At 38.6% G+C, this 226657-nt stretch overlaps 1 protein-coding gene and 1 pseudogene across 4 annotated transcripts; one reads left to right on the forward strand and one right to left on the reverse strand.

Moving 5' to 3' along the window:
- The first annotated feature begins 3069 nt into the window (after positions 1 to 3069).
- Positions 3070 to 200327, forward strand: POC1A (POC1 centriolar protein A). Of its 4 annotated transcripts, none has more exons than XR_470923.3 (12): positions 3070 to 3221; positions 11748 to 11832; positions 12821 to 12992; positions 13861 to 14040; positions 15970 to 16077; positions 17176 to 17291; positions 44876 to 45009; positions 82744 to 82812; positions 84752 to 84850; positions 109747 to 109890; positions 160938 to 161114; positions 200088 to 200223. XR_470923.3 is itself a non-coding variant. In XM_007500515.3 (12 exons), exons 1-11 carry the CDS (start codon positions 3177 to 3179, stop codon positions 161016 to 161018), a joined length of 1233 nt encoding a protein of 410 aa, XP_007500577.1. In that variant the 5' UTR covers positions 3070 to 3176; the 3' UTR covers positions 161019 to 161057; positions 200088 to 200210. The 4 variants fall into 4 exon arrangements, 3 of the variants coding, with proteins under 3 accessions (XP_007500577.1, XP_007500576.1, XP_001380418.2); XM_007500515.3 differs by having other exon boundaries at positions 160938 to 161057; positions 200088 to 200210; XM_007500514.3 differs by lacking the exon at positions 160938 to 161114 and having other exon boundaries at positions 3072 to 3221; positions 200088 to 200327.
- LOC103101563 (homologous-pairing protein 2 homolog) lies at positions 151331 to 151961 on the reverse strand (annotated as a pseudogene).
- Positions 200328 to 226657: the final 26330 nt, after the last annotated feature.

Here is a 226657-nt window from a genome sequence, read left to right on the forward strand (position 1 = left end):
AAGAGTTTTGTCAAGATAACTCATTTGTCATAGAAAACATTCTTTTTCAGCAACCCATAAAGCACACATGGATATCACTAGATGGCCAGTACAGAAATGAGATTGATTATGTATTTTGCAGCCAAAGGTAGAGAAGCTTTATAGAGTTAGTTAAATCAAGGCATGGAGCTGACTATGGCTCAGATCAGGAGCTTCTTATTGCAAAATTCAGACAGATTGAAAAAAGTAGAGAAAACCATCAGACCATATAAACATAACCTAAATAACATCCTTCGTGAATATGAAGTAGAAGCAATAAATTGATTTAGTAGAGAGAGTTCTTGAAGAACTATGTCAAAAGGTTTGAAATATTGTACAGGAAGTAGCAACAAAAAGCATTTCAAAGAAAAAGAAAAGCAAGAAAGCACAATGGATGTCTGATGAGGCTTTACAAATAGGTGAGGAAAGGAGGAAGAGAAAGAGATACCTAGCTGAAAAAGAATTCCAGAGAAAAGCAAGGAGAAAGAATGTTTTCCTGGATGAGCAATGCAAAGAAATAGAAGAAAACAATAGAATGGGAAAGACAAGAGATCTCTTCAAGAAAATTAGAGAAATCAGGGAATGTTTCATGTAAATATGGGCATGATAAAAGTCAAAAAGTCAAAAAAGATAAAAGATTTAACAGAAGTAGAAGGGAGTAAGAAGAGATGGCAAGAAAGTTGGTGGAATTGTGAACCAATACAACCATTCTGGAAAGCAATATGGAATCATATCCAAAGGGTCATAAACTTTGCATATCCTTTGACCCAAGAAATCTTTTGTTCAAAAAAACCCCCCCAAAAAACAAAGACTGGTAAAAAGGACCTACTTGTATATAAAAAAATTTAGTAGCTATTTTTGTAGAGGCAAAGAATTGGTCTATCAATTAGGGAATGGCTGAACAAGCTGTGGTGTTTGGTTGTAATAGAAAGCTATTGTGTCATAAGAAATGATGAACAGGATGAGTTCAGAAAAACCTGCAAAGACTTTATGAAATGACGTAAAGTGAAGTGAGCATGATCAGAAGAGTGCATATAGTAACAGAATAACTGTGCAATGATCAAATGTGAAGGACTAAACTGTTATCAGCAAAATGAGATCTCAAGACAACCCCAAGAGACTCATGATTTAAAAAAAAAAGCCCAACCAAAAACACCCCAGTCAACTTGAAATCTGGAGACCCCAAGTCTGCCCCTGTCCCTTGAGAACTCATCTGGAGGGAAGTCCCAGACTGGACCATTTCAGACAGAGCAATAGACTTTACTGTAGACCTAATCAAATGTTAAGTACCCTTTTGTCCTAGTAGTTTCTCCCATGGTATCAAAGTCCTCTACCAGGTAGCCCAGCCCTTGATGGGATCTTTCCCTTTCATGTCTGTTGTAAAGCATCAGCCTCTCCCAGATAATCCTGTTTTATTCTTCTCATTTCCTTGTAGTCATGGTAATGTCAATCAATCATACTTCCCTGTTCTTGGTTCCCCGAAAGGTATATAAGTTCCTCAAATTCTATTCTTTAGAGAATCTTTTAGCCCTTGTTATTCTCCCAGGGATCTGTCCCCAGAGCCCTAGGATGTTCACTCTGTGTAGTTTTTGGCCCTTGACTCTGTGATAGAGGTTGGTTATTGGACCTGTCTCTTTACTGATTAAAGTCTTGGTTTTTCTGGCTACTTTAGTAGTTCCATGTTATTTCCAAGTTAATACCCCTATCCATAGCCAAAGAAGGAACTGTTGGATAAAGCATACCATCTCTTCACTTTATTTCCTTCATGAGTTTTTTTAAATGAGTTTATATGTGTGATATAGGAACATGGGAAATAACAGAAAGATGTGTTGCATGAAAACACTGGTATAACCTATATTAGAGTATTTATTGCCTCTAGGGGAGGAAGGGAGGAAGGGAGGGAGAGAATCTGAATTACAAAATGTGAGAAAACAATTGTCAAAAATTGTTTTTACATGTAATTGAAAAATATAAAATTTAATTAAAAAGAAGAGGTGGCAAGAACACACAGAACCTACAAGATCTTACCCTCACCTTAAGCTCTCTACTGTTGTTGCTGATTTAGAGTCAGACATTCTAGAAAACAGTCAGGTGGGTCCTAGGAAGCACAGCTAACAATAAAGGTTAGTGGAGTGATAGAATTCTAGCTCACCTATTTAAAATCCTAACAGATGATGCTATTTTGCACTTACTATACCAGCAAATTAGAAAAACTCAAAAGTGGCCACTGGATTAGAAAAGATCAGCTTATGTACAAAGCCTGAAAAAAGGGCAACACCAAAGAACTCAAATTACCAAACAATTGTATTCATTTCGATTACCAGCAAGGTTATGTTTAAGATTTTGTAAGTGGGGCATCAGCAAGACATGAACTGAGAATTGCCAGAAGTGCAGGTTGGTTTTGGAAGAGGCAGAGGAACTAGAGTACAAATTGTTAAAATTTCTGGACAACTAAGTAGGTGGGTGGATTGAGAGTCAGGCCTACAGCCTGGAGGTCTTGGGTTCAAATGAGTCTTCAGATACTTTTTAGTTGAGTGACCTTGAGCAAGTCACTTCACCCCCATTGTCTCACCCTTACTTCTCTTCTGCCTTGGAACCATTACATAGTATTGATTCTATAATGGACAGTGTTAAAAAAAATTAACATTTGGTGGACTAAAGAGAAAACATGGCAGTTCCAGGAAAAAAAAAATTTACTTCTGCCTCATTGACTACACACTAAAGCCTTTGCCCCAGGGGATCACAATAAAATATGGCAAGTTTTCAAAGAGATGGGAGGACCAGTGAGGATGAGATGGTTAGTGTCATGTAAGCCATGACTAGGGAAGATGGTAGACGGTGGGAGGGCCTTATGTGGCATAGCCCATGTGGTTATGAAGCCTCAACTGAACTTATGAAGTCACAACTGAAAGACAATCTCTGTTTTACAGATGTAGAAACTGAGACCCTGAGACACCCTGGATGTCCAATAGCAGGGCCCAGGATAGAACTCCTGGGCTCAGTTCAGCCTCTCATTTTCTTCCGGAAATGACGCTTTCTAGGATGTCCCTGCGCATTCGACTCCCCAACCTTTCCGCGCCAGCTGGGTTGTTGCTAGGAGATCGCGATGCCCCAGCTGGGGAGGGCGGAGCCTTGGGGAGGGCGTCCCCGCCCTCCTCATGGCATTGTTTAAAGACTCAATCCGTTCTTATCCTGGCCGAAAGGTAACAAAAGAGCCAAAGACCCATCCCCACAGCGCCTCCTGCTGCTAGGTGGAGATGTCCGCGGCCCAGACAATTGACTGCGCAATCCCTTCGCATCTCGTCCTGCTTTGTGCTTGGCGGGGAGGGGAAGTAGGGAGGAGTGTGGGATCTCTGGGGACAAATCAGGAGCAGGGGAAAGAAAAACAAGAACAGGAATGGGGAAAGACGGCGACAGGAAGAGGCGGTCGGGGGCGGGGCGGAGATAGGACCCCTCCCCGCGGCTGCTTTCCAGTCGGAGGGGAAAAACCTCCCATCGCGCCCTGGGGTGAAGCGCCTCCCCTTTAAGGCGCGGTCGTTGTTGCTATTGGCGGCCGTTGGGGGCGCGGAAACTGAACTGCCGGAACTTGCCATGGCGGCCCCCTGTTTGGTGAGGGCCCGGGGCTCGGGGCCGGGCGGGGGCGGCTAAGGGACGAGATGCTTGCTTTCTGGGCCGGGAGAAAACGAGGCCCTGGGGACTGAGGGTGGTTGGGTGGACCCTTCTCCCCAGGCCGAGAGACGCAGGAGGGCAGCGGGGCTAGGCCCGGTTGGCCAGGGGGGCGCTAAGGTCTGTATACAGTAGGGGATTGTCAGTATACAGTAGGGGAAGTGTGCTTGTCACGTCGTGAAGAGAGAAGAATGAGGTGTGGTGGGAAGCCCCACCTGAAGTGGGGCTCATGAGGCCTGGCTTCTAGTTCTGACGTTTCCCAATTTTTTAAAAAACCTTTTCCTTCCAGTCTTGGACTCAATATTAAGTATTGATTCCAAGGCAGAAGAGTGGTAAAAACTTAGGCAATGGGGCATGAATGACTTGCCATGGATCATAGCTAGAAAGTGCCTGAGGCCAGTCTTTAGGCCTAACTCAATCCACTGAGCCATCTAGTTGCACTCCCTCTCCCCCTGGTGACAAATTAATTTTTATTTTAAAATATTTTTCCATGTTTCCATGATTCATTTTCTTTCCCTCCCCCTTCCCAGAGCTGACAAGCAATTCTTCCCCCAGTGACTTTTTGGCAAAGTTTTTTTTGGGGGAGGGGGCAAGCATATAGGGGGCCTCAACTCCTCTGTGAGTTTGGGGTGGAAGTCTGGGCAAATCCCATCATAACAAGCATAGGGATGACCAAGGATACAGTGAAAGGCTGAAATGTATTGACTTGCACAGTAAACCTTGCAACCTTTTGCATCTAAGCAATGTGCAAAAATACCTTCACTTATTTTACATAATTTAATTGGCTTTTGTAGAGGTCCTAAAGTGCCAGGCCCTTTGCCAATCCCTGAGGGTACAAAAAAAGGGCTAAAGACAGTTATGGAGTTTACAATTTAATAGGAGGGGGTTGTGATTGACAAACATGTCTGTGAAACAAGTTATACACAAGATAAATAAGAAATAATTAACAAAGAGAAGGCACTGGAATTAGAAGAGATTGGGGAAAACTTCTTCTAGAAGGTGGAATTTTAGTTGTGATGATGCCAGAGAGCCTTTGAACTCTGATGTAGGAAAATAATTCTTTATTTTCACTGAAATCTAGCATTTCAGTCATGAACAGAGCCAACAAAACCTTTTAAGAAGGGTTCATAGGTTTTATTTACAAGGCTGTCAAAGGGTTCAGTCACTTGGTCAACAAGTATCTACTGTGTGCCATGCACTGTGCTAATAAGCACTGGGAGTACAAAGAAAGGCAAAAGACGGTACCAGGAACTTAAGTAGAGGAGCTTGCAGTCTAAGGAGTCCAGGAAATTGAACCATAACTGAACAACAAACAAACCCCTCTCTTTATCTTCTGTGTTAGATACTAAGTAATTGTTTAGTAAGGGCTAGGCAGTGGTGGTGCAGTGATTTGCTCAGGGTCACACAGCTAACTGACTTGAGGTCAGATTTGAATTTGGACCTCCCATTGCTATACTTGGCAATCCATTGTGCTATCTGGTTGTCCCTCTGCTGGACTTTTATATATTATGGTTTATAGTTTTTCCATACTCTACTGTGGGCTGCTGAGTAGTGTAGACCATATTAGCTTCTATTTGCCTGTTCTTCAATCTGTCAATCAGCAAGCATTTATTAAGCAACAGTTATGTGCCAGCAATGGGTTAGGCACTGTAGATGCACAGACAAAAAAATGAGTTAGTCCCTGCCCTCTAGGACTTGCCAGTCTAGCCGAGGAAAACAAGTTCAATATCTATATTTATATCTATATATATCCTGAATCTGAGAGGAGCTAAATGGAGTGCTGACCCTGGAGTCAGGAAAACCTGAGCTCACATCTGGCCTCAGATACTTATATTAGGTATGTAACCCTGGGCAAATCACATAACCCTGTTTACCTCAGTTTCACATCTGTAAAATGAGCTGGAGAAGGAAATGGTAAGTTACTCCAATATATTTGTCAAGAAAACCCCAAATGGGATCCTGAAGAGTTGAACATGACTAAATCACAAAACAACAAAATATATTTCTTATCTCCACAGATACATATGTACATACATATGCATGCATTGAGAAAGAGGTATATATATCCCTTTGCATATACATAATATTTGCTTATGCAAAACAGTTCATAGATATAAGGTGATTTTGGGGGGAAGTTATAAATAACTGGGGAGGCAGGTAGGATCAGATAAGACTTAATAAAGAGATTGATCCTTGAGCTAATCCTTGTAGGAAGTCATTCTGAAATACATTCTAGACATGAGAAGTAGCCAGAGCAAAGGTATAAGAAGGCCTGTTTGGAGTGTAATATGCATGGAAGGAGAGTAATGTGTAAATGCAATGAGAAAGGTAAAGAGTCAGATTTTAAATGCAGTAGTTTGTATTTGATCTTTAAGCTCCTCTAGGGAGTCATTGAAGTTTTCAATATTGGAGTGACATGGTCAGGCCTAAACTTTGGGGAAATTACTTTGGCAGTTGCATGGAGGATGGGTTGGAATGGGGAGAGATTTGGGGCAGGAAAGTCAATGGGGGCACCAGCTAAGAGGGAGGAGTGGAAAGAATTGGTATAGTTGAGCTTCTTACCACCATTCCTTCCCAGAGATTTAGGAAATCCATCAGGCTAATTCCTGATCAGGAAGTTCAGGAAAAAAATCATAGCAAATCATTTTTCCTGATGAGGTTGGTGTGGATTGTCAGCTCCTAAAGGGTAAGGGCCATCTCATTTTCGTCTTTATTTGTGGTCTTATCACATAATAGGTGCTTAATTGATGGCTTAATAATTAGTTTGACTGATGGATTGATGGCAGTATTTGGACACAGAGGATGGAATCCACCCAAGTCCAACTGCTTGGAACGTTCTAGCTTGGGGACTGAATGAGGACCTACCAGTGACTGCGTACTAGGGACAAGAACAGGTCCCAGATCTGGCAGAGCAAACCAATCTTGTAGAGAACAGTAACTGCAAACTGGTAGACCTGTTGCTCACTACCAATTGCTGGATCATAGTTCCAATAGGAACCAAGGAAGGGACCTGAGTCTACAAGTGGTGTTCCAGGGCAAGGAACAGTTAGATTCTTAAGTGATAATGCAGAGTTAGGTAAGTACAGCAATAAACACAGTAACTGTGAAGTTCTGACCCTGTGAGAAGACTGAGGCCTCAGAGGCTGAAAGTTGCAGCAGAAAAACCAGGGCAGGTACCCCATGCTGAAGTGGAACCCACAGATTTGTCACTGAATTCACAGAACTTTCCTGCTGTTTGATGGTGGCTTAATTCAATAGCAGTTTATCAGTATTCCAAGTGGGGTAGGTCAAGCCCAGGTCACAAGCTTGCCAAGAGGATAGTGCTTAGACTTTACTTTGGATCAGACCCTACTGGACACACTACAAGATTGCAGGTCCCTAGTCTGAGCAGTCCCCGAGATCTTGGAACAACAGAACACTTAATACCCTGAAAAAGTACTAGGACCACCTAATGGGACACAAAACAAGACCAAGTATAGCCTAGCCATTCCTTCTAGAAGTATGCATAACCTCTGGAAGAATGACTCCCATGCAAAAAAAATAATTCTACCATAAATAGTTATTATGTAGACAGGGATGCTCAAATCAGAAACCTAGAAGAAGGGAATGATTCCAAAACATCTGTAAGCAAAGTCTCAAAGTAAAATGTAACGTGGGTACTAGTTCAACTGGAATTCCTGGAAGAGATGAAAAAAGAGTTTTTTAAAAAGTTAAAAATGTTTTTATAAGTGAAATATGAACAAAAGAGGAAACAATTGGAAAAGCATGAAAGTGCAAGGAAAAATCTAAGAAATGAGAATAATGGAAGAAGGAATTGGAAAGAAAATTAATAGCTTGCACAAGAAGCATAAAACCTTACCTAGGCAAGTAACTCCTTGGAAGTTAGAATGGATAAGATAGAAAGTAATGATGCCAGGAGACAACAAGAAATATTAAAACAGAAGATTGAAAAATAGGGGAAAGTATAAAGTATTCTAGCAAAAATGACTGGCCCTGGAATTCAGATTAAGGAGAGAAAATTTAAGAAACATCAGACTACCTAAAAGCCATGACAAAAACAAAACTCCTAGACATAATTTTAAAAATCATAAAAGAGAACTGTCTTGATCTCAGCATCCGAGAGCAAATTGAAAGTAGAAAGAATATACTGTTCACCTCCTGAAGGAAACCTGAAGATGAAAACTCTATATCTCAAATTCAGGGTTTCCATGTAAAAAAAATACTGCAAGTAGCCAAAAAGAATTCCAGAACTGAGGAGCTACAATCAGGATTGCATACCACCTTGTAGGAGTAGACAACCTGAAATATATTCCAGAAGATTTAGGCTTATGTAAGAATAACATATCCAGCAAAATGCAATGTAATCCTACTGGGGAAAAAATGGGTCTTCAATAAAAGGACTTCCAGGCATTACTGATGAAAAGATCAGAGCTGTGAAGAAACTGAAATACAAAAATAGAGCCAAGAGAAACATAGGGTAAATATGAGTGAGCCATCATAAGAACTAAAGAAAGATGAACTCTTAACATTCTAATATGAGAGATGATGTACCTGCTCCGTGAGAATCCTATCATTTTTAATGAACATAGAAATAATCTAATAAGACAAGGACCTGGAAATTTTTAAAAAAATGTTTTGATTTTAGAAGCAAAGAAATACCTTTGGGAGCTTTCCTTTTCTCTTTTTCTTTTTTTGTACAATGTTCTGATGATGTTAGGATCATCAAACAAAGGGAGAGGAAAGGTGGAGTCAGTTATTTTCAGATGAGGTCTTCTAATAGAAGAACATATAAACAAGGGAGGGTAAGTGAGTAATACTTGAAACCTCACTTTCTTTTGAAAAGAGAGAGTTGAATATAAAACTACATTTCCTTCAACAGGGAAATAAGTAGGAAAGGAGAGAAGAAAAAGAGATTAAAAGAAGGGAGGAGAGATTTAAGGGGAAGACTAGTCCCAAGCAAAATAAACTAACCATAGAATGTACATCCTGAAGAGGGATTTAAAAGGACAAAAAAGATAAGAACCTGTGATTGGACTCTAAGCAAAAGAAAGAACAGAAACAGATTGAATCAAATCTGTTTACTGTTGGTGAACACACTTATAAAAAGATAAGAAACTGATCAAAACAGTGACCACCAGTGGTTTCAGGATATTCAAAACATTCTGCCATACTACCTGGTAGAGAGGTGATAGATTTGGGATGTAGGTTGAAATATTTTTTTGATATAATTATTAGTGGGGATTGTGTGTATTTTTTTTTTTTTGCTGGAGGGAAGGTAGATTTTTTTCAGGTGAAATTTGAATTAAGTTAGAGGAAGTTACAGTAATCATTCAGGAGAGATAATAAGAATCTGGACTCTAGGCAGTGGTATTATGAGTGGAGAAAAGATGTAAGAGAAGTTCATTAAAGACAATAGAATTTGGCAATTGGGTGGATATAAGAGGTAAAGGAGGGTAAAGAGTTGAGGATGATACTGAGGTTATATGCACTTAGCAGAATTGAAAGTTGATGATACTCAAGAAAAATAGGGAAGTTTCGTAGAAGGATAAGGGAAAGAATTCAGTTTTGAATCAGAATTTAAGATGCTTATATTCAAAATATCCAATAACCAATTAGTGATGTGGGAAAGATGCTTAGGAAGAGATTAAGACCAGATATGAAAATTTGGAGTCAATCTATAAAAATGATAATTAAACCTTTCCTACTAACAAGGTCAACTAGACAGTAAAAGGCTTAGGATAGAGCCCAGGGGTATATAACCCACAGTTTAGGGCAGTGAGGGTGAACCTATGGTACAGGTGCCAAAAATGGCATGCAGAGCACTCTTGTGGGTGCATGTCTATCCCCTCCCCCCCTCCCAGTTTGTGGCTTGAGTGGAGCTGCTCCCCTTTCCTTCTCCATGCCTGATGACATTTTTTTTACCCAACTCCTACTCCCCGGCAGCCAATGGGTAAGGTAGGCAGCTCACAGGTGGCAGAACTAGAGGGGTGTGGAGAACTGTTGCCACTCCCTACCCCTCTGCTCAGCAACCCAATGAGAGCTTCTTCCTCCCCTGTGTTGGGTGAGGGGTAGGGCATTCCTGGCACTTGTTGGGGCAGGGGCATGGCACTTGGTCTGGGGTGGGGTGGGGCTAGTCACTCCATCTCTAAAAGGTTTGACATAACTGGCTTAGGGGTATTAAAGAAGATTTGAGAAGAGTAGTTAGGAGAGAGCAGCAGCACAGAAGGTAGAGGGAAGAGCAGAAACCCTCCATTGCTGCAAAGAATTTGAGAAAGGAGTATAGGGCCCTGCAAGTATGTAGTAGGTATTGGGTTAAGTGTCTGCAGAACTGAATGGAATGCCAAGACCTGGGAGCCTTAAGTTTACTTGCTCCTATTTGTCTCACACAGAGAGTTATACTTACTGCTGCACCATTTTCTAGTTTTAGACTTTTGCCTCAGTTTGCTAATCTTTAAGATGAGGGTGAGTGATTCTTGTTCTGCATTTCTCATAAGGTTGTTGTGAATAAAGTGTTTGCAAACCTAATTTACAAATAAGAGTTGTTTTGTACCCCCTACTCTTGGGGAGTACATATACTTTGAGTTGACCCCTCACTTTCAAAAGCCTTTAAAAAATAATATCATGAGCCACATGTTCTTGTACTGAGAAAGGTTGTAGGAGTTCAAAGAAAGGGAAACTCAACTGGAGAGTGCATTGTGGCTTCATATCTAAATTTTCCCCTAAATGCTCAGTATAGAGTTTTGTAATCTCTGGAGTCTGGCAGAGAAAAGGGGTTGAATTGGTTGAATTGTAGTTCTTTTGTGCCTTTTAAGGTATGTGTTGGTTGGGGAATTAGTTTGATTTGGGGAAATTTGGGAATGGGGGCCTCTTACCTCGCTTTTTTCCAAAGATCATTTTAGATGCCTTCCAGGGGAATGTGAATATCCTGAGAGTAGAGAATGTTTTTTCCTTTTTGCCTCATACATGATAGAAATAAATGTTGAATTGAATCAGTTAAGCTGAATATGAAGATAGGCTGAAATCTCAGCACCTTCAACCTTTTTTGTGAATTTCAGTCTTATATCCATTCATCTTGCTGCTGCTGCAGAGCCTTGTGGGTTGCCAAACTCTAGGGCCTGTGCGATTCTTACTCATCTTTTTTTGGGAGTAATTAGGGATTCAGCTCATGTCCTTTGTTTCTGGGAATCTCTCATTAAGAAGAGTGTACAATAGGAACTGTAGTCTCATTGAGAGGTCTCTGAAGGAATGGAAGCCTCTTGACAATAGGAAATTCTGGCAACCTCCTTAATTGTCTCCCTTTCCCTTATCTTCTCGTACCCCACAGGCATACATAATTATGTAGAAGAGGGCTATGTGGGTTTATAGCTGGGCTTTTGTGTATTTTCATTATATACCATATAGTCAATTCAAAACAGAGAATGTTTAATCTCCCCCAGCTCCTCTTTGTGCCTGATCCATTCCAAGCAAGATTGCTTTCCTTCTTGTTTATTATTAACTAGACCACACACAGCAACAGCATTAGCAGAGTAGATTTATTGTGGAAGAATGATGCTTATCCATACTGAAGATGAGGGACTTTCTAGCCTGGTTAGTGGGAAACTAAATTTAAATGTCTTGGGATGAATGCTTAGATCTCATTTCAAGCACTTCCTTCCTTGGGCAAATCACCTAGACTTTCTTCATCTGTAAAAGGAGGCTGTGTTCCTAGATGGTTTCTAAGGGCCTTTCTGGATCTACATTTGATATCCTTTCATCACCTATTTCCAGTGGTCTGTTCAGGATTAATTTTGAACTAGCTATAAATTGATCACATAATTTCTAATTTTATAAGGTTCTTGGAATATGGAACTTAGAGCTCTATGTGTTTGCTTGAGGATGGGGAAAGCTGCAAAGTTGGGAAACCTCAAAGACTTCTTTTTGCTCCTATATTCGATTTAGAAAACTACAATTAACCTCTTATAAGATTCATTTCCTGATTATTGTGGAAGCTTGTTTCTGTGCAAATGCTTTGTATTCTCTTTTGTACTTTTGATTTGCATTTGAAATACTTTCTTGTCCTGCAGGAAGATCCTTCATTGGAGAGAAATTTTAGAGGTCACAAAGATGCAGTCACCAGTGTGGATTTCAGTGCCAACCGGAAACAGTTAGGTAAAGTCATCTTTTTATTCTTAAAGGCATTTATCTATTTTAGAAGCTGCATGTTTTAAGATGGGGCATCTGTGGATGCTTTTGTGTATGCGAGGAATGAAATGGAAAAATAAAAATTGTAATTTCTCTAGCTTCATCTGAGCAAAGTCTTAATTGGACAAGAAAAAAATTTTGGTTCTATTTTAGAAGTTGCATTTTTTTCATAAAAGCCCAATAATTTACTGTAGGTTATATACATTCTGATGGTATCTATAATCTGTAAATTCCTTGAGATCAGGGACTGTATATTATTTGTATCTCTTACAGGCTGTCTTATATGGAAGCTCAGGAATATTTGTGTAATGAAAAATAATTATATACGTTCAAAGTTGTTTCTAATTTTACTGGGAATTCTTTACTTTTTTAGGTTCTCTATTGCCATTGGAGATAGTTTTTTATTTTTTAATGGAGATGCTATTTGATGGTTTAGATTATTTTGCTTTCTGGCTAGTCTGTTTGGTTGGGGAGTGGCCAAGGTCATTTGCACATTCTGTTTCCGAATTGGACAGCTTGCTTTGTATGGTCCTGTGGTGACAGACTGAACTCCAGTACTAGAGGACATTGATAGCTTAATGAAATCTATCACTACAGAAAAAACTTAATGCATATACCTTGTTAAAGATTGGGATCATGCCATTTTTCACATATGAAAGGAAAAATTCTATCCTTTTAATTGTATATCATTTTTTTTAAACCCTTACCTTCCATCTTGGAATCAATACTGTGTATTGGTTCCAAGGCAGAAGAGTGGTAAGGGATAGGCAATGGGGTTAAGTGACTTATCCAGGGTCATACAGCTGGGAAGTGTCTGAGGCCAAATTTGAATCTAGGACCTTCCATCTTTGGGCCTGGCTCTCAATACACTGAGCCTCCCAGCTGCCCCCTATTGTATATCATTATTTAGGATAATTTGAGTAAATATTAACTAGTACTTTAATTATTGTTTTAGTAAGTGGCAGCATGGATGCATGTTTGATGATCTGGCATATGAAACCTCATATGAGAGCCTATCGTTTCGTGGGGCATAAAGATGCTGTGATGTGTGTTAATTTTTCCCCTTCTGGTCATCTTGTGGCATCAGGGTCCAGAGATAAAACTGTCCGTATATGGGTGCCTAATCTGTGAGTATTTCCAACTTTTCTGTAAAACTTTATCATTGACTGTTTGTTAGAAATCACAAGTCCAGGGAGTGTAGCAATTCTCTTAACAATTAATCTCTGTGCAGATCTTTTCTCTCTTCTTTTTCCCTTCCTGTTCCTAGATCATACTCAGGGATGATCCTAGGTCATTAGCTGTAGAAGAAGCCTTAGAAATAATCTAGTATTGTCAACTTCCATCTGCACTTTGCTGACAAGTGAGGAAAATGAAGTCCAAAAAAGGAAAGTATTTACCCAGGGTTATAGAGCTGGGACTTGGAACCAGATCTATTGCCCCTCAGACTAAAGCTCTTTCCAATATAGCCATTGTGAGGAACAAGTCCACCAGGTTATAGGGGCTCAGCGCCCATGGTTTATAAGCCTCTCTGGTCCAAGTGAATTTGTAGTAGTTTTCTAATTACCCTAAGGAGAAAATCCCCAGCCTTTAGGGACATGATAACTCTGACTGCTTTTCTTTTTCTTTTCTGATATGAGTTGTATATTGGTGGGCTTGCCAGAGCTGCTAGAATCAAGAAGACCTTGGTGTTCACATGTTGCCTCTGATGTTCATTCATAGGTGAGAACTGAAAGGTCACTTAGCTTCTCTGGGCTTCAGTTTAGTCACTTGTAAAAAAGGACTGTGAAAGCTGAGGCATTCACATTAGAAGGTTCTCATTAGAGGGCCCATTCAGGTCCATGTTCTATCATTGTTTCAGGAGTGGTACCATGCTTGTACCTGAATTTGTAGTAGAGGGATACACCTGGGAATCAGACTTTTCATTGTGCCATTTAAGGATTTCTAAAATGACATTTAACTAGTGACCTGGTATTTTTGCATTGTCTTTGTATTTAGCAAAGGAGAGTCCACTGTTTTCCGAGCTCACACAGGAACTGTAAGAAGTGTCCATTTTTCCAGTGATGGTCAATCATTGGTGACAGCCTCAGATGATAAGACACTAAAAGTGTGGACAGTGCACCGCCAGAAATTTTTGTTCTCCTTCACCCAACACATCAACTGGGTCCGCTGTGCCAAGTAAGTCTTATCCTTTGTGAGAAGAAAGGGCAGGATTGTGTAATTCTCTTTAAACTATCTCTTTCTCTATATATTCTGATATCAAATAGTTATTTACAGATAAATTGTTTGAGAACAGGGAGGTGGAGTGTTAGGTGCAACCTGGACTTTTGTATATGATCTTATTTCTTGGCAAGTTGAGAATTTGCAGTTTCTACCACCCTACTTATGCCTCTCCTACCTGCTATATCCTTTGGGCACTCATGGCTTGGCCAGCCTTGCAGTTTGGAATTGAGATTTTTTTTTTCTGCCTCTGGCTTTTTCCTACAGTTGATTCTTAATTAGAGGTAATTCTGATTATAGAATTTTGATTAGAGCATGTCCAGAGGAGGAGCACCAGTTTGTGGAGGAGAAGATGGGGGGACTGATTGTTGTTTTTGAATACTTGTTAGGTAGTTTGCTTTTTTATACTTTTGGAGGGATCTACATTCTTTGTTGTGATGGGGTAGAGTCTTAATTGTAGAAGTAGCACTTTCTATCTCCTCAGAGAGGAAATAAATGGGATATCTAGTTAGCTAAATGATCACATAGCATTTAGGAGGTTTCACACTTGGGCTTGTGGAATCGATGAAAGAACCCAGTTGGTTAAATTCCGAATATTGGTTTGAGAGCTTTCCCTTCTTGGTGCCATGAGGGTGCAGATACCCTCGTTTAGAGTGAAGTGGACTATGTGAAATTTGTGACCTGTGGCATATGACATTTTATTTCTGGGGGGTGTCTGGAGGAACTAAGGAAAAATGAAACATTCTTGCTATACTGGAGATCATGGGCTCAAGACTTGCAAGTTAGTTCCTTGGCCATTAATTTTCTTCACAGCTCTCAGCTCTTAATTCTAAAGATACATGATTTCCCATTTATTCTTTTCAACACATATTTGTTCTTAATATATTTTCTCATCACTATTTCCTTGTACATTTCCTTTTTGTGCACTTAGGAGGCTTCCTTTCCTTATCTCTGCTGTATTTTGTTTATCTAACTGTATTTTCCAAAGCAGGAATAATGTTTTCCTTTCCTAAATGGTTCCTATTTAAAATATAATACTTTGATCTTGATGAAGCAGGTAGGCTATTCTGTTGTTTCTGGGGCATGTATTTTGTAGTTGATATGTGTTCTCTTGGAGGGTCATTTCCTAGTAATTATTATGGGGTTATAAGGTTCTTCATGGCAGGACGATGGCACATCTCCAGTGCCTAGACCAGTGTTCTGCACAAAGTAGGCATTTAATAAGGTTTTGTTGAATGAATATAGCAGTTTGGATTTACACTGTACATTTTATCAGGAAGTGCTTAAAATCCTTTCTCAGTGATTCAGAAGAGCCTGCAGAAAACAGAAGAAAGAAAGAAAAAAATGGAAGAGAGGGACCAATCATTGTGAGCTCCTTGAGGGCAACTTTTGGCTGTTCTCAGGTTGGACTGAAGTGTAAGTCAATCTGGTACGTCAGAAGATCACTGATCACTCCATAAGGAGTTTACTACTGTCAGAACCCCATTGTGATGTTGGTGAAGAGTGAAACTACTTCCCATTTACCTTGGGATTCTTCCACCCTCATGAATCACCAGTCCCTACTTCACATTCTCTAGCATGGTAATTGACCCTCTTTGCAGCAGTTTTCACTTGTGATCCTTTACTTATTGCTATTTTCTCAAGCAGTTTTTATTTTTGTTATGAGTTACGTCTCTGAAATTTAGGCCTGTCTGGAAAAATGATGCTGTCCCAGGTGTGGTATGTTGGGAAGTGCTGGAATGGTGTTTGATTCTGGGAGGGAGCAACGCCCTTCTTCTAATGAGACCATCTTCCAGTTTGTCTAACAACTACATCTGTGCACCTGTTTCACTCTGCCTAGTCTAACCTAGTAGGCAGTATGAAAGTAATGCTCTGTTCCATTTTCAGATTCTCTCCTGATGGAAGGCTAATTGTATCTGCCAGTGATGATAAAACTGTTAAACTGTGGGATAAGACTAGCAGAGAATGTGTGCATTCCTTTTGTGAACATGGCGGGTAAGCTGCCCCTGGCCCTGTCCCACCTTTATTCTTATACTCACAAAATTGCCTTCCACTTGGTTTTGTTTAGTTGCCTGTGAAATGGAGATATGATTTACAGTTTTCATGTTAGTGACTAGACATAAAATACCTACCCAAAACAGGAAGGTTTTGACTTGGGGAACTTAAATGTTAAGATAGCTCCTTTTTCTATTTTTATAACACAAAGAACTGTGATATTAAAAGTTCAAATAAATGTAATTAAATTTTACTGGAAGGAAAAGTGTATTTTAAGCTGCCTTATTTTGTAATTCCTTGGATTTGAACATTGTTGGCTTTACAAGTAATTGCTTGTGATACAGTTTTCATGGTTAGATAATCAGGCCTTATCTTATAGTTAACATTATCAGTGTTATATATGATTATACCAATATGATATATTATCATATTGTGTTATAACCATTAATAGTAATGATAATTATAACTCAGATTTATATAGAGCTTTAATATTCAAAATATAAGGATTACTTTATTTAAATGGTGACTTGGCCAGAATTGTTGATTTTATCTCAATTTCTTGTCTGGTGCATTTTTGTTGGCAACTTTTATAATTTGAGCCTATGAATTAATGATGTCATATGCAGATTTCCTTAGTGTAATTCTAAGATCTCTCTCCTGACTAATAAGTTAAAAGTTAGGGTTTGGGGAAACATATTTGTCATACCTTTGGGCCTAAATACTTCTTTACACAAACAAAATGTCACGTCATTATTAGGTATTGGTGAGAAAAATGTTGGAAGCTTTGTGGTGACACTTTATTCAGTGTATGTAGTAAATCATTCTCAATTTAGGCTTAGCCCTAATCCATTTTCCTTTTGGCTTAAAATTGTGACTAGTCACTTAATTGAAAAGAGAGGTCTGTTTTACAGATACATTGTAGAATAATTGCATCAATCAGTTGTTTTTTTTCCCCTCAAGAATATACTGTGTGGATTTAATAGGACTAGGATTTGGAACTGCTTCTTGTGTATTTCCTTTATATTGCACTGAGAAATGCTGTCTCTTGATCCTAATTCAGAGACACAAAATACTGTAAGAAGCTCTCTTCTTTTCCAGGTTTGTCAATTATGTAGACTTCCATCCCAGTGGTACATGCATAGCTGCTGCTGGTACAGATAACACTGTCAAGTTGTGGGACATCAGGACCAACAGGCTCCTTCAGCATTATCAATGTAAGTTGGTGAGACTTTCCTGGAGATTGTAATGCATAAGTGATTCACTATTAGCTCTTTAGGCCTAGTTGTGGAAGATAACTTATGATGTAGTTGATAGTAGAGAGGATGATAGCTGCAGAGAATTCTGTTTAATTCTGTAATATTTATTTGACACCTGTTTACCCAGAAAATATGACCATGTCAGAAAAAAGACCTTCAGTTTTGCCTGAGCCCTTGATGCTTGAAGAGATTTGTCTGCTAAGAAACAGTGTACTTTCTGTTTTATTTAGTGATGACAGCCCATTCAGTTAATATCTAGTAAACTCATTGGAGCTGAGGCCAGCAGATCATTCTGCAGACCTTGGAGTTGTATCAGGAGTTGTACTGAAGGTGACGACCCTTGTAGTGCACTTGTTAGGGTAACTGCTATAGGTCTACAGGGGCCTGGCTTCAGCATTTTCTAATACGGAGTAGGGAGGAGTATGCTCCATTGGAGAGAGAGGTGGTTCCTTCCCAGAAGGAGCTGTGTGCATGGCTACCATGGTTGTTGCTGCCTGTCTTTGCCTCATTATCCTTTGCTAATACATGCCATTTTGCATATTTGTAGGCCTTGAGCCCTCTACTTCATCCCAGATTTCCTATTGCCATAGCACTTTTCTCCCTGTGATGCTTGGCTTTCTCTCTGCAAGACAATAGGCACTGTGATGCAAATCTTTCTATCTTTCACCTAACCTTTCTGACTGCCTCTTAGTCTGGGCTTACTACTAGGTTCCTTTCTCTTTTAAAAACCTGCAGGGGCAACTGGATGGTTTAGTCCAGGCCTAAAGATGGGAGGGTCTGAGTTCAAATTTGACCTTAGACACTTCCTAGCTTCATGGCCCTGAGCGAGTCACTTACCTATTTGCTAGCTCTTACCATTTGTCTGCCTTGGAATCAATTGATTCTAAGATGGAAGATAAGGGTTTTTTAAAAAATCATCATCTTATTCTCTATTAAAGGCCCCTTTAATCCCATTTGGTAGTGTAGAGGTTACTAAAAATCTCAGAATTAAAAGGGACCTGAGGTCATCTTGTCCTAACCAATATCTGAACAAGAAACCCTAACAACATCTTGAGGAAGTGGTTGTCTAGCTTTTGTCTGGCTATTCTATTCTGTCAGATCCAAATCTATCTAATTGTATTATCATCTGGCCCATAGCTCACCTTTTTTTCCTCAAGAATAGCGTGGGCATCTTTATTAGATGCTCTCCAAAATTTAGGTAACTTATATCTCCAGCATTCCCCAATCTCCTATCTTAGTAACCCTGACATAAAAGCAAATAAGGTTAATCTCCTATCACCTATTCTTGGTGAAGCAATGCCATCTCATCCTCATCACCACTTGCTTCTCTAGACATTCACTGTCTCTTTAATGATCCATTCTAGAATTTTATCAGGAATCAGAGTCAAGCACTTGGGTTTATAGTTTGTAAATTCTGTTCTGTTCCCATTTTGAAAACTAGGACCTTTGCCTTTCTTCAGTCCTGTGGTACCTATTCCATTCCCTATGATTAGTTAGATATTACTGACAGTGGCTCAGAAAAAACATCAGTCAATTGGCATGCATTCAGTTTTTACTACATGCCAGGCCCTCTACTAGACCCTGGGGATACAACGACAAAAGCAGCAGTCCTTGCCTTTGAAGGAGTTTATGTTATATTGAAGGAGACAAGGTATGTGTGTACATATTAAATTTTTTATTTTAATAACATTTCCACATACATTTTCCAAAGTCATATGATCTATATTGTCTCCCTTATTCCCTCCCTCCATCCTGGAGCTGACAAGCAATTCAATTTGGGTTATACATATATTATGGAAAACTTATGTGCCTGTGTATAAAATACATGTATGTACAAGTATATGTACAAAGTAATTTTGAAAAAGAGTAGCTAAAGAGAATCAGAAAGGCTTCACTTAGAATGTGGTACTTGGATGAGCTTTGAAGGAAGATACAACCAGGGTACAAGAATTGTCCTTTTTAGGAACTGGGCACAGCCAGTACAAAGGAATTGAGATATGGGAGAGAGGGTGCTGTGTATGAGCAATAATAAGAAAGCCATCATAGTTGGATGAATAGAAGATTTGGGTTAGTTAGAAAGATAGGTTGGGGCAGGTGATGAAGAATATTTAATCTTAGAGACAATAGGGAGCCATTGATGTTTTGAGTAGGGGAGTTAACATAGTCAAATATGTACTTAAGCAGAAATGTTAGTGGCTATGGAGAGGTTAGATTGTTGTGAGAAGAGGCTGGAGTTAGGGAATCTAATTAGGAGGCTCTTGTAGTAGTCCTGGTAAGAGTTGATAAGCCCCTGAAGCGAATGTGGTCACCTTTGTGAGTAAAGTATGGGAAAGGTGGTGCAAATCTAAAAGATAAGATTGAGAAATGATTGGTTATGTGGAGTGAGAGAGTGTGAGGAGTTGAGAAGGACAGTGCCTGGGGTTCAGGTGAAGGAGGTCAGTTTTGGACATGTTGTGCTTTGAGGTGCTTGTGGGACATCCAGTTTGAAAGTCAAGTAGACCACTAGAAACAGGAATTTGATGAACTCACCTGGAATATGACAAGAGAAAAGAAGGCTCGGAGCAGAACCTGCGGGCTCTCCCTTAGTGAAGGGTACATGAAGTGGAGGAGGTTCCAGAAAGGGGCACTGAGAAGGGGTGGAGAGATAGAGAGGAGGAGAACCAGGAGAAGCAGTGTCCCAAACACTCAGATCAGTATCCAGGGGAGGAGGATGTTCAACAAGGTCAGGTGCTACAAAGGGTTTGAGAAGAATGAAGATTGAAAAAGGCCATGAAAAGGTCTTGGATAGCCATGAGATAAAAAACCAGCCTACACAGAGAGAGAGAGAATGAAGGGGAGAGGGAAAGGGAGAGAGGGAGAGAATAAAGGAGAGAGTTCACCTTCAGTGGCTTTATGCTATCAGTCATAGATGACTAGGCCCCAGTTCATAGAGGAGGACAGGGAGGAGGTGAACAGAGATGTACAACAATCTCTATTATCCACTGTCTGGCATTTGCAAATATCCAAAAGCAAAAATGAGAATTGACCGGCTTCACCTTCTCTCCTTGTTAGTGGTCCTTGTCTCATCTATTCCTAGGCCTTGAACCTCCTCCTCATTCTCCAAAGAGCTTAAGCCCTCCTTGTTTTTTGTTGTTTTTTTTGTCTCTGTTGTGCACCCTGACCTCTAGGGCTCCTTTTTATGTGATATCTTTAGAATGGATCACCAAATATGGCCTGAGTCATGAAAAGAACATTACAATTGGGGGGGGGGGGAATGGTTTCAAGTTTTATTTCTACTACTTATGGCTTAGGTGGATTTAGGCAAGTTAGTAACTCTATCCTACTTTTTCTCTTCTTGTGAAGAAAATACTTTGTAAACTGAGGAGTGCTATAATATGAGATGTTATTATTATTAAGGAAAAGGGAGTTACCTAGGCTCTGTGTATCTTGATTTCTCAGAACTTTGGAATGTTTACATCAGGTGATGAGAGTCAAGAATTCTGGTGGCAGGAATGTGGGGGGGGGGAGTCAATGAAGATGTGTGTTTTGAATGATGGGGCACTTGCTAACCACTAGGTGGTGAAATTGTTGTATTATTTTTCATAAATTTGTGTGCTCTGGATTTTAATTCGCATAGTATCTTCAGGATTAAAATTAGAACAATAGTTTTGGTCCTCCATCTTTGGAATAATCTCCATTCCATGGAAGTCTTTGGAAAGGGGAGTGTAGCAGTGTTGGCGAATGTTTTTGAGTTCATGTGCCCAAACTACAACTTCAACCTGCCTGTGAATCCCTCACATTACCCCAGACAGTGGAGGGAGGAAGTACTCCCATTGGGCTGCTGGGCAGAAAGGCAGGGCATGCAAAAATGTCCTTGGGTGCTGTGGAGAGGGGAAGGGGAGCAGTTCTCTCCATTCTGCCTTGGCACCTGTGCCACACCCTCACCAACACAGTCCTAGAGGTTCCACAGAGCATGTATCCTCCAACCTTCAACAGAACTTAGTTTAGTGCTTTGTAAGACCCACATTAGGTGGTAGAATGAGTGGATAGAGCACTGGAACTGGAATCAAGAAGGCCTTAGTTCAAATCCAGCCTCAGACATTTACTAGCTATGTGACCCTGGGCAAGTCACTTAACTCTGCCTCAATTTCCTATGTGTAAAATGAGCTGGAGAAAGAAATGGCAAATTACTCCAGTATCCTTGCTAAGTAAACCCTAAATGGGGTCACAAAGAATAGGACACGATTCTACAAAGGCCCAGTGTTAATGAATATCTTCTTTGAGAGATGGTTTATCTTGTTTTTTTCCTTGGTTTTAGGTCAGTGACATTAGGACTTTTCTGACAGATTAAGATAACTATTCCAGCTCTATATTCTCAAATATAGCATGTCCCCAGAATAATTTAGCCAGCTTTACCTTTCCAGAGTGTAAAAGAGATTTCAGTGATAAAAAGTTGTAATATAATAATATTATGTAAAGTCTGGCTCCTTTTCTCCAACTTTACTCTTTTTTCCCCCCAAAATCTCTTGTATGTATTAACATTATTCATTAGGGACTTGTTGGTCCACATAACTCTTGTGAAAGCCATTTATGCTTGGAGAAGAAACATACTTTGTTGGACTACACCAGCCATGTAACTCCTGTAGACAGATAGAAAAGATACTCATGAGCCATCTAGTCTAGTTACTCTCTGAAATCCATCCTTTCTACAAAATCTCTGGCAAGTGGTCATCCAGGTTCTGTTTAATGAAGAGGAACCCAAGGCTATCCATTGCTTTTGAATATTTCTGATTGTTAGGAAGGTTTTCTGAAACTTTCACCACTTATTTTTGCTCTCTGGGGTCAATCCCTTGTCCACATGATAGCCTTAAAGTACTTAGGGATGGTGTTCTTGGCCCATGTAAACCTTTCTTTCAAACTAAATATTCCCAGGACCTTCAGAAGGTTCTCATAAAGTAGGGTCTCTCTTGGAAAATCATATGTAATGTCTTCTACTTTTGGACATGCTGTTATTTGATAGTGCCGTTTCTAAAAGAAACAATGTAGCTTAGTGAATTGAATATTAGACTTAAAAGATTTGGAAGAGTATTAGATTTGGTCAGGAAGGCCTAGAGATTCCAATCCCACCTCTGATACTTTTCTGACTGTGTGACTATGATCAAGTCACTTAGTATCTTAGTTAAATTGTCTCCATTTTCTCATCTCTAAAAGGGGATAATACTGCCTGTACTCTCTGCCTCACAAGGAGATCATGTATGTGAAGTATTTTACAAATTTTAAAGCACTATATAAATGTCATTTTTTATTAAACATGACAGACAGAGCTGAGTGAGCCTCGATGATTGTTTTTAGTAACTTCAGTCTCCACTATGATTTGGAATCAATTAGGAGTTATGTTTTACTTGTGTTGAAATGTTTTTTTTTTTTTGGAAGGAGGGCCACATGCATGAAAATTTATCTCTAACCTTCATTATACTTTTTTTTAGTCAATACTGATATCAGATTTCTTTTCTGCCTGGCTCATGGCCCTCTGTGATACTGTAACATTGATAGCAAGCAACAATCAGCATGCTTCCAGCTGGCTTCATGTCTGGATTGGGAGAGGGTTGATTCCTGTTTATAGTTGTCTTAGTCTACACCATGGTTCAGGTACAGTTGGATTGCTAGGATCATTTGTCTGATTTTTTACTCCATTCTGTAGCAAGGTAGCTCTTGACACTTGTCTGTCATTGGTGAGAGTGATCTGTGTGTTGTGAATAAATGATTACTTAAATACTTTGGCTGCATACATCCAAGCTCTGGAAATGATTTTAAGAGTGAAAAGGCAGTGTAGATAGAGAAGAGCAGTGCCTTTTGACAATCTAGCAAATGTCCTTTCAGCAAAGTTTTAAAGGGCTGGAGAAAAAATTTGGTAGACTTTGGTACTTAAAATAAGTGAGAAACATTTTGCACAGCATCTGTTCCCTTTGCTACTTGGAGCAATACTGACATAATAGGGAAAGATGCAAAGTTTTGAGATGAAATTAATTTGCTGTTGCAATATGAGAGAGGGGTTGTAGGGGGGAGCCAAGCATGGAGATTGGTGGGTGGGTGACAGGAACAGGTATATGAATGGTTCAAAGAAAGGCTTACAATTTTTGGGGTACTTTTTGAGAGTACTTGTTGAGCTTTGGGATAGCAGTTAAAGATTGAATTGCTTAATATATATATATATATATATATATATATATATATATATATTTTAAATTGATGTTTCTGTTTCACATATCACCATTGTATCCCATATATCCCTTCCCCTCCTCCTTTAGAGCCATCCCATGTGACAAATAATTTTTATTTTTGAGAGGAAAAAATGAGTATAATTGAGAAAGTCCCATGGACTATCTCCATGGAGGGGTGGGTTGAAGGTGCCTTTTCATTTTTCATCATTTGAGTCTAGCTAGATCTTTATAATTTTGTTACATTTATTTTTTATTTTTTTGATGTATCATTGTTCTTTCCATTTACATTGTAGCTACTGTGTGTGTTGTTTTCTGGACTCTGCTTCACTCTGTGCTTTGTCATGTAGATCTTTCAATGTAGTCATGTGCATCATTTCTTACAGTGCAGTAGTATTCCATTACATTTATGTAACCATCGCCCAATCAATGAGCATCTTCCTTGTTTCCAATTCTTTGCATTCACATAAAGTGCTGCTATAAATATTTTGGAGTATTTGGGGATTTACTTTTTTGGTAAACCCTTATCTTTGGTCTTAGAATCAATACTGTGCATTGGTTTCAAGCCAGAAGAGTGGTAAGGGCTAAGCAATGGGGGTTAAGTGACTTGCCCAGGGTAACCCACCTAGGAAGTGTCTGAGGCTTATATAATATTGAAAATTAATATTATGCCAAATGTAATATTTAGAAATTGGTTTGGAAATATAATATTAGTTTAAAAAAAGATTGTTGCGGTTGCTATTTAAAATAATTAACTCAAATCATGAGGATGATAGTAGCTTTTAACAATTTAATTTTAATATAAATGTTAAGAAAGAAATAAGGAGGGAAGGAAATGTAAAATATTTCCTAGCCTACTACCCTAATCTTATTAGCCCATGAGAGTGTCTTCGCCTGAGCCATCAACACCAAATTGCAGAAAGACCTCTAGCCAAAGACCTCCAGAGAACATCCTGATGATCTCTACAGTCTCATTTTTTATAGTGCTCCTTTACCATGTCACTTCCTTTCCCTGTGCACTGGTCTATCAAATCTCAGGAACCAATCAAAGTCTCTCTGACCTGGACACATAATCTTTATTTCCGGGTCATGATTCTAGGGCTCTTAACCTGTGACCTCTGTTTGGAGTGTTCCAGCCACACCAGTGGGCTGGCTTGGATGAGCAGAAAGTTTATCACCTTGGGAGGAAGGGGTTCCCTTTACACAGCCTAGGTTTGAACCCAGGACCTCCTGCCTCCTGACTTGACTCACAATTGAACTGGATGTTTCTTAACACCCACTTCAGGGGGGGATTGTATTTTAATAAAAATCCAATATTTTGAAATTTTGTTTGAGAAAGATCTTCAAGGAAAGAAGCTTGCTAACTCCTAAATCCAGAGAATGAACTGTTGGCAGAAGGATGCCAGAAAACCTATACTACATCAAGAAGATCCAGAATGAAATTTGGGTGTGATTGATTGAACTGAAGTTGGATTGAACATTTATTTGAATGTATACTCTGATGCCAAAAGGGGACTGCCCCGTAATTGGTTTTTGTCAATGCTCCCAGCAAATATTGGTTTTGCTGTCTTTCTTCTATTTCCCTCTTCTACCTAACTATTGTAGTTTCCTCTTAGAAGGTGAAATTGTGTATGCACCTGCAGTTAGAAAATTTGGAGGTGCAGGATGATTATGTTTAGTGATGTGACAAGGAAAAAACTTTAAAAGACTGATATATATTAATTTAAGGTTGCCAAGGAATTCAGCTATGTATAATGAAAACTCAAGTCAGCAGTCAACCTTTTATGGAGTTTAATTACAAACAGGAGGAAGAAAGGTATGAGAGAGAGAGAGAGAGAGAGAGAGAGAAAAAGAGAGAGAGAGAGAGAGAGAGAAGGGAATAGGGCTTAAATACCCCCTCTGTTTAGGTTGGGCCAAAAGGCCCAAGCCCTTAGATAGCTGAGGCAAAGAAAAAAGATCAGTCCCTATCACTCATGTGACCAAAATGGAGAAACAGTCTCAGGGGCCTCCACCTCCAGCTTCCTTCAGAGCAAGCTTCTCAGAGCACAACCTCTCAGAGCAAAACCTCACCAACCACCTCCCCCCAGTCCTCAGACCTCGCTATCTTTAAGGAAACCATCTAAGTTCCCTCCCCTCAGTTCTCACATCTACCAATCACTGTTGATGTCTCCCCTGTGCCAATGGTGGCTCTAGCTTAACCCAGGACCGCAGAGGTCTGTTTCCTTTGCACATGTCTGTTGAAGGTCATATTCTCAAATAATTAAATTTTGATCTATGCTGCAGCCCTTCCTAAATCCTGTTAGGACTGAATAGGGTGGAGATTGACCTGGTTCTGTCATTCCAAGTATCTCTATTGTATCAATTCTAAAATCAATCATGACTCAAAGAACTTCCTGTTCTATGCTTAAGCATAGGTCAAAGCCCTTTCCATTGTTTAGCAAAAGGTTTCTGTCCTAAAGTAGTCTTAGGTAGGGAGGAGAAGGAACCTCCTATGCCAATGGGGTTCACATTCCAATAGACTATCAGTAGGAAATTTTTCAAGTATGAAATTTCCCAATGGTGAAATTTCCAACATTTATAAGTCTAAGAAATTTTAAGGTTTACAGTGATCAATTGGGGAGACTAGTCTCTCAATCATCATCAGAGGGTTGTGAATTTTTAGATTTATTCCACCCTGCTTAGTCTAGCAAAAGAGGAATGCCTACACCCCTACTTAAGGATTAAGTATTTAGGAGGATGGCCTATGACAGACATGTGCAAGCAAATGACAAATCAGAAACAACTGACAGACCCCTGGGCTGTCCTAAGTCAAGCTTAAGCTACCATTGGTACATGTGAGACATAGGAAAGTGATGTAAAAACAGTCTATATTTTTTGCGTCACTTCCTCTCTCTGGCCTCTTTCTGTGGAGAGGTGGCTCTGGAGGCAGCTTGCTGAGTGTTTTGGCATCTTGGCATGGTGGAAGCTATTGTCCAGGTTTGGCAGTGAGTTTTCCTTGATGCTATACTGGGAGAAGCTTAGTAGCCTAGTTCAGGTGAGGCATCTTCACTGAGCTCTCTCGGAGTTTAGGCTGATTCTTTTCTCCTTTACCTTCCAAACACTCTCCTCTTGGGAAAGCCTCTAATCTTCTTCAAAGACCTCGCGGCAGAGGTCTTTGAACTCCCTCTGGCAAAGGTCAGGTGGGAGAAATCCTATACCCTCTTTCTCTCTCTTCTCCTTAATATCTTCCCGCTATATTAATTAAAATCACCATAAATTTCCAACTGACTTGGGTATTTTATTTGGGATTTTCTCTGGCGACCAAATTAATTTAGATTAAGTCTCAACCCTAAAATTACCCTTATACAATCCACTGAGCCACCTGGCTGCCCTTTGGTTCTACTCTTTTGGATGATTCCTTGAAGTATAAGCCCAGTAGCAGAGTCTCTGGTTTCAAGAATATGTATAGTTTAGTAACTTTATTTGCAAGCTTTCAAATTGTTTTCCATAATGGTTATAGCATTCTCCAGTGCTGAATATTCCCCTCCAGCTATTTAGGGTGTTTCTTCATGGATCAGTTCAAGTCTTTTGGGTGTTTGGGGTGATAAATCCCCATATTCTTTTTGCATTTTTTTCCTTTTTGCATTTTGTAATGGGATTTCCTCTTCTCTTTTTGCTTCTTGTATTTTGTTGTTACACATAAATGCTGTTGATTTTTGAGGATTTATTTTGTAGTCTGCAAATTTGCTGAAACTTTTATCTTGGTATCTTTGATGATTCCTTGACATTTTCCAAATAAGCCATCACATCATTAGAAAACAGGGATAATTTATCTCCTTTGCCTGTCTTTATTACTTTGATCTTTATCTTGTCTTACTGCTATTGCTAACATTTCTAGTACTGTATCAGTTAATAATGGGGAGAGTGGGCATCCTTACTTCATTCGTGTTTATTGGGAAAGTTTCTAGTGTGGTCTTATTGCATAATATGCTTATTTTTGGTTTGATAGATAGATTTTTACAATATTAAAATAAAGATACCTCTATGTCTAAACTTTGCAAAGTTTTTAACTCAAAAGAGAATTGTCTGTCAAGTGCTGGGTCATTTTCCTTCATTTTGCAATATTCATATGTGGCTGGACTTATTTGCTAGATCTGGAGGCTCTATTTTCTTCGGTTATGGCTTTTCCTGTTGATTTTTTCTGTTTATGTTTTTCAAGATCTTTGATATTTCTTCTTCCTGGAATTTTTGGTATTTTCAGTCTTTTTCCCCTCTCTGCTTACTTCTGACTTGCTTATCTCCGATTATGGTTTCCTTGAGGACTAGATCCCAAAGAGTTTCAGCCTCCTCCCACATTGGGCAATTTATGATTTACCAGCCTAGGTCTCTGCCTCAGCTGATTCATGGGTAGTCATAACTGGCCCTCTCTGGATGCTGTGTTCTTTACCCGTAGTGCTAGACAGCTCTTCACCTGTACAGTGTCCTGTCCTTGTGCCTTTTCCAAGATCCCCTCTGTTCCTTAATTCTTTGTCTCACACTGGCAGTTCAGAGCGTGTTTCCCCAGAACCAGCAATTCTGAGCTTTGTAGCATTAGTGCTTCTGGGTTGCAGTTCCTTGCAGGCTTTTGCTTCTCAAGAGCTATAACCAAACTGATTGTTGAGGCCAAGAAAATTTCCACAGTTTGGAGCCAGGATCTCTATGTCACTGGAAGGGGAGATTTGAATATTCCAGTATTGATTCCAAGAGAGAAGGTAAGGGTTTTAATAAAAAAAAATTATTTGATTGATTAAGAAAATTTTTCCATGGTTATGTGATTCATGTTCTTTCCTTCCCCTTTCCCCTCCTCCCAACCCCCTCCCATAGCCAATAAGCAATTCCACTGGGTTTTACATGTGTCATTAATTAAGACCTATTTCCATATTATTGATATTTGCATTAGAATGATTATTTAGGGTCTACATCCCTACCCATACTCCCATTGACCCATGTGATCAAGTAGTTGTTTTTCTTCTCTGTTTCTACTCCCACAGTTCTTTTTCTGGATGTGTTTTTAACACATTTTAAATGTTTGTTGTCCTAGACTGGAAGCAGCTGAAGTTGTTGTAAACATAATTTCTCTTTTGGGAAGGAGCAAGAGTTTGTGTGGATTATGCCATCTCGTTGTTCATGTGATCCATCATGTTGCTTAAGAAATTTTTTTTAAACCCTTATCTTCTGTTTTAGAATTGATACTAAGTATCAAGTGGTAAGGCCTGGGCAATGTGGGTTAAGTAACTTGCCTAGGATCACACAGCTAGAAAGTATCTGAGGCCAGATATGAGCTTGTCTTCCTGTATCCAGACCTGGTACTTTATCCACTGAGCTACCTGGCTGTCCTTCTCAAAAAAAATTTTTTTTTTGAAAAATTTATTTAGTCAATTTAGAACATTATTCCTTGGTTACAAGAATCATATTCTTTCTGTGGGTTTTACATGTGTCCTTGATCAGAACCCATTTTCATGTTGTTGATGTTTGCACTAGGATGATCATTTAGAATCTATATCCCTAATCATTTCCCCCTCGACCCATGTAATCAGACAGTTGTTTTTCTTTGGTGTTTCTATTCCCACAGTTTTTCCTCTGAATGTGGATAGTGTTCTTTCTCGTAGATCCCTCTGAGTTGTTCAGGATCACTGCATTGCCACTAATGGAGAAGTCCATTACATTTGATTGTACCACAAGTGTATCAGTCTCTGTGTACAATGTTCTCCTGGTTCTGCTGCTTTCACTCTGCAACAATTCCTGGAGGTCATTCCAGTTCACATGGAATTCCTCCAGTTCATTATTCCTTTGGGCACAATAGTATTCCATCACCAACATATACCACAATTTGTTCAGCCATTCCCCAATTGAAGGGCATCCCTTTATTTTCCAATTTTTTGCCACCACAAAGAGCGTAGCTATGAATATTCTTATACAGATCTTTTCCCTTATTATCTCTTTGGGGTACAAACCCAGCAGTGGTATGGCTGGATCAAAGGGCAGACAGTCTCTATGCCCTTTGGGCATAGTTCCAAATTGCCCTCCAGAATGGTTGGATCAATTCACAACTCCACCAGCAATGAATTAATATCCCGACTTTGCCACATCCCCTCCAGCATTCATTACTTTACTGTCATGTTAATCAATCTGCTAGGTATGAGGTGATACCTCAGAGTTGTTTTGATTTGCATCTCTCTGATTATAAGAGACTTAGAATACTTTTTCATGTGCTTATTAATAGGTTTTATTTCTTTATCTGAGAATTGCCTATTCATGTCCCTTGCCCATTTATCAATTGGAGAATGACTTGATTTTTTTAATAATTGATTTAGCTCTTTATAAATTTGATTAATTAGACCTTTGTCAGAGTTTTTTTTTTTTTAAACCCTTACCTTCTGTCTTGGAGTCAATACTGTGTATTGGTTCCAAGGCAGAAGAATGGTAAGGGCTAGGCAATGGGGGTCAAGTGACTGGCCCAGGGTCACACAGCTGGGAAGTACCTGAGGCCAGATTTGAATCTAGGAGCTCCCATCTCTAGGCCTGGCTCTTAATCCACTGAGCTACCCATCTGCCCCCAGAGGTTTTTGTTATGAAGATTTTTTTCCCAATTTGTTGCTTCCCTTCTAATTTTGGTTGCATTGGTTTTGTTTGTACAAAAACTTTTTAATTTAATGTAATCAAAATTATTTGTTTTACATTTTGTGATTTTTTTCTAATTCTTGCTTGGTCTTAAAATCTTTCCTTTCCCAAAGATCTGACAGGTATACTATTCTCTGTTCACCTAATTTACTTATAGTTTCCTTTTTTATATTATAGTCATTCACCCATTCTGAGTTTATCTTGGTGTAGGGTGTGAGATGTTGATCTCTCCCATACTGTCTTCCAATTTTCCCAGCAGTTTTTATCAAATAGTGGATTTTTGACCCAAAAGCTGGGATCTCTGGGTTTATCAAAGACTGTCTTGCTGAGATCACTTACCCCAAGTCTATTCCACTGATCCTCCCGTCTGTTTCTTAGCCAGTACCATATTGTTTTGATGAGCACTGCTTTGTAGTATAGTTTGAGATCTGGGACTGTAAGGCCACCTTTTTTCGCATTTTTTTTCATTATTTCCCTGGATATCCTTGATCTTTTGTTTTTCCAAATGAATTTTGTTATGGTTTTTTCTAATTCAGTAAAAAAGTTTTTTGATAGGTATGACACTAAATAAGTAAATTAATTTGGCACTAAATAAGTAAATTAATTTGGGTAGGATTGTCATTTGTATTATGTTAGCTTGTCCTACCCATGAGCAATCAATGTTTTTCCAGTTGTTTAGATCTAGTTTTCTCAAATTGTTTTAAAATATTCTCCCCATTCTTTAAGGTTCAGTAGAGGTGTCCTCTTGTTACCTGATCTTGCGCCTCTTTCCTGCCTTCCTTGTGGTGTGTTCTCTCTTTTGAACCTTCATAGCATTTTGTTTGTACTTTATTCTGCCTTGTCCCTGTTTTCCTGTCCATATTCCCTGTCACAGAATATGAGCTCTTTGAAGGTAGAAATTTAGTCAGCTTTATACCTTTTATAGTGCCAGCATCAGGCCTTACATATAGTAGTTGCTCAGGAAATGTTTGAAGAAATGCAGTTGTCTGTAAAATGAGACTGTATGGTTCCAAAGGTCTCTTCTAGTCAGAATCCTAGGAATCTGTGTGAAATGTGAGCATTTGGCTTAAGGAGAACCCACTTAAGTTTCTGTACTTCACTTACCCTGTGTAGTTATTTTAAATCTTTAACTGGTTTTGAGATATCTCATTGGGTATGAGTCATAGCTATCTCTAGTAGGGTCTTTCTTGAGCCTTTTCCTTCTGCTAGGAAGAGATGGGAAGGAAAACTAATAATACTATGTTTGTAAGTCTTGCCTGCATTACAAGTGAAAAATTCTGCCCTGTTGGGAGGCTCTGGAAACAAGGAGGCTGAAATTTCAGAAAGAGAAGAAACCAACTCTGTGATAATAGGAAGGAGAGAGGGGTGCAGTGGTACCTTGACACATGAGTTTAATTCATTCCATGGCCATTCTTGTAACTCAGTTTACTCATGTGTCAAATAGGATTTCCCCATTTAAATGAATAGAAATGCAATTAATCTGTCCTGGCCCCAAAAAACACAAATTTTTTGTTTTATATGCTCTTAAATACAAAAATGTACTTTATAAATAACAAATATATTTATAGATAATAAAGAATGTAAAGAAATAAACTTGCTTATTAAATGTTATTTACCTTTAAGGTCAGGTGAAGGTGCTGGTGGAGGTTTTCATTTTGTGCGCTTTTACTTAACATAACTTATTCTCTACACACATTTAAATGCAAAATTGACCTTATACATTACTTTATGATATGTAACCTTATTGTTGAACTTAATTGCTATTTTAAAAATTTACTTAATTATCATCATTTTCTTCATTGAATTTTGGCTGTTTTGCCACACTTTTCCTCAATTTCAACAAAAACCTTTCCATGTAATTTTGTTTCTTCCTTCCATTCAGAACATATCAATAATTTATGAAACAAGTGTCATTACATAGCTCCAAGGCATGACCTGTTGCAACTTTTTCTGGGTGTGTCTTTTTTTTTTAATTGCCAAACTTTATTTGGATTGTAACTGTTACATAAGCCCATCATCTCAGCCACTGTGTGACAGTCTCTGCCCCGCCCCCCCCTTCCTTTTCAGCCCCCTGAGAGGAGGCTGAGTACTGTTCTGGCCTCACTTCTTGTCTTCTTTCTTCTCCTTTTTTGCCATCCTTAGTAGCTTCTGAGGCCAGGGAACCCATGGCATTCTGGATGGCCTTATTGCTGGGGTTCATTCCCGGAAGATATAACCTTTAGTGACTCCTTCTGCTTCAAAAATTGTACATATTGTTGATGTACTATTGACATGGGCATTGTACCCCCAGAAACTCGGGCAAACTGTTATCAGTGAAATTCCTTTGCTCCCTTACATCCTCATGACTCTTAGCCTAAAACATCTAATGACCCCGATAGGACCCTGAGATGATTGTCCTCCTTTGATCTTCCCTTTAGATTTAAGATGGACAGAACGATGCACCTCTAGGCTACACCTCAATTCTATCAGGCTACATCTCAGACATTTGTCTGTTCCCTAAAACCAAAGAATCTTTTATAAGGGTCATTCCCTATGTCTCTAGGCAGACCCCAGTCAGATAACCAAACCCCTGACTGAATGCCTGAGGGTTTATCATTCTAGAGTCATGTTCACACCATGACACAGCATCTGTTGTAAAGAGTACAAAATCCCCAGAACTGATGTTGTCTGGGGGGACAGCTTTTCTATCCATGCTGTCCTCCCAGGGTGATAGCCTTTCCATCCATTCTGTCCTCCCAAGGAGCAGCCTTCCATCTTGCTGTTCCACCTGTACCATCTTCCTGACCATTCTCAACATTACTCTCTAAATTAATAAATTTCTTGTTTTATTTTAAGCTAAGTTTTGGAGTCTTGCATTCTTGCAAAAGGTATCCTTCCTGAACCCCAGGGGTGCACCTCTTCACCCCCACAACACTATGATCATATTCCTTTGCCACGTCAGAAACACGCATGCCTCGCTCATGTCTTTCAATGATTTCTTGCTTTCATTTGGTGGACATTATCCTTCTCTTCTTCTCAGCACTGCCCTTGGCCTTCATTTTCTTAGGACCTATGATTAAAAGTTGAGAAATTTGCCCCCCAAAATGAAAATAAAGACAAAAATGAAGAAAGCAAAAACAATTCAATATAGATGCTCATATGGCCACATAAACACCGAACTAAACGAGATAGCCTTGTGTAACTTGTGAAACTGAACATTTGGCAGGCTATCTAGTGGAGGCTAGTGGAAGCTCATGATTCAAATATCTGCTTGTGACTTAAAACAAAAAATCCCGATCATGACTGTTGGTATCTCAAATTGCTTGTGATGTTTAAGGTGCTTGTGTATCAAGGTACCACTGTATTTGCTTTTTTTCTAAAGCTGACAATACAGTTTAGAGGTTTCCATGTGGCTACTGGGTGGGGAGGAGTCGTTGAATGTAAATTAAATGCTTAGTAGAATAAGTATACTTTTCTGGATTCTAGCTATATGAAGATGAAAAATGGCACAGTTCTTCCTCTCATGAAGTTTGTAGTCTGGGGTAGTCAGGTAGAAGACCAACAGAGGATTGATATATAATATGATTTGATAAATTCATGAGAGAGTTGTCCAATAAAGTGTTAGGTGAAGGTGAAGGGTAAGTTGGTGTGTAGTCTGGGAGTCATCAAAGAAAGAAAGCTCAGGAAAAAAGGTGGTCAGATTGGAAAGTTTGCCATTCTCTTTTCCAGCTCATTTTATAGACAAGGAAATTCAAGTACTTTGTCCAGGATCACACAGCTAGTAATGGTCTGGGGCCGAATTTGAACTTAGGTCTTCCTGACTCTAGACCCAGCACTCTATTCACTGTGCTACCTAAATGCTTAGTACAATAGATGCTTAATAAATGCTGAGTTAGAATCAACAGACCTTAGCAAATGATTGTGTGTTGTATTTGACAACAGAAGAATAGTTGCAGAAATTATTAAGGTTCTTTTAGTACTTGAAAGTCTATAAAAGGATTTCCATGATTTCAACTGATCTTCACAGCAAACCCTTGAAGTAGGTGCTCTCTGTGCTATCATCTCTATTTTACAGATGAGGTGATTAAGGCTTACAGAGGTTAAGGGACTTATCTGTAGCCACAGTAAGTATTAGAAGTGGGATATGAACTTAGCTCTTCCGATCTTAGAAGTGATTTGAAATTTAATCTTTTTTTTTTTTAAACCCTTACCTTTCGTCTTGGAGTCAATACTGTGTATTGGCTCCAAGGCAGAAGAGTGGTAAAGGCCAGGCAATGGGGGTCAAGTGACTTGCCCAGGGTCACACAGCTGGGAAATGTCTGAGGCCAGATTTGAACCTAGGACCTCCCATCTCTAGGCCTGGTTCTCAATCCACTGAGCTACCCAGCTGCCCCCTGAAATTTAATCTTTTGAGTAACTAGTAGAACTATCAACAGGATTGGAGAAGTGAGGACTGGGCTGATTTCTGTTGTGGACATTCTGAGTTTAAGATGTTGATGGGACATCTAGGTGGAGAAGTCCATCAAGTGGTTGGAAAATGTATTACTAAAGCTAAGGGTGGGGAGTAGGTGGGTATGGAGACAAAGATTTGGGAATCCAAGCCATGGGAATGAATGATGTCAAGGGAAGGAGAGTAAAGAGAAGAGGGCCCACAACAGACCTTCGGGAGTCACATCTGCTTTTAAAGAGCCTGAAAAGGAAGAGCCAGCAAAGGAGACAGAAGGAACAATAATAGAGTTCAGATATCCATGAGAGTGCAGAGAAGAGGGAGTATTGAGTTGGAGGAGGATGTGCAGAGAAATACAGCAGAGTGAAGATTGAGAGAGCCTTTGGATTTGAGATTTAGAAAGTTGGTCTTTGGAGGTCTTTGAGCAGTTTCAATAAAGTATGGACAGAAGCCAAAGCTAACAGTGTTGTAGATATGGCTGTGTATTTATGTTATAATTCCACATCAGATATTCATGGTTTTTGAAATGAATGATTATTTTAGTCGAGTCAAAAAAGTGACACTTCTCATTTTTAAAAAGTTCAGTGACTATAATTTTGTTTTGGGAATTTTATGACATCTCTTGAGGTAATTGAAAATGTAACTGAGGTACTACCCACCCATTGGTGTGAAGTGGTGAAGGAGCTCTGTTCTGGAACCAGCCTGTTTTTCATGCATGAAAATGTTTCCATGAGGGGGCAGCATGTTGCCACTTGGAAAGCAAGACAACATCATTTTTAGAATCAGACCCAATAGCCTTAAGGAGGCACAGCTGCTCTGAGGATTCTTGACTTCTTAGGGCTCTAAGAGCAAAGTCATGAGCAAAGTCCCAGGGGTTTCTTGCTGAAATTTTTGCTTGAGGCTAGGAATGCCGATTTATGGCACTGTCTGGAGATTCTGAGTTAACATATCTTTGTATTTAGAAGGGAAGTAGAAGAATTGACCTATCTATGAAAATGGTGCTTGCCCTCTCTGATGAAAAATAATCAACATGTTATTTGCAAAGTACTCTGGGAAGTAGATGCACAGATATCCAAGTCTCCATTTTGAAGATGGGAAGGAGCACTAGAACTGAAAAATTAAGTAACTTATCCTTTCTTTTAGGCTCAGGTTTAAAAAGGTGATTTTTTTCCACTTGGAATTTTATTCTGACATAAAACCTTTAGTGTTCAATGAGAGGAGCCTGAACCTCTTGGTGTTCTTGTTCATTTCTAAAACAACCCTAATAATGCTTTTCCAAGAATAGGAGGAACATTAGGCAGAATCTGTGGAGCACTTAAGAGTGGTGCTACAGGGTCCCAAGTGGGGTCTATCACTTTGTTTTGGTTGGTAGCTATTGAACTTCACTGGATACTAAATAAAAATCCAAAGACTGCATTATTCTAAGGACTTCAAGTCACACTAAGACTCTTATTTCAGAATTTCTTTAGTAATTCAAAACTAGCTATGAGATCTTGGGCATATCAGTTCCCTTTTTGGGCTGACTCATTTTCCCCTTATATAAAGTGAACAGATCATCTCTTAAGATCTTTGGCATGCTTTGCAAGTTTGCAAGTCTCAAAGGGTATTTATTATTTAATTCATGTATCCTAAGACCAAAAAGTAGGCGATCTTGGTATTGCTGTTTTCTGGATTAAATTATGAATATACAGCCAGGATAAATGATTTACCAAGGGTCCCCTCGCCTTGGAATTGGAACTGGAAGCTCCTGAATTTCCTGTTTATTCTCTGAGGCTTACCACTTCCTCAGATAAGACTCACATTCTTGTTTTCAGATTTCCTTTCCATGATGACAAAAAGTCACAGGGCAAGTTTGTGCCCTTTTACTTGGTCTTTTTATTGCCCAGCTCTGAGTGAGAAAGAGTTAATTTTGAAGTTAGAAGTCCAGTTCCCAGAAGACAATTCTGCCTGAGCCTACTCACACATCTATTTTTTCCCTTTCTTAAAGAGGGTGTTTATGTGCTGTTTGAAGAGAGGAGTTCCTCAAGCCAGCCTTCACCCTTGGAACTGAAGTACCTTAGTTTTATGAATCAAAAGTCCCATGTAAATGCCAAGTCAGTTTTTACTAACTTCAGTCAAATGTCATAAGGAGGTTGGCCAGCCAGAAAAGTACCTATGATGCCTGAGTAAGCTGGTACCATGAGGTACTTTGTTGCCTCTTCTTTTTTTCCTGGCAGGGCAGAGCTAATTATTACCATGGTGGTGGTGCTCTGAGAACATTTCTCCAACACCTACGGCAGCTTTGCAGATTGTTTTCCCAAATCACTCAGCCCACGGAGATTCTATTCTGCCCACAAAATCTGCATTAGCCAGGCGGGCATCTCCCCAGGCTGCCCCCATTGCCACCACCCATAACTCTGTCTCTTCTCTCGGCAATACATGTCAAGTGTCCCTCATGAAAACAAAACACTGAGTTGAGAGAACATGGGGCAAGTAGTGAGCCTCTTTTAGGCTGATTGACTGATAGAAAACATTAAAAACACACTCATTCTCTGTAGGCTTTGGAGATGAGGCATGGACACATAGCTGCAGTGTGTCAGAAGCCTGGCACAACCAAAGGACTTCCAGATAGTATGTGTCAGGCAAGATTCAAACTTTTATCTTTCCCTACTTCAAGTCTAATGTTCTTTCTGCTATCATAGACCAACCATGAGCTACCCTGAGAGAAAGCATTGTTTTTTAATTGCTCAGAAGTAAAATTGATTGTATTCAGATACACATTTGACCTATGACTTAGAGTATACACACTCTTGCAGTTTACTATTATCAGTCACAGGTTTTGAATACATTTGGGTACCTCTAAGAAGGCTGGTGGCTTTGAAATTAGTTTTAGTTTCTTTATAGTCAAGCCTGGTTATTGCTCCATATCCTCAGGGATGAGATCAAAGGAGCTTGTTTGGGGCTGCCTGCTTAAGGTTGGAATTCCAGTCTTCTTGCCTTTGTTGTCCAAATGGCCATGCACCTCTGCTGTGACTGAACTGAACTCCCTGGGCAATTCCCATTCTTCCCATTTAGTGAGGCTTGTTTGGGACTGAGTTAGTTACCTGCCTACTTCCTATTCACTCATCTATACACCATAGATGAAAACGCACAAAGACATTCATCATCCTCGGTTACTGAGAGACTACTACTATACTATACTTCCAATTCAATGGATCTAGTTTTTTGTCTTCTTTTATAAGCTACTTTGGATTCATCAATAGTGGTTATCTCTAGGACTTTTTGCTAGGCTGTCAGTAAAGCTGCATATTCCCCCAAGTGTTGTTGACTGGCCCTTTATGTCTTATCCCAGACAGAACCTTATGTTAAAAGCTCCATTCATCCAGGCCCCATTTCTACTGGGGCCTGGCTACTCCTGTTGTATGCTGTGGTGGTGGGACATACCAAGTGCTATTTAAAATGTAGATAATAAATGTGTCTTCTTCTTGTTCCACTGGTTAGAATAAAATGACTTTTATAAATGGCTTTTTTGAAGAAAGAAAGTTGTTGATGCCAAGTGGAGAGAAATGTTATCTTTTTGCTTTCTGGTTTTCATCTTATTATTCACTGAGCATTAATTAATTAATTGTCCACTGTGTTGGACACTGTGCTGAGCACTGGGGATAAAAAGATAAAGATGGAACAGTTCCTGCCCTTGTGGAGCCTATATTCTAATAAGGGAGATAATATGCATATATATCAGTACATATAGAATACAAACACAATATGAAATAGTTTAGGAGAGCATTGGTGGACCAGAAATGCTTCATGTAGAAGGTGATATTTGAAAAGAGTTGGAAGAACACTTCCTAGCTGTGTGACCCTGGGCAAAGGTCACATTTAACTCTCATTGCCTAGCCCTTAACGCTCTTCTGCCTTGGAACGAATACCCAGTATTGATTCTGTAAACGCAAAAACTGTAAGGATAATTTTAGTGTTGTGACTTAAAATCTAAATAAGTGGTTGCCATGGGAAATTCCCAAATATGAAAATACCCAAGTCAGCACAAGACTGTCTCCAAGCAAGCTCCAGTCCTCCACTGAATCTCCTGAACTGAGTTCAGAATCTAACTCAATTCAACTCCGAACTGAATTGCCTCAACTGACTTTTTACCCCTTCCTTTTAAAGAAATTTTCTCTTATGTCACCTCCCCTAAATTTTCATGTCTACCAATCACAGTAGATGCTTTTTTCCAGGACTGCCCATTCTTAGTTCTCATCTTCTTTGGTTCTCACCTTCTCTGGTTAGATTATATCTTCTGAGTACTTCATACCTCTTTGTTAAGCTTGCCTTTTGTAAGTTACTTGACCTTTTTGTGATTAATTTAACCATTATAGGTACGTAACACTTTTTTGTATTAGATCTAAAAATAGACCTATCTTAAGGTTCTAGTTTTACTATAAGGTATGAGTTAGGGACTTTCATTGTTCAATCAGGAGTTTACAACTTTATCTTCCCCTAAGGCATTGTCTGAGTAGGGTGGAGTAATTTTAAAAGTTTCCTGATTCCTGATTCTTGTTAGCTCAAGTATCTCCATTGTTACAATAAGGGAATAGCTAAATCAAATCTTTAAAAGTAGAGTCTGAGTAGTTTTTAAGATTCACAATTCTAAGACAAAAATAAGGGTTTTAAAAAAAGCGTTTGAAGAAAACTTTTAATTTCAAGAGGCATAGACAAAGATTCAGCACAATCTAGGCAGAGAGAATAGTTAATACAAAAGCATTTGTGAGAAATGGCAACTAGACTGATATGACTGGGCTGATGGCTCTACCATTGGAGGTGTGTATAATAGGAATGTGTAGGAAGATTGAAAAAGTAGGAAGGGGCCAGGCTGTGAAGAATTTTAAATGGGAAACAGAGGACTTTATTATAGAGGTTATTCCAAAAACCGTAGTGTGGTCTTAAATTGTAAAAAGCTTTAAAAGTACGCTCATACTTTTGGAACACTCTGTATTTGGTTCTGGGCAGCTAGGTGGTACAGTGGGTAGAACATTTGGAATCAGGAAGACTCATCTTCATGAGTTCAAATCTAGTCACAGACAAGTCATTTTGATGTGGGAGAGTTTTGAAGTAAAACCCTGGAATTGGACAGGTGCCCTTGTCAAGAATGACAGATTCTAAAAGTTAGCTTAAAAATAAAAGAGATGTAAGTTAAATGGGATGGCTGAGGGAGACAGTGTGTGCAAGTAGAACACTACTTCCCAGAGGAGATGGAGTTTGGAATATTTATACCCCCCTGACAACAGGGCCTATGTGACTAGAGATGAGATGATGATGGTGTGCTACTGGGTCTCTGGAATCCAAGATGGGTCATGTGGTTATGTCCTATGCCTCAGTTTAGGGGATAATCAGATATCTGGGATATAAAACATGCTTATCTTATCAGAAGCAGCAAACTGGGAGTTGCCTATCTGTGCTCATCAAGAATGAGGAGAGGGGCCAGAGGGGATATTCCTCTCAGCTCCAAGTTACCTTCCCTCAGCACTGCAGATTCCTGCAAGGACAATGAGTTCTTTAGGTACTCTCTAACCTGGGATACTTTCTGGGTTTTTGGGGTGTCTAGGGGATCCTATACCCCCATATCAATTCCACCCCGTTTACCTCATTTCTTCATCCACAAAATGAGCTAGAAAAGGAAATGTCTAACTACTCCAGCATCTTTGTCAAGAAAACTCTAAGATTGAGAGCCAGGCCTAGAGATGGGAGGTCCTAGGTTCAAATCTGGCCTCAGCCACTTCCCAGCTGTGTGACCCTGGGCAAGTCACTTGACCCCCATTGCCTAGCCCTTACCACTCTTCTGCCTTGGAGCCAATACACAGTATTGACTCCAAGACGGAAGGTAAAGGTTTAAAAAAAAAAAGAAAACTCTAAGAGGGTCATGGAGAGTCAGACATGACTGAACAACTAAACACATGCAAAACATATTTGATCCTCAAAGGTAGGTAATAGGGAGCCATCAGATTTTGATTTTGGTCATTTTGTCAGCTGCATGGAAGATGGATTAGAGTGGGGAACAACTTGAGGCAGGGGAACCAATTCTGAGGGTCTTGAGTTAGTCCAGGTGAGACGTGGTGAAGGTGGCCTGAACAAGAAAGGTGCCTATGTGATGAAGCAGAATCAAATGTGGGAGAGATTGTGGGCTAGATTGGATAAGATTTGGCAGCTGATTGGCTGTGTGCAGGGAGAGGGGGTTCTGTGGATCATGCCTTCAGACACATCTCCTGAAATTGCCACCCCTTGGTCTGAGTTCTTATATTCTCATCCTCTGCTAGCTTTCTAGTCTTGTATCTTAATCACCCATGTGTACTCCTCAGTCCTAAGGCATCCTCCTCCTCATGTTCTGTCTCACATGCCACTCCATCTCCAAACTCCCCAGGCATTTTCACTGACTGTCTGTCTACTACACCTGGAATGTCTTTCTTCCTCTTCTGCACCTCTGGGCTTCCTGGCTTCCTTCCAGTCACAACTAAAACCCCACCTTCTGCAAAAAGCCTTTCCCAATCCTAATTGGTAATGCTAATTTCTGTCTTCTGCTGACCTGTCTCCAGTTCACTCTGAACAGAACTTGCTCTTACTCAGTTGTTCATATGTCACCTTCCTGTTAGCCTGGGAGCTTCTTGAGAGCAGAGCTGTTTGTTTTTGCCTCTCCTTATGTCCTCAGTGTTTAGCACAGTGCCTGGCAACATTGTAGCTACTTAATACTGACTAACTAACAGGAATGGTTGTCTTAAGAATTTAGAGTAAAGCTGTCAAACAATTAGGGGTATGTCAGAGAAGACTGGTGAATAAATAGCCTTCCTTTCTTCAGTAAAGAGTGAGAAGTGCTCCTTAAGAGACTGGATTTCAGGGCTGCCATGGGTAGCTTGGGATAGAAATTAAGATTTAGAGTAGCCACTGGTTAGTGGGGTGGAGACTCAATTTTGGGATGAATAAAAAGACTGTCTTGCTGTATTGTGCTCAGGTCCTGATGGTATTAGTTAACATTAAATACATAATGGCCATAGTGACCATGATTATGTGACCTCTTTGGGCTCCATTTCTCCTTTTCTGAAACAGATGGTAGAAATAATTCAAGGTTGGAGTTTGGCAAGTGATAGAACAAGGGATCAAAGGAACTTAAGAGTAGAGGACAAGATGATGTTGAATTTACTAAAGTTTCTGGATTGGGAAGGGAATATAGTATAGTCAAAGAAGGGATAATAGCCTGGGAAAAGTACTACAAGAGGGATGAACTGGAAGGTCAGTTGAGGATGAAAAATAGGTTTAAGAAAAGTGTGGTTTAGGGAAAGATCAAATGATAGGAGGTCATGATTGGATAAAGGAATTTATGAGTTCTTGCTCAGGGAAGGGGTCACTGAATTTGTACATACCATGTGCTATGAAATTTTTCTTTAGAGAAGTATTTCCCAAACTGGGCTCAGAACCCTGCTCTTCTGCCACATGTGAATAGAAAGGAACTCTGAGGGAATTTTGGTGCTAAGAAATGCTGGCAGGGGCAGGGGTGTGGACCACTAACCAAATAATATCCACATTTAACTAGAGGGTAACAACCATGCAAACGCTGGATTTGTGTAGAGGAATCTGTGAAGTTAGGACTCACTCATTCAGCCCTGAGTGTGAAAGAGGTGTAGCTCAGGCCCCTCCAGCCATCTCATACCACTACTTTGCCCTTTCCATTTTCTCCACTGGGTTCTCATTCTACATAAACCATTGTTTTCTTCTACTTCTGCTATTCTTTCTCATACCATTTGTGTGATTCAGAGCCTAGTCCATCCCATTATATCCTATCTTTGTCCTCCCCTTCTGCCATACAAATTTTGTATCTTACATGGAACGTGGATTCCCTTCATACTGTTGAGTATCACAAATTCTTTGTCCTCTTCTTCCTCTATATTGTGTAGGTATTCTCTAATATTACCCAGTGTTTGAAACACACCCTACACCTGTGTTGGTGAACCTAACATACATGTGCTAGAGGGGACTGCTCCCTTCTCCCCCTCCCATGTGTCCGAGGACATTTCTCATATCACCTGTCCCTCTGCCCAGCAGCCCAATGGGAGTGCTTTCTTCCTCATCTGTCTGGGGCAAGGGAGCAGCTCACATGTGGTGTGAGTGCGGTTTGGCTACTTGGTCTCTAAAAGGTTCACCATCACTGCCCTATACCATCCCATTCCAAATTCTTTTCCTGTGTGTCATAGACTCCTGTTGTATTGTGTGAATGAAATGATATGCATTCCTCTCACAGCCCAGAGTCATTTTGATTTCCTCTTTTACATCTGATAGTGCAGTCCTCCTCATACCTAGTTTCAGGACATATATATATTATATATATATATCATTCTCCCTTCACACTGGGCCCCCAATTCCCTTAATTTGCTCCACAATTTTCTGAGCGTTCCTTTAATTTGTGTGCATCATCAGATTTGATATGTTCTAAAACATGGTCAAATTAGTTTGGGAAAGTGATCTAGAGCTGCTTCCTCATGGTGCAGATTGGGAAACTGGGAGGTTGGGAAGGGAAGTGACTTCCTTTAGTTGATGTGGTGAGTCCCTATAGAGCCAGGACTAGAAACCAGGTTTTCTGGATCCCCGCTCTAGCATTCTGTCCACTTTTATTGTACCTTACTGAATTCCATTTACTAGCTCTAGTTTTCCTTTGCTTCTTTCTCATCTTTTTTTACTTTATTTTGAAAAAGATTCTTTTAAGAAGTAGCTAGATGTCACTGTCATTTAACTTTCAATGCTTTCGAGATCAGTCCGTCTTTGGAGGCTCATCACCTTGTTACTAATGACTTGTATTACTTCTGGAGCAGGCTGTTGCAAATGCTCGGCTTACCTCCAGGCACGATTCCTAGCGTTCATAGTGCTTGGTGTGGATTTTAAAGATATAAATAACTCATTATGTAAAGTACTAAATGTTCTCACCATTGAGCATGCTCAGTTACATGTTTTTACATTCCCTAAACACTTAAACTCCAGCAAATTGGCTTAGACAGTGTTCAAGTAACTGTTTTTAGTATATTGGCTTTAGAAAGGATAGTTTCATATCTGCATGTGTCTAACGAATACAGAGAAAGGTCTTCCTGTGGGGTTTCAGTTATATTGGTTTGTAGTGTAGTCTTGTAATGGTGCATGGTCTTGGAACTGAGCTCAAAAAGTCACTTGGATGCCACCAGAATTTCCTTCTAAGTTAGTCCCTTGATTTCTGGCATCACAATAATGGCTTTGAGCCTCATTAGATGCAAGAGAGTGTTACAGTGTTTTGGTTTTTGGTTGACATTTTAATGGAAATTGAATCTTGCCTATATTTTGTGACTATTGATTTCCTCTTGGTCATATATATGTTCATTTTCACAGTTGTCCAAATAGTTCTAATATTTTTGTTTAGTTGTTTTTCCATCAGGTCCTACTCTTTATGTTTTTAAATGATAGCAAAGGCCTCTTTAGGTACTTTTGATTTTGCTGTTTTCAAGTTGGCTAAAGCCAAGTGCCAGTGAGACCATGATAGACTATATTCTCAGTCCTTTTTTGTTCTGTCCTATATACAACTCTAGCTCTGACCAACAGTCATCCATATTCTTGATCACATGGGAGGCAAGGATCAAGATTGATGATATTTCAACACACCTTATCCTGAATTCTGAGCATGCAACTTAAAATTCAGTTCTTTTCTGATGGGTAGGGGTACCATGTTTATACATAAAGGTTACTCTATTTTACTTTTGTTTTTCTCTGAAGTTAACATATAAAACAAAGTGCATCTGATTGACTATGCAGAATGCTGAGTATTTTGTCCATCTCACACTTGATATGATAATAAATAACATCCTAATAGGAGGATAGTTAAAAGAGTTATCTTTGGATTCTCATGTCTTTCTTCCTTTCTTATTCAACCACCTGCCAAGTCCTATTGAGTCTTCTTTTGAATTCTTTTGTATCTGTTCTTTCTTTTTCTTTTCCACTTAGTTTGGATTCTCATTTTTCATTTTAACCTAAATATTTGTGATTGTCATTTCCCGACATTCACACACTCTCTCTAATCTATCCAACTATTCTCCCACATCATATATTCTCATGTCTCTGCTTCAGTGACTAATCACTGTCTTTAGGATCCAGATTGATTTCTTCAGTTTGGCATTCAAGGCCTTCCTCAGCCTGCCCTGAGCTGGTCTCTTCAGGCTTATGGCCTGTTCCTTCTCTGTGTCTACATAGTTCTTTGATTCATAGGGCCAGCTTTCTGACTTGGATTTTCTTCTTCCTAGTGCACAGTGCTGTGGTAAATGCCCTTTCCTTTCACCCATCTGGAAACTACCTGATTACAGCTTCCAATGATTCAACACTGAAGATTCTAGACTTGATGGAAGGCAGGCTGCTATATACTCTTCATGGCCATCTGGTGAGTTCCATAAAGAAACAGTTCAATGTCTGTAGATCCAGGGACTTAAAGAAATGAATCTAGACCTAAAATAATCTCAAGCAGGACACAGCATAGAAAAAACATTTTCTCAGACCATGTTCTTGGTCCTTCTGTTGAATGGCTTGCAGTGGCAGCTTAGAGAGGAAAGGACTAGAGGATCCTTGAGGATGTGGGCTGGAGGCCCCAAGAGGGACTGTAGGTCAGCTATTAGGGTGGGAAGATCTGCTGGGGAGACTGTCTATGAAATAATGAGGTAAATAACTTTTTGCTGACTTTACACAGAAACAACCCACTGGTTCCTGCTTTGTCTTTGTAAGAAATGTTAGGTTGTCTGTGTTTTAGAATGGCTCTAAACCCTGGGAGACTACATCTCCCAGGACTCTCTACCTTAACTTCCTCAGATACCTCCCATTTCTTTTGTGGGAGGTGTCTGAGAAAGTATAAAAGAAGAGAGAAGTGTGGGTTTTGGCACTTTTTGCCCCCAAGAGCTTTGGTCCCTGTGTAGCTGCTGGAGATCAAACTTTCTCTAGCTAGCCCAAAATCTTTTTTTTTAAACCCTAAATAAACCCAGCTAAATATTCTTGAAGTCTAGCCTGATTTTTGTTTTGCTCCATAATCTATCTCTAAAAGGCTCAGCTCAACTTAATTTCCCTACTGGAACTGGGGTGATTCAGCTATGTTCCTTTCCCTATCTTTCCCATCCTCCTCCTCTCTCTTTTTTTTTTTCCCCATAATAACATTTCCAAACAGTACTTTGAAAGTCATGTAGCCTAGTGGTTGAAGCACTGATAGTGAAGGCAGAAAGACTGGTCTGGTGAGAGAATTGTGGTTATCAGTCTTTATCTGTAAAATGGGGATAATCCCTGTAGACCTTGCTTCACATAATTGTAGTACGACTAACATGAAGGAAGCCATGTGAAGTGCTTGGCAATCTTGAAAGGCTGTGGTAGTGATGGGGGTGGGGTGGGGGTCAACTAGGTTGTGAGGAGTGATATTCCTCTTTTAATATCCTTGGAGAATATTCAGCAGATTCAATTCTGTCTTTGCTACTGTCTCCAAAGCTTTATTGATATCTTGCTCTAAACAGCTATAATCCTTATTATTTTGTCTTTTCTGTTTCCATTTTCTGGGAGAATAGAAATCCATGCTTTTTGGAAGTGGTAACAGCACATGCCACTTTGGGGCTTGGGTAGCAAATCATTCAGAAGTCTTTTTTCCAACTTTCATTTTTTTTGTTGCTCTTTGCCAAATTATCTCTGAAGTTGAACTCTTAAGAGTTACTTCCTGCTCTTTGAGGGCTTCCAGGCTGTTCATCCAAAGCACCTTCTGACTAGGGACTTTCCAGAAGAGCCAAGATGACTAAGGCAGTCTGTTTTTATTTTTATTTTTTAAACTCTTACCTTCTGTTTTAGTATCAGAGAGAACAACAACAAGGATTAGGCAGTTGGGGTTAAGTGACTTACTTGCCCAGGGTCACATAGCTCAGATATGTCTAAGGCCAGATTTGAACCCAGGTCCTATTGATTCTAGGCATGGTGCTCTAGGCACTGAGGTAACTAGCTGCTCTTCCAAGGCATATTGTTGGTCAATGGCAAAGTATTTAATTTGGGTTTTGGAAGATTTGTTGCCTGGTAGATTCGCCCCCCACAGAAGGGATTTCCTGAGCAGGTAGAATGTCTATCTCCATGTCTTTGTTTCCATGTGCTAATATATATAGTCTAGTGGAATAAAACCATTGGTTTTAGAGTCAGGAGTCCTAGGTTCAAGTTTGGGGGCCATCACTCACTAGTTTTGAAGCCAAGTTAAAAAAGAAAACAAAACTGACTGATAGAGCAAGTAATAAATCAAGAGACAAAGAAAGATTTCACAGAAGCTTTTTGAGGGTTTTCTCACCACTTTCGTGGTCGCCATAAACTGTAATAATTAAAATGGTTGAAGGCCATAAACTGTAAGTGATTAAAATAGTGGAAGATTTAAATTGTAGTAGATATAAGAGTGGATGAGTAAATTGTGACCGCAGAAAATATGTTTTTACTACAGTGTCTTGTTTTTAAATCAAATATAAGGTGGTCGCCAGGGAAATATTCCTAATTATGAATATACCCAAGTCAACTGGGTTTTATAGAGATTTTAATTAATTAATACAATGAGGAATTAAAGAAAGAGAGAAAGAGTAAGAAAGGAATAAGTATGAAGGGCCTTAAGCCAACATGGCCTAGACCCGAGTCTTAAGAGAAAGATCAGTCAGTCCTTAGTCACTCACTAAGAAGATCTGTTCAAGCAAGGATTCAGACACCAGTTCAGCCAGCCATCAGACTCTCTTCAGAGCCTCCTTAGAGACTCTTCTTCTCAACAGCCTCCTTAGAGACTGTTTTTTTCTTAAGAGCCTGTCATCTCCTTATATAGGGAATTTTCTCCTATGTCACCTCCCCTAAGTTCTTCCATCTACCAATCACAGTAGATGTTTTTCAAAGGACAGACCATTCTTAGTCAACACCTAAGAAGGTGTAAATTTTTGAGTAATTCACACCAGGAAAGCTCTGAGTAAGTTTCTCAGCTCTTTGTTCCTTGTAAATTCACAAGTTTCTTGACCTTTATAGGTACTTATCTTAAGAACTTTTTGCCTTATTATAAGTATGGGTTTAAGTACTTTTCATTGTTCAGAAAAGAGTTTACAACTTTATCTTCCCCTAGGGCAGACTTAAGTAGGTGAAGTAGAGTTCTCACATTCCTGATCTAAGTAGAGTTCACTGCCCAAATGGAGAATGGTCTTAATCCAATCTTATGAAGTAGTGTCTGGGAATTTTTAAGGTTCACTGTGGCCATGAAGGCAACAGTCAGCTTCTTGCTGCCTCTGTTAAATGTGCTGGGATCTTCTGGAGGCTAGAGCCTGTCTCATACATACCATCTGCTGAACTTTCCCCTGCTCTGGCTAGGCTATTTTCCACTGACCTGTGAATTTCAAAACTACTCCACCCTATTCAGACCATTCTTTAGAAGATTTAGCTATTTCCTGATCAATAACAATAGAGATACTTGGAATAACAGAACCAGGTCTTGGAAACTACATTCCCCGTATTTTTTTTTTTACCAGCTGATAGAAATGACGATTACCAGGATGATGAGCGGTTTGCTCCAAGGCTAGAGTTTGCTGGGCAGGCGGGTGGGTCACCAGGTGATTGAGATCTGGGTCAAACAGGTCCGGAAGTTGGGAACAGGAGCTGAGCCGGCCGGGCGTGAAGGGAGGGCAGGTGAGTTGAGCGATATTGAATCAAGAAAGTCCGAAGTAGCTGGCTGCAGGTCAGAGTTGATCAAGACAGTTTTCTAAAAAAACATCTTGGAGAAACAAAAACAAACAAAAAACAAACTTAAAACAAACAAACTAGGCACTAGCTATTAAAGACTGAACTTAGTTACAGTAGACAAAAGATCAGAAGATTGAGGGTATTTTGTTTTCCCGATGTAGTTAGCCAAAACTGTAGCATTTAAAATTAATCCTCAAATTATTGTAATCCTTAAGTTGATTATGTTTTCATGATCCTTTGGGGAAAATCTTTTTCCCAAATGCTCAAAAGGGGAAATGTAGAAATGGAGATTTGAACCCTGGACTTCAATCCCCAGAAGTTCTTGCTCTAGTTCCCAAGATGCCCTCTAAACTCCCTGAATCTCCCTGAGTGCGAGATCAAAATTTCTATTTAAATTGGCTGTAAAGCCTACTGGTCCCTCTTCCTACTTCCGCTTTTTAGTACACGTGGCTCTCTACCAAGCAGGCAAGATGTGAGTGGTTGTGAATGGGCTCTCTGGGCCTAGACACGTGCTTTCTTATTTTGTATTTTTTTAAATTCTTAATCTTTAGTAAACCTCTAAAAAAATAATACTTCTAGCAGAGAAACTAATTTTAACTGCTACAGACCCTTGAAGATAGTAGGACAGCCTTCTGTGACCTCTGATGGCCATTTACTTATGTGTAGAAAAGAAATATACATGAAAAAGGGACTTGGAATCCACATTTTTTATATTCCTGTGTAAGGCTATCTATGTAACTTATGGCAGCTTTGGCCTTTACTGAGGGACAGTTATTTCCTTCAAGCATTTCCTCTTATTTGTGGCAATTATTGGTCAACCTTCCTTTTCAAAGAGGACCATTGACATCATGGATTGATGTCTTATCTTGTTTGTGAATTGAATCTAACTAAGCGAGGCAGACTTGGTCAGTCATCAACCTCACTCTCCCAGAGTCATCAAACTCCAGTGGCAAGACAAAAGTCAGGAAGACTGGTGATGCCTTGAAATTCAGTGGTGCCTTCTATGTCTGCCTTCATGGCCATTGGAACAAATTGTTCTCATCTGCTTCTATGCTTGGGGTAGACATCCTTTTAACTCACGGATAGGTTTGAGGCCTGTGGACTGTGCCAGTATGGAATAGTGGAAAGAGCACTACACCAATCCCAACTCTTCTCCACACTGGCTATGTGATTTTAGATAAGACACTTAGCTTGGCTCGGCCTCAGTTTCCTTTTCCATAAAATGGAGGTCATCAGATTTGTACTGCTAGTTTCATATGGTGCTTTGTTAACTGGAATGATAGAAAGTCAGTCTACAAACCTTTATTAAGCATTTGCCTTGTGCCAGGTATAAAGATTAAAATTTAGGAAACTGAGGCAGGTAGAAATTAGTTTCTCTCTGCAAGGAGTATTATATTTTTATGAGGTTTATTAAAGGTTAAGGATTAAAGAAAATACAGAATAAGAAAACACATGCCTAGGCCGGAGAGGCCTAGACAAGATAACCTCACATCATGAAAGAGACGTGTCTGCTCCAAAATGGAAGTCCAAAAGAGACCGAGCCTATTCACAACCAGGTTTAAATACCCCATCTCGTTCTCGGCCCAGGTGAGGTTTTCAGTGAGATTACAAAGCATTCTGGGGAAGTGGAGCAAGGAATTCTGGGGATTGAAGTCCTGGATTCGAGTCTATTTTTTACACAGGTACTGTGCTAAACATTGAGGATACAAAAAGACACAAACAAAATGAGCCCTTGCTCTCAAGGAGCACACAGTCTAATGGGAGAGACAACATGCAAATAACTCTGTACAAACAAGTTTTTTACAGAGTAAATTGGAGATGGTTCAACAGAGAATATACTAGGATTAAGGGGGGATCAGGAAAGGCTTCTTGGAGAAGGCAGGATTTTAGTTGGGACTTCAAGAAAGCAATGGAGCAAAGATGAGGAGGGAGAGCATTTCAGGCCTGGGGGATACCTAGATTCTGGAGATGTAGTGGTTTGTGAGAGGAACATCAAGGAGGATGCTGTCACTCTGTCCCAGTAAGATGTAAGGATCCTGGAAAGGTAGGAAGAGATCAAGTTTGAAGAGTTCTATATTTGATTCTGCAGGTACTATGGAGCCACTGGAGTTTATTGAATGGAGTGGGGTGACATTGCCACCGCTGTGCTCTAAAAGGAAGGTCAGGTTGACAGCTGTGTGGAGTTGGGGAAAGACCAACCAACAGTCTGTTGCCACACTAGGTGTGAGAAGATGAGAATCTGGATCAGGGAGGTGCCAGTGTCAGAGGAGAAGGGCAGAGAAGGGATGTTTTGAAGGTTAGCTATGGGGAGGGATGACTGAGGAGGTGAAGATACTTTGTGGTGAGTTTGGGGGACTGGGAAGATTGTGGTGCCTCTGATGGTAATGGGGACATTCAGAAGGGGGAAGCCCTGTGAGTTCAGTTTTGAACATGCTGAATTTATAACGTCTGAGGATCACCCAGCTTGAGATGTCTAGTAGGCTGACAGTGTGCGACTGTAGATTAGGAGAAAGGTTAGGGCTGAGTGATCATATCTGAGAACCCTCTGCACAGAGATGATTGTGTGAGTGTATGGGAATTGATGAGCTGAACAAGTAAAATAGTTGAGAGCTGGGAGAATAACAGAGGGCCTGGTCAGAGCCTTGGGAGATCCCCACTGCTAGTGGGAGTGAGCTGGATGAAGAGCCAGCAAAGGAGACTGAGAAGGAGCAGTCAGACAGGTAGGAAGGCGTGTCATGAAACCCTAGAATTACTTGGATTTGAAGATAGAGGACATGAGTTAAAGTCCTTGTTCTCTTTTCCAGCTGTGGTCAAGTCACTTAATCTCTCTGGGTGTTGGTTTCCTCATCTTGGAAAGGAAAGGAAGGGAAAAGAAAGGAAACAAACATTTATAGAGCACCTACTGTGTGCCAGGCATTGTGCTAAGCACTTTCGTGCGTTAGTCCTCACAACAATCTGGGGAGGTAGATGTTGTTATTATCTTCATTTTATAGTTGAAAAAACTGAGGCAAACGGGGTTAAATGACTTGCTCAGGGTCTCACAGTTAGTAAATGTGTGAGGCCACATTTGACCTTGGGTCTTTGTGACTCCAGACTTGATGCTCTATCCACTTTACAACCTGGCTGCCTATTTGAAATAAAGGGACTAGATGACCTCAGTGATCCCTTGCAGCTCTGAATCTGTGATTCCATATAAAGGTGAGCTATTATTATGATCATACCTTTGCTTTGGAAGCTAATTGTGCTAAAAATAATGTGGCATGCCAACATGTGAACTAAGGAACAGGCATGGCCCTATTCCAATTGAGAAAAAAAATCTCAAACTACTTACAAACCAGATCAATTAGGTTGCAATTATTTGAATCACAAAAGGTTTCTTACCCCTTATAGCTTTCCTTTAAATAGAACACTGCCATAATGCTTTTAGAATTTCTCAATTCTCCTCGGCCCCCTGTTCTTTATAAACACCTGGATTACATAAATTTGAGATACAGGGGGCCTTTCTTTGAAAAGCAGAAAAGAAATCTGGAACAAGATCTGTTGCAAGAGGTTGGCAAACACTGGAAAGTGCCCCCTTCAAATAAGTGGGGAAAAAATTTTTTTTAACTCTTACTTTTCATCTTAGAATTAATACTGTGTTTTCATTCTAAGGCAGAATTGCTGTAAAGGCTAGGCAATGGGGGTCAAGTGACTTGTCTAGGGTCACATAGCTAGGAAATGTCTTAGGTGAAATTTGAACCCAGGACCTCTCATCTCCAGGCCTAGCCCTCTTGTCAACTGAACCACCTAGTTGCCCCTCTAGACACCTTTGTTCCCACTCCAGGCTTTTTCTCTGCCCATTCCCGCATGCCTGGAATGTTCTCCCTCCTTATCTCTACCTCTTGACTTCTCTCAAATTCCAGCTAAAATCTCACCTCTTCTGAGAAGCCTTTCCCCATTACTCTTAATCCTGGGGCCTTGTCTGTAAAGTATTTTCCCTTTACCCTGTATATATTTTGTTTGTCCCAAGTTGTTTGCAGCTTGCCTCCCCAATAAGACTGTGACTCCTTGAGAACCAAGAGTGCTTTTTTATTCTTCCTTTGTATCCTCCATGCTTTTGGCACTTTAATGAATGCTTGTGGACGTTTCTTAAATTCCCAACTTCTGACATGTAGCTGTGTGACCCTGGGCAAGTCACTTAACCCTATTTGCCTCAGATTCCTCATCTGTAAAATGAGCTGGAGAAGCAAATGCCAAACTCCTCCAGTATCTTTGCCAAGGAAAAAAACCAAATAGAATCACAGAGTCAGATACTACTAAACAAAACAAGAAACAGCCCCTGAAATGTCTTCGTCTCCAGGGAGCCACAACGGTGGTAGAGCAGTGATTATTTCTTGCATCTGTGATGCTGTTTCACTGTTACTCTGCTGGCTGCTCTTTTCTGTTTTAGGGTGTGTTTTATTGATATTGTTCTTTTCACATGCTGATCTTATCTGTGCTCATATTATTATAGACTTTCTTTGGGTGTGAGCACTCAGGACAGAGAATACAGTCTACTTAATAATTTTTTTTAAAAAAAACCTTGCCTTTTGTCTTAGAATTGATACTAAGTATCTGTTCCAAGGCAGAAGAATGATAAGGCTAGACATTGGAAGTTAGGTGACTTACCCAGGGTCACTTAGATAGGAAGTACCAGTTTTGAACCTGGGACCTCCCATCTCCAGGGCTGACTTTCTATCCACCAAGCCACACAGTTGCCCCTTGAGTGAAATTTTTGAAGGAGAGTTTTGTATCATTTTTCCTTGTGTGATAACCAACTTATATAGCACAGAAATTGAAGTTGAAAGGGACTTCTGTAGCCGTCTTCTTCCACACAACCAGTAAATGTCAGGAAGCCCGTGCTTGAAGCTCTTCTTGGAGGGGGCCACCATTTCCCGTAGTAGTCGTTCCCCTGTGATTCGTCGAGAAGAATATTCTTCTCCAATGAATCACTTTACCTAACTAAACTTATTCTGTAATTCTATACTGCAAACAGGGAGAGTTAAAGAGAGGAAGAAAGAAAGAAAGAAAACATCTCGCAAAATTCAAGTCACATATTACAGTTACAGATATTTCAGTTACAAACATTTCCAATTACATGCAGTGGTTCAGAAGTTGACATCACACTTGAATTTGCTTCTTTTTGACAGTGCTGCTTGTTTTGCCTCCTCAACCCCATGCTAAGTAAGTTTAATTCCTCTGTTACATAAAATATTTGAATGTAGTGCTTAGAGGTGCCTTTTGAACTGGTTCCTCCCCTATCATCTTCAAAGTGCTAAAGTCTCTTCTCTTTTAAAAACTTTCACTAGACCCTAATATCTTTTCAAGTTGTTGTTTTCTTTCTGTTCCCTTTCTCAGCCAAATACCTTGGAAAAGTTTACACTGGCTTGCTTCATTTCGCATTCCCCCTTTGGCTCTTTGCATTCTAGTTCTTGGTTTTATTTCTCATGTATCCAAATTTACCAATGATTTCTCCATTGACACATCTGATGGTCTTTATTCAGTCCGTGTCTTCCTTGACTTTTGCTGCATTTGACCCTGTTGACTGTCTTCTCTGTCCTCCTGGATATGTCTTTCTCCTCTTTGGGTTTTTGTAACCTTCTTCGTTCATCTCCTAAATGACTGCTTTTAGTCTGCTTTGTTGACTCCTCATCCACATCCTAACCCCCAACTGTGAATGTTCCCCAAGAGTCTGTCCTGGGCTGCCTTCTTTTCTCCCTCTACAGTTTCTGTGTTGGTAACCCCACCAGTTCCCATGGTTTGAATCATAATCTCTATTCGATGATTCTCCAGGTCTTTACATCCATCCTCAGTCTCTTTTCTCAGCTTCAGCCCTGCATCACTAGTTGCCAATTGGACATTTTAAACTTGATGTCTCAAATGCAGGTAGGTGACCCCATAAGGCACAGAATGCTAAATATGAGCCAGGAAGACTAGAGTTTAAATTTGACCTCAGACACTTACTTTGGTTGGGCAAATCACTTAACTTTTGTTTTGTTTGCCTCAGTGTCTTGATCTGTCAAACGAAGATAATAATACCTGCCTTCCCAGGTCAGGAGGATAAAATGAGGTAATATTGTAAAGCACTTTGCAAATCTTTAAGTAGTATATAGATGTTAGCTATTATTATTGCTATCTAAAAGTCAACAAATCGAAAACTAAATTTAATTATTTTTCCCTCTAAACTCTCCTGTCTTCAAATTTCCCCATTTCTATCAAAGATACCAATATCCTCTTAGTATTTCAGGTTCACGGTCTTAGGATGCTCCTGGATTCCTTACTCTCATCCCATATATCCTGTCAATTGCTAAATCTTACTTTTCACAGTATCTACACTTGACCCTTTCTTTCTCCTCTCACAGTTGCCTCCTTAGTTAGACTCTTCTTGCCTAGATTATTATAAGTTTCCTAAGTATTCTCCCTCACCCCAGTCTCTTGCCCATCCTACATGCGGCTACCAGAGTCATTTTCTTTTGAGCTATTAAAGTCCTCTTTTTAACAAAGCTTGTGCAACCTGGTACCAACTTTGCTTTCCAGCCTCCTAGGACATTATTCACATTCTATGTCCTAGCCAAATTATCCCTCAAACTGACCTTCTGTGTGTTTCTCACTCCTGAAACTTTGCTTTATGTCTCAGTACTTCTGCACTGGACAAAGGAGCAGCTCAGGCATTCCTTTCATAGTGAAGCCTTTCCTAGTCCTTCAAATGATAGTGCTATCCATCCCAGATTAGCTTCTATTTAACTACTTTCTCTGTGTATTTATTTAGTAACTTTTTATTTATGCTCTCTATTTTTATATGTCCTTGTTATATTTCCCTATGAAAATGGAAACTTATTGCTAGTAGAGAGTTTTATTCTCTCTGCTGACATCTCCAGGGCTTACCACAGCACCTGGTGAAAGTTCCTGTATGAAATGATGTTGATTGATTCATCTCCCCTGAGGCTTCTTTTCTTCAGGATGAGCATCCACAGTGCCTTCAAATGCAGTATAAACCCATTACTATCCTCACTGCCCTCCTGAAAATTCTGTTTTATTTATGAACTTCCTAAACCATGGATGTTACTGAGTACTCAACATGCTATTTCAGATTTGGTCTGATAATGGCAGAATTTGGTGGGGACCATGACCAATTCCTGGAAACTGTTGTTCTCTTAATGAAGCTGAAGACTACATTCTTTTTCTGGCTATTTTAGTACTTCATTGCAGTTTTCTAAACCCTGCCTTCTGTACCCCTCTCCAATATCTTTTTAGGCAAATTGCTGCCTAACCTTATATTGCACTTATGAAATTTGACATTTACTCCTATTAAATTTCACTTTCAATTCAGCCCAACCTCTACCTTGCTTTCTCTGTCACAGAGTGTGTGTTTAGAGAGTCAGCCTCAAAACCAGGAAAATCTAGGATCAGTTACCTCTTGACACTTGCAGGGAAAGGAATAATCTGCATTGGTAGAGGAGATTGACTCGCCTAGTGATCTTTATCAGAAGTGTCAAAATCACCACCTGAAACAGTTGTGGTAACAGATTAAAAGGTAATTGGGCAATGTTTAACCAAATAAATAAAAATACAATAAACCACAGATATTGTTAAATTTTTTTTGAGATATTGTTAATTTTAAGTCAGTATGTAGCAGGGATCTATTTCTATTTGAATTTAACATCATTGAAATTACAAGTATAGACCCTTATCCCACATACTGTTAACTTGATTCTTTATGAGATAGTACTGTCTCTACTCATTTATCATCCTTCTTTGTAAAATTTTTCTGATAAGTTTACATTGTAAGTTGGTTTTTCTTTCGGCACCATCTTTCTCTTCTAGGCACGTGAATCAAGGATATTTCATTTAGACTACCAACAACCAAATTAAAATTTATAGAAGGTTGAAAAAGTGTGATTCTTACCATTTCTCTCTCTATTCACTTTGCCTCTATCATTGCAAAAGTAGAAGGGGCTAGGGCTAAGGGCCACTCTGGGTGGGTTTTTTGTTGCTATTGTTGTTTGGGGATTATCAAGTCACTGGTTAAAGGACCAAGAATAGATCTTGGGTACTACAGTGGACATTTCTTATCAAGTTGACATCAAACTAGTAATGAAGACTCTTAGAGTCTAGATGTTCAACTAGCCATTATGATCCATCTAATTATATAGTCTTCTGTATAATTTTTCCATTTTTTTCCCTATAAGAATTATGTTATGCTCTGTCAAATGCTTTGCTAAAATCTAGGAAAACTATACCAGTAACACTTACCAGATCTACCAGTTTAGTGACCAACAATAAAGGAAACAAGTTTTGGCAGTTAAGATCTGTTCTTCCTCTCATGTGAATGGATCTTCTCCCCCCCCCCCCCTTCACCCTCCCTTCCCCCACATTCACTAAACTTCTCTGCTATTGTAGAAATTTTCCAGGAATTGAAGTTAAGCTTATCATTTGGAGACTCTTTATTTTGCCCATTTTTTGAAAATTGGGACATTTGCCCTTTTCAGACTGTGATCATCTCCTGTTCTCTAAGATCTTTTAGAAATTACTGACAATAACTTGGCAAACTTATTCTCTGAAGAAGTAAAAAAAAAAAGGAAAGTTCCCAATGACCTCCTGGGGGATTTAGCGAACCAGAGACCTAGGAACTGGATGATTTAGGAGCCTGAGAAAGTAATCAAAAGGAACATAAAGCCATAGAATCCTTGTTCCAGACTTGAAAGGGATGGATCTCACCTGCCATTCAGTTCAACCTCCTAATTTTCCTGATAATGGAGTGAAGAACAGGGGCCTTAGTGACTTAACTAAAGTTCCCTGAGGGAACTTTGTATTAGAGGTAGGATCTGAATGAAGATCTTTTGGCTCCAGAATAGTGAAGGATCTTTGTGAACCCCTTATCTTAATCATTAGAAATGGCTTAAACACAGAAATTTTTAGCACCTTTGCCTCTTTTGCTGCTATCACTGTAGAAATGGAAGGCCTTACCTGCCGGGGCTGGGGCTCTGGTAGGTTTTCAGGTTGCCTTCTTCACAGTGATATGAGGGAGGAGAAAAATGAAGTGTAATGAGAATGTAGCTTGCCCAAGGTCACATAACACTGGTAAGTGTGGGAATTGGATTTGAACCCACAATGGACTTTAATTCTAGTATCTTTTTCCTTGCTACTGTTCTACTTTTGTGTAACCCAAATGAGAAGCATTGGGGATGTATTGGAAACTATTTCTGTTTTTTTGTAGTTCTTACTTTTTCCTAAGGTCATGGTTGAATTTGGTTTGACATATTTTGCGGAGGACATCATACCCTGACTGTTTGACAAGACCCCAGAAAGAGGGCCCCCTGCTGATCTCCCTTTGTGACTTCTTTCCCCCAATTTTCCCCACCAGTGGACTTATGATTATTATTCTCTCCCCAATACAGGAGAAATAACACTTACAGGTATCAATAAATATATGCCCTACTTTAAACCCCATGGGTTATTACCCCAAAAAGAATGCAATTACAGAATAAAAGTCCAACGATTACTTCCCATGACCCCTTCTTTCTCAAGCACAAGATATGCTCCAAGACCCTACAATATAATGAATCTTGTCCTACAGTTACCACACTTGAATGAATTTGTTGGAACAGAAGCCAAGCTGTGTCGCTAGGCCCTTCAAAGTAACACAAGAAAAACAGAACTTATAAATTGAGAAAAACTCCCAAATTGGTCTGCCTAAAGTCCTCACACCTAGATAGGAATATGTTTTGTTGTTCATCTCCCAAGCAATTATGATGGATAATGAAAGCTGACCAAAAGCACAATGATCCTCTCAGCAGGTCAAGGGGTACTAACCTACAAATGGCTTTATTCACATCAATCATATCTAGCACAGTGTTGTTGAAACCTAGTAAATGATCACAGAATTCTTTGTTGTAGTAACATCACAAGAGTGTTGTTTATGTGACTTGATAATATCTAGTCAAACAATACAATGTCACATACTTAGAGAATTGATTATGGGTGTGTACCAAAAACCTATATAATAAACGTACCATGATACCATGGCAGTGCACTGTGTGTAATGCCTGTGTACATGGACTGAATGCATGGTGTATCTCATCCCATTTATCTGACTGTGATGCCACATCTGGGCAGGCAACCCTGGTCCTCAAAGAGGCCACTGGATGGACCTCAAGAATATTTCATGCAGTGTCCTATGGCTTATCTGAATAACTATGAGCGCAGATTGTACAATGAAGGCTAGAGCATATGAACTCTAAAGCGAAGAGCAGCTTGACTCTCCAATTCCTGGGCTCTGAGGCTCTGGCCTTTGCCAGCTTAGTATTGCAAATGACTTTTGTCTTTTTTCTCTCTACTGCCTCAAAACCACAACTACTTTTTGTTCTTTAAGAAAAAGAAAAGACAGATTGCTACTAAGATTGGTCATGGCACTTTGAGCTAGTTTTGAATAGGCTTGGTATTGGTATTTATTGCTGGCAGCAGTTAAAAGTTTTTCATTCCCTAGAGGGGTTCCTGAAATAGTCAGCTATGACTCATTGTTTGGGTAGCTGCTGCTTTGAGAAGGATTGTTATGGATGAGGAGGAATTGTTATGTGGAGAGAGAGGGGAATTATGATATTGATAGAGAGAGAGAACTATCTATCTCCTCCCAGTCTAGCATTTTTTTTTTGTGTTCATAATGACGGATGCTCAAGATGAGGATGGTGGGGAGGAGGTTAGGGAATTTCTGGTACATACAATTTGGAGGAAATTAAATCAGCTAAGTGGCACAGTGGATGAAGTCAGCAAATTGTGAATTTAAATCCTATCTCAGTCATGTATGACTGGGGCAAATCACTTCTCCCAACCTCAGTTTTCCTTTTTTATAAAATGGAAGGGGCCGGGGAGGGCAGTGCAGATAGATGACACAGTGGATAGAGCACAAGGGAGTCGGGCAGGACCTGGCTTAAGTCTGGCCTCAGACACTTCCTACTTGGGCAAGTCATTTATCTCTGTTTGCCTAGCCCTTGCTCCTCTCTTTTAGAGTTGTTTCTAAGAATGCACAGTTTAAAAAGAAAATGAAAAGATTTAACTCAGTGACCTATAAAGTCTCTAAATCTATCATCTTATAAGTATTTTCATGCCGAAAAATTGTCATATGTAATAAGCATTTTTGATACATAGTTTTATAGGGAAAAAATATCACTAACACCAGAATGTTCCCACAGAGCACCAAGGCTTCCTTAGACTACAGTCTGGGAAATGCTGATGTGGGAGATTGGCCGTTATAGCATCTTAGCACTATGATTGTCCCTTGTATGTTTGGCAGACTTCTTATATTAGCAGAGAGCCTTATTTAGCCAAAACAGAATCACACAACTTCCATGGTCTGTAGTTGGCATCTCTAGGGCTAAAGTTTGCCATTATTTGCTGTTGTTTTTCCATTGACAAAGCTGACTTTAATAATAATTAAGAGACCATTGGATTATGCAATTTACTTGAGTGATCTAACTGAATCTCTGGTTATTTGGTTAAAATTAGTCTCTCATCCAGGTTAGTTACATTGGATCTTCTGAGGATTTGTGATCATTGATTGCCAGTAACCACAGTGGTTCAAAACAAAGTGCTACAGAATTCACAAAAGTAGGAAAAATTGTGTGTGAGGTCTGTGACAACATTAGTCACTCAAATGAACGACCTGCTCTGAATACATTCTTGACTTGTGAGAGTTTGTGTAGGAGAATATTTTGGGTCCAGATATCATTTTCACTCTGACAGCTAACTTCTGTTCTGGGAGAATTACTTCTAAGTGTAGTTTATAAGAGGAGGAAAGACTTGGTGTTCTTTCAGACATTGATTAATTGGCATGTCAGGAATGTATGTTACCAACTGATGGGTCCCATTGTATCTAGGGAGAAGGGCCAAATTTTAATTGTGAGTCAGCTGGTCCATCACCCTGAGAGAGAATTAGACACAGAAGCTTGTAGCTCCCATTTGATGTTTTGCAGCTACTTTATCACATACTCTAGCTGCTTATTTTTATTCTGAAGAAGTTTTCCAGTTGTGAAATCCTTTTATATCTTCATCCTTATGCATGAGACTCGAAATGGTACTTGGGCTGTTTATCTAAATGATAGGGCTTTCATATTTTGTTCCAGGAAGGTGTTGATGTCAGAGAAGGAAAGAAATGGTGTCTTACTAGACACATCTTTTGGTTGGTCAAGGGTAGCATCCCATGACCAATTCTGACCTGGTTTAGAGGAAGGGGAAGAACATGCCATGTGAAAGATGGCTCAGTGGTACTCTTGGGATAGTCGGCCAGGAAAAGAGAAGACTTATGGGGACACGTGGTCGCTGACCTCAAATATTTGAAGGATAGACAATCAGCTTGTCCCAGATGATAGAAGTGCAAGTTAGAGAGGGAGATTTTATATGTTTGCCTTGCCTCATGATAGCATTGACCTCACTTGTCTGGGCCTGGAATTGGAAATATTGGAACAAATACTCTGGCCCTTCTCTTGGTTAGAGTTGAGTCAGAAGGCCTCTGAGATCCCCCTAGTTCTAAGATTCTATGATTATGATGAAATAAAAGTGATACTTTCTCTTGGCCAATGGGGATACAATTTCTTTTTTTGCTTCATTTCTCTATTTGTGAAATAAGCAGAACCAAGTCCAAGGGCATTAAAAAGCAGTAGGAAGAAGACAGGGGTGAGTCTTAGACCCTATGTAGGCCTTTTTTTTTTTTGCCCTTCTGTTTATTTAAGTCAGAAGAGTAGAATAGAAGCTGCTTTGGGGGTGCAAATGATTCTGTGAATCCAGGAAGTTAGGTCCATATAATTTTATTATGATTTCTTTCTTTTGACCTGTATGGGAAGACTGTATGATCTTTGGCTTTTCTAATAAGAAAACTTGTGGGTAACTTTTTGTCCTTAGGGTTTAAAAAAAAATCCTTCGTGATTGCTCATCTGGTATAGTTATCTCTCTTTTCCATGTTTTGCCATTCCTGCTTTCTTTCCCTGACTCATATCCTTTTGTAATCTGATAGAAATAAACAAGAAATTTTGGATCATGGGAGGAATTGGGAAAAAAAGAGGAAGGAGGTACATTAAGTAGGAAAGCCTGCAAAGACATGCTTAAGCTGCATGTAAGCAATGCATCTACCATCTTCCATCCTGGTCTAAAATCTCAAGAATTGGCTCTCCCTCCTGAATAGGGTCAGCATTGGGCCTGGTGGAGGGGATTCAGCTGGTGGAGGTAGTCCCTATCAAAAGCAGTGATGCAAAGGAGCCAGGCTAACCTGTCCTTTGATCTAGGAGGTTGCTTCCTGAGTTGGTCATTTGACTTCTTAGGCTCAGTTGAATGCAGGAGACACAAAGTGCCTGCTGCTATAGCAGGATGAGCCAAAGGCTGGATGCTGAGGGAGATGTCCTTTTCCTTAAGGAGTTTACTGTCTGGAGGGGAGGTTTATCTGAACTAAGCATACCCCTATGAAACAGTGTGATAAGTGTATAAGAAAATACTTATTTTCTGATGGGTTGGGATGGACAGGATCAGAGAAAGCCTCATGAAAAAACCATTGGTTTCAGAGTCAGAGGACCTAGCTTTAAAACTCAGTTTTGCAACTTACTACTTTGCAACTCATTTTGGATTGAGTCACTGAATCTTAGGGGCCTCAGCTTCCACATCTTTTATCAGCCAGTCAAGATACATCTATTAAGGACTTATTGTGAAGTGTACTTTGCTAATCCCTGAGGATACAAAGAAAAGAGAAACTGTCTCTGTCCTCAAGGAGCTTGCAGTCTAAGCATGTGCAGCATATATGCAAAATGAATGAAAGGTAGTTTGGGGAGGGGATACCCCAGCAGCTCTGGGGACCAGGAAAGGCTTTCTGAAGGAGAGGGACAAACTGAATTTTGAAGGAAATGAGATTCCAAGAGGAGGGAGGTCACTATGATGTTGTGATGTATATATATATTGCATTAGCTCGAATATAAAACAACTCTGAACATAGTGTAATCCCAAGTATTTTGAAGAATAACTCAGAAAGAGGAAACACCCATTTTATTTTCTCTTTTTAAATTACAACTTTCTCTTAACTCATGAATGATGCAGGCACTTTATATTGGAAATTTTTTCAAGGTCCTGAAAACAAGTTATGTTTTCCCCAAAGACGTACAGTTGCTTCTGGAACTGTAAAAAATACTATTATTTAAATTGCAAAGTTTAAATTCCTTTTAGAAGAATTTTAGGTAAAAAAGAAGCTACCTCTCTGAATCCAGAACTGAACTGTTGGAGAAGCCACCATGAAGAAGCCTCCAGACCACAAGTTGCACAAAATCGAACTTTGGGTGTGGTTGATTGAACATTTATTTGTATGTATACTTTCATGCCAAAGGGGACTGCTCCCTAACTGGCTTTTTGTCAATGTGTTCAGCAATGATTGGTTTTGTTTTTTTTCTCATCCTCAAATTATTGTAATCTTTAAATTGATTATGTTTTTATGATCCTTTGGGGAAGGACTTCTTCCCAGAGGATCAAATTGGGGAATGTAAAATTGAGATTTGAACTCTGGACTTCAATCCCCACAAGTCCTTGCTCCACTTCCCCAAAATGCTTTGTAATCTCACGGAATTCTGAGGTGGGCGAGATCGAGAAGGTACTTAAGCTGATTGCTAAGGCTTTTGAGCTCTCTTTTTGGACTTCCGTTTTGGAGCAGACATGGCTCTTTCCATAATGTAGGTGAGGTCTTGTCTAGGCCTCTGGCCTAGGTACGTTTTCCTTATCCTGTATTTTCTTTAATCCTTAATCCTTAATAAACCTCTAAAAAATATAATACTCCTTGCAGAGAGAAACTAATTTCTACCTGCCTCAGTCTCCCATAAATTTTAATCTTTACAGAACACTGTACTTCTTTGAAGATTGAACATTGTATTTTTGGCCTTCTGAGCTACAAATATTTTTAAAGTTCATATCATAACTTTGTCATATTCCTTTATTAACTTGGGTTTTGAAAGAAGTCTTTTTTTCAACATGGTCAAAATTATTTTATTTACCCATCATCAAATAAATAATGGGCAAATGATCAGAAATTATAAATATAAGAGCCTTGGCGTGAGAGCTACCAAAACCAAAAGCACTGGCATTAGATCTATCACTGCTGCAACACAGTGTGTGTGAAAGACAATTCCTGTGAAGCAACATGTCCATGAAGTTGCAACAATTTAGCCTAAATCTATTTTCAGTGTTCTCAAGACACTTCATTGCATTTGAACAATGTTGCACTGTAACATGAATTCTCCATTCATTTAGGATATTGTGATTATAAATAGATGCATTAAAATGCATGCTGAAGTGCACAACATACAACATGGTTTCAAAACTGGAAGTGCTCGAATATAGTGTGAATGTGACTTTCAAAGGTACATATTGGGGGGAAAAACGGCCCACTCTATTTGGGCTAATATGGTATATAGTATATCTAGCATATCTAGTATGGTTGGAAGGTAATGAAACATTAGTTGAATAAACCACTCTGTAGCTGTTCATTTTTTACTTTGAACCTTGAGCCATTGACTGCTAGAGGCAATGCTAGGATCCTTCTTAGGAAGCAGATAGTCTTCAATAAAGCCCAAAACTTAAATGAGGTTAATGTAGTTTAACTATAAAAAGTCCCTTCTGAAAGACACATTGTAGTATTTAAAGTGTTCCTTGGCTTTGAGAAATATGAAGAGGATACAACATCTGCCTCTTGTGGGGTGGGGCTTGAAGACAATGAATAAACATAGGTATAAGCCAGATAACTTTACTATCATTCTTTTACAGTGTACAGCTTAGTTAAAGTAAACTATCTCCATTTTGTGGTCTGGACGGTGGCCTAGAAAAGAGTGCTTTGTTTGATCCACAAAAAAAAATTGTTTATCCAGAGTAATCCTTTACAACAAAGCCTTTCTCTGGGTCACAGAGCCTTTGTGCTGTGTGTTTGTAATGTAGGAAAGGCACAACAGTAGAGAATAACTTTCAGAACATCTACAAGCAAATTTTCAAAGAGAAATACAGCTTGGGTATGATTTCAACTAGAATTCCTGGAAGAGATTGAAGGAAGAATTTTTTAACGAGTTTAAAAATATTTTAATAAGTGAAATGAGAGCTTCAGGGAAAACAACTGGGAAAGAAATGAGAGCTGTAGAAGAAAGGATTGGGAAGGGAATAAACTACTTGATACAACAAGCAAGACCCTCCTGAAGCCAAAAATTCCCTGAAAATTAGAATGAACTAAATAGAAGCAATGACTCCATGGGCCAGTATGTTCACTTTATTAAAGTAAAAAGGCTGGGGAATAAAGAAGAAAATGTAAAATATCTCATCATAAAAAAAAAATGACCTGGAAAACTGATTCAAGAGAAAAAAAATTAAGACTCAGTGGACTACTGAAAGCCATGACCAAAAAAATAGCCTAAACATTATATTTCAGGAAATCATAAAAGAAAACTGCTCATATTTCTTGGAACCAGAGAAAGTATAAATAGAAACCATCTATCACCTCACAGGAACATTATGGTCAAAACTCATAGCTTCCAGGTTATAGAAAAAAATCTGTTAAGAGGCCAGAAATAAAAATGTCAAGATCCAAGAAGCCACAGTCAGGATCCCACATGATTTTTCAGCCACTACAATAAGGGAGAGGAGACCTTGTAAAATGATATTACAGAAGGCAAAGGATACAGGCTTAAAAGCCAAGAATAATTTAATCAGCAAAACTCAGTATAATGCTAGAAGGGGAAAAATGAATCTTTAATGAAATAAAGGACTTCCAAGCATTCCTGATGAAAAGACCAGTTGGGGAATAATTCTGAAGTTCAAACACTGGAGTGAAGAAAAAGATAAACAGGAATGGTCAGGGATAAAAGATTGAACAAGGATAAACCACTTAACATTCAAATATAATCATTAGTGGCCATAGAGGGAATCTAATAAAAAGCCTGAAAGTAGTTTGTCTTGATGTTATTAAAAGAAGAATGGAAAGGGAGGAGAAGAATAATACTTGGTGGGGGATAGGATTGGGGAAGGAAGGGGAAGGAAAAGGAATATTGGGGAAAACTATCTTACCTAGGGAGTGGCTGACACTTGAACCTCCCATCTAAACTATTCAAAGGAATACTTTATTCAAGAGGGTAATAAAAGAAAAAGGAGAAGGGGGGAGGGATGATTAGAAGGAGTAGAAGTTAAGGGAGGGATTTGTCATAAAATTCAAAGGATATACAGAAGTATTTTTTAAATAGGAAAGAATTAGAATCTGAGAAGGCATCAATCAAATTGGGAATGCTGAACAAATTTATAGCTTATAAATTGATGGAATACTGTTGTTCTATAAGAAATAATGATGATAATAGTTTCAAAGAAATATAGGAAAACTTAAAAGAATTGTTGGAGAATGAAGTGAACCGAACTAGGAGAACAATTTATGTAATGAAAGACTTAGAGGCTCTGATCAACAAAATGACCAACCACATGATGCCATAGGAATCATGATGAAACATGCCACCCACAAAGACTTGGAGTACAGAATCACACCCACACCACACAGATGCACATACTCTTTATATTGTTTGACCATGTATGCTTGTAATAGAATTTTTCCTTTTCTTTCATGTTCATTAGGGTAGGGTCTGCAGGGAATAAAGAAGCAAATTTCTGCTGATTGAAAAAAATAAAATTTAATCTAAAAAAGAAGCCCTGGTTCTTTGAGTGGACCACATCCTTGATTTCACTTATCTCATGGCCTAGGAAACTAAGTCAGTTGCACACAGTCTTTACACATGTGCATGAATAAAGTCTATAGATGTTCAAGATTCCTTTGGGGTGATGAATGGGAAAGAAGTTGTAGGGGTTAGGGATGCAGAGTGAGCTCTTTTTTGTTGCTCAGACTCACTGCTGAGTTTGACTCCCTTAGTCCATTTACTGCTTTGAGCAGTGATTGATGAAGGGTACATGTTTTCAAATACTGAAAGCTTTGCCTCTGCCAAAGGGCAAATGAAACAGGCTATTATTTTAGGGGCTGATAAGTATGATGCCATTTTAGTATCCATTTATTGTGTGTTAAGTAGCCTGCAGAAAATTTACTAAAAATTGAGGGCCCTGGAGTGGTAAGTGAGCAAATCCAATGTGAATTTTTTTCTGCTTTCTTCAATCTTTGTACTTGTAAATATTTTTGAACTATTTTTTCACTAATTGGACTTAGGCTATGAGTAAATATGCTTTACAGAACCTTTAGTCCTTTCTCTTCTTTGGAAATGTGGTCCTGTTTTAAGACATGATCTCCTCTTCATTTGAAATGCCTACATTGACCTTGTTTAATAGGTGATCTAACGACCTAACATTTAAGTTCCTAATGTGCTCCATTATTTTTGGTACAAAATAACTGACCTCCTTTCATTGCTTATTTTGCAAAGCATCTGAAAGCTTCCTAACTAACTTTACTAAATTTTAATGAAATATTTGATTGACTCCAATTCCATATGCTTTTGAAATAACTTTATGAGAATTTAGAGTTCAAGAGGTGATACAGTACTTGATACTTACATTTGATGGACCCTTCAGTTGATGAAACTTTAAAGTGGTTAAGCAGGTGTTTAGAAGGTCAAACCAAGATGAGTGATTGGGGAGAGGAGTTATAATTCTAGGTGTAAGAGGGTCAGAAATGGCATCATGGAGGAGGTAACATTTGAACTGGAGAAAGATTTTAGCAGAGCTGTAGAGGATGATAGGTTGTATAAGGATTGAAAGCAGAGAAAGAATGAGTTTGATTTTAAACACAGCAACAATAATAAGTGAATTATTATTCCTCCCCACCCCCCATCTCCATTTGAAAGTGAGGGGGCAGATCTTAAAATAGCCTGGTGTAAGGGGGAAAAGGGGTTAAATTTTAAAGGGTTGGACTTGATTATTTAAGAGTTTGGTCGCCAGGAATTTAATTAATTCCAAAGAGATTTTATTTACAATTTATTTACAAAATGTAGAAAGAGTGAAGCACGAAATCAGAGAGAGGATAAGGTAAGATATCTAGCCTGAGCACTAAGTAATTTACTACCAGCCCTTCCAGGCAGCGAGAATTAGTTTTGACCAGCCTCGGCAAACCTGAGGATCTGGGAAGTCTATTCAGAAAATCCAGCAGTTAGAGTCAGCTTTTCACTCACCAAGTATCAGTCCAGTTAGCAGATTCTTCTGCCCCTCTTCACCAGCCTCAACTCAAAAGCATGAAGAATTGTCCTCCAGCAGAAGTGGAAGTCCAAGTTGAGCTCCACTCCAAGAATCCCAGTTCCAAGTTGAACCTCACTTTTAAAGGCATTTTGTCTTGTGTCACTTCCCCTAATTCCACATCTACCAATCACAGCTGATGCTCTGCTTTAGGACTGCCCAGAAGGCAGTTAGTCGATTCTGATTTTTCACCCACTATTGCACATGTCACCCACTGTCACCCAGACTCCCCACTTCATGATTAAGTGGAATATTAGCACTTTTGATGATTAGATCTAAATGGGCAGGTCTTCATACTTAACTTTTAAGTACTGTGTTTGCACTTTTTATGATTGAATCTAAAAATAGGCAGGTCTCCATACTTAACTTTTAAGTAGGGTGTTTACCTTATGGGGATTAAAATCTAAAAATAGACATGAGTTCCAATTTAAATCTTCACAGTCAGGAAAGAGCTAAGTACCTTCATTGTTATAATCAGGGGAGAGCCAAATCCAATCTTCACACTGGAATTTTTCTAACTTTTTCATCTTGGTTATTTAATATTTCTCTGGAATGGCCCACTTTTATCTAAACTCTCTTCTTGTCATTGCTTAAACAGCTCCTGAAATGTCACTGACCCCAGGAAGCTCCAACAGTGGCAGAACAGAGATGCTACTCCATTGTTACTCTGCTGGCTGCTCTTTTCTATGTCTAGGTGTGTTTTATTGATATTGGTCTTTTCCCATGCAGATCTTATCCCTGCTCATGTTATCATGGGCTCTCTTAAGAGTGTAAGCCCTAAGAAGAGAGAGAGACTATGCCTGCTTAATGGTTTTTTCCTTAACCCCTTGTCTTCTGTCTTAGAATGTATCAATACTAATTATCAGTTCTAAGGCAGAAGAGCAGTAAGGGCTAGGCATTTGATGTTAAGAGAGTTAACAAATTTGAATCCATGAATTCTCAGTCTCCAGACCTGGCTCTATATCCGCTGAGCCATCTACTTAACCCTTAATATGTTTTTATGTTGATTGTTGCTTTTGAGTTTGCAAACAATTTTCTTTGTAATTGCTGATGACATTAATGCCTTAAAATCAGAGCAAGAATCAGCCCAATATGTATAACCCATAAGCCAAGTATGAGCTTTACATTTTAAAATAAAATAATCAAATTTTAAAAAAATCATTCTTAGATCAAACAATGAATAAGTTGTGGTTTTTTGGCCCTTCTTGTATAATATAACAGAATTCACTTAAGTTGAGCACAGATTTATAGATGCCTCTTATTGGCAGAGTGCCATGGTGGTAAAGACATAAGACATCAAATATAGTACAGGATAGTGTGGCAAATCCATACAAGCAAGAATTCACATCTGCTTGGGGAATCAAAGAAGGTTTGGAGGAGGTGGTGTTTTAATTGGACAGGTTGGATTTTGACAGCTATAAATGTGGGAAAGGTAAAGTGTGGAGGTTTAGTGAGGAATATAGTTTTTATTGTAGTAGTGAGTAGTGTAGCAGTATTGTTTTAGTAGTAGTAAAATATACTACTACTACTACTACTACTACTACTACTACTACTACTAAAATATACAGAGCATGAAAGGGAGTAAGGTATAAAGGTTTGAAAGATAAATGAGGACCAAATTCTGGAGGGCTTTGAATACTAGACTGAAGTTCCTAGGCTTGGTTTAGTAGGCAGTTGGGAGCCATTTTTGAGGAAAGGGTGTGTGGCATGCTCAAACCCATGCTTTAGAAAGACCAATCTGGTCACAATGTGAGGAATAAATTGGAGTCAGGAGAAAATGGGAAGCAGGGCTATCAGTTAAGGGGTGATTGCAATCTTTTGGAAGGAGAATCAGCAGTTTCAGGCTTTTGCTGCTACTAAGCTGCCATCTTGGCTCTACCCCTCTATTCCTTCCATTGCAATTCTTTGGAAAGGAGGACAATTGGGAATGAATGTGAGAACCATTGGGGAAAGACATCAACAGAACTTGTCATTTGATTGAATGTGAGATGTAAATGACACCTGAGGCTTCAAGCTTTGGTGACTCCTGAAGGTAGTGGTGCCATAAACAGAAGTAGAGAAGTCAGGACAAGAAGCTGGTTTTATTGGGGTTAGAGAGGAGTGGACATCATGATTTTGGGTTTTGACCTATCAGGAAATCGAGGTGTATGTAGATGTGTGATAGAGAATTTAACTGTCAGGAGTAGATTGCAAAGGATGAAGGATTGAGAGGATAAGAAAGTAAAGACAGTGAGTATAGAATGTCATTTCTGCACTGGTATAGGCTGGTAAAGGAAAAGCAAGAGAGGATTGTAGGCAGTTCAGCAGTTAGGAGCCAGGGATCAGTGCTTACTTGGTCAGACTTGAAAGAGCATATAGAATACCAGAGCTGGAAATAGATTTAGAGGTGATCTAGTCCAACCCCTTAATTCAAGGGCTTGTAGAAATAGGCCTGGAAAAGTTACCCAACATCAGAGGTTAACAATGTGCAAACCTTACTTGAGCAAAGGCTCTGATTCCTCTTTATATATCAGTTGGAATTGGGAGTAATAGATGAGAAACGTGGATTTATTTATTTTGGGGGATGAAATATAGAATCATAGCCATTTGTTTCAGTCCTTTGTAGCTATTTGTAAGAGTGGTGGGTGGAGGTGGGTGGGAGGAAGTTAAATTTGGTGCTCCTGTTGTGTTTGCTTGCTTGTTTGCTTAGACTGTATATGGCCCCAGAACTGGATGCATTATGTTATAAAAGTGATTTTCATATAGTTCACATGTTTGGCTGTTCTAGCATAAAGGTTATATTGTACTGGAATGAACTCTTTAGAATGGTCCTGCCCACCCTCCCCCCTTTACCCACCACCTCCAATATAGATCCTGCCTCCCCCTGCTCTCCTCAGCATATGTTTACATTTTTTTTTTTAACTATTAGATGTGTCTCTTCTTCCTTCTTGGACTGTAAGTTCCACAAGGGGAGGGAATATGTCAAATTAATCTATGTATTCCCTGCACCATTGATGCAGGGCCTTCCATATAGAAGTAACTCGGGAAATATTTGCTGAATGAGTAGATGTCCCATTTTTGTTGTAATGCAACACTGTTATGGGGAGACTACTTCTGTAAATTATGTCACAAAGCATGGAAATGAAGGAGTTCCTATTGGCAAAAAGTAGTCCTTTTGAAGCAGCTTGGAGTCCCCCTTTTTTCCTCCTAATTTCCTTTGCCCTATTGTTTTGGCTTGGGAGAATGGGTCAGCAGTTTGGGTAAATTTCTTTGGACAAGTTGGTTGGGGTATTTGAGAAAGGGCAGGAGAGTTGAAAGGTAATGGTGACAGGCCAAAGAACTGATCATCATCTCTCTACAATGCAAATGCCACAGAGAAAGTAGTGTGCCATGGGCAGGGATCAGAGAAAGCATCTATGTCACTGGATCATTCCTTGTAGAGAAGTCAGTTTTGTTGACCTAGCTACATAGTTACTATGAATTTTCTGCTACCAAGACATAGTTAGTTTGAAATGTCCAATAGATGACTGGCAAGACTGAAGGAACTACCTTTTTGTTAGGGAAAACAGGAGTGTCAAGGGGTGTTTTGAGATGAAGAGAAAGGGAGAAGAGGGAGTTTAGGTTGAATGGCCTCAGCTTTAAAGATCAGTAAAGAGGCAAGAGATTGGGAAGAGGGGAAGATTTGGCAGGAACCATGAGGAGGGGAAGAAAAGCTCTTGAATAGCTTCTGTGGGGGAGAGTGAGATAGGTAGTCAATTGGAAAAAATTGAAGGACTTTCTTTCCACATTGAAGGCCCCGTTGAGTTTGGATTACATACACTGGTAGTGTATGCAGGCAGCACAATTGTGAGACTTTCTCCAGCTGTGGTCATCATTTTTGAAAAAGAGGATAAGGATGGTGGAAGTAAGCCAGGACAGCATTTGGTGGTGCTGGGAAAAAGGAGTAAGGATTCAAGAGCAGAGGATAAAGCAGAGTTGAAATGGCTATTGGGTTGATATTGGAGAGAGAAGTAAAGTGAAATCAGAGCAAGGGTAGTGACTTGAGAAAGCATTAAGAGGGTGAAGAGATCAAAGGTCTTAAAGAAATTGAATATGTTCAGGAGGAGTAAGGCATAGAGAGAAGTGGAATTGATAGGAGATTATGGACACTTAAGGGAATGCAAGAGTTTCTAGTTGCTTGGTAGAACACCTGGTGAGATCAAATAAGTGACCATCCCTATGGTAGAAGGCACTGGAGAGAAGAAATAGATTATGGAATTTAAAGAGGTTCAGGAATTAAGAGATTGGAACATTTGAGGGAGTTTTAGGGAAGAGAAGAAGGTAGTGAGTTTAAGAATGGAAAGTAAATGATCTGAAAATTGGTATGAGCATTTCAATTTGGATTGGGTGGAAAATTTTGAATAAGTAGATTTCAGAGAAAGAAAGATTGTTGAGTTGACAGAGGAAAGGGATGAATCTGGCCATGGCATTCAGGATCAAGGAGCCAAAAAAGAAATAGTTTATTTAGAATGGTCTTTTTTTTGTCTTTTTTCTTTAAAAAAAGTTTTATTAACTAAACAAATATGAACATATCTATATCCAAAGAAGGGAAAAGGAGTATTATATATGAAACTAAATATCTGTAACTTATTTTCTCTTGTGTTTTAAAAGTATTTAATAGTATTAACACTGTCCAAACCATCTGTGTCGTCTTTTGAACTTTCTTCTCTGATATTCTGTGTATTTTTTTTGGATGTTTTGTGGAGGCTCCTTTCTTTTTCACTACTCATTCTTTATAAATTTCTCCCAGCAAACTCAGTGCCCCCCCCCACGTCCCCCCACAAAAAAATCCTCTCTTCTAACAAGTAAGTTAAGGTGAGCCAAATAAATTCACACATTGGTTGTGTCTGAAAATATCATATTTTTTTCACACCTAGTTCATTATCTCTCTGCCAAGAGATATGAAATTTGTTTCATCATTAGTCTTAGGAGATTGTGATTGGTCATTGGATTGATAAGTTCTTAGGCCCTTCAAAGGTGTAGTATAAATTGTTCTCCTGATTCGGACCTTAAGAGGGTCTTCCAGGTTTCTTTAAATACCTTTTCATCATTTCTTATGGTCAAATAGTATTCTATTATATTTATATACCATTTACTCAGACACTTAGGGCATCAGCTTTATTTCCAGTTCTTTGCTACCCCCTGAAATTAGAAATATTTTTGATGTATGATTCTATTCTCTCTCTGAGTCCTTTGGGTTATATGGTCATGGAGTATTTGTAATGAAACCATGTTGACTTCTGGTGATCCCAGATCCCTTTCTCAAGACTTGTAGGTCTTAAAAAAATTTTTTTTTTAATTTTTAAAAGAACATATTTTAGAATTTTCCTAGCAATAGAAGTCAAATAGACTTGGCCTATCATTTGTAGACTCCTACCTCCTTTCCTTTTTTGAAAACTGGAACATTTGTCATTTTCCTCAGCCCATGATGCCTGTCCTTATTCACCATGATTGTTCTGTGATTACTAACAATGACCTAGTAAATCATATTTTCCAATTCGTTTAGTCCTCTTGAATATCATAGTTTATTTGGTTCTGGTGACATGATGATCTTGAGGAAAGCTAGATACTTCTCTTCTTGCTTCTATGGAGTTCAATTTCCCTAATTTTTTTGTTTTTGTTTTGTCTTTTCCAAGTCTGATATGATTTGCCTTAGAAGAGACAACAGAAGCAGACTTTGAAATATGTAGTTATTTTTCTCACTATCGTCTATACCCTATAGGCAACCAGTTTAGCCCTTCTTTGATTCCTTTTTTGTGGTAGTGGCTCCAATCTCAGCTCATTCTGAACTTTAGTGTTGCTAATAAAATTCTTGATAGTCTTTTGTTTTCTTCAGTTAATTGTCCTTGCCGCCATATTCTCTACATGTTTTAAAAATATGAATAATCAGTCTTATTATGAGAAATTTTTTTCCCTTGTGGTCTTAGAATTTCATTCTTGAGAGCCTACCTTTGGAGCCAACTTCCTCTACAAAAATATAAATCCTTTGGATCCCTCCTATCCTTCTTTTTGAACCCTTTGAAATTTGATTTCTCAAAATGCAGGAGGCATCTTAGACTTCAATTCAAGCCCCTATTGAATGCTCACTATTGTCAGATACCAACCTGGGCATTGGAGATAAAATGACAAAAACTAAGGAGTCCCTATCCTCAAGGAGCTTATATTTTGCTGGGAGAAAATAGCATATACAGAGAGTATAAAAATATATACACAGTAGGCAGTTGGGTGGCTCAGAAGATTGAGAACCAGGCCTAGAGACAGGAGGTCTGGGTTCAAATCTGGATTCAGACACTTTCTGTGTGACCCTGGGAAGCAAGTCATTGCCTAGCCCTTCCTGCTCCTCTGCCTTAGAACCAATACACAGTATTGAATCTAAGGCAGAAGGTATGGGTTTAAAAAATAATAAATATATATATACAGAGTAAATTGTTTTTTTAAGGGTTTGGTGGGAGAGGGGAACATGAACAGCAGAGGATATTAGAAGAAGCCTGTGGGAGGTAACACTTGAACTCCAATGACTTGAAGTCTCTGATGGAAAGAGCATTTGTAGTTGAAATGCCAGTAGTTTCCCCTCTTCAGTAAATATATACCTAATCAGAATTATACACCCAGTATGACTATGTAATTAATAATAGCAGAAGCAGCCACAAGATCTAGAAAAATAACACAGACATTTTAAAAAAAGCTTCAGAAAGGGACATGAACAATCATTTTGTGTTATCATATCAAAGGATTTGAAAGAAAGCAATACGAATGTATGGTTTTGACATTTTGGAGGTTCTCGTTCAAGATTGCAGCATTATGCCTGGTTAAATGTATACTTTTTTTTATAACAGAAAAATTATCTGTGGACAAAAAATGGCTTTATTTCCCTATGCTTACCCATATTACTCTGTGATTACTCAGAAAAATCTTTTGAGATCCATCGGAGGTAAAAATATTCCTATATCCTCTTCTCCCCTACTCAAAACCAAAAATCACCCTAGAGTCCATATGCATGTGTAGATGTGTGGTTTAAGACAGATGTGGCTATGACCAGTCTTCCAAAGGTATATTTAAGGTTCACCTAGCCCGTGCCACATTATCTCTGCCAATAACTGCCTTTGAACAAGCACCAAACCTCTACTACTTGAGCTCTTAGCCTGATATATAACCAAGCATAGAGGGCTAAAATATCTAGGAAAGGGCTTCAATATCAGTTACTTCAGCTGTACACTTGAAATTGTTCTCCTACTAGCTTTTTCTGCTTCCTGATGGGTTTTTTGGATGTCTGAGGCCATATTTGAACCCAGGACCTCCTGTTTCTAGGCCTGGCTTTCTATCCAGTTAGCTGCTCCCTCCCCCAACACCCCCATCCTGAGGTGTTTATATTGAAAACTCTGAGCCTTCAAAGAGCAGATAAATTGAGTTGCTGATCCTGGACCTGATTATTTAGTTTAGGAATAATGAAGCAAAGACATGATTTTATGCCTTCAGAAAACTTGTATCGTCAAGGTGGGGAGATATGATTATTAGTAGTAGTCTCTCGGTAACTGAGAAGGACGATTGTCTTTGTGCGCTTTCATTGGGGTTAGGATAGATGAGTGTGCACAAAGACACTTGTGCGTGAAGAAGATTTAAGTGGAAAAGTCGATGCACAGAGACAGTCCCACTCTCTGGGCGTTGGAAGCCTGGGTCCAGTGGCACGAAAAGTCGTTACACCTGGAGACTTCCTCAGCTGTATTGGATGGCCGTTTTGTCTTTTGTGCTCCAACACGCCCTAAGCACTCCACAGTGCTTTGCTGCATCGCCCTCTCAGCCATTGAACCTTCTTATTGGTTTCTTCCGCCTGTTCTGCCAAAGCAGTCTTCACATGCTGGGTGAGCAAAGCCCTGGTTCACCAGGGGTCGACGACCCGATGGCTACCCTCACAAGGTTTATCCGGCCTGTCGAAGCCGTTGCCCGGAGTGTGGCCGCTGCCACATGCTAGCAGCTACTGGGAGTCACAAGTGAGAGCTGGGTGTCAGGTGAGGGTCAGAGGCTGGAGAGCTGCCCTAGGAGGGCACGACAAGCCCTCCGTGCCAGAGATACTACTCCTCCCTGAGCACCCCATACACAATCAGATATGATTAATGCATACAAATCAACATCCTTCATTTGCCAGTGTGTGAACTGGAAGCCAAAGAATCAGAGTCAGAAGAGCAGACTGGCCATCCCTCTGGCACTTTGTGTTCAAAGTCAGAGGGAGCTGTCAGATTGCTTTGCTCTTAGTAGACACATGTTTCTAGGGGTATGTGATTTTTTTTCTCTCTTTTTAAAAAAGTTTTTATTGAGGTTTTCTGTTTCTTATATCATCATAGTTAACCCATGTTAACTTCCCAGAGAGCTAATCAATACAACTGATTGATACATTGAAAAGTGCAAAAATATGTACATATATTTATATATATACATATCTATCTATCTATCTATCTATCTATCTATCTAAACCTGTTGATCTTCATTTGAGTCCTGTTTAATTTTTTTTAAATTTTGTTACATTTATATATGTGTGTGCCTCCTTTCTGTTTGTATCATTATAGTTTCTTGGCTATACTTGCTTCACTTTGCATCATTTCATATAGGTCTTTTCATTCTTTGTAGTCCCAATAGACATAATTTCTTACAGCACAATAGTACTTCATGATATTCACATGCTGCAAAATTTGTTCACCTATTACCAAGTTGATGTATATCTACTTTGTTTTCAATTCGTAGCTATCACAAAAAGTGCGGTTTCAAAGATTTTGAAGTATATGGGGACTTTCTTCTTATGGATGTGTAAGGATAATTTTAGGATTGTGACCTAACTAAATTAATTTTTGGTCGCCAGGGGATATCCCAAATAAAATACTCAAGTCAGCTGGAAATTTATGATGATTTAATTAATGTAGAGGAAAGAAATTAAGGAGAAGGGAGAGAGAAAAGTTGAAGGATTTTTCCTGCCTGGCCTGTGCCAGGGGGAGTTCAAATTAGTGGCTTTTTAAGAGGATATTGTTGGAAAGTAAAGGAGAAAGGAATCAGCCTAAACTCCAAGAGAGCTCAGCTAAGATGCCTGAACCTGAACTAGCTACTCAGTTTTTCCCAGTTTAGTATCAAGGAAAACTCACTACCAAACTGGATAATAGCTGTAGCCTGCCAAGACTCAGCACGCTGCCAGCCAGAGCCACCTCTCAGGAAAGAACCAAGAGAGGAAATGATGCCAAATATATAGTAGACGGTTTTACATCACTTTCCTGTGTCTCATCTGTACCAATGGTAGCTTAAGCTTGACTTAGGACAGCCCAGGGGTCTGTCAGATTTTTCTGATTTGTCATTTTCTAGCATATGCCTATCAAAGGCCATCCTTCTAGATACTTAATCCTTAAGTATGGATGTAGACATTCCTGATTTTGTTAGACTATGTAGGGTGGAGTAATCTAAAGTTCACAGATGGCTTCCTTGGGGTAAAAGCCTCTTAATGAAGTCTGGTTCAAAGGATATGAACATTTTAGGATTTGAGTAATTCCAAATTACTTTACAATATTGTTGTACTCATTTATAGCTCTGCCAACAATGTATACCTAGCATCCCACAACTCTTCCCACATAAGTATTCCCAATTTTTCCATTTTTGCCAGTTTGTAGAATGTGAGGTTAAAAACCCCAAGAGTTGTTTTAATTTTCATTTCTCATATTAATGATTTGAACCATTTTTTTCATTTGATTGTAAGTACTTTGCAGTTCTTCTTTTGAGACCTATTTGTTAATATCTTTTGATCTTTTACTTACTGCAAAATAAATTATATATACACACACACACACACACATACATACATATATTTGTTAATTGTTTCTATAGCTTGGATTTCAAATCCAAGCAGAGAAATTTGATAGAAACATTTCCCCCATATGACCACATCTCTTCTTATCCTAGATACTTTAATGTCTGTAGAGAAGCTTTTCAGTTTCAATTAATTAGTTATCTATTTTGTTTTTTGTAATTGCCTTTGCCTCTTGTTTAAGTGTTTCTCCTACTTATAGTTATGAAAGGTATTTGATCTATTTGTCTTATAAAATTTTTATGGTATAATAAATATTAAGGTCATCTATTTAGAATGAATTGTGGAATGTGGGGTTAAATGCTAGTCTAGGCTTAATTTTTGCCAGATTGATTTCCAACATTTTCTAGCAGTTTTTATCATATAATTTTTCCTTACATAATTTATGCTTTCCATCATATGAAACACTGTTAAATTATGTTCTTTCAGATTTTACCTTGCCTAGCCTATTCCATGGATCTACCTCTAAGTATTTTAACCAATACCAGATGGTTTTGATGACTGCTATTCTCTAATATACTTTGAAGTCCGGAAGTGCTATTCCACTTAATTTCTTTTCATCATTTCCTTAATTTATAGATCTTTTGTTTTTCCAAGTGGATTTTGTTAGAATTTTATCAAGTTTTATAATCCTTTTGGTTATTTGGTATAAATTAATTTTGTTAATATTTTTTATTATATTGGCATGGCCAATGAGCACTGGATATCCCTCTGGTTATTTAAGTTCCTGATTTCTTTAAGGAGTACTTTGTAATAGAATCTGTGTAAGTCTTTTGTGTACTTTGGGAGGTTGATCCCCAGATATGTATTTTGTTATGACTTTTGAGGTTTCATTTTATAACAAGCAAATTTACTGAAGCTATTAGTTATCTTAGTTTCTTTACTGATTCCCTGGTGTTTTCTATCACATCATCATCAAACATGTATAGCTTTATTTCCTTTTTACCTATCATTATTCCTTTAATTGAGATCTCTTGTCTTATATGAATAACATTTCCAGAACTAAGAAATAGTCATGAAAAGAATGGGCATTATATTTGATGCTCAGTTTTGGTTTTACATAGATGCTTTTTAATGCTATTTTAAAAGTTCCCTCTATGCCTATACTGGCTGCTTCTTGTTAAATAACGTAAGTAAGCTGAGATTTTTTCTCTTCTTGACCCAGAAGTCCCCACTTGTTAGAGCCTTCGCCTTTATGATAAACCAGATTTTTCTTCCCAGACTAGATAGCCCCTAGGTATCTTGTCTGCTGTCATCACCCAAGGCTTTTGACATAATGAGATTTTACAATAAAAACTACCTCTGGTTCCAAATCTCCTTTCTAGAGAGTATCCTGTTTTCATACCCTGTTAATTGGAATCTCTAATGCAGTTGTTTTAAGGGAAAAGACTATTTGTAATTGTAATAAATCACATATATTCTTTATTACTCAGGCATGGGTCTAATGCTTGGCTCCCTTTGGAATGGCATCCTACCACAGCTGTCACGTGTTGAAATAAATTTGGCCCTATCATTTGTCATTACATAGAAGATGAGACAGGCTTTGATACCACTTTTGAAATAGTCCCAATTTGGGATGTTAATTTCACTAATGATATATAGCATTTATATAATGCCTGTAAGGTTTGCAAAGCACTTTTCATATATTATGCCATCTGTTAAATTGCCTGCAGAGTCCTAAAATACTTGCAAGTGTTTCCTGGAGTAGATGTGAGCTTCTGTGGTCTTCCTACCTGAGAACAATCTGAACTACCTTTGGTATTGCATCTTTACTGAACAGTAGCAGTGAAGGACTTGTGGTATTGATGTCTATTCCTTTCCAGCTGGTCTACTCCAGGAACAAACATTGCTTCTGAGTGTCCTGGGAATGTGGCAGGAAGGGGTTGGTGGCAGTAACATACTTGGTCATGTTAGCACACTGGCAAAATGAATTATCCTGCAGAGACAGATGAAGTCTTTCCCAACTTCTATTAATTCTACTGGCTTCCTTTCTTAATTATTTCTTATTTGTCTTGGATATATCTCATTTATTTACTTATCTCCCCCCCCCCCCCCCCCCCATTAGAGTCTGAGCTTCTTAAGGACAGGGATTATCTTTTGCCTCTTTTTTTTATCCCTAGCACTTAGTCTGTTGCCTTGCCCATAGTAGCTGCTTGGTAAATATTTATTAACTGACTAGTTTGGTCAGATGCTGGCTCTTTGGGGTATAATATTTTAGTTTCTATGAGGGCCTGTCCTGGTAGTATATTATACCCTTGCTTCTGAAAGGTTATATGAACACTGGGAATGCCAGCTCAAAGTTGGAGCTTTGATTGTCTCTAAACTTGGAAACTAACTGCTATTGCCTACTGAGGTGAGGTAATTAAATTTGACTGTTATCACTATTCCATATAAGTGGACTTCTTTCTTCTTATGTCCATGATTCTTTTTAAAGAACTCTATTGCAGAGTGTATGAGTTGTGACAACTTTTATCTGATAAATAGTTATCAGGAATGAATTTAGTAACTCATGGTTTTAGTTTCCAACAAACATTATAGCACTTGCTTGATCTTGATGAACCTACTTAGCAGGGCACAGAATGCACAACTCCACCACCAAATATTTGTTGAATAAGATTTACACTTTTTTCAATGTACAATCAGCTCTTAGTTGGAGGGGCATGGAATTTCAGTGACCTCTGGACAAAGGCAAAAGAATCTAGTGGCTATAGTTGTGGATTTGGCCTGGCAGGGGTCTTAGTTTTCTAGTTAAGCCACCTTGGGGTCTTATGTGATCCTATAGAATATTTGGCTAACACTTGACCTTCCCAAATAGGATGTAATCTTGGGAAATGGTCAGAGAATTGGAATTCCATTTGTTTTCTTATCTCCTTCTCATTGTGATTCCACCCATAGAACTTTGTTTCTATACATAGTGTACCCTACAAGACATTTTGTGGTCCAGATTGAGTGAGGTCAGGCAAGTAACTTAACTCACAAGTATTTGTTTAGTCATTTTTGTTACTGAAACTTTTTAGAACTAATCACTAGTTAGTGAAACCTATGCTAAGGCAAACTTATCTTTATTCAGACTTCATATACTTTTTTCTTCCCTTTTCTTCCTGACCTCCCCACTGCCCTTCTCTTCCTGTTTATACATTTTATGTTGTGCCCAGTTTTCCAATTGTATGTATAACATGATGAAATAAAAAGTATATCAGGTTTAAAATTATGTTTGTAATTTGGCTCTACCACATATTCACTGAGTGACCATAGACAGGTCAGTTTAATTCTCTCCCTTTGGTTCCCTTATCTAGATGTTAATAATTCTTTCCACTCTTTCAGTCTTCTATTGTTATGAGCATTGGGTGAAAGAATTATATATAAAGCAGTATATAGCTATTACGGCTATGGTGTTTGTGACAAAAACATGCCTGCCCAAATACATCCAATCTGGAATATTTACAATGGGAAAACTGTCCCAGATTCCCTCCTAGCCCTGGGTACGAACAGTTATGTTTCCCATAACTCTTCTATCAAACTACCTTTGCTTCTTGAGGACAACCACCTTAGCAGCCGATGTAGGGGAGGCATCTCTGTTGTTCTCTTCGGTATATTAATTTATCCAGCTTTGGTTCCCACTCTCTTTGCTCACATGTTCGACTTGTGGCTAGGGAGTAGGATATTGTTGGCACTGTAGCTCCACAAACAGTTTTGAAATCATTTAGTGAGAAATGGGGTAGCTATATTCAAAGAATCTAAAATTGTGGATTCTTCTAAGTCTTTACAGATTCCTACCTTGTGACACTCCTTACCCAACTTTCTTCTATCCTGGTCATTTTCTAGTGCCAGCTGTTACTCAGAAGAGTCTTCAAGATACCCAAGAGGTGAAAATATTCCTAGTGTCTGAAGGGTTAAGATTACTGCTGCATGAATAAATCACAGTAGTATACTCTGAGGAAAACAATATTGTTATGAGGAAATGTCCCTAAACTTGGAGGTTGGTGTTGAGGAGGGGAAACTGTGTCCTCCTCCATGTCCTTTGTCAGAGATTGAATCCTTGGCCAGATGGCTGCTGGCCTGACTGAGTGTAACATTTCTGGCATTTTTGTCTCTTCTAGGCAAATATGAGATGGTCCAGCTGTGCACTTTGGTGAACTTTGCTTCAATTCTTTATGCAACTTAGAAGCTTGAAATATAATTTTTTTTTGTCTACGACTGAACAGGATGCTTCATGAGTTGCTTTTAAAAAAATTTACTTTTTTTTTAAACCATTACCTTCCATCTTACAATCTAGTGAGTGTATTGGTTCCAAGGCAGAAGAGTGGTAAGGGCTAAGCAATGGGGGTTAAGTGACTTGCCCAGGGTCACACAGCTGGGAAGTGTCTGAGGCCAGATTTTAACCTAGGACCTCCTATCTCTAGGCCTGGCTCTCAATCCACTGAACCATCCGGCTGTCCAATTTACTTTGTTTTAAGATTATTTTTATTTTTGTGTATAACCCTTTTCTATTTTGTGTATAACCCGTTTCTACTCAGAGAACCATCTTTGGTAATAAAGAACATATGAGGGTAGGAAAAGCAATTCAGCAAATCTGATTAACATGTCAGGGAAAATATGGGGGCTTGAACTAGAGTAGTGCCTTTGTGAGTGGAAAGAAGGGGATAGATATGAGAATTATTGTGAAGGTAGAAATGACAGGTTTTAGCAAGGTTAAGTATGTTGAGTAAAGGAGAATGAGGAGCCAATGATAATATCAAAGATTGCAGCCCTTGACTGAAATGGAAAGTTTGGAAGAAGGGAAGATTTTAGGGGAAAATAAGTTTAGTTTTTGGACATGTTGAATTTGAGATGTCTACAGTGTATTGAGTTTGAAATAGCCAATAGGCATTTGAGATGTGAGGCTTGAGCTCAGGAGAGAGATATATAGATATATAGATATATAGGGAGTCATCTGTAAAAGCCTTAGGCTTTACTAGGGAGTTATGGAGATGAACATCCTTTAGATACAAAGTAGAGATGGGAAGGGGCTTTTGGATAACTTTTTTGATATTGGTGAGGAGAGGAAGGGGACATGATAGGGGATCAGGGCAGAGGGAGCAGGTAGATATAGGAATCTTTCCAGAAAAGTCATCCAAAGAAAGAATTAGAGATGCATAGAGTAGGATGCCATCCTTCCGGTCAAGATTCCGTCCTGTGGGGAATAGGACTTCGATTTTAAAGTCATTGTATCAGCTTCAGTTTAACACAAACTTTTGTTTTTCTTTACATGTTATAATTTAATGAGATTCTTTTTTTTTTCCTCTTTCCCCTTCTGTCTCCACTCCCACCTAATAATAGGGGCCAGCTACCTGTGTTGCCTTTTCAAGATCAGGAGAATTATTTGCTTCTGGAGGTACTGATGAACAAGTAAGTATAAATATCTCTCAGCTACCCAATTGGATTGTAGTGAAGCCATGCCATTTTGTTTCCTTCATCCTCCAAGACTCATGGACTTTAAAATGAGGTACCTTCTCTGATTAGGAAATATAGCAGCCTTCTATTGTTGTTATTCTTGGTGGTTTCTTCTTCCTTATCTCTTGTATGACAGAAATTTAAGTATGTAAGAATGTAGATTGGATTTGATACATCATGGCCAGGATAAGGATGGGAATTTTTAAATTTGTATTTAGTTTTTCTTTCACATGCTAGAGCCCTTGACAAATGTCTTAAAGCTATTAATATAAAAACCAAATAATCATAGTTAGAAAAACTATTAAACCTGTAAAAGTTTCCCTTTTCTTACAGAATGCTTTGATTCTACTTGAGCTTAACCATTACTATTGTCTGATGGTTATGATACCATAATGTAATAATTTCCATTGCTATTTTATTAGAAAGCAAAATGGAGACAGAGATGTGTTGGTAAAATAGCAAAAATCATAGAGCCAGTTTTGAACTTATTTCTGAGTCTCAGTGGGATTAGAATGAAGAGGGCAAGTGTGGAGCTTTTCATTTTGGAGTTCTTGACTTTTTCCAGGCCAGTATTCTCTTCCTCACTAGACTGATGCTGCTGATTGATTGCTTAGAGATTTCCCTATCACCATTTGATTCAATTTTTGATTGCACTTTGCAAGATAATCTCAGAATGATTAAAATGGTTGGCTGGCTTACTTTTATTATATAGAAATTACAACATTTTAAAAGCTATTACTTATTAAAAGCTATTACTCGTCCCTCCCTTCCATCTTAAAATCAACACTGTGTATTGGTTTCAAGGCAGAAGAATGGTAAGAGCTAGGCAATAGGGATTAAGTGACTTGCCCAGGGTCACACAGCTAGGAAGTGTCTGAGGCCAGCTTTGAACCTAGGACCTCCCATTTCTAGGCCTGGCTCTCAATCCATTGAGCCACCCAGCTGCCCTCTGTATATTTGTTTTTTAAACAAACATACAGTTATTTGTTTCTCTGCTTTTTCTCCCCTGTATTTCAAGTTTTTTTTCTTGGGCATTTAGTTCTATTTCATCTTACCTTGTTAAGATACAGAAAATACAAAGTACTTTCTGTATGTCTGTCCCATTGTAGTGTAGTCCAGTTTCTAGTCCCTTTTGCTTTTTTACTTGAATTAAAGTGACTCTCCAGATTATGACAATTTCTTTAAGGTCATAGGCCAACTGTTTCAGAACTGACAGAATCTGGAGAAAGGAGTGAGCTCTTGATATGTTATTCTTTTTTAACTCTTAGTGGGCTGACATTTTTCAGATGAGAAGCCAAATGAATGTATGGGCCATTCTTGAAAGTGTCTGTTGCTTCAAAAGTTGCTAAGCCACTGTAAAAATTACCCATATCCTACAGAATGCATTGATTCTTTTTTTTCTTTAACCTTACCCAATTTATCAATCCTAAAATGGAAGAGTGGCAATAATTAGGTAATTGGGGTTAAGTGACTTGCCCAGGGTCTCCCAGCTAGGAAGTGTCTGTGGTCAGATTTGAACCTAGGTCCTCCTTCCTCTAGATTTGGTGTTCTTTCTATCTGCTGTGCTATCTAGCTGCCTCTTAAATACATTGATTCTAACTGCATTTACCAGTGCTAGCCCCTGACCATTCAAATTACTTCCCAATCACTAGGAGGAGAAAACCCAAAGATCTAACTTCTAAAAATACATGACTTTCTAGGAAAACCAAATAAAAGGGAATAGATGGGAGAAACAGTTGTCCTTTTGTCAAGGCCCACTACCTACCCACCTTTATGTCTGCTACCAAATTTTCCTCCTATTTCTTAGATGTATAAGTAGGCTTATTTTCACAGTTGACTGAGACCCCTATATGGTTCGATATGCATGCATTTGTCTATACATTTGTTTCTTCAGGTGATGGTGTGGAAGTCTAACTTTGATGTTACTGATTATGAAGATCCCCTGAAGACCCAAAGATTTGCTAGTAGTTCAAAGAGCGATGCCAAGATTCTGGTAAGTGAATTTACACAAGCATCTTTTGAAATCTTGGACTTTGTCAGTGAATTGAGATTAGTGAGATATAACAGTGGATGTAGAAGGGTTTGGGGATAGGAGACTGTAAAGTTTCTTGTATATGAAGATTTTTATTACTAAGTTCTAAAGCATTTGAATACTTTGCTATTTATTAATGGAATTCTCTGTTATATAGGATAGGTAAGCCTAGAAAATGATTAACCAATACATTTGCTTGATTTCTAAGGGGAAAAGATCTGACTTTCCTTTGTGCCCCATTTAACCTACGTATGCCAGAGGGAATTGGCACATTTTCTCTTTGTGGGCCTCAGGAAGTTGTGATTTTTCTGGTGTAGAACCAGGTTGAACCCAGCAGCTATGGGAGAGTTACTAAAGCACTGGCTATTATGGAACTTAGAAGATTGTCCTGATTTCAGAACATTTACTTTTGAAACCCACTGAAAAGAAGTCCCATCTATTACAAAACCACTTCCAGTATATTTAAGAATGTGACTTTAAGAGAGGAACTTTGTTCATATGAAAATTGTGCAACCCATATTGCGATTCATTCATAAAATCCCTGTGTTTATGTCTGAAGCCAAGTATTGATATCCAAAATTTGTTATTCAGAGTATTTTCTGAATATTTCACATGCAATTGTCTACTGCATATTTAAATCTGTCAGGCTTGTGAGCCTTAGCCAACTGCATTCAACAGATGAGGAAATTGACTTACATACCAGGAAGTGATATTTTCAGGTAACACAGCAAATCTTGGCAAGTCAAAAAAAGAACATGGAAGTTTTCTGATTTCCCTATTTGTTCTTTGACTCTGACTAATCTGATTCTCTGACATCTTTCTAATCCTGTTTTACTCAGTTTATGCCTTCTACCTAAACTGCACAGAGCTGAGATTGGAAGTTGTTTTGAGGTGGGCCTGTTTGGCTAACCAGCCACATGAACTACTGTTTCAAGAATCTTTCCTTTCTAGGGATCAGCCCCTCATCCCTTTGTTTTTACTTTTCTGTGGGATAACTGTGCATGTGGGGCATTGTGCATGGCTATTTCATATTAGTTCAATTTGTGCTTAGTGAAGCATTTTCCAGCTGTGGCTTGAAGGGGTTTATTTCATGACCCAGCATAGATTTCTGCTAGCCTTCATCCTCATTTTATGTCTTTCAACTTTCACTAGTAGAAACTTATTGTTGGATCATCTAGTCTGATCTCCTGTTGCCTGGTATCTCTTCAATGACAACCCTGATAGACTGTGCTTGAACTCTTCTACTTAGAAAGTAGTCACTATCCCATATTTTGTTGTTATTTGGTTGGTGTCTAACTCTTCATGACCTATCTCCTTATCTGTGGGTTTTCTTGGCAAAGATACTGGAGTAGAGGGTACCTAGGTTGCTCAGTGGTTTGAGAGCTAGATCTAGAGATGAGAGTCCTATATTCAAACCTGGCCCCAGACATTTCCTAGCTGTGTGGCCCTGGGCAAGTTACTTAACCCTCATTGCCTACCCTTACTGCTCTTCTGCCTAAGACAGAAAATAAGGATTTAATAAACAAACAAACAAAAACAAAGATACTGGAGTAGCTTACTATTTCTTTCTTCAGTGTGTCCCCTTTTTACAGATGAGTAACTGAAGCAATCAGGGATTAGGTGACTTTCCCATGATCACACAGCTAGTAAATGTCTAAAGCCAGATTTGAACTCAGAAAGACGAGTCATCCTGACTCTAGACCTGGCACTCTATGCAGTTTGCTACCTAGTTGCTCAATATTTAACTCTATCCATATTTAGATAGTTCTAAATGTTAGGAAATTCTTAATTGAGCTGAAACCTTCTTCCTTATGATTTCTGTTCATTTGGTCCTAATTCTGCCATCTTGGGCTATACAGAATAAATTTAATCCCCCTTTTAGGTGACATGTACACATTGTCCTGTTTGATCCCCACAATAACCTGAGATGGAAATGCTAGTATTATCACCATTTGAAGACAGCTGACATGCTTATTATTATTATTATCATCAATAATAATGATTATCATTCATATTTATGATTTGTTTTATAAAATGTTTTCCCTTACAACTGTAAGACAAGTAGCATTCTCACTTTATAGATGAGGAAATTGAGGACAAGAGAGGTTGAGTATATTATAATGCTCTTGGTCATATATCCATGAACTGTGGGAGCCAGGATTAGAACCTATTTCTGCTGACCTCAAATTTAGCCCCTTTCTGTTGTCTTCCTTTATCCAGGCTGAACATCCCTTTAATGACTTGATGTTTAACTGAGTGGTTTCTGGACAGATCTTTTGCTATCCTGTTTACCATTTTCTGGTTGTGTTCCAGTATATTATTAAATTTCTTAAAATATGGTGTGCAGTGTGGAACAGAACATTTCAGGTGTGAACTGACCATTGCATGATGGGACTCCTAATTACTTCAATTAAGATATTTCTGATAATGGAGCCTGAGTCTTCATTATGTTTTTTAGCAACCATATCATACTACTGACTTTTGAATTTGAAGTCAAACAAAACCCAATGACAAGGGACAGCAAGGTTCAATAAATAGAGCCAGCCAGGAGACAGGAGGTCCTGGGTTCAAATTTGGCCTCATATACTTCTAGCTATATGACCCTGGGCAAGTCACGTAACCCCCAATTGCCTATTCCTTACTATTGTTCTGCCCTGGGATGGATACTTAGTATCAATTCTAAGACAGAAGGTAAAGTTTTTAAAAAAACAACTTAGAAGAAAAAAGAAAAAAATTTGGAACTCAATTTTTTAAATGAATGATAAAAATGTTTACATGTAATTGGGAAAAAACATATCTATATATGTTATTGGAAATATATAGAGACATACACACACACATACTTTTTTTTTAAGCCATCTCTAGTTGTTGCTGCCTCTACTGTTTCCTTCTCCTCTGACTCAATTCTCTACCATTTACAATTTGGCTTCCAATATCAAATTCTTAAGTTATCCATGATCTTTTCAGTGCTACATCCAGTGGCATTTCTCATTTCTCATTCCTTTCACTCTTGGATACTTTCTTCTCTAGGTTTTCTTCCTTAGTTCTGCTACCTATCTAGCCATACTTTTTAGTTTCTTTTGTTGATTCATCTATATCACATCCCTTCATCTATAGATGTACACCAAAGATGCTATCCTTTTCTTTCTCAGAGATCTCATCAGTTTTTGTGGCTTTAATTTTCATGAGCTTAGCTTGAAGGGAGGCTAGGGATTCTTTGAAGAAGTGATGTTGAGAAAGGGGGGAGACACTGCAAGCATAAGGGATAATTTTGTGTAAAGGTATAGAAGAGGGATTTGGGTGCTAAGTTTGGAAAAGAACAGGTAAGACAGTTTCACTAAAGTGTAGGGTGCAAAAAAGGGAGTAATGAAAGGTCAGACTTGGAGCTAGATCATTAGTGTACTGTAAATGCCACCCTGATATTTTTATATTTTAACCTTAATGCAATAGAGAATTACTGAAGATGCTTGAGTAAGGAAGACAGATTGGAGAAGGGAGACTGGAAACAGAATTCAGTTAGGAGGTTATTTCAGTAGTTGAAGCAAGAGGTGATGAGAGGCTATATGAGGGTGGTGGCAGCCTGAGTGGAGAAAAAAAGACAGATGGAATTATAATGTGCAAGACTTGGCAGCTGATCATCTATAATGAGGGGAGGGGGAAGAAAGGGAGACTGAAGAATTGGAGAGGCCTCCAAGGTTGGGAAGCTGATTGACTGGAAAGGTAGTTTGATCTTATTAGAAATAGTGAAGTTTGGAGGAAAAATGGATTTGACACAATTGGGAGAAGATATTAAAATTTTTTTTTTCACAAAAGCAGATGAAAGTACTCAAATTTGTTTTCATGTGCATTTCAGCATGATATGGCAGTAAAAACTTGTATATTTCAATAATTGTGAATATAGCTAAATTTTAAAAATCACTTCTGACTTTTCAAAGTTAGTGTCACTCTTTTTCTCTTTGCTAATCTTTCCCTAACAAGGGGTTTCACCTTTAGCCCTCAAAGAAAGTTTCTAGGAAAATAGGAACTCTGATTTTTGATTGCTTCTTTCCCTATGTATCTTTATGGCATCCAGGAGTCTTAAAATGGTACTTCTTGGACCACTGTAGTGTGATACTAAACTTCTTCCTTCTCTTCCCCTTTACTATCTCCACTACTCATCATGTTCTCAGACTACCAGCCCTTCCCAATCTTAACCTGTTAACTGATTCAGTAATAAAAACACTTCGCTGCTCTTGGAATGGAATTTGACAATAATTACAGCTAAGTTCATCAACAAGATAAAATGAGAATTTGAGATTATCAGAAAATCTCCATTCTAGTCTTTATCTAGTTATCAACTTAGCTAGCCTTCTTGGCCCTCCATTTTTTCCTCTATAGAATGAAGGTAACTCTCCTGTACATGATGATTTTTCAAAGCTGACTAACAGTTGTAAGTAAAAGTGGGAAACCCCTGGGATGTTGCTATAAATGACTGTTCAGAAAGGTTGGATGAGTTGACCTGCAGGGGTATCCCTCCTTTCTAGACAGAGAGTGAATGACTACCCTCTCTCCTTGATTGAGTAAAATGGAGGCAAGAGGGATGCAGAGGTCTGAACCAGGGTAGGAAACACCATAGGTGTGAAGAATTGATGGTTGGTTAGGGAATTTTGCTTTATCTAACCCTCCTCAGTGTCCCTTCTGGTCAAACCGCTGCCAGAGAGAGAGCAAGGATTTGGCTTTACCTAAAAGAGTTTAACCTCCTATTAATTGATCTGACTGCTGTGCTCTAAAGTTGAATGGTGGTTTAATGAGGTTGAGGTTGGGAGAGAGGGTTAAAATAGGGATCCCTAGCTGGAATTGTTGATCAAGCAATTCAACCCATTTGGGTCTTGGCTAAAAGCTGAGGTTTATTTGACCTTCTCTAACTAACTATGGAAACTGTTTCTGCTTCAAGCTGTCTTACAAGAAAAGATTGTAGTCTTTAGGTTGGCAGGCACAAGAGAGATCAGTCTTCAGGCTGTCCCAGCACCTCTCAGGGTAAACCCCTTTGAAATAACTGGCTGTTGATTTCTTTCACACAGATCCCCCTCAGTTCAGAAACAAGATGGTTCAGGGTTGATAGTTTCTCTGAGATATTGTGAAATGTGGCTATGGGAATATCTGGTCTTCTAGAAGTCTTCCAGAGTATTTCCTGCTCAATCAGAAGCCAAGATCATACTCCCTTCTTACTTCCCTTAAAGGGGTTCTCTCAACTGCCCCTGCCTCCGGATTCTAATGACCTTTGGCCTTTGTCACTGTTCTCTTGCTTTTGTGGCTTCCCTGTGTGAATTCCATTCCTTCACAGTAGTTCTCAGATCACATCAGCAGGTTCTTTTGTTACTCTGGAATACAACTTCTCTAGGTCTAGAGACTTGATCCCATTGCAAGAAGCTAGGCATTCTCATATCTCCTTAATATTTTGCACTTCAGTCCCTTTAACCATGCTTATGCTGACTTTTCATTCTGAAGATCATTCTCCTGAACAGTATGATGGGAACAAAATAAAAAGCTCAGGGAGTTGAATTGTTCTGCTCTTTTTTTTTAACTGTTACCATGACACCATCTATTATTATTACCCTAAGCAATAGACCTATCACTCCCTTGTTCATCTTCTTTTCCAAATATAGTATTTAAAGGTCTTTTTTATTATTCTTAGAATGTTCTACAAACTTGTTCATTTTGGGCTACTTAGTCTTCCTAAGATTAATCTTAAAGGTCTGTGTCACTCTTTTGTGCTCTGCCATGCTTAAATTCCTTCCTTCATAAGTTCCACAAGGGCCAGGGATCACGGTTTCATCTTTGTCTCCCTGAAATCATAGTGCTTTAAGCACAATAGATGTTTTATAAATATTTGAAAAATGAATTACAGTTCTTTGAAGAACAACAAAAAGCTTTTTAGGAATTATCTGGATAACCATTCATGTTCATTTTTTAAAAAAAATGTTTTTATTGGTGCCCTTTTAAGATATCACTGTCTAGGGCATCTAGATTGAAAGTCAGGCCCAGAGTTGGGAGAACCTGGGTTCAAATCTCCAACTTTAGACACTTACTAAATGTGTGACCCAGCACAAATCACTTCACCTCTGTCAGTCTCAGTTTTCTCATCTATAAAATGGGGAATAACATCATCTATCTCCCAGAGTCATTGTGAAGACAATATTTGTAAAGCATTTTGCAAACCGTAAAGCATTATATAAATGCTAGTTGTTATCCTTACAAAAAAGGGTTCCATGGGAGAAGTGGGAAGGGACACTGGGAAATGACAGAGATTTTTTATTTTTTTTTAACTCTTACCTTCTGTTTTAGACTAAATATTGGTTCTAATACTAGTGTGCTCAAAGGAATAATAAACTGGAGGAATTCCATGTGAACTGGAATGACCTCTAGGAATTGATGCAGAGTGAAAGGAACAGGGCCAGGATAACATTGTACACTGTGGTACAATTGAATGTAATGGACTTCTCCATTAGTGGCAATGCAGTGATCCCGAACAACCCGGAGGGATCTACGAGAAAGAACACTACCCACATTTGGAGGGAAAATGTGGGTGTAAAAACACAGAAGAAAAACAACTGCTTGACTACATGGGTCAAGGGGATATGATTGGGGGTGTAGACTCTAAATGAACATCCTAGTGCAAACATCAACAACATGAAAACAGGTTCTGATCAAGGGCACATGTGAAATTGAGCATTGGCTACAGGAAGGGGAAGGGGAGGGGAGGGAGGGAAAGAACATGATTCTTATAACCCAAGGAATAATGTTCTAAATTGACTAAATAAAATTGAAAAAATAATAAATAAACAAACAAACAAATGAATGAATAAATAAATAAATAAATGTTGGTTCCAAGGCAGAAGAGTGGGTTAAGTGACTTACGCAGGGTCACCCAGCCAGGAAGCGTCTAAAGTTGGATTTGAACTCAGATCCTGAATCCCACTCCCACACTTCAATCATGGTGCCACTCAATATGCTCTGCAGTGTTATGTTCTTTTTTCTTTAGCCATGAATTTTAATTGTTAGAATTTTGTTCTTTAGACCTAATCCTTCTTTAGCATTTTAGGCCATGAGATCATAACTAGCCTCAAAAAGCTAGAAATCTTTTTTTTTTTTCTCAAGCCTAGGGTTTATATTCAACTCCAGCATTCTCATTGTTAGAAACTCTTAAGGCAGCATGGTTGTTATGTCCTATGGTCACTCTAGGGCAGCTTCTTTTATTGTCGGCAGTAAATCTAGAGTAGCATCTTGCCTCATTGCTTCTTCTACCTTTTGAAAAATTAAATGATCATTCAGACAAGTCAACAGTCTATCAGAAACTCCACTTTGGCTAGAGTTTATATTAGTGAATTTACTAAATTGTGGCACATTTCACCTTAGTTCTAATTTTTTGAGCTGTATTGGGGAAGTATCTTTTATGTACCTCTATATCTACTTTTTTATAGCCTTATTATACCCTCCATCCTCTTGTTTTCCTCTTCTTTTAGAATTGATAAAACATTTCTTTCTCTGAAGTTCTCTGATTTCTCTTATCTTCCCTGTGTGCCTGTCACTGTACTCCTACCATTATGTTTGTGATTTTCACTCAAAAGAATCAAGCTGTTGGATATGTTTCTTTGGAACATATTTGACCTGCCCATTGCTATTTTTCAATTATGAGTTCCATCCTATCAAATGTCAGCAATATTTCAGAGATTTTTAAAAAATTGAATTTAAAATGTCAACTTCACCCTACTTATTTTACCTGTATTCTGTTTATTGTTCGCTGAGATCATAGCTAACATTTCTGATCTTTTACCTTATTGCTTACTCATGAAAACTACTGGATATATTGGCTACTACTTATAATTCACATATATTGTCTTCCAAGGCATCAGATTTTATTGTCTTATCTTGATAATATTTTTCTACTCCCCTTCAAGTTTTAGTTTAAAGACCTCTGGATCATATCAGTGAATCTCTCCACCTAACGGCTTCAGTCACATGCTTCTGGCTGAACATCTGGGGCAGTATGAATAAATGAGTGAGAAAGTTAGGAAATTATATTGAGAATGCCGATAATTAAATCTGAATCTGAGAATTGCCTGGGAAGAGACCACATTATTTGTGTAAGCATATGGAAAATGGGTCAATATGCAGCTGTTGCTTAGCAAATTCACACTAAAATTGTGCTACACTTGGTCCTTATCTCTTGGGGGGTGGGGTGGAATGTGCTCCTGAGAATAAAGAAATTGATGAATTCTATAGTGAGCTGAGATTTGTGCTTATATGTGTATGGAGAAAGGTTAGGGCTGTTTGTTCTGGGTCCCCAGAGTAGACCCATGAGTGATGGATGGAATTTGCAGAGGTTGGATACCAGGATAAATTCCCCAGCATTTAGAAGTGTTCAAAAGAGGAACCTCAAGGGGCAGAATGTTGGTGGCCTTGCACCCAAGGTCTTCAAACAGAAGACCTGGTAGAGCATGTATTATTTTGTTCAAATGTGTGTTGAATTACATGACCTTGAAGGTCTTGGGGGGGAAAAATTCTTTTCTGTAATTATTGTCCTTGGGCAAGGGCTTATTTTCTCTAGGTAATGGGGCATCTTCAGATCTCTACTGTATGGTTCTATCTGCTTGTCTCCACAGACTTAATTAGTGTGAGTCTTGGTGTATCTGTAGGAGCAGGTCAGGAATGACAAGAAATGTTGCCTCCTTATGCTGTTGCTTTTAGTGAACTGAAAGGGCTGAGCAGTGGGGTGGAATCTACCATTTGTCTATCATAGTCATAAAAGAAATGGGAAACATGCAGTGTGGATTACTATAGAAAGAGGATTAATGATAGAGGAGTAGTGTGCATTTATCTGGGGAACATTAGTAATTTGGAAAATCAGACTGGATAATTCATCCTCACAGTCATTTTGGACTCAAACTCTTCCTGGTTGACCATTCACAGTAACATTTACAAGAAAATTACCAAATCTCTGTGGCACATCACCATATAGAGTTTCAGATGAAATGTTAGTGTTGACCTCATTAGATTGTATGGCAATAGTCATCTTTAAATTTTTTTTCTTTAAAGTATCTGTTATACATATAATCCCCAAATCATCCTTTGAAGGAGATCTGTCTTCTTTGGTGGTGTTTCCTTTTTTTTTTTAACCCTCACCATCTGTCAGTTTTAAGTCAGAAGAAGAGCAAGAGCTAGACAGGTGGAGTTAAGTGTTTTGCCTAGGGTTACATAGCTAGGAAGTGTCTGAGACCAAATTTGAACCCAGGTTCTCCTGACTCCAGGTCTGGTGCTCTATCCACTGTGCTACCTAGCTGTCTCATAGTGTTTCCTTTTAAAGATGGGAAGGGATTAGGATCTTCTTTGTTCTGAGTTAATGGCATGTTTGATAACTAGTCTGTATTTGAATGGGGTTTTTTTTTGGTAGTTTTATATAATTTTCATAGCAAAAATCAAATGTCCTTTGTAGAGGCTGTGCCAAATGTTTAAGTACCCGATGGGTACCTAGTTTTATCTCCACCCATAGTTATTTCTGAGTAACAGCTGTTTTGGTGGGGAATACCAGAAAGTTTGCCTATATTAGAAACTAAGATGTTTCTAAATCTGGTGCTTTTATTCATCATGTTTTATAACTAGGGAAAACCCATCTAAAAGCTGAGCTTTAAGGTAACAAGAAGCTGTTTTATTAATCAGATGAAATACCTAGAAGGAATATGAAGTCTTAAGAGCGTGATGCTGTTGCTGACATTATAGGGAAAGAGCATTTACTTCTTATCTGCTGTTATCTGCTTCTTTTGAGCCTTGTATTCCTTATTCTTTATTTTTGCCCAGACGAACATCTGGCTAAGTATTTTTTTGGGTATTTTGGGCATTAGGGGCTGAACAGAAGGAAGTGGCGCTTTGTTGAACTGTCGAAAGAACTTGGAGTTCCTACTTTATTGACATGTATCTAAATAACTTTTGCCTTTTAGTTCATGTTCAGGATGGTTCAGAAGAGCCCATTGAATACGTCTGATCTGCCAGCTCCCAAGATTTCTTTGCCCCAGAACTTTTATTGTGTGATTGAATGATAAAGGCACAGACTTTGAGGTGTCACTCTATATGATCAAGTTATATACCTTCTGTGTTTAGGGTCTAGTCAGTTTGGCTCCAGCAGGCTCATTTAAACAAATATAATAGAGGGTACCAATATAAGGTCAGGTCCTAGAGATTATAGAAAAAGAAATCTTTATGAATGAGAGATAATGAGATGTTGTATCCCTGAAAAATTTCTATTAACTGAACACTTTCACCATAACTGCTATGGACCTTAAAAGAGTAATTCTGTCTCACATTCTTTTGGATGAAAGGCATATCTTTGAGCACCTTTTGAACAGTACTTAGTTCTTTAGATGGAGCTATTTTCAAATGTGAGTAGAAATTTATAACTTATTTTTAGGCACATTTCATGTTGAAAAGCAAAACCATTTCCAAATCATTCATGATGAGAATAATGGGTTCCATTTTCCCTCCCTTCTCCATTGAATCATGTGTAAAATGCACTTTTCATCACTTGTGTCTGTGAAACTTTCTTCTATTATAGAATTGTAGAATGAAAGCTATTAACCATTTCAGTTGGCATTTTGGCAATATTAACCTAACTGTAATCAGCAGAAGACCTGAAAGAACCAATGTTTATAGATGGCATTTAATATTTTTCTCTTTATTAGGAATAATAAATCCTGTGCTAAGGATAAGAAAGGCCTTTTTACAGGAGAGGTCTGCATTTATCTTCCAAGGAGAGGCCATGAATTATGTTTTGTGAGCATCCAAAAGGTTTTGATGTGAAGATGAAATGTTAATAATGCTTCAAAGATGTTACTGATCTAGGGCTGATATGTAATTTAATTGAACTAAAATCTATGCTGGGCATTAATTGCTCTTGTGACAGCTTCAGCAACAGAGTCCTGGATTCTACGAGGTGGTCTTTTAGTATGGAGATATACAGTCAATATTCATTTTGAAAAATAGTATATACCGCTCTAGGCCTAGGCCAGAAATCTGGCACAGTAAAGACATAGCAAAGAATAAAAACATTGGTGTTAGACTATACTTCTAAGGTTGTAAAAAAGTTCTTCCAGATGAATAGTCAAATAAAGTATCATTAAAAGCATTTGAGATTTTAGGGTCTTCTGTGTACTAATAATGCTCTGTTTGATTAATTAATTGTTTTTGTTTTTCACTTATGTTTTTTTTTTCTTCTTCCATTAATCCCATTGCAAATTAGATTAACTTTGTATCCCAGTGTCAGAGTACCTTTTGGAACTCCTAATACTTGGTAATAATTAACAATGAAAGCAGAAGTTATAACAAGGGCTGTTTCCAACAATGATTACTTCCTTTCAACAGATAAACTTTTCCCTCTGCTAAATTTAGCTCCTGACATTTGACATGCTATTTCACTTACAAATATATACATTTCAGTGGGTTATCAAAGACTTCCCTCTCCCACTCTGCCCCTAGAAAGAGGCTAGATTGTAATACTGCATTATAATAAAAACTCCAAAGAATAAATAGTTCCCTAAAAGTGCTGAGACATGTGCTCATCTCATAAAGTTCAAGGCAAGATGGTTTTTACTATCTTCCATTCTGAGCAAAAGAATTGAATCCAGTACACACACCTGGTTCATTTAAAAGGGATGTGTTTTGCCTTTTGAAGAAAAAGTTAAAGGAGATCTGATGCCAAGTCAGAGCCAGTATTCCTTCCTGAGCACCTACTCTGAGCAGAGTGTTTGGGGGTAGATAGAGATGCATAAGACAATCTGTCTTCATAGAACTGCTCATAGTCTAGTATTTGGAAGTGAACTCAAACAGATAAATATGCTACAAAGTAGTATGCAGAATAACATTCTACATATAGTGCTTTAAAGAATGCAGAGGACTTTTCTCATAGCAGCCCTGTGAAAGAGTGCAATAAAGTACATTATTCCCATTTTACATATAGGGAAATTGAAGCACCAAATGATTGTTACAAGGGATAGATAGCTGAGTCAAACTTGAGTTTCCTGAATTCAGATGTCTCTTTCTACCACATTGACTTCCCTTTCAGAGAGCCAGGCCAAGAATGGGAAGTCCTGGGTTCAAATATGGCCTTAGCTACTTTCTTGCTATGTGAACCTGAGCAAATCATTTAACTCCTGTTGCCTCGGTCCTACCACTCTACTGTCTTAGATCCAATACAGTATTGATTATAAGGTGGAAGGTAAGGGTTTTTAATTAAAAACAAACAAAAAAACCCTCAGGACATGAGAAGTACATTTTCTCATAGCACATGAAGAAGGAGAGTTGGAAGAGAAGGTTGTACTTCCAACTATGACTTTTTTTTTGGTGCAATACTTTTCCTATTGTTATATCATCTTTTCCTTAGTGGAAATAAAGAAATCTAAGTCAGTGTGGTGTGTGGTGTATGCTGTACGCGTTAGTTGCAATTTAGCTATTTTGGGAATTATTCTTTTTCTTGATTCTAAAGAACCATGTGACTTATTGGTCACTGGAAACATCTATCTCCCCATGTCTTAAACAATAAGTGTAAATGCTTCACTCATCTTCTTTATATTTTTTTAAAAAGGAGTTAAAGACAACAATTTTGTGGATCAGTGTATATTTCCTGTGCTATTATATTTCCTGTGCTAAAGATAGATGTGTAGAGCTGGAATGAATGTGATTGTTGAGTTGGGGTTTGGTTATTTTCAAGCCTCATTTCTGAAGCCTTTAGAGGAAGAATAAATACTAGAATTGGGTTCCCTTTTTTGAAAAGTTCTCTCTTTTGCCCCAGCTCTTGTTCTTCATTTTTTTTTTCAAAGATTACCCAGATAGCCCTCGAGCAGAATATCTCAAAGCAATGGAAAATAATGAACACATAACACCATGTGCCATTCATTTATTGTGCAACCTGCCCCCTTTGCTTCAGTGCCTCCCAATCGGTTAAAATGCATCACACATTGTTTAGGAGATGGGCTAGTTTGAAGTTGACTGACCCTTTTGTGATGGCCAGTTAAAATGGAACTATGGCCTGCCTGTCTCTCCATGCTAATGTATTTCATCCTGAGGGAACTGATGTGTCTATGCCATTCTCCAGTTGCCTCGGTTTTTAGTTTAGAGGAGAAGGTAGAAGGGAGATCAAAAGCATGTCCTAAAAGAGTAACTCCTTGAGCTTGGGTCATTCATTGTCAGGTGATGAAGTGGTTTTAAACAATACAGGCGTTTTGTTACTCTGTATTAATGGTGCATATTCCTGACTCCTTTGGTTTTAGAGAAGTAAGATGTAGACAGAAGCCAAGTAACATTGGTTCTCCTTTTTTTACTATTTATAGCAGGTTGTCATTTCAGTTGTGGCTAACCCAATCCTAAGTCAAAGAAAGATGAAAGTGACACATATCAGTGATATGGTGCTGAAAGGGAAAGAGAAAACATTGGTTTTTTTTCTGAAACCACCTTCTAGCAGACTACCAAAATGGTTTCCCCAAAATGAGCAGATGCTTTTTACTCCTCTCACTTTCTCATACTTCTTGCATGTCCTGTTTTCAGGCCCTGTTTGTTCTCTCTCTGGATATAGTTCAACATATTCACATTTGCCAAACATTTATTAAGCATCTGCTGTGTGCAAGGCACTGTGTTTGAAATTATAAAGAAAAAAACAAAGCAGCTCTTTAAAGAATTGTATTCTTCTGTGAGGGTTAGGGATGGGAAAATACTAATAACTAGGTGGCAGTAAGAAAGGCTTTCTCTGTGATTGGCACCTGAGCCGGACCTTGAAGGAAAATGGAGATTCTGAAGAGGAGGGATATGGGAAATGGTCTTTCTGAATGTATAGAGGTGGTAATTGTTTGGCATAGCTTGTAAATGGGAGAACTTCCTCATTGTACGAGTAATGATTTTTTTCCAGTATGTATTTAACTAGATGGTATGAGTTTTTTGAGCTCTCTAGTTGCCTAGCCCTTAGCTTTCTTCTGCTGTCTTAGAATGAGAGAGAGACAAATAGACAAAGAGACAGAGAGAGTGAGTTTTGAAAGCTGAGGCTTTTCTTAAGACTTTCCCAGACCATAGGTGCTCATGAAGCGCCAGCAATTAAATAGGGGTGTATGCAGGAATGATTGCATCCTATCTATAGCACTTTATACCTACTGGCAGGCCTGTCATTGTGCCCCTGACTCATGCCCAGGTGCTTCCCAAACTTGATTAAAATGTCATTGGGAAATGTTTAATACTGCCCCTCTCCACCTCACCCCATACAATACACTATAATAATGTTGATTTGTGGTTTTCTATGCCAATATGCAGCCTGTTAGGGTTTTTTATTTGAATTAGATACTACTGTTGTCCAATAACTTCTGTGATGTACTTCCTTTGAAATCATACTCGCCTTTGCTACCTGACTTCTGTTTTTTTCAGATTCTTTTCCTGTATAGCAGTATCATCCCAAGCTTTCTGACTGCCTTTGCTCTTTCCCTTTCCCCTCTGCATGGATTCTTGATTAATGTTGTTGGTTCCCTGTTTTAGGATCTTGCCAATCCACAGCAGCTCTTTTTATCTCCCACAGGGTGGTGGAGGCAGATTCTCTCAGGAATTATCATTTTTACAGTTTGCAAAGCTCCCCATCCATTCGCAGATTTGATTTGTCATGGCCCTGTGAGCTACATAGTCAGGAAATTCTTATACCTATATTACAGAGAGAGAAACTGAGACTCAGAGAAGGACTTGCTTGTGACATCCCAAGTACATAGCAGAGGCAGGGCTCAAACTCTCCAGTCCATTGTTCTTTCTGATTGATGTAGACAACAATGATACTGAATGAGAAGAATCTATCAGATTGTGAGCCATATAGATGGAGGGAGTGCATACACGGGTAGGATAACAGATATATTGAAGGAATGAAACAATAACTGTAATTTCTATCAAGTTATATGTTTTACAGAATGCTTCTCTTCTATAATCCTGTAAGATCAATAGTACAAGTAATATCACATCCATTTTACAGATGAAGAACTGAGGCTCAGAGTGATTAAATAACTAACTTGCCTTTGCTCACATATCTAATGTCAGACCCTCTTATAGAAATGAAGTCGGTTGTCTCTTTTTGATTATCTGAGTTAAGTTGTATTTGGTTATAGTGAGCCATTTTTGAATAGCTTTAGTTTTGGCTGAGTATGGAGTCAAGAAGTAAGATACCTTTTTGGCTGTATCACATCAATGATTCATATTCCCTTGATCAATTAGTAAAGCTAGTATTCTTTTTCCCCAAATTTTTTAATTCTTTGGTTACATGTAGAAATAATTTTTGGCAATTGTTTTTTGACTTCAGATTTTCTCCCTCTTCTCTCTTCCCCCTCCCCTCCACTACCTGAAGCAGTGAACAATCTGATACAGGCTATACCTGAACTTTCTTGCTACTATTCCTTTTTTAAAAAATTCCCTTGCCTTTTAATGGTCACTTTGGAAACATATTTATTTTTCTTGTGTGACTAGTCTCTCCTCAGTTTTATTTTCCTTAATGCTCCCTTTTCTTATCCCCACCTGTTTCCATGTTGAGTTGGATATATTTCTATGCCAAACTATGTGTGTCCAAGACTCATTTGCACTCTTCAGATATGAGTAAGCTTCATCAGATACCTATTTTGTCTGCCCTCTTCCTCAATGTTTTAGTCTATTCTCATGTATGACAAATTATGAGAAATAGTTAATACTCCTTTCTTCCTCCTATTTACATTAATGTATACCTTTTACCACTGTCCATTTCTATCCCCTTAAAACCTTCAGAACAGAAATAATCTATTTTCCAGGTCCTCTGTTTTTCCTATTTTTTCTCCCCTCAGTACCCTTTGAAGACATTAGTTTTTTTTGCTTGTTTTGTTTTCTTTAAAATCTTTCCTTCTGTCTTAGAATCAATATTGTGTACTGGTTCCAAGGCAGAAGAGTGTTAAGGGCTAGGCAATGGGGGTTAAGTGACTTGCCCAGGGTCACACAGATAGGAAATGTCTAAGATCACATTTGAACCTCAAACGTCCCATTTCTAGGCCTGGCTCTCACTGAGCCACCCAGCTGCCCCCAATATTAAGGTTTTTTAAGAGGTATTTGTTCTCTTCTCCCCCATTAGAATGTTAGTACTATATCATCATAAAATTAAAGTTGCTCAAGAAAGTTTCTTTCGAAGTTTCTGACAAGCTACTCCATTTTGACTGCAGATGGGCCTTCAGTTCTTGAGCAGTAGCAAACATGGAGAGATGACTCGGGACTAGACAGTGAATTAGGGGAAAATGGGTTGTAATAGAATACAAATCTATGTGTTCAGTCTCAGAATTGTCATGGGACGCATTGCTGCTGCTGTGTGTGTGAGACTGTGTAGTTTGTTCATTTTTCATTTGAATGAAAGGAAAGAGCCTTTGGTTTGGGGATTTTTAGAAATTGGAGGGAAAGATTACCCATTGTCCTCAAGGATGGTGGATTCTAATCAAATTTATGTTCTCATTGGTTACCATGGAAAAGCTATCAGAATGGTTCATGTTCCCATAGGGATTATCTTGAAATTAATTTCTTTGAATTTGAATCTTGCCAAATAATACATTTCATGGTTCTGTGGCCATGAAGAAAGGTAATCTGAATCTTTCATGGTTTAAGAAAATGAAGGACATTAGCCTCCTACACCAAACAGCATGAAGATGCCGTTGGCAGAAGAAACATAGAAACTGAGCTTTTCCATTTTCTTGGGCTTCAGTTGCAGGCAGGTACTTTGGAATTCATGTAAATGTGCTGCATTGGTTACTTCAGCAAGAGACGACTTGTCCTAGACTCAGAAAGCCAGGCCTGACTGTCACATATACCTTTTGGAATTTGGATACCCAAACATTTCCCTTTCTTGGCAATGGCTTTGTGGACAGATCTGGAACAAATGATGTAGCGTATCTCTTAGTGCAAAAGGACATCCTAGGGATCATGCTGACTGAGCACCACCCTGCACTAGACTGATACTTAGAAGATGAGGAGACCTTCCACTGGATGTCACTGTTCCCTTTGTAGACAGAGCTGAGCTAGTCCTTACCTAGACAGGGACTGTGCTCCACAGTAGTCACATTAACTCTCTGTGCTGTTGGGAAGATGATGTAACCATTGTCTGCCACAGCCAGGGACAATTTCTTTTTCTTGAAAAAGGAAAATTTCTGTGACAAAACTTGAGAAGTTACCCATAGAGATTTAGTGAATGATAAGAAAGTAGTATTGATGCCTGGGGCCTCAAATAATGTTAGCAAGTGTGGTCTGAAATGAGGGGAGGTGGGGGGTAGGGGGAAAGGTGTTTCATTGAACCCTTTAAAGGTTATTGTAACTGTTCCTAGTTGTCTATAAAGGAAAGTTTGCTTCTGTCCTACATTGTAAGAAATAATGAATTTAAGAGCCTTGGAGAGAAGCCACAGTGGTTGCTAATTCTCTCTCCCCTTCTTTTTCCTCTGTCTGTCTGTCTGTCTCTCTCTGTCTCTGTCTCTCTCTATCTCTCTCTCCCTCTGTCTCAAAATAGCCATCCCTTGTTCTTGAGGTTTCATTTCAATTCAAGTCCAATAGTTATCATGCTGCCTTCAAGTGGGTACTATAAATAAATCATGTGTTCCTTTTTGTCACTAAGAGCTCTATTATATTCCAAAAAATGTTGATTATGTCTACCATCTTGCTAATCAACTGCCTCTCACAATATTCCCAAGTTCTGTTAAGCAGATGTTGTAGTAAGCAATTTAATGGCCAATATACTTAGTATAATAATCCTGGATAAATAAATTGTTCATCAAAAAAACAAACATAGAGCTCAGATGTATTCCTCTCCCCCACACTAGCACATACACACGTTCCTTTTATATTCCCAGATTGTGAAGAATTATTGTTATTTCTGTTTGGATGTGTTCTTTGTGTTGTCTACTCTGTTGTGATCTCTTTGAGACTACCTGCTGGGTTTGGTTTACATTAATTTAGTTTCAGAACAGCCTTGGGCAGTATTAGATGCATAATAGGCATACCATAGGGCTTTTAGAAAAAAAAATCCTTATCTTTTGTCTGAGAATTGATATTAAGTATCGGTATCAAGGCAGGAAAAAAGCATGGTAAGGGATAGCCAATTGGGGTTGAGTGACTTGCCCTTGGTCACACAGCTAGAAGTGTCTGAGGCTAGATTTGAACTATCCACTGAGCCACCTAGATGCCCTATCTATACAGCTTTTTTGATGATAATGAATAGACATAGGCTATTTGAACATTGATCGGATATTCTAGCTTCTGGTTTATCATATTTTCAATAAAGCTCTCCTAGTTTATATCTATTTCCCAAAGATCCCACAGTGCTATTTTATATCCAATCCCAAGATGATCCCAAAGCATTTATTCTCAATTTTCCTTTTGTTTATCAGAAGAGACTAATAGAAACCCAAGAGCATTTGCAAAATGAATTCACTAGCTCCCAGAATCCCTCAGATGGACATATAACTATATTTTTAGGCCTCTGCTCCATGCTCAAAAGAGAATCTCAAGCATGAATGCTATTTCTTTGACTAGCTTCCCGGTACAGAACACATTTTATTAGGGTGATCAGCAATCTACTTTATTGTATGGATGTTGGATATTGGTAGATGCAAAGGTTTACCTAGTGACTAACTCTAGAGTCTAGAAGTACAATTGCAGGGTTTCCTAGGATCAGAATAGAGCCATACTGGGGCTTTATTCCCTTTGTGACCCTGGGCAAGTAACTTCCCCTCCCAACCTCAGTTTTCTTATGTATAAAGGAGGCGGTTGGCCTAAATGACTCCTAAGATATCCCTTCTAGTTCTGGAGCTGTCATCTTGATTTCTGCTTTCCCTCAACCATTTTCCCAGGATGTTAGGGCCCTCCCTCCCTAAATTACCTAATATTTATTCTCAACTTTTCCACTTAAATCTCCTTCACGCACAAGTGTTTTTGTGCACACTCATCTACATTACAGATGAAAGCGCACAAAGACAAGCGTCATCCTCGGTTACTGAGAGACTACTACTACTACTACTACTACTACTACTACTACTACTACTACTATATCCTTATGTGCATACATGCACATACATATATGTCTCCCCATTATTTTTCACTGTGCCTGGCACATAGTAGGCACTTAATAAATGCTTGTTAATTGTTGGTTGACTTGGAGGGGTTACTCAAGTTTAATGTTATTCCTTATAACCCCTTAGAATTGAGTGACCATTGCCATCTCCTTGCTAAAAGAGGCTTCTGTACCCCAGGGGAAGGGTTGAAACTTGTTTTATATAGTTCTGTATACTTTCTAGAAGGGGAATAAGATCCTGTTCTTTTGCCACCCCCTGGAAAGCTGTCCCTGACTCTCAGTGCCAGTTTAAAATTGTTCTTGGACTGTTTCTAGATCACTGTATCACTGTATTAAAAAAATAAAAAATAAAAAAACCCTTACCTTTTGTCATGGAATCCATACACTGAGTGCCACTGAAGAGTGGTAAAGCTAGGCAGTGGGGTTTAAGTGACTTCCCCCAGGGTAACATAGTCAGGAAGCGTCTGAGGCCACATTTGGACCCAGGACCACCTATTTCCAGATCAAGCCCCGTATTTGCCTCACTGCATCACCTTTTTACCTTTCCCACTGTGGTCCTAGTTGCGTATTTCATTTTGCACTTGCAAACTACCTTTATACCATTCTTAAGTCCCCTTTCCTGCTGTTTGTGATCATTTTGGGCTGAGATCTCTTTCTGGTATATTCTTTTTCTTTTGATTTGCTAAAATGTTGCCTTAGCGCATTTAAAACTCACCCCTTGTTGGGAAAAAATTTCTTAGTTATGGAAATATGGAGTGGTCTGCCCATCATATGCCAAATCTTTAATCTGGGAAGTGAGGATTACCAGCTATGGACCCAGGACCTTGTTTATGGGTCTCTATTGTTGACTCTTGGGGTGTTCTAATTGTTGCTAATTTCCTGACTAAAGATCTTGGTTTTTAAACTGGGAAGGGGGGGAGGGGTGAAGGTAGGAGGGAGGAAGGGAGGGAGGGAGAGGATTGCCAAGACCTCTTAAATTGTATCGATTTTTTTTCCATTAATTTCTAGGTTTACAGATTTAGAGCTGTAAAGGACCTCATTGGTCATCTAGTCCAACCCCGCTCTTTTGACAAACAAAAAGGAGTCAGACCAAACAGCCTCTGAGATTTTTTTTATAGTTCTAGTGTATGAGCCAATGATCAGTAGAGAAGTCATTCCTTATAAAAATGGATGAATGCATGTTTCTGCTAGACCAGATCTGTTCTTGTTCCCTTGTTTTTCTCTTCAGGTCAGACATTAGTTGCATTAATAGTTCTGCAACCAAATATATCCTTATGGGTAGAGGTTCCAGAAAAAGTCTAATGAAATAGCAGGGTTTCCCTCTCCAAGTTTAGTGAGTAATTGTGGACTCAGAGACTTGATGTGGACTGAGGCTGACTGAGTATTTCAATTTGAATGCCATTATTGACTCACCACTACACTGACCCTTTCTTCTCTGTAACCTGGTAAGAAAGAATAAAATGCTCAAAGGCACTTTCCACATTTATAAACTAGATAGTCACCAAGTCGCAGCAACCAATGCTCACATAGAAACTCATGCATATATCTGTTGCTTTAGGAGAAAGCCCTCAGTGTTGAAAAATCAGATGATTAAAAAAAAACAAACAGGCTCCCTCCTAGGTTCAGTAAGTACTATGTTTAGAATCACAAGTTTCCTCTACTTCTTTTACTCCAAACCGGAATCCTAAATCATAGGGCTAGCATGGGTCCCCCAAACCTTATTGGTGACTCTATTAAGCAAATATGTCTGTGGCTTCTGTTTGGGGTTTCTGTGGAACTAGCTTTTATTTCAGAAGAGGCACTTGGGCATTTTTCCATTAAAGGAGTTTGTGTATAATTTCTAGGAGGAAGCAGAGTTGGGGTTGGGGAGAGAAATATGTACATTTTTTAAACCAATTACAAATAATAACAGATTTCTATATAAGTTTTCCAGAGTTATATGAGTGAACTTGGCTCCCTCATCCCTCCTTGAGCTAGTAAGTGATTTGATCTGGGCTATACACGTATTATCATGCTAAACATGTTTCCATATTGTTCATTTTTGTAAGTGAATAATCCTATATAACCAAAACCCTGAAATGTAAACTCAAATAAACAAGTGAAAAAAATCTTATGCTTTGATCTGCATTCCAACTCCAACAATTCCTCCCCTGGAGGTGTATAGCATTCTTTGTCAGAAGTTCCTCAGAATTGTCCTCGGTCAATGTATTGCTGAGAGTAGCCAAATCTATCATAATCAATCATTCCACAATATTGCTGTTACTATGTACAATATTCTCCTGGTTCTGCTTATTCCACTCTGCAGCAGTTCATGTAGGTTCTTTCCAGCTCTTTCTGAAATCATCCTATATATCATTCCTTATAGCACAATAGTATTCCATCACTGTCAAATACCACAATTTATTCATCCTTTCAATTTCCAATTCTTAGCTACCACAAAAAGTTAGCTATACATATTTTTGTACAAGAAGGTCCCTTTCCCTTTAACATGTACACTTTGCCAGATTCCCAAAGTCATCCTCTATATAGATATGGAAATATGTTACTGTTGGTCTTCTTATTTAACCTTTACCTTTTGATTGAAATCAGTACTCAAGTATTGGTTCCAAGCCTGAAAAGTGTTAGGGGGTTAGGCAATTGGGGTTAAGTTACAGAGTTACATAGCTGGAAAGCATCTGAGGCCACATTTGAACCCAAGACTTCCTATCTCCAGGCCTGTCACTCTTTCCACAGTGTTACTTGACTGCCCTTGTTAATCCCCATTAGTTTTCAATAAGGACAATTCTCCTGAGATAATAATGAAGAAGAGAATGAATATGTACCCAGAATAGGAACCTTCTTTCCCATTTGAAAGTCTGTGAAATGAACATTCAATCAAGGATTAAGTTGTAGTCAAATCTTGGCAGAGACAGATGTGATATGTGCGTATGCATATATAGTGTAAGTATGTTTGTATCTGTATGTACATATGTGTATATATTCCCTTCAGTTTTATATTTAGCCCTAGTTTGGAGACAAAATTGTGTATGTCTTAACTAGAAGCTGCTAGGATTTGAATGGCACAAAACAGTAAAAGAAAGGACACTCTGAACCTTGACATTCCTTCTTTTCCCTTCTCCTGGCCCAAGTATTGAGGAGAACCTTTATCCTTCACAGAGTTATGTGCTCAGGGCCAGACTGGGGATCTTATGCAAATGACAGAGAAAAATTCTCATAAATTTCTGGTTCGAGGCTAGACCTATCAACATTGTTTTCATTGCCCTATGCAAACAGTGCCTGAATAACTGATGTTGGATCTTAAAGTGCTTCTTCCTTGTTATAAATTGTTGGACTGTGGTGGTTGGTGCTCTCTCTGCCTTGTCAGAGGCTGAATAAGGTGTTAATAGCCTCCTCTCTGCACAATGATTGGTTTCATCACATCATCATCCCAAGTGAGTCACTTGCACGTCGTACTGCTAACAATGGCTTTACATTTTTCATGTTTAGTTCTAAAGTGCCAAACTTGAAACTAGGAGCTCCCATCTCTTGGCCTGGCTTTCTATTCACTGAGCTACTTAGTACTCCTCTTCCCTTCATCACTTCTTATAGCATGGTAATATTCCTTCTTATATTGCAACTTGTTCAGCTATTTCTCAGTTGATGGAAAATTAAATCCTAAACAAACTTTTGGAAACACAGTTAGTTTGTATGTTATTCAATGCCCAGTCTATTATCACTGAGACCTGTCCCAGAGATGGGTAGTGGGGAATGGAGCTGCCATGTGGCACCTCTGGTCCTTCATGCTGGATCTGAGACCTATTCTTGCCCTGGTGCACAGCCTCTCTTAGTGCTAGAATGGTTCGGACAGCAAGTTTGTGGCCAGATCCTTTCAGCAGACCTGTCTGTCCCCCTATGCCAGCCTGGACTGCAGAAATAACTTGCTGTGATTCAATCCTGCACTGCCCCACCACCTACTCCCCATTTCCTGAACAAGAATTAGGCTGTTGCACTTTCTAGATCTGTTTGAAGGTATTGTGGGGTGGGGAAGCCAAGCTAAAGGATAGGGGGAGCTCTCTGCTTCTTCCTTTTACTCTACCATCTTGACTCCACCTCTAAGAGCAAGTTTAATTAAGCAGCCATAGAATTAGCTTCTCTCAATTAGCTGGCAAACACCAAACTTTGTAGCCTTTCTGAAATAAGATTTAGGGATGGGCATTGAATAATGTGTATTCTATTTGTGTTCCAAAAGTTTATTTGGGATTTAAATGTCTGAATTCTACTGCATTTCCCCACACAACTTAGTATTCTAAATCCAAGAACTATTTCAGTAATATTGTCAGTTAAATAAAGCTTCTGAAGGACTAGCCTAAGACCCTTTTATTGTTGAAATTTTTTTTTTGTACAAGAAGGAAGAATTTAGAATGCTGAAATACATGTCCTTCACAGCTTTATCTACTGCCGACTCCCCGAGGAGAAGAAAATCTTCCTTTCTTCTTTTTTCTTAGTTGCCGACTGCCTGGCCAAAAGGGAACAAAGGAATATGGTGACTTGGGAAATAGGTATTATGTAATGGATAGGACTGTGGACTTGGAATCAGGAAAGCCTGTATTCAAATTCTGCCTCTTGTATTAGTTTTGTGGTGAGGGGCAACTCTGAACTTTAATATCCTTGTCTGTGAAATGAGGATAAAGCCTATAGTTTCTAATTCACAGGAATGTTGTGAAAGTCAAATGAAAATAAGCAAGTGTTTTGCAAACTATAAAGCTTTATGTAAATGTCAGTTATCATCAGCATCAAATGGTTCAGGAGACCTCACTGCAACACAAATACTGTCCAACTGTTAATGTGTACTGGACTCTGCAAGTTGAAAGTGCCTTTATCTGCCTGTATGCTTCCTACTAGCCATATTTATGAATTTGATGAGTGAGTACCCATTATGAAATAACTGTAGCAGTCAGGTTATTATCATTTAGAAGTCAAAATGCCATGAAAGAAATAAGAATCTCCTCGTGTTCATATGAGAAGATCTCAAATGTAGCAATTGAAATTTGAATGGATGCTCCTCTGGTGATCCTGACTCATCCATATTCTCTTTGGCCTGATGTGTCCACAGAGATACCATTGTTTTCAGTGAAGGAGGGGAAATCAAAACTCGAGGAAAGCTCAAGCTGCTCTTAGAATATTTTGTTTATTTCTGGACCTCACAACTATTAAAAGATTGGAGAGGATTCCGAGGGGACCCTCTGAAGTAGTAAGAGAGTCAGAGGAGTAGATCTGTGAGAAAAATGAAGGAAATGAGAATTATACAGCCTGGAGAAGAAAAGGCTTCAGGGCAACTTAATAAGCAGAGGCTGATGACCAAATGTTGATGCCAGATACTCTAAAGGACTTGAGGAAGAGCTTCCTGATATTAGAAAGCCCTCTAATCAGTTGCATTTTCTCCTTTAATGACTAACTTGTCAACTAACATGTAAAGGTGAGTATATGGGTCTGTTGATAGCTTATATTTGACCTCTCAGGGTCCCTCCTTTGTTGATTTTTTTTTTACATGGGAATATCATTCTTCCTTTTATTTTTAGAGGAATGGAGCTATATGGGGTGTAGATAAATCAACATTATGAGGGAATGTTGGATTCTGATTTTTGGACATTTTTGTATTTGTGTTTTTGACTTGGTTTCTCTCTTGAATTATTTGAAAGGTAGATTCATCTCATGCAGTTTATGGTGGTATTGAATAAAGAATGACTTTTTCTTTTTTTTTTTATGACAGCCAGAAATGGATTTCTCAGAGGTTTCTCTCGGAATGAAATCTCAGGATTCTTTCAGGAACTCACAGGCAGAGGCAGTCACTATTCCTGCAACAGTTACAAACACCCTGGAGCATATTGTGAGCCAATTGGATGTCCTCACCCAGGTAAGAAACATTTTTATGAGGGGAGAAACTCTATACTGAATCTGTTGGAAGAATGGTTTCAAACTCATCTACTTTGGTGAAATATTTTGCAACAAATAAAACCCTTCCCTCACTTGATCCTTTCTCCTGAAATCTATATATTTTCTAGTGAAAAATCTGAACTCTCTAAGTGAGTTGAGGTACAGCTTGTGATGAGCTGAGGCCAGTCCTTGGCTCAGGAGCAGAGGCCGGTAGATAGCCACTGCAGTGTTGTATGGCTCAGACTGAGGATTTTCTTAGAAGTCATTAGTCGAAAGAACCTGGAATGTAAGGTTGCCAACAGGGAAGTCCAGGAGTCATTTCTCAGACAATGAAGTCAGTAAAGTAAACAGGAGTGTTAGCAGAACTCGTAGCCCTCAGTGAAATTGTTGGGTCACTCAGTGGCCTGAAGATCACTTCCGCCTCTTAAAAGGATCCTGCTTACCAGGGCCATTCATGAGCTTGTCTGATACAGTTCTAACCCTGCCTCTGCTTTTTTAAATTGTGTGACCTTCGACAAATCCCTTTTCATGTCTGAGCTTCAGTTTCTTTCTCCACAAAATGAGGTGATCTTTAAAGTTTACCATAGCAATTCTGTGATCTTTCCCAAGTCTTACAGACTGTGGTTTTCAACTCAGGGCTTATTATTGAAAGCAAATATACCCTGAACATGATGGATATATGAGTGAATTCTATAAAATGTTTAAAGAGAAAAGAATACCTATGTGTCATGCAAATTATTCTCAGAAGCTGAAAAAGAAAATAATCAAAGATTTTGAGAATTGGAAGGAACCTCAGTGGCATCTAATCTAACTTATATATGAAGGAATCTCTTATATAACATACTTGACATGTGGTCATCTAGACTCTGGCTTAAAGACCTCCAATAGAAGGAAAATTGAGGAGTAAGAGAGTACTTGTAATTAGAGGAATCAAGGGAGGCTTCATCTGAGCTGAGTCTTGAAGGGAACCAAGGAGTCAAATCAGAGGTAAGAAAGGGGCCTGTTCCAGACCAAAGGGGCAGTTTGTTTGCATAGATATAGAGGGTAGAGTTGGAATGTTGTGCCTAGTCTAGTTTTTCTGGAATGTAGAGTGCATGAAGAGAAGTAATATGAATTTTAGAAAAAGTCTGCTGGAGCCAACATGTGAAGGATATTAAAAGACCAAGTTTCCCGTAGGATAAAGTACAGTAGGGAGCCACTGAAGATTCTTGAGCAGTGGCATTAATAAGTCAATCAACAATTTATATTAAGTACTGTAAGGTACTGGATGGAGAGTTGGCCTTGGAAATAAGAAGACTTTGGTTTAAGTCCCACCTCTCAGAACTCCAGGCAAAACCATAAATTGCTGAGAATGTGCTATTTTTTTTCCATAAAGTTTTTCACCAGGTGCTCCTTAATCCAATGGAATCACAGATCTGGTTTGGAAAAAAAACAACAGAAAACATGCCTAGGCCAGACTAAATGCTGTATAAAGGAAGACAGTGCTTTCCCTCATGGAGCTTACATTCTGCTGGATTATGTTTGCAAATAGAGAAGGGATGGACTGGAGAAGTAGCAGCCTGAAAACTGGGAAAACAGCCATGAAATTGGGGAATAGAAAATAGATGCTTCAAGAGACATTGTGGAGATTTAGTTGATAAGTCTTGGCAACTAATTAGATATGGACAGTAAAAGAAAGTGTGAAGTTAAGAATGACTCCAAGGCTTTCAGGCTGAATGTAAGGATGACCCTAACAGAAAAAGGAAGTTTTTAAGGTGCAGAGGGTTGGAGGGAGAGGGGGATAGAGTTTCTGTTGGGAGATGCCTTTGGAACATTCAAGTGGAGGGAAGTACTCAGCAGGTGATTAGGACTAGAGCTCAGGAGAGATATGGGTTTAGTTGCCCAGTTCCCATATGGAATCAGTTTTTCCTTACAACTCTTCGGGGATTATGTTTTAATTCTGTAAATGCCATGATTTGAAACATTGAGGGGGTAAGGACTCACTACTTTCTCTCTTGACACTGAACAGATTTGATTAGAAGAGGAAAAGGCCTTAAGTTTATATATTCCAGTCTTGATAAATGAAAAAGCCAGACTTCCTCCTAGACTGCAATTCCTTGAGTGGAGACCCTATCTTCTCCCTTGATCCTAACTTGTACAAGACTGTACACACGGTAGATGATTAATAATTGTTTTTTGATGAATGCCCAAGGCCTTGGAAGAAGAGACACAGTTTGAAGTCTTAGCAATATTGTTTGTAGGGACACAGGGCTAGTCCTAGGTTGGAATGAACAAATTCCAAATGAGAAACCAGTTTTGTAGACCGAAGAAGCTGGAACATCACATTTATTTAGACACTCACTGCTTGTTATCTAAAGGTCTATTGTTGATCCCTGAAGGGCATATCAGTCTGCCACTTGCCCCCCAAACCAACCCAACCAAAGCAAACTAAACTAGCGGTGAGGGCCTTCTTTGGAGAAGTATTTGAGGAACCTCTGCCTCTGCTCCACCTTTCTGTTATTGTGGTTCAGAAAAAACGCCAGAGACCAGAGGGTCTTAGAAAGTTTCTTGCCATTGTCAAATTTCCTGATTCCTCCCTAGCCTTCAGGGCCATGCTGAAGTGTGCTCTCCTCCAGGAATCCTTCACTGACTAACCTGGTCTACAGTGATAACTTTCTAGCACATACAGCTTATCCTACTTATTGTGTTCTAGGGTAGACTGGCTTTTATATATCTATATATTTATATCTATATTTTTTTGGTAGATCGTGGCCTTCATCTAAATGGTAAATTTCTTGAGGGCAAAGATTAGGCATTAAATATTTTTTATAATCCAAGTACTAGTCCCTGGTGGGTCCTTATAAAGGTTTATTGGTGCTGTTGCTAATGTTGATCCTAGAAGCAAAGTTAGATGATTTCTTCCTCTTTTTTTGGCCTTCTTTGTATTCGGGTTACCTGGTCTCAGATAGGTACCTCATCTATGGATGGGCCCCGAGTAAATGTCCTAACTTCTTTTATCTACTCTTGTGTGGTCATTTTCATCTTGAAGTAATATAAAGAGCCCTAAAAGTTTCAGTATTGACAACTCTACTTTATTCAGGTCCTCCTGTAGTTCTGAGTGGTCTAAGAGTCTATTCCCTTTGGTGTTCAGATTTGAGGTGAATAAGCTTTACAACCCCAAATGGTTCTCTTAAAAAAAAATCCTCTCCTTTTGAAGCTTTTAAAATGTGGTTTATATTTGAATGCCAGTTATGAGTATATGAACTCATATGCCTTTACCACAGCTTGTATTGGCAGATCAAATGTATAAAATTAAAAAAACATGCACATTTACAGACAAAAACAGCTGAAGATTTAACTAATGAGTTTAGAATCTAAACTTGGGAGTCTTCAAGTCTGCAAGAGGAGACAGTGATCTTGAATAGGAGAGGCTTCCATCTGTGAGATGCAGTGAGCAGAGGAAGTAGTGCCTGTTTATGGGAGCCGTGATAACTAACCAGACTTTTAGAGAACCTGCTTGAAAATCCAGATAGGAAAAGACTGTGTCTTTATTGCCCAGTATTTGAGGAAAAGACACAGGTGCCAGTCAACAAACCACTAGAAGGCACTCCCAAGTCTTCTAGTGTGTGTGTGCCAGGCCCTATGCCTTTAAGTTCTAGGGGTACAAAGAAAGGCAGAAAACTGCTCCTGTTCTATGGGAACTCCTAGTCTAATGAGAGAGACAGTAGCTAGGTACATATATACACAGAGAGCATGATGTTAACCCAGAAAGGAAAGGTAGGGAAATCAAGAAAGGCTTCCTAAAGAAGGAGGGATTTGAGCAAAAAAGCACTTGTAGTAATTAATGTGTCAGGCAATGGGCTAAGTTCTAGGCCTATAAAGACAAAAGAAATCATCCCTAGTCCTAAGGAACTTGCATTCTATTTGGGTTATAACATTATATACATGTGGCAGTTAGGTGCTGCAGTAGATAGAGCTCTGGACCTGGAATCAGGAAGACTTGAGTTCAGATGTGGCTGTTAAGATTACAATTCTCTGGAGACTATATTAATTTATAATTATTAAATAGTGAACAGCAGGTTGGAGAAAGAAAAGGCACACAGTCACATGGCTAGTTGCCTAACTAACCCGAACTTACTGCTCACCTTGCATCTCTGTTTACTCCTGCTGGTTGACCAGAAAGAAAAGATCCACAAGCTTCCTTGATCCATAACTTATAGCCCCCTCTATGACATCACTTTTTCTGGGTCTCCCTGATTGAACAGACTTGACTTTAGTCTGGGTCAGAGACTGGTCCTCCTGACACCAAGAGTTGTGTGGGACAAGAGACAAGTGTTTTTGGGATGCCAGTAGACATTTGGAACAAGAGGCAAATCTCTTCCAGAGTACACTTGTCCCTCTTTTCCAGATAAACCCCATGCCTTATTTTTTAATGCAATCAAAAGGATGGGGACCAAACATTTGCTAGAGAAGAAATTTTCAAATTCTGCCATGTGCAAGGTCCAGCCTCACTCACAACTCCAGGGGTTCCCAACAGGTGGTGAATGATCAGTCAAAAAAATGACAAATGGAAGACAGCTTAATCATTACAGCCATGGGATTGCTTTGCATCTGATAACTGCTCTGTCATCCCCAGGCCTAGTGTTTATTTTTGTACCCATTTTCTTGGCACACAGATGCATTACCCAACACACATGTTCAAATAGAAATAATTGGAAAAATGATACATTAACTTTTAACAAATCACTTGATTAACATTCTATATTCTTATGTGATTACAGACAGCATGCAAGATAAATTATTTCATCACAGGTGGCTTAATTTTCTCATTCCCCTGTGAGAAGTTTTGAGCTTACAAACAAGAAAATTTACTTATTACTTTTAATAAAATGGAATAATTAATCAGAAGTTCTTAAAAGACAATTCAACAATCATATCATTGAGGTTGAGGGGTGCTGGGAACACAATTCAAATTTAATATTAGACTGATCATTACTCAGGGTTTACTAGGGAGTTTCCCACTGGTGAGTTACTGGTTTGTGAAGTCAAGTCACTGAGGCATATTGAAGCTTAGTGTACCTGTACATCTTGTATGGGCCTTTATGATTGATTTGTGTGCTGGCTTCATGAGAATAGGTTTCTGTGAGTGGGAATGTTCTGGGCTTGGCCTGTAGCTGCGGTTTTACTGGGAATTATGTACCTAAGTAAAAGTTAACCCATGATAGTCTTTTGGGATTGGGTTTGAGGGTCTGATCTTTTTGGTGATGTTTTAGAGAATTAGAGTTACGGGTATTTTGCTCTTGCATTATTCCTTCTGAGACTAGGGGGAATAATAATCATGTCAATTTCATAGGTAAGGGGCATTGATGAGAGAGGTCAAGTAAGGGGGGACTGAGTGGGCAATCACATCTTGCCAAGGGCCACTCTGTGGCCTCCTTAGCTACCACGCGTGACTCTGTCAAGGCATTGTGGCCTGATGGCTCCCAGCAAAATTCAATAAAAAACTTTCTTTTTAATACCCCAAGACTGATCTTAGGGTACCAAGAAAAGAGCTGAAAACTAGTGTGTAATTCATACATACCTCAGATACTTCCTAGCTTGGGTAAGTCACTTAGCCCCATTTGCCCCAGGTTCTTCATCTATAAAATGAGCTAGAGAAGGAAATGGCAGACCATCTTTGCCAAGAAACTGCCAAGTAGGGTCACAAAGAATTGGATGCAACTGAACAATAATAAATCACATATAGAAAAATAAATGCAAAATATATGCAGAATGGATATCAAGTCATGTGGTCCGATGGGGGATTTTGACTTTAAATGATCACCATTGCAAATATTAATAATATGGAAATAGGTTTTGAACAATGATATGTAAAACCCACTGGAATTGCTCGTCAGCTCAGGGAAGAGAGGAGGGAAAGAACATGAATCATGTAACCATGGAAAAATATTCTAAATTAATTATTTTCAAAAAAAGAATGGATATTGAAGTAATTTTGCAAAGAAGACAGTTGTCTTGTGTCTGAGTAGGAGATTAGGGGAGAATAAGCTAGGCCTCTTTGAAAGGAGATGGCTCTTGAGCTGAGCTTTGAAGAAAGCTAGGAATTCCAAGAGGTAGAAGGACAAAGGAGTTAGTTTTAGACAAGGGGGCACAGTCTGTGTAGAAGGATGTAGAAGGAAGGATGGGATGATATGTACCAGAAACTTCAAGCTGACCAATCTGATTGGAATGTAGAGTATGTGAAGGAGAGTAAAATTCAGTAACCCTGGAAGGGTAGGGTCGAGCTGAGTATAAGGAGCTTTGAAAGCCAAACAGAAGAGTTACTTTCTACTTCCTACAGAGCTTGCCAGCTTGATTTCAGCCTCCTAGGATAGGGAAACCTTTGGGGAAGAATAGTGAGAGGCATTCCATCTCCTATCCCCTGAGGAAAGAGGAGAGTGTGGGGAGCAAGGCTTCCATCTCTTGCTGAGCCAGTCTTCAGAAGTAAGAGAAATGAACCAGGACCTTCCCTTAGGTCCTCTCATTTGACTGTGCACCTTCCATCTCATGCTCTGCTACTCTTCTTCCTATTCTTCAGCCTTCTCTGGGAAAAGAGGAATGGGGCCTTCTGCTCAATGATTCTCATACATATTTCACTTATTTGGAACTCCTGTAGGTCCTCACCCAAATAACATTCCTCATCCTCTACCACTCAGTTCTCTCACCCCAGAGACTACTCACACCTTCTGTTGTACCCTCTGCAATGCCTGTTCTATCAACAAACGAGTTTTCATCTTGATTCTTGTCTCTCCCTCTCCTTCCATCTTTTAGAGCTGTCACCAAGACCTGGCTTCCCTTCTATGACTGGCCACTCTATCTCTGGCCATTCTTTCTAGTACTGGCTGTACCTTCACTCATTCCCTTCAATATTTCAACATTCAACATTCCCATTCAACATTTCTTCCTTGAATACTATTTGCTTCCCATTGCCACTTCCCATTCCCCCTTCCTCTGTTACTCAATAATCTTTTCAACTTTGAGGTTTGTACTCTCTACCATACAGTTAAAACTCTGGTGGCTGGTATGTACAGACCTCCAGGTCACTAATCTTCCTTCCTCAACAAATTTTTCTCTCAAATCCTGCCCTCCTACTAGGAGACTTCAACATGCATGTTGACACTTTCTCAAAAACCCTCATCAGTCACTCCCTTAATCTCTTTACTTCCTATAACCTACTCCTATACCTCTCTTCAGCCACACACAGAGATGGTCATATAACTTAGATCTTGCCTCACTCGTGAATATACCATCTTCATATTCAAGAATTCTGAAATCCCTTATTCAACTATAATCTATTTGCTTTCCACTTCTTGCTTCTGCTTTCCTTTATCAAACCCTACTCTTTGCCCACACTGTGATTTCTACTCCCCCTCAACCACTCAGTCCTCTCCCAGGTCTTTCCTAGCCCAGAGACCAGACTGGCTTCGAGTCATAGATACAGTTGCTGTGGCTGCACCATCTTCTCTTTCAGCATTCAGCAGCACCTGAGAAGTAAGTGTGTGAAGAACCCAAGGTATATGTGTCTGCTGAGGTTGCTGATGCTGCCTGGTTGATGGGGATGGGATGGGTTGGTGTCTCAGTGTGAGCAAGATCAAGCCAAACACTGCATCTCAGGATCATACTTTCAGTTGGCTGATCCTTGCTATGAAGTGTCATAGATTTGAAATTTGCAAATAATTTGTCTCCTTCTGGGCTGATTGCAGGATTGAAGGGCCTCTGCTTCATGGGCATTTTTCTAGAGAAAAGAGTGAGAAGAAATTTAAAAGAAACTTAAGGCCACAGAAATCAGCAGCCCTCTGCTCAGTACAGTAATTTCTCAATGATGTTCTTGACCCAGTAAAATGAAAGATCAGTGGGGGTGGAATAAATTAGTGTGTTATAGGATAAAATTGGAAATAAGTTTGAGGAGATGGTAACAATAATTAGACTGTAGAAGATAGTTTTCTAACAATATCAACCCAAGACTAATTAGAAAAGTACTACTTTTCCCTATTTTGGGGGGTTATGCTGGAGAGTTGTATTGTTTGTCAGCATTTGAAACTGATAGTAATTTTTTGAGTCCTCCTCACTGTTACTAATCAGCATTTGTTAAGTGCCTGCCATGTGTCCAGTACTGTATGAAGAAAAATGAAAACAATTTTTGCCTTGAAGGCTAAACAGGGGAGCAGTTTAGCATAAATAAGTATATACCAAGTAAATATGAAGTAAACATGGAGCACTGTTCAGTATAGGGAGGGAAGAAAGGGCTTTATTTATGTAGCAGTGTCACAATCTGAGTTTTCAAGGAAACAAAGGATTCTAAAATTGTCATAGAGATTTTTATTAGAAAATTGAAACTCATGCTGTGATTTTTTGGAAAGGATAGTAAATAGCATCAGAATGATATTAAGATATGCATTGTGTGCCTCCTGGATCACATACATGTTTTTGAATTATGCTTGTGCCTTGTTAATTTTTAAAATGACACCTCAAACCTTGTGTTCATTATAAATAACAATTTATACCGTAACGATTCAGGAGCTATCTTTTGGAAAACTATTATTTATTTGTAGGTATTTTTCCATGGTTACATGATTCATGTTCTCTTCCTTCTTCCCTTCCCCCTCCTGAAGCTGACAATCAATTCTTTTGGGTATGGTATACATACACCATCACTCAATACCTATTTCCATATTCATATTTATAATAAACTTTTAAAACCAAAACCCCAAATGCTGTACCCACATAAACAAATGTGTTTTTCTTCTGCATTTCTTTTCTCACAGGTCTTTCTTTAGAGGTGGATAGCATTCTTTCTCATAAGTTCTGCAGATTGTCCTGGATCATTGCATTGCTATTAGTAGCAAAGTCTTTTACTTGTGATCGTCCCACAATTTTTCAGTTTACTATGTTTAATGTTCTCCTGGTTATGCTCTTTTCACTCCACATCAGTTCATGGAGGTCTTTCCAGTTCTTTCTGAAATCATCCTGTTCATCATTCCTTAATAGTATTCCATCACCATCTCATACACACAGCTTGTTCAGCCATTCCCCAATTGAGAGACATCCCTTTAGCTTCCAATTCTTTGTCATCACAAGAAGTACAGTTATAAATATTTTTTGTACAAACAGGTCCTTTCCCATTAAAAAAAAAATCTCTTTGGGATATAGACCTAGAGTAGTGGTATTTGCTGGATCAAAAGGTACGGATTCTTTTATAGCCCTTTGTGCATAATTCCAAATTGCCCTCCGGAATGGTTGAATCAATTCACAACTCTACCAGTAATGCATCAGTGTCCCAATTTTGCCACATTCCCTCTAACATTTATTATTTTCCTTTACTGTCATATTGACCAATCTGATAGGTGTGAGGTGGTACCTCAGAGTTGTTTTAATTTGCATTTCTCTAATAGGAGGGATTTAGAACATTTTTTCATATGATTATTGATAGCTTTGATGTCTTCATCTGAAAACTGCCTATTCATATCCTTTGATCATTTATCAAGTAGAGAATGACTTAGATTCTTATAAATTTGACTTAGTTCTTTACATATTTGAGAAATGAGGCCTTTATGAGAGAAATTTCTTATAAAATTTATTTCCCAGTTTGTTGCTTCCCTTCTAACCTTGGTTGCATTGGTTTTGTTTGTACAAAGTCTTTTAAATTTAATATAATCAAAATTATTTATTTTACTTCTTGTAACATTCTCTTATCTCTTGCTTGGTCATAAATTCTTCCCTTCTCCATAGATCTAACAGGTATACTATTCTACGTTCCTCTAATTTACTTATAATATCACTCCTTATATGTTTAAATCATGTACCCATTTTGATCTTATCTTGGTATATGTTGTGAGATATTAATCTAAGCCTAATTTTTGCCATACTGTTTTCCAATTTTCCCAGCAGTTTTTGTCAATTAGTGAGTTCCTAACCCAAAATCTAAGATCTTTGGGTTTATCAAATACTAGATTGCCGAGGTCATTTACCCCTAGTCTATTCCATTGATCTATTCTTCTATTTCTTAGCCCGTATCATATTGTTTTAATGATTACTGCTTTATAGTACAGTTTAAGATGTGGTACTGCTAGGCCACCATCCTTCACATTTTTTTTAATTAGTTCCCTTGATATTCTTGACCTTTTGTTATTCCAGATAAATTTTGTTATAATTTTTTCTAGTTCTATAAAAGTTTTTTGGTAGTTTGGCAGGTATGGCACTGAATACGTAAATAAATTTAGGTAGGATTGTCATTTTTATTATATTAGCTTGGCCAACCCATGAGCAATTAATGTTCTTCCAATTGTTTAGATCTAATTTTATTTGTGTAAAAAGTATTTTGTAATTGTGTTCATATAATTCTTGTGTTTATCTTGGCAAATAGATTCCCAAATATTGTGTATTGTCTAGAGTGATTTTAAATGGAGTTTCTCTTTCTAACTGTTGCTGCTGAGTTTTGTTGGAAATATAGAGAAATACTGATATCGCAAATTTATTTTGTATCCTGCAACTTTGCTAAAATGATTATTTCAACTAGTTTTTTTAGTTGATGTTCTAGGATTCTCTAAGTATACCATCATATATCATCCTCAAAGAGTGGTAGTTTAGTTTCCTTATTGCCCACTTTAATTCATTCAATTTCTTTTTTCTTCTACAATTGCTAAAATTAGCATTTCTAGTACAATAATAAATAATAGTGGTGATAATGGGCATCCCTACTTCATTCGTGATCTTATTGGGAAGGCTTCTAACTTACCCCCATTACAGATGATACTTGCTAATGGTTTTAACTAACTACTATTTATTATTTTATGGAAAGGCCCTTTTATTTCTTTGTTTTCTAGTGTTTTTTTTTTTAACAGGAATAGGTTTTGTATTTTGTCCAAGACTTTTCTGCATCTATTGAGATAATCACGTGATTTCGGTTCAATTATTGATTCAATCAATTATGCTGATGGTTTTTCTAATCTTAAACCAGCCTTGCATTCCTGATATAAATCCCACCTGGTCATAGTGCTTAATCCTTGTGATATATTGCTATAATCTCTTTATTAGTATTTTATTTAAGATTTTTACATCCATGTTCATTAAGGAAATTGGTTTGTAATTTTCTTTCTCTGTTTTTGACCTTCCATGCTTAGGTATCAGCATCATATTTGTGTCATAAAAAGAATTTAGTGGGACTCTTTTACTTATTTTGCCAAATAGCTTGTATATTATTGGGATTGTTTGTTCTTTAAATGTTTGGTAGAATTCACTTGTGAATCCATCTGGTCCTGGGAATTTTTTCTTGGGGAGTTCATTAATAGCTTGTTCAATTTATTTTTCTGAGATAGGATCATTTAAGTATTCTATTTCTTCTTTTATTAATCTAGGCAATTTATATTTTTGCAATCATTCATCCATTTTACCTAGATTATCAGATTTTTTGCCATATAATTGGGTGAAATAGCTTCACTTTAATTTCTTCATTAAAAGTAAAATCATTCTTTTCATTTTTGATACTGGTAATTTGATTCTCTTATTTCTTTTTTTAATCAGATTACCAATGCTCTATTTTATTTGGTTTTTCATAGAACCAGCTCCTAGCCATATTTATTCAATCTCAATAATTCTTTTACTTTCAATTTTATTAATTTCTCTTGATTTTTTTTTAGAATTTCCAATTTAGTCTTTTTAATTTATCCTTTTTTCTTTTTTTACTTGCATGCCAAATTTGTTGATATGCTTATTCTCTATTGATATAAGCACTCAGGGATATAAATTTTCTCCTTTTACTGTTTTGGCTGTATCTCATAAATTTTGATATGCTCCTCATTGTCATTCTCTTCAATGAAATCAGTGATTGACCCATCAGTTTTGAAGAATTAGATAATTTAGTTTCCAATTAGTTTTAAATTTTCTTCTCCATGAACCCTTATTCATTATATTTTTTATTGCATTATGATCTGAAAAATTTTGCATTTATTATTTCTGCTTTTCTGCATTTGGTTGTAAAGTTTTTATGCCCTAATGCATGGTCAGTCTTTGTATATGTACTATGTGCTGATGAAAAGAAGATGTATTCCTTTTTATCCTATTCAATTTTCTCCAGATATCTATGACTTGTAAAATTTCATTCACTTACCATATTTCTTTCTTATTTGCTTTTTGGATAGATTCATCTAGTTCTGATAGGAGAAGGTTGAGGCTCTCCCCACTAGTATAATTTTACTACCTATTTCCTCCTTTTTCCTTTAGTTTCTCCTTTAAAAATTTGAAAGCTATACCATATATGTGCATATATGGTAAGTATTGATATTTCTTCATTGTCTATACCACTTTTTCTCAAGATGTAATTACCTTCCTTATCTGTTTTAATCAGATCTATTTTTGCTTTAGCTCTGTCTGAGATCATGATTGCTACTCTTGCTTTTTTTGTCTCAGATGAAGCCCAATATATTCTGCTCCAACTTCTTACCTTTACTCTGTGTCTACCCGCATCAAATGTATTTCTTTGCAAACTACATATAGTAGGATTCTGGTTTTTAATCTACTCTGCTATTTGCTTCCATTTTATGGGTGAGTTTATCCCATTTGTATTCACAGTTATGATTACCATCTGTGTATTCTCCTCCATCTTGATTTCCTCTTTTAATCCTTTCCTTTCTCCTTTCACTTCAGTGTCCTTTCACTTCAGTGTTTTGCTTTTAGTCACCCCCCTACTACTCCCTCCCTTATGTTACTCCCCTTCCCACCACCACCTTTCTTATTCCCTTTCCACTTCTTTATAGGGTAAAATAGGATTTTATACCCCAATGAATCTGACTGTTCTTCCCTTTCTGAGCCAATTCCAATGAGAGTAAGATTTAAGTATATTATCTTTTACCACTCTCATCCTTCCCTCCACTATAATAATTTCCCCCCGCCCACACCTCTTTATGTGATATAATTCACCCCATTTTACTTCTCTCTTCCCATTTCTTTTAGTACAATTCTTTTTCAACCGTAGGGTTTTTTTTTACATATCAACCTAAACCGCTTATTCCTACACCCTCTATCTATGTATATGCTGCTCCTAACTACTATGATCATGATAACAATTTTTAAGAGTTGCAGATATCATCTTTCCATATAGGAATATAAACAATTTGACCTTATTGAAACCCTGAACTTTTTTCTCTTTCTTATTTACCTTTTTATGCTTCTCTTGAATTTTGTATTTGGACATCAGATTTTCTCTTTGTCTGGTCTTTTCTTAAGAAATTCCTAGAAATCTTCTATTTTATTAAATAACCATACTTCCTCCTGAAAGAATATAGTAAGTTTTGATGTGTAGGTGATTCTTTGTTGTAAACCCAGTTCCCTTGTATTTTGGAATATCATATTCCATAGCTTCTGGCCATTCAATGTGGAAGCTACCAGATCCTTTGTAATCCAGACTGGAACTCCATGATATTTGAATTGTTTCTTTCTGGATGTTTGCAGTATTTTCTCCTTGGCTTAGGAGCTCTTGAACTTGGTTATTAGGATTCTTTGTAGGTGTCATTTGGGGCTTTATTGTAGGAGGTGATATATGCACTCTTTCAATTTCTATTTTACCCTCTTCAAGAATATCAGGGCAATCAATTTTCTTGGATAAGTTTTTGTAATATAATGTCTAGGCTTGTTGTTGTTGTTGTTGTGACTTTTAGGTAGCCTGAATTCTTAAGTGTAATAATTCTTAAATTGGCTCTCCTGGATCTATTTTCTAGATCAGTTGTTTTTTCAATGAAATATTTCACATTTTCTCCTATTTTTTCATTCTTTTGATTTTGTTTTATTTTCTTCTTGATGTCTCATGAAGTCATTAGCTTCTACTTGCTCTATTCTATTTTTGAAAACTGAACTTCTAAGACTTTTTGATCCTTCTTTTCCATTTGGTCCATTCTACTTTTCGTGGCATTCTTTTCTTCAATGGATTTTTTTTTGCCTCTTTTTCCATTTGACTAATTTTGCATTTTAAGCTATTATTTTCTTTCAGCATTACTTTAATTTATTTTCCCCATTTTTCTTCAACCTGTCATTTGATTTTTGAATTCCTTTTTCCTGTTCTTTTTTGAATCCTGTAATTTTGAGTGGTTTTTAAAGATTGGTTTAGAAGGATTGTTAGCAGTTTAAGCTTTTGCTGCTACTAAACTGCCCTTTTGGCTCTGCCTCTCTCATTCTCTTCTTATCAAGCTATTTTTTTTAAGCCCTTACCTTCCATCTTGGAATCGGTACTGTGTTTTGGTTCCATGACAGAAGAGTGATAAGGGCAAGGCAATGGGAGTTAAGTGACTTGCCCAGGCCCTAGCCACAGCTAGGAAGTATCTGAGGCCAGATTTGAGCCTAGGAACTCTGTTTCCAGGCCTGGCTCTAAATCCACTGAGCTACCCAGCTGCCCCATGCTATTCTTTATAACAAAGAATTTTTTAAAAAGAGAAAAAAAGGTTCTACAAAACCAATACATATATCAACATAGTCTGACAGAGTATGCATACTTCCCTGTCCATAGTCCTTTTTCTACAAATTCATGAGGAAGAATCTTTTTCACCTTTTTAGGGCCAAGCTTTAGCACTATAATTCCATGTGTTCCATTTCATTTGCTGTTCTTTCTATTTATGTTGTTTCAGTCATTGAATATATTGTGTTCTAGATTCTGCCTCTTGCTTTTTGTATTGGCTCTTTGAAAGTTTTTCATACTTCTCTGAATTCCTCATATTTATTATTTCTTAGTGAAGTAATATACTATCATATTTATAGGCATTTTGGTTTATTCTTCGATTGATAGACACCAATCTCTTTCTACTATAAGAAGTATATCCACAATATTATGATTTCCTTGGAGTACTATTTATAGAAGTGGGATTTCTGGGTTAAAGAGTTAGGGACATTTTAGTTAATTTCTTAACATAATTCCAAATGGCTTTCCAGAATGGTTGGACCACTTTGCAGCCAGTATATTTGTATTTCCATAGCCCCATTAGCATTATTTTACTTTGCATTTCTCTCAATGATTTAGTGATTTGGATCAATATTTCACATGATTGTTTTTAGTTTGAAAAATCTCTTCCTCAGTTTAAAAAAGAATATCAGTATGTTGTGGTCTTTTATTTAGCTGCTTGTTCCTCACTGTGTGTTGTTTTTTAACTATCTTGTATTTGGTTCTTATTGAAAGATTAACTCTACTAACATAGGTATTTAACTTTGACTTAGTACTGTTTGCTTTTTAAAAATTAAAGCTAATATCTACTGCAGAAAAATAAAAATAAATTTCCATTTCTGGTAAAAAGAAACTGGGAGGACTGGAACCTTTTTTGAACACCCTATCCCATAATTCTCTTGAAGACATTTTGGTCATTTGTTATGGTCTGAGAGTTTAAAAAAAATAGTTTGGGAAAGGATTAGAGGATGAAAAAGAACCTAAGATCTTTTCTCCAGATATAAAGAAACAAACTTTGAACCCAGAGGAGGAGATATGAAGGCAACAGAGTAGTATTTAAGGCCTGATAGAGATAGGTTCACATGTTCCAGGACCAAAGAACCACTTTACAAAGTCTTTAAAGTTTGGTGCTTTTTTAAAAAAAAAAATCAGGAGCTGAATCTCTGAAAATATGTAGGCAATCACAGGATCATAATCTTTAATGGTACTTATTTTGTGTGAATTTCAAAACTATTCCACCCTAATCAGACCATTCTTTAGAAGATGTGATTTAGCTATTTCCTGATCAGTAACAATGGAGATACTTGGAATAACAGAATCAGTTCTTGGAAACTGTGTTCTCTACCCTATTCAGTTTGACAAGATTTTTAAAGTCTTCATCAAACTCAAGATTTAATTTGTCTGAGGAGATGGCCTTCAACAGACCTGTGCAAAAAAAGGACAGACCTCTGGGCTGTCCTAAGTCAAGCTAGGTCCTCATTGGTACAAATGAGACGCAGAAAGATGATATAAAAACGTCCATATAAAGACGTCACTTCTTGCCTCATGCCTCTTTCCCTGGAGAGACAATTCTGGCTTGCAGCATGCTAAGCGTTCTGACATCTTGGAGTGTTGGGTGGTGAGTTTGCCCTTCAGGTTCAGGCATCTTAGCTAAGCCTCTTTGGAGGTCAAGCTGATTCTTTCCTCCTTCACACTCAAACCCTTACTTTCTAGATCTCCTATCTTCCTGCCCAGTATTAGCCCCTTCTTTCCTCCTTCTTCTTAAAATCTTCTCTACTATATCAATTAAATCACCATAAAATTTGGTAGCTTACTTGGGTATTTTATTATTTGGGATTCACCCTTTACATTTAAAAGCTCATATAGTCCAACCCTTAAGGGTTAATTCATTTATCCAAGGTCCTATAGGTAACTAAAGAGCCAAGTCTGGATTTGAATTCATGGCATCTGATTCCAAACTCACAACTCTTTCCATTGTACCATAATGCTTCTTGTACTTTTACAGTGTATTAAACTGTTGTCATTTGAGAAATAGTTAATTTTTTTAAAAAGCAATTTATGTTGTGTTTTTTTTTTCTTCAGAGCTTGGTGCTAGACAGTAGTTTTTAAAAATTTCCTTGTGACATCCTTTGTTCTTGTGAATTAATGATGATTATTATTGTACTTCCTAATGGGTCTAATGTATTAAAAGGATTAGATTCAGAATTCTTGCCAGAAAGCCCCAGACATAGTTTCTTTCAACAAATTTAGATGTACACATTTGCTGCCCTGATTGGTATGATAACCTTTCCAAACTGATGCATATGTTTGTTTATCATATTCATTTCTACACATATCTCAATGAACCATCCCTTGGAAGAAAATATTAAAACAAAAAGAGCAAATGTTCCAAATCACTAAAAAGAGGCTTACAAATCAAAACAGCTCTAGGATGGGCAGCTAGGTGGCTTAGTAGATTGAGAACTAGACCTAGAGACAGGAGGTCCTAGATTCAAATGTGGCCTCAGACACTTCCTAACTCTGTGACCCTGGGCAAGTTACTTAACCTCCTTTACCTATCTCACAGTATTTATTCTAAAATTAAAGGTAAGGTTTTTAAAAAACAAAAACTCTGAAGTTTTACCTTCCAGTAAATTTTCTTCACACTCAGAAAAATTGGAAAAAATAGGAACACAGAGGAGTTCAATGCTGGCACACTGATGCACTGTTGATAGATTTTTTAATTGGTCCAGGGAATCCAGAAAATTATATGAAATTGCAAAAAGGGAATAAAATGTCCATAGTTTTTGTCCAAGAGACTCTAAAGCAGCGGTTCTCAACCTCTCAATTTGTAGCAATGGGAATACATAATGAATATCAGGTATTTACATTCCAAATCATAACTGTAGCAAAGTTACAGTTTTGAAGTAGCCACCAAAATAATTTTTTGGTTTGGGGTCACTGCAACATGAGGAACTGTATTGCAGGGTCACGGCATTAGAAAGATTGAGAACCACTGCTCTAAAGGAAGTATTGACAGTAAGAAAGTCCCAATATATGCCAAGATATTTATAGTAGCATTTTTTTAAGTAACAAAGAACTAGAAAAAGATTAGATGGCCCTTAGTTGGGAATGGCCAAATAAGTTGTAGTATGTAAATATAATGAAATATTGTTGTGTTGTAAGAATACTGTTGTGTTGAAAGAAATAATGACTGACAAATTTAAAGAAGCATAAGAAGACTTATATGAACTAATACAAAGTTAAAAAGCAGAATCAGAAAAGCAATATACTTAATAACTATACAGTAGTGTGGAGAGAAAGGGCATCTACAAAATAATCCATCTGAATGTTGTAGGACCCCAGGTTCTTATAGATGAGCCTTGCCATTTCTAAAACATGCTGTCTATACTCTGACTACTCTCCTCATCTCCCTCTCACCACAACCTGAATTTTGACCCTGGAATCTTGAGCCTCTCATAATTGAGCTTTCACTTTATTTTGCCCAGAACCAGATTTCCACATCATTTTCTAACCATTTCCCAAACCATAACATTTATATTCTGGCCAATCCCTCATCCACCTCCAACTAGAACCTGGATTCAGCCCTTGATGTAAGGTGCTATTCTTTTCTAGACACCAGAAAGGCAAATTGAGGCATATGGCATATTCCACATCCCTTAGAAATAAGGTGCCTATGGACAGTGTGTGTAGAAGCCAACTCTTTACCCAGTACTCTGAGTAAAATGCCAGTTCCGTCCAATTAGCAGAAGTTCCTCTAGGCAGTGACACTTCATCACTTTCAAATTTAGGATTAATTTGTGCTAATGAGTTAGCATTTTATGGAATCAAATTTTTCATCAGATGTAGTGAGATGAACATTCATAATTAGAGCCCTTGCAGATGATTTATTGCTTTCTCCTCTATATACCATGATTCTTTCCATCTGTGAATCCCCCCTTTCAGATTCTAGTCTGGTCTCACCTTCTGACTTCAGTCACTCCCTCCTTATCATATTCCCTAGATCTGTAGTCACTCTTTTTTTCTATTCATTCCTCATATGTATGTTGGGACTATTTTCTTAGTCTCTTGGTATAGGTTTTTATTTGTGTCTGTTCTCCCATCAGTATGAAATGGTGAGTTCTTTGACTGGAAGGACCATATTTTCTATTTCTTTGATAGTTTCTTATAGTGCTTTCTCTCCAATTTAGAAATCAACTTTTTTTCTCAAAGTTTGTATGGAACTCAGATGATATTTTCCCATAGAAACTATGCTATCTATTGTGGCCTGGAATATAATGCCAATGGTACTTTTTCAGCCACAGCCACTCTCACATTTCTTGGAATAAGTGCATTCAGAGTAGTGACTAGGGGCTTTAGGAACACATGTCTCTTGCACTATATTAATTGACTGTTGGGCACACAAAGCACACCAAATGACCATTCCTCTGCTTTTCCCATTTCTTAATTTGTCCACCAGGTAGGTTATGTTCCTTAACTAATTCCAGTCATACTAGACATTAAATTGGAAACTACATTCAGGGACTTCACTGGATGGTTATGGATAAATTACTTGATTGCTTTTTGACTTGGTTTCCTCTTTCATATGGAGAGTTGAGCTTGTTAGTCAGGGATAGGTGCTTAGAAAAACTCATTTCTGATTTTAAAGCATTGAGGTGGTTTGCAATGTAATCATGTTCCTGGGGAATATAAAACATTCCTTTGTAATCCCAGTAGGATTGGTCTTGGATTATAAACAACACATGTGAGTTATCTGGAATTTTTCACAACTTTTCTTATGAAAGGAAGTTGTAATTCCTGTTTTTTAAAAATTAATTTAAAACCATTTTTTCTATTTTTAAAATTTCATTTAAAAAAGTTTGTTTCAAATTCCTCTTACCCTTCTTCTACCCATTGAAAAGGTAATCAATTTGATATCAAATATACTTGTGAAGTCATGCTCAATATTTTCATATTTGCCATGTTAGAGAAAAAAAAATAGCAAAAAACCCCAAGACAAAACAAAGAAATTAAAAAGAGTATGCTTCAATCTGCACTTAGAATTCACCAGTTCTCTCTTTGGAGTAGATAGCATTTTGGGGTGATTTTTGCTTCTTCCTTGGTCCTAGTTTGTAACAACCATAGGTGGATCCTTCCTTTCTTTAGGCTTCATTATCTACCTCTGTAAAGTGAGAGGTTTGGATTAGATCATCTTTAAGGTCCCCTGCAGCACTACTGTAGTACTTTCCCTTTGTTTTATAGCCTTATGTTTTTCTTGTTTGGGGATTCTGAAAAATAAAGTTGTAGGATCTGCAATAATACATAAATAATAATAGTGATTTCACATATGGAGTACCTAGGACTTGCATATCTTGTTATCTATCATATTTTGAATCTTCTTCCATGATCTTGAATAATAGGAGTAAACAAAGACAAGGTGGGCAGTTTTAGTTTGCTCTTTTACTGAAGAGGTTTTGGCTCATAGCACTACCACCTTTTCTTTGTATCACCAAATTAGAAATCAATTCTGAGACCCTTTAGATAAATTGAACACATTATAGGAAACTGAAGAGAGGCTATTTGGGACCTGGTAAATGCTCTAGACTTTGATCCCAAAGAAGTGTTTTTCTGGACTGAAGACATACCTTGTCCTAGTTTCCTCTTGCAGCTTGCGCTCAGTCAGAATAGAGTTAAAGCTGAACTGAATTGCTGCTTGTGGTTCAGAGATGAGAGGATTGTTTTGATTCTGTTAAGAGCCTTTTTCCTGTCTGACCTTAGCTTAAGTTGAAATGATGGGTGCTAGAAAGACCTTTGGGTCTGCACAGTGGGACATATTCAGGTACTTTGCAGCCCAGTTAAACACTTCCAGTAATTATGGCGGACCCTGTTGAGAGAATTTGTAGTCCTTAAATCCTATTCCTAACTATGGTAGCAAAAGCAGTCAACTGCTTTAGCCTAGAATGACTCCTGGTAACCTATTACATTCTTTTGGCTTTTGTTCCTGATGACATTACATCTCTGTATTCTCTTTGCTCATAAGTGCATATGATGTACATCTTCTTTCCCAGTTCTTTATATTTCATGGAGGTACAAGGCTTTTTTCATATGGCATGCAGTCATCTAAACATTCAAGTTCGTGGTGAGATGATATTCATTAGTGTGCCATAGTAAGGATGGAGCTTCTAATGTGGTTCTTTTGGAGGACTTATATTTTCCATCACATGGCTAGGCTGTAGTTGTGGTTTTAAAAAAAACTACTTCCCAGAAAATAATAATTATGGGTAGATATGATTAACTTATGAGGGTCTCTTTAACATATAAGATATGCTCTGAAATTTTGCCAGGGTAAGGTCATAAAACTGTCTAATGAACACTTGAATTATTGCAATCTCTTGAGAAGGGGTTAATAAGTTCCTGTGTGGGGTAGGGATAGGGTATGGAGGAGGAGGATGTGAATCTCTGGTCTTGACAAGGCAGACAGATAATGCTCAACAGTGAAATTAATAAGTATACTAAAGTTTGGATTCCAAGAGGGAGAAAGGGAATCAAGGACAAGTTGATCTTAAACGGAAAAGACAGAGTTAAAACATCTGGCTCAAGAGTTTACGAACAAAGATAGGAAGGAAATCAAGATAAGCAAAGCTCAAGTTAAGATGGAGGATCAAGTTCATGGCAATTTGGATGGAACATAGAATTCATAAGGGGAATATATAAGCAATAAGCCTGGAAAGGTAAGTTGGTGCCAGATTATTGAGGGCTTAAATGCTAGGCTAATAAGTTTGTATTTTACCCATAGATAATGGGTAGTCACTGAAGATTTTTTGAGCAGAGGAGTAATAGGGTTGTATTTATACCTAAGGAATATTATTTTGGCAGTTGTATAGAGGATAAATTGGAGAAAGGAGAAAAATTAGAGGTGGGAAAACCAATAAAGAAATTATAGTAGTTCAAGTAAGAGGTAATTAGGGCTTAAAATGAAGTGGTAGCCATGTAAATGGGTGAAGAAGGCAGCCTGAGAGCTTGCAGTTTTGCCTTAACTTTAATATATCCTCCTTCACAGTGACCAGAACACGTGCCAAATCAAATTATGATTGGGATAGTCAAGAAAAAAATCTCAGTGAGTCATTTTTCCAGCCCAAGACATCTAGGAAGATAAACAGAATGGTCTGTGGACAGTGGGATTGGGGCTGGCCAGGAGCACAGACTACAGTGAAGTGACAGAAGGCTGTGGGAGCAGCAGAGATCCTGGTACACAAGGATGGTAAATGGCCTGAAGAGCTGGGCAGAAAGAAATCTGAACCTGAACCTGAACCAGCTGAGAGCAGGAACAAGTGTCATCTGAAAACTCTGTTGTTCATTAATTGAGTCATAGTTCCAGAGTGGAGAGCAATGGTTGTGGTCACAAGGGAGCTCCTGTATAAGGAGCAAAGAACAAGTTCCAGAAACAGAACTGTGTAGTTCTGAATCCAAGAGCTGAGGGAGGATTTAGATTTAACCTTTAGTCCCATGTGAAAGCCCCTCAGTGGAATAAACCAGGGGAGGAGATCAAAACCAAAGGGGAGTTCAAGGTAGCTTTGAACCTACAGATCTTTCTAGTGGACTAATAGTGACTGGGACCAATAGCAATCTATAGAATCTCAGCCACACGCAAGGCAAACCCAAACAAGGGCAGAAAGTGGCAGTTCCAGATGGGCAGCGAACAGATCTTACCTATCTCACACCACATTGGAAACTTACAGGTATTCATTTTGAATTGTAAAATCAGAGGAACATAAAAGTCCTCCTCAGAGATGAACAGAGCCTAGCACTAACAAAGTTCAAAGTCAAGAAATAGGCTGGAAAAATGAGCAGATTAAAAAAGAACCTGATCATTAAAAGCTACTGTGGTGACTGGAAAGCCCAACATATAAAGACAGAAGATAGTGACTTGAAAAAGTCTCAAGGAGTAGTGCAGATTAGATACAAACCCAGCAAGAATTTCTAGGAGAGTTAAAGCAAAAGATAGAAAAAGAGAAAAAAAATTAACAATCAAATAAAAGTGGTAGAAGAAAAATTTAGATAAAATGAGGGCTGTGCAAGAAAATTAAGAAAAGAGAATTAACAGCTTGGCAAAAGAGGGCATCAAAAAGTATTGAAGAAAATAACTTCTTAAAAATCAACCTTGAAGAGAAACAGGAAAAAAAATCAGTATTGATGATAAAAGAGGTACACATTCTCACTGAAGAAAATAACTCCTCAAAGATTAGAATTGGCCAAGTAGAACCTTATGGCTACATGAGACATCAAGAAACAAACAGTCAAAAGACTAAAAGAAAAGAAAAGAAAAGAAAATGTGAAATATTTCATAAGGAGAACAATTGACCTGGAAAATAGATAAACAAAATGTAATTTAAGAACATTGGACTCCTTGAAAATCATGAATTAAAAAAATAACCAAGATGTTATATTTCAAGAAATTTAAAGGAAAACTCATATGTTATAGTACCAGAAGGCAAGATAGTAATTAAATGAATCTATTAGTCACCTCCTGAAAAAAAAATTCCCAAATGAAAACTCCTAGGAATATTATAACCAAAATCCAGATTTCCTAGGTTAAAGAATATTGCAAACATCTAGAAAGAAAGCTTTATGAATGGGTAAAAACATTTAGAGATGTAAGATGGTATCAGCAAGTCAAGACAATGAACATGTGCTAATTGACAAGACTTGGCAGCCAATTAAATATTGAGGGAAGAGAGAGAGTAGAGAAACTAATAACCAGAACTTCTTATGGATGATTTTGACTGTATGAACTTAGGTGACTAGCCAGAATGGCAAGGTTGTGGTGTTTTCAACAGAAATAGTTGAAGGAGGAGGTTTCAGAATGAGTTTTATTTCATACATATTGAATCTGGGAAGCCTCATATATAAATATAGATTTGGAAATCATCTGTGAAGAGATAATTTTTCCTGTCACTTTTCCAGAATTTGTTCTCTGTTGATAATGTGATCAGGAAATCATTGAAATATGACATCATACCAGGAATCCAAAGATCTCCATGAAACATTTAGGAAGTTTAGAGACAAAAGAAACTCGAGGCTGATAGAATGACTTTTAGTGAGTGCCAATTGTGCAAGTACCTGTCACTTTCAGGCATATGTAGTTCAACTTCATAAAGTCAGATTTTTATAAAGACTTTTCATTAAAGAAGAGCATTGAGAAGCTAATTATCTGCAGATGGTAGATAAAGATGTTCAGGCACCCTGGCCTGCATAACCTATGTGGACTGATCCCGGCTGAGGATACAAAGACATAAAGAACTTTCAAGCTTTGATTTTCTTCGAGTTGGATTAAATCTTAGGTAGTCACTTGATTTTTCCTCCAAGTCCAAGAGGGTTAGATTAAAAAACAAAAAGCAACAACAAAACTGGATTATGTAGTCAAGGTTGAAGGCCCAAACTCATTCTGAACCTTATTTTGAACCTAGCTTTAGGTTTGAAGGGGGAAAAAAATACCCTGTGAATTATAAAGAAGAGGAGGATGCTCTTTCTTTGTTCTGGTTACTAGGAAGAAACACAGGGCTCCTGGCAGTAGGCTTAGAACTCAGAATGATAGTTCAGACTGAATTATTTCTGCCTAGGATAGAAGTGCTCAGACTGAGTTAGCTCTAGGGTTCTTCCAGTCCACAAGTATTTATTAAGCTTCTATTATGTCCCAGGGATTAAGTGCCAATATAACAGGGAAGACAAAAACAACACTTTCTTTATCTTTTTTAATATTTCTTTTTAACTCTTTTTTAAAAATGTGAATTACAAAATCTCTCCCTCCCACCCACCCTCTTCCTCAACCACTGAGAGAGCAAGCAAAGTGTTATCAATTATACAGTTACATATTTTTATATTTCCTAATAAGAATATAGAAGGGAAGAAAATTATACTTCAAATGTGTACTCAGAGTGCAAGAATTCTCCCTCTGGAGGTGGATAGTGTTTTTTCATTATGAGTTCTTTGTAATTATCTTAGATCATTGTATTGATCAAAGTAGTCAAATCTTTCACTGTTGATCATCATTACAACATTGCTGTTACTTATGCACAATGATCTCCTGGCTCTTCTTACTTCACTTTGCATTGGCTCATTTAAGTCTTGCCATATTTTTTCTGAAACCACCAACACAGAAGGTAAATAAATCTTTACCTTCTGTGTTGGAGTCGATACTGTGTTTTGGCTCCAAGGCAGAAGAGTGGTAAGGGCTAGGCAATGGGGGTCAAGTGACTTGCCCAGGGTCACACAGCTGGGAAGTGTCTGAGGTCAGATTTGAACCTAGGACCTCCCATCTCTAGGCCTGGCTCTCAATCCAACCATGTCATTTTTTATAGCATAGTACTTTGCCATCCTAATCTTATGCTACAGTTTGCTCAACTGTTCCCCAGTTGAGGAGCATCTCCTCAATTTCTAACTCTTTACCATCACAAAAAACTGTTATAAATATTTTTGTAAACATAGGTCCTTTTCCTTTAAAAAAAGTTTTTTTTTTTAATGCAGACCTTTTAGAGGTATTGCCAAATGAAAAGGTATGCAGTTTTATAGGCCTTTGGGCATAGTTCCAAATAGTTCCCCAGTGATTTTAGTAGCTCATAATTCTACCAACAGTTTAATAGTTTACCCATTTTTGCTCAGCTCCTCCAGGATTTGCCATTTCTGATAGGTGATTTAGAGCATTTTTCCTATTGATATTGTTACTCTTATCATTTTCAGTCATGTTTGACTTTCCAGCACCCCATTGGGGGTTATTTTGACAAAGCTGGAGTGGTTTGCCATTTCCTTCTTAGTCATTTTACAGATAAGGAAAATGAGGCAAATAGGGTTCAGTGACTTGTCCAGAGTCACAGCTTGGAAGTATCTGAGGACAGATTTGAATTCATGAAGATCAGTCTTTCTAACTCTAGACCCAATACTTTATCCAGTGTACCACATGGCTGCATGTATACATGTATACATTGAATTCTTCTTCTGGAAAGATTTATATCCTTTGACTATATATTAATTAGGAAATGGTTCTTATTTTTATAAATTTGGCTCAATTCCCTATGTATTTGAGAAACAAGGCCTTTATCAGAGAAACTCGTCTCTGGGCCTGGCTCTATCGACTCAGGCACCCAGCTGTCCCTGGTAACTGGCATCCCTCCCTCCCCACCTCTCTTTTTGTTCCTCCCTCCCTCCCTTCCTCCCTCCCTTCCTCCCTTCCTCCCTTCCTCCCTTCCTCCCTTCCTCCCTTCCTCCCTCCCTTCCTTCCTTCCTTCCTTCCTTCCTTCCTTCCTTCCTTCCTTCCTTCCTTCCTTCCTTCCTTCCTTCCTTCCTTCCTTCCTTCCTTCCTTCCTTCCTTCCTTCCTTCCTTCCTTCCTTCCTTCCTTCCTTCCTTCCTTCCTTCCTTCCTTCCTTCCTTCCTTCCTTCCTTCCTTCCTTCCTTTCTTCCTTCCTTCCTTCCTTTTTTTCCTTCTTCTCATTTTCCTACCTAGTTCTCTACCCCAAAAATAAGAACCAGAACTTCTTATGGGCAATAAGAGTTGCTAGTCAAACTAGCAAAAAGTGCCCTATAATCTCTTTCTGACCGATTATCTGCCCCTTTCATCATCTTTGGGCTCAGATTTCCCCAAACTGTTGCTGTTGTGACCACATCTGAGACCCACTGCTAGTGTTGTTTCTATATGTGTGTGCCAAGCCTCTGCTGCCAACATCTCTGGTTGTCTTAGACTGGAAAAATGCCTCACTTATACCTTTTGTTGTCTCTGCCTCTCCAAAATGATTGGGTCTGTTATTTTGAACATGTTTGGTGGGTAATTTGGGAAGAGTTCAGTTGAGTTGCTGCTTGTCCTCTACCATTTTGGTTCTGCCTGCCAAGGAGCTTGTTTTCCAGATGGAGGAGCTGACATGTAAATAATGAGCTACATCCAAAATATATACAGAATTGGTGAGAAATAATCTTATAGAGGGAAACAGTAGTAGCTGGGAATGGTAGCAATGGTGGAGAGGACAACTGGGAAAGGTCTTCTTTAGAAAATTAGTTTTGAGCTAAGTCATAAAGGGATCCAGAGAAAACTGAGAGGCAAGGGTAAGGGACAAAAATATTCTGGGCCTGGGAGCTACCCAGGCAATACAAAAGGGCATACAGGTAGGAGATTGAATTGATGACATTCTTGAGTGGATTGGAGGGGGCAAATCAATATAAGAAGAGTAGAAAGGTAAGAAGGTTCCCAGTGATGAAGAACTTTAGATGCCAAACAGGAATTCTTATTTGATTCTGGAGGTAACTAGGAACCACTGAAGTTTATGGAAAAGGAGGGTGACATAATACAACCTATACTCTAGAAAAATCACCTTGGCAAGGAATGCAGGATAGGTTGAAATAGTAAGTGTCCTTTTTTTAAGAATATTTTTCCATGCTGACATGATTCATGACCCTCTCCCCCATTTTCTCCTCCCCCCCCCCAAAGCTGAAAAGCAATTCCACTGAGTTATACATGTATCATTGTTCAAAACCTATTTCCGTGTTATTCATATTTGCAATAGAGTGATCTTTTAATATCAAAACCCTAATCACATTCCTATCATACTATGTGGTTAATCATATATTTTTCTAATGCATTTCTGGTTCCACAGTTCTTTCTCTGGATGTGGATAGTATTCTTTCTCCTAAGTTCCTCTGGATTGTCCTGAGTCATCACATTGCTGCTAGTAGAGAAGTCCATGACATTCAGTTGTGCCACAGTGTATACATCTCTCTGTATAAAGTTCTCCTGGTCCTGCTCCTTTCAATCTGCATCAATTCCTGGAGGTTGTTCAAGTTCACATGGAATTCCTCCAGTTCATTTTTAGCACAATAATGGAATAGTAAGTGTCTTGAGGTAGTGAACAGTTAAAAGGCTGTTGCAGTAGAGGGGATGAAAATCTGAACTAGAGTTCTTACTATTTGAATGGTATGAATTTTAGATTTACTCTACCTTTCTTAGTCTTTAGAATTTTAACAGCCAGGAATGTATACACCCCCACTTAAGGATTAAGTGTGGGGGAGGAAGGTCTATGACCCGCATGTGCTGGCAAGTGACAAATCAGAAACAACTGGCTAACCCTCTGTGCCGTTCAAAGCCAAGTTTAAGCCGCCATTGGTACATATAAGACACAAGAAGTGATGTAAAGAACTGCCATTATATTCACATCACTTCCTATGAGAGGGCCCTGGCTGTGGAACCTCAGACTTCTTCCCTTAGATAATCACTTGGTGAGTTATAAGGCTGACTCCCCTTTCCTTGGCTTTTCTGGAGACACCAGCCTCTGGAGAGGCTAATCTATTGGGACTCCCTTTCCCTTGGCTTTCTAGAGTCACTAGCCTCTGGAAAGACACCTCAGCTAAGACCTCTGAACTTCTGCCTGATTCAGACCAGGCCGGGGCAGCTATCCCTTTGTTCGTTCTCTCTCTCTCTCTCTCTCTCTCTCTCTCTCTCTCTCTCTCTCTCTCTCTCTCTCTCTCTCTCTCTCTCTCTCTCTGAGAGATATAGGAAAGAAGTGGAAGTTTAGATGACAAGATTTGTAACTGATTGGTATGTAGAGTAAGTGAAAGCAAGGAGTTGAGGAGGACACCATTGTTACAGGCCTGTGTGACTAGGAGGATGCTGGTACTTTTAACATTAATAGGAAAGTTTAGAAGGGTGAGGGGTGAGGAGGTTAAGGGTTAAGATGTGTTTGGAGAACATGTTCAATTTGAGATGTCTTTGAGACATCTAGTTCAAAATGTTTAAAAGGTCGTTTCTTTTGCTAGAAAGCAAAGGATATGAAAAATCAAGTTGAAATACAGCAGTGAAATCTACCAATAGAAAATGTAGTTTTGTGTATTTCCAAAAGGACAAATTTATCCTCAGTGAAAGCCAAAAAAAGAAAGGATACTCTGGGGCGAAAAATGTTAAAAGGTTGAAGAAATCCTATATTCCTGAGATAATCTGAAACAGAAGAGTCCAACTAATAGGAAATAAAAAGCTCATTTTACAGGGTCCATAGCAATATACAGGAAAAGGAGGTAGGGAGTAGAGAAAGGAAGGATTCAAAATACAGTCTCATTCTGGTACTGAAAACTTGATAAATATCTTTGAAAATCCTTGCTTTTTCACTTTTCATAGTACCAAAGAATTAGAAACCCAATAGATAACTTCCTGATCAGGGCACATAAATTGTGGCCCTGGAATGTCATGGAATATTACTATACTGCAAGAAACAATGAATCAAGAAGCATTTATTATACATTTGCCTGGTTGGGCATTGTGTTAAAACACTTCCTACCCTCAGGTAACTGACTTCCTTTTTTTTTTTAACCCTTACCTTCTGTCTTAGAGTTAAGACTCTTAATTAGTTCCAAGGCAGAGGAGTAGTAAGGGCTAGTCAATAGGGGTTAAGTGACTTTCCCAGGGTCACACAGTTAGGAAATGTCTTGAGTATAGTTTTGAACCCAGGACCTCCCTTCTCTGGGCCTGGCTCTCAATTCACTCAGGAACCCAGTTTCCCCCAGGTAACTGACATCCTTGTAGAAGAGACCACATATTGATGCAAAGTGAATATAAAATAGTTTAGGGAGAGGAGGAAGGCTCTCAGGGCTAGAAAAACCAAGAGAAAGTTGTAGAAGCTCTTTTGCAAGAAGACAGAGTTTCAAGTATGAAGAATCATGGAAGAAAAGCCTGAAACATCTTAAATGAACTGATACAGATTCAAATAAATGATGCACACAATGCCTGCAACATTATAAATGAAAAGAACAAAAGGCAGAAGCTGAATTCTGGGTAATCCCAACCAAACTTGACCAACTTGGAGAAAATCAATCAGCCCTTCTTACTTATGTTCCTCTTGTGTGCCACTTCCCTGGCCACTGAGATACAAATGCAAAAGTAGACCTTTCTGTCAAGGAGCTCTCATCCTCGTATGGAAGCCAGGTAACTCCACAGTGCACAGATCACCTGTACTATGTCAGGAGGACCTGATTTTAAATTCAGCCTCTGACACTTATCTGTGTCCCTGGGTAAGGTACTTTACCCTGTTCTACTCACCTCTAAAATGGGGATAATTAGGACTTCCGGGTAAACATGGTAGCAGTGTAGACCCAGGACTATCTCTCCTCACCATCTACCAATATAGACCACCTCTAAAGGACAAAAAAACCAAATTCCTATGAATGAATGGAGGGACTCTACAGTAGCGTACAACATTGAAGGTATGTGGGATTTGGGCATTTCCACAGTATAAGGGGGTGAAATAGCTTCGACTAAAACACAAGCTGATCAACCTTCCCCCACCCCACCTACGAAGCCAGTGCGCTAGAATCAGTGAGTGAGTGAGGGGCACCTTTAGAGCAAGTGAGGGGCACCTCTGGGTCCTTGGAAGCTGACTAAAACCACCAAAGACCTACCCCTGAGAGCAGCCAAACCTGAGACCCCAGCAGACTAAAGAGCACAGAGCTTGGGTGCCTGTTTGATGATAGCACAAAGAAGGGTAGTAAACAGTAGAAACTGCAGAGACTTGAGAAGTGGCCTCAGGCAAAACTATGCTCCTTAGCTCCATACACAGAGAGCCTGCCCTCCTCACTCAGACTTCTGACTGGAAAGGGAAGGAAAAGCCACCATAGTGATGGGAAACAATGCCTAGGAAAAGCAACTTCTCAGCATGAAGAAAAACAAGAAGGCATTGACCCTGCTTAGCAGGGGAGGACATATAAATAAATGCACCCAAGCTTTCCCCCCCCAAAAAAATTGGAAATTGGCCACAAGCTCTTGAAGAATTTAAATAAGAGCTTCTCAGAAAGATGGAAGGATTTTGGCAAGAAAAGTGGTAAATGGTTCAAAAAGAAAACAGTTTAAAGGACAGGAACTCCCAATTGGAGAAACAGCTGGAAGCCACGGAAAGCAGGATAGACCAAACCAAAAAGGGAAATCAAAAGATTATAGCGGAAAACCATTCCTTAAAGACCAGAATTAGGCAATTGGAAGCCAATAAATCAAAGTCAAAAGACTGACAAAATAGAAGAAAACATAAAACACCTCCCTCACAAGATGATAGATCAGGAAAACTGGTCTCAAAGAAACAATTTTAGAATCATAGGCCTACCTGAAAACCTGGAAACAAACAGAAACCTGGACACCATACTACAAGAAATTATCCAAGAAAACTGCCCTGAGGTTTCTGCAACAAGAGGACAAAATAGACATTGAAAGAGTCCATAGATCACCCGCTACACTAAATCCTCAAAAGACAACCCCCAGGAATGTAATTACAGAATTCAAAAGCTTCCAAGTTAAGGGGAAATTTTACAAGAAACCAAAAAGTGACAATTCAGATATCAAGGAGTACCAATCAGGATTACACAAGATATGGCAACTTCCACACTAAAGGACCACAAGCCTTGGTATATAATATTTAGAAAGGCAAGAAAATTGGGTCTTTGACCAAGGATCACCTACCCATCAACACTGACTATATACTTCCAGGGTGGGAAATATGAGCATTCAACAAAATGGAAGATTCCCAAGTATTTGTAAAGAAAAGACCAGAACTAAGTGGAAAGTTTGCTATCCAAACACAAAAATCAAGAGAAACATGAAAAGGTAAATAAGAAAGATAGGGAAAAGGGGAAAAAATTATTTTAATTTACAATTTCTTCTTTAAGGGCTTCAATAAGATCAAATTGTTTATATTAATATATGGAAAATGTTATTTGTAATTCTCAAAATTATATTCACTATTATAGTAATCAGAAGCATCATTCACAGGTAGAGATTGAGGTAATAAGTGGTATAAGATGATATGCAAAAAAAGAAAAAGGGAGGGGGGAATAGAAGATGGCACCAAGAGAAACTTGAAGGAATAAGATAAATAGGATATCACACAAAGAGGCACATGGGAAGGGGAGGGGAAGAATACTATTATAAGAAGGAGAGGAAGAGAGTGCTAATTGGTAATACTTTACTCTCAGTGAAATCAGTTCTGAGAGGTAAGAGCATCTAGATCTAGTGGGATATTGAATTCTATCTTACCCTACGGGGAAAGTGAGAAGAGATAAACTAAGGTGGGGAGTGCTACAAAAATGGAGGGGGAAAGAAGGGGTAGGGACCCCTAACAGACCCTAAAAAAATAAGGGAACAAAAAGGGAGAGGGCAGAAAGGGGGAAGCATAATATGGGTGGGGATTAGGGGGACTGATTAAAAGCAAACCACTGGTTTAAAAGGATATAGTGAAGAAGAAAGGGCCAAACTAGGAGAGGATATCAAAATGTTGGGGAATACACAACTGACAATTATAACTTTGAACATGAATGGAATAAACTCACCTATAAAACGAAAGCAAATAGTAGAGTGGATTAGAAACCAAAATCCTACCATTTATTGTGTACAAGAAACACACATGAGGTGGGTAGACACTCACAGGGTTAGAATTAAAGGTTGGAATAAAATCTATTGGGTCTCAACTGAGAAAAAGAAGGCAGGAGTTGCAATCGTGATATCTGAAAAAGCCAAAGTAAAAATAGATCTGATTAAAAGAGATAGAGAATGTAATTACATTCTGATAAAAGGTAGTATAGACAACAAGGAAATATCAGTACTCAACATGTATGCACCAAATGGTATAGCATCTAAATTTCAATTTTTTAAAAAATTTTATTGAATTAAATGATTTAGAATATTTTTCCATGGTTACAAGACTAATGTTCTTTACCTCCCCTCACCCCACCTCCTTCCCATATCTGATGCACAAATCCACTGGGTTTAACATGTGTCACTGATCAAGTCCCATTTCCATATTATTGATATTTGTACTAGGGTGATCATTTAGAGTCTATATCCCCAATCATATCCCCACCAACCAATGTGATCAAGCAGTTGTTTTTCTTCTGTGTTTCTGCTCCCACAGTTCTTTCTCTGGATGTGGATAGTGTTCTTTCTCATAATAAGTCCTTCCGAATTGTTCTCAATCATAGCATTTCTGCTATTAGAGAAGTCCATTACATTTGATTGTGCCACACTGTATCAGTCTCTGGGTACAATGTTCTCCTGGTTCTGCTCCTTTTACTCTGCATCAATTCCTGGAGGTCATTCCAGTCCACGTGGATTTCTTCCAGTTCATCATTCCTTTGAGCACAATAGTATTCCATTCTCATCAGATACCACAATTTGTTCAGCCATTCCCCAATTGGAGGACATCCCCACATTTTCCAGTATTTTTGCCATGACAAAGAGCACAGCTATGAATATTCTTGTACAAGTCTTCTCCAATATTATCTCTTTGGGGGTACAAATCCAGCAGTGCTATGGCTGGATCAAAGGTCAGGCAGTCTTTTAGTGCCCATTGGGCATAGTTCCAAATTTCCTTCCAGAATGGTTGAATCAGTTCACAACTCCACCAGCAATGCATTAATGTCCCAATTTTGCCACATCCCCTCCAACATTCATTACTCTCCTTTGCTGTCATGTTAGCCAATCTGCTGGGTGTGAGGTGATACCTCAGAGTTGTTTGGATTTGCATTTCTCTGATTATAAGAGATTTAGAACATTTTTTCATGTGCTTATTAATAGTTTTGATTTCTTTATCTGAAAATTGCCTTTTCATATTCCTTGCCCATTTATTGATTGGGGAATGGCTGGATTTTTTGTATAATTGATTTAGTTCCTTATACATTTGAGTGATTAGACCTTTGTCAGAGGTTTTTGTTCTAAAGATTGTTTCCCGATTTGTTAGTTCCCTTCTAATTTTGTTTGAATTGGTTTTGTTTGTACAAAAACCTTTTAATTTAATGTAATCAAAATTATTTATTTTACATTTTTGTAGTTTTTTCAATTCTTGCTTGGTCTTAAAATCTTTCCTTTCCCAAAGATCTGACAAGTATACTATTATGTGTTATTATGTGTTCACATAGTTTACTCATTGTTTCCTTCTTTGTGTTCAGGTCATTTACCTATTCAGAGGTGTAGAGTATGAGGTGTTGATCTAAACCTAATCTCTCTCATACTGTTTTCCAATTTTCCCAGCAGTTTTTATCAAACCTGGGATCTCTGGGTTTATCATAGACTGTCTTACTGAGGTCACTTACCCCAAGTCTATTCCACTGATCCTCCCTTCTGTCTCTTAGTCCATACCATATGGTTTTGATGATCATTGCTTTATAGTACAGTTTAAGATCTGGTACTGCTAGGTCCCCTTCCCTCTTGGGGAAATGAAGAAAATGACAATGATGAGATGTCCTTACAAAGTCTATGGGATGCAATCAAAGCAGTACTTAGGGGGAAATTTATATCCTTGAGTTCATATATTATCAAATTAGGGAGGGCAGAGATCAATGAATTGGACATGCAAATCAAAAAACTTGAAAATGACCTAATTAAAAACCCCCAGTTGAAAACTAAATTAGAGATCCTAAAAATTAAAGGAGAAATTAATAATATTGAAAGTGAAAGAACCATTTAATTAATAAATAAGAGTAGAAGCTGGTATTTTGAAAAAAATAAAATAGACAAAGTACTAGTCAATTTCATTTAAAAAAGGAAAGAAGAAAACCAAATCAACAGTTTCAAAGATGAAAAAGGGAGACCTCACCTCTAATTAATAGGAAATTAAGGCAATCATTAAAAACTATTTTGCCCAATTATATGGCAACAAATATTGCAATCTAGGTGATATGGATGAATATTTACAAAAATATAAATTGTCTAGATTAACAGAAGAAGAAATAGAATACTTAAATAATCCCATGCCAGAAAAAGAAATTGAACAAGCCATCAAAGAACTCCCTAAGAAAAAATCTCCAGGGCCTGATGGATTCACCAGTGAATTCTATCAAACATTCAAAGAACAGCTAATCATAATAATATACAAACTATTTGACATAATAAGCAAAGAAGGAGTTCTACCAAATTCCTTTTATGACACAAATATAGTACTGATTCCAAAGACAGGAAGGTCAAAAACAGAACAATAATACTATAGACCAATCTCCTTAATGAACATAGATGCAAAAATCTTAAATAGAATACTAGCAAAAAGACTCCAGGAATTGATCACAAGGGTTATTCATTATGATCAGGTGGGATTTATACCAGGAATGCAAGGATGGTTCAAAATTAGGAAAATCATCCACATAATTGACCATATCAACAAGCAAAGAACAAAAATCACATGATTATCTCAATAGATGCAGAAAAAGCCTTTGACAAAATAAACTCATTTTTATTGAAAACACTAGAAAGTTTAGAAATAGAAGGGCCTTTCCTAAAAATAATAAACAGTATGTATCTAAAACCATCAGCAAGCATCATCTGCAATGGGGATAAATTAGAAGCATTCCCAATAAGATCAGGAATGGAACAAGGATGCCCATTATCACCTCTATTATTTAACATTGTACTAAAAACACTAGCTGTAGCAATTGGAGAAGAGAAAGAAATTAAAGTTATTAAAATAGGCAATGAGGAGACCAAACTATCACTCTTTGAGGATGATATGATGGTCTACTTAAAGAATCCTAGAGAATTAACTAAAAAGCTATTGGAAATAATCAACAACTTTAGCAAAGTTGCAGGATACATAATAAACCCACATAAGTCATCAGTATTTCAATATAATAATATATAATATATAACACACCTCAGCAGCAAGAACTAGAGAAATTCCATTTAAAATCACCCTAGACAATATAAAATACTTAGGAATCTATCTGCCAAGACAAACATAGGAACTATATACACACAATTACAAAACACTTTCCACACAATTAAAACTAGATCTAAATAATTGGAAAGAGCTAAAAGGAATAATAAAGTGGAGGAATTTCATGGAGACTGGAACAACCTTCAGGAAGTGATGCAGAGCGAAAGGAGCAGAACCAGGAAAACATTGTACACAGAGACTGATACACTGTGGTACAATCGAAGGTAATGGGCTTCTCCATTAGTGTCAATGCAGTGTCCCTGAACAATCTGCAGGGATCTAAAAAACACTATCCACAAGCGGAGGATAAACTGTGGGAGTAAAAACACCGATGAAAAGCAACTGCTTGACTACAGGGGTGGAGGGGATATGACTGAGGAGAGACTCTAAATGAACACTCTAATGCAAATACCAACAACAGGGAAATGGGTTCAAATCAAGAACACATGTGATACCCAGTGGAATCGTGCATCGGCTATGGGGGGGGGGGGGGAGGAGAAAAGAAAATGATCTTTGTGTTTGGAAATGACCAAATAAAATAGTGTTAAAAAAGAAAAGAAAAGAAAAAAGAAAAGAAAAAATAATTGGAAAGACATTAATTGCTAATGGGTTGGACAAGCTAACATAATAAAAATGACAATCCTACCCAAACTTATGTATTTATTTAGTTCCATACACATTGAACTACCAAGAAACTTTTTTTACTGAATTAGGAAAATCCATAACAAAGTTCATTTGGAAGAACAAAAGATCAATGATATCCAGGGAAATAATGAAAAAAAAATGTGAAGGAAGGTGGCAAGATCTCAAATTATACTATAAAGCAGTGCTCATCAAAACAATATAGTATGGGCTAAGAGACAGAAGGGAGGATCAGTGGAATAGACTTGGGGTAAGTGAACTCAGCAAGACAATCTATGATAAACCCAAAGATCCCAGCTTTTGGGACAAAAACCCACTATTTGACAAAAACTGCTACGAAAACTGGAAGACAATATGGGAGAAATTGGGTTTGGATCAACATATCACACCCTACACCAATATAAATTCAGAATGGGTGAATGACTTGAATATAAAGAAGGAAACTATAAGTAAATTAGGTGAACACAGAATAGTATACTTGTCAGATCTTTGGGAAAGGAAATATTTTAAGACCAAGCAAGAGTTGAAAAAAACTATAAAATGTAAAATAAATAATTTTGATTGCATTAAATTAAAAAGCTTTTGTTCAAACAAAACCAATGCAACCAAAATAAGGGAGTCAGCAAATTGGAAAAAAATGTTCATAACAAATACCTCTGATAAAGGTCTAATTACTTAAATTTATAAAGAGCTAAATCAACTGTACAAAAAAATCCAGCCATTCCCCAATTGATAAATGGGCAAGGGATATGAATAGGCAATTTTCAGATAAAGCAATCAAAACTATTAATAAGCACATGAAAAAATGTTCTAAATCTCTTATAATCAGAGAAATGCAAATCCAAACAACTCTGAGGTATCACCTCACACCGAGCAGATTGGCTAACATGATTGCAAAGGAAAGTAATGAATGCTGGAGGGGATGTGGCAAAGTCGGGACATTAATGCATTGCTGGTGGAGTTGTGAATTGATCCAACCAATCTTGAGGGCAATTTGGAACTATGTCCAAAGGGTGCTAAAAATCTTTCTGCCCTTTGATCCAGTCATACCACTACCGGGTTTATACCCCAAAAAGATAAGGAGGAAAAACACTTGTAAAAGAATATTCATAGCTGTGCTCTTTGTAGTGGTAAAAAATTGGGTAATGAGGGGAATGCCCTCCAACTGGGGAATGGCTGAACAAATTGTGGTATATGTTGGTGATGAAATACTATTGTGCTCAAAGGAATAATGAACTGGAGGAATTCCATGTGAACTGGAACGACCTCCAGAAACTGATGCAGAGTGAAAGGAGCAGAACCAGGAGAACATTGTACCCAGAGACTGATAAACTGTGTTACAAATCAAATATAATGGATTTCTCTACTAGCAGATATGCAATGATCGAGAACAATTAGGAGGGACTTATTATGAGAAGGAACACTATCCACATCCAGAGAAAGAACTGTGGGAGCAGAAACACAGAAGAAAAACAACTGCTTGATCACATTGGTTGGTGGGGATATAATTGGGGATGTAGACTCTAAACCGTCACCCTAATGCAAATATCAATAATATGGAAATGGGACTTGATCAGTGACACATGTTAAACCCAGTGGAGTTGTGCATCAGATATAGGAAGGGAGTGGGGTGAGGGGAGGGAAAGAACATTAGTCTTGTAACCATGGAAAAATATTCCAAATCATTTAATTCAATAAAAAAATTTTTAAATAGAAATTTGGATGCTATGCCATTTGGTGCATATATGTCGAGTACTGATATTTCCTCATTGTCTATACTGCTTTTTATCAGAATGTAATTACATTCCTTATCTCTTTTAACTAGATTTATTTTTATTTTTGCTTTGTCAGATACCATGATTGCGACTCCTGCCTTCTTTTTATCAGTTGAAGCCCAATAGATTTGGCTCCATCCTCTTACTTTCACCCTATGCATATTTATCTTCCTCATGTGTTTCTTGCAAACAGCATGTGGTAGGGTTTTGGATTCTAATCCACTCTGCTATTCGCTTGCGTTTTATGGGTGAGTTCATTCCATTCACATTCAAGGTTATGATTACTAGCTGTGTAGAACTGTGGGAGCAGAAACACAGAAGTAAAACAACTGCTTGATCACATGGGTCAATGGGGATATAGATTCTAAGTGATCACCCTAGTGCAAACATTAAGAATATGGAAATAGATTTTGATCAAAGACACATATAAAACCCAGTGAAATGGTGCATCTGCTATAGAAGAGGGTGGGAGGAAAGTGAGGGAAATAACATGACTCTTGTAACCAAGGAAAAGTGTTCTAAATTGACTAAATCAAAATTTTAAAAATTAAAAAAAATTTTTTTAATGGGGATAATTAATAGTACCTATCTTCCAGGGTTGTTGTGAGGATTAAATGAGATAATAATTGTAAAGCACTCTGCACAGTGCCAGGCACATAGTAAGCATAATATAAATGTTAGATAACAGTATTATTCTATCAGCAGAGACAGTATGCCCATATTAAAAAAGCACCTGCAAAATATAGGGTTAGGGACTGAACATATAATTTCATTAGCATAGGAAATGATTTTTACTCTCTTAGGGCCTCCTCCCAATTCTTCTGAATTTTTCCTATCAGAATTTCAGAGATGAAAGCGTCTCAGGGGTTATCTAGCCCAGCTCATAATTGTACCATAATTTCCCTCTATGATATCCTAGACAAGAAGTAGTCATCACACTCTGCTGATCTTGTAGGAACTCAACATCTCACAAGATGCAGCTGGTCCCTCTGGTATTGCTATCAGGGGGTTTGCCTCTTTGCAACTAATATCCATTACTCTTGGTTCTGTCTTCTATAGCCAAATAAAAAAACAGATTTTCCAGCCATCAAATAGTTGAAGCCTTATTTGCATGTGCCACTTTCACCCCTACTAGTCTACTCCTTCCCTCTCTTTAAAAAGAACTGTACTGTATTTTAGCATTCGTTTTAAAAAATTCTTAGTTCTAAATTATTGTCCTTCCAGCCCCTCTCCCATCCACTGAGAAGTCAAACAATGTGATATTAATTATACATGAGAAGTAATACAAAACATATTTCCTTACTAGCCATGTTGCAAAAAGAAAGAAAGAAAGAAAAAGTAAGTGAAAAAAAGTATATAACAGTATATACTCAGAGTTTATCAGTTCTCTGTAGGTTTACAAAATTTTTCATCTTGAATCCTTTGGAAATTGTCTTGTATTGTTGTATTGATTAAAGGACCTAAGTCTTTCTGTTTTTAAATTAGATTAATTAATTTATTTAAATTATTTTATTTTATTTTTCCAATTACATGTAAAAATAGTTTTCAAGATTTTTAAAAAGAATTTTGAGTCTTTAAATTTCTTCCCCCTGTGCTGAGATGGTAAACAATCTGATACCGATTTTACATGTACATCATGTAAAACATTTTTCCAAATTAATCTTTTTGTAGAAGGAAATGTGAACAATGAAAAATTAAAATTAACAATCCATGTAATCAAAATTAATTGATTTTACTTCCTGTAATCCTCTCTCTCTTGTTGGATTATAAAGGTTTTCCTACAGATCTACCAATCTGACATAAAAATTTCAGTTTTCTTCCAATTTGCCTTTTTTAATATTTAATTTTTATTTTTCTCAGTTACATGTAAACAAAATTTTAATGTCTTTTCAACTGTTGAATTCCAAATTCACTCTTTCCTCCCCGTACCTTAAGAAGCCACACAATTTAATTTCTTTTTTTTTTTCAACTGTAAAACGAGGGTTAACCTCTGAGGTCTCTTCCACTTCTTTTTTTTTCTTTTTAATCTCTTCATTTCCTTTTTAAATTTTCGTTTATTTATTCATTTTTGAATTAGTTTATATAGTCTATTTAGAACATTTTTCCTTGGTTACAAGAATCCCATTATTTCCCTCCCTCTTCTCCCCCTCACCTTCCCGCAGCTATTGCACAATTTCATTGGATATTACATGTGTCCTTGATCAGAACCCATTTCCGTGTTGTTGGTGATTGCATTAGGATGTTCATTTAGAGTCTACATCCCCAGCTATATCCCCTTGATCCATGTATTCAAGAAGTTGTTTTTCCTCTGTGTTTCTCCTCCCACAGACTGCCCTCTGAATGTGGATAATGTTTTTTCTTGTAGATTCCTCCAAGTTGTTCAGGATCACTACATTGCCACTAATGGAGAATTCCATTACGTTTGATTGTGCCACAGCGTACAATCTCTGTGTACAATGTTCTCCTGGTTCTGCTCCTTTTGCTCTGCATCAACTTCTGGAGGTCATTCCAGTTCCCATGGAATTCCTCCACTTTATTATTCCTTTGAGCACAATCACACAATTTAATTTCTAAACTATACTTGTGCAGTGATGCAAAACATATCTTCATTTTAGTCATGTTGCAAAAAGAAAACTCAGGACATAAAAAAAATGGTAAAGTGAAAAAGTATGTTTTAATTTGTATGCAGATGCCATTATTTCTTTTTCTGAAAGTGGATGGCATATTTTTTTATCATAAGTCCTTTGAAATTATTTTGGATCTCTATTGCTAAGAAAAATTAAATTATTCATAGTTGATTATCATACAGAATTGCTATTTCTTTGTACAAGGTTCTTCTGGTTCTATGCATTTCACTTTTTATCACTTCATTTAGTCTTTTCAGGTTTTTCATCTTGCTCATCATTTCTTATGGCACAATAGTATTCCATCATGGTCATATACCACAACTTGTCTTGCTATTTCTTAATTGATGAGCATCCCTTCAATTTCCAATTCTTTGTCTACACACACACACACACACACACACACACACACACAACACAACCCTGCTATAAATATTTTTGTGTATTTTCCTTTTTCTTTGATCTTTTAGGGATGCAGACCTAGTAGCAATTTTGCTGGGTCAAAAGAGATACATAGTCTTATATAACCTTTTGGACATAGTTCAAAATTGCTCTCCAGAATAATTGTGTCAGTTTGCAATTCTACCAAAAGTGCATTAATATCCCAAATTTCTCCACATGCATTCCAACATTTGTCATTTTCCTTTTATCCAAACTGATAGATGTGAAGTGATATCTCAGAATTGTTTTAAATTGCATTTCTCAGTAGTGATTTAGAGCATTTTATATGACTTTTTAATTTATGACATTTATTTCAATGGAATTTTTTTAAAGCTTAAAATTGTATTTAAAAACTTTTTTTTTAATCAGCCAGGTTTTGTGGTACTTCAGTCCCACTTGCCCTCTTTTCATACAAAGTTGATTAGGGATCATCTCCATTCTTCTGTTTACTTTTTACTTACCATCAAGATTTCTATCAAAAATGAGCCAGGGGAGAAAGTGGAGAAACTGCTATCTCAGATATAGAGAACCATAGTTTTTTTTTTCAGACTTAGATATGGAAGATTCTACCATCCTATGGAAACTAAATATTTTTATATCAAATTGTAATTGCAATAAATTTTGCTAAATGATTAAGTCCAAATTTGTTCTCAATTAAGTCAAATCCACTAAACTGATGATTCCTCGGTACTAGTCTAGTCCCTTTCCTCCTCTAGCCAAAAGGACTCCTGGAAGTGCCAAAAACAAAACCAGTACCATGAGTTGGGGAAGCTCCTCTGCTTCTCCAGTGTTATGTGGAGAGGTACCTCAGGGATCTGGAAGGGTGATGTGATCTTTATCCATCTCTATTTCAACTTCTTCAAAAAATTGCTTCTTACTCTTAGGGTAACCCTCTAGGATTGCATCAAACGGTTCAGTTGCCATCCTCTTCCGCTTCCTCTATTCTCTGTGGTATTTCTACCTCTCCTGATACACCTTTTCTTTTTCTTTTGGAGTCACATGTTTGGTAGCTACTTTGATTTTACTCAGCATTTCTGTGTAACTGGCACATCCTTTTTTTAACTCTTCAATTTCCTTACGGATTTCTGGTGTAGTCAGGGAGCTAGTTAGTTCTTCAGCTCAACTTCCATGGACAGTTTGGACTTTGGAAGTGAGAGACAGAATTTTATCATCAAGGCCTTTTGAGATCTGTGTCACTCAGGGTATCAAATGCATCCTGGTCGGCAAAATAGATTTTCTGCTTGCCGTACACCTTCTCAATTTTGCGCTGCTGTGCCAGCTGCTCCAGGCCCTTCACCATGGCTGCTTTGCCGAACTCATGATCCTGTTGCAGGTTCCCAAACATATCTTGGGCACTGTAGGGTTGATTCTGCTCCTGCAGATAACTCAGGACAACCGCAGGGGCTGCAGCCAGCTCCGCATGGTTTTTACCTTTCATATATATGACTTTAGATAGCTCTGATTTCTTCTTTTGTTCATATCCTTTGACAATCATTTGGGGAATGACTTATATTCTTATAAATTTGACTAAATTTTATCTTTGAGAAATGATTTATCAAAGAAACTTGCTGAAAAAAATTGTTCCCATTTTCTTATTTCTCTTCTGATCTTCACAGCTTTGGTTTTGTTTGTGCAAAATTTTTTTGATTTAATGTAATCAAAAGTATCCTTTTTACATCCTTTCTGTCTCTTATTAATCATAAGTTCTCCCCTTATCCATAAATCTGACAGGCAAAATATTCATGCTCCTTTAATTTGCTTATATCACCCTTTACTTCTAAATCATTTTGACCTTATGGTGTGTATATGGTGTGAGATACTGGTCTAGTTTCTGCCAAATTGCTTTCCAATTTTTGTCAAATAGTGAGTTTCTGTCCCCAAAACTTGGATCCTTGTGTTGATAAAATACTAGATTACTATGATCATTTGGTATTGTATATTGTGTGCCTAATCTGTTCTACTAAACAACCATTTTAATTCTAGCCATTGCTAGGTTGATCACCACTTTGCAAAGTAGTTTGAAGTTTGGTACAGTTAAGCTATCTTTCACATTTTTTCCCTATTGATTCCCTTGATATTCTTTACCTTTTGTTCTTCCTTTTTCCCCCTATTCTTTCTAGCTCTATCTATTTTTATATTTGATCGGGATGGTGCCGAATAAATACGTTAATTTGGATAGGATTATTTTTATTGTTTTAGTTTAGCCTATTCATAAGTAATTATTATTTTTCCAGTTGTTTAAAACTATATTTATGTCAAAAGTGTTTTGTAATTGTGTTCATGTCGTTCCTGGGTTTGTAGTTACTTATAAATGGTGTTTTTCTCATTCTCTTGCTGCTGGACTTTGTTGTTAATATTTAGAAATGTTGATGTTATGTGGGTTTTTATCCTTCAACTTTGTTAAAATTATTTCATCTAGTTTTATGGTTGTTTCTCTAGAGTTCTCTAAATATACTATCATTATTTCATCATACCCTGTTTTTAATTCCTTCAGTTTCTTTTTTTCTCGTTTTATTGCTATAGCTAGCATTTCTAGCACAATACTGAATAGTAGTGGTGATGATAGATATCCTTGCTTTATCCCTGGTCTTATTAGAAAAGCTTCTAGGGGGCAGCTGGGTAGCTCAGTGGATTAAGAGCCAGTCCTAGAGACGGGAGGTCCTAGGTTCAAATCTGGCCTTAGCCACTTCCTAGCTGTGTGACCCTGGGCAAGTCACTTGACCCCCATTGCCTAACCCTTACCACTCTTCTGCCTTGGAGCCAATACACAGTATTGACTCCAAGACAGAAGGTAAGGGTTTTATTTAAAAAAAATAAATAAACCTTCTAGCTCATCTTCATTACAAATAATACTCTTGGTTTTAGATTAATACTACTTATTTTAAGAAAGGCTCCATTTATTCTTATGTTTTCTAGTGTTTTAAATAGGAATATATTGCATTTTATCAAAATATCTTTTCTACATCTTATTGAGATAAGCATATAATTTTTATTATTTTTGTTATTGATACAAATAGTTATACTAAAAGTTTTTCAAACATTGAACCAGCTCTGCATTCCTGGTAAATTCCACCTGGCCATAATGTACAACTTTTGTGATATATTTCTGTAATCTTGCTAGCTTTTTATTTAAAATTTCCACATCAATATTGTTTAGAGAAATTGGCCTATAGTTTTCTTTCTCTGTTTTTGTTCTTCCTGGTTTGAGTGTCAAGACTGTATTTGTGTCATAGAAGAATTTAGTTGAACTCCTTCTTTACTATTTTTTCAAATAAGTGATTTAATTGGAATTAATTGTTCTTTAAATGCTTGGCAGAATTCACTTGTAAATCCATCTGGTCTTGGGGATTTTTTCTTGGGGAGCTAATTTGTTGCTTGCTCAATTTCTTTTCCTAAAATAGGATTATTTAAGTATTCAATTTCCTCTTTTATTATGAGCAATTTATATTTTTGTAAATATTTATTCACTTCACTTAGCAAATAATTGGGCAAAATAGCTCAATTGTTCTAATTTTGTCTTCATTGATGGGGCATTCACCTTTTTTATATTGGTAATTTCGTTTTTTCTTTTTTAAATCAAATTAACCAATGATTTATCTTATTTTATTATTTTTTCCCATAAAACCATCTCCTGGTTTTATTTGTTAGTTCAATGGTTTTACTTTTAAAAAATCTTCCCTATTTTTCAGGATTTCTATTTTGATGTTTAATTGGGGATTAAAATTTTCCCCTGAGTTTTTTATTGTTGAATTCCCAATTCATTTTTTTTAATTGATAGGGGCATTTTGAAATATAAAATTTCCCATATGTACTCTTTTGGTCATATCTCATTGGATTATTTACCTTGCAATTAATTTTTTGTCTATACTTCCAAAGCTTTTTATTGTAATATCAAGGGGAACTTATTCACATTATTGAGTGTATTTTTTTATTGTGTTATGGTCTAAAAAGGGTACATTTAATGTTTCAGCTTTTCTTTATTTGTTTTTAAGGTTTTTAATCCTCTAATACGTGGTCAGTTACTGTGAAGATGCCACATAGAACTGAGCAAAGATATACTATACTATTCCTATTCATTTTTCTCCAAAGGTCTATAGTATCTAACTTTTCTAAAATCCTATTAATTTCCTTAACTATTTTATGGTTAGACTATTCTAGTACTGAGATCTACTTAGTATAGTTTTACCTTCTATAACTCATTTAACTTTTCCTTTAAGTATTTAGATGCTAAGACGTTTTGGTGCATATATATTTAGTATTACTATTACTTCATGGTACCTTTTAGCAAAATATTATGATCCTACTTTTTTTTTCTTCAGCTGAAACAATAGATTTTGTTCTAGCCTCTTGTTTTAATTCTATCTGTATCTTTCTGTTCCAAGTGTGTTTCTTATAAAAAATTTATTGATGGATTCTTCTGCTCTCTTCCCCCCTCTCCCAATACATCCCTCTTTATCACCCCTCCATTATGTTGTTTTGAGTTTATATCTGCATAATTGACTGGTAGCCATGCATTTTGTCTATGTGGCCTCCTTCTAAGTGCCCTAATAATGAGAAAGTTCTTAGGGGTTACATATATATCTTCTTTCTTTTTTGGAATATAAACAGTTTAACCATATTAAGACCGTTATGATTTCTCTTTCATGTTTATCTTTTATTCTTATTTTGAGTCTTATGTTTGATGACCAAATTTTCTGTTTAGTTCTGGTATTTTTACGCAAGAATGCTTGGAAAGTCCTTTATTTCATTAAATATTTATATCTTCTCCTCCCCTTCCTCCCCCTTCCCACCCTACCCTCCTTCCAGAATTCAACTTATGGAGTTATTTTAAACTTGTTTGGTGGGGAATGTTGGAAGAAGTCCATTGTAGTGCTTCCTCTACTCTGCCATCTTGGTTCTGTCTCCAGTTTTCTCTTCCTCATATTCAATATCTCCCAACCATTCGGCCAATCCTTATACTCAATTTTGCTGTTTAGGTTATTCTTGGTTGTAATCCTAGATCCTTTGCCTTCCAGAATATTCTATCCTAAATCTTCCACTCCTTTATCTTCGTAGATACCAGATAATAAATTTTATGTTATCCTGACTGTGGCTTTATAATATTTGAATGATTTTTTTCTCACTGCTTTCAGTATTTTCTTCTTAACTGGGGAGTTCTGTAATTTGACTAAATTCCTGAGAGTTTTCATTTTGGTATCTCTTAAAGGATATGATCAGAGGACTTCCATTTCTATTTTTGCTTTTTGGTCCTAAGATATCGGTGTCGTTTTCTTTGATAATTTCTTGAACGATAGTGGCTAAGGCTCATTTTTTTAAAAAAAATCAAAATTTTCAGGTTGTTTAATAATTCTCCTTAGCCTATTTTCCAGAAGTGATTTTTTCAATGCGACATTTCATATTTTCTTTTCCTTTTTTCATTCTTTCAACTTTGTTTTATTGTTTCTTGATATCAGCTTCCATTTGTCCAATTCTGATTTTTAAGGCATTGTTTTTTACTGAATTAGGAAAAAAACCATAACAAAGTTCATTTGGAAGAACAAAAGATATTGTTTTCTTCATTGACCTTTTATACCTGTTTTTTACCTTTTGGCCAGCTCTGTTTTTTAAAGTGTTGTTTCTTTCAAGGTTTTTTGGTGTGTTTCTTTTACCAAACTATTAATTCTCTTTTCCCAATTTTCTTACATTGCTCTCATTTCTTTTCCCAACTTTTCTTCCACTATTCTTATTTCATTTTTAAAAAATTTTCTTTAGTTCTTCCTATAATTCTTTTTGAGCGTGTGCCTAATCTGAATTTTTCTTTAAGTCTTTGATGTAGCTATTTTCATGTTGATATAATCTGCGTTTGTGTCTTGATCTTCTCTGTCACTATAGTAGATTTTTATGGTCACATTCCTTTTTTGTTATTTGCTTATTTTTCAACCCTATTTCTTGACTTTGACTTTTGTATTAAAATTGGGCTCTGTTCCCCTGGGGTAGGGTGGGAACTTTTTCACACTACTGTTTTCACATCTAGTTCTAGGGTCCTTTTCAATATTTTTGAGACACTGGGAACAGATGAGGCCACTGTTCTTCTGTGCTGTGATCCCTATCCAAGTAGGGGCCTTGCTCTCCTACAGCCACAAATACTAGTGCTTCTTTCTGCTCTGGAACTGTGACCAGGGTCCCTACTCCCTGGGAGCTGCAAACACTCCTCTCTTCCCTAGAGCTGTGATTAGAACTGTATATGGGAAATGGAGTCATCCAGTTGTACTTGGTCCTGCATTCAATGCCAGCACAGAAGTCCCCCATAATTCTGACTTGATTTATTTACCGTCTCTGGTCTGAGAGCCCCTGCTACTACTGCTGCTGTCACTGTTGTAGTAACCACCTCAACTAGTGTTGCTACTGCTTACACTCCAGGCCAGTATTTCCCCAATGTAACAGATCTCACTTTTCCAACCTCTTAAGTTGTCTTGGGGTAAAAAAAAAATGTTTAGCCTCATACTGTTGCCTTTGAAATGCTCTAGAATTCAACTTGTGAAGTTATTTTAAAGTTGTTTTGTGGGGAATGTTGGGAGAGTCCCATTGTAATGCTTCTTCTGTATCTTGGCTCCTTCCCAATCTTTTCTTCCTCAGATTCAGGAGCCCTCAACCATTCAGCCAATCCTTATATGATATGGCTGAGGGTTGTTTTCTGTTGGACTTGCTCCATCTTATCAACGTCCCTTTATCTATTCCAAACTTTATATTTCTATTTCTATTTGTATTTCTTCTAGCATCTCAGCAGTGTTCACAATCCATTCAGCACTTGATTGAATTAGTGAATGCAATGCAAACACAATGCTATGCTAGATGTGTTCAAACAAGAGAAGTATACAGTAAACTATGACTTCTCTCTTCAACACTATCACTTTTTAAAATGCTTTTTAAATTCATATTAGCCATCTATTAAACTCACAGGTCTTTTTGCACTAGAACTATTGTCTAGTTATGTCTCCCCTATTGTATAGTTTACAGCTCTTCTTATTTTTTAGCATATGTAGTATTTAATCTTTATCACTTTTGCATTTCATTTTCTTGGATTCAGCTCATCCTGGGTACCATAATGGTTAGAGTGCTGGAATTAGGAAGACCTGAGCTCAAATATGACCCCCAATACTTACTATATGATCCTGGGCAAGTCACTTCACCTCTGTCTACCTCAGTTTTCTTACCTATGAGGAAATTAGTAACCTCTCCCTCCCAAGGTGGTTGTGAGGATCAAAGGAAATAAAATACATTATGTATTTTTCAAAGCCCTATATAAATGCTAGCTTTTATCATCACCATTATCATCATCATCATCATCATCACTTTCTGAGCCATTTCTCTTATTTATTGTTCGTAGCTTTGTGTCATCTGATAATTTGATAGGCCTTCAATCTATGCTTTCATCCAAGTAATTGAGAACAGGAACAGGAATAGCCCTTTGGTGCTGTGCTAGAAGCCTGAGTAGAATAGGCCCTCAGCTAGGTAGTCCAACCTGGCCAAAAACCTATACCTCTACAGAATGCTGTTACTATAATAGGAAATCTAGAATCACTGTTTCCCTGCTCCCATGTCCTACCTTGCTTATCATAATCCCCAGGAGTAGGGTACTTACCTGATAATTACGGCAAGTTTCCTCTTCCCTCTCTCCACTTACCACTTGTTTGAGGTGCAAAAAAAAAAAATTAGAACTCTGCCTCTACAGTATACCTGGCAAGTGGTGATTATGTCTGTGGCTTAAAAATCTCTTATAAGGGAGAATCTATCATTTCCCATTTATATAGCTTTAATTTTTTCCAAATCATATTTTTTATTTTTAATAGTTTATTTTTTTCCTCAATCGCATAAAGAAAGAACTTCTAACCTTTTTTTTTTAGTCTAAATCTCATCCTCTCACCCCTCTCCCCTCCCTGAAACAGCAAGTAATCTGATATAGATTGTACACGTGTAATAATGTAAAACTTCTTTCCATGTTAGTCATTTTGAGAAAGAGAACTATTCAAATAAACAAAAAATAAAGTGAAATATTATGTGTTTCAGTCTGCATTAAGACTCCATTAGTTCTTTCTCTGGAGGCAGGTAATGTTTTCATTATCAGTCCTTCAGTAATTTCTTAGATCACTGTATTGCTAAGAATAGCTATGTCATCATGCATAAATGTTCATCATATAATATTATTGTTATTGTGTACAATGTTCTGGTTCTGCTCACTTTACTTTGCATCAGTTCATGTAAGTCTTTCCAGGTTTTACTTAAATTATCCTCATCATATCTTATAGCACAGGAGTATTCCATTATTATAGACCATTTTGCTTGATCATTTCCCAATTAATGGGCAACCTTTCCATTTTCAATTCTTTGCCACCATAAAAAGAATTGCTCTAAATATTTTTGTGCAAATAGGTCCTTTTTAAAAAATCTCTTTGAGATACAGACTCTGGAGTGGTATTGATGAATCAGAGGGTAGGCACAGTTTTAAAGCTTTTTGGGCATAGTGCCAAATTGCTCTTCAGAATGGTTGGATCAGTTCACAACTCTACTAGCATTGCAATCCTCTTCAGTATCTCGTGGCAAAATTTATTAGCCAAGACACAAAACAAAAACCAACTCTCTAAGTCAAAAAGAAATAGATTTATTGAGAGAGGGATCCAGTCTCCCAATAAGACTACACTATGGTTAGCAATCAAAGAACTCAAGCCTTGTGATTGGCCCCCTTATATAGCATATTTTGAACTAGAGCTATAGTAGTGATGTCAGTTTTTGACCCATGCCTATTGGAACGGGTCCTCTGACCCAGGACCTTTGTTCTAGTGTGATGAATGAAGGGTATATAACCCCATATCATGAATGCAGGGTGTACATCAATCTTGTACATCCTATGAATACAGCCCAATCTCATTTTAGCCCTGGATAAAAAGAACCTGTGCATTAACCCAGGGTGTAGCCTTGGTCAAGAAACACAGACCCATAACAAAGTAGAATGTCAAAGATATACAGTTTCATTGGTCTAGGGAAGTGATGGGCAACCTTTTGAGCTTGGTGTGTCAAAATTCACCAAAAAAACGAGCATAACTCGGGTGGTATGTCACTTAAAAAAATAATAATTTCACGATACTTATAGTTACAAAAATGTATAATTGTAATATATAATTGTATTTAATAAACCCCAAACTAATTATTTAACTTACCTGCTTAGTGACTTCTTTGTTCATCTGTCAGTCTGTTTCTTTTGTTGATCTTGATATTTAACTTGTATGGGGTGCTGGGAACTAAGATAAATGGGGGGGAGGGGGAATCTTTAACCTGGCTATTAGTGACTTTTTTATTGCTGAATTTCATTTCTTCAATCTTCAATTGAAGGTTGGTATTTTGTACACTTCAAGCCCAAGCTTGGCCATGCAGGAGCCAAGGATGAAATGTCCTTCTCAGCATGCAGCTCCATATGTCATTGAAAATGGCTACACGTTTCAATACTGACACGTGTGTCATAGGTTCACCATCATGGGTCTAGGATGAAAAAGGTCAGAAGTTTAAAGCATGGAGGAGAACAATATCGGAACAGTGTAGTTATAAAGTGTTACAGAATTATAGAATATAAAAAATATTACAGAATCATGAGGTAATGGGATTTTCACATTCACAATTCATTATTTTACTTTTCTGTCATATTGGCCAGTCTGATAGGTGTGTAGTATTACCTCAGAGTGGTTTTAATTTGCATTTCTCTACTCAATAGTGATTTAAAGCATTTGCTCTTGGGATTACATACAACCTTGATTTCTTCATCTGCAAACTGCCTATTCCAGTCTGTTCATCATTTATCAATTTGGGATTGATTTGTATTCTTATATATTTGATCCCATTCTCTATGTTTTTCATAAATAAGGGATAGCTTTAATTTTTAAGAAGGTTTTCCTTATACCAAATCTAACTTGCTTCTTTGTTTTTCTGTGTGTTGTGTATAACTCTACCCTCTGGGGCTTAATTCCTCTTCCACATGACAGCCTTTCACATACTTGAAAATAGCTATCATGCCCTCCCCACCAGCCTCCATAAGGCATTATGTTGCCAAGTTAGACATCGCCAGGTCCTTCAGATGATCTCCATGTGGCATAAATCAGATGCCCTTCTCCATCCTTATCAATGTCTTAACCAAAATACAATGCCTGGGAATATACAGAGTGCTCCAATTATGCTTACAGCAGGCACTTAATATATATAGTTGATGGATAGATGGATGGATTGATTAACTAGGGTAAAGTAAAATGGTTTGATAACCTCCCTGGTTCTTTGAATCACCTCTCTTAATGCATCCTAAAACCACACTGAGTTTTTTAGCTGCCATGTGACACTGTAGACTCACTTAACTTGGCAAGATTTCAGTGTGAGTCATTTTTCTTGTGTTTAGGTCAGTTGTGAGGTTTTTTACATGAAGAAAGCCAGCATCATGCGAAAGAAAGTAGCCTGGTACATTTTTGAAGCATCTTGATAGATTGGAGGGCATCCCTAGAGGAGGACAACCAGGATGGTAAAGGATCTCAAAGTCATGTGAAATGAAGATCAGTCAAAGATGCTGCTGTTGATGGTTAGTGTAAAAATTAAAATTAAATCTTAATAATAAAATGTTATATTTTAAGGGATTTACTAATGATCATTAGAAATCAAGAAATAAAGAGGATAAAAAAATAAAGAGCATGTACCCGTGGCTGATTAGCCCATTTCAAAATCCCCACTCACCACCATCACCATGCTGACAGGAAGCCAAAGAGAGGACGGGACCCTTCATATCCTTGCCTAATATTCCCTGTCTTCAGGAAGTACTTAACGACATGAAAGTGGGCTCTCAGGAAATGTTCTTTTTTAGGGTAATAGATTTTCAATTATACATTCCTCCCTGAGATCTGTGGAAGACTAGTCTCTAAATGGATCTTGTAAGCATAACCAACTTTGAAGTTAAAATAATTTGAGAATAAGAGGAAAAGAGAACAAAACTAATGATTGCTAGATGCATTGACAGAAAGCCAGTTAGGGGGCAGTGCCCTTTGGCATAAGAGTATACATACAAAACAAATGCATTCAATCCCACCCAGTTAAAATCACTACATCCCAAAGTTCACTCTGGATCTTCTGGTACAGTGTGTGGTCTGTGGAGGCATTTTCATGGTGCCTTCTTCAAACAGTTCACTTTCTGGATTCAGAGAGGTAGCATGTTTCTTACCCTAAAATTACTCTCAAAATTTAAACATTGCATTTTAGAATAATTATACATTCCCCCCCCCCCCCCAAAAGAGGGTGTTGAAAAGCACAGGAATCACTTGGGAATGCATCGCTGAGTTATGAGGTATATAAATCAATTGGCAAGAGAAATCAAAAACATTTTTAAAAATCCAAATAGAAGAGAAAAATATTTTGTGTATGAAATACAGAATATCACAGTCTTATGTGTAAAAGTTCTAAGTAAAGGAAAAATAAACCTATAACAGGTCCTTGAATCAGGGCCCAATTAAAGTGATTTAAGCAATTATGCATTTACCCAATCAGCAGCCAGGACTACAGAAAGTTTTACCACACAATGAAAGACAGAATGGGGAGGGACTAGATTATAGGAGCCAGGTAGGAGCCAAATCTGAGATACTTGGTAGAATGTGGGACAAGGAAGACTTGCCTTTGACATATGTCAAAATAGCCGCAACCTTGAACCCCAAACAAGTTCAAGTCTTCTTATCTTGGCTCAAAATTTAATCAATCCCATTGGTATTGGTTGGTCTCGTTGGCCTTGTGCTCAATTGGCACTATGCATTTAGCTTTGTGCTTCTTTGGCACTGTGCAGTGGCTCTTTTTGTATTCCCTTCTCCTAGAATCAGACAAAATCATTAAACAAAGTCCCATAATTTTTTAAAACAATCAATGGCATAATTTTTATAGTCTAAAGTTTTTTGGGTATGCATTAATATTAGAACAAATGTATTTTAAACTTGTATTACTGCAAAATAAAAAAATTCAAGAAAAATCTCAATACTGTTGACATGTGCTTCAAATACAAAAAGGAGAGAAAAAAAATAAAACTCAGATACTATATTGCACATACAAGGACAAACAATAATAAAAAAAGAGTAAAAAAACAAATATATATAGATTACAATCAGTGACACTATGTCAGTCAAGGAGAGGTAGAATACAAAGGTTTCTCACTTAAAAAAATGAGGTCCATTTCCTTTTTAATTTAACCACTGTGTGAGTACAAATGATTTTCAGAATAAAACAGTAATACAGTAGAGAATATACATCCAAAAAAGTATCAAAGTCCCCAAAATTCACAATAGCCCAGTTGATTACAATAGAAAACAAACCCACTATCATATTTCATATAAGTTGCTGTATGACAAAAAAAAAACTATGAACTGATAGATATTTGTCACAATTTTTACAGACATAGCAAATCTTTCAACCTTGGCAAATATATTTTTAAACAAAGTAAAAATTATTTGGGTCTAGAACATCACCAAGAAATATAGATTGTTCTGGTGAAAGTAAATTAAACTGAAGAGTTTTGCAGGAGCTCTTTTTGACTTCCTGCTTCATAGAAACACCTTGGTAGGATGTCTCTGTTTCTCTACCTTTAATACAACATTCTTTATAATATAAATATTTTAAAAATCATCCATTCAGAAACCACTAGTTAATTAAAATTATTTCTGAAGACCCCTTAGAATTACCATTTAAATTCTTAGCTCATTAAATTCTTCAAAGGTTGTTAGCCAGGTTGAGTCCATCCATCATCTATGTGACAATTAACAAATGCAAAATGAAAAAAAAAAAGCTGTTTATGGACTTTAACAATATTTTACAATATTTTGTTCACTAGTCATAGGGGGAAGGTAACAGAATATATCTAATAGTTAAAACAGTAGATTAAACTGATTCAGTGTAACAGAATAGTATTGAATACATTAATATATGAACTTAAAATTAAATCTTAAACAGAACAATCAGCAAAATACAATATAATACAGAGACTTTCATAAAACAATGGAGTCTGAAAAGGTTTAAAATTTTCACTTCCAGACTCTTTACAGTTCCTTTCTCTATCCACTCAGATTCCTTTTTGTCAGGACTGTGGTATTTCCCATAGCGAGGGAGAACATGGGTTTGAGGAATCTCAAACTGGATGAATCTTAGAGAATGGGCAGGCCCAAATGGCAAAGGATTGTAGGGAGATGAATTTATCCCCTGAATCTCAGGCAAGATAAATGAAAGGATCAGTGCACTTATGAATGGTAGAAGCTGTTTGAAGCTGTTAGGCAAGGTACTGCTCTTTCATAGAGTATTCCATGCTTGTAATTTACTTTTTGTTTGGAAGAGTAACTTCCTTCTTCCCTTCTCCTTCCCCCTGTAAGCCTCAAAATTTCTTAGACTTATAAATGTTGGAAATTTCACCATTGGGATATTTCATACCTGGAAAATTTCTTACTGATAGTCTATTGGAATGGGAACCCCATTGGCATGGGAGGTTCCTTCTCTTCCCTTCTTCAGATTACTTTAGGACAGAAACCTTTTGCTGAACAATGGAAAGGACTTTGACCTATGCTTAAGCATAGAACAGGAATTTCTTTGAGTCATGATTGATTTTAGAATTGATACAATAGAGATACTTGGAATCAATCTCCACCCTATTCAGTCCTAACAGGATTGAGTAAGGGCTGCGGCCTAGATCAAAATTTAATTATTCCAATCTCTACCCTACTCAGGTTAACAGGATTTAGAAAGGGCTGTAGCAAAGGAGCAAAGATTTAATCATTTGAAAATATGACCTTCAACAGACATGTGCAAAGCCTCTGGGCGGTCCTGGGTTAAGCTAGAGCCTCCATTGGCACAGGGAAATTGATGGACAGTGATTGGTAGATGTGAGAACTGAGGGGAGGGAACTTGGATGGTTTCCTTAAAGATCAGGGAAGTCTAGAGACTTGGGGTGGTGGAGGAGTTGATCGGAGTGGTGGCAGTGTACTCTGAGAAGCTTGCTCTGAAGGAAGCTGAAGGTGGGGGCCTCTGAGACTGTTTCTCCATCTTGGTCACGTGAGTAATAGGGACTGATTTCCTTTCTTTGCCCCAGCTATCTAAGGGCTTGGGCCTTTTGGCCCAGCCTAAACAGAAGGGGTATTTAAGCCCTATTCCTTTCTCTCCCTTTTTCTCTCTCTCTATCTCTAATTCCTTTCTTCCTCCTATTGTAATTAAACTCCATAAAAGATTGACTGCAAACTTGAGTTTTCATTTAGGAATTACATAGCTGAATTCCTTGGCGACCTTAAATTAATATATATCAGTCTTTTAAAGTGATTCCCTTGTAACACCCCTGAGGTAAAATGCTAGGGAACAGTTTGTTTCCCTAGCCACATGGAGAGGGAGTTAGGAGGCTAATCATTGCCTAAGGAAAATACACCCAATTTTTACCAATTTACCATTTACAATAAATGTTCAATCAAACTTCAGTTCAATCAACCATATCCAAAGTTCATTCTTGATCTTCTTGATGTAGTGTGGGTTTTTCTGGCGTCTTTCTGCAATAGTTCATTCTCTGGATTTAGGAGTTAGCAAGCTTCTTTCTTGAAGATCTTTCTTGAACAAAAACAATCTTGGATTTTTATAAAAATACAATCTTAAACAAAAAATCAAAAACCTTGGATTTTAAATTAAAATACAATCCCCCCTGAAGTATGTGTTAAAAAACATCCAGTTCAGCTCAGGATACAATGTTGAGTTATGGGGGTGTATGAGTCAATTATCAAAAGAAGAGAAAAACACAACCAAAAACATAAGGGAAAAAAAATTCAAAATAGGCCCTTGTATAGGTCCAATTTAAAGTAATTTCTATCCCACAAGTCTGTAGGACAGAATGTAGTAATATTTCACTTACCTATTTGCTGCCAAGACTACAGGAAGTTGCCATACTATAAGAAGAAAAAACTAGAATTCTATTTTGATAGGGAAGTGTCATTCCCTCATCTGATTTTTTGTCCTTCTCCAGGATATAGGGATCCAGCATGATAGTCAAATTTTGTACTTCACTGAGTACTTTACAAAAAGTGTAGATACAAGGAAGTCCAATGACTTAACATATGTCAAGCGTCGCAACCTCGATTCTCACACTAATTTCAACTCCTTTTCATATTGGCGTAGTGTAATAATTAAAATAGTGGAAGACATAAATTGTAGTAGATAAAAGAGTAGATGAGTAAATTGTGACCACAGTAAATATGGTTTCAAGACAGTGTCTTGTTTTAAAATCAAATATAAGGTGGTCGCCAGGGAAATAATTCCCAATTATGAAATATACCCAAGTCAACTGGGTTTTATAGAGATTTTAATTAATACAAAATTAAGGAGTAAATGAAAGAGAGAGAGATCAGTTAGTTTTTTATCCACTCACCACAAGATTTGTCCCAAGCAAGAATTTAGTGTTCAGAGACACCAGGCCAGCTCCATCTCAGCTGACTCCACCAGCTCAATCCTGAATGTGAATGTGAATGTGAATGTGAATGTGAATCTGAATTCACCCTCAGATGAATGTCTCTGAGAGAGTCCTGAGAGAGATCCTTCAAGGCAGCCTTGGCCAGCTGCCTCCTTCAATTCAGCCTTTCCCAGCTGACTGTCCTCAGCTCCCTTTCTGAGCTCCTTTTAAAGGGAGTTTTCTCCTATGTCACCTCCCCTAAATTCTTACATCTACCAATCACAGTAGACGTTTTCCAAAGGACAGACCATTCTTAATTCACACCTAAGAAGTCTAAACTTTTGAGTAATTCACACCTGAGTAAGTTCTCACCTCTTTGCCTTTTTCAAGTTCACAAGTTGCCTGACCTTTATAGGTACTTAGCACCCTTTTGTATTAGTTCTACAAATACACACAGCTTAAGAACTTTTGCCTTATTATAAGTATGGGTTTAAGTACTTTTCATTGTTCAGCAAAGAGTTTACAACTTTATCTTCCCCTAAAATATGCTTAAGTAGGGGTAGAGTAGAGGTCTTCACATTCCTGATCTAAGTAGAAGTCTCACATTCCTGATCTAAGTTCCTTCATTGTTTAAAATGGGGAATAGGCTTAACCCAACCTTATGAAGTAGGGTCTGAGAATTTTTAAGGTTCACAATCCAACCTTATGAAGTAGGGTCTGAGAATTTTTAAGGTTCACAGTAGAAGTTCATCAATCCCACATGGATTGGTTTCATTTTGACCTGTGTGCTCTTTTTTGGCACTTTACAGGTTAAGTCTGTTCTCCTTGTTTTTATCCCATTTCCTGGAATCAGTAAGGTTGTAGCAGCTACTCCTCTAAGACATGGTGCTGCTCCTGATGCTACTGGATCCAATTGGGCGCTGAGAAGGCCCCAAAGTCTGAGTTAAAACACCTGAAGCTACTCCTCTTTGCTCATGTACTTACAAAGTAAATATTTTGTTGTAATCTGGGATGCCTAGATCAGGGGCAGACATGATAGCTTTTTTTAGATCTGATAGAGCTGACAAGTATTCAGGCTCTAATTTGAGAAGTTCAGGGACCGAATCCTTTGTTAGTGCTATAAGGGGTTTAGTAATTTCCCCATAGCAAGGAATCCATTGTCTGTAAAACCCTGTTGCTCCTAAAATTGCTCTCAACTGTTTCTTAGTGGTAGGAGCACTTAAATTTTGAATATTTTCACTTCGTTTTTGAGAAATATAGTGAGCACCAGCAGTCAGGATGAATCCCAAACATTCTACTTTAGGGAGACACTACTGAATTTTATCCTTTGAGATTTTATGTCCTCTTTTGTGAAATTCCAAAAGAAGGTGTTTACTATCTTCCTGACATGTTTCTGTGTCTGTTGAAGCCAAGAGCAGATCATCTACATATTTGATTAATTTACTATATTTAAATGTTATATTATCTGTCTCTTGGCTCAAAATTTGTGCAAATGGAAACTCAGGCATTCTACATAACCCTGTGGCAGATGACTCCATGTATATTGCGAGCCTTTCCAGGTGAAAGCAAAAATATGCCTGGACTTCTCATGTATAGGTATGGAAAAGAAAGCTGAGCAAAAGTGTACTAATGTGTAGCTGTGCTAGGAATAAAGGAAATAATAGTATTTATGTTGGAAACTATGGAGTGTCTTTTTTATAACGTGATTATTCACCACCCTCAGATCCTGTACAAATCTATAGATGTGCTTGCCATAAGAAGAAAAGGAACTAGAATTCTATTGAGAATTTTTAAGATTCACAAGTGTCACTGTCAGAGGAAATGGAGTTAGTCTAGCATGACTTGTTCTTGATTCACAAATGTGGGGGAATAGTGATCATTGATTTACTTTCTAAGTGCTCATAGACCATCTTTAACATGTTACAGAATTTTGTCCGGAAACTGAGTCAAGTTCTCCAAGCTACATAGTCTGAAAGTGTTTACCTTATTCCCTATTTATTCATCTACCTCTAGTAACTTGGACCTAGTAAATGCAAATTTTCTCTTAGCATTCCTTTACTTATCTTGGCTTTCTATATCTTGTCAGTCATCTTTGTTTTCTACTCCCAAGTTTGAATGTTATCCCTGAGTGGGAAAAGAATATAGCAAAGTAAGATTTGAGTAGTTTTACTTTCTTTCTTTTACCAGTTATCATTAATTCATTCACCCAGACAAGTGATCATGTCTTTGCTTTTCTTTTTACCTTTAGGATAACTTATAAAGCTCTTTATAATGTCCTTAGCTCCATTGCATGTCTCAATCAAAACAAATTCCCATATTGACCATGCCCCAAAATGTAATTCTCTCTTTGCACCTTGAATCCATCATTTCTCTTTCAGGACTTCATCAGTCCTCTGGAATCATGCATTGAACATAATCCTCAAGTCTTCCAAAATTGCTTTTCTTCATAATGCTATTGTTATCATATAAATGATTCTGCTTACTTCACTCCACATCAGTTTATACAAGTTTTTTCAGTCTTCTTTACTTCCTTTTCATTGTTTCTTAAGGTGCAATAGTATTCTTTTACATTCATATACCATAACAACCATTCCCTAGTTGCTGGGAAGCCCCTTCATTTTCAGTTCTTCGTTGTAATTTATTTTTGAAATCATAGATCCCTTTCTTCCCTCTCTTATCTCCTTAGGATATCAGCCTTGTAGCAGATATCACTGGGGAGGTTTTGTGAGAGGATTTAGACAAGAACCAAAACAAAATGAGATTTAGATGGTTTGTAGTCAGCAAAATGAGAGGATAGATGTGTTCACACTGAGATGAGATCACAAAGAACAAAGGGAAACCTTTGACACATATCTAAATAATGGAAGTTCCTTATCACCACTACATGCCAACTTTATGATCTGTTTGTAGAATTCATTTCATTCTTCTTCTGGTCAAGCAATATGTAACAGTTGCCTCAGTAGTAGAGAGGATCTTAGCCCCAGTGGTGCAATGGTTTGCATGAATGCCAGTCAGGAAGGCATCCTTTGTGTGGTCATTCCTTTCTTTGAATTGCAGAGTTATCATTTGTGAAATTTGGAGGAAGAGTTTGACACAGAAGACAAGATGAAAGTGCACATTGAATATGAGGCAACTTCAACATATGATCAATGAGAATTTGGAGTAACAGGGATTTAACATTTATATAGATAGCACTGCGTGCCAGGCATTGTGCCAAACATTTTTCATCTGATAGAATTGGAAGAAAAATTGTATTAAATTTTGTCATTGGGTAACTATATCATAAGAAAATAAGATCATCTAATTATGTGGCAGTGGTGAGAGATATCTGAATTTTTCACCAATGCCTGGGGATGTCAAGATATAATAGCTAATAGAGACAGTTAGGTAGAATAATGAATAGAGATCCAGCCCTGCAGTCAGGAGATCCTGGTTTAAATCTGGCTCAGATACTTCCTAGCTGTGTGACCCTGAGCAAGTCACTTACCCCAGTTGCTCAGCCCTTACTGCTTTTCTGCCTGACTTGGTATCAATTTTAAGATGAAAAGTAAACATTTTTTAAAAAGATAATAGTATTTATATAGTGCTGACTAGGCACTGTGCTACGCATGTTAATAATTATCTCATTTGATCCTCACAATAACCCTGGGAGGTAGATGCTGTTATCATTCCTTTTTTACAATTGAGGAAATTGAAGCAAACAGAAGTTAAGTGACTTGCCCAGGGTTACATAGCTAAGTAAGTATCTAAAATCACAATTAGGATTTGTGCCTTCCTGACTCAAGACCAAGAAGAAAGTTAAAAAACACCTCTCGTACTTTGGGTGGACTCCTTGTGGATCACCTTATGTGAGGACCTAGACCTGAATCTTATAGAGTAGGTAAGCATGAATGGTTTTTAAATCTATATCCTTTTAGTCCATTAGTTTGTAGAATTATTGGAATTCAATTGCACCTTCCTTAGAGTCAGCTCAAGTGAGATCATGTATGTTGAGCACTTCTTGTTGCCAGTCATTATTCTCTTTTCTTTCTCTGTATCATATTCATTCTTCCATGCTCCATACTGGTATAGATTTGGATTCCCTTATTTCTTTTGAATTTTTTCTTCTTTTAGTCTCACCCCCCTTTCCCCTCCCTAATGTTACTCTCCTTCCTAACTCCTCCCCTCTTATTTATTCCCCTCTTACCATAGTGCCTTTTAATCAACCCCCCACTCTCTCCCTCCCTTGTATTGCTCTCCTCCCCACCAGTCCATTTATTACCCTTCTGCTTCTCTATCAAACACAATTCAGTTCTCTGCCCCAATGGATCTGATTGTTCTTCCCTCTGAGTCAATTTCATGCAAGTAAGATTTAAGTATTACCTGTCTCCAACTTCTTTTACCCTTCCATTGTATTGGTCTTCTCTTCCCTCCCTCATGCACTTCTTTATGAAATATAAATTTCCCCCATTTTATCTTTTTTTTCCCCATTTCTCTCAGTATTATCCTCCTTTTTTTTTTACCCTTAGTGTTTCGTATATTTTTTGACATTTCATCCTATACAGTTTGTGACTGTTCCCTCTGAGTATACTTCTTCTAGCTACTCTGATGATAATAACAATTTTTAAGAGTCACCAATATTATCTTTTCTTACAGGCATATACATTATTTGAATTTATTAGTCCTTTAAATAAAGGTGTTGGGTTTTTTCCCCTTAATTACCTTTTGGTGATTCTCTTGAGTTCTGTGTTTGGGCATCAAATTTTCCGTTTGTCGTTTTTTCTTTAGGAGTTTTTCTTCTTTTAAGGAACGTTTCATTTTCCCTGATAAATCAGAGTAGGTAGCCAAATTTCTCCAACCCTTTTATCTTCCATCTAAGGGAGATTGGCCTGCATTTCATACACATTTAGTTATTAATTATTTCTGGAAGAAACACCAGCCTAGCACAATCTCTTTAGGATACTTTAAGATTTCTTTTGCTTTATCTGCTGAATTGGAAATCCTTAGTTTTCTTTTTCTTGTTCCTGACTCTTAGTGCTTACTACTGGCCCTCCCTGTGCTTAACCTGTTCACTGTGGGGAAGAAGAGAGACTTTTAGCACTAAGAACACTTAAGGGGGATTATTTGGCGGACTTTTCTGGCCCAGGTGTTGTAGACCATCGCCCTGTGTCTTTGGTTTCTGTCAAAAGATGTCTTAAAGAAATCCAGCTCCAATTTACTCCATATATTTTCTTTATAAAATTTTAAAACTTTTAGTAAATGTATTTTTTTATTGTTAATCTCATCTCTTTCTTTTCTCTACTTGTACAGCAGATTATTTTTCATTTGCTATTATTTGTCATTGACTGGAATCTTCATTGTCTTTGCTTTTTTATTTTTAGTTTCAAATTCTCTTTATTTAGCCTTTTCCCTGCCCATTAAGAAGGAAAGGAATAAGAAACCATTACCACATATGATAAATCATGTAAAACATTTCCACATTAGCCATGTGTAGGAAGGGGCAAAAGAAAAAATAAAAGAAAGAAAAAAATATCCTTCAATCAATGCTCAGAGTTATAATTTATCTTTCTGGAGGTAGATAGTGTTCTTTTTGTCATGAGTCCTTTGGAAATTGTCTTAGATCATTGTACTGATCAGTGTAGCTAAGTCTTTCTTAGTTGATTATAATTACAATATTGCTGTTACTGTGTACAGTGTTCTCTGAGTTCTACTCATTTCACTTTGCATCAACTCATATAAGTCTTCAGAAATTTTTCGGATTCCATCCCCTCCATCATTCTTATAACATGGTAGCATTCCAATCACAATCATATATCACAGCTTGTTTCTAGTTCTTTACCACCACAAAAGAGCTGCTATAAATACTTTTGTACAACTGAGTCCTTTTCCTTTGATCTCTTTGAGATATGCTGACCTAGTAGCTGAAAGAGTATACTATACATTGTGTTTTACCTCTTGTAGCAAAGTCATTTGGAATCTTTTTGAAAGTAGCACTCTACCTTCTCCAAGTTTTTATCTTTGGGTTGCCTTTTGATAGTTCTTTGTATTTTCTTGAATAAAGTCTTTCCCTGAAAAATATCAACTGACTTTTGAAAGTTAAAGAACAATTAATGTCACTATTTTTTTAATGGCTGATACAGTAGCCTCTTGCTGTGAAGCCTTTGCTATGTGAATCCCAGAACTTGGATTTGTTGGACCCTTTGCCTTCAGGTAGCTATATATGGATTATACCCTAGACCATTATGTTTCTGAGCTATTCTTAGAGTTGTCTTGAAAAGAAGTCACCACAACCACTTTCTGTGATCTAATAATGTATTGTTTAGGATGCCATATGCTAAACAGATTCTTTGCTTGCATAACAGGGGAACCTGAAGTTGATTGCACTGGGGAAAATGAATGGTGGGACAGATAATTTCCTAGTTATATGTTTAGCTTTGGAATATATTCCTAAGAATTGGTCATAACTGGTTTAACATCCTCAGCTATGTTTTGCTTTCCCTCTGACAGTGATACCACTATTTCCCTCATCAATTGGACTATAACTGCCCAGATCAAGAGTCCTGACCTGGGACCATCAATTTTTTTTTAGTTATTGTATTTCAGCATAATTGATTTCCTTTGTATTCCGATATATTTTATTTTATAATATTTAAAACATTATTCTGAGAGTCCATAAGCTTCACCAGGCACTGTATGACACAACAAAGGTTTTAAGAATTGCAAACCCAGAGTAATTGTTGACTCTACTCTTTCCTTCCCTTGCTCCTCATAAGATCCACTGTTTCTTCATTTCAGCAAATCACTACATACTTATTCTGTGTAGAATACTATTAGACACAGTGGGGACAAAATTTGACTCATCCTGCCCTCAAATTCATGCTTTCTCAGATCAGTTGATCATGTGAGAAATGCAGGCAGAGTACCATCTTCTTGGTTTTTGCTTTCAAATTCCTCATTTCTACTCTTCTTATTGTGACAAGGAAATCACTTTAAAAGACTGATATATATTTAAGGTCGCCAAGGAATTCAGCTATGTAATTCCTAAATGAAACTCAAGTCAGCAGTCAACCTTTTATGGAGTTTTTAATTACAAACAGGAGGAAGAAAGGTATGAGAGAGAGAGAGAGAGAGAGAGAGAGAGAGAGAGAGAGAGAGAGAGAGAGAGAGAGAGAGAGAGAGAGAGAGAGAGAGAGAGAAATGGGAGAGAAGGGAAATAGGGCTTAAATACCCCCTCTGTTTAGGCTGGGCCAAAAGGCCCAAGCCCTTAGATAGCTGAGGCAAAGAAAAGAGATCAGTCCCTATCACTCATGTGACCAAAATGGAGAAACAGTCTCAGGGGCCTCCACCTCCAGCTTCCTTCAGAGCAAGCTTCTCAGAGCACAACCTCTCAGAACAAAACCTCTCCAACCACCTCAGTCCTCAGACTCCGCTATCTTTAAGAAAACCACCTTATGTTCCCTCCCCTCAGTTCTCACATCTACCAATCACTGTCCATGTCTTCCCTGTGCCAATGGTGGCTCTAGCTTAACCCAGGACCGCCCAGAGGTCTGTGGCTTTGCACATGTCTGTTGAAGGTCATATTCTCAAATAATTAAATCTTGATCCTTTGCTGCAGCCCTTCCTAAATCCTGTTACCCTGAGTAGGGTGGAGATTGGAAGTTCCAAGACCTGGTTCTGTCATTCCAAGTATCTCTATTGTATCAATTCTAAAATCAATCATGACTCAAAGAACTTCCTGTTCTATGCTTAAGCATAGGTCAAAGCCCTTTCCATTGTTCAGCAAAAGGTTTCTGTCCTAAAGTAATCTTAAGTAGGGAGGAGAAAGACCCTCCCGTGCCAAGGGGGTTAACATTCCAATAGACTATCAGTAGGAAATTTTTCAAGTATGAAATTTCCCAATGGTGAAATTTCCAACATTTATAAGTCTAAGAAATTTTAAGGTTTACATTATCCTCCAGGCCATTCCTTTCCCACCTCAAACCTGTTTCTGACCTTATCTCCTCACTCCAAGCTTTTTCCAAATATCTGAGTGACCTTTCTTCTGAAGTTTTCTTCCTATCTCTCCCCTGAAGAAGAACATTTCTGTTGCCTGATCAGATGCAGTTAAAACCCCTCCTCCTGGAAGTTGAGGCCCTTTGTAGTGGGGCTTCTATCTCTCTGGTCTTTTGTTCTCTTACTCTTCATGTCCTTTGTCAGATCTTGGGAATTCTCTCATTCTCCCCACCACCCTTCAAATCTTTTTTAAAAATAAAGGTATTTTATTTTACCAATTACTTGTAATAACAATTTTCCACATAAATTTTCTGAAGTTATATCATCCAAACTGTCTCCCTCCTTCCCTTCTCTCCCCCTTCCCAAAGATGGTAAACAACTTGACCTGGGTTATATATGTATTATCATGCAAAGCATTTCCTAATCTTTTTTTGTAAGAAAATATTCTTATAAAACCAAAATCCCCAAATAAACTGAATTGAAAAATCATATGCTTTGATCTACATGCCATCTCCAACAGTTCTTTCTCTGGAGGTGGAAAGCATTGTTTGTCATAAGTCCCTCAGAATTGTCCTGATTATTGCTGAGTATTGCTTACAGCTAAGTCTGAGTTGAACATTCCATAATATTGTTATTATTGTGTACAATGTTCTCCTGGTTCAACTTATTTCACTGTATCAGTTCATGTAGGTTGTACTCTTTCTGAAATCATCTTGTTCATCATTTCTTACAACATAATAATATTCCATCCCCATCATATAACTAGAATTTGTTTGGCCATTCCTTTATTGATGATTGATTCCATTTTCTTAATTTCCAATTCTTTGCCACCACAAAAAGGAGCTGCTATAAATGTTTTTGTACAAGTAGGTCCTTCTCCCTACCCCTCTTTTAAACATTTATCTCTTTGGGATTCAGACCTAGTAGTGGTATTACATACTGTTTTATAGAACCTTTTGGACATGCTCCAAATCGCCCTCCAGGATGATTGGGTCAGTTCACAACTCCACACTTCATAGTCATTCTTGCTATTGCTCCTTCTTGGAATGTCCTTCCTCCCCTGCTCCTTCCCTATTTTGAACCATTTTGAATCTGATCTCTTCTTCAAAGCCAGGGTCAAGTTCTACTTCCATCAGGAAGGCTTTCCTGCCCAGCCCAGCCTGCAGGTCTCTTTCCTGACCCTTTCATAGATTATGGCTCTTAATTTTAACCACTGATAAGGTTCTCTTTCTCCTATGTGTGAGTTAAGTCCTTTCTTCTGAATGGAATCTTTGTAAATAGCCTGAGAGGTGAAGACAATATCCTGTTTCTTTTTCACCTTTTCGAGCAGCAAGTATTCAGCCTTTAAAACTCTTTCAGAAAAGGCACATTAAATTAAAGGCATGCTGAAGTAAGTCAAAATAGTTTAGGTTATAGTGGCCAAAGGTATGCTCTGCAAAGAATGAGATATCCACCAGGATGGGGATATTCTACATGCTTATTAGTTGTCTACTCTGCTACATTACACTCATAATAATATAAGTTTTTTTGTATATATAACTAAACTCTCTTCTGTTTTAATACTCAGTGGTATGTCCCAAAGGGACTCCAAAAAGATTTCCATTGAAATATTTCTTTTTATTAAAAAAGAATTGAACTTCTGAAATGATCTCTAGCATTTTGTGTGACTGTAGAATACTGTCATAAGTTTCACTGAATAAGGAATTATGAGAGGAAAAATTCCGAGTTATAGTTTTGAGTCTTCAGAGCAATCTCAGGAAACAGAAAAGAAAAGAAATCTGGTATCATAGAATATTCTAGCTGGAAGATTCCCAGGGCTTTACAAAGCAGGACTCACTAAAGAGAGGAGACATTGGTAGAGCTTGCTCAGGATCTCATAGAAACTTGATAGAGCCTGGATTAGGACCCAGGTCTCCTGACTTCCACTGAGAAAAAGAGAAATGGGAGCCAAGGAAACAATACTGCTACAGCTAAGCATGCACAAAGATCTCCTAGGCAAAGGTTCTCAGATTTGTGAAAGAATAAATGAATGATAGCTTAGTTGAAGGATTATAATATAGAGCTGGAAGAAACTTTAGAGGCCAAGTCCAATCCTTTCATTTTACAGAGGAAATGATTTGCCCAAGGTTACACAGAAGAGAGAGAATTTGAACCCAAGTTTTAGTCCAGCATTTTTTCTCTACTGTTACATGTATATTTAGTGCAAAAGCCAACAAAAAGTATTATTTAAATAGCTAGATCGTCTAAAAAGTATTGGTGTTGGTATGCTATGTTTACCCTTTGTTTTTTTTATTTAAAAAAAAAAGTCAGTTCATTGATATCACCAACAAACCAACTTTTAGTTCTAGTGGGTCACTGTCAAAGGGTTGGGAAAGAGCTAGCACATGGTTCCATCACATTGACTTCTGATGTTCTTTGATATCTTGAAAAAATTTTTTTGAGATTGTGACTTAACAGAATTGGGTACTGATTGCTATACAAACTGAAACTTGGGCATCTCAGCTTCTGGTTTCATCTTGAAGGCTGAGTTTTCATAAGAGTAAACTGGTTCATTGTTTAGTGAAAACCTCCATAATGACTGCTGTTCTCTTTGAGAGGAAGAGGTTGCTTTGGATTTCTTTAAATGGAATTGTGGACTCCCCTTTGATTAATAGCTGAAGAGTAGAAAAGGTTTACACTTTCTATTTACAAATGACTCTTGTTATGCATTCAAAAGTCGGAAATGCTTCCATGTGTGTTTGAATGCTTCACTTGGAGACTGGCATTTCACCATTACCTATGAGGCAAAACAGATGGTTTCCATTGTCTGTGGAAACAGCTTGTTAGTCCCTGGCCTAAAGGACTACTTCAGATACATGTAGCACCCCTTGCTTTGGAAGTTAACTCTTAACACTCTCTCTGTCTCTCTCTCTCATCTTTTTTACATGGACCTCATGAAGGCTTCAAGTATTTTTTGCTCTGATTTCATCATTCAGTACTAATTATAAATAGGTTGTCACCCATTTAGTGTTTAATGTCCAGGCTGACCCTGCCCTTCTGGCTCACCTCAGCTTTTTATCTTTCACCCTACATACAGGTTGTTCCTTGTAGCCCCAACCTCTGAAATTCCAATACCAAACAAGACAATTTGGATGCCTTTTTTTTTTTAATTTTTAATTTTTTTATTAGTCAATTTAGAACATTATTCCTTGGTTACAAGAATCATATTCTTTCCCTCCCCTCCCCCACCCTTAACACGCAATTTCACTGGGTATTACATGTGTCCTTGATCAGAACCTATTTTCATGTGGTTGATGTTTGCACTAGGATGTTCACCCAGAGTCTATATCCCCAGCCATATCCCCATTGACCAATGTGATCAAGCAGCTGTTTTTCTTCGGTGTTTCTATTCCCACAGTTTTTCCTCTGAATGTGGATAGTGTTCTTTCTCGTAGATCCCTCTGGGTTGTTTGGGATCACTGCATTGCCACTAATGGAGAAGTCCACTACATTCGATTGTACCACAGTGTATCAGTCTCTGTGTACAATGTTCTCCTGGTTCTGCTCCTCTCACTCTGCATCAATTCCTGGAGGTCGTTCCAGTTCACATGGAATTCTTCCAGTCTATTATTCCTTTGAGCACAATAGTATTCCATCACCAACATATAGCACAATTTGTTCAGCCATTCCCCAATTGAAGGGCATCCCCTTATTTTCCAATTTTTTGCCACCACAAAGAGCGCAGCTATGAATATTCTTGTACAAGTCTTTTTCCTTATTATCTCTTTGGGGTACAAACCCAGCAGTGCTATGGCTGGATCAAAGGGCAGACAGTCTTTTATCGCCCTTTGGGCATAGTTCCAAATTGCCCTCCAGAATGGTTGGATCAATTCATAACTCCACCAGCAATGAATTAATGTCCCTACTTTGCCACATCCCCTCCAGCATTCATTATTTTCTTTTGCTGTCACGTTAGCCAATCTGCTAGGTGTGAGGTGATACCTCAGAGTTGTTTTGATTTGCATCTCTCTGATTATAAGAGATTTAGAGTACTTTTTCATGTGCTTATTAATAGTTTTGATTTCTTTAACTAAAAATTGCCTGTTCATGTCCCTTGCCCATTTATCAAGCCATTCTTTTTTTTGTACAATTGATTTAGCTCTATAAATTTGAGTAATTAGACAACTTGGGTGCTTTTCATTCTTTTCCTCATCCTTGTCTATCCCTTTGGCATCAACAGCCAGCCTTTCTTAGGGGGCTTTGATATCCCACAAAGGATACAGATAGGCAGATATTTAAAGATGGAGTCTTAGAAGTTTTTGCTTCTGCATTTCTGGAAGCTGAGATGTCTAGGAACCTGAGTCTAAGCATACTTATTTCTGCTTTCTAAGCATACTTACATCTGCTCTGGTAACAGGTCTGGATCATCAGGTGCCATAGACCTCATTTGGAGTTTAGACAAACCTTTTGGCCCGCAAAGAGGGTGTAAAGATGAATTTAGAGTTGTGACTTAAAATCTAGATTTAAGTGGTCATCAAATAAAATTCCCAAGTCAGTCTGGAAATTTATGGTAATTTAATTAATATAGAGGGAAGGAATTTAAGGAGAAGAAAGAGGGAGAGGAAAAAGAGTTCATTTAAACTGCTCCGGCTCAGGCTGAGCCAGGCAGGAGTTAAAGGCCTTGGCCAAAGGGGCCTCCCTGAGCCCAAGGGAAAAGGAAGTCAGTCTTATCACTCACCATGAGACTGTCTCAAGGAAGCTGTCTGAATGAGCTCCTCCAGGCTGAGTTCCAGTATTGAACTGGCGCCCAGGCTGCTCATAGGAAGTGATCAGCCAGATCCAACTTTCTGGGGAAAGAGTTTTTGGGAGACCAAAAAAAAATCCCAAATATGTAGACCTTTCACCCTTGTGTCTCCATCTCTAAATTTTCACATCTACCAATTAGATCAAAGGCTTTCTCCAGGACTGCCCACCTTCTTTGATTAGTTTATATCTTTTGAGCTACTTCACACTTCTTTATGTTCACCTTTTTTTAGTTACTTGACCTTTTTGTGATTAATTTAACCTTTATAGTTACTTAACACCTTTTTGTATTAAGGTCTAAAAATACACTTAGCTTAAAGTTCTAGCTTCACTATCAGGTGAGAACTAAGTACCTTCATTGTTCAGTTAGGAGATTACAACTTTATCTTCCCCTAAAGTATGTCTAAGTAGGGTGGAGTAATGTAAAGTACTACAAGATATTCCTGATTCTGTTAAAGAGAGTGTCTTCATTGTTACAATCAGGAGATAGATAAATCAAATCTTCTAAAGTATGGTCTGAGTAGGGTGGAGTAGTTTTAAAATTCACAAGAGGTGAGGGTGCAGTGACACAAAGGAACCCAAAAAAGGACACAGTGATGAACAAAAGGAGGAATGTACCAGACAAAAATTTGGGGCCCAAGCAAAATCCAAAGGAAAATGAACCCTAGAGGAAGCAGACTGGGTGGCTCTAAGAAAGGAGACACACCCAGGAAGGTGCATTGGATCTGGAGGATGGTAAACAATTGAGTGCTAACAAGTGTGGGGAATATCTGAGAAACATAGAGGGGTATGGGTCAGAAGAGTTATGAGAAATGGGGGAAAGCAATGTAGAGATTGAAAGAAGAGCTTCAGAATAAGGGCTGTACTTTTATCACACCCAGATATCTTGATGAGGCCTGAAGACAAGGATGTTACTGGACTTGTTGTGTGGTAGCCAAACTGTACTGGACTTAGGACATCAATTTTAGTCATCTCTGGAAGAATGGGAAAATACTTATCTCTTCATTTTTTGAATATAGATTTCAATTTGTTCAGCCAAGGGACCCCATACTAGCCTAGTTGTCCCATGCATGATATGCTTTTCCTTTCTTCCTCCCTTCCTCCTTTCCTTCCTCCCTCCCTCCCTCCCTCTCTCTGTCTCTGTCTCTCTCTGTCTCTGTCTGTCTCTCTCTGTGTCTCTCTGTCTCTCTCTGTGTCTCTCTGTGTGTCTCTCTCTGTCTCTGTCTCTCTGTCTCTCTCTCTCTCTCTGTCTCTCTGTCTCTCTCTCTCCCCCCCCCCCCCCCCAATCTTTCTCCCATCTTGCAAACAAAGTATTGGTTCCAAGTCAGAAGGGTGTTAAAACACTAGGCAGCTGGGGGTAAATGGCTTGCCAGGTTGACATATCAGGAAGTGTCTAAGGCTGGATTTTAACCTAAGTCTTTCTGACTCTCAGTCCTGGCACTGTGCTACCTGGTTGCCCCTATGCATGATGCCCTTTAAAAGCACCTATCAGAGGCAGCTGGGTGGCTCAGTGGATTGAGAGCCAGGCCCAAAGATGGGAGTTCCTGGGTTCAAATGTGGCCTCAGATATTTCCTAGCTGTGTGACCCTGGGCAAGTAACTTGACCTCCATTGCCTAGCCCTTACCACTCTTCTGTCTTAGAACCAATACACAATATTGATTCTAAGGCGAAAGGTAAGGGTTAAAGAAAAACAACAACCAAAAAAAACCAAAACACCTACTGTTTTTCATTATGTCCATATACCAGAGATGAGATTTTAATCTGCGATTAGGCCTCAGTTTCCTCTTCAGTAAAATAGAAATGATTTTATTGCTACTGCCTACATCATATGGCTTTGTGAAGAGGAAATAAGATAATTAGACATAAAATGCTTTGCAAACTATAAAGTTCTATGGAAATATCCATTTTCCTAATCTTATTATATGATGCTCAAACCCCAGGGAGCATTCTCCAGGCTGTATACTTTATGATGCACTGAAAAGAGTACTAGATTAGAGTGGAAGGACCTACATTCCAATCTCAGTTCTATGAGATCTTGAGTAAATGATTCAACCAATAAAACATTTTAAAAGAAAAATAATTCCCCTTTCTAATGCTAATAGCTGATAATTTTGATGATGATAGTTTTGCTGAACTGCTTTTTTTCTCTGTTATTAATAAGAGATGGCTCTCTGGGAAAGTAAGGGGAACAGATAACATTGGGAAAAGTAGTTGATATCCAAAACAAAAGATACCAATAAAAAGAATTATTTTTTCTGAAAAGGAAAAAATGTCATAGTCTTCTGGAAGGTAGAAATTGGGACCCACATCCTTCTCCTGCCTCCCATTCAGCATACAATAAGTAGTGCATATAGGTAATTTTTTTATGAATGAATATAGGAAGAGGGAGGTGGTGCTATAAGTTGGTTGCATTTTATTTCATTTTCAAATCAGAGACAATTTTGAGTAATAACTTTTCAGTCTTTCTTTTCCCAATTGTGTTTCTGACTTATCTAAGGCAGTAGATTATTCCTGGATAGATTAGTGAAGGGCAGGCTTAGCTCCCCTTATGTGGGTTTAAACTTCTTTGAGTATCACTATAATTCTTGGGAAATCATAAAAAAAAAAGCCTACTGCTTTTTCAGATGGCCCCTTTTACATTCAGTTCAGAAAGTCCTTTAGTGTGTTACATAAAATGTCTTACACTTCTTGAGCACCAAGGAAAATAAAAGCTTACCATGTTAATTTTATACTGATGAGAGGTAGGTCACAATGTCTTCTTTTGCCTGAGTGGGGAAATTATGGTATGACTAAAATACCATTGTTCCACAGCTCCTAGGATGTTTTGCTTTTGAGACCTCTAGAGAATGAGTCATGATAAAAATATATAGGCTCTCCCTTCCCCCCAACTCACAAACTATGTTTGACATTGAATGCAGCCTTGTTGTCCAGTCAAGAAAAAGCCAAGCTGATGTCAAAAGCTCAAGTAGTTTCCCTTCCCCGCCTCCCCCCAAATTGTTCTCAGATGATCCTGCTTGTATTTCCCTTCCAAATGTTATATTCACCAATCTAATACTATCCAAAAGGGCTCTCCTGATCCCAGAAGGAATTCTAGTTGTTACATTTAGTAGATGACATTTCTTTCTTTTTTTTTTGGCTTTTACATGTGTCATTGATCAAGACCTATTTCCATATTATTAATATTTGCAATAGAGTGATCATTTAGAGTCTACGTCCCCAATTATATCTCCATTGACCCATGCAATCAAGGAAATGTTTTTTTCTTCTGTGTTTTTGCTCCCACAGTTCTTCCTCTGGGTGTGGATAACTTCTTTCTCATAAATCCCTCAGAATTGTCCTGCATCATTTCATTGCTACTGGTAGAGAAGTCCATTACATTTGATTGTACCACAGTGTATCAGTCTCTGTGTACAATGTTCTCTTGGTTCTGCTCCTTTTGCTCTGTATCAATTCCTGAAGGTCATTCTAGTTCACATGGAATTCCTTGGAGGATTTTCTTTTTTTCTTTTTTTTTTAATTTTATAATATTTTATTTGATCATTTCCAAGCATTATTCATTAAAGACAAAGATCATTTTCTTTTCCTCCCCCCCAACCCCCCGTAGCCGATGCGTGATTCCACTGGGTATTACATGTGTTCTTGATTCGAACCCATTGCTATGTTGTTAATATTTGCATTAGGGTTTCCTTTAGAGTCTCTCCTCTGTCATGTCCCCTCAACCGCTGTAGTCAAGCAGTTGCTTTTCCTTGGTGTTTCTACTCCCACAGTTTATCCTCTGCTTATGAATGGTGTTTTTTCTGCTGGATCCCTGCAGATTGTTCAGGGACATTACACCGCCACTAATGGAGAAGTCCATTACGTTCGATTATACCACAGTGTATTAGTCTCTGTGTACAATGTTCTCCTGGTTCTGCTCCTCTCGCTCTGTATCACTTCCTCAACATATACCACAATTTGCTCAGCCATTCCCCAATTGATGGGCATCCCCTCGTTTTCCAGTTTTTGGCCACCACAAAGAGCGCAGCTATGAATATTTTTGTACAAGTCTTTTTGTCCATTATCTCTTTGGGGTACAGACCCAGCAGTGCTATGGCTGGATCAAAGGGTAGACAGTCTTTTATCACCCTTTGGGCATAGTTCCAAATTGCCCTCCAGAATGGTTGGATCAGTTCACAACTCCACCAGCAATGAATTAATGTCCCTACTTTACCACATCCCCTCCAGCATTCATTACTTTCCTTTGCTATCATGTTAGCCAATCTGCTTGGTGTGAGGTGATACCTCAGAGTTGTTTTGATTTGCATCTCTCTGATTATAAGAGATTTAGAACACTTCTTCATGTGCTTATTAATAGTTTTGATTTCTTTATCTGAGAACTGCCTATCCATGTCCCTTGCCCGTTTATCAATTGGAGAATGGCTTGATTTTTTGTACAATTGATTTAGCTCTTTATAAATTTGAGTAATTAAACCTTTGTCAGAGGTTTCTATGAAGATTTTTTCCCAATTTGTTGTTTCCCTTCTGATTTTAGTTACATTGGTTTTGTTTGTACTAAAGCTTTTAATTTGATGTAGTCAAAATTATTTATTTTACATTTTGTGATTCTTTCTATGTCTTGCTTGGTTTTAAAGTCTTTGCCCTCCCAAAGGTCTGACATGTATACTATTCTGTGTTTACCCAATTTACTTATGGTTTCCTTCTTTATGTTTAAGTCATTCACCCATTTTGAATTTATCTTGGTGTAAGGTGTGAGGTGTTGATCTATTCCTAATCTCTCCCACACTGTCTTCCAATTTTCCCAGCAGTTTTTATCGAATAGTGGATTTTTGTCCCAAAAGCTGGGATCTTTGGGTTTATTGTATACTGTCTTGCTGAGGTCGCTTTCCCCCAGTCTGTTCCACTGATCTTCCTTTCTGTCTCTTAGCCAGTGCCAAATTGTTTTGATGACTGCTGCTTTGTAATATAGTTTAAGGTCAGGGACTGCAAGGCCCCCATCATATGTGTTTTTTTTTTCATTATTTCCCTGGATATCCTTGATCTTTTGTTATTCCAGATGAATTTTGTTATGTTTTTTTCTAAATCAGTAAAGAAATATTTTGGGAGTTCAATGGGTATGGCACTAAATAGATAAATAAGTTTGGGTAGGATGGTCATTTTTATTATATTGGCTCGTCCTATCCATGAGCAGTTAATGTTTTTCCAATTGCTCAAGTCTAGTTTTAGTTGTGTGGAGAGTGTTTTGTAGTTGTGTTCATAGAGTTCTTGTGTTTGTCTCGGGAGATAGATTCCTAGGTATTTTATTTTGTCTAAAGTGATTTTGAATGGGATTTCTCTTTCTAGTTTTTGCTGCTGAGCTGTGTTGGAGATATATAGAAATGCTGATGACTTATGTGGGTTTATTTTGTATCCTGCAACTTTGCTAAAGTTGTTGATTATTTCGACTAGCTTTTTGGTTGAATCTCTAGGATTCTTTAAGTAGACCATCATGTCATCTGCAAAGAGTGATAACTTGGTCTCCTCCTTGCCTATTTTGATGCCTTCAATTTCTTTTTCTTCTCTAATTGCTACTGCTAGTGTTTCTAGTACAATGTCAAATAGTAGAGGTGATAATGGGCATCCTTGTTTCACTCCTGATCTTATTGGAATGCATTTAGTTTATCCCCATTGCAGATGATATTAGCTGATGGTTTTAGATATATACTGTTTATTATTTTTAGGAACGACCCTTCTATTCCTATGCTTTCTAGTGTTTTTAATAGGAATGGGTGTTGTATTTTATCAGAGGCTTTTTCTGCATCTATTGAAATAACCATGTGGTTCTTGTTGGTTTGCTTGTTGATGTGGTCAATTATGTGGATGGTTCTCCTAATATTGAACCAGCCCTGCATCCCTGGTATAAATCCTACTTGATCATGGTGGATGACCCTTCTGATCACTTGCTGGAGTCTTTTTGCTAGTATCCTATTTAAGATTTTTGCATCTATATTCATTAGGGAGATTGGTCTATAGTTTTCTTTCTCTGTTTTTGACCTGCCTGGTTTTGGAATCAGTACCATGTTTGTGTCATAAAAGGAGTTTGGTAGAACTCCCTCTTTGCTTATTATGTCAAATAGTTTGTATAGTATTGGCATTAACTGTTCTCTGAATGTTTGATAGAATTCACTGGTGAATCCATCAGGCCCTGGGGATTTTTTCTTAAGAAGTTCTTTGATGGCTTGTTGGATTTCATTTTCTGATATGGGATTATTTAAGAATTCTATTTCTTCTTCTGTTAGTCTAGGCAGTTTGTATTTTTGTATATATTCATCCATATCACCTAAATTGGTGTATTTATTGTATTGTATTGTATTGTATTGTATTGTATTGTATTTATTGGGCAAAGTAATTTTTAATGATTGCCTTAATTTCCTCTTCATCAGAGGTGATGTCCCCCTTTTCATCTTTGATGCTGTTAATTTGCTTTTCTTCCTTCCTTTTTTTAATTAGATTGACCAGTACTTTGTCTATTTTGTTTGTTTTTTCAAAGTACTAGCTTCTTGTCTTATTTATTAAATCAATAGTTCTATCACTTTCAATTTTACTAATTTCTCCCTTAATTTTTAGGATTTCTAGTTTGGTTTTCGGCTGGGGGTTTTTAATTTGATTGTTTTCGAGTTTAGTAGATGACATTTCTAAGCAGAAAGCCAAGTCACTTGGGAATTTTTTATTATTCCTCAAAGCTGATCTTATCCTTTTTGGACACCAGTCTCCTCTATTTGCATGGTAATTCAGCTTCCCATTGGAATATATATACACTTTTACATCTTAAGACTTCTCCAATGCTGGCAACTCTTCCTCTTCCAGAATTCTGATGTCTGAAATTTGCCTTTGACCACAGCTTCCTTCTCTTCTTTTTCCTCACTCACACCAGATCTCTTTATACTCATCATTATTAAGTTTCATTGTACAGCATGCTCCTTCCAAAACTTGTATTGTTCACCTTCAAGTCCTTTCACTTACATTTGACTTCTATTTCTCTAATGAGATCGAGGGTATCTGTCTTTAACTCCTTAAACTTCTTGCTTCCGCCATTTGCAGTTCCTCATATTTGCCCCTCTTCTCTTCCTTCTGATCTCCATGGAAGAAATGACCTTCCTCCTTTTCAAAGCTAACTCCTTCATCTGTGCTCTTGATCCCACATCCTCCCACTTCCTTTAGGATTTCTTTCATCAGGTATACCCTGCCTCTTGTGTTTTCTATCTCTTCCTCTCTGCTAGCTCTTTCCTGTCTACTTAAAAATATGCTTTGGTCTCTCTCCTCTCCAAAATAGAGAAGGAAAAACCTTTTCCTCCAATTGTTTTCTCTTTCCTTCAGCTATCATTCTTTTTCTCACTCCTTTTAATTACTTACCTTTTTTTAAAAAAACGCTAACTTTTTGTATTAGAATCAATACTGTGAATTGGTTCCAAGGCAGAAGAGAGTGGTAAGGGCTAGGCAATGGGTGTTAAGTGAGTTGCCCAGGGTCATGCAGCTAGGACATATCTGGGGCCAGATTTGAATCCAGGATCTCCCAACTCCAGGTCTGGCTCTCAATCTGCCAAACCACCTAGTTGCCCCTGTTATTAAACTTTTTTTTGGTTATTAAACTTTTTTTTTAAGTCATATGCATGCAGTCCAAAATTATTTTTGTTTTTATTTCTCTCTATGTGGTTTCCCTTCAGTAAAAAGTATAATCCTAGAAGTTCCCCTCAAGGATGGTTTCCTTTTCGTCTTTGTATCCCCAGCTCATAGCACGTGTTTGGTACTTATGGTTGAGGAATATTAAATCCTTCCACTTTCTTATATTCAGTCCTTGTGGTCTTGCTTCTTTTGCTAGCATTTCAATAAGATGCTTTTTCAAAGGGGAGCTAATCTCAAATGCTGGGTCCTTTACTTAATCCCTATCCTCCTTAACCTTTTTATGGTATTTATTGGTCCTGGATGTTGCTCTCACCTCAACTTCAGTGACACTGGACTCTTAGAATTGCTCTTACCAGCCGATCTCTTTGGTTTGATCTCATTTCCTTTCTGTTTTCCTGGCTCCTTTGCTTCTCTCTCCCTCAATGGAGAATTCTCCTTGGCCATTGCCTGAATGTGGGCAGGCCGCACAGTTGAGTGGAAAGGATGTGGCATGATGGGAATATTGGGTTGGACTTTTAGTGTACTTTCCATATTCTTGCATAGTATGGTTAGTGCCATGTCTTATGTTCTCCTTCCAAATCGTAAATTCTTTAGTGTTTCTTTGTAAAAATATGGGAATAGATTTGTTTGCTAGAAAAAAGTGAATATTGTGTTTGTTTAGGTGAATTACATTGAATCTCTTCTTTTATCTGACCAAAGCCAGTCAGACTGCTTCAGGGCCTTAATATCTCTGTGCAGTAATATGTAGCTTCTCCAGGCCTTATTTTTAATCCCAGGCCAGCCTTTTCCCTGATTTTCTCATGATGCTCTTGAACTGTTTTCCCTTGTTGCCCATCTAATGTGTGATAAGAGAATTCACATTCTGATAGCTTCCAAGGTGAGAAGAAATTAAAATAAATATTCTGTAAAAACACCATCTGGTATATTCCAAAACTAAATATAAAACTAGTTTAGATCATTTAGTGCTTTTTGTTTTTCTAAGCCATGGCCTCCATTGACTAATGAGAAGTTAAAATGAATGCTAAGTAAAAAGAGAACAAAGTATCTAGAGAGCATGACTAAAAATTCATACCCGGGGATATGCTATCATTCATATGTTTTCATGCTTATGCATTTTTTGATCAAGGACACCAGTTGGAGGAACGATGACCAATATGATACTTGGCAGTATTTCCTTTTGATTCTGATTCTTGGTATAAAGGCAAATGTCCAGCTAAGAGGGACTGAGGTTACCATTTCAAGCTTCAGGAATATGGCAGTCATTTGGCAGTGTTTTAAAATAATTGTGCTGTGTTATTATTATTAATTTTCAGAGATGTCTACTTTAAAATATTCCCTGGTTTTTCAATTGCCTAATTATTAAATCACTCATACTAAGGGAAATGAGTGACATTACAGTCCTCAAAAAGTGAAATGAGGGAGGTTATTGTCTTTCTGCTATTGCCTTGGTGCCTTTGTGACTTGGAATTTCAAGTTAAATCAAAATGTGAGCAATAGCTTTTCCATTAAAACACTCTTGTTCTCATTACTTTTCCTGTAATATGACTGTTTCAAGGAATTTTATTTATAATAATTGAAAATTAACATACACATGAAAGATAAGCTAAAATCCAAACAAGAGACACAATGCTTCCCCCACTTGGTTTGTAGCATCTACACAATGGGAGTTTCTGAATGAAAAGATGCTTAGTTTGAAGATACCATTTCCAGACCCATCAGGACACATACTTGCTATGCATATCCTCTAGTACAACACACCCTTTCCTTTTCATTTTAAGCAACTGCTGAATTGAGTACACATTTGAAATAGAGAATCTGCTCTTTAAGATGACTCCAAGTGTAAGAAATAAAATTAGGACTCTATCTAGCTACATGGGTGGTCTCAGCCTGGCCACTATAGCAGCTATCCTGGAGCTGTCACCTGAGATAGAGAGAGCTCACTTCCTGGATCAGGATCATATCTGGGATCAAGCATATAGACCATAGTCACATGACCCATGCTAAGTGACACAAAGTAATGCAGACTCATGTAGACCCACACAGATGCATGCCAGCTGTGTTACCCAGAAGGGGAGAACCTTCCTCACACAATCCCCTCTTTGATTCTTTGGGAGACCAGCATGTTAAAATTGCCTCCTTTGGGGTTTCTGGGAGATTAACATGTCAGATCTCCCCAAGAGTCATTCCACCTATGTAGCTTATACCTCTAAAGATTCTCTTACTAGATGTGTATAAAATATTGCACCTTACATAGAAGGAATTACAACAATTTGGGGATAAGAAGAAAAGAAAAAAGGAGAAAGAAAACAACAAAAAGATTGATAGACGCATTGATGAAAAGCCAATTAGGAGGCACTGCCCTTTGGCATAAGAGTTTATATTCGGAATAAATGATAAATTCAACCTGTCTACATGAGTTTGCCTTACTGAGAAGGGGAGAACTTTCCTTGCCTCCGAGGAAAGTTAGGGTAGGAAGCACCATGAAAAATTAGATTAGAATTGAATGACTTTGATGTAGGAAATGGTTCTCATCACATACAAATAATATATTCACCCCAGTAATATACCATTAAAGTTAAAAAAAATATGGCCCTTGACAACTTTTTTAGAGTATGGGAGTAGGTAGTGAGCTTCTTTGGGAGTTTGAAAGTATATTATCTGAAAGTACAGTGTATCAACTATAACTCCTTTTTTCTCTCACCTCCCTTCCAATGACTTAAATGAATTGCAAAAGTGAGGGTGACAGCCCAGAAGGTAACCTAAGACCAGAGAAGGAGCAGGTAATATGATACTGTGGGTAGTGTCCCCTTCAAAAGGATTCTTCCTTTTAGGGATATGTATAATTGAAAATCTGTTACCCTAAAAAAGAACAACATTTCCTGGGAGCCCGCTGACTTCCTATACTTACTTACATACTTCCTGTAGATAGGTGATATTAGGCGGGGACATGGAGGATCCCCGCTTTTTTTGGCCCTGTCGGCAAGCATGGTGGTGGTGAGTGGGGATTTTGAAATGGCTGATCAGCCATGGACATGTGGTCTTTGATTTCTAATGATCATTAATAAATCCCTTAAAATATAATATTTTTATTATTGAGATTTAATTTTTAAATTTTACAGGTACAGAATTACTCTCAGAACAAAAAATGCAAAAGTATCTCTTGCTATGGTCTAGCCATTATCTGTCCCACCCCATAGCTAGTGATTTGAGAAAATCATGGAGACAAAGTGAGAAATAATTTGAATCGTGATCCAAAAGCACATAAACCAAATGTCAAGCTGGATAAGAAATCTAGACTAGATTTCTTCAAAGCACCAAATGCAAAGAACTGAGCTTGAAGTGGGAAGCTAGGTGCCAAAGCAAATATTCAAACCATGGAGGTCAGTACTGGATTAGGAGACAAGATACAGGAAGTCAGTTCCCTGTTAGCTATTCATCTGATTCCACCTCCTGCCCCAAAGCTATGCATTTTCTCCCTCTACCTTCCACTGATATATTAGTATGGTCACATATTAGCCCTTGATTCAGCTACATCATTAAGGCATTTGGCCCAGGCATATCTTTCAGCCATGGAAGAATGAAATAAAATTCATGAAGATCAAGAGCAGAGGAATTGACTGAAAAAGAAAGCCAAACTGCCCAAATATCAGATGGGAGAAAGAATATAGTGTGTATATGTGCATTTTGTGCATGTGTGTGGACAAGCATACATATATACCTACATGATTTTTAGGATTCATAGTGGACTGTAAGCTGACCATGAGTTCAGCAAGGAAAAATGACAGGAACAATCTTTTGAGCAGAAAGAGAAAGCTATCACATATACACACCATAAAGGAATCTTCCCTTCGTGTTTGATCCTAGTTAGATCTTAACTAGTATCCTAGGGGCAATTCAGAATTTAGCACCTTAGAGCTGAGCACAAGGGAAAATGACAATCATAAAGTCAGAGGTGAGACTGTTTGATCTAGAGAAGAAAAAGAAGACAACAATCTTTAAGGATGCCATACCATATTGTGGCTAACTCTTTCCCATCTTCTCTCTATTGAATGAGTGGAAATAGTCTTAAATGATAACAGGTTTATATTTCAATCTGCAAACATTTTCTAAGTTCCTACTGTGTGCTATAGACTGTGCTAAGCACTGGGGATACAAAAAGAGACAAAAGACCTGCCTTTGAGGAACTCATAGGCTAAAGAGGAAGGAAACAACAAGTACCACCACTATGCATAAATATTATATAAAACCCAGATAGAAAATACTTAAAAGAGGGAAGGCACCAGAACTAAGAACTATTGAAAAAGGCTTCTTGTTTTAATTGAAACTTAAAGTTAGCCAGGGAAATCAGGAGATGGAGAGGAAAGAACATTCCATACATGAGGAATAGAGAAAATATCCAGAGCTAGGCATTTGACTTGATAGAAGAAAATTTTTTTTGAGAGAAGAGGAATTGGTGCCTTAGAGGGATGATAGAATATGCTCTGGTGCCCTGTTCTAATAGAATAGAGCAGTATCACAAGCTCTCAGGGCTTGTAAAATGAGAGTTAGACTAGAACTTCTTCCAATTCAGGTATTCTGGAACTCTGACTTATATCTGTGTTGTTCTGGATTTCTTCAAGTTGTTAAAGATCTTTGATTCCTCTCTACTCTTGCCAGGCCCTCCTTTACTTTTTTATTTTAAAAGAAAATGAATACAGTCACTCATCAGGAGGTCCACAAGATGTTTTCCATTACTGATCACTGACTATGCCTGTGTCTCACCATATATGGTACTGGATTATGGGGAAGCTATAGATCCCTCAGCTGATAGTATCTACCATGTTTATGCTGAGCTACTCTGTGCTTGCTTAGGACCCCAGAGGTCTCCTAGGTGCTGATAGAAAGAAGGAGCCACCATTCATTCTTTCCCTCAGTATTGAACTAGGAGCCAAAGTAAATTGAGTTCTTTTAACTGATAATCCACTTGGAAAGTTTTTGTTTCATTTTAAAATATGAAGATATTGAAAATGGAAAGCCATACTAAAAGCCTTAGAAATATTTGTTTTTGAGCAAAAGGACACAAACATTATCCCAGTGACCCTAGGGCAGCCTGAGAGGGCACTTTTATCAATGTAAAAATATGTCCAAGTGATGAGCCCTCATGAGCACTAGTGGAAGAGAAAACAGAATACTTAGGTTTCCCTTTTTGTGGAAAATGTCAAGTATTATTTATAAATCTTTTTGTATGGAGCAAGTTAATGGACCTAGTCTCTGCCCCAGAAGTTGTCCCTGGAGAGGCAGCCTGATACAGTGGATAGAGAAATGGGCCTAGAGTTGCCTCAACTTACTTCATCTACCTCACTAATTGTTGTAAAGATCAAATGAGATAATGTTTATAGATTTCTTTGCAAGCCTTCAAATGCTATGTAACTGTGAGCTGTTGTTAGTAAAATTGACCCTGGGGGACACCTAGGGGGTTCAGTAGATAGGGAGCCAGGCCAGGAATTGGGAGGTCCTGGGTTCAAATTTTGTCTCAGACACTTCCTAACTGTGTGACCCTGGCAAATCATTTAACTCCAATTGCCGCTCTTCTGCCTTAGAATCAATACTTAGTATGACAAGAGTTTTTAAAGGGGGCAAAAAATGTGTAAAAGGATTAGTCGATTGATCAATGAACATTTATTAAGCACCTATTATTTTCTAGTCCTGGATTAAGTTAGTGGGATGGGACTAAGAAAAATATTAAGAACATGGTTTTCAAGCTGGAAGAGACCTTATCATTATCAATTCCCTCATTTTATAGCCAAACTCAAAGAGATTAGTGGATTTAACCAGGGTTACAAATCTAATAAGCATCTGAGTCAGGATTTGAATTCAGATCTTCCTGACTCCAAGGGCTTTAAAGATCCACTAAATTACCTAGTTGCCTTTCCTTCCAATTGCAGGGTGGCTTTATTTATAAAGTTTTAAGACTGGATATATAAGTATCAGGGACTGCTTTCCCCTTTTCACTTCCTTAAAACCTGTTTCATATCAATATTCTTATTCACCTTTCCCGCTATATCAGTGATGGTGAACCTTTTGGGGACTCCATGCCATGTCCCTGACTGCAGTGTCCCACCCACCCCTACAATGGGGGTGGGGGGGTAGTGCCAAGCTCCAAGGAGGTTCCAGTGCCCCATATCCTCAATTCACCGTCATGGCCCTAGGCCCTTAGAGTAGTCACTCTTGGGGATTGACTCCTGACCTACTAGGAAACAGGTAAAAGCTTCCAGGTTTATGGCAAACTATTTCAATGTCAAGATCCTTCTTTTTCTTCAAGCTTTGGGGCCTTCTTAGAGTTCCTGAATTTTTCTGTATAGATTCTCTCCTTGGATTTTGGAGATTTGCCTGCTTTGACTTCTGGTACATGCTTAGTTATTCAACCTTTTACTGTCTACCTAGATTCTAAACTTATATTTGCCTTGACTCTTATTTGTACATGCCTAAATTTTGACTTTCTTACCTAGATTTGACCTATTCTTTTGCTCTGACCTTTGGTTTCCACTCCAAACTGTGTTTTTGTTCTACACTCTAGCTGCACTTTGACTCATGAGCCTCTGAATACAACCATGGATCCTAGTATGCTACGTTACCCTTCTATTCTCTGCTCTGTTCTCCTGGCCCCAGCCCTTTGCCTTATATCTGTGACCCACTGTGACAATTGCTGTGACCCATTTGTTGACAGTCAAAATCAGAAGACACCATTTAAGTATGTCACTATATAAGTATGTCACTTGTTTCTCAGAAAGAATAATTATAATATTTGGCCCAAGGTGTATCTGTCATTGGCTAAAGACCAAATGAAAAATTCCATTCTCAGTAGAGAAGAACCATTCACAAAATAATGATTTAAAAGACTTTTCCCCCTTGATTTGATTCAGATAAAGAATTATGAGGTCCTGTGCTATTATTATTGCTATTTGTTTTGGGAAAATGTTGGCTGAACTAGGAAATTCAAAGGTATAAAATTTTAACAATCTTATAGAAATTTTGATCCATTCCTATTGACTTTTAGACACTAAGGATTATAACGAAGTCAGATAACTTCAGTTTCCACAAATAAGTGGTAAATATTGACCCTAGAAATATCATCAGGCTTCCTGTACATCTCCATTTGTTTATTGGTTTTTGTTGCAGGGAAGGAACAACAGTCCCTGTTTGTAGATGTGCTGGTCTGAAATATGAAGAGCTTTCAGGGAGTTGACTTCTCTCCTTTGTCCTTAACAGTAATCCAGAAAGAGTAGACTTCTGGACTTTCCTTAAAAGGGGTTAAGCTAATGATATGGTAGATTGTATCTTGATACTATAAAATAGGTCATATGTTTCCCTTTGATGCCTTACATAAAAGTGAGAAATGAGCAACATGGAAAACAAAAGAATATTCAGTGTAATATGTGAGGTTCCATGTGGGCTTGGCTAGAATTGATTGTTCCTAAAGAGTGATAGAAGACCTTTTTCTAGGTTCTTTAGAGTGGCTCCTCTATTCCACTCCTAGCTCTCCCACAGGATCACTGACTCTTAGCTGTGGAACCAGAAAGGTCGTCTAGTTTAACCCCACTTTTATACCTGCTTTGTCCATTTTCCACAGGAGAATGCTAAGATTAAATAATTCACCCAAGCTCATAGAGATAGTGAGTAACAGAGTGGATATTGAGGTCCAGGTTTTGTGACTGAATTCAAGTTGAGCACTCTTTCCACCAGCTGCTGCTAGCTCCATGAAAATTCCATCTTGTTGGAAAGGTGGGAAGTTTTACCACCATTGTGGTTTTCCTGTTTCACATTTAATATTCCTGGGGTTGCCATTGCTAGGCAACAAGTTTCATCAGCTACAGCCTTTGAGGCCTTGGTCATTTTGACCTGTTCTTTTCTTGACTGGGTTGGGATTCCTCCTCTTCCTCCTCATGAACTATTTGGGCAAACTGTTGTAGCTCATAGGGTTGGTTTGTTCTGTTCCTTGAAATTCTTAATACCAAAGGAATTGCTTGGAATACTCAACTCTTTTGCAATCAGCCAGACATCGAATTGAACAGATTTTGTGAATAGCCATTTTAAGTTTGGGGTTTTGTGAGAAGAGTTTATAACCTAGGCATAAGGTTATGAAATTTCATCTGACTTGAGGGAACAATTCCCAGGATGTTTCCAGTTTTTATTAGGTCTGTGAAAACACATACACAGCACTTGGCAAAACACCTATAGGAGAAGCTTTTTTGTATACCTGGAGACCCCATACAGTACTGCTGACATAGGCCAAAGTCCTGGGGAAACCAATCTACAATTGATTGAAATTAAATAGCAACTTGTTTGTTTTATAAACCTGGGACTGTTCTCTCATTTAAGCTAGAGATTGAATAGGTTTCTGATTGGCTCTTGGGAGGCCTGGGAAAGGAGAGCTTTTCCTTGATTGGATTAGTTATTGTGATTCCTTTTGTGGGGGGAGGCAGTGGTCTGAGCATCTAAAATATTCATAGCCACTCTTCTTGGTAGCAAAGAACTGGAAACAAAGTGGATGCCTTTCAGTTAGGGAATGGCTAAGTTTTCTTATATGAATGTGATGAAACATTGATTATTGCATTAAGAAATTAGGAGTGTAGTAGGGCAATTGGGTGGCTCAGTGGATAGCGAGTCAGGCCCAGAAATGGGAGATCCTGGTTTCAAATTTGACCTTTTACACTTGCCAGCTGTGTGACTCTGGACAAATCAATTAACCCCATAGCCCTTCCCGCGTTTCTGCCTTGGAACCAGTACTTAGTATTAATTTTAAGATGGAAGGTAAGGATTTTTTTTCAAAGTAGTGTGAAAAAGTCAGAATCGTGGGAAGATCTACATGAACTTGATTGACAATGTACACAGTTAGAACAAAGGAAGAACAGTGACAACAGCATTAAAAATAAATGTTTTGAATTATGATGACCAAGAAGATTTGAGAAAATGGGTATAGAACATAGCCTATACTATCAGAAGCAAGTGGGTTGTTTAGTGTTGATGAACTGCTTTTTTTAATCTTTTGTTTCAAGGGATATAATGTAATGGAAAAAAGAATAGATCAATAAAAATGTTGTGTTTTTAAAAGGAAAAAAGAAGTCCCTAGAAGAGTCTCACTTGACCTCGTGGCTCTTTAGTGGGTTCCCTATACAAGTTTCCAGGAAGGTGAAACTTATTGCTGGCCCAGCTTTTCTGCTAACACCCTTCAACTTTAAGGACATTTTGATGACTGCAAAAATAAAAATGTGTATTTTTGACATGGTTGCCATGCAATTACAATTGGTAGGAAGAGAACAGAACTGAGATTAAACCATTTTTCTGGAGATGAGGAGAACATTGGGAAATCTTCATGGTTGGTAGGCTTGGTGAGGTCCGTGTGTCATCTCCATGTCACAAGACTGGGGGCATGCCTGGACCAAATCTGGGTGGAGAGAGTCCAAAAGAGGGAGGGTGTGCTCTGAGGAAAGGAGGGGTAGGTGTCAGGCCAGACCAGGCAGCCTCATTCTGGCCTGTGCTTAGTTTCAGTTGAGCCAGACAGTGTGCACTAGAGCCTCTAGCCTGATGCTACTCCTGATGGCAGCATTACCCCATTGTTTTTATGTGTCTTCACTACTTGACACACTTTTTCTTTTAGTTTGACCAATGCCACCGGAAAGATGATTGCAAGTTCAATTTTAAAGAAAAAAAACCTTTTTGGCTTCAGTTTTACTGTATATAAAATTAGGGATTGGAGGAGAAAAGTTGAATGGACAATCTCTTGGGCCCCTTTTAGCTCTAGTGTTCTGTAGGTAGAAACAAAGACAAGGAGAAATCTCTATAAATTTCACAATGGAGCCATGCATGTAAACTATACATTTGCTCTTAGACACAGTGAGAAATAAGTGATTTTCAGTATGATTAAGTCATTTAAATGCATTTTGCTTTTAAATCCTTACTGAGAACACAGAATTGAAGAAAGAAAATTAATGACATTATTTTAAAAAGTCCTTTGTATTAGATTGGCAGCATCCAGCCCTTTGCCTCCTGAAATGTTCTACCTATATACCCCCCAAGAAGCTTTGGTGAAATTTCATTGCCTTTTGGCAGAGGGCAAGTGAAATAAACTTAGTTTTTTGATAATGATACTATTGTCTGTACTTTTTAATCTGCATGTTGTGTTTAAAAAAAAATTTTTTAACACTCCTTCATTGGGCATGTGAATTGGATAGGAAAATAATTATAATGGCCCTGAAATGTTTGGGTTTTTTTTCCTTCCCCTCTTGGTAATTCAGGGAAATGGTGCAGGTGGACAAGTTGAATTGTGATTAAATACAGTGACCACCATTAGTTCCAGAGAAGAGATGATGAAATACTCCTTCTTCTTCTTTGAGGGATGGAGGGGACTATGGATACCTAATGTGAAATGTACTGATGGATGCTCACACTGGGTTAGGAGCTTTTACTTCATTTTTTTGTTATAAGGAAAGACTTGTAGGTTAGGAATAACAGTAGGAAATAGCTGTGGTGTAATAAGTGAAAGACAAAAATCATATTGACAGGTTATACATCAACCAAAATACCAAAAAATGTAAAGTGGTTGGCTTTTTTATGTCAAGCAACACAGGAAATGACTTGCAGATTTCAAAATACTGGGCCTTTATAATTAATCTCAAGGCATCACAATTAATTACAATGAATAAAATGTACAGTTAATCTTAGAGCAAAGGACCAACTAGCTTTGTTAAGCCTCAGGAGTCACCTCCCTCTATTCTCTTTGTCTTTTACCATTGGGGCTTGGGGCTAGGTCAAGTCTCCAAAAGTCAAAGACCCCAAGGGACAAATGCTCCCTCCAATGGCTTTTTAGCAATAGATGTCACTCCTGAATCATTCAGGGCTCTGACCTTTTGTTCTTTCCTGTCTTCCTTCTGGATTTTTTACTCCTTCCTCCCCTCTTAGCCTCTCTTTTAAAGTTAAATTCTGCATCATATTTTCTAAAAGTGAGTTTTTATTGGCCTTTTCTTTGCATTATGATAATTTCTCCACTATCCTTCCCATTCCTCCTCTCAGAAAGTGTCCCATATAACAGTATTTTTTAAGATGAAAAGATAAAGAAGAGGGAAAAAATCAGTACAACCAAACAATACACTGAATAAAGTCTAAAAGCATGGTTGATGTGTGATACTTATGAAGCTCCTTCCAAAAAAAGGTGTGCTGGGTATATTCTCATATCTCTTCATTTGAATCCTACTTGATCTTTATAATCCTGCAACATTCACTTCTGACTTGTATGTGTTTGTGTGTATGTGGTGTTTCCATTTACATTGTTGCAGTCATTGTGTATGCTGTTTTCTTGGTTCTGCTTATTTCACTTGCCTGGGTTTATTTAGGTCTTTCCATGCTTCCCTATATTGATCACATGCATCATTATATGCCACAGTTTGTTTATCTGTACCTCAGTTGATAGGCATCTAGTTTGCAATTCTTAGCTATTAACAAAAAGTGCTGCTATAAATATTGTGGTATATATAAGCACTTTCTTCTTATTAATGGTTGCCTTGGAGTATAAGCCCAATAATTTAGTCAAAATAAGTGGACATTTTTGTCACTTTATTTCCATAATTCCAAATTGCTTTCCAAAGTGATTGTACCAATTCACAGTTCCATCAGCAAAGTATTAGTGTGTCTGCCATCTCACAACCCCATCAACATTGAGTATTGCCTTTCCCCACCCCCCCATCTTTGCCAATTTGCAGGGTACCAGGTGAAGCCTTGAGATTATTTTGATTTGCATATATCTTCTTAGTATGTTGAAGCCTTCTTTCATACTAATGAATTCTTTGTATTTCTTCTTTTGAAAACCATTCGTTCATTTCCTTTGATTGCTTATCTATTGGGGAATGGCTATTAGTTTATATATGTACACATACAGATCCACATGTTCGTTTATATCTTAGACACCAAACACTTATTAAAGAAATTTGATGCAAAGTTTTTTTTTTCCCATTTGATGACTTCCTTTCTTGTCCTCAGTGCATTAATTTTGTCCATGCAGAAGCTTTTCGGTTTTCTGTAATCAAAGTTATCAATTATTTAATTTTATAATTACCTCTATCTCTTGTGTGGATAAGAATGCATCTCCTGCCCATGGCTGTGAAAGTTCTATGATCTGCTTCTCTTCTAATTTTTTTTTATGTATGAGCTCTAATATTAGGGACATGTATCCACTTAGAATGTATTGTGGAATAGTTGTTGATCTAAACCCAATTTCTGCCAGACTGCTTTTCAATTGTCCCAGCATTAAAAAAAAAACAAATAAAGATGTTTTTTTCTCTATCTGATATGTTTTTTGCTAAACACTGTATTATTGAACTCCACTATTTCTTATTCTTCTGTATCTAGACTTCCATTGATTTACCTTTGTAGTTTTAAACCAATACAAATGACCTAAATGACTGCTGTTTTATAATGGACTATCTGGAACTGCTCTTCCCCCTTCATCCCAACTTTTAAAAAAGGACTTTCCTTGATATTCTTGATCTTTTGCTTTTTGAAATGAATATTGTTATTTTATCTTACCAAGTTTTTTGTTTTTTTTTAAACCCTTACCTTCTATCTTGGAGTCAATACTGTGTATTGGCTCCAAGGCAGAAGAGTGGTAAGGGCTAGGCAATGGCAGTCAAGTGACTTGCCCAGGGTCACACAGCTAGGAAGTGTCTGAGGCCAGATTTGAACCTAGGACCTCCCGTCTCTAGGCCTAGCTCTCAATCCACTGAGCTACCCAGTTGCCCCCTATCTTACCAAGTTTTGTACAATATCTCCTTGGTAATTTGATTTTTATAGCATTAAAACTATGAATTAACTTTCGTAGTATTGTTATTTTTAAAATGTTGGTATGTCTCAGCCCTGAGCACTTAAATCTTCCTCCAGCTATTTAAATTGTTTTTTTTTATTTCTTTAATGAATACTTTATAATTGAATCTGTTTTTGTGTTTTTTGCATGTATGTGTTTTGGTAATCTACTGGGATAATTTTATCTCTCTTTTTATCTACCCATATACTCTTAATTTCTTCCTCTTGTTTTATTGCTATTGCTACCATTTCCAAAGCTATTTCAAGTAATTGTGGGGAGAGTGAGCCTCTGTGTTTTACTCCCATATTTAATGGGAAAGATTCTAGTGCATCCCCATTGCATATGATGCTTGCTTTTTGCTTTAGATAGATATTTTTATGATAATAAGAGTTCTGCCTTGCATCTGCTTTGAAGCGTTTTTAGCATAAGTGAGTGTTGTTCTTTGTCTAAGGCTTTTTTGGCATCTTGATGCTCACATCATTTTAGATGCTTTCATTTTCAGTTGTTCTCAGTAGTTTTCAAGAGGTTGATAATTCTGTTAGTTTTGTTAATTTTTTTCTACTGTTGAACAATCCTTACATCCCTAGTATAAATCCAACCGTGTCATAATGAAAAATTCCTTGGATTTCCTACTCCATTTTATTTAGTCCAGGACAAAACTAGGCACACTGAGTAATATAAAGTTGTTGGGGTGCAGGAGATATGAAATTGAAGCCATGTGCTGTAAGGAGATAGCAGCCATCTCAGAACCCTCTAGTGGCAGAAAGTTCTAAGGAAAGTGCTGCCAGAAATGATTCGTGTAAGAGTTGAAGCTGAATATACTGACTAGAATCCCTAATTCTCCCTTCTCTCCCATTTTATTGTACAGACTGTTTCCATTCTAGAACAGAGACTGACCCTGACAGAAGACAAACTCAAGCAGTGCTTGGAAAACCAACAACTAATCATGCAGAGTAAAGCTGAGTGATTTGGAGAAGAAAAATCAAGAGTGATATCGATTTTAGGAGTGTGATTGTGTGTGCATGTGTGGTGTACATGTGTGTGTGGTGAGGGCATAATGCATTTGTATTGTGTGAATTGTATAAATAAAACGGATATTTTACTGAAATCAAACGTGTGGTTGTCCTCCGTCCTTTCAAATGATGTACAGTCTGGCTCCAGCCTACTTTTCTAGCTCTCTTCCACATTACTTCTCTTCACATGTCCGGTCAGACTATCTGCTTGCTATGTGTTCCATCTCCTGCTGCCCCCCATGCCCGGGGTGCACTCACTCCTCACTTCCGCCTCTTGGCATCCTGGCATCCTATCCAAATGCACCCTCATGATAAGGTTACCTTTCCTTCCCCCCCAGTGGCCGGTGCCTTCACTCCCAGAACTTATCTTGTATTTATTTGGTATCCACGACTGGTTATGTTTTGTTCCTTCTCAGAGAACAGAAGGCCATTGAGGGCAAGCACTGTTCACTTTTGCACACTGTCCCTGGTGCATAGATGCTAAAACTTTTATTTTCTTATTTAAATATAGGTATCTCGTGAGCATTCATTGTATTTTACTGGGCCCAGAATGGTATGTGATCTGAATGGTCTTAAGGTTTATAACTTTGCTGCAGAGACCTTGTTTTCCTTTTAAAAAAAAATGGTGGAGTAACTTCTGGAGGCCATTAAAATGGTGATGGTTTCCAGTCGGTGAAGAATACGGGAACAGGTTGGCCTTAACATGTACTAATCTCATGGGATTTTTCCATCTTTCACTCACTGTCTTGGAGTTTTCCATCTCTAGTATGAGTTAAAAATCAACTACAAAGAGCTAGAAAAGCCAAAAGATTTCCTCAGAACCAAAGAAAAACGCCCAAACTTGACTGAGTCAAGTTTAGTACCAGGGGAATTGGCCTTGTTTATGAAAGTACAGAAGTATTGATTTATGGATGGGATAAGAAATGAAAGAAGCCTAACACATTCTAACTCCAGCATGACTTCCTCCTCTTTCTCAGACTAGTGAGGGTCAAGCAGGCACCCCTTGAACTCATTTCCATTTCATTGCTCAGGACCTAATTAGTTCACCGGGACCCAGAGCTGTGAAAGTTAGGAAAGAGAAAATGACATGCTTTGAAGGGGCCTCTCAAGGAAATCTTCTGCGGAGGCCCAAGAAGCCCCTCTCCCCCCCAGCAACCATAGCATGTTGTTTCTGAAGCAATTTGGGAGAAAGAACAGAACCACTTAGAGCAGCCAGCCCTGGGCTCTGGCCACCAGCCCAGGCCTGGCTCACAGGCCTCCTCAGCCTTCCCCTAGAAACATAGACTTGAATGTTTTGAGCACACGAGTTTCCATTTGCTCACAGGGGTTTCCATAAGCGCCCCTTTCCTCTGCACCTGTTTCTGTAAAAATCAGCCCAAGCCTGCATTCTATTGAAACCTTGTAACTTTTATTGAAGTCTTATTATTTCCATATGGGTGAAATGCCTTTCTCCCTGTCTCTGCCAGCAGCTCAGAGTTCCTCCACACCTCCTATTCCTTGACAGCCCCATGTCTGTCCATCCTCTTCTGTCTTTTATTCGCTGCCCTGCGAGAGTGGTCGTTGCCTTTTGTCGTTAAGTCCTCCCCATAGATTTGCACTGTGCCTGCTTCTGGAGTGCCCGCTCAGCTAGCCTGACTGGCAAGGCTTCCCTCCTTGTCTAGAGCCCAAATGTGGAGTGTTTGTTGACTCAGACTTAACAAATAAGAGCTCCTCTCCCTCTATCCCATAGGGAGTTGCAATTGATATCATATGCTAGTTTTGATCCTGTTGCTTTCACAGCCAGCGGAGTCACCGGGGTAGAAATGCAAACTGCTTTAAATGCACGCACACAAGCGCACACACACAACAACTTGGGCTGGTAGAAATCCTCATTTATTTACATGGCTCTTCTGGACCTTAATTTTGAGTTGGAATCATCTGCTTAAATCATGCCAAGGATTTGACCAACTCTTATATGTTCTATTGAGAAGTTTATGCTTTACCCAGAGATGCCACTGGTTAAGTAAATGCCCTAAGGAGGTAACTGATAAAAAGGAAAAGAAAAGGGCCTGATAGCAGTGCTTTTTAAAGTAGCAAAGAACTGAGAACCAAATAGATGCCCCTCAGTTGGAATGTAATGGACTCTTACTGTGCTGTAACAAGCAACATGAAAACAGAGAACCATAAGAAGACTTCTAGGGGCTAATGTGAAGGAAGCAGAACCAGGAGATTGAGGGCCCCAATAATGTAAACAGAATAACGACCAGGTAGACAAACCTCAGTGCTGTGAAAATGGACTGCGGAAGCCTGATTTCTGAGATGAGGTGGGAAGAGAGTACACTCACCTCCCTTTGCATAGCTGGAAGACTACGCATGGGGAACACTCCATATGATGTTGAATTTTTGTTGATGTATTGGTTTATTTTTAAAAAATGTGAACCATAAACAAGTTTTTAAATTCTTTGTTAATAAAGGGACATATCGAGAAATGCAGGTGATGTAAGAACAAAAACTATCAATGAATATGTCTCTGACAGAAGAAGCTAATAACTAGCTGAGAATTGTATCATGACAGTATAGTCTAGAGGAAGAGCCTTGAACTTAAAAGTCAAGAAAACCTGGTTTCAAGCCTTCCCACATCCCACGAGAGAATGACCAATCACATCGCCTTACTGGTGGGTGTCCAGTGAGGTTTGTGTGAGGCAATATGGTAGAATGGAAAACAACTGGCTTGGAATCTTAGCTTGGTTTCTTACCATCTCTGTGTGTATATTATTGGATAAGTCACTTCTTGGGGCTTCAGTTTCCTCATCTTTAAAAGAATAACTTTTATTTAAACAATGAGCTCTAAAGTCTCCTCCTAAATCTATGATTCTGTGATAGTGAGCCATTCTAGTGGGCACACTGCTGCGGTAGTGAACACCATAATGACTGATTATGTCCCAGAGCATTTCTGGAAGGCCAGTTTGTTTGAGGAGCAGCGTGAGTACTCTCTAGTGATTAATGGAGCTCTACTCCCTAGGAGCTGGCCTTCTAAGACAGACACTGTGGTCATACATCATGAGAATATCTGAACAGTGAATGTGCCGACATGAAAGGAAGAGGAAAAATTGAATTTAAAAAATAATGTATTTTTTTTTCAGCCCTGAAGTTAAGAGATGACACTCAAGGTTGGGGAGGAAGAGTCTGGTAGAATGAAGTTTATGTTTATAAAAGTTAGATGGGGTAATGTTCAATGGAAAAGAAAAGGAATGACTTGTATTCAGTGTGCCAAAAAGTGATTATAGTAGCAGGTGGCTCAATGGGTTGAGAGTCAGGACCAGAGATGGGAGGTTGAGTTCAAATCTGGCCTTAGACACTTTCTAGCTGTATGACCCTGGGCAAGTCACTTAACTCCCATTGCCTAGCCCTGACCACTCTTCTGCCTTGTAATGGATACTTAGTACAGATTCTAAGACCGAAGGTAAGTGATTAAAATAATTAAAACAAACAAAAAAACATGATTGTAGTAGAGAAGCTTACTTCTTCTAGCCAAGGTAGTGGAACCAGAGAAACAAGGTAAGTTGAGATGTCTTCTGCAGTTAAGTTTGGGCTGCTAGGATGCCACAGCATTGGTTGGGATCTCATAGAGCCCCTGTTCCTATTTCCACCTAAAGCAGGTCTTCTAATCTGTGATCCCATGATAGTGAACCATTATAGTAGGCTTTTCAGCAGGTGGCTGTCGAGCTACTTAGCTGGCTAGTAGATGAGGAATTCACTTCTCTGGGTTGTCAGTTCCCTGGATGGGTAGCTCCAATTATTAGGAAATTCTTCTGATAAGCTCAAACCTGCTTCCTTGGGGCTTTCTCCTCTGCTTCTTCCTTCTCTAGAGCCATCCATCAAAAGCCTGTTCCATATGACAAATCCCTCACTGCAAACCTCCTCTTTGGAAAGTTTCCTCTGGGCCTCAGTTTCCCCAAGTATAAAATGAGGAAGTTGGACTGGATAAGCTCTAATGGCCCTCCCAGTTTTGTGATTGTTGGTGTCTTTTACTGGTTCATTTAGATCACACCCTCTAAATACATTTGTCCCCCCAAAAGTTCTCCCCTAAAGCCCAACTCTCCCTTTGTTTGAATTACCTCTTCTCTATCACACATGCCTATGTTTTCTCCATCTCTCCCTAATTTTTAATCCTGTCATCACAGTTGCCTATTGGGCATTTCCAGTGGAATATCCTGTAGACATCTCAAATTCAGATTTCACCTCACTTGAGTCCATCCTCCATCTATCTGCCAAAAAGTGATTTTTCCTAAGTGCTCTCCTCTCCTCTCCTCCCCTCCCCTTTCCTTTCCTTCCCTTTCCTTTCCTTCCCTTACCTCCCTTCCCCTCCTCCCCTCCCCTCTCCTCCTCCTTCTCCTCTTCCTCCTCCTCCTCCTCCCCCTCTCCTCCTCCTCCTCCTCCGCCTCCGCCTCCGCCTCCCCCCCCTCCCCTCCCCTCCCCTCCCCTTCCCTCTACATTTATTAAGCACTTAGGCTACATTTATTAAGCACTTAGTATGTTCCTATGATTTTTCCCCATGACAGCCCTTCAGATTTTTATAGGTGGGAATCTTGTCCTCTGGGTCTGCTATCTCCTCTGAGCTAAGCAGGCTTCCTAAAATTCCATTTATACTGTGAGGTTTTCTTGAATGTACGTTGAATGTTGTCAGTGTTTGAACCTACAATTTTCACCAAACCAGGCAGCCCCGTTGACGTAGTTTAATGCCATCTTCAGACGCGGCGCTGTTTCTGCCCAGGGATCTGGGCCCAATCCTGTCCTTTGACAAGACATGTGGCCAGAGGGTCCAACCGCCTCGTATAAGAAGAGACCGTCTTTTCCCCTCTCTTCTCATCATTTTCCCTCTTGTGGTAGGTTCTGGGACCCTTTTGGGATGTGGGACTCAGAGTAGAGAGGGAGAGAAGCAGGGGTGGGGGCGAGGGTATATTAGAATTGGTGTGATATACTGAGGGATGGTGGGGGAGGAGCCTGGGAGTCAGGACACCCACCTCTAGGCCCCCATTCCCTCACCTGTAAAATAGAGGGGTCAGACTAGAGGCATCCTGAGCTCCCTGCCATTCTCGAGGCCATGGACAGATCACCAAGCCTCCCTGGACCTTAGTTTCCCCGTCCGTAAAAGGATTCTCTGGAGCTACGAGTCTGTGATCCTTTGATTGAATAAAAGACTTTGGACAAAGCAGCGTCTTTCTCAGAAACTGACATCCCAGGATTCTCTCTTGCCCAGGTGGCTCTGAAGGCCAAATTCAGGAGGGCTTTAGGTATGTGCAAGGTTTATGCTACAGTGTCGAGTTAATGTCCCCTAAATGATTCTAGATCTACTGTCACTTTTGTGTGTATGTGTGATGTGTGATCTTTTGGGGGGGATTTTCTTCCTCAGAAGCTATTGTATCTCTAATAGACAGACAGATGGATGGATGGATGGACGGACAGACAGATGGATAGATGGATGGATACTCCAAAAGACAATCACTTATACAGTGCATCCATTACTCAAATATTATATTGTAAATATTTCAATATATTATTGGTAGTAGTAGTAGTTGATACAAAAGCACATTACAGTTTCCAAAGGGCTTTTTTTCTTGAAAATTCCTTTTGAAGTAGGTGGATGAGGTGCAGCTGAAGAAATCGAGGCTCAGAAAAAGAAAGATGCCTGGTCCACCATCGTATAATTATTAAGTTTCAGAAACAGAATTTGAACCTAAGTCCGCTGACTCTAAGAACAGCAGTTTTTCTCCAAACCATTAAACGTGGAAGTGTCCCCTATTTTGGAGATTCTGTTTTAAACCCATCAGAATAGATTTTCATCAATTTTCCCTTTGTCGATTGCCTTTTTCTTTTTTTTCTTGCATGTCCCCCAAGCCTAGTGTTGTAAGGATTAGCTGACAGTGCTATAATTTCTCAGATTTGCTTTTTGGATGATCTTAGTAAATTCTCCTTTCTTCGAGGAAAACATGCCTGATGTCCTCACTTGCCAAGTGAAGCTTTTTGCGGCCCTCCAAATCTCAGCAAGCCCCTAAAATGAAAGAACCACAGACTAGAACAGCCCCCAGGGCTGGGGATGTTTGGAACCCAACTCAGATCCTCGGTTAATTCCATTTGCCTTTAAAATCTACCCCCCAAAGGCAACCAACCCAGGCACCACCTTGAAGCCTGGCCGTCTTTGTGGGAGGAGGCCGAATGTCTGTGTAGCCATGTTGTTTCTGAATTTCCTGTGGCTCACAGGGCCCTGCAGAGGGTTAAGGATTTTGTCTGGGGCCTCTCCAGCTTATCCTGAGCCAAGTTCTTTAAAAAGTAGTTTAATTTGCTGCCTTTGGAGTTGCCAGACATATGACCTCACTGAACATTCAGCAACAGCTCTTTGTGCAGAGATGGCTCCCAAGGGAGGCTGGAGTGACCCCAGGACTGCTGCTGAAGAGCTTGGGCTGCTTTAGGGATGGAGCATGTTAAGTATAATTCTGATCTAGGAAAAAACTGGAATCTTGAGCACAGCTCACAGCCCACTCATTCCCTCCTTCCTGTCTGGAAATGAGGTGGAGCAATGGCCTGTGAGCTCCTGCCCAAGTAGGGGAGAGTGTGTCGTGCCAGAACCCAGATGGTTTTCCTGGAGAGGCAGGCAGGCAGGCAGGCAGGCAGGCGGGAGGCTCCTGGCCAGCCCTAGCACCGGGTGAGCTCCCCTGTGTGGAGGGTCACTTCTGGGGAAGGGGCGCTGTCTTCTCCATCTGCATTTTCACAAATAGCCATCGCCTTGCCAATTTGAGGATATTTTTCTCTCTTGTCATTCTGGCTGTCACCAAGAGCCAGGCAACAGAGCCGAGCTTGGAAGCTGGGCTGCTTTTTTGGAAACAAAAGCTCCAAATCAGATCTTTTCATTTCAGACCCGGGTTAAATGGGACCGAGACAATCATGTTTCAGTTGCTTCATGACCGAAAGAACCCAACCTAGGAAATCTCTGCTCTTCCACAGCAGCCCCAACCCAGGCCTCTTGTGGAGGCCTCCTTTGCCCTATTTTTCCAGCCCAGCGGAATGAAAGTAGACAGAGCTGGTTTAAATTGAGATCAGCCACCCACACTCTGCCAGAGTCCTGGGGTTGCAGTAATGAACCTGTAAATCAGAATAGAAACCAAACGAAAGTCTGGGAGCGAGTAATGTTTGGGCTCCGGTAGCCAAGCTGTGTGTCTTTCAGAAAGCATGCTGAACTAAGAGATTTGGGACAGCATCATCCAGGGAGAGGGGCAGAGCATCCAGCCCACTGACCATTAACAATCCTTGATTTTTTAAACCCTTCTCTTCCATCTTAGAATCAATACTGTGTTTGGGATCCAAGGCAGAAGAGCCATAAAAGGTAGTTAGTGGGGGTGAAGTGACTTGCCCAGGGTCCCATAACTGCAAAGTGTCTGAAGATAGACTTGAACCCAGGACTTCCTGTCTCCAAGCCTGGTTTCCTATCCACCAAGCCACCCAGCTGCCCCCAAATAATCCATTTTTTGAAATGAACACCAAAGTCATTAAAAGCTCCTGCAGATTCTCCCAAGAACTATTTCCATCCACAGATCTCCTTCCCAAGCAGGCCTAACCTAAGGAGGACCTTGTCCAGAGAAGGTAGTATGGTGGTCACGTGGCTCCCTAAGGACCCATGACCGGGTCCTCCTTCCTGGCTCCAGCTTTGTTGGGTGCCCTAGGCTCAGAGGCATGAGTCTGTCATTATTCTAATTACTCATGAGATCTTGCACCTGGGCTTCTGGAAGCAGTCCTGCTTTAGCTCTACCCAGTTGTGTGGATTCAGCTTGGCTGAATGGTTCAGAGGGTAAGGCTCAAAAAGTCCAGAGCTGGCCCTTCATCTGCTCCCGGACCCCAGAGCCAGTGGTCTCTGCTCATGGAGGGATCCTTAGGTCCAGCATATGCCTTCCTGAAGACTAGCCCCTGCAGAGACTCCTCGCCAACTCGGGAATAATAATAGCCTGTGCCAGCAGTCCCAGAAGCCCAGGATGCTAAGGGAGAGCCATGAGTCACTCACTGAGCCAGGGCTGGTCACCCTGCTGTGTGTTCCCCCATTTCAATAGCCTCTGGCTATTTTGGTCACACAACCTGCTCTCTCCTCACCTCCCTGGTTATTAATGCCTCTTCTTCACAAACTGTTTGCACAAGATGGGGTGCTTTGATGAGTTCACACGGAATTGAGATGTGGCCACATAAGGGGAAAAGTTGGTCTGTGCCAGGATGTCATCATGGCCCAGTGCTGCCTCAGCGGCCCTTTAGGACTTGCGTGGGCTGTTGGCCCTTCTTTCCCAAAGGGTTAATGTAATCAGTTGGCCACTGTAATCTCACTTCTCTCTAACCTTCCCTTCCTGACTCTATCTACCACCCCCACTCTCCAACCCCCAGGTCTCTGAGAGGATTCTCTTCCCAGATGTCTGGGAACCCATGCATTCCAACTTCCCCCAAATCAAGCCTACAAAAACAAGTCTGCCACTCCCTGGGGGAAGATTCCCTATGAAACAGGAACATACACAGCACACGCATGCATGCCAGTCTGCATAGATCCAAGGAAGGCTTTCTCCATAGATAAAGCTTCCAAAGAGACCTGGGGGCTTTCCTGAAACATACAGCAAGAACAAAATTATTTCCGGTGAAACTACACGTAAACAGATCTTCCCCAAGAACTATTTCTAACTCTGGAACTCAAAATTGCTTTCCCTGTAGGTGAGACCATCAGTGTCTTCCCTCAGTCCTCCCTTGTCTAGTTTCCCTGCTCTCCAGTCCAAGCTAGTTATCTTCATTCCACCCTCCCTTTTATTCTTTTTCAACTCCCACCCTTCTCCCACTCACCAAAGTAAAATCAGCCCCAGAATCATTAAAAACCAGCAGGTGACAGTAAACAAAGCTTTTCAATCTGTCTTTATACTCAGCATCTGAACCAAGTACTCTGATTTATTTTAATTTGAGAGTCTATATTTCCTATAGGCAGGAACTGGCCTTTGGTGCCCCTAGCCATTCTCTATTCTTTACCTTGATAGAGTTGAGAGCAGATCTGAATATTCCCTAAATATTAGACAGCTGAAAAATATTTGGAATGAAAATTCCATACATTTCATGGGACAGACATTCAAAAAGACCTTAAACAGATTTAGAGCTAGAAGGAACCTAAGAAATCGATAATTTAACCCATTTTACAGATGAGAAAATGTAGTCCCAGAGAAGGGGAGTGATTTGCCCAAAGTCACATGGGTCATAATTGCCAAGGCTGGAATTTGAATCCAGTTCTCTTCCTGCCAGATTTAGCAATCTCCACTATACCATGCTTCCTCCTTGGATTATAAGCATACCCAGACACAAATGAGCTCAAGTAATCTCATTTTCCCACAATCCAGGACTCTCAGTTCTTTCCCACCTCCAGGACTCTTCCTAGAGCTTTTTTCTAATGTTCACTCCACCCCTACATCCCAAACTACCATTCTTTAAGACTCAACTTGCCTCCCCCACTCTAGGAGGTCTTCCTTGACCACCCCAACCCAGATTGATCCATTCCTTCCTTAACATCTTATCACATTTACTGTCTATAAGACAGCTTAGCCCTGATTGTTTAGTCTTTTGTTCACTAATTGTTTCATGGATATGAATCTCATTTTCTCAACTAGAAGGTAAATTCCCAAGGAAAAGAAGCTGGGGGATGGAGGGGTAGAGGGCAGGTAGGTAGCTCAGTGCATTGAGAGCCAGGCCTAGAGACTGGAGGTCCTGGGTTCCAATCTGGCCACAGATATTTCCGAGTTGTGTGACCCTGGGCAAATCACTTAACCCCCATTGCCTAGTCCTTGCCCTTCTGTCTTAGAACCAATACATAGTATTGACTCTAAGATGGAAGGTAAGAGTTTATAAAAAGAAGAAAAGACCTGAGATAAAATCCAATCTCAGAGATTTACTAGTTGTGACCCTGGGCAAGTCACTTAACCTTTGTCTACCCTAGTTTCTTCATCTATATAAAGGGGATAATAATAGCACTGATCCCACAAGGTTGTCATGAGGATCAGATGAGATAATAATTCTAGCACACTTAACATAGTACTCAGCACATAAGTGCTTCATAAATGTTAGCTATTATTATTATCATTGTTCAGTCATTTCAGTCATGTCTGACTCTCAATGAGTCCATTTGGGGATTTGGGGCCAGAGACACTAGAGTGTTGCCATTTTCTTCTCTAGCTCATTTTCCAGATGAGGAAACTGAGGCACATAGGGTGAAATGACTTGCCTAGGGTCCCACAGCCAGTAAATGTCAGGCTAGATTTGAACTCAAGAAGATGAATCTTCCTGACTCCAGGCCTGTCACTCTATCCACTGCACCACCTAGCTGCCCCATTACTATTATACAAAGACAAAATTGCCATCCCTCCTTTCCAGAAGCTTCTATTCTCCTGACAGGAGTACTGTGTATCCACTTGGCCTTGGCTTTGAATTCTCTTCCATTTTCAGGAGCACCTGAACACAGGGCTGTTGGGAAGATGAATCAAGAGAAGGTGTGCTAAGTATTGGGCAAACCTGCAGCGCTATACCAAGTTGGCTACTATTTTTTTTTCTAGAAATAACTAGAAAGTTGTGATTTGGCCTCTGCTAAGTCGGTAATGAGACTGAACTTAGATCCAGCTTGTGCCTCAGTTTTCTATCCCCGACCCAAGTAATGTGCTGTCTAAATGGTGGCTTGTGGTTGCCTGTGGCGTACCAAAACACTTGGAGGAATCTGGACAGTGTGGGCTCAGTAGTGACAGAAGCTCCTCTTTTGGAGGGTGAGCCCTGGTGAGCCACGTGGGGCTTTGGCAATGGTTTCTGGCATTTTCATCCTCCCCTCAGACACTGAAGAAACCTTGGTCTTGGTTGGCACCCAAGGGGTCTCTGGGACCTCCTGCTTGTAGGTAATTCCCTCCTCAGATGCTCCTCTGGGTCTCTGACATTCATTCATACAGGCTATGGAATAGACCTTCAAAAAAGACCTTACGGCTACAGGTTTGGAGCTGGAAGGGATTGGAAGAATCAATAGCTGATTGGTGGGGGGGGGGGTGTCCCAAGTCCTGGGCAGGAGCCTTCCTTCCTCTCTGCAACCCCTCCCTGACATGGGCAGCTCATACCTTCTGCTCCCATATGAATGGAGATGCTGTGTCTGTTTCGGAGAGGCAGGCCAGAGTTCTGAGCCCAGAGCCTCCCTGCTGACTCGAGGGGAGAATGCAGAGGCTGGGTGGGCTGTGGGGGAGGAAATGAGCAAAACAGAAATGAGAGGGGGGGTGGAGAACAGAGAATGAGAGCAGAGGGAAAGAGAGAGGGGGGGGGAAGAGAGGAGAGAGAAGAGGGAGAGAGAGGAGGAAGAGAGACACAGAGAGAATGAGAGAAGGGGAGAAGGACAGGGAATGAGAGGAAAGAGGGGAGAGAGAGACACAGAGAGAGAGAATGAGAGTAGGGGAGAGAGAGAAGAGGGAGAGAAGAGGGAGAGGAAAGAGACAGACAGAGAGAGACAGAGAGAGAGAATGAGGGGGGAGGGAGACAGAGAAAAAGAGAGAAAGAGAGAGAGGAGGAACAGAGACAGAGAGAATGAGAGGAGGGGGAGAGAGAGAGGGAAGAGAGAGGAGAGACAGACAGAGGAGGGAGAGAGGAAAGAGACAGAGAGAGGAGGGAGAGAGAGACAGAGAGAGAGAGAATGGGGGGAGGGAGAGAGAGAGAGAGAGAGAGAGAGAGAGAGAGAGAGAGAGAGAGGTTTTCTTCCCTAAGAGTAATTATCTCCTGCTCTTGCAAACCATTCTGAATCTTATTTATATCTCCTCAGTTTGGGAAATAATGCTGCTTTGCCAAGAGGGTTTGAATTTCAGTTGTTCTTGAATTTATTCTTGAAAGCTCTTTGAAATTTTAATTGGGAGAAGCAGTGTAATTAGCCCCCTTGCAGCAAAGAAGCAAAAGTCGCTGGGCTCCCTAAGTAGAAACATACATCTCTCCCAGATAGAACAGCTCTTCAGAGAATAAAGTTAGCCCCAGTGGGTGGCTGACTGGGCCCTGGCTGCTCTGGGTTGCCCAAGGATAGTCCTCTGCCCACATCTCTCTGCCTCTGAGTGGGAGGTTGTCTCTGAGGACCTGGAATTGGCCTGGGGCAGCTGAAGTCTGTCTTCAGAGTCAACCATGGCCTGGCTGAGAGTCCCAGTTTCTCAAGTAGATGGGTACCCTTTCAGGCCAGGAACTATGCAAAGATCCTGGAGATAAGGAGGAAAAGGAGAGTTTCGCCTAGACTCTTCCAGGGATTGATTCAATAAAGAAGGCCTTGTTCATGGATGGATTCCACAGAGGTCTGGGCCTCATTCATCTCTCTGATTGATTCATTGATTCAATGCTGTGGGCCACAGTTGCCTTTAAGGTTGCCAAGGAGCAGGGTCTGACCTTGCCTTTGGACCTGCTCCTGTCAGGAGGTCATGAGCCCCAGGGGGACCCCACAGGGAAACCTTCTCAGTCTGAGCCCAGGGTCAGCCAGACCCCTAAGAACCTTGGCTTGGGATATTCTCCCATCTTCCAGCCCCCTTTACTGATCTCCTACCACACCTCCCCTTGCCAGTTCCTCTGTAGCTCCTTTCTCCAAGTAGACTATAAGCTTTCTGAGGACAGACTTCTCACCAAATGAGCTCTTCATGACTTATTTTAGCCCCTTTCCTCAAAGTGGAATTCCACTCACAGACAAAGGCACCCAAGACTTTGGAAACCATATGAGAGAGGGAGGGACTAATTAGCCAAAGGTTATGATGCCTCTGGAGGGGTGGTTTCCCTCTTGGGGCCATTGGGTAGATGAGATGGTGGCCCATGGATATCCAGAGGGCCTTCAAGGGCTGCCCTCTTCCTTGCCTGTACTTCTGTGGTCCCTTTATGGCAATGACAAGGCATTGCCAGTTGTCCTGACTTTTGCCTGGCCACTGGACTTCAGGGAGTCTGGAAGAGAGGGCAAGATGACCTGGAGTTAGGAAGATCTGAGTTCAAATCCTGTTTCAGATACTTACTATCTGTGTGACCCTGGTCACGTTACTGAACCCCTGTCTGCCTCCATTTTTCTGGGTCATACTGGTTCCTATGTTTCATATCCACCACCCCAGAGACACCAAAAAGCCCCATATAACTTCCTAGAGCCCTTTCTCCCCATTCCAGTTCAATCTCTACCCACTTGGCAAATTGATTTTCCTAAAGTCCCAGTCTGACCAGATCATCTCCCTATTGAGTCAATTCCATTGGCTCCTTATTACTCCTGAGATAAAATACAACATCCTTTTTGGCTTTTCAAGCCCTCTGTAACCAGGCACCTCTCTTTCTTTCTGGTCTTCTTCCTCTCTCCCCTTCTCCACCTACTCTGTGGTCCTGTGACCTGGAATCCTTGTCATTCCTCATGAAAAACACTCTACCTCCCAACCCTGGGCATTTTCCTTGGCTGTCCCCCCAGGTCTGGACCTCTCTCTGTCCTCCTCTTTGCCTCCTGGCTTCCTTCAAGTCCTCGCTAAAATCCCACTTTCCACAAGAAGTATCTCCTTGTCTTCCTTAATCTCATGCCTTCTTCCAGACTATCTCCAATTCGTCCCCTCTATATCTCCTTGGTGCACAGTTGCTTACGTGATGCCTCCCCTGTTAGCCTAGAAGTTCCTTGAGAGCAGAGATTGTCCTTTGCCATTCTTTATACCCCTCGTGTTCAGAACAGTGCCTGGTACACAATAGGTACTTAATAGATGCTTGCCAACTTGATTTGATTTGACGTGTTTTTTTTGTCTGACCTTGGCCAGCTCCATTTTCCTATGTGTATACAGTATCTGGGGCAGCCCAGCCTCATACAAGGAGCCCCAGAAAAACAAACTCAGGCTCAGGGTAGTTGTGAGAATAAAATGATAAAACTCTGTGAGCCTATTCACTCAAAAGCCCTCCAATGGGTTTACTTTTATGTCAGCCAGAGGACATAATTTGTGTAATGCAAAGGCATTTAATCAATAGCCCAGTGGGAAGGGGAACAAGAGGCCATCTTCCCTACAAACCAGTCTATCCACACAGCCAATGAGAAGAGGACAGGTTGAAAGAACCTACGTACCAGAGTATGCAGTTGCTCATCTGTAAAATGAGCTGGAGAAGGAAATGGAGAACCCTTCCAGTATCTTTGTCAAGAAAACCCCAAAAGGGGTCACAAAGAGTCATACATGACTGAAAAATGACCAAACACCACCACTACCACAGAGCAGGAATGTGGGGAACCCATCTGGCCAGGGCATATCCCCAAAGGGCTGTGTGTGCAAGAAACATGAGATGCCAAAGTCTTGGGCGTATCTTGGTGCTGTTCTGGCTGGACCCCTTCCCTGATGGTTTTGGGTGCCATGTTGCCTTTTTGAGGCACTGCTAGACAATGGTCTATTTTCTCTTGAGCACTAGTAGACATAGGATTGTAGAGCTCTCCTTGGCTACCAGCTGTTGGCTTCCATATACTTCCTCAAAGGAGATGCTACTTCTTTCTCTTAAAAGGATTGAACTCTACCATCTCTCTTTTTTGCTTAGAACGGAGCTTAAGCTTCAGCTCTTGTTGAGATAGGGAAGTCCTTAACCTAGGGTAAAACTAGGAAAGAACCCTTTGTGGCTTTCTTTTAATAAGAAAATAAGAATATTTTCATTCCCAAAGTCTTAATTGTATGCAGCTTTTCTTTCTAGAGGGGTAGAATCTTGCCTGGAGGGATTGATCTCTTTTTGGAACATGGAATAATAGCCAGACAGCTAAGTAGAGTCCACAGGCATTTAATCTGTCTTTGAATCTCTCCTCTTTGTCCACCAGGGGCAATATCTCTGTTCCTGGTTTCTATCTGACTTATGATTAGAAATTCCTTATAACTTACTACCTTCCAACTCCTTTAACTAGATGAAATTGTGGCTAGATATCCCCACCTACCCCATTCCTTTGTTCCATATATTGTATATCAGTGGGTGACAAACCTAAGGCTATGGGGATTATGAAAAGGAGGTAGTAGAGGGGGATGCCAAAGAAACCCCCAAAGCACTATATGGTTTTGAGGCCATTTGGTTTTCCTTCATCCCAAATCCATGCAAATAATTTGGGGAGGGAGGGATAAGATTCCACCCCTCATTACCCCCCAAAGAAGTTCCTGCTAACCACCATCTTATATCTCCATCGTTTGCTCTAAATTCCTACTTTTACTGTGTCCGTGTGGCCAGCAATGAGACTTTCAGACTTTCAGATCTCTTTCCTAGCTCTGGCTTCTGGGTCTTTCGGACCCGGCTCTCCTCCGTTTAGTAACTCCAGCCAGGCTTGGGGTGGAAGAATTTGGGGCTTTTCCTGTCTAAAGGATGGGAAGTTGGCCAGCAAAAGGCGAGCTCTTCTGTTTCTCTCCTCATTGGGAAGCATCTCTGTTACAAGAGAGTAACAGCTCCTCTCACTAGGGGCCAACTGTGAGTCTTCCCTCCCCCTCCTCTCCCTCTCTCCTTTCCTCCCCCCTCCTCTCTTCCCCTCCCCCCCTCTGACTTTTACCACTTCCCCACATGTTTCCAATTCCTTCCAAGGCCCATTGTCCCCCTCCCCCACATTCTCATTTCCTCTCTCCTCCACCTTGCATGTGGAACTCGTTAGGGGGACCAGAGGGGTTTGTAACCCAGCCACAGCCTGGGGCTGCTCAGGGCTAGACTCAGAGAGGCAGGAGAGGCAGCAAGCTCCACTCACCTCTACCCCAAGATGCAGAAACTCTGAGGACAGAGTGGTGAAGACCCACTCATGAGGGGGCTCCCCACCAGCCACCATCCAGCATCCTAAGACCTCTGTAGTCCGGCCCTCAGGGGGCAGAGGGGCTCACACAGCTCGGGGGAGGCTGGAGGCCTCCTGGTTAGCAGAGATAGGAGACAGACAGCAGCTGTGGCTGGAATGCCAGGCAACTGCAACTGGAGAGCCACCCTTCTACATCTAGGGCGTCCAAACTGTGGCATCTAGGTTTAGCTGCCTGAGAATTGAATGAATGGCCCAGGCAAGACCATTCTGGAAGGATGAGCCTTCCTCATGGGCTGATGGGGACCTCAGCAATGGCAATCCCTTTTCTCTGCCTTAATGCTTGGCCAACTAAGGATGGTCTTGGTTTGTCCAGATCCAGGAGGACATCCAGCCTGAATTCAGTCGGTTAAAAAAAAAAACAAACCAGTCCACCAAGCAACCCATAAACACATGTTAAGCACCTACTATGTACAGGTACTGGGCTAGGGGCAGGGGATATAAGTGCAAAGAATGACACAATCCCTCCTCCCAAAGTGTTTATGTTCTCTAAAGTGCCTGCCTAGTACCAAACACTATCTGCTAGAGGCTACCGATTCACATCCCCTGCGTTCAAAAAGCTTATGGTCGAGGGCAGCAGATAGAAAGCCAGGCCTGGAGATGGGAGTTCCTGGGTTCAAACCTGGCCTCAGATGCTTCTTGGCTGTGTGACCCTGGGCAAGCCACTTCATGCCCATTGCCCAGCCTTTATTGCTCTTCTGTCTTAGAATTAATACTATGTCAGAGGTAAGGATTAAAAAAAAAAAAGGCTTACGGACTAAGGAAGGAATTTGCTATGCATGCAAAAAGATGTAAGATAACAGGAATAACATTTCTCTCTCTCTATGTGTGTGTTTTGCATGTGTATATACACATACTATAAATACAAGTAAATATGTGTGGTATATATACATGTATGTATATAAATCTGTGAAATAATTAAAATGTGACAAGAAGGGGCAAGAGACAAATGATTTCAAACTAGGAGTATCAAACTCAAATAGAAACCTGGGATATGTGAGTCACATCTTGACTTAAAATGTCACAAATTAACATTATCTATGCTGCATTGCATTTTTCTTTATTTTGTTGAACATTATTCCCACTTACCTTTTAATCTGTTTCTGGCAGCACTTAGGAGTTTAGCAGATGAAGTCTCTCAAGTTTGGTGCCTCTGCAAACAATCTGAAATCGGGGAAAACACTTCAAGAGAGGATCAGGGCTTCATGGAGGTGGCCCTGACCCAGGCCTTGAAGGAGAAGGAGGTCAATAGTCTGAAAGAAGAGAATGTGGGCACTCAGGGCACTGGAGGGTTGCAGTTGTTAGGGGAGTTGAAGGAACCAAACTCAGAGGCAGGAGAGGGCAGGAGGATGAGTTTGGCCAGAACTTGGATTTTGTGAGGGAGATTGTTATAATATATAGCCAGAAAAGTAGGCTGGAGCTAGATTCAGGAGGGTCTTTAATGCAAAAGAATAGCTATTTTATTCTGTAGGTAATAGGGAATCACCACTGGTTCTTGAGCAAAGCAGGAGCATAGACAAACTGGTGCATTAAGAAGTATATTTGGGCAGTTGTGTGAAGGATAGCTTAGAGAAGGGGTCCCTATCACTAATTGAGAAAGTAAGAAAACTCAAATCAATCTCTTGTTACAAATGTGTGATCAAACAAAACAAATTCCCACATTAGCAGTGTCCCAAAAGTCTCAATTTGAGCTAGGAGTTCGTAGAAGGCAGGTAGCCTGTGTTGCCATGAGCCTCTAACTCATGACCTTAGTGACTGGTCATTGTGTTGATCAGAGTTCCTAAGACTTTCAAAATGGATTGTTTTTACAATATTGTTATATAAATTGCTTTCCTGGTTCTACTCACTTCACTTTGCAGGAGATCATGTGTCTTCCCAGGTTCATGAGAATGAACCACAGCCTTTATCATTTCTATTTTGTTTTGTTTCTTTTAAAAACCCTCACCAAGGCCTAAATCCAGAAATAAAGTTAAGGGTGGCATCAAGGAAGGACTGAAGTTTAAGAAGGTACCCTAACCCTCCAGAACCTACCTATAAAAAGGTAGAAAAAATGAGCAGACAACAAAAAAGGCACCTAACTATAAAGAATTTTTATGGAGGCAAAGAGCAAGGTTACAGATAAAGAAGGAGACAATGAAAGCAAAGCAAACATATACAAAGTCCAAAAGGAAAATATTCTGGAAGAGCTCAAAAAGGACTTTAAAAACCAATTAAGAGAGGCAGAGGAAAATTGAGGAAGAGAAATGAAACCAATGCAAGAAGAAATGGACCAAATGAAAAAGGAGACCCAAAAGCTGATAGAGGAAAATCAGGTTTTAAAAATTAGAATTGGACAATTAGAAACTAATGATTTCATGAGACATCAAGAAACAACAAAACAAAATCAAAAGAATGAAAAAACACAAGAAAACATGAAGTATCTTGGTGAAAAAAAATCTAACCTGGAAAAAGGAGAGATAATTTAAGAATTATTGGACTACCTAAAAGCCATGATAAAAAAAAGTTTGGACATCATAATACAAGAAATTATCAAAGAAAACTGCCCAGATATAATAAGTTTTGGTTCCAGGACAGAAGAGCTGCAGGAACTAGACAATACGGGTTAAGTAACTTGCCCAGGGTCACACAGCTAGGAAGTATCTGAGGCTAGACTTGAATCCAGGACCTCTCATCTCTAAGCCTAGTTCTCAGTCCACTGAGCCTTCAGGCTGCCCTTCCTTTATCATTTCCTGCTGCACAATAGTATTCCATCACATTCATATACCATACCTTATTCAGCTGTTTCCCATTCAATGGGCATTCTTTCAGTTTCCAATTCTTTGCCACCATGAAAAGAGCTGCTATAAATATTTTTCTACATATAAGTCCTTTCCTTTTTTTTTTTTTAAAGTCTCTTTGGGGTATATACCTGGTAGTGATATCACTGGGTCAAAGGATATGCATAGTTTAATAGCTTTTGGAGCATAGTTCCAAATTGCTTTCCAGAATGTCTGGACCAGTTTACTGCTCTATCAACAGTGCTTTAAAGTATCTTTTTTCCCTATAACCCATCCAGCATTTGTTATTTTTGTCAACTTTGCTAGTGGGTATGAGGTAAAACCTTAGAGTTGTTTTGATTTTTATTTCTCTAAATATTAATTATTTAGAGCTTTTTATTCCATATGGTTATTGATAGCTTAGATTTCTCCCCCCCTGAAAACTACCTGGTCATATCCTTTGACCATTTATTGCTTGGGAAATAGAATCAGCTCCATATGTATTTTAGAAATTAGATCTTTATCAGAAAAATTGGCTGCAAAGATTTTTACCCTCTTGTTTCTCTTCTAATTTTCACTGCATTGGTTTTCTTTTTGCAAAATGTTTTTCACATTATGTAATAAGAATTATTCATTTTACTTTCTGTGATCCTTTGTATCTTGTGTTTGGGCATGAACTCTCCCTCTATCCATAGATCTGACAAGTAATTTCTACCTCAATCCTCTAATTTGTTTATGATGTCACCTTTATACCTAAATCATGTGCTTATTTGAATCTTAATTTTGTATACAGTGTGAAATGTTAGTCTATAAACAGTTCCTACTAGACTACTTTCCAGTTTTCCCAACAATGTTTGTCAAATAGTGTTGTTTGCTCCAATGACTATGATCCTTTGGTTTGATCAAATACTAGCCTACTGCATATTGTGTACCTAACCTTGATCAACCTCTTTATTTTTTTTAAATTCAATTTTATTTCAATTCCAAATTCTCTTGCTCCTCCCTCAACTGCCCTAACCCTTTGAAAAGACAAGAAAAAGAAAATCCATTATAATTATAATACCCCAACCCCTCAGATTTTTCTGAAATCATGTCCTTCATCATTTCTTATAGCACAAGAGTATTCCATCACATTCATATATCATAACTTGTTCAAGCATTTCCCAATTGATGGGCATCTTCTCAGTTTTCAGTTCTTTGCTACTACAAGAAGAACTGCTAAAAATAAATAAATAGAAAATAATAAAAAATAAAAAGAAGAACTGCTATAAATATTTTTGTACACATAGGTCTTTTTCTTTTGTCTTTGATTTCTTTAGAGTATAAACCTAGTACTGGTCTAAGGGTCTAAGGTACAGTTTAATAGCTTTGGGGGTACAGTTCCAAATTGCTTTCCAAAATAGTTCAATTAGTTCACAACTTCACCAACATTGCAGTAATGTATCTGTATTCCCGCATCCCCTTCAGCATTTGTCATTTTCAGGTTTTTCATTTTAACAAAACTGATAGGTATAAGGTGTTACCTCTGAGTTACTTCAATTTGCATTTCTCTAATTAATCATGATTTGGAACATTTTTTTATATGACTATTGATAATTTTTATTTCTTCCTCTGAAAACTGCCTATTCATATCTTTTGATCATTTATCAATTGGAAAATGATTCCTTTTCTTGTAAATTTGATTCATTTTCCTAAATGCTTTAGAAAGGAGAGTATTTTCAGAGAAACCTGCTGCAAAGATTTTTCCCAGTTTCCTGATTTTCTTCTAAGTTTAGCTGCATTAGTTTTGTTTATGCAAAAACTTTTAAATTGTGGACCTCTCTATCTCTTGTTTAGTCATAAAGTAATCCCTTATCTATTGATCTGGCAGGTGATTTCTTCTATTCTCTGCTAATTTATTTATGATGTTGCCCTTTATATGTGAATCACGAACCCAAATGTTGGTCTTTGCCTACTTGTCATCAGATTATTTTCCAATTTTCCCAACAGTTTTTGTCCAATAGTGAGTTCTTGCCCCCAAACCTTGAATTTGGGGATGGTCAAACACTGTTGTATGTTGTGTACCTAATCTATTTCACTGATTAACCTCTCTATTTTTTTTTAAACCCTTACCTTCCAATACACAGTATTGACTCCAAGGCAGAAGAGTGGTAAGGGCTAGGCAATGGGGGTCAAGTGATTTGCCCAGGGTCACACAGCTGGTAAGTGTCTGAGGTCAGACTTGAACCTAGGACCTCCCATCTCTAAGCCTGGCTCTCAATCCACTGAACTACCCAGCTGCCCCCTAACCTCTCTATTTCTTAGCCAGGATCCAATATTTTTCTGATTACACCTTTGTGGTGTAGTTTGGCTCCTTTATTTCCCATTTTAAAAAATTGATTCCCTTGATATTCTTGACTTTTTGTTCCTCCAGATAAATTTTAAGGTTTTTTTCTAGCTCTAAGAAGTAATTCTTTGGTAATTTAATTGGTATGGCATTGAATAAATCAATTAATTTAAGTAGTATTGTCATTTTTATTATATTAACTCAGTCTACCTGTGAGATATTAATATTTCTCCAATTACTTAGATCGGCTCTTATTTGTATAAATAATGTTTTGTAATTGTGTTCCTGTAGTGTATATCTAGGCAGATAGACTTCCAAGTTGTTCTATAGTTTTTGGAAATAGAATTTCTATCTCTTTCTCTCTTTTTAAAAATGTATCTCTTTCTGCTGGTTTTTATTGATCATATACAGAAATGCTAATGATTTATGTGGGTTTATTTTATGTTCTGTAACTTTGCTGGAGCTATGAATTGTTTTTCTTTAAACCCTTACCTCCTGTCTTAGAATCAACACTGTGTATTGGCTAAAGAGTGGTGAGAGCTGACTTGCCCAGGGTCACAGAGCTAGGAAGTATCTGAGGCTAGATTGGAATCCAGGACTCCTCTCAATCCACTGAGCCACCTAGCTGCCCCCAGTTATTATTATTTGTTTTGATTAGTTTTTTAGTTGACTCTCTCAGGTTCCCAAGTAAACCACCATATCATCTACAAAGAGTAATTGTTTCCTTATTCCTTCAAATTCTTTTTCCTGGTTTATTGCTCAATCTCTCTATTTCTTCACCAGTACCAAATTATTTAGATGATTACTGCTTGCGAGCTGGTGCCGCTAGGCTCTTTGCCTTTCTACTTTTTTTTCATTATTTCCCTTGAGATCCTTGACCTTCTGTTCCTCCAGATGAATTTAGTTACAATATTCTTTCTAACTCTATAAAATAATCCTCGGGTAATTTGATTGGTATGGTACTGAATAAGTAAGTTAATTTGGGTCTATTGTCTTTTTATTTTATTGGTCTGGTCTACTCATGAGCTATTAATATTTCACCAGTTATTTAGGTCTGTCTTTCTTCATGTGAAAAGAGATGTAATTGTGTTCATATAGTTCCTGTGTGTGTCTTGGCTGCTAGACCTCCTAGTATTTCATACTGTCTGTAGTAGTTATTTTAAATAGGATGTCTCTTTCTGCTTTTTGCTGATATATGGAAATGCTAATGATTTGTGAGAATTTATTTTATATCCTGCAACTTTGCTGAAGTTGTTAATTGCTTCTATTCGCTTTTTAGTTGACTCTAGGATTCTTTACCATTTCAGTGCTTTACCTGCAAAAAGTCATAGTTTTGTTTCCTCTTTACCCATGTTTATTTCCTCAAATCAAGGGCAGTCAGGTGGCACAGTAGATAGAGCACCAAAACCTGGAGTCAGGAAGACTCATCTTCTTGAATTCAAATCTGGTCTTAGACACTGACTAGCTGTGTGATCCTGGGCAAGTCATTTAAACCCTGTTTGTCTCAGTTTCCTCATCTGTAAAATGATGTCAAGAGGGAAATGCCAAACCATTTCAGTACCTTTGTCTAAAAAAAACAACAAGAAAATGGGGTCACAAAAGTCAGACACAACTGGAATGACTGAGCAACAACAACAAATTCTTCTAATTTCTTTTTCTTGTCTGCTATAGAATTCCTAGAACTATATTGAATAACAACGGTGATAATGTATATCCTTAGCTTACCCCTGGAAATTCCTCTTGTTTGTCCCCATTACAGATAAGAATGGGATTCTTAACTTTTGGGGAGTCATGGACTCTACAGGGAGTCTGGTGAAACCTCTGGACCCATTCTTAGAATAGTGATTTGTTACCTGTACTCATAATTGAAGGAAATGCTAAATGTTAATGAGAGGTTAATGAAAGAAAGATGATATTTTTTTCTTCTTCTGATTCAAATGTATCCCCAGATTAAAAATCCTTGGATTAGAAAGAGGAGAGACCAAAGGGAAGAACAGTTAGGAGACTATTACAGTAACCAAGGGAAAAAGTAATGAGGATCTGAACTAGAGTAGTATCAGTGTGAATGGGCAGAGAAATATTGTCATTGTAGAATTAACAGGATTAAGCGACTGATTAGATATGGGAGATGAAGAGAGAAAGGTCAAGGATGACTCTGAGTGACCAGAAGGACTTCTGGCTGACTAGAAGGATGATGATGCTCTCAACAAAAATAGGGAAGTTTGGAGGAGTGGGTTTGGGGGAAAGCTGATGAATTCTGTTTTGGACCTGTTGATGTGAGCTGCTAGCAAGACATCTAAATGGAGAAGTCCAGAAAGTAGTTAGATAGAGCTCAGGAGAGGGAGGGATTCCTAGAGGTGAGAATCATTTGCCTAAATGTGTTGGATCTCATGGGAGCAAGTGAAACCACCAAGGGAGAATGTGAAGAAGGTTCAAGATAAAGCCTTGGAAGACATCCATGGTAAGGAGAGAGAAGGGCATATGGTGACCCAGCACAGGATTCTAAGACACCATCAGATAAGTAGATCAAGGAGAGAGCCCAGTGCCATGGAAGCCAAGGGAAGAGAGAATACCCAAGAAGAAGGGGCAGTCAGTAGTGTTGAATGCTTCAGAAAAGTCAAGAAGAAGGATCCAGGAAAGCAGTTTAGAGGTTATTGGTGAGGATGGAATGGGGGATTTTAGTAGAGTGTGCTGGGGTCAGATTGCAAAGAGGTTGAGAAATAAGTGAATGAAAAAAAAAAGAAATGGGTGGAGAGGAAGTGGAGACAGAGAGTGAAGATGTTTTTCTGGGATGATTGCTAGTGACCTAGCCATGCGAGAGAAGGGATATTAATTAGTTCATTACTTGAGGGAGACATGTGGGGCCAAAGGATGGCTTGAGTTTTTTTAAGATATAAAAACATGAGCAGATATAGACAGCGATGGAAAAAAGGCCAAAGAGGGATGTTATGAATGAGAGATGTGGTCAGTGGGGCAAGTTCTTAGGGGAGATGGGATGGGACCAAGGACATAACTATGAGGATCAGCTTTGGTAAGAGGAGAGCCACTTTACCTTCTGGATGAAGGGGTGAATGAATGAATGCATGAACAAATAAGTGAGTGAATAGTGTTTCTAATAAAACCACCAATCCCTGACCACAGGGTGCTGGGATATGTGTGGGGTAGCCTGTTTGTATTTGCCCTTAGAGGCCTCTCTTTCCTCCCACCAAGGCCAAAGTCACCATCTCAGAACAAGACTTTGAACCCAGGCCAGTACCACTAAAAGGCTTTCCCACCATTGTGGCTTCATCCTTCCCAAAGCATTTTTCTCCCATTGGCTCCCAACAGCAGGTCTATGTGGAGACAGTTTCATACAGACAATGGAAGTCAACAACAACATCAAACCTTTATTTATCATCCAACTTGTACCCAGGTCTGAGTGGGAGACAGAAAGGAAGAGTAGGTAACCCCAGCCCCTGGGAAGCTTTGCTACAGACACACTCACAAAAAGATAACTTGTAGTACCCAGCAACCTGGGCCAATTGAATGAGTGGAGCAAACATCTGGAGGTATGAGACATCAGAAAAGGAAATGAAGACTCCTTTGGGCTGGAACAGTCAGGGAGGTCTTCCTGGAGGAAGTGAAGACTTGAAGACTAGGTAGAATTTGGATGATGGAGGAAAGGGGAACCAATGTCCAAAGAAGGAGGATTGGTGTGAACCCAGGGGCAAAAGTGGGAACGTGGTTGACAATGGCAATTGGGTGGCATAGTGGAGAGAGTACTGGGCTTGGAGCCACAGAGTCCAGAGATCACATCTGGCCTTAGACACTATGTGACCCTGGGCAAGTCACTTAACCTCTGTCTGCCTCAGTTTCTTCAACTGTAAATTGAGGGTAATATCACCTACTTCCCAGGCTTGTTGTGAGAATAAATGGGGTAATATTTTTAAGCACTTAGCACAGTGACTGACAGAATAGGAGCTTAATAAATGCTCATTCCTTTGTTCCCTTCCGTATGGTCAAGGATACTGATTTTGGAATCAGAGGAACTGGGTTCAAATTCTGACTCTGCTACTTCCTCCCCATGTGACACTGGGAGAATTAATAATAATGCCAATAATATCTCATATTTATTTAGAGCTTCCAGGTTTGTTAAGGGTTTTACCTCTATTATCTCACTTGATCCTCCCAATAACAACCTAATGAGATAGATGTTATTATTACCATTTTACAGATTGAGGCAAAGTGATTTCCACAGTGTCACACAGCTAGGAAGTGCCTGAAGGATTGGGATGCTCCTCTGAGCCTCAGTTTCCTTATCTATGAAAGGAGGAGATTGGGCTATCTGTCTTCTTAAAGTCTTTTCAAGGGGTCGAGTTAGAACTCAGACCCAGGTCTCCTGACCCCCCTCCTCATATCCCTTTCCAGTTCCATGCTCTTACTCAGAGGAGAAAGGAGGTCACCACCAGCTCTGGAGTTGAGGTTGGAGATGGGAAACCTCGGGGCAACGGGGTCAGCCTGGGAGGGTGGCATTTTCCATTGTAACCTTAACCATCCTGACCCATACTGACCAGAGCCAAATCTCCTCTGCCCCTGGCTTCCAGGCTTGGTTACCTCCCATGACGTCAGCTGGGTCTGGGCCAGGAACCTGTTCTGGATAATGGGTGAGGCACGGGAGGAAGGCCCCACCTTTCCTTGGTAAGTAGCCTTATTGGTCAAGCCAGGGCCTCCCTGCAGGAATGGGGCAACCTCTGGCCTCAGGTACAAACGGGTTGCCCAAATAGTCCTATTTCCCTGCTGGTGACACCCTGTTGCTTCACATAGCCCAGCAGGATCACTGTGTCCTAAAGAAAAGACCTCCCAGTCCCTGTCCAATCCTGGACCCTCAGCTGGGGATGGTTGAGGCTAGCCAGTCTTGAATCCCCAGCCCATCTTGATTCCATTCAGTGTTGGGGCAGGAGGGGTAGAATTGGATGTCTATGGGCACCCAGGTGGCTCAGTGGATAGAGAGCCAGACCGGGAGAGGGGAAGTCCTAGTTGTGTGACCTTGGGCAAGTCACTTAACCCAGTTGCCTAGCCCTTAACCCTCTTCTGCCTTGGAACTGATACTTGTAAGACGGAAGGTAACAACTTGCTGATTAGAATAAAAAAAAAACCAGATGATTAGAGTTAAAAAAAAAAAACTGGCTGATGAGAATAAAAATTTGCTAAAGCCTCTATCTCCTTTAAAAATACACATTCATGCATCTTTTAATTAGTTCACTCATCCATTGATTTATTAATTTTGTTAATTTATTATTTCATTTATTTACTGATTCATTCTTTCACTGATTTGTTCATTAGGACATTCATTTGTTGACTCATTCATTCTTTAGTTGAAGATTCAATCATTGATTGATCATTCATTCATTCACGGGATCTTTTGATGGTTCCTTGGTTCATTGATTCATTCAACCATAAATAGTTTTTTGAGTTCACTGTCCACTTTGCTCTGGGCCAGAGCCTTCGGGGCATAGGAGAAAAGGAGACACGGTG

The sequence above is a fragment of the Monodelphis domestica genome, chromosome 7 (assembly GCF_027887165.1).
Source record: "Monodelphis domestica isolate mMonDom1 chromosome 7, mMonDom1.pri, whole genome shotgun sequence".
Classification (NCBI taxonomy): Eukaryota; Metazoa; Chordata; class Mammalia; order Didelphimorphia; family Didelphidae; genus Monodelphis; species Monodelphis domestica.

Coding starts and splice junctions, on each gene's coding strand:
- POC1A (XM_007500514.3), top strand. CDS start 3,177: ATGGCATTGTTTAAAGACTCAATCCGTTCTTATCCTGGCCGAAAG. Junction 14,041..15,969: donor AACTGGGTCCGCTGTGCCAA/GTAAGTCTTATC, acceptor TTCCATTTTCAG/ATTCTCTCCTGATGGAAGGC. Junction 17,292..44,875: donor GCTCCTTCAGCATTATCAAT/GTAAGTTGGTGA, acceptor TCTTCTTCCTAG/TGCACAGTGCTGTGGTAAAT.